We start from the raw sequence: 272,500 nt of genomic DNA on the forward strand, positions 1-272,500 counted from the left end.
TACAGCCCATCTCTTCTTTCTTTGACAATTACTAGATGACTCCTCTCCTGATGGCTTATGTGGAGATATAGAGTCATGTTGGGGGACATAAGAATTTGCTCCTTCCTCTGAGGAATCAACTTCATCATTTATCTCAGAGCTTCAAAGGAACCATAGATCCATAGGACCTTAGATGTCACTGAGTCCAATTCCCTTATTTTAGAGATAAGGAAACAGAAGCACAGAGACTTGAAGTGACATTTAAAAAATGTCTGACTCTGAATTTGAACCTGTCTTCCTGACCCCTAAGTTCAAAAACCTATTCACTACATCAGGCTGCCCACTAATTGTTTCCTTCATCTTCTGTATCACAATATTTGACTTTCCTAGCCAACAGTTCCCAAAGTGTGAACCACAGCCTTAAATTGTATGAAACTTATACTTGCAATCATTTGTGGATGCCCACATTTTCCCATCTTTCCAATCCTCACAGCCAAGAATAAAACTATACCATAAGCCAAAAAGCTTGAGAAGGACAGTTTTAACCTTCTAATTGAGCTACACTTTGCACACAATCAATCAACAGCATTGATTAGATGCCTACTATTTGCTAGATGCTGGGGCTACAAAATAAAGAATGAAGCAATCTCTACACCCAAGGAATTTGCATTCTTTTCAGAGAAACAACAATTAGAATATATAGAATAAATAAATGTGTTTCTTAACACTGGAATGTAAATGCAATTGTACACCCTCTCTAGGACCAGGACAAATCTCCACATGCTCCAAACTCCCTGGAACTGAGAGTTAGGTGACTTCCTTTCACTGAGCTCTTTATGACTAGCTCCTCTTGGTATACTGCTTTGGCACACTGCCACTCTACCATGTGGGTTAACTGCTCTAAGAGCTCTGGCCCTGAGAGCTCCTGAGCTTGGTTTTATCTATATTAAGCTTCTCCACCTTTTTCTGGGGCTTTCCTATCTTTTCACTGACCACTCTCCTTGTGTATGTGCTCAGGAATGATAAAATTCCCCCTGAAGCATTAGTGCTCAGAATGACCCTCCTGTATGAAAGGCTCTTATTTAGAATTAGTGGTGGCTGTGGTGGTTGTTTTCTGGGGCTTTCCCCTCTTTGTCTCTGATAAGATGCTACTTACTCACTCCCTCAGCTGCAGTTGACCCACAATTAGCAGATTCCTGCCAAAGCTCTAACGCAAATAACAGCTCCTCTCAGCTGTGGTCTGTGAGAAAGCTGCAAATAACAGTTATGCTTATCTGCTTTAATAAGATCATATACTTAAAATATTTTAGAGCCGAAAGGGACATTATGTCACCCTGTCTTGGTCCTGAATAAGCATTCCCTAATGACACAGAATAGTCTCAGCTTCTCCTAAACGTAAGGATGCAGTTATAACAGAATGCTCCCAAATAGTCCCAACCATGCTTGGTCTCCAGGATAGAGGGTCAATTTGATCATAGGCCAGAGGATCTGGCTAGGAGTCTCTAAATTCCTCCAGGACTCACGTTTTCTCATCTATGAAAAGGATTCAATTAAGCCAAAGCTTCTTAAACTGTGAGTCATGACCCCATATGCGCTTATATAACGGAATGTGAGGGTCACAAAAAATCTGGCAACAGTAAAAGGTGTGAAATATTCCCCCAAGATTTAATTCTTTATGTAAAAAAAGCACATCTATCTCATAAGTATGCAAATTTGCTTTCATCCTTCATAAATGATAAAATCATATGTATTCCAAAGAATTATTTAAAAATAGATTTCCTTATTTATCACCAAATTATTTACCGATAAATTTTTATTATCAATTGTATACCTATTTTATATACCCAGAGTCACAAAGATTTCTCAGGAGAAAAAAAACGTCACAAGTGGAAAAGGTTTAAGAAGATCTCTTAAGGTCCTTTTTATAATAGCCACCTGCAAATTGTTGAAAGTTTGTGTATGGAAAAATAATTATTCTTGTTCTGTTTGCCAACAGAGGACAGAACTGGAAGCAATGAGTGAAATAGAAAGATGATAGTTCCAATGTGCTCTGCCCTATCACAATTTATCTGAAGATTTACATGCAGGTGTGTGGTGATAAATGTTTAACAACCATCTTTTCAGGAAAAAGAAAAATATATAGGGTACATTTTAATTTGTATCATTTTCCTCCATTCCTTTCTATAAATTCTAGAAAATTAACAGAATAATAAATCAAGCTCTAAGTTATTTTATTGTTGTTAAGTCATCTCAGTTATGTCCAACTTTCTTGACCCTATATGAAGTTTTCTTGGCAGATACCGTAATGGTTTATTATTTTTGCTTCTCCAACTCATTTTACAGATGAGGAAACTGAGGCAAATAGGGTTAAGAGTCTTGCCCTGGATCACACACCTGGGAAATATCTGAAGCTGGATTTGAACTCAGGTCCTCGTGATTCCAGCACCAGTGCTTTATCTGCTGCCTCTATTTGCAGTGTTTGTCAGTTTGCATAACTAGTAATAGTTATCAGTTGCCTCTCCTGAGCCAGTTTGAGCTGTCTCAAGTACATTCCTGGCTGTGTTTGAAGAGCTAGCAAATATCCAAAGGAGGGCGACTAGAAAGGTAAAGGACCATGATTTAAAGATCACTTGAAAAAAGTGGAAATGTTTAGCCCAGAGGAGAGAAGATTGGGAGAGGGTGGGGTGAAACATGATAATTGTCTTTATGTGTCTGAAGGGCTGTCATGTTGGGGAGAGATTAGATTTCTGTTTGAACCCAAAAGCAAAGCCTGAAGCCAAGGATGGAAGTTGTAAAGAAGTCAATTTTGGCTTGATATCAGACCTCAAAATTTGAGTATTTATTTATTTATTATGTATACATGGTATATATAAATACATCAATATGGGAGGCATTACACATAATTTACATAAGCACATAGCAATATAACACAGGCTAGTAGTAATGCAACAAATAACATGAATCAACATGAAAATTTACACATGTCCATAAGTCCTAGAAATAGTCCAAAAGGATTCCATTGTCCATTAGTTCATGTGCCAGGAATCCAATAGTTCCTGTAAGCTCTGAAGTACTGCAATAGTCTTATCAACAATTTTTCATCTCAAGGAATCCAATGATTCTTGCTGGTTTTTCAAGAACTAAAACAGTCTCATCTTGTGTTAGGAAATCCAATGATTCCTGAAGATTTTAAAAGTCCTTTTAACTGTCTCATTGTCAGCCATGCTCTTTCAGTGTCAGATGTTTCTTAACTCTCCTTTGTTCTGAAGTTTTTCTCTTTCTGTTTCATCTCAGGGAATGCAATGATTGTTGTTGGTTTTTCAGGAACTGAAAGCTGGAGATTTTAAAGTTCTTTTAACAGTCTCATTGTCAGCCATGCTCTTTCAGTGGTGAGCACAATCAGCAACAGAACAACCTGATATTTCTTGGGTGCCTAGAAATTGGAATTCTTCAAGCATAGTCCGGAGGATCTCTTGTTGGTCAGGTGTGGGGATCCCTTTCACTTATGGGTTGGACTAGATGACTTCTAAGGATTCTACAATTATGTGAATTTGCAAAAAAGGCAGATTTTTGTGAGATGTTCAGAAAATTCTCCTATGATTAGAGCTAGTCCCAAAATAGGCTGGCTACTTGTGGAGATAGTGGCTCCTCCCTCAAAGGCTGTGGGACCACTATTCTGTAGCAGATTGGACTAAAACTTCATGAAGGTCTCTTCCGGTTTCAAGATTCTGTGATTATTTTTTAAGGAGAATTACTTTATAAACCTTAAAACCCTAAAAGGATATGAACTGGAGCCACTATTAGGTCTGTATCTCAAAGATTTTATGAAAGAGATAAAAGGACCCACATGTGCAAAAAAAAATTTTTATAGTGTCATTTTTTATAGTGACAAGGAACTGGAAAATGAGCAGATGCCCATCAATTTGGGGAATGAATGAATAAATTATGACATATGAATGTAATGGAATACTATTATTCTCTAAGAAATAATGAACAGGCTAATTTCAGAAAAGTCTGGAACACTTGCATGAACTGATTCTGAGTGAAGTGAGCAGAAGCAGGAAAACATTATACACAGCAACAGCAAGATTGTGTGAAGACCAACTATGATAAATTTAGCTTTTCTCAGCAATTCAGTGATCCAAAGCAATTCAAATAAATTTTGGATGGAAAATGTCATCTGCATCAAAAAATATATATAAACTGGAATTTATTCCAAAACTATTGGAGTTACATAATAGCATTGTCCTTATAGGTTGTTGCGAGAATAAAGACAAAAATTTATAAATCATTGCTTTCTAGAAGCTTATATTCTGTAATGTAACTCTCCCTGATTGTCCATCTTCTACTTGAAACATGAATGCTATTAACAATACTTCTTGATGAATCAAGAAAGAAAGAAAGAAATGAAAGCATGATTCCCTGCTATAAGAATTCTTTTATGATTCTTACATGATTTAAGCTGCCTTGAGCTGGGGAGTTATGAGCTACAGCAGAGCTAAGTTGATAGGGCAGCTAGAGGGCATGGTGGATAGAATCCCTACCCATCAGGAGGACCTGAATTCAAATCTGACTTGAGACACTTACTTTGTGACCATGGGCAAGTCACTTAACCCTGATAGACTTTTAAAAAAGAAAAAAAAAAGAAGCACTTGGGTGGTCACATTAATACTTGCACCAATATTGACCAAATGGTCCAGGTCAGAAATGGAACAAGTCAAAGCATTTGAGCAGCAATGGTATAGGATGGATGAGTGGCTGTTGCCCTCCCAGCCTTGGCAAAATAGAGACATTTAGTTTCAAAAAAGAAAAATACTGCATGAATATGTCTTTCATTTGATTCTATTAAATAAAGCGTATGCTTGTCACCTCTTCTATTAGACTAAGGGCAGAAACCATATCCTATTTCTCCTTGTGTTCCCCACAATGACCCTGAAAAGTGCTTTCCATGTATTCGATCCTCAATAAAAATATCCCCCATGAACGATGAATGAATACATGGAAGAAAAAGAGACTAAATTGAAGGCAGACTGTAGCTGATATATTATTAAGTATATATAGCAGTCCTAAGATCGTATCAAGATTGAGTTGCTGTAATGGTTTATCATACATAGAGGCAGGCTTCCTCGAAGCATTAAATTGAAGATTTATGGATGTTATTATTATCTGGCATGAAAAATAAATAAAATCCTGGATGGAAGATAAGAGTAAACTCTCAAGGGTTGTTGCAACTACGGAATGATTTGCTATCAGCTTAGAAGCTATTAATTTTCCTGGGGAGACATAAATAAGGATAAGACCTTGTTCTGTGTTGTATTTAGCAAACCTAAAACTAAATCTTCAAATCTGGGATCAGAGCACAAGGCTGTGTGATTTCAGGCAAGAGTCCCAAAAGCCCTAGCAACACCAACCTCAGGGGTGCTCCTAGGCTGCTTTTTCATGAAATATTAGTTTGAGGTTAGAAGCCATCCCTTGTCTTCACCTCAAGACAATGCAGTGATAACCACTGTGGAGGAAGAGATTACAGGCTTTCAATAGAGTCAGGTGACATCAAGCTTTTAAAGCAGACTAACATGAGGACAATGGATTTTTCTCTTTCTTTTCCCCCAATCTGGAAACCATAGCACAGATGGTGGTCAGAGAAGAGGCCAGAGAAGTAATTAAAAATAAGAAAGCGGAAATAAGGAATTACTTGTTTGGCCATCAAAAGCTATGGTTTTTTAAAAGCATTCCATGAAGAAGAGACTTGATATAAGTGGATAGAATTTTTAAAAAGAGAAAATAAATACTAATGGGAACATAATAAAAAGAAAACATAAGAAAAAATTTTAATAGAATTTATTTTAAATCTTATAATTAAGGGGAACCCAAGGAATTAGTTAATCTAAATTAATTTGAATTAGTTCCTCAATTCATGGATAAAGAAATTAAGTGTAGTTGTTATTTGAATGGACTGATTTCTTATGGGAAACAACCAGCTGAATCTTTAAATAGCTTTTTATAGGATCTCTTTTTTTTATTTTTTTATTAAGAGGTTCCTTCATGTGGTAGATCAAGCACTCTACTTGGAATAAGGAATGTTTGAATCTCACCTTAGGACACCTGCTACAGGGTTATTGAGAAAGTCAGCTGACTGAGAGTGGCTTCCCCATTCTAATCCTTAATATCTTCATCTGTAGAATGAGGATATTAATAATACTCCTTCATCACAGGGTTTCTGTGAAGCTAGAAATGAAATGTGTATGAGTTAAGTGCTTTAAAAAACTTAAAATGACAGATAAACACATGCTTCTGTAATATAATTGCTTTTTAACCTGTACTGTATAGTTTAGATTTTTTTTTTTAAACTGAGGCAATTGGGGTTAAATGACTTGCCCAAGGTCACACAGCTAGGATGCGTTAAGTGTCTGAGATCAAATTTGAACTCAAGTCCTCCTGACTTCAGGACTGGTGCTCTATCTACTGCGCCACTTAGCTGCCCCCAATTTAGATTTCTTTTTAATGTTCAAACTAAAAAAAAACCTTTAAATTAGTTTTAAATAATTGTTTTTAAGATCTAATAAGGATATGGTACTTTAAAAAATAATTTCTGATAGTTTTTTGTCTTTGTATCATAATTATTTATAACAGGGAGGAAACCTTCTCTTTCCTCCAGATTGAACTCATCTTTAGCACAGATATTCTAATAAAATAAATGAAAACAAAGCATTTAAAATGGAACAGCCACCAATGTGATCCTAAAAATTCTGTTTCTCTGTTGCATAAGAAATTATCCTTTCCATCTGAGAGATCATAGACATCATAAATTAAATGGTGAAAAGTAGGACAGTTTAAAAATTCATAAAGTTTTCATCTTCTAAGCTGTTGCTATTGATTCTGAGATTGAATTATTAAAATTTTAATATATTTTGATCTCAGTGTGTTGTTTTTCTTTATAAGACATTAGAAAAGAGAAGACCAGAATTTTTAACCAACCGGAAACCCCAAATATGACATTTGAAACATCCTGGGTCCCAAAAGCCAAACTTAGCTTCTATTGATATTACAACTAAAAGGGAGTTGGGTCCTCTGTTTCAGGGATTGATTTACATATAAGTGGCTACTTCATGTGTTCTTAAGTAAACACCTATGGACTTAAAGATTCAACTGGTTAATCAGGCAGCTATTTTGAAAAGAGATCAACTTTGTGAGGTATAGATTACAGTCTCCCATCCCCAACTAGAGGCCTTCCTCACATTTCTATAGGTACCATGGTAGTACATGGATTGTCCATTTGCTTATTCCTTGCCGTGAGTATATACTACAATGAACTATAATGAGCCCACTTCTTTTTCCAGTCATATATTTTGATGATGAAATCTTTCCCATTCCTTCTTTGGCTCAAACCATGATTGGCGATATGCTGCAGCTTGCTTGCATCCATCATACTTGTCTTCATTTTTGACCCTTTGATTCTCAATTTTGATTTTTCATAATTTTTCAATTTATAACTGTCTATAACATCACCAACAAAATTTTGGTTTTACAAGACAGGTTAATTGTGATTATGGAAAACAATGAATGATTTTCCTAATGTGATCCAACTCATTATCTACTTCCCATTCAGTACTTGCCCCATCTCCCTACCATCAGAAACACTTAGGCATATACACTGAGAAAGCAGTTATTGCTCTTATTGTCATTACAGGAGATAATCTTCATCCATTTGTCCCTATGTGGACTATTGTTAAACTGTCCTGAGGGGTTGTGGGAATTCACTGAAGAATGTTTGATAGAATCAGCACAATCTCATTTGAAAACAGAAACATCTGAAGGACATCACTATCTGTAGAGATTTATCTACAGAGGAATCATTTGGAATCCAGAAAGAAATTCACCATGACAGGAGTTCTAAATGACACTTAACTCAGGTCAGATCAGGTCAGTGATTCAAGATCTGAATGGAAATGCTGTAAAATATTCACAAATCACAAAATTCAATAAAAAATCAATTTACAATGACAGATTTCAAAGAGTATATATTTTTAAATAGATACCTTTAACTAAGGCAGCAACACTGGAATAGAAAAGTGTCCCTCTGAAAACTAAGGATTCCACCAAACCTGAAGAATATCAAGTCCCAATAAGAAAGTCTTGTTATGCTTTCTATGACAAGGAGGCCAAGCAGATGATTTAAGCTCTAAGTCTCTGAATCAAACAAACTCTCTTCAGGAAAAATCTCTCCAGCCTTCATAAAAGAAATGCTGCACATGTTACAATAGTAAATACTTTTGTTAGCACATCTCTCTTTACATTGTGTTTTAATTGGTATTAAAAATCAGAATGCTATTAGACAAAGATATTTCCGTGTTGCATTTAACAAGGGATTTTGTATGATTAGCACATGCATGGAAAAAGCCTATTTAGAGGAAAGGTATATTTTTTCTATTACATCAAGTGCTCTTTTTATAATCAATGAATAATACGCACTATGGAAGCTTATGTCCAATGTAGTTCTCAATGTAATGAATGACTATGTAGATGTAGTCTGCTATTAAAAAATCATTCGCAAAGTATACAAAAAACTGACAAAAGGAGATAAAACATCACGTTCCAATAGATAAATAGTGGAAGGATATAGTTTTCAAAAGAACTACAAAACATAAATATTCATGACACGAATCACTAATAGTAGAACTACACATTTTAAAAGCTTTTGAGTTTTAGCTCACATAATATACAAAATGACAAAGATAAAAAAAAGAGTGGGAATAATCATTGTTGGAAGGAATGAGAACATAGACTTACTGATGGTGAAGCTGGAAAGTGGTTCACTCTCCTAAATTTCAAATTAAAGTTGTTTGAGAAATGTGACTAAACTGCCCATCCTCTCTTACCCAGCAAGCCTAATAATGGCTTGCTAAAGAAGTTGAAGACAGAAACAAAATTCCAAAATATCAATATAATCATAGCAGCACTCTATAATAGCAAAGAACTAGACACAAAGGAGCCTATCAATTGGGAAAGGGGTGAATAAAACTGGCAAATGAATGTAATGGAATGTTAGTTGAAGAATTTGGAGAAACATGGGGAAATTTGTATGAACTACTAGAAAGCAAAATAATCAGAATCCAGAAAACAATATGATAAATGACTAAAGATGTAAGATCAGTGAAAAGTATCAGAACTCTGACAAATGGAGGAAAATGATTAATTTAAAATTGAAAAATTGATCATCTTAGAAAGAGACAATAAAATATTTCTCTCACATGGTATTGAAGTTGGGAACTAGTAGGACAGAATATGTCCCAGTTCTACATCATAAACTAACTATTAAACATTTTGAATTGAATGTCCTTTAGACATCTCAAACTCAACAGGTCTACACAAAACTCATGATCTTTCCTACAAAATCTTGCTCTCTTCTTTCCCTATTAACCTCCAGGGCAACACCATCCTCCAGTCATTCAGGTTCACAATGGAGCAATCCCTGACTCTTCCCAGTTCACTTACTCCACCTCCTCCTGTCCAGTAAGATGTCATCTCTTACATCCACCCACTGCTTCCCATTCCTGGAGCTGCTACCCTAATAGGAACTAGGTGACTCTCATCCCCTCTTGCCTGAACTTTTACAATAGCTTCCTATTTGGTAAACTCTCGAATCCAAAATTCACCATCCCCAAATTTGCCAAAATGCCTTTTCTAAAGCAGAAATCTGGCCATTTCCCTTCCTTTTGAACTCCCATCACTCTCACCTGCATCCCCAGAGATTAATGTCTTGTTACGGAAATTACACAAGGGATCAGAGAGCCCTTAGAAAAGACAGAGGGGAATGAGTTAGGCGGGCAATTCCTGCTATCAACTGCATCCCAAAATCAAAGGTCTACGTCCCCACTACACTACCCCTCGGTTAAATAATGTCTAATCCCTGAAAATGCCGCCCGGCACCCATTTATAATTTGTTGAGACAGGTTGAGCATTATGCAATCTCCATGATCACACACAATAGACGTGTTGTACCAGGCACACAAGACACATGTCATCACATGCTATCCAGCACTAATGGTTATATGTAACACATTCAGTAGATCTTACAATAGAGTTAGATAATAGTTAGTAGAGCTTGTTTACAATCAACTGTTTGTGTGTCATCATGTCCCATATGGGCTGTTCAGATCAGCAAACCCCTTCAAGCTACCTCAGGGATGTCATAAATCCATATGCACTCCCAAGTCAATAAGCCCTTTGTGAAGACTCAGACTTCATATAAGTAAGTGGCCATCATAGTTACTTGTTTTCCAACAAACAATGAAATGCAACTATACAGTTGTTGCTAGGTTACCTTGCTTACCTTGATTCTTGTCAGGATATTGTTCTGATCCGGCCATGACTAGTACAAAAAGTTTGAATTCACACACACACACACACACACACACACACACACACACTTCAAACTCACATATGCATGAGTTCTATCTTTATCTTTAAAATATTTTTTTCTCTATTATTGTCAATTTTTCCACTATGGACATTTTCTGGAAATCCTAGCATCTGACTAGGTGTAATTACTTTCCCTTACTCAAAGAAATGAGGTATTGTGACTTAAGGCAAGTTTATTTCAAGTCACACACAAAAACCTGAAAAGGGGTAATTGAGTCCATTTAGCAAAAAAAAAAAGAATCAGCAGCTTATTTTCAAGCATGATTCCCTGCTCCATGTCCTTATTTCAGAAGAGTTTGTTATCAATTCCTACAAAGCTATTGATACCCACAGCCTGAGGGAATTGTAGTAGCTCCTGGAACCTGCAGAGGTACCTCTTCTTCTGTCTTATATGGGGTACCAGTCATCCTAGAGATCCCATCAATCAATCAATATTTATTAAGTGTCTACTATAGGCTAAGCACTGTGTTAAGTGGTGGGGACACAAAAATAGGAAAAAGACAGTTCTTGCCCTCAAGCAGCTTAGAATCTAATGGGAGAGGCAGTATGGGAACAAACCTATAGAGAGCAGAGCTAGGTTTCTAACCAATCTATCTGGTTATTATTGTCACTAACAGCCTGGAAAAAAGTTCTCAACTTGTCTCCAGAACCTAAGAGGTAGTCCAATAGCTATTGCCCCCATCAGTCAATCAGCAACTTGTTAACTCATCACATTTATTAAGCAACTACTATTTGCCAGATATTCTACTATGCACTGGGGATACACACAGAGCTGATGCTCTTACACGAACTGATGCTGAGTGAAACGAGCAGGACCAGGAGATCATTATATACTTCAACAACAATACTATATGATGATCAATTCTGATGGACCTGGCCATCCTCAGCAATGAGATGAACCAAATCAGTTTCAATGGAGCAGTAATGAACTGAACCAGCTACACCCAGCGAAAGAATTCTGGGAAATGACTATGAACCACTACCAAAAATTCCCAATCCCTCTATTTTTGTCTGCCTGCATTTTTGATTTCCTTCACAGGCTAATTGTACACTATTTCAGAGTCCGATTCTTTTTGTACAGCAAAATAATAGTTTGTTCATGTATACTTATTGTGCATCTAATTTATACTTTAATATATTTATCATCTACTGGTCATCCTGCCATCTAGGGGAAGGGGTTGGAGGAAGGAGGGGAAAAATTGGAATAAAATGCTTGGCAATTGTCAATGCTTTAAAATTACCCATACATATAACTTGTAAATAAAAAGCTATTAAAAAAAAAAAGACAGTCACTAACTTCAAGTAGCTCACAATCTAACAAAGGAAACACCAGCTTTTTCTCAAACAAATCCATGTTTTTATAATTCCCTAATTAATTCAGTGGCTTCTCAGACCTTTTCTTACCACCTCAAATCCTTCTCCTCATTAGTTCTTTCCCTTGTCTTCTCAGTTTGCATCATACTTCACAGGAAAGAAATACTGAGGTCATTGGCAAAAACCATATATCCACTCCTCATTTCATATCATTCAGATGTCTTTCCATAATTTCTCTACCCTTGTCTCAAATAAAGATGTGGCTCCTCTCCTTGACAAGGAAGCTTCTACATGCATAAATTATCCCATTCTACCTCATTTCCTAATAGGTTGACCCTTCTATCATCTCATTTTTTGACTAATCTTAACCCCCATCCCTGCTTTCTCAATGCTCCCATGTCTTCCTCATCCTTAAAAAAAACTTTTTTAGCATAATTTCATTTTGGTTTTGTCCCTCCATAATTTTATGCAGCATCTACCCCATTCTTTTAGAGTCAATAGTCTGGCATAAATACTTATTAGTTAATTGAAAAAAAGATACCTTATTTGATCTGACTATTCGTATTTGCTATCATAGTACATATCTCCTCTCCCTTTCATGGCTATATTATTTGTTCTTTTCTTCCCTTCCTTAAGAAACTGGTACAATTACCTTTCCTTTCCATTTCCTTTGCCTTTACTTTCTTTCTTCTAACCACTGAGTGGTCTGGTTTTTGAGCTCATTGTTCAACTAAAACTGCCCTCTCCAAATTACCAGTGACCCCTTAATTGCCAATCTTTTTGCCAGCCTATTCTTCCTGAGCTCTGTGTAACCTTTGATAACCTATGTAACCTTTATTCCCCTCTTTTCCTGGACACTCTCATTCTCTAGGTTTTCTTGGCACTGCTCTATCATAGTTATCCCCTTGCTTATCTGACTATTCTTTCTCTGTCTCCTTCACTGTATCTTCCTCCAGGTTATGACCATTAACTGTGGGTATCCCCTAAGGGTTTATCTTTCATCTTCTTTCTTTATTCCTCTATACTATTTCACTTGGTAATATTGGCTTCCATCTAGTCAATTATCATTTCTGTACACAATATTTCTTTCTGAGATCTATTTACCCAGACCTTACCTCTCTCCTGACCTTCAGCTTCAGATCATCAACCATCTATTAGACATCTCAAAGTGAATATGCCATAAATGTCTTAAAACCAAGATGTTCAAAAGAAAACTCATTATTGTTTCCCTCAAATTCCCCCTTCTTCCCAATTCCCCAGCAGCCATTAGGTCAACCAAGCTCACAACCTCATCTCTTCAGTCGTCACTCACAGCACACATCCAATCCATTGCCAAATTTTGTCATTTCTACCTTTACAAGGTCTTTCATCTACACACCCGCTTCTCTCCACTCATGCAGCTGATACCTTGGAGTGGGCAGAGATTAATTTACTCCTGGAATATTGCAATAGCCTTCTGAGTAGTCTCCCTACCCTATCTTCCCCCATTCCAGTCCATTCTCCACTCAGCTACCAAAGTGGACTTCTTAAGCAAAAGGTCTGACCATAACAACTTCCTATTCAAAAAATTGCAGTGGCTCCTAGTCCCACCAGGATCAAATACAAAATCTCCTATGTGGCTTCACAACCTGAACCCTTACTACCTTTTATAGTCTCCTTTCCCTTTACTCCTTTCCACCTGTTCTAGAATCCAGCTCCATTGCCCTTTTTATTATTTCTCAAACAATGCTTCACTGCCTGACTCCATGTCTGTTCACGAGCTGGGTTCCATGCCTAGAATTCTCTCTCTGGATATCTCTACCTTTTGGATTCCCTAACTTCCTTCAAAAGTCACCTTCATCACCTCTTCTCTCAACATTCATTCTACTTTTATTGTTATGCCATTGGATTTGGGGAGAGAAGGATGGAGGAGATGTTTTCATCTGTGGAAGAGACCCTTACTGATGCAAACTGGCTACTCAATCTATTAGGTCAATTCTTAGTAATTTGCCCATTTCATTGAGAAATGAAATGGTTACAAATTCACACCCAATTCATATGTATTAGAAACAGGACTTGAATCTGGTCTTCCTACTTCCAAGGCTATTTCTATATAACAGGGTTTCTTAAACTCACAATCTTTTTTCACCTAAGAAATTTTTATACAACCCCAGGTATATAGTTATATAAAATAAAATATAATATAAAATAAAAAAGTTATAGAAATCAAACATTTGCTGACAATAAGTCATAAAGAAATATATTTCAAAACAATTCTTTGACATCCATATAATTTTACCATTTAATAAAGATGAAAACAAATTTGCATACTAATGAAATGGATGTGCTTGTTTAATTTTACATAAAGAATTTAATCTTGGCAGAGTGCTTGATAACCCTTTTCTGTTGCCAATTTTTTGTGATCTCCCCATTCAGTTACTTTATATAGGATCTCAAACCTCAATTTAAGAAGCTCTGCTATAAACTATGCCATGTTGCCTTTGTATATGAGATCCATATATCCTAATTCATGTGGTCAGGTTAATGGCACAGGTGCCTTCCTGAGTCAAACAACAAATATGTGTTCCGATGTGCATGTTAGGATTGTGCAGGATTGAAATGGCGATGGTCCAATTTATTTTATAATTGGAGCAGAAGAAGACATCGCTCTTTTTTATGTCTGGCTGCCTCGGCAGTGCTCATTTCTCAAAATGATGTGCAAATTGGAATCTCTATTGAGATGTGAAGATATGAGTCATGCATTCTGAGAGGATATTCTGAAGAGGAAGCTAGCCCTACTCTTGGCCCCCAGCCACTCACTCAGGCTATGAACACAGTTCAGCCATGCTGGGCAGTCCCTGGCCAGTGACAGCTGCTGGTTGGTTGGTGAATAAATTTTTGTTTGGCATGTGTCTGCACATTGCTGCCTTTCTGAGGTACGTCATTTCGCGAGACAGACTCAGTAAGCTTATACCAGATTGGCCATGTGGAAGACAGTAGCCGACTAGACAGTTCTTAACTTCAGAAACCTAATCTTACACTATTTCTAGCATTGGACATGGCATAGTTTCCATTTACATATTTCACCAAAAAGGGCCTAGAGGCTGTTGGATACCTACAAAATGATGACATACAAAATAATCCTTTATATTTTTATGGAAGAGCATAGTTTGCAGTTCATGCTCATATCTAATGTTTCATTTGATTCTCATTTTTAAAAAAATCCCACGAGGTAAGTAGATTGAACTATAAAATGTTAGAGCTGGAAAACAACTTTGTGATCATTTAGCTTAACTCTCTGATTTTTCAGAAGAGAAATTTAAATGATGTGACCAAGGTCACAACTAGTAAGTGATAAAACTAAGACTCATAGAATTCCAAGTCCAAGAATTTTCTCTTACATCTTGTCACTAAAAAAATGAGAACAAGCATAGCAAAAAGGTATGTGGTCTTAGAAGAACTGCAAACCAGATAAAAAACTATGTCCATATCTACGGAATATTTTCATTACCTGTAGTTCATTTTCTCTTGTTTTTTTAATTTCATTTTTTCTGTCTACCCTCTGCCCTTCAGGAGACTAAAAATGGGTCTCATGGGAAAGAGCAGTTGCTAGACAACCATGGAGTGAGGATTCCTGTTTAAACCCTTCCCTGTCTGACATTTTCCTAGAGAAGGCAATATTTGAAAAGAGTTGTGAATGGAGAAATTGACTTGACCTTTAGATAAACACTTAGAAAGTTTCCTCAGGCCCCCACAGAATAATAATAGCTATCATTTATAAAGCACTTTAAGCAATACAATATTCTTAACATTTTCTCCAGCAGTCCCACATGTCTGGAGCAGTTTCCTTCCTCAGTGGTAAAGAATGACCTCCTTGGCTTCCTGTAAGTCCTAATTAAAATCCTGTCTTTTACACATCTTAATTCTAGTGTTTTCCTCTGTAAATTATTTCCTGTTTAACCTTGTTTGTATAGATTTGTTTGCATATCATCTCCTGTATTAGAGTATGAGCTTATTGAGGTCAGGGACTGACTGTCTTTTGAGTTAGTATGTCCAGTGCTTTAGCCCTACTAACAGGCACTTATATGTTTATTAGCCAATTGATTAATTATCCCATTTTATCCTCATAACAGCCTTGGGAGATAGAATGATATCTTCATTTTACATCATGCATGATTCTTGTTGAAAATGTGCAATAAACAGTATCTCAATATTTTCTGTAGTCAACATATCTGACAAAAACAAGCTCTTAATTAAAAAGAATAAGGGATCTTTCAGGTATATTGGCTTATCTTCTATATGTTCAAATGACCAAAGAAGTCTAGAAAAACAATAAAGCATGGAATTTCAAGCTTTACCCAATTATTTATGAAATTTATTTACCTAAGTAAAGACATTGATTGGTGGGTGCTGCCATAGAGCTCCATCCTATCACAATTTAACAAATCACAGATAAATTCAAGCTTTAGAAACAATTGATTCCCTCCACCTCTACCACTACACATGTGATTAGCACTCAACTTCTTGAACTCAATTACATTATATTAGTTTAAACCATTAGTATACATGAACCCATCAGTAAAATGGAACTTCTTGGAGAAAGTAGATGACTGTTTCCTTTTTGTCTTTATATTCTTAGTGCTTTGGAAACTCAAAATCTTAGAAAAATAAATGAAGGAAACTATCTTTACATATAATTGGAAAAAAACCACTATTAAGTTAAAAAAAGATAATGATATTAATAATAGCTAACCATTTGAATATTTATTCTCAAGGTTCATAAAGCATTAGATATAAATTATTTTATATTATATAACTTAAATACATTAAAACTATATTATTATAAATGTATATTTATGATAGATATTTCATCTCATTTTGATTCAGCAAACTCATAAAGTAGCTGCTATTATTATTACCTCAACTTTAAAGGGGAGGAAAATAAAGTTGAGATGTTAAATGATTTGCCCAATCACACAGCTAGTAAGCATCTGAGGCAGAATTTGATCTCAGGTTTTCCTGATTCCAAGTCCAGCATTCAATCCCTCAAACTATCTCTTTGGTGAAGTGAATTAAGTTACGCGCCAGTCATTTCTGACCTGCAGCTGACTCAGGTCCCTCAGACCAAGGAGGGAACATTAATTAAAGTGTTTAATTATGTTATTGGACTATAGTTCAGGGAATTGGTGAGGTCTTTTTTATCAAATTCCTGAAGCAAAGACCCTGTGAAGTAGAATATTTTATCTATTTTTATTAAATTGCATTCATTCATGTGAACTATTTGATTTTTGATTTTCTTCCTGAGTTATTTTTACCTTCTGAATCCAATTCTCCCTGTGCAGCGGGAGAACTGTTCGGTTCTGCAAATGTGTATTGTATCTAGGATATGCTGCAAAATATTTAACATATATAGGACTGCTTGCCATCTTGGGGGGGGAGGAGGGAGGGAGGGGAAAAAACGAAACATAAGTGATTTCAAGGGATAATGCTGTGTAAAAATTATCCTGGCATGGATTCTGTCAATACAAAGTTATTATTAAATAAAATTAAATTTTAAAAAAATTGCATTCATTCACATGCTTTTAGATCCTTAATTTAGTAATAATAATAGGAAACATTTATATAGTGCTATGTGCCAAGCACTGCACAAAATGTTTTATTATTATTATCTTACTTGAGTTTAGACAAAATTGGGAAAAACAGTGGTTAAATAACTCACCCAGGCCCACAGAGGTAGTAGCATCTTCCTGATCTGAGACCTAGCACTCTAATCACTGTTACCTAGTCACAGCAGTGTACTGAATCCCCAACCCATTTATATTCCCTTTTAGAGTTGTTACAAGTTGAACATATTGACAAGTAGTTACAAACTACTGCAATTTCAAGCTTTATCTGTTCTTGTAATTGCCAGCAGAACTTTTGCAAGGCCATTTGAAAAGATATTTTTCAATCAAAAGATCTTAAAAATTGGTAATAGATGAAAAAAATGGAAATTCAAAATCATAAGGAAATTGCTCTATTAGTGATTTTTTTCTTTGTTGTGTTAGATTTGAAAGTGTCCTCATTTTTAATATTTTGCCAGATTCAACTTGAGAGAAGAGGCCATAAAACTATTTCATTTAAAATCTGAAGTAGCCACAGAGAGGCCCATTCTTTAAAAGACAATCATTTTTTTAAAAAAATTGTGATAGATTTGGTTTTAAGGGTTTTTTCTTTTAGTTTTGTTGGTGCCTTTTGTTTTTTAAGCCACAGTCATCTCCTCATATACCTGTTCTAATAGAAAACTTCTGTCTAAAAAAGAAAAACATGTAAGGAAAATTCACCAAAACAATGACTGCAGCTATGTGTTCAGGCATTGTTCCCATAGTAGATCTTAAGGTTCCCACTTTAAAAAGAGGTTTTATGAATTCTATTACAGAAAATTGAATTTTTAATGCATTTAACACTCATTATCAATATATCATATTATGTAAAAACTCATTTTTTAACTCAATTTACTCAAATGAATCTCCAGTTTTATTAATATGGAAATACCCTCCAGAGAGAGAGATTACAATCTATCCATGCTTTGTCTATGTTCTTTTATAAATTTTCTAGAAAACCTTTAGACAACATGAAAGAGGTCTTCCCAGTTTTTTCCTGATAGCTCTAGGTAGAATACTTGTGCTATCCACATCATCCCTTGCCTTTGTCATATAACCAGTCCTTTTTCTTCTTTATCTGTTTTGCATTTTTCTGATGACATCCTTCTTTGAACTTCTTTGAAGTTCTTCTGTGATTATATATTGTTGTCAACCTATAGTTACCCTGTACCTATGACTGTGCATATTTGTTATAATGGATTTGTTTTTCTTTTTTCTTCTACCAGCATGGAGAGAAGAGGAAGGAGAGGAGATCTGAACTGCATTGTCAAAAAGAAAGGAAGAAAAAGAGAGGAAAGAGTATTGTTGAAACTCTTAAAAATATATACAGAAGAGAACAAAAAGAAGATCATATAAGCAGGATAGTTTTGAAAGCTTATTATATATTTTAAAAGAAAATCAAGGTATACATAATAGAGATTCACAGTTTCATGTTTAATTTTCTTTTAATGAAGTGAATTTTACTCTCCTACTATGTTTCTAGAAATGCCCATTTTATCCAGTATTTATTAAGTTCAGAATTTTTTAAAAATTTGTTTATTGGTTCCTATACAATACTTGAAGTATAGTGACTCAGCATAATGGGCTGGCCTAGGTAAACTTCAAGTCCCAGTGTTCTAATATCTTTAATATGTCACTATAATGTCATCAAACCTGGACCCAGAGAGCAAGAAGCCATCACCAACTCCTCTACTGCCCTTTCTTACAGCACTATCTGATTTTCAAGTTGATTTTCAAGACTCAGTTTACTGATAACCTCAAATGAGTTCCCTCTATCTACTACTACTTCTGCAGTCATAATAGTCCTAAACATTTAGGACCCCTGTGGAAGGAAAGCCACAAGATTTTTGTCTCTTCTCCCTGAGCACAAAAACCTCAAAGGAATTTTAAAATGATAATTACTACAAAGTATGAAGGGTCCCCCAGTGGACTCAGATCCCAGGGGATAGTACAGTTGCACAAGGATAAGATCATAGACTCATATATTATAATTTAATCCTGATTCTCAATATCATCTCAACGACATTTAGCCATTTCTTCTTAGTTACTTTCAGTCTTAGCCAGTTGGTTTGTCATAATAATTCAGTTTTAATCTCCTTACTTTTTTGACCAAAGTAAAACATAATAGCCCTCTCAAATCTGTTTTTCTAGTCCTTATGGACTATGGAAACAGGCACTGATGTATAGGACAAGGGATCTCTCCTGTGATCCTCTTTAGCCCTTTTCTAATTTCTGCTTAGCCCAGAGCCTTGGAGAGGCTCCTTCTAATCCTTGTCAACCAAAGAAAAGACTTTTTTCTATTTGGAAAACTTCACCTTCTATTGCCACTTTAGGCTTACTGGACTAGAGTCACAGAGAGAAATGTGATCCCAGTTAAGATAGGTTGGTTTTGCTTGACTATATATATTTATTACAAGAAAGGATTGCGGGGGGGGGGGGGGAAGGAGGAGAGACTAGAAAGAAATTATTAGATTTTTTTTAAAAAGAAAAAAAATTTTTAAATACAGAGCATACAATTCTAGTCATATAAAAATGCTCTAAATCACTATTGATTATAGAAATGCAAATTAAGACAGCTCTGAGGTACTACTTCACATTTTTCAGATTGGCTAAAATGACAGGAAAAGATAATGATAAATGTTGAAGGGGACGTGGAAAAACTGAGATACTAATACATTGTTGATGGAGTTGTGAACTGATTCAACCATTTTGATGAGCAATTTGGAACTGTGCATGGTCCAGCAGTGCCTCTACTGAGTCTGTATCCCAAAGAGATCATGAAAAATGGAAAAGGCTTCACAAAATGTTTGCAAAAATGTTTGTAGCAGCCCTCTTTGTAGTGGCAAGAAACTGGAAACTGAGTGGATGCCCATCAATTGGAGAATGACTGAATATGTTATGATTTATGGATGTAATGGAATTATTGTTCTATAATATCAGCAGGCTGATTTCAGAAAAGCCTTAAGAGACTTACATGAACTGATGCTAAGTAAAGTGAGTAGAACCAAGAGAACATTATATATAGCAACTACAAGATTATGTGATGATCAACTATGATGGACTTGGCTCTTTTCAACAATGGAGTGATTCAGACCAATTCCAATAGATCTGTGATGAGAAAGCCATCTGCATCCAGAGAAGACTATGGAAACTGAATATGGATCACAACACAGTATTTTCACCTTTTTAGTTTTTGTTGTTTGCATGCTTATTTTTTTCTCCTTTTTTTTTTTTTTTTTTTTTTTTGCTTTTTGATCTGATTTTTCTTGTACAGCATGATAAATGCAGAAATATGTTTAGAAGAATTGTACATGTTTAATTTATATTGGATTACTTGCTGTTTAGGGGAGGGGAGAAGTAGGGAGTGAGGGAGAAAAATATGGAACACAGGTTTTTTCAAGAGTAAATATTGAAAACTATTTTTGCATGTATTTTGAAAAGTAAAAAGCTATTATAAAAATAAATGCAAAGTATGAAACAAAAAAATAAATACAGGAAAATTTGTTACTCCTTTTTGTTATTATTTTGTTAAATTGTGTGTGTATATGTTAAATTGAATGAGTTCAGTTTCATATTTATTTCTTTTTCTTGTACTTTGTCTTTTGGCCTACCAACTGGACATTCTTCTATTGGGAACATATAGCATTCTTGTGTCCATACAGTACATTAGTTTTCTTTTGGTGATCTTCTTTAATCAAAGGACCTCTTCATTCTCGACTTTTCCTAGTAGAATTGCTTTGGATACTTTTCTATTCCTCAACATGTTTTCTGTAGGATCTTAACCATTGACCCTTGATGTCACTGGGAGTCTTTTACTAGTATGTATCCCACACTTGTGGAGTTGTCCTGAATCTTGGCTGCTGTTGCTGTTTTTGAGTCATTGCAATTGTGTCTGACTCTCTGTGACCCCATTTGGAGTTTTCTTGGCAAAGATATTGTAGTCTGCCATTTCCTTCCCCAGCTCATTTTACAGAAAACTAAGGCAAACAAGGTTAAGTGACTTGCCCAGGGTCATACAGCTTGTAAGTGCCTGAGACTGGATTTGAATTCATGTTCTCCTGACTCTCTGCCTAGTGCTTTATTGCACCACTTAACTGCCCAAACTAATATGAGTTTTCCCTATTTAGATTATTCTTGATAGTTTAGAAATCATATAAAATGGCTTACTTTGTGCAGCATCTGATACAAATTGGGCTACTTTTGTTTGTTCTTAACAACAGCTCCTGGGGGTACACTATACCCTGGCTCTTGTACTCCAACCTAATCTACTGCTTTTGTTGCCTCAGATTATATTACTTTTCTCTCTAGCAGTTTCTATAGTTGATTGTCCGTGGAGCATAGTAGTTGACTGTCTATTGAGTACGAAGTCAAAGCATTTCCCCTTTCCCCTAAATGCGCTTCTCATATGCACCACTACCATATTGCTATTCTAGTTTTTGCACACATTTTTGCCATGTGATTTCAGGTTTTGAAATCTCCTATGCAATTCCAAAAACTGTGCTTTTAAGATTTTCAAATTTCTAACTTTCAGCCTTTAATAATCATTCTTCTGTTTTGTTTTTGCCATAAAGAACTCTAATCCTTAGAAGCCCATGCATGTCACCAATGACTCCTCTCTTCCTCAACTAAACTAGCTAACAAACAGAGTTTATGAACGATTATTTCTCTCCAACTCACTGACTAACCTAGGCTGGCAGGTACAACCTTGGACTAATGGCTATTATTTTTACTGTTCTTGTTATTTGTCCTTCATTCTTAAAAAGGATCAGTGAAGTCAAAAGGATGATGTCTTGATTTGCTGCCAGTGAATTGGGTTTAAGTGAGCCAGGACTACCCAAAGTCATGAGCTTCAATCATCCCTCCAGAGTAATCAGAGATCAGGGGAAAAACAAAGGTCAAGATGACTGGTGATGGCCAGTGATACAGTGCATGGCCTTGTTCTATTTAAACTAAGGTCTCTGTTTGTTTGTGGCAAGACCTATTTAATGATTAAGGTAAGAATTGGGACAAAAGATGGTCTAGTTTGCCAACCCAAAGAATCTATCTAGGAGGGAAAGACTCTTTTTTTAAAAAATAGCTTTTTATTTATAAAACAAATGCATGGATAATTTTTCCACACTGACCCCTACAAAACCTTCTGTTCCAACTTTTCCCCTTCTTCTCCCAACCCTCTTCCCTAGATGGCAGATAGTCCAATACATGTTAAAGTATATATATTAAAGTATATGTTAAATACAATATGTGTATACATATTTATACAGTTATCTTGCTGCATGAGAAAGATTAGATCTAGAAAGAAAGTTAAAAAAAAACCTGAGAAGGAAAACAAAATGCAAGCAAATAATAACAGAAAGAGTGGAAATGCTATGTTGTGGTCCACACTCATTTCCCATAGTTCTCTCTCTAGATATAGCTGATTTTCTTCATTATTGAACAACTGGAACATTCATTATTGAAGAAAGCCACATCCATCAGAATTGATCATCATATAATGTTGCTGTTGAAGTATATAATGATCTCCTGGCCCTGCTCGTTTCACTCAGCATCAGTTCATGGAAGTCTCTTCAGGCCTTTCTGAAATCATCCAGCTGGTCATTTCTTACCAAACCATAATATTCCATAACATTCATATACCGCAATTTACCCAGCCATTCTCCAATTGATGGGCAACCATTCAGTTTCCAGTTTGTAGCCACTATGAAAAGGGCTGCTATAAATGGTTTTGTGCATGTTTCCCTGAGGGAAAGACTCTTATCAGAGTTTCTGAGTCACAGAATCCCTGGGTTGAAAGGAATCTCAAAGGCTACCTCATCCAGTTCAAATGCAAACAGAAATATCCTCTATTGCAGTCCCCACAAACAGTCATTTGGCCTTTGCTTGTTCTATTGAACAACTTTAGTTATTAAGAACCTTTCCTTATCTTAAGTATCTAGCCTCCTTTTACCTCCCATCCCTCTTGCCTAAGTCTTTCTTCTGGTACCAAATACTGACAATCTAACTACTTTTTCTCACAAAAGTCCTTTGATTCACATAACAGTCTCCTTTTCAGATCATAATACAATAAAAATTATATTTAATGAGATCACAGATATGTCAATTATAAACTAAAATGATATTAAATAACCTAATCTCAAAGAATGAGTGGGTTTAAGAACAAAACATAGAAAGTCAATAATTTTATTAAAGAGAATGACAGTAATGAAACAATATATTAAAAGCTATGGAATTCAGCAAGAACAGTAATCAGAGGAAAATTAGTATCTCTAAATGCTTACATCAATAAAATAGAGAAAAAGCAGACTAATGAATTGGATATGCAATTAAAAAAAAAAACAAACTTAAAATCCCCAATTAAACACTAAATTGGAAATCTTAAAAATTAAAGTTGAGATTAATAAAATTGAATGTAACATAAAACACCAAATTAATAAATAAAACCAAGTTAGTTTTATGAGGCGGAGGGCAATAAAATAGATAAATCATTGATTGATTTTTTAAAAAAGAAAACCAAATCACTAGTATGAAAAATTTAAAAAGATGAATATAGCACTAACAAAGATGAAACTAAAACAATGATAAAGAGTCATTTTGCCCAATTATATACCAAAAAATTTAATAGCTTAAGTGAAATGGAAGAATATTTACAGAAATATAAATTGCCTAGATTAGCAGAAGAAATAGAATACCTTAAATAGATCTATTTAGAAAAAGAAATTGAACAGGCCATAAATGAGCTTCTTCATACTCTACACCATCTTAATCATCTTCCTCTGAACTTTCTCCAGCTTCTCATTGTTCTTTCTTTGCTCTGAGCTAGAAAAATCAATCATATTCCCATCTTATTCTTCTGAGTTATTACACCTTCCTTCATGGTCATTGAACCCAATAGCAACATGTTGCTACAAACAAGAGTGCATGGGTATATACTGCAATAGCAATTCATTTATTCCCCTGTCCCAAGAATTAGGAGAGATAATATCTTCACAGTCATTTTTTTTAAAAAATGAAGTGCAAGGTTGAAAAAAAGTGGCAATGTAGGATTTGGTAATGGGATATTCACACCAGTCACAAGAGGCACTAGCCACATTTCTCTTAGCTCCTCGATGTCCTGGCTATAATTGCCATATGCACATTCTTAATCTGGGCACTATTATCTCCTCCTAGCTATAAAATCTATATAAAATGAAATCTCAACAATTGCCTCCCCTTCGCTCGCTCCAATTTAGCATTACACACCCCTGACATGTCCCAAAATTACGGAAAGAAGAGACTAAGGAATGAGAACAACCCACCAAGCACTTGTTTTCCATAAGTGCTAAGAAATTTTAGAGAATAGACTTCTACTCCAGCTCTATAGAGTACTGTTATTTTTAAAGGTGTATTTTTTCAAAACACTGATGCCAGTCACTGTTTGGGGAGATACTGCTGTGCTTAAGACATGCCATAAGTTTGACAAATTGGTCCTATTACAGGTCTTTCAAAACAAAGCCAAAGCACCGGATGAAGAAACAGAAGGACTGAGAATGTGCTAATTTATGAATCCCCAAATCTGGGGCCCATTCAGACTTGGAAGCTGTCAAATCAAGTGGGCACCTAAATTACCGAGCTCTAATCATTTCAAAAAGGCTCATCAGAGGACTGTTCTGAGTTAAAGTTTATGAAAATTCATAAAGCAAGGAATATAAAAAGATCCAAGAGACATACTATACTATAGTAATAGAAAAAAAAAGGGCACAATTTATAACAATGCCTAATTGTATTTTGTTTTCCAACATTTGTATATATTCATTCCATAGTCAATTATGCTCACATTTTAGAAATTTGGAGCATTTCAAAACTTTGATGCCAATTTATTCTCTAATTACTCCCCAAGGGAAGTAAGTACATTAGAAAAATAAAGCTGCTGCTTTTTCTTTTCATCAAAGTTTAGAATATTAAGCTATATTTCTCCTCCAGGAAGCCTTTCCCATCTATCTCAGCCAGTCATCTATATGACCTTAATCCCTTATTTTGGTACTTAAATATATACCACCTTATACTGTTACTTAGATGTTTCTTTGATATTTATTTTTTTAATGTAGTATATGTTTTGCTCTGATAACTAAGTTCTCTGGGGGAAGAGAGGGATTTTTTTATTCTATAGTCCCTTAAGACCTAGCATGGTGATAAGCCCCATAGTAATTTCCATGAGGACAAAAAACATTTCTTATTTGAGCAGTGGGTACCTATCCTTAACCCCAGCACAGTCCCTACACACATTAGGAGTATAATAATGCATTTGAATGTATTGATGATGATTATATAAGCACTGAATGTGTTTGATGTTTCCATTCATTGCAGATCTTTCCTGGGTCAGCTTCATCTTGCCAAAAGTTAATAGCCAAGTCCATTTTCCTTCTGCAGAGGCAGACTTTTAAAACATGAAGACTGATGAACTACCGTGTCCCAGGACATACCTATTAATCATCACTAATTATGCTTTTGACTATACAAATATTCCAAAATAAATTATTCACAAGCATCAACAGAGCAAACTAATGACAGAATAGAGCAATAGAGCAACTGGATCTCTTTTTCAGCATCACTTCTGCTTCTCGAAATATGCCTACCTCTCAATTTACATGGTTTCTATCTCCTTTTTTGAAAAGTATTGTGCATCAACAACAAGATTATACGATGATCAACTCTGATGGATGTGGCTCTCTTCAACAATGAGATGATTCAGGCCAGTTCCAATTGTTCAGTAATGAAAAGAATCAGCTACACCCAGAGAGAGAACTATGGGAAATGAGTGTGGATCACAACATAGCATTTCCACTCTTTCTGTTATTGTTTGTTTGCATTTTTGTTTTACTTCTCAGGTTTGTTTTTGTTTTTTTTTTTTTTACTTTCTTTCTAGATCTGAGTTTTCTTGTGCAGCAAGATAACTGTATAACTATGTGTACATATATTGTGTTTAACATATACTTTAACATATTTAACATGTATGGGACTACCTGCCATCTAGGGGAAAGGATGGGGGGAAGGAAAGGAAAAGTTGGAACAGAAGGTTTTGCAAGGGTCAATGTTGAAAAATTACCCATGCATGTATCTTATAAATAAAAAGCTATAATAAAAACAAATAAACAAACAAAAAGAAAAGCATTGTGCACGAATGAAATTTAATAGAAGTTTAAAAGCCCACTTCAATAATGACTACCTATACTTTAAGACTTCAACTAAGAAGGAATTTTTTCACATTTGTCTTATCTCAAAATGACAGAGGAATCTCAAAGACAATGTCTCCTGCAGCTGAGATTGTCACATCTCCTTAAGAGGTGGAATTCCTTCTTTGTCTTACATTACTAGATAACTCAGCCCTTTGTTCAACAGTTAGTAATGTATAAGGTGAGCCATCCATATTCATATTGTCCTGTTATATCATTGCAACATTTTTTATGAGGTAGATCCACTCCATACCTTGTCTATTAACAAAGATATCATTCCCATGACTATACAACAGATAGATGGTTTTCCAACATGATTCTATAGCTCAATCTGTGGTCACTCATGTGCCTGTTTCCCACTGCATCCACTCACCCCAAATTTTGCATATAGCTTCATTGTCTCACATACATGTTGCTGGCACATATGCTTAGTTCATTTCAAGAGTCTCATTATCTGGATAGTACCAAAAATAAATGAAATCTATTTTACTGATCCCAAACTCCTGTAATTTTCTCCTATAATTGAGTTTCTATGCAATGGACAAATTGCTAGTTTTGGAGACTGGTAAGATCTGGGCACGAATCCCTCCTGGAAACAGAATTTGTCGTGTTCATAGAAGCACAGAATTTGAGTTTGAAGGGACCTCAGAGGCCCTCTTATCTAATCTATACATGAAAGGAATACCTACTATAATATATCCAATAAACTTTCATTTAGCTTCTGCTTGAAGACCTAAAGGAGGGAAAACCCACTACCTAGGTCTCAGGGCAGCCCATTGCACTTTTGGACAATTCTGATTATATGGGCTTTTCCTAAAATCAGCCCTAGACTGATCTCTTTTCAACTAACACAACTGTTTTTATTTCTTCCCTCTGGGTCCAAATGGAACAAAATTAATCACTCCTTTCCATGACAAAGCTTCAAATGCTTGAAGAAATTATCATGTTTACCTAGACTCACTTTTCTCTATTTCATGTTAAACATGCCTGGTTTCTTCAAATAATCCTTACATGACATGCATTCAAGATTTTTCAAAATCATGGTTACCCTCATTGTGACAATCTACAGCTTATCATTTTACTTTGGGGGGAAAAAGCTTTCTTAATTTATGGAATAAAATAATCATTTCCATAACATAGCATTTTTTTTGAAAAGATGACTACACAGGAGATTGTAATTCTATTATGTACAATTTACTATTCTTTTAAAAATTATTTTTTAAAATTAAAGTTATTACATAAATTTATTTTTTTCTTCCTTCCCCATCCCCACATAAGAGATGACTACCATTAGATAGAAATATATATATACATAGACATATACATATATACTTAGAAGTAAAATTATTCTATATACTCTTCTATTAATTTTTTCTCTAGATGCAGATAGTATCTTCCTTCATATTCCCTTTGTAGTTAATTTGGGTATTTATAATAGCCAAAATGATTTATTCATTCAAATTTGTTCTTTAATCATACTGCTTTATATAATGTTCTCTTGGTTCTGCTCACTTTGCTCTTCATTATTTCATGAAAAATCTATCCATGTTTTTTCCTAAAACCAATGAGCTCATCATTTCTTATAGCATAGTAGTATTCCATCATGATGATATACCACAACTTCTTTAGCTGTTCCCCAATAAACAGGCATCCCTGCAATGTCCAGTTTTTAACCGCTAAAAAGAGAGCTGCTATAAATATTTTAGAACATTTTTCCTTTTTCCCTAATGATCTTTGGAATGGGCCAAGCAGTGGTATTGTTGGATCAAAAGATATAGGAAATTTAATAACTTTTTCAAGTGTGATGCTCAGAACTGGTGTTTTATGAAGGCACCGCAGAGTAGAACTGTTGTCGTCCTTTTCCCTTGAAGTTCTATCCACTCTTAACAGTCCAAGTTCACATTAGAATTCTTTTTCTTTTTTTGGAGGCAATTGGGGTTAAGTGATTTGTCCAGGGTCACACAGCTAGAAAGTATTAAGTGTCTGAGGCCAGATTTAAACTCAGTTCCTCCTGACTTCAGGGCTGGTGCTTTATCCACTGTGCCAACTAGCTGCCCCTTACATTAGGGTTTTTTGCTATTGTATTATATTGTAATTTTAAAATTGTTATCAACTTGGACAGAAGCAGCTACACCCAAAGAAAGAACACTGGGAAATGAATGTAAACTATTTGCATTTTTGTTTTTCTTCCCGGGTTATTTTTACCTTCTGAATCCAATTCTCCCAGTGCAACAAGAGAATTGTTTGGTTCTGCACACATATATTGTATCTAGGATATACTGCAACATATTTAACATATATAGGACTGCTTGCCATCTAGGGGAGGGGGTGAAAGGAGGGAGGGGAAAAATCGGAACAGAACCGAGGGCAAGGGATAATGTTGTAAAAAAATTACCCTGACATGGGTTCTGTCAATAGTTATTATAAAATAAAATTAAATTAAAAAAATAAATTGTTATCAACTAAAATCAGAAGACCTTTTCACAGAATAATTGCTATTTATCCTTTTTAATATATATACTCACATGTAAGACTCTATACTAACCCTCTATGAATTTTATCTTATTAGATTAAGTTGAATACTCTACCTGTTAAAATGCTCTTGATCCCCAGGCTATCGATGACAGAAAAATATTACAAAGTGTGTACCCCAAGATTAAGAAATGGCAAAACAAATTTTGGTACATTTATGTCATTGAATATTACTATGCTATATGAAATAATGAAGTTGATGTATACAAAGAAACATGGAAAGTTCTACATGAACTGATACAGAGTGGAGTGGGTAGAGTCAATAAAACAGTAAATACAATGACTATAAAAATAAAAAGAAAAAGAACCAGAAAAACACAAATAAACAAAAAAGGCTATTACATAATTATAAAGTACAAGCATGATTTGAAAGAAGAGTTATGAGAAAACATTTCTACCTCATCCCTTTACAGAGGTGGGAGATCTACAATTGCTGCACATTGTAAATATTTTCAGACTTTTTTAATGTATTGATTATTTATGCTCATTTTTCCTCTTTAAAAATATTACCACTCTGTTATTGTTTGTTTGCATTTCTTGAAAAGCATTATTATGGTGACATAATTTTTTTTAAATGCACTAATAAAAACTTTAAAAAAAAGTTTAACATAATAACAAAACAGATCATAAAGTATGAGAAAATAGGACAGAATGTGAAACATCATATAAGAAAAATAACAGCTCTGGAGAACAAGTCAAGAAGAGAAAGTATAAAAATAATTGAATTGCCAGAAAGTTCTAACCAAAAAGAGAATCTTAACATAATAATTCAGAAATAATCCAAGAAAATTGTCCTAGAGTAATAGAATATGAGGGGAATGTGGAAATAGAAAAAAATCCACTTATCATCACCTCAAAGAAATTCTTTGTGGAAAAAACACAGAAATGATTATTACCAAATTGCCAGCCCCTCTTTTCCCCCCCACTCCCCAGATCAAAGAGAAAATTTTGCAAGAAATGAGAAAAAAAAGCAATTCAAATACTCTGGATCTATAATTAGAACTGTACAAGACTTAGCAGCAGCTACAATAAAAGACCGTGGGTCCTGGAATCATATCTACTGACAATCAAAAGAATTAAGTCTGCAGCCAAAAATATCATATCCAGAAAAAGTTATCTATAATTTTGAATGAGAGAAAATGGACCTTCAATAAACTTGCAGATGTTCAGAACTTTCTATCAATCAAACTCAAACTTAATAGAAAATTTGACATATAAAAGCCAATAAAATTGAAGGTCAATTTTAAGGAGCTCAAAATGGACAACTGTTTAAACATGGACAAATTGTTTATATTTTTACATGGGAAATATATGCTATTTGTTTAAGATTCACATCAACAACAAAAAGAAAAATTGGCAAAGTAGAGGTAAAATACTTATACATGTTATACAATCATGTTATACAAATAACACACAGAGGAAGAATAGACACAGAGCATTAGAGGGGAAGGAGGGCTCATAGTCCTGAAAACTTATTCACATCAAGAATGTGTTCAATAGGGAACACTACATATATTCCATGAAGCACCCTCCAAAATCTATAAAGAAATAAAGGGGGTAGAATGGGCAGATGGGGAAGCAAAAGGTGAGGGAAGAAAACAAGAGAGCGAACCTCGGCTGTGGAAAGGTTAAGTAGTAGCAAGGCAAGTTATGGAGCAGAATTCAAAGAATCAACTGAAATAGGAAAGACATATATGTATATGGAGTATATGTGTATGTGAGTTTGTGTAGGTACATAGATATCTATATATGTATACATTAGTATATCTTTTCTTAAGTGCAGCTTGCTTGAGAGTGGGAGGCGGAGTGAAAAAGTGAAAAAAGAATAAAGTAAATAAGATATGAAGCAGAGAAAAATTCACAAGGAAGTAAAAAAAAAACCCAGAACATTCATAAACATAATTTCTTCTCCTAATATATATACTTTCTTGAGCTGATAATTTGTTGTTATATATTTTGAATCCCTGATGTTCTATTTTGACAATTGACAATTCTATTTTGTTTTGCTTTATTTTGTTTTGTATTCCTTTTCTATTTTTCTTTTTTCTTTATTTTTTCAAATAAAATAAATTTTAAAAAAATTCTTTTGGATCCTAACTTTGTCATCTAGCACATGAACTTGCCTCCCCATTTTTTGTCATCTGGAAACTTAATGAGCATGTATCTATTCCTTTATCCAAATCATTGATAAAAATGGTAAGAACAACAACACCAAACACACAACCAAACACAGATCCATAGAGAACTCTTTTGGAGACTTCCTATGGCATTGACCTTGAGATCTTTACACCAATTCTGGAACCAGGCCAAATTTGAATCCAATTCTGAATTAAACTGACTGCATTTTTACTTAACTGTAATCCATATCTCTCTATCTTTATCACAGAGTAGTATGAGATACTTTATCAAAAACTTTTCTAAAATATAGGTGAAAGATATTCATAGCATTCCCTTATCTACTAATATGGTAATCTTTTCCCAAAAAAGGACATGAAGTTCAAGCCATTCTTCAATTGATAAATGGTCAAAGGATATGAACAGACTATTTTCAGATGAAGAAATTGAAACTATTTCTAGTCATATGAAAAGATGCTCCAAATCACTATTCATCTGAGAAATGCAAACTAAGACAACTCAGATACCACTACACATCTGTCAGATTGGCTAAGATGACAGGAAAAGATAATGACAAATGTTGGAGGGGATGTGGGAAAGCTGGGACACTGATGCATTGTAGTGGAACTGTGAATGGATCCTGGAGAGCAATTTGGAACTATGCTCAAAAAGTTATCAAACTATGCATGTCCTTTGATCCAGCAGTATCATTACTGGGATTATATCCCAAAGGGATCTTAAAGAAGGGAAAGGGACTCACATATGCAAAATGTTTGTGGCAGCCCTTTTCGTAATGGCAAGAAATTGGAAACTGAATGAATGCCCATCAATTGGAGAATGGCTGAATAAGTTGTGGCATATGAATGTTATGGAATATTATTGTTCTGTAAGAAACAACCAACAAGATGATTTCAGAGAGGCCTGGAGAGACTTACACGAACTGATGCTGAGTGAAATGAGCAAAACCAGGAGATCATTATACATGACAACAACAAGACTATATGATGATCACTTCTAATGGACATGGCTCTCTTCAACAATGAGATGATTCAAACCAGTTTCAAATGTTCAGTGATAAAGAAAGCCATATACACTCAGAAACAGGCCTGTGGGAACTGAGTGTGGATCACAATATAGCATTTTCATACTTTCTGTTGATGTTTGCTTTCATTTTGTTTTTCTTCTCAGATTTTTTTTTCTTTCTAGATCTGATTTTTCTTGTGCAGCAAGATAACTGTATAAATATGTGTGTATATATATATATTGGATTTAACATATATTTTAACATATTTAACATGTATTGGACTACCTGCCATCTAGGGGAGAAGGTGGGGGAAGGAGTGAAAAATTTGGAACAGAAAGTTTTGCAAGGGTCATTGTTGAAAAATTACCCATGCATATGTTTTGTAAATAAGCTCTAACAAAAAAGAGACCAAAAAAAAAAAAAAAAGACATGAAGTTAATCTGAAATGGCCTTTTCTTAACAAAATCACACAGACTCCTTTTGATCCCACCTTCTCTTTCTAAATAGATGTTCAAGACAAGGTAATAAGCATTTACTTTATGCTTACTATGTGCCCAGCACTATAACAGGTCTTAGAATACAAATATAAGAGAAAAAGATACAGTCCTTATCCTGAAAAAGCTAATATATAGTGGGGGAAGTTGATGCATAAAAGAGCAAAAACAAATTGAAAATGAGTTGTGGATGTGGGTAGCAAATCCACTCTACACAAATGTATAGTATTGAAGTCCAGATTGTCCAAAGCACAGTCAAGAGGGAAATGAAGCTTGATCAATCTGGGCCCTTTCTCAAAATGGAAGCCTCAAAAGAAACTCAACAATGGCAAAAGGAGGTTAGCATGACAAAGGATGGATGGCTAGTCCAGGGTGAAGAGGGAATAAGTAATATAAATTTGGGAGCATTGTGTTTCTTCATTGTTCACAATCTCCCAACAGGATGGTATGGAAATAACTGCATTTTCACAATCATCTCCTAAAGGCTTCATTCTAGAATTTTCCCAGGAATCAAAGTCAAACTCATAGTTTATATAGTTATATAGTCTGTAGACTGTTCTCTTTCCATTTTTTTTTTTTTTTTGAAAACAAAGAAGTGAGGGAACGAGAGGATTCTGGAAAGATGGTAGAGTAGGTTGGTAAATTTCAAGCCCTCCCAATTTTCCCCACAAATAGAACATATTTGCACCTCAGGGTGAACATAGACTGGTGAAAAACCAGAAAGATCTAGAACAGAACTGGAGTCCTCCTGATACAACTAAAGAAGATCTGAAGAAGGACCTCTGGCTGGGGATTAACCTGTCTGAAATTCAAACACCTCCAAGCAAGCTCCACAGAAACACCAAGTGGGGACCTCTCAGTTAGCTGGGTATGGCTGAATCCTGGGTAGGGCTGTGGGCACTTTCAGGAGTGGAGAGCTGAAGGGAAGCTTGAGGCACCACCACCACCACCCCACAATTAGAGGTGCTTACACTAATACCTCTTATTTTTAAAAAACTGACAAAGAAGGATGGACCCCACCATTGAAATATATTTGGAGATTAGGGAAGACCAGAATTCATCTTCAGAGGAGGACACTTCAATAAGAAAAAAAAATACTCTTACCCAAATAGTAAGGTGAAATGGCTTCCTGCCCAAAGAAAATTTATAGGAGAACCTTAAAAATAATTTAAAAATCAAATGAGAGACACTGAGCAAAAACTAAAAAGAAAAATAAAAACCATCCAAGAAAAAAAGGAAGATTGTGGGAAAAAAGTTAATCAACTAGAAAAGATGGAACAGAGTCTCAAAGAGGAAAATAATTCTTTGAAAATTAGAATTCGGAAGGGGAAGCCAGTGAAGCTGAGAGACCAAAAAATAACAAATCAGATGATAAAGAATGAGAAAATAGAACATAATGTAAAACATATTGCTAGAAAAATGACAGATCTAGAGAACAGATCAAGGAGAGAAAATGTAAGGATAATTGGATTGACAGAAAGTTTTGACCAAAAAGAGAGCCTTGATACAATAACGCAGGAAGTAATCCAACAAAACTGACCTAGAGTGATACAACATGAGGTAAAAGTAGAAATAGAAAAAATCCACCTATCATATCTTGAAGAGATTTTTTTTATGGAAAACATACAGAAATATTATTGCCAAATTGCCATATCTGTGTTCTCAGATCAAAGAGAAAATTTTGAAAGAAACAAGAAAAAAGCAATTTAAATACACTGTAAATACAATTAAAATTGTACAAGACTTATCACCAGCTACAATAAAAGATCGAGGGTCCTGGAATCATATCTACTTACAATCAAAAGAGCTAGGTCTCTGGCCAAAAATATCATATTCAGCAAAATTATCTATAATTTTGAATAAGGAAAAAATGGACTTTCAGTGAACTTGCAGATTTTCAGGACTTTCTATCAGCCAAACTCAAACAGAAAGTTTACCATATAAGAGCCAATATGAAAGATCAATTTTAAGGAACTTAATATGGACATAAAAGATATAGTACCCTCCAAAATCTATAAAGAAATAATAAGGGAAGGAAGGAATGGGCAGACAGGGAAGCAAAAGGTAAAGGAAGAAATCCTTGGGTGGGAGGAGGTTAAGTAATAGCAAAGCAAGTTATGGAGCAAAATTTAATTAAAGAGGCAGCAGGGATAGAAAGATGTGTCTTTATATGTGTGTGGGGGGGATATGGATGTGACTTTGTATGTATGTATGTATATATCTACATATGTATACATAAATATATCTTTTCTTAACTGCAGCTTGCTTGGAGGTGAGGGAAGGAGATGAAATGGGGAAAAAAGAATAAAGTAAATAAGGTGCACAGCAGTGAACCAAAGAACAATTTACAAAGAAGTAAAGAAAATAATGGACATTCATGAATATAATTTCTTCTACCACTATATATACTTTCTTGATCTGGTAATTTGTTATCATATATCTTGAATCCTTCTTGTTGGGCGTATGACAGTGTTCTCTTTTGCTTTATTTTGTTTTGTGTTTCTTTTTGTTTTTCTTAGTTTTTTTTCGAATAAAATAAATATTTTTTTTTTAAAAAGAATGAAAATAAGGAAATCCTTCAATCTCATGGTACTCTCTCACTTTCCATGACCTTTCAGACATCACTGACAATACCTTAGCAATCACATCTGCGACTTCTTTTGTGACTGAATGATATAGTTCATTTGGGCTGAATGATTTGAATTTATCAAGCGCAACTAAGTGCTCCTCACTTCACTTGTGTATCAATTCCCTGGTAGTTATTTTTGGTCTGTCATTTCCAGTGTAAAGGTCATGCTTTTTTGTGGAGAAATCAGAAACAAAGTAAGAATTCAGCATTCATTACTTTTCAGAGAAAACTGAGACTATGCAATGTAAATCCCTTTTCTCTTTCTCTTGATCTCTAAACACTCCTCCTTTCCCTTAAACCTCAGGCTCTTCTAATGGTTCCTTGTCTACTATCTTCAAACAAGCCCAATTTCCATTCATCATTAAAAAAAGCTTTCTCTAGATTTTACCATTGCCTCAAGCCTTCATCCTATTCTTCCCCCCTCCCCTTTCTCAAGCAAACTCCTTGAAAAAAAAGCTTCCCTTTTTTCTCCTTATTTACTTTTAAACCCTCTACAATTTGGTTCCTGACCCCATCATTTAACAGAAACTGCCATTTCCAAATTATATTTCAATCCAGATGATGAGGAAACATTTCAAACTCAACCCTGGTCATATTTCTTATTCAACCACTTCCTATTCCAAAATTTTCTTTTCTTTTCTTTTCTTTTTTTTTTTTTCTCAAAGGACCCACTTTGCTTCATATCTTCCAGGTTTATAACTTCAGCATTATCTTCAACTTTTGTTCACCTCACATACAAATGAATTTACAAATCTTGCCATTTCTACCTCCACTTCTCTCCCATCCATTTCTCAGGAAAGGTCTACCAGAGGTAAAGCAAAATTACATATCATGTTCCCAACATTCCCCGACACATGATGAGACTGTTGCAGGACTTCAAAATCAGCAGGAATCATTGGATTCCCTGACACATGAAGTAACAGACAATTGTTTTTGGACTATTTCTAGGACTTATGGACATGTATAATTCCTCATGTTAATTCATGTTGTTTGTTATATCACTACTAGCCTGTGTTATATTACTATGTGCTTGTGTAATATCTCCCATGCTGATGGATTTATGTATACCTATTTCAAGTAAGACTCTTAAATCCAGAGGAAACCTGCTAACAATATCTAGTTTGGTGTTCTCACCTTCCTGAGAAGTCAGGGAGGGGATGATCACCTCTCTCTCTCTCTCTCTTTTTTTTTTTTTACATCCCTTCCTGAGAAGTCAGGGAGAGCCTGACCACCTGTGTTCTAAAACAAAAGAAAGTGGGAGATGTAGAGGGCTGGAACTTTAGAGAAGTATACTTGAAACAAATGTAACTTAGTAGAATTGATGAGATGATGGTTCTCTAGTTCACATATACTTAGTACTTAGTACAGTTCACTAGTTCACACATATTCAGTATGCTGTAATGATGTAATTGTACTAGGGTATATAAGGGCTGAGAGAATTGGAAATGAGACATTCCATTTTTGACCATCCTCCTGGTGGCTCTCCTGTCTCCTGCACTAAGATCAAGGCTTGTCCCCAGGTTCTCCAGAATGCAAGTCTGAACATTACACCCCCACTCAATTTTTAAAGCTCTTTGTAACCTGGCCCCAACCATTCTTTTTCACTGGACATCACTTCCCTGCCCACACACTTCAATTTAGCCAAACTGGCCTCTTTTCTATTCTCACCCATAATGTACCATTTCTCATTCCTGTGTCTTTGCATGGCCAGCTCCATTACTGAAATGAAGTTCTTTTTCCATTTTCCTTCCTAGAATCCCTTTCCTCCATCAAGACCCAGTTCAAATACTACTTTCTACAAGAAACCTTTCTTAATACCACCAACAGCTCATGCCTCTCTTCCCTATCCCTAATTATCTTATATTTAAATTTGCTCATATTTATCCTCTTTGAATACTTAAAATATGCTTATGGCAAGCTCTTTTTAAGTAGGATTTATTTCATTTTTTTGTACTAATATCATTGTAGTCAGAGCAATGCCTGGAGCATGCTAAACTAAATAGTAACAAATTGATTGAATGATTAAGACATATTCAGTTAAATGGTAGGAAGAAGCAGTAGTTATTAACACTATATCATCTGATAGTTTGCTATTTTAGCTAACAATCCTCCCTAACTAAACTAAGCTCCTTGATTTTGCTGGAAAAATGCATGTGCTAAAATTGTGTACCTTCAGTTCAATACTTTGGGAGTAAGGGTCAATTTCCCTGCATTGATTATGGCTCAGCTCCCACTATCAAATTAATACATGCTAACTGAATGACCTCAAGCAGATTATATGAACTCTTTAGATTGAGTTTTCTCAGCTCTAAAATGAGGTTAATAATGCCTGTAATACCAACTTCCAAGGGCTGTTTTGAAGACCAAATTTATGTGCACAAATGAAGATAAATGTTTACAAATGTTTTGAAGCATTATATAAATGTCCCTATTAATATTATACAGAGAATTTTTTATAGGTCCTTAATTCACCCTATGGGCAATTGGTGAATAAAAACAACAAATTCATGAAGGAAATACAGTTTGAATGAATATAGCACATTAAAAAAACACCTCCAAGTTACAGACAGAAAACATGTGATTCCTCCCACCACCTCTATCATCAATAGCACAGAAAACATTGGGTAGAACAGTTAATCCTAAGTAAAATACCACTCCAGTTATGCTAGCAAAGTCCATATTCCCTTCCTTATTTGCTGCCAACAGCCAATTGAGAAGATTAGATCTGCATTTAATATTGAAGGACTCACCATCTTTTCATTTTAAGTCTGTCCTCATCTCTGAAGAAAACTGGGTTTCAAAACCACTAACTCTTTGTCCACTTAATTCCAGCCAAAATTAAATTTCCTAGTTCTTTTTCCTTGGGCCTCTTAAAAGATGATATTGGAAATGAAATTCTGGGAGATTCCACTCATTTAAGCTCTGGAAGCAGACCCTTAACCAACCAAGAGTTTTGGCAGCTGGAGATTCTATACATAAATCAACTTAATTATAAGTGGTTTTGTAAAATAGTCCCTTATCCAGATCTCTAAAACAATGCACATGTCTTGATACTCGGGCAGAGTGGGGTGGGATTGAATGTAATTTTGTCCCGTAAAATAGCTGAGACTCAGAGACAAGGAGAAATTTTATTTTTGTTGTTGCTCATTGTTTCAGTCATGTCCAACTCTTCATGACCCTATTTGGAATTTTCTTCACAAAGACACTGAAGTGGTTTGCTATTTCCTTCTGTAGCTTATTTTATAGATGAGGAAACTGAGGCAAACATAGTTAAGTGACTGGCCTAGGGTCACACAGTTAGTAAGTATCTGAAGTAAAATTTAAAGTAAGATCTTCCTGGTTATAGACCTAGTGCTCTATCCCCTGTGCCACTTAGCTGCCCAATCTAAAATTGGGATATACCTAAAAGAACTCACAGGAGCACATAGGAATATTTCTCAAAATGGAAGGAACAGTCCATAGAAATATTGTTGTATTCCTTTAGATTGCTGGGATGTCCTGCCATCAGCTGCATTTTTTAGGTCAGATAGGGATGTTTAAAATATAGACATGAAGATTTCCAGAACCTATTTTCAAAATTGAGTTGATTAAAACAGTTGGTTAAAACAGATGGATAATGGTAATCGTGGCCACTTATGTAGCATTAAGGTGTACAGCACTCTTTCCATACATTTTCCCATGTGATTCTCACAACCCATGACATAGGTGGTTCCTTTTTATAGTCTTGAAAAGAGAAGGCCAGAGAAGGTAAGTGACCCAGAGCCCAGTATGCATTCTTTAAGGACAGGAACTGTCTTTGAAACAAATGTCTTTTTAAGTCCCCAATCAGCATAGTGTGTTGCATATATTTAATAAATCCCAGTTTTATATACATTTAATAAATACAAATTGAATCTAAACCTTATGAGCTTCTGGTGTAGTGAGAAAAGTTCCAGATTTAGAGTCAGAATATGGAATTTAAATAGTAGCTCTGCCACTATCTGTGTGACCTTAGGAAAAACCCTATGTGATTGTTGTACTTACTTCAGTCCCAGTTTCCTCATCTGTACTGTACCCTTAATCTTTTTTGTGTCATGGATCCCTTGGGCAGTCTAATGAACTTTTCCTGGGAGTTTCCCTTCTCAGAAGGTTTCAAATACTTCATATAAAATAAATGGGATTACTAAGGAAACTAAAGCTGTTGAAAGAGCATTCTCTATACAGTTCTTCCTTCCATATCCGTGGGGGTTTAGGGATGGAGTGTCCCTAGGATCTGAAAAATCCCTATAAAATGTTTTGATCCTCCATACCAAAGAAATCTTTTTTTTTTCTTTTATGGGTTATACACAATACCTTATTGAAAAATTTGGATTAACTATTTGGACATAGATTCTGTGTCATTGGCTGACCTTTGTATATCATCTGAGGTTTTCACAAATCTCTCCAAAAATTTTCATTTAATTTCTTATGCCAACCCATGAAAGAGCAAAACTGTGATAGAGAAAGTCTTGATGTGGAAGAGAGAACTGTATCTATCTAGACAAACATATGTGTGTATATGTATATCTCTCTATATGTGTGTGTGTTTGTGTGTGTGTGTGTATTTGTAGATGTGGATATATATATATATATTTATTCTTTAAAAAACAAGTTCACAAACAACAGACCCTTGTACTAATTGATGTCTAAGGTCTCCTCACTTCTTTTCCCAGTGCCAGCTCTAATTCTTTGGACTTACCTATGTCACACAGATGGTAAGGGAACTCTGAACCAAGATCTCCCTCAATTCATCCAATGTATTTCCCATCACATCAACTAAAGTAGAGATTATTCTTTCTGTAGAGTTCTTAGCAAAATTCAAGCAAATGTTTTTAATTAGGCAGAATTCAGCTAGGACTTTTAACAAGTTCTATATAATGATTGACATCAATGACTATTCTGCAGATGAATGAAAGCTTTACACAGAAAATGTCCCAGTTCCCTTTTCTTTTTAAAGTTAATTCTGAGAACAACAAACTTGTGTTCCTTGGCTTTCTTAAAGCAATGCAGAAAAAGGGAGGGAAAGCATTTTCTGAATTAAATAGAAATTTAGCTACACATGATTTTAGACATCAAAGTTTGATACACTGACACTTTTTTAAAGTTATTAAGTGGTACAGACTGAAGAGCATTGGTCCAATATGGCCCATCTGTGACCCATGTTAAGTAAGTTTGCTCCTTTCAAAACAATTAAGCTGTGTTCAGAAATAGCTGTCCATAAGTACATTGAAATAATCATCTTTACTTCCCATTTTTAGAGCGTTACTATGTGGACTAGTTGTATTTCATGGGAGGAGGAAGAGGAAATAGTCTATAAATATCCACCAAGTATTAAAATCTATGAAATAGTCATAGTCAGTATTGTTGGAGAAATAAACACTTTATCTTAGGCACACATCAGTCTTTGAGTATTTGGCAACTAAACATTAGTTCTTCAATTGTGGTATGTGCAACTCTTGTCAAATAGCTGCCATTCCACTGTCCCTTGTCTTCTGGGACATTTTGTAGATAAACATACTCTTTCTCCCATTCTCCTGTTTATCCTTCCTTCATAACACTACCCATTGACAGAAAAAAAATTTTAGGTACCTACTTAACAATATTTCCCCTCTGTTCAAAAATTTTCAATAGCTCTCTACTACTTAACTGATAGATTTTCTTTTATTATTATTATAGCTTTTTATTTACAAGATATATGCATGGGTAATTTTCCAGCATTGACCCCTGCAAAACTTTCCATTCCAACTTTTCCCCTCCTTCCCCCGTCCCCTCCCCTAGATGGCAGGTAGCCCCAAACATTAATTGATAGATATTCAAATTCCTTAGCCTAGCATTCAAGGCTTTACACAAGCTAGTGCTACTACCCCTTGTCTCATTCCTTACAAGCTTAGTTTATATTATACCCCTCAATATATTTGAAAGTCTAGTCAAACAGAACACCCTCAATTCCCTGTATGAAATTTCTCAAACTGGACTTTAGATTATGATGTATGTTTAAAATATCTTCCTTTCCCTTCTTTACTTGTTAAAATCCTACTTCTCTTTCTGAAGCTTTTCCTAAACCCTTGTGTTGTTTAAATTTTTTTTTCTCACTCAGACCTCAGAAACCACTGTGCTTGTATCCTTGACTATACTCAGGTTTTATCTGGTATTACAATCATAGACATGTCTCATCTCCCTTATGAACAATAAGTACCATGGGGACAAGGACTATGTATTGTTATCTAAATTTCCAGTCTCCTCTAGCATCACACAGCAAGTTTTTAATGTGTTTTTAATGGAAAAATAGGCAGAGTGTTCAGACTGTCACCTAACAATGGACAGAAGCAAAATATGGTGTTTATTTGGAAAGGAGAACCAATAGTGACAAGAAAAAAGAAGCAGAAAAATGGGAAACAGAAAATTGAATGAATAAATGAAGCATTTATTAAGTATTACCATGCTACTAAGAGTCTGGTCTAGGATGCTACATATGTAAAACACTATGCTTTTGAAGTGAGACTGGGTAAGTGTCTAGGAAAAACTAGATGAAATCAGTGGGATCTTTGGAGAATCAAATATCAGGGTTAGGCTGGCAGAATTGTTCCTTTTGTCCTTTGTTCTGGAAGAGGACCATAACATCAGGGAGGTGATGCCATGACAAGCAATCTTAATTAGAGTAAAGTGAGGAAGGGCTGTGCAAGGTCACCTGCCTTACTTCCCCCTTCAGAGCCATCTGGGGCCAGTGACCAGGGAGAGATCAGGATGACTGGAGATGGCCCTGGATGCAGTTGGAAGCTAGTCTTCAGTAGGACTCAATCTGACTAAGCCTGCACCTATTCAGTGATAAAGGGTAGGTAGCAATTGAGGCAATGAATGGCTAGCAGAGTAATTAGACTAGTGAGGTACAGTTCAGGCTGAACTCAATCTAGAAAACAAGACAGAAGGACATTGTTCATGGAGCCATGGAGTTCAGCCTTGATCTAGGAGATCTATAAGATGGCAAAGTTAAGCTATTTTTATTTGTTTATTTTTTGGCTGAGGCAATTGGGGTTAAGTGACTTGCCCGGGGTCACATACCTAGGAAGTGTTAAATGACTGAGATAAGATTTGAACTCAGGTCCTCCTGACTTCAGAGTTAGTGCTCTATCCACAGCCCCACCTAGCTGCCCCTAAACTATTGGTTTTTAAAAACCCTTCTAGCCCCAAACTTCTGATCCTAAGGTTTATACTTATATACCACGTGACTGTTTTGCTTGCCAATTTAGTTGGGATGTATCTATGGGTAAGAGAATTTGAATTGGAGTAATCTTCCTGCACTGAAACTCTCTCTGGTCTGATAAGATCACATTGAAGGTAATTAACAATTAAGATGAATCTTCACTTTTTCAGACATGATCTACTTATAATGTATACACTACTAAGAAATTTTGATTATTTTTAATTACTTTTTCTCAAATTTCTTTCTCCTCTTTTACTTGAAAAATGTCTGCCTTTCCAATTTTACCCCATCTTTCAAAGCTAGCTCCAAAGTCACTTCCTCTTGTAAATTTTCCCTGGTCCTCTCTCTCTCTCTCTCACCCCAATATGATTAGTTCTTCCTCTGTTCTTTGATAATCCTTTATGCATTTTTCATTCATCTGCAGAATAGTCATTGATGTCAATCATTATATAGAACTTGTTAAAAGTCCTAGCTGAATTCTGCCTAATTAAAAACATTTGCTTGAATTTTGCTAAGAACTCTACAGAAAGAATAACCTCTACTTTAGTAGTACTGGAGGAGTACACAGACCTCAGCTCAGAGGAACATCATGACAAGGAAAAAAAAAAAAAAAGCAAAATGGTCATAAACACAAAAGCTTCGATTTTCTATTCTGAGTTATAATCAGACACAATTGATGTAGCCTAATAGACTATAATCTCTTTGAGGGCAGGAATCATGTCTTGATCTTTGTTCCCCCTTCATCTCAAAAACACAATAAAGGAGCTCAATGAATAATTGTTGACTAAGATAATACTTACAATTTCTACATGCTAAAGTTGATAGCATCTTTGTTCGTTTTTCTGAACAAAGTAATTTTGAAGGTATAATTTGTTGCCTTCCCTGCCCCAACATTATCCCCCAACAATTCAGAATTCACTCTGAACATAGTACCCACTTAGTGAATGCCAGAGACTGACAGATTGAAAAGACAAGAAGACAACTGTTAACATGACTGTCAGCGCTCACCAGGAAGAATCTGTCACCCGACTAGATTCAAAGGCTGTTGATATTGGGAGGATTGGAGGGCTATGTCAGCTTGCTCTAAGGGCAATGTGCCAGAGAAAAGCTCATAGAGAGTGCCTTGAAAGAACAAGATGCCTCAGGCTCTTTCCTGAGTTGGTTTTGTTGTTTTCCCCTTCCCCCACCCACCTGAACTTTATTGAGAAAGGCTGCTAAGAAATCCCATTTGGGAAGGTTCATACTATATTTCAAGATGATTTCTTCAAAATGCTAGCAATTCTGGGCCCAGAAAAGTGCAATGATGTGTTCATTGGGTTTCTCCCAAAGATGTCTGTCCGTGCTTGGCCAATCCCTGAAGTTGCTGGAGGAGTACACAGACCTCAGCTCAGAGGAACATCATGACAAGGAAAAAAAAAAAAAAAAGCAAAATGGTCATAAACACAAAAGGAACAAGGACTGGCTTGGACTTGCCTGAAGAACGCAGTCCCATGTTGTACACAAATATCCAGATCTGAGTAACAAGCTAAGAGGCAAACCCTGACCATGGTGAGTCAAGATCTGGGGCTTGACAATACATATTTTTAATTCATCTGGGAATAAAATTAACATATTTAAAGTTCAAAAGGGAATAGAAATTCATTACTAGAATGGGAGAGGTCATTGTTTTCCTGGATGGTTCCCAAACAGAAAATTGAGAACAGAATTTGTTGCAATAAAAATCCAGAGTTTGTTAGTTTCTTTTTTTTTTAAAGAAGCAAACAGATGTTTTCATTCTTTTTTAAGGCTAATTCTTGATTATTTAAGCCTTGATTATTCAGGTTCTATATTTTCTAGAGAATTTTTCTTTTCCTCTGTATGGATCTGAATAATTGGAGAAAGTTAAACATAGAAGAATACTTCCTTATATCTCTAATTATTGGCTACACATCTGGGGAGTCATCTTTAACTCAATCCATTCCCTTACTCCACCCATACCCTACACCCCCCCCCCCACACACACACACTCACTCACACACTGAATCAGCTGTCAAATTTTCTTGATTTTATCTCTACACAATCTCATGCATGCATCTCTTTCTCTCTATGGTCATCACACAAGCTCTGGCTCTCATCACTTCTGTCCTGGAGAATTGCAATGACCTCCTAATTGGTCATCCTGCTTCTAGTCTCTCCCTTTTCCAATCCATCTTCCATATAGTTGCTCACATGATATTTCCATGGCACAGATCTGAGCATATCGTTCCCTTACTCAAGAATCTCCACTGGCTCCCTATTGTCTCCAGAATAAAATGCAATTTCTTTTGTATTTTTAGTTATTTTTTGGCTGCCAGATATTTAATACTTTCTAGGTGCATGACCCTAGGCAAGTCACTTAACCCCAATTACTTCAGCCAAAAAGTCAACCTGTGAGAGTTAAGTGAACACTATTTCCCTTCATGCATTCTAGCTAAATTGGCTTACTTGTGTTCCTCATGCCCAATACTGATTGGCTTGCTGGGTAGGGTAAGTGGAGGGATATATTTAGAAATAAGAGTGATATAAAAGATATATATGTGTGTGTGTGTGTGTGTGTGTGTGTGTGTGTGTGTGTGTGTATGTATGTATATAATTTAAAGATTAGTTTTGGAAGAACAGTACCTTAAGAATGACCTAAGGCTGACAAAACAAGTTAGAGACAAGAAAAAAGGCCCTTTTTGGTCAGTTACATAGGAAAAAATGATCATGGGATCATTGATCTAGGACTGGAAGGGATCTTAGAGATCATAAAAAGTAATTCCCTCTTTCTTTATAAATGAGAAATTATTCCTATTAAAAGTAACTTGCCTAAAGTTACACTATAACTTAGCATATAAGGCAACATTTGAACTATTTTTCTAACTCTATTAAAGAAGTAGTAGAACAATAACAAATGATGGAGAAAAGGCAAACCTGAGAAGCAATGTAAAATGATGGAAATATGGAGATGGAATTGTGAAAACCTCAGACACTTAATAACTGTGTGAACCTGGGCAAGTCCATTAACCTCTGTCTTAGTTTCTTTCTTTTGATGACATTTACTCACAGAATGCCATAAAAATCCAAGGAGATGATATATGTAAAATGCTTTGCAAATGATAAAGTGGTATATAAATGTCAACTATCATAATATTTTCTTTCTATTTCTTTTCTCTTTCAAGAAAAATAATCTCTGGATCAAAAAGAGACAGAAGAGAAGTGTCTAATCAGGGGATGTTACCCCAGATAAGTAGGCAGCCAGGTGATTCAGTAGATAGAGCACAGAGCCTGGAGTCAGGAACACATTTGAGTTCAAATCTGTGCATGGGGGGTGTTCAGAGAGGACTAGAACTTATGGTGGAAAGGCTGCTGAACTCTTTTCAGAGCTGCCCATCTATCTTTGGTGTTCATTTTTAACCCAATGTTTATCTATTTCTGCAAGAAACTGTAGCTCGCTCATACTCTGGTTAAAAAAAAAATTAGGGTAGCTGATGGTCCTCAAACTTGCCAATGTGTTAGGGAGGTGTCTTCCCCAAGCCGATGAAGACTTCCTGTGGTGAAAGCATAGATGAAAACAATTTGTTCCAAAATCTATGAAAGCGCCTGAAGCAAGCACCATGAAGTACTTAGAGCTTAGTCAGACATAGAAGACACCAAGGTCATCTATTGCACCCTGGGCCACCTCCAGTCATCCTCACTTTTGGCATGTCACTGGACTTCAATGATTTTGCAAGAGAAACAAGGTTGACAACTTTGTACAGCAATGCTTCACTTAAACTCAATTCACAAATGAGTCAAGATGTCACCCAGAATGTCATTGGTCCCTTTGAAAAAATAAAGGACAAACAAAATGAGCTGTGTGACCCTAGGCAAGTCACTTAACCCTTTTTGCTTCAGTTTCTGCATCTGTAAGATAAATTAGAAGGAAATGTCAGACCACTCCAGTATCTTTGCCAAGAAAACCCCAAATGGGATCACAGAGAGACATAAATAAAATAGCTCAACAATAATAATAACCGCCTACCGAAGTGATGAGTTTATACTTTTCAAATACTTTGTCTCCACACAAAAAGGCTTGAATACCAAGGACTTGGGTGGTAGTTAGAGATCATGGGATAATGGCTAACTGCACCCCATTAGCCAATCTTGTACCTCCTGTGAAGGAAAGAAAGCTGAAAGGATCCAACTTCTTTAGCTCCTACTGAATTGAGCATCCTTCATTCTCTTGGCAAATCCAACCGGAGCTTCATATGACGAAGAGTGGGATTAAGGGTTCCCCAGACCTCCTGCTAGGTTGCCCACAAGACCCCTGAGGAGTGGTGGTAAAGGCAGAAAAAAGTCCCCACGGGTTTGTAACTTCAGAAGGACCTGTTTGGCATTTCTCACTGATGACATCTGTTTAACACAATTTATTCCTCTTCTCTGATTTCATGTGTACCCATGAACACGCACTCACACAGGAAGTTACACACATGGCTGGAACAACCAAATACAAGGCTTCCTCCCCACCCCCATCGAACAGTTGGGCTTTTAAGAAGTCTCCTCGGTTCCACTGACCCCAAGCCTGCCACTGAATAGTTCCTATGAACTTTTCTTCACCTCTGGGATGTTCTGCCAATGGTGTGCAGCTGGCAACTGAAGGGAATCTAATAGCTGGAAAGGGGCTAAGAACTTTGGTCGAGACCTGAATGTAAATAATTCATTTAGTTATGAGGGAGAGTGAATTGCTAAAGGAATAGAATTTCACATTAGCCTGAGAAAGCATTCAGTGCTGTATGCTGGGACAGCAAAACAACCCCTCCTTAGAACCCTTCTTTGGTAAAACATAAATACCAAATAGGTTTAATCAAGCAAAGAAACATTTCTTTTTAACAAGTTACTCATCCCAGTGGTGCTGTTCCTAGAACGACCATTCCTTGTAATGAATAGCACTGAAACTTGACTCCTCATTTGCTCTAACTGAAATTGAGGTGGTGTTCTGAGTAGTCTGCAAACAATGAAATTTGAGACACCATTCTACTGACCTCTAGACTGCAGGTCTTTATAAAGGTGGGCTTCCTTCCCACCTTTAGGTAAGTATTCATGAAGAGGGTATGGGTAAAATTAATTCATTCTTTCACATCCAGCTTAAATTCTCCTTCTTCCATTTCCTAGGAAGTGGGTAGAATGAGTGTTAAGTAAAAAAGTTCTATGAGGGATATAATTCATTAAGTTGAGACAATAGCTTTAAAAACATCAAATTATCATCTCTCTAGGAACAAATTCCATCAGAAATTTTTAAATGAGCAACAACACAAAGAGAGTCAATGTGGTGGAATAGGGAGAGAGGGAGCATTAATCAGAAAATCTGGATTCTAAACCTGGTTCTATTGCTGGCTCTGTGATTCCTCCTAGATAAATCACTTCTTTCTGGTTTCCTCGATCAGATGTTTGGCCTGGATAATCTTCAAGTTCCTATTTAGACCTAAAACGTTATTATCCCATGAAAAATTCCATATTACTGGAGTGCTAATAAGTACCACAAAAATTATTTAAAGATAAATCATTAAAATATATACCAAGTAGATCTTCATCTGTTTCTTGGGCCATATTTTCTTGGTCAGGGAATACGTGAGCTAAAGAATGACCTCTGGCATCTCACCTGAATCATCACTGGAGGATTTATGCAAAAGTATGGGCAATAATTGTCCAAAACAAGTAAGCGTTAGGCCACATTGGAAGATATAGTACCTGATACCAGTGGGCCATCAAAATGAATGTTTACCTTTCCTTATTTGATTATAGTTAATAGTTTAACAATGCTTAACATTTATATGACACAAAATTTATAAAGTGCTTTACCTATGTAAACTCATTTGATCCTTCATAAATTATTTTGTGAGATGGGTACTTTAATTATCCCCATTTTCAGATGAGGGCTCTGAGGTAGAAAGAAGTTAGGTCTTTTGGTTAAAGTCACATATTTAATAAGTACCTGAGGAAGGAATCAAAAAATGATTGTTTATGACTCCAGGTCTGGTGCTCCATTTATTCTATCCTGTAGTTGTTTTTATTCTAGCTGTATGTTGGTTCATATAATATACTTGAATTTTGTGTATCTATAGTATCCTAAGCTATGGACTTCCCAAGATAGAAACTATTTCTACCATCTGTGATTGAGTGCATAGGTCCTAAGGAAATTGCCAAAAGTATTTGGAGGTTAGGTGACTTTTCTAGTATGAAAAGGCTAATTAAGTAGCAGGGGTGGGATGAGTCTGCTCTTCCTGGTTGAGCCTAGTAATCTCTGCTAAGATATGTTGCCTTAACTAATAATAACACGACATTTATAGTTCTTTAAAGTTTGCATATTCATTATTATATACCAAATGTATATGCATATACATAGATGTATATTCATCATATAAATTATTTCTTTTAGCTCTCCCCATAATCCTGTGAGGTCAGTGTTTTTATTCCCATTTTGCAAATGACAAAACTCAAAATCAGTGTGGTTAAGTGATTTACGCAGTCACACAATTAATAAGTGGCAGAGATGAGATTTGGATCCTTTACTCATTTTGCCATTGTTGTGCCTCTAAGTAACTGACATCATAAACTATTAGGTATTTTTTAAACTTCCATGGCTCCTTATTATAAATATCTGAAACATTAAACATTCAAAAATATACTTTGATTATTAATTTATATAATGATTATATAAGACAATTAACAGAGCATAATTAAATGTCCATTCAAAATTATCTAAAGAAAATTAATAGAGCTTTATAGTTTAAGAAGAACTTCTTGAATATTTGTCCTCTAAGACTATTTTTATAGTATTTTATTTTTCCAAATACATGGAAGGATAATTTTCAGCAAAACCTTGTGTTCCACATTTTTTCCTCCCTCTTTCCTTCCCCTTCTCCCCAAGATAGTAAGCAGTCCAATATAGGTTAAACATATGCAGTTCTTCTAAACATTTTTCCATATTCATCATGCTGTGCAAGAAAAAGTCAGATCAAAAGGGGAAAAAATAAGAGAAAGACAAAAACAAAAGTAAATAAATAGCAACTAAAAAAAAGATAAAAATCTATGCTTTGATCCACATTCAATCTTTACAATTCTCTCTCTGGATGCAGATGTCATTTTCCATCACAGTCTATTGAAATTGTCTTGGAATTCCTCATTGTTAAAAAAGAGTTTGGTGGCACAGTGCATAGAGAGGAGTCAGAAAAATCTGAGTTCATTATTTCTAGCCATATGTAAAGATGCTCCAAGTCATTATTAATCAGAGAAATGCAAATTAAGACAACTCTGAGATACCACTACACACCTCTCAGATTGTCTAAGATAATAGGGAAAGATAATGCAGGATATTGGAGGGGATGTGGGAAAACTGGGACACTGATGCATTGTTAGTGGAATTGTGAACGAAGCCAACCATTCTAGAGAGCAATTTGGAATTATGCTCAAAAAGTTATCAAACTGTGCATACCCTTTGAACCAGCAGTGTTACTACTGGGCTTATATCCCAAAGAGATACTAAAGAAAGGAAAGGGATTTGTATGCGCCAAAATGTTTGTGGCAGCCCTGTTTGTGGTGGGAAGGAACTGGAAACTGAGTGGTTGCCCATCAATTGGAGAATGGCTGAATAAATTATGGCATATGAATATTGTGGAATATTATTGTTCTGTAAGAAATGACCAGCAGGATGATTTCAGAAAGGCCTGGAGAGATTATATGAACTGATGCTGAGTGAAATGAGCAGGACCAGGAAATCATTATATATTTTGATAACAAAACTATATGATGATCAATTCTGATGGATGTGGCCCTCTTCAACAATGAAATGAACCAAATCAGTTCCGTTTGTTCAATAATGAAGAGAACCAGCTACACCCAGCGAAAGAACTCTGGGAAACGGTTTTTGTCTGTTTGCATTTTTGTTTTCCTTCTCAGGTTAATTTTACCCTATTTCTAAGTCCAATTTTTCTTGTGCAGCAAAATAACTGTATGGACATGTATACATATTTTGTATTTAACATATACTTTAATATATTTAATATGTATTGATCTACCTGCCATCTGGGGGAAGAGTTGAGGGGAAGGAGAGGAAAAAGTTGGAATAGAAGGTTTTGCAAGGGTCAATACTGAAAAATTACCCATGTTTATATCTTGCAAAGAAAAAGCTATAATAAAAAAAAAGAAAAAAGAAAAAAGAAAAACCTGAGTTCAAATGCTGTCTCAGATATTTACTAGCTAGGCCATTAAAGGTGAGCACAACAGACTACTGCTAGTTTGTTATCAATAGTGAAAGAGCTTTTCCCTGGGGAATTGTGTCCTTCATTATTTACTAACCTGTACTATTTAAAATTTTTCAGTTACTTAGATAAAGGGAAATTAAGGCATGCTTATTAAATTTGCAGATGGCTCAAAGTTGAAAGGAATAGTCACTATATTGAATAACAGTCAGGATCCAATTTTGACAAATTAAGATATTGCACTAACAAGAGGAGAATGGGATTTAATATAGACAAATGTAAAACTTTACATTTGGAGGTTTTTTTTCAGGAATATAAGGTAGCAGAAGTATTATAAGATTGACAAAGACTTTTGCATGAGTAGCCACAAAGTCCAATATATTAGTCAATAATATGATATGGAAGCTAAAAAAGAAATGAGATCTTTGTATTAAAAAAAGCAAGATGACTCCTACTAAAAAAGTGATGGTCTCTCTATACTCTGCCTTTATCTGACCCCACCTAAAGGATTCAGCACAATTCTGAGCACTGTATTTTAGAAAGTCAGTGATAAGTTTGAAAAGGTCCAGAGGAGGTTAAACAGAATGCTGAAAGGTATCAAAATTAGTGCCTACTATTTACAAAGCATCAAATTCAACTCCAAGGGAGATACAAATATAAATAAAACATAGTCTTTGACCACCAGGAAATTATACCTGGAATAAGGGAGATCAGTCATACTATTAAATGACATTTATTTTTATACGACTTTACAGTTTGGGCAGCTAGATGGAGTGATGGAAAGAGTACCTGGTCTGGAGTCTGGAAGACCCATCTTCATAAGTTCAAATCTGGCCTTAGACATTTACTAGCTATGTGACCCTGGGCAAGTCTCTTAAGCCTCTCTGCCTCAGTTTCCTCATCTGTAAAATAAACTGGAAAAGGAATGGCTCTCCAGTATCTTTACCAGGAAAATCCCATATGGGATCAAAAAGATTAGACATGATTGAAAAGAACTTGACAAAAGTTTGTAAAGTACTTTGCATACATTTTATACCTAACACACAATCTATGTGGGCTTTACTTCAGGTATTATTATCTCCATTTAAGAGACAGGAAAATAAGGTCTTGGAGAAGTTAAGTGATTTGTTGATGGATACTCAGTAAGTATCAGAAGTAGTCTTTGAGTCTAAGACTTCTTAATATCATATCTAGCATCCACTATGCAATGTTCATTCTCAAGTTACTCATATACAAGTAACCCCAATGCAAGATAAACATGATAAGTACATAAGAAAGATATGGACAAAGTGTTATTTGAGGTCTGTGCACTTTAAGCATTTGGAAGTCCAGGTTAATAGAGTTCAGGTTAGTCAAATGACAGCTAACAGAAGATTTATTAGTAGATTTTGGAATTCAACTGTACATATTCCATGAAGAGTAGCTATTTTGAGTTCTTTGGTCTCAGAAGTAGATTCAATCTGGACTTGATGACATTAATTGAAACATAGACACAGACATGGATTAGGACACTCTGTGCACAGCTAATTCAAATATAGAATTTAGTAAAATATTTTGACATCAGGAGAGCAGTAACCTCCTGCCAAAAGCCCTCACATTTCTGCTGTTAGCAAAGTTATCCAGAGAGATCAGAGAAAATCAGGGGTCCTCAAACTACGGCCCGCGGGCCAGATGCAGCAGCAGAGGATGATTATTCCCCCTCATCCAGGGCTATCAAGTTTCTTTATTTAAAGGCCCACAAAACAAAGTTTTTGTTTTTACTATAATCTGGCCCTCCAACAGTCTGAGGGACAGTGAACTGGCCCCCTTTTTAAAAAGTTTAAGGACCCCTCTACATGGTCATGAGGGCAAGGTGGGCAAATTGAAAGAACCAAGTGAAAAAGGATCCAGTGACAATGGATCCAGAGAGAAGAGATCAGAACATGCTTAATAGAGGACAAACACAGGGAATTTGAAATCAGGTTACATAAAGATCAATTGAACTTGAAAAATTTTTAGGGAAAAGGGAGGGACACATTTTTAAATATTTGAAGAGTTATATCAAAAGAGATTAGGTTTATTCTCCATGGAAACTAAAGCCAAAGTATCCCCACCAAGCATAAAAGTTAGAGAAAAAGCAGATTCTTTCCAGTCATTCAAAAATGGTGTGGGTTAATTTATCAGGTAAAGCTACCTATTCTGTTAATATTCCAACAAGAACTGTATGACTCAAGTTAGGGATGTTGTAGAGGGAGATTTCTTCTTCAAGTAGGGGTTGACTTCTCTCTAAGTTATACTAGTCTAAGATTTTATCCTCTAAAACTTCAGTTCCCTCGTGGCATTTTTATCCTGGGGATCAAGATGAATGTGTTATCCTTAACTCTGGATGTAATAAAGAGCTTTCCTCAAGAATTCTGGGTGTTCTGAGGCTGAATGACCCAGACATCTTCTAGGTAAGAAATACAGAGCAATCCACTGAGACAAATCCTCTTAATCTAGCATAGAATTTAATTCATAAACTAAGACTAAAACTGTTCCTCTAATTCTGACATTTAGACAATGAAAAATTGTCCTAACAGTTATTCCAAAATACCTCAAAGAACTTTAGGATCTAAAATATCATTCTAAAATTATCTCATTGAACCCTTTCTAACATACTGGAATTATACTGTCTACAACAGGGTTTCTTAAACTTTTTCCACTCACGAATCCCTTTTCTCTCAAGAAATTTTTACATGAGCCCAAGTATATAGTTACATAATGCAGGTATGCAAATCAAACGTTTACTGATAATAGATCATAATTTTGCTACCCCCACATTCAGTTATATGAGGTTGTGAACCTCAGTTTAAGAGGCTGGGAACTATAGATTTTTTTTAAAAAAATCCCATTTTTCCAGGAAGTTATACAATAAAATGCAAACTTTCCAACCATGTTTTACATATGCCCTCTCACTATTGTGACTTTGCCCCCATTCTGGAATGCCTTCCCACTCCCTTCATATTGCCATTTTTTTCATTACTACTTACTTGGCACTTGGCATAAGCAACATTGGAGTTTTAGCTATTTCTACTGTGTCTTAATTCCTCAATTACAGCATAAATCTCTGGAGGTCAGGTTTGATGTCTTCTGACTCAGTGTACTACTACCTAATACTGTTCTTTTCACATAGTCGATACTTGTTTCAATTTTAAAAAAAAGTAGTATAGGTGTCTGAAATACCTTTGATCTATCAGAAAAAAGGAACCAAATACAGTATCTTCTCTATTTCTATATTGGAAATAAAGGGGAATTTTGAATTTTTGCCCATTACTCGTCAGTAATCACTGGTAAGAAAATATCGCTGTTTGTGTACCTCTTTATAGAGGTACAAATAATAAAGGTTTATGAAAAGAAGAAAAGGGTTTATATTTACCTTTGGGCTATAGTGGTTTCAAATAAGCTTTCTTAGTCTTTTGAGGAAAAAGGAAACAAGACATCTTCTAGGTAAAAAATACAGAGCAATCCACTGAGACAATCCCTCTTAATCTAGCATAGAATTTAATTCATAAACTAAGACTAAAACTGTTCCTCTAATTCAATAATCTGGATAACTCAGGCTCCCCAAAAGGGACAGGGAAATGTTTTATCTCAATTATGCAGATAATTTATTTCATTTCTTTGGGCTTTGGTATTGAGGAAAGGGGGATTAGGTTGGAACACTTTTCTATGGAATTGGGTACCTGCACTTTGACTCCATGGTAAAAGACACATGTACTCTATGAATTTGCTGAAAGACTTGCATAACCAAGGTTTACTGATCAAAACCATGATTGCTATGCCAGAAGAGTTGAGATAGAGAGGATTTGTAACTGAGTCAGGAAGAGTCACCTACTCTGTGAGTAGTAAAGAAAGAAAGGTGTGGTTTCTGACATCTTTGGAGGAAGCTTCTTCATTGTAACATGACCAGTGATGGCTCTTTGGATTTCTAGCAAAGGAGGAGAAGAAATTTCTTTCTTCTTTCTTTTTCCTCTAGAAAAACCTATAGTGATTATAAATACAGCAGTTATAATATGGGCTTGCTTAGGTGAGCCTAAGATTTATAACCATCTTCTCCTCCAGCAAGGATGGAGCTGGAGGAACTACTTCCTATTGGGCAATGAGTACCAAATTCAATTTCTCTATAATTCTCAAACTCACAAAGTAATTGTTGAGACTCACAATGTCCATTTCTCATAGTGCTGTTCATAGCAATCCTATAAGATAGGTGATGCTATACCCATTTTACAGATGAAGAAATTGAAGCAAACAGATATTAAGTGTATTGTCCAGGATCACACAGCTAGTAATTATCTAAGAGCAAATAGGAACTCAGATCCTCTTGACTCCAAGCCCAGCACTCTTTCCATTGCGTTACTTGCTGCTTCAATAACAGAATGATAGAAGTGATGGATTAAAGTTCACATTTTGAATACTGGTTATGTATACGTATGAATCATCTGTGTTTTAAACTTTTTTCTATGATGAAAGAATTAAGTAGCTGTCTTATACCTGATACCTATCACCTTGCATGGCGCCTTTCCACAAAGAACCTGTTAATTTACCCTTTTAGGGGAGTCCATCAACAAGATTACTAAACTTTGCTTGAGAGATTTTTCTCAGTGTAAACTAGGATTGGGGCATCAGAATAAAAAGCCTGACTGAGCCTTTCTCTTTGGGTTACATTTCCCTAGGACTGAACTTGGATTTGCTTGAAGCTAGAATTGAGGTCCCTTATGAGTTCAGGATACCCTAGATGATACTCTGTTAATAGAATCCTATAGAAGTAGCTCATTATCTTCACAAATACAATTAAATGTTCTTATAGTAGGAGTAGCCTTGAGCTAGCCTTATAATTAAGTTATATAATTTTTCCTATCTGTGGTTGTTTTTAGTAGTCTGGACAGGTATAAATCTTTACTTTGATACTATATAAATGTAGAGATGGTACAGAAAAGTGGCACAATAGTTAGAATTCCAGGCCTAGAGTCAGAAAGACTGATTTTTCTGAATTCAAATCTGGCCTTCTACACTTACTAGCTGTGAGACCCTGGGAGAGTCACTTAAGCTTATTTGCCTCAGTTTTCTTATCTGCAAAATGGCCTGAAGAAGTAAATGCCAAACTATTCCAGTATCTTTACCAAAAAAACCCAAAATCTAGTCAAGAAGAGTTGGATATGACTGAAATCAATTCAACAACAAGTCACTGTCCCTCCCTGAACCTCAGTTTTCTTACCTCCATAATGAGGTGATTTCTAAGGCCCCATCCAACTATAAATCCTACAATATTTGATCTGCCATTCAGATCTCAATCCTTAGAAGAGTGAAGAGCATAACAACAGAGAATTAACCATACTTCCTAGTGGGTCATTAAAAACAACTGAACCAAACCCAAACTGTGGGTGTTCTTAATCAATCATTTAAAAATGTCTGAAAAAAATGAGGGCTACCTGCTTAATTAACTAGAAGAAAGTCTATCCAGTTGACAAGACAATCTATAGCACCTACAGGATATGATTAATAATGAACTTTTATTCACAGGAAAATCTATACGAGTAGATATTGAGAACTGTAACAGAGGCCCAATCTTCCTTCCCACCCAGATAAATGCATGCTAGAGTGCATTTTGCATGATTATAACTAATGCAATAAACGCAAAGCACATAATACAGAATGTCCCCTTATGTCACAGCTGAAAACTGTAGCATAAATATTTTTGTCAGTTGATTTTATTCTACAGATGTTTTTGAGGATTTGTTGCTGAAACAACCAATCCTCTCCAGAATTTAAGGGGAAAAAAAACTTTTGGCAGTACTTTAAGTGTCAACTAATTAGTTCCAAATTACAGCTGAACATTTTGAAATGTATGCATCGCCCACGTAAATGCTGAGTGAATTTATTATAAATAGAATCTCAATTACCATGGGAGAAATACACACAATGACTGGAATAGGCAATGCTGTTAATGGTTATTAAGCAGCTTATTAAAAGCTCTCCAGGTCACTGATATTTGCTGATTGATTGACTGAACAATGTTTTAGCAACATGGTCTAGAGGAAAAGATGACGGGAGTCAGAAAACCTGGACTCCTACCTAAATGTGTAACTGGGTACAATAATCTGGGTATAATAACCAAGAGTTAATTTTATCACTTTTAAAGAAGTTTTTGCTGGATTGAAAATTGCATGATTCTGTTTATTTAGAGTACTAATTGTCAACTATGTACTAGGCACTGTAAGAGACGAAGAAAAAGTATATGGAGCTGGTCAGCAACTTCTAGAAGACAATATAAAAAGATTTAAAAACCACATAAAATAGTACATAATTTGTCTTAAATTGTTTGTTAAACTGTAAGTCTTATTGTCTTTCAGAGATAAGGGAAATCAATAAATTCTTGCCTACTCAGATTAAACTTCATAAAGAAAATAAGTGAGCAAAGCTATAATGATTCCTAGGACATAAACAGGGAGAGGGAGCAGAGAAGGGAAGCAGAATTCAGCAAACATTTAAATATTACCATATAGATACTGAGTAGAGGATACAGAAAACCATTCTATAAAAGAAACATACACATTTTACTGGGGGAAAAGAATATTTTCTATATTGATAAATACTTTGTCTATGTTATTTTTCTAGTTCTTCTTACTTCATTTTGTATCCATTCATAGAGGTCTTCCCAAGTTTCTCTGTATTCTGTTTTTTATATCATAGTAATATTCTATTATAATCATATGACAGAGTTTGTTTAGCTATTCTCCAAAGGATAGTCAACTACTTTGTTTCCAGTCCTACAAATAAGTAAATATAAAGCATATTCAAAATAAACACAAAGTAATTCAGAGTGGGGAGAGTTCTGATTAAGGAAAAAAGATCTCTTACAGATTGTAGCATTAGAACCAAGCATTGAAAAGCACATATACTGAAAATTTATCAAAGAATGATCATGTCTTCCAAGTCTTTAGCACTGTCAAATGGTTCAACATTGGAAATAGATATTATCAGTAAAAATTATGTAAAGAAAGTGACATTACCATCTGCTTTGCCATATCATTTGCAATTGAAACCTTTAATGTATATTGTCTCTGTTAGAAAAATAGATTTCTTGAGAACTGGGGCTTTGCTTAATAAATGATTTATTCATTTATTGAAAAAAGTTCAAAGTATTTCAGTGTTGGGTGCCAACCTATGTGAAGGCACTGAAGCAATAGAAGATGTCATATGTGAGAAACGGCAAATAGGTCAATATGGCAGAAATGTAGAGTGCATTAGAGGAAGCAATATGAAATTATTCTGGAAAAGTAAGTTGGAGCCAAACCATGAAAAATTTTAAAGGTTATACTGAACCATTTGTATTTTACTCTAAAAGTAATTGGGAGCCACTAAAGTTCCTTGAGAACAAATGTGATAATGATTAGATCTATATTTTGGGAGTATCAACATTAGCAGCTATGGAAAAGATAGCCAGAAAGAGGAGAATCTAGGGATGAGTTATTAGGAGATTACTGAAATAGTTCAAAGCCCAAAATAGATTTGTATGAGAACAGAAAAGGAAACGGAAATGTTGTGGAAGTTGAATTGATGAGATTTGACAGTTGATTAGATATAGAGAGTTAGTGATAATAAAGAGTCAAGAATGATTTCTTGGTTGAACCCATCCTACTGGGTAACTAAAAATATAGTGAGGTCATCAGTGAAAATAGAGAAATCAGGAAGGTTAAATTTAGGGAGAATGATAATGAGCTCAGTAGACATGGCTAATCAGAGAAAAGGCTTAGGGCCTGAAATGAATATGATTGTGTTTGAGAGATTTGTCCAGCTAGAAAAGAGGGTATGTTTGGATGTAGTGAGAAATAAGATTCAAATGTAGAATGAAGTCAAGTCACTAAGAGTCTTGAAATTAGGCAAAAGTAGGAAACATTAAATCTTTAAGTAGAGAAATTACTTGAAAAAATTAGAGCTTAAAGAAGATAATATCTGGTGCACTTTGTCAGCTTTGCACAATGGGTTTAAAGAGGGAAAAAGAAATAGGATTTAGGATGATCAAAAATCTCTTTCAGTAATCCAGGGGTGTGGTGATGAAAGCCTGGTCTATGGAGTGGAAATGAAGAAGTAATTACTTCCTATAAGATTTAAACTAGCAAGTTATGGTAATCACTCCAAAAACAGCATTTGGTACATCAGCTGCATTTCTTCTGGGAATGTGACATCTTTCTGAATATTCTCATTTATATTATAATCACTAGCAACAAAAATATTTTTGGGTAGACTTTGGTCTCATTGAATTTCCTTTCCCATACCGATGTCTATTACTTAATTCTGCCACAGAAATAGCTAACGATCCCTAATATGACTTATCTCTTACAGATCAGAAGTTTATAATTCAGATTTTCCAAACTCCTAATTACTATCAAAACTTACCTAGTCTGTGTCCCATTATTTCTAAACCTGGTCTCCTCTATATAATTTGATCTTTAAAATCTGGTTTCAATTTCAAGATTAACCTTATCTCTGCTTCTCATTGATATGAACTTAACACTTAAGTCAGACTAGTCTGCTCACCATTCCATAAACCTATCCTGTTCTTTCCTATCTCTGTGCCTTTTTTTTTTAAAATGATCATCTACTAATTTCAAATTCCTGCCTTCCTTCTCTCAGCCTATTAAAATTCTTATCTTTCTTTAAGGACTAGCTAATTTCCCATGAAGTCTTCCCTCATTACCCCAAGTAGAAGTCATCTCTCCTACCTAAGAACATCTCTAGCATTTATATGTGCCATTAATTTGGAACAAATTGAGAGAAATTTTTTCCCATATATATGTCATATCTCTTAAAAGAGATTGTATGCTCTGTGGATTCAGAAGTATTTCATCGTACCTTTCACAACACATGGAGTAATTTTGTACCCAGTCAGTGGCCAGTACCCAGTTAGAATTCATTAACAAGGATGTAACACATATTGCAATGGAAAGAGACTAATCTGACTTTAAAAACCAGGGATTGGCAATAAGTAATCATGTGATTTTAACAAATAATTTAAATTCTTTGAGATTCAATTTCCTCATCTGCAAAATGAAGGAGTTGGATTGATGAACTGCAAGGCCACAGAATCTGAACTGAAAGGGAATTCAGAGAAAATCTAATTCAACTAGTGTTCAAATAGAATTCCCTGAAAATGGTCACTCTGCCTCTACTTCCTTTGATAAAGAGCCTACTGTCCTTTGAGGTAGTAAGGATTTTGTTCCATACTGGAATAACTCTGATTTTTAGGAAGTTCTGACATTCAGTAGCTTGTAGTCATTGCTCCTAATTCTGACCCCTGAGATCTATGGGAAAAAAAATTCTAATGCCTCTTCCATATATTGGAAAATATAATTCCAAATACATGGAGTATTCCTCTGAAAAAAAAAACTGTAATATTGGGCACTAAAAAATGAGTAGAATAATTGTTGAACAGCTAGCTGTCTTAGAAAAATAATGAGAAATAGATTCAGGGCTAGAAAATAGCAAGTATTTCTTTCTTTTAAGAAAGAAGGCATCTGCTGGTGATCTAGATTTCTATTTCTAATAAAGTTCTAGAAAATGTCACTGAAGGGATGATTGTTAGCATTTAGAAAGGAAAACGGTAGTCACTAAAAGCTAGTTTGGCTTCATCAGGAACAGTATGACAAACTAATCTACTTTCTTTTTTTGACGGTATAACTACATTGACAGATCAGAGGAGTGCATTAGATGAAGTATACTTAGGTTTCTGTGATAAATTTGACAGTGTCTCTCATTCTATATTTATGCTCAATACAATTAATTGGATTTGGAACTGAATGAATCATCAGATCCAAAGTATAGTCATTAATAAATTGATGTCATCTTAGGGAAGAATTATTGCAATAAATTCTTGGCTTTGGACTCTTGGACAGTTTTATCAATGACTTGGATTGTCATAAAAGATATGCTTGTCAAATTCAAACTAAAGGATAACAGCTAGGTTCCAAAGAAAGTTCTGTATGCAAGAGATAAAGAGAGAAAACATTGTCTTATACAACTTAGCAATAATTCAACATTAACATTTTGGGGCTGTCTTGTTATATTGTTGATTCATATTGATCCTGTAATCCACTAAAACTTCCAGATTTTTTAATCTAATCATCCTGGAAGACAATTTGGAACCATGCCCAAAGGATTATAAAACTGTGCATACCCTCTGATCTAGCATGTCATTACTGAGTCTGTATCCTAAAGAGGTCATAAAAGAGGGAAAAGAAGGGAAAGGACCCATAAATGTAAAAATGTTTGTAGCAGCTCTTTTTGTAGTGACAAGGAACTGGAAATTGAGGGAATGCCAATCAGTGGGAGATGACTAAACAAGTTATGGCATATGAAATTAATAGAATATTATTGTTCTATAAGAAATGATGAGTAGGATGATTTCAGAAAAGCCTGGAAAGACTTGCATGAACTGCTGCTGAGTGAAGTGAGCAGAACCAAGAGAATATAGTACACAGTAACAACAAAACTATGTGATGATCAACTGATAGACTTCTCAGCAATGCGGTGATCAAAGACAATTCCAATAGACTTGAGTTGGAAAATGTCATCTGCATCCAAAGAGAGAACTATGTGGATGTGGATCAAAAAATAATATTTTCACTTTTTGTTTGTTTGCTTTTTATTTCTTGTGTTTTTTCCCTTTTGGTCTGATTTTTCTTATACAATCTAATAAATATGGAAATATGTTTAAAAGTATCATACATGTATAATTTATATCAGATTGCTTACTGTCTTGGGGAGGCAAGGTAAGGGAGGATGAAAAAAATTTGAAACACAAAATCTTACAAAAATGAATGCTGAAAACTATCTTTACCTGTATTTGGAAAAATAGAATACTATTTTGAGGGGAAAAAAGAAGATCAAAAAAAAAATTCCAGATTTCTTTTACAAGACTATTATCTAGGCAATATTCCTCCCCCCCGACTCCTATATTGTTAAAACTGATGTTTTTGAAGTCAACAGTAGAACTTTAAATATTTTTCCCTTTTAAATTTCACCTTAAGAAATTTAGTTAATTTTTTTTTTTGGATCCCAGCTGTGATATTCAATGTGCTAGGTCTCCCTCTCAACTTTATGTCATGTTCAGATTTCATTAGCATTCCTTCTATGGCTTCATGCCTGAAGCACTCCACTAAAGTCCTCTCTTGTGGTTGAGATTCATTCATTAATCATTGTGGGTTGAGTCATTCAACTTGTTCTGCATTTATTTAACAGCATATTAATCTAGTTCACATTCTCTTCATATTTTTGACAAGGATATCATGACTGCACCAAACTCCTAGCTGAAATATAAATATGTGTACAACATGTCCTAAATCTAGCCATTCAATCCAAAAAAGTCTACTACTAGAGATGATTTTTTGTAGATAAGAACAATAAGATGTGTGATAGATCCAAAGAGGGATCCCAACAAAGTATGGGATCTCCAAGAAGAAGAGAGGAGAAGGAGTGGTGGAAGAAGAAGAATGGGAGAAGGAAAAAGAAGAAGAAGAAGGAAGAGGAGAAAGAGGAGGAAGAGAAAGATGAGGAAGAAGAAAAAAGAAGAAAGAAAAGAGAAGAAAGAAGAATAGAAGGAGAAAGAAGAAAAAAGAAGGAGAAGAAACTGAAAGAAGGAATGTATTCAATGAAGGAAGTTCCTGGAAATGGAATGAAGTCAAAGTTATGGTTTTGCCTTTAGAAAGCAAAAGGTCACCCTCAACCTCTGAGATCAGAACAAAGAAGACTATGAGTCAAGACACTGGAAGGTTTTGAGATATGAAGAGGATAGTGGGAGGAGATTTGAGAGCTCTAATGATGAATTACCTCAATCTTCTCAATAAAGTAGGAGACAAGATCATCTACTTGCCAAAAAAAAAAAAATTTGGTGGATGGAGCTTGAGGGGAAAAAAAGAAGTTTGGTATAGTTGTGATATAGAACACATCAGAGATTAAGAAAATAATTGCCACGGTATCATGAAAGTCCAACTGAGTATAAATATGTAATTAACCTATTACATATGATTTCATGACTTGTTTCAGAAACAGTCATTGACTTGGGAGTAGAAACAGAAAAGAAAGTAGAGGAAATCAGGACTGAGGTTCAGCAAAACAAGAACAGTGATAAAATTAAAGGGAGGAAACAGGGAAGTTATTCAAAAGTGACTTATTAAATTGGTTATCTATAAGCCCAAACATACTTAAGAAATCTCACGAGGACTTCTGATTCTACTGGAGACCTGCAGTACTCCTAGTGGGCAAGTAAGTTCCTAGACTTTTTCTATTATTTTCTAGCATCTTTTTTTCTAGCATTTGTCTGCTTCATATGAAACCTTGAAGCTTTCTGGAATGTGATTCAATTGATAATTGATTCTCGATTTTCAGTTTTGAAGCCTTCATCAAGAAGGTCTGTCCATAACATTCATAGGACTTGAAGGACAATTTTTACAATAACAACACTGAAAACTCAAACAACTGTGAAAGACTTCTCAACATCAATGACAGATTGTGATTCCAGAGGACTCGTAATCTCATGACAGAGAGAGATTGAAGTCAGGATACAGAATGAGATATTATTCTTTGAATATAGACAATGTGAAAATTAACATTGCTTGATTATACAAGTGTTTTTAAAGAATTTTGTTTTTGTTTTTTTCAGTGGTAGAGGGAGAAAAAAGAGATAGAAGGGAAAAGATAAATTTCTATTTATTCCAAAACATTTTTTAAACTTAAAAGTAATAACTAGTCAAACCATTCATGCCAAGTACACTGGTAAGTGTAATACTATGAAAATACTTGATAGTTGAGCTTTTGGTGTGTTAATATATCACTACCTATTTAATCTAGAACATGACAGGATGAATCATCACTTTCTGTGCATGAAAGTGTGTGATTAAGGGAAGAGTTTTAAAAAGGATACAGGTAGCATAGTAGAAAGAGTGCTAAACTTGGAGCCCAAAAGATCATATCTCAAACATTTACTAGCTATGTGACCTTCATCAAGTCGTTTGACTTCTCTTTGTCTCAGTTTTCTCATCTGTAAAATGTGAGTTTTGCACTTGATAGCCTTTGAGGTCTCTTCCCATTCTAAATCTATACTCATGATCCTCCCTTTCCTAGTTCTCACTTGGGAAAGCAATAGAAACATTCTTCCTCCATCTAAGAATAAGTAATTTATTACTTATTTTTAGCTTTTAGTCACAAATTCTGGGGCTATTCAGCCTTTAGGCATTAGATTTTCCTTAGAGAATTGAGCTATAGAATGTTTAGAAGCTAGTTAGCTTTTTAAAATATTATTTTAAAATGCAACCCTACTAGATCATTGAAGTATAGACATTTAAGTAGATTCCATTTTAATTAATTCATGTGAGGGTATTATCTAAGCTAGATACAGTAATATAAATCTATTTTAAAGTATTCCTGGCCACAAACAAAAAGATTGAATAATTTTAAAATTTCTATATTGACTTTCTTAAGAATTTTATATTTCCACCTCAGAGTCTCTAAAATTAAGCTAGAAAGGAGAGAAATGCTACCTGCAAGGTTGAGAATTAACTGAATGATGGGGGGTGAGGAAGACCTCTGGTTAATTTTTTCCCCTTCCACTATTTCACCTCAAGGCCAATATTTTCTGATGTTTATAGAATCTCCAAAGTCTGCAAAGAGTTTATGGACTAAATAGTGAGGCCTTACTAAGCTGGCCCATGCACATCGTTCCCAGACAGGTCTCTGGGCCAGGAGGGTGAAGGGAATCTCCTTCCATTAGTGTCTGACAGCAACTACCCCACTCCCGTTTGGGACCCAAACTAAATGGACCAAAACAAAGTCAAGATTTTTAGGGTTGTTAGAAGAGAGAGAGGATGAAAATGTATTTTTCAATTCTCTCCCTTGCTTTCAAGTGTTCCAGACCACATTTACAGAGTCATAGCAATCCAGAACTGAAACCATATTTCAAGCATTCAACTAGAGTCTAGTTTTATCTCCTACAGCTATTACTGAGAGAGGGATACAGAAAGAGGAGTTTTAAAATACTGCCTTAAAAAAGTTTCCCCCTTAACTTATTTTTACCCTTCCAACCTCTGTCTCCATGGAAATGGGGTCAGAGGCCTCAGGGAGCTAGCAGGGAACCCACAGCTGAGAATGAGAACTCTCACTTAGAGACTTCAGCTGAAAGCTATAAACTGGTTTACAAAGACCAGCTGAGTCTTCTGGCTCCTCAAGTCTGTGGTTTTTTACATTGGAAAAATAAGGGTGTATTTTTTGCAAGCGCTGGGGAGGGGGATTTTTTTGGTTTGATTTTTTTTTTCAATGGGCATATTAACCTAAAAAACATTATGACATCCTTGATTTAATTGGGAAGAGGGTTGGTGAAAGAATTCTATTTAGAAACAGTTTCTTAGACACATTTTTTTCCTACTTTAAAATATGTTTAAACTCTTATGTGTAATCAGTAAAGAAGAACTTAACACAGACCTACTCTCTGGCCTTGTTCAGGAAGACGAAGGCCTAGGGCGAAAAGCATATGAGAACAATCACTGGAGCCCATCAGTTAGTGCCTTTTACAAGCAGGCAGACAAAACCTCTTAGCAGCAAAATTCAAGATTTTTCGATTAGAAGATTCAGTATAATAGTTGATCAGTACTTTATCACAAAAAGTACCATTTAACACTAAAAATAGTTTGTTTTTAAATGTGAATTTTAAAATATTCTTCAAGCATATGTGAGGCTGCTAGATTTTTATTGTGATGGGGTTGTGTATATGTGTATACATAGATATTTTAACTTTAAAATTTTTGTTTAATGACAAAAACAAAGTAGGTCACATTTGTCAACTCACTTGAATGTGAAAGATCTGAGGGAGGCAGTACCCCAAACATGCAAAATATTTAGAGGTAAAATTTCAAAGCAGAGAAAGGAATTTTTTGTAGCAGGTAGGTGGGACTAGCCCAAGCTAGAGGCAATTTTAAATGGTTTTCTTTTATGTTATTTTTCCTTGTGGCTTAACTTTTTCCTGTGTAAAGATTACATACTCTATGGTATGTTTGAGTCATTTTACATAATGTCTCCAATGCTCTTACATAAAAGGTCAGTTTTTATTCTTAAAGTTCAATCAGTCAAAAGCTCTGAATTTTCCAGTTTCATTCCTGTAAAACATCACAAACCAAGAAAAGCATCATCTCTTTTTCTCTCTGTATCTCTCTTTTTCTATCTCTGCTTACATTTATTTTAGTTTAATTCAGTGTAATTTTTTGCTTATGTCACTGGCCTTCTGCATTGTGATTTTTCCCTTTGCTATCTCTCCTGCTTCCCTTTAGTCCCTCACTTAGCAGTTCTAGGCAGGGCTGTCTCTGTGTCTTGGGTTGAGTCCTTATTTCATTCGCCTCACAGATCTCAGAAGTGAAACAGAACATTTTGTTCCTACAGACTGCCCAGCACACATGCTTCCTCACTGTGCCAAGTTTGCAGCTGACCAATTGGCCTCCATTGAGTGAAGACACATTTGCAAAATCTACAACCATCTGAAGAAAAAAAAAAAGAAGAATGTGCCAAATGCTCTGATTAAGCTGAAAGATTTCATTGATTTTGTGGTGACAAAGTGGGAAGATTTGTTCCTTTCCTCCACGTGGATTATCAGCTTAGAGGATGTAGCCCTTTATAAATGGGAAACCTTGGTTTCTGTACTTAATAAAAGAATTTCTATAATGTTAGATTCCATGTAAATAGAGAATTGTTTCTGGAGACATATGTGGACAAAACTAAATACTTGAAATTTCAATATTGTTGCACTTCTATATTATTTCTTTACAGGGAAATTTAAGAGAATCATCAGGGCCAACTGGTCCTTTCCTTGTTGCAGGGACAGGTGTGTCCCCACACAGTACTGGTTTGTCAAGCACTGTGCAACTAAGAAAACTTGATGATAAACCATTCTAGGCCCTAAAAGCTCAACACTAAATTTGTTTTTATTCAATTTACTAAATGATTATTGAGCACCTACCACAGAAGAAAGTAATACAGAATCAGGAATAAGACATACTCTTTTATCCTAAAAAGCATCCCTCATAGTGGAAAGCCTTTTTGAAATTGAAATCGTGCAAAAGATTTATAATGAAGAAAGATAAATATAGAATTAATTCATAATTTTTCTTTTCCTCCACCATAGTCAAACCATTAAAGATTTACAATGGGAAAATACTTTAAAGGCCATCTAATCCAGAAGTGTCAAAACATAGGCCATGAGCAAGTGGCCCATCACCCAGCTGCAGCATTCCAACCAGATTAAAATATTATTGGGAAATATTTAATAAAATAAAAATTAAATAGAACATAATGTTAGTATTAATTTTTTTAAATTCAATAAGCACCCCTTAGGAATCCTTATAGATTAGTGGCCTAGTTTCTATTTAAGTTTGACACCACAGATATATGAATGACTGGCTGGATTAATTAATTGATGAAAACAATTATTCAGTGCTTACTATATTCTTGCCATGTACTATTCTAAATATAAGGAATACAAATAGCAATATGAAATAGTCTCTGCTCTCAAGAATACATTCTAATAAGGGGGAAATAAAGGTACCTAATATGTTTCAGCTTCAAGTCAAATGGAAAGTAGTCTTTAGAAGATAGCAGCAAATCAAATGATAAGGCCTTTTCTTTAATGTCACTTATTTAGAAAACAAAGGAATAAAGTGGCTTCTCCCAGTTCTCACAGGTTGTTTCCAGAAAACACTTTTTTCCTGATTAATATTTAGTGATCTATCCTTATTAATTAATCTACTGACCCCATTCCCTTCTGAGATCTTAATCTATCTTACCTACTTTTCTAGGATTTCTATATTCATATTATAAGATGGCATTTAAACAGCATCTTAAAACTTCCCAAGTACTTAGCACAGTGTCATTATCATTTTTCTTTATGCATATAAAGATACTAAGACTTGCCCTTTATGGATAGCTAGAATCAAAGGTAAGTTTTGAAACCAGGCCTTCCTAATATTCTTTCCACTATACTAACTTGCCCCTTTATCTAAGTCTTCTGACCATTCTTGATAGGCACTTTTTAATTTTTTTTTCTAATGAGCTAGAAATAAAATTATGGTAGATAATAGAGGCAGGGGAAACATCAAAGAAAAGAAAAGAATGGAAAATATTTCTCAGGATTTCAAAGACTTTCTTTTTAATTTAATATTTATACATCAGTTATAAGTCCCTACTCTTTGCTAGGGATTTTACTATACAGCAAAGAGCAGATACAAAGTTGAATAAGATCAATTCTTTGCCTTTTAGGTGTTTGTAATTTATTGGGAGAAATAATACATGGATACAAATAAATATAATACAAAATAAAATTTGCTAAATGCTAAAAAGGATAAAGAATTCAAGGAAAATTTGCAGGAGGATGATATTTGATTTTTGGATTTTCTTTTCTTTTTTTCTTTGTTTGTCTTTCTTTTTTTCTTTTCTTTCTTTTTGGAGAGGTAGTGATCAAAAACAGCCACCCTGAAATTTTCCAACTGTAGTAGGATACTATGGTATAAGAAAGCTCCCTCTCTAAACTTTTCCCCCCCCCCCTAGAGGAAAGACCTAAGAAAGTTTCCAATGTTTTTTAAACTGAAGGAAAGAGCTTGCCAATTGGAAGCTACTAGAAATTGCTTGGTTTCAATTTTCTCCATCCACTCTTGAGATTTAAGGGTCTTACATCATCCAAGTTGGGGGACAGGGAGGGAGGTGGGAAGAGGGAAGTTTTAAAGCATACTTTTAACATAATATCATTATCTTTTCATTTAATAGTCTTTGGGTTCATGCTTTTGCTGCCCAGATATTCAAATATCAAGCTTTTTGAACTGGGATTCTTTTAGTTTATTCTGTCATTCCTGCTAAAAAACTACCATATATTTCAATAAATGACTTATTAAGATCTATTAGGAAATATCTTTTGAAAATAGGAAAATTTCTTCATTAAGACTATTAAAGAACTCCTATGACCAGTAGGGGTGAAAAAAGTAATTCCAGGGGAAAAAAACCCTCTCCAATTTGTGGAACCTTTAGCAAATCATTGCACTTAAATTTCCTTATTGGCAAACTGAGACGATCACACTGGATGGTCTCTAAGGTTCCTTCCAGAAAAATGATTCTGTTATTCTCGATGATTGAAAAAAAACATTTTTAGAGCATTTGCTCCTCCTTTTCACTCATTCATTTTTTTTAAACAAGCATTTATTAACCACCTACAATTGCCAGGTATTAGAGATACAAATAAAATGGTCTCTGACTTCAAGAAGATTGCATTCTACTCTTTCTAGTGCCTGTGTTTTTAATATGTTATTGCACATAAAATCACAAGTGAGAAGGGAAAGGGAAAAAAAAAGATAAAAGTTAAATTATCCATTAAATTTTCTTGAGTTTTGCTCAGAAGTTCTGGTGCTAGAGAAAATGGAAACTCCCAGGAAAAGTGATGTTTAAGAATGTTCTGTATCTCAATCCCTTAAGCTAATCATATTCTCTTTTACTATAATAGTTGAGTTGACTATTGTCATAGGAGATAGTCAATCTTTTAATGGGACCTAAAGGTAGCTGCTCTTATTTGGAGTATTTAAGAAGAGTATACACATAGTTCCTACCTTAGAGATAATTGGTTTGGCTCTATTCTCATATTATAATGGAAAGAAAACTGGATCCAGATCTGGACTCAGTATACCTGGTTTTGAAACCTAATAGATCTTAATAAGCCATTTATTGAAATATATGGTAGTTTTTTAGCAAGAATGACAGAATAAACTAAAAGAATCCCAGCTCAAAAAGCTTGACATAGGAAGGAAGAAATTCATGGGCTTACTACCTGTGGAATTGTGAATAAATGATTTTATTTCTGAGCCTTATTTTCCTCAATGGTAAACTGAGGAGTTGGAGGTAAGGAGGGAGAATTGCAATAAATTTCTCCAATAAACATCTTATATCCAAGAAAATTAAAGAACTAATTCAAATTTGTAAAAACAAAACTTATTCACCAGTAGGTAAATGGTTACAGGAGATAGATTAGATAGATAGATAGATAGATAGATAGATAGATAGATAGATAGATAGATAGATTGATTGATTGAATAGATGGTACAAGGAAGGAAGGGAAAAAAGAACAGAGGGGATTTTTAAAATATATTTTTTATTTCCTTAAACATTTCCCAATTACATATAATTTCTATCTATTCTTTTTTATTGTTCTAAATTCTCTCTTGGACTCCTGCCCCTTCCCCTCTATGAGAAGGCAAGCAAGTTGGTATAGATTATAAATGTGAAGTCATGTAAAACATATTTCTATATTAATCATGTTGCAAAAAAAAGTAAGAAAGCTATGCTTTAATTTTCATTGAGAACTCAACAATTTTCTTTCTAGAGATAGATAACATTTTTCATCATAGGTCCTTTGGGACTTGGGTCGGTCATTGCTTGATCAAAATAATTAATTCTTTCATAGTTGATCAGTTCCATGATGTTTCTGTTACTGTGTACTATGATCTCCTGGTTCTGCTTACTTCATTTTGCATGAGTTCATAAAAATCTTCCCAGATTTTGCTGAAACCATCAGGATTATCATTTCTTATTTCACAATAATATTTACTCATAATCATATACCACAATTCATTGTTCAGACATTCCCCAATTGATTGGTATCCCCTTGATTTCCAATTCTTTTCTACCACAGAAAAAGCTGCTATAAGTATTTTTGTGCAAATACATCCTTTTCCCCTTTTCTTTGAACTCTTTGTGATAAAGACCTAGTAGAGGTATTGCCAAGTCAAAGGGCATGCACAGTTTTATAAACCTTTGGCCATAGTTCCAAATTGTTCTCTACAATGGTTGAATCTGTTCACAGCTCCATTAAGAGTACATTACTTTCTCAATTTTTCCACCTTACCCAGCATTTATCATTTTCCTTTATTGTCATGTTAGTCAATCTGATAAATGTGAGGTGATACGTTAGAGTTGTTTTAATTCACATTTCTCTAATCAATAATTATTTAGAGCATTTTTTAATGTGACCATTGATAGTTTTGATTTTTTCTGTTCACATCCTTGATCATTTACCAATTGGGAAATGGTTCTTATTTTTTACAAATTTAATTTAGTTTCCTATATAATTGAGAAATGAGATCTATATCAGAGGGACTTTCTGAAAAAACTATTTTTCCCACTTTCCTGTTTTCTTTCTAATTTTTAGCTGTATTAGTTTTGCTCATGAAGTAGCTTTTTTAATTTCAAGTAATCAAAATTATTTATTTTAGTTCCTGTGAAACTCTATCTCATTTGGTCAAAAACTCTACCTTTATCTATAGGTATATTTTCCCCTAATTTACTTATGACATCATCCTTTATGTCTAAATCATTTGTTTATTTTGATTTTATCGTGGTAATCAAGATACCATATCATCTACCATATAGTAGAAAATGTTGGTCTATACCCAGTTTCTGACAAATTGCTTCCCAGTTTTCCCATCAATTTTTATAGGATGGCAAGTTCTTACCCCTCCCCGCTAAGCTTGGATCTTGGGGTTTATCAAATGAGATCACTATGGTCATTTATTACTATACCTATTACTAACTTATTCCACTGATCCATCACTCTATTTCTTAGCTAGCACCAGATTGTTTTGATGACTGCTTTTTAATACAATGAGATCAACAACTGCTAGGCTGCCTTCCTTAACTTTCTTTTTTCTTTAATTTCCTTGATATCCTTGATTTTTTGTTCCTCCAGATAAATTTGGTGACTTTTTTTCTATCATTATAAAATTGATATGGCACTGAATAAATGATTAACTTAGGAAGGACTGTTATTTTTATTTTACTGGCTTTGCCTGCCCCATGAGTAATTGATATTTCTCTAATTATTTAAATCTGTCTTTATCTGTGTATAAAGTATTTTGCAATTGTAATCATAGACTCCTTAAATTTGTCTTTGCAGATAGATTCCAAAGTATTTTTTTACTATCTGCAGTTATTTTAAGTGAAATTTCCCTTTATATTTATTTCTTCCTGCGGGTTTTGTATATAGAAATGCTGATGATTTGTGTTTGTTTTATATCCTGCTAGTTTTCTGACGTTGTCAATTCTTTCAACTAGTTTTTTAGTTCATTCTTTGGGGTTCTTTAAATATACCATCATATCATCTGAAAAAACGGATAGTTTTGTTTCTTTGTGCCTATTTTTCATTCCTTCATTTTTTTTCTTGTCTTATTGAGATAACTAGCATTTCTAGAACAATACTGAATAAAAGTGATTATAATAGACAACCTTGCTTCACTCCAGATATTATTGGGAATAGATTCAAGTTTACTCCCATTATAGATAATGCTTAGTCTTGGTTTTAAATCGATACTATTTACCATTTCAAGGCATATGTTTACCATATGCTTTTTCATATTTTGAATAGGAATGGATTTTGTATTTTGTCAAAGACTTTAATCTGCAATTTTTGGTGTGATTTTTGTTATTGTTATTGATATGGTCAATTTTGCTGATAGTTTTCCTAATATTGAACCAGTCCAGCATTCCTGCTATAAATCCCACCTAGTCATAGTACATGATCTTGTTGATATAAAATCTCCTTTTTCATATTTTATTTTAAAATTTTGCATTGGTATTCACTGGAGAAATTGTTTTATGGTTTTTTCCTCCATTTTTAGGTATCAAAACTATATTTGTGTCATAAGAGATCTTTGGTAAGATCAGTTAATGTAGCATTGGGATTAATTATTTCTTAAATGTTTGGTAGAATTTACTTATAAATCCACCTGGTCATGGAGATTTTTATTTAGAAGCTCTTTTGTGTCTTGTTCAATTCCTTTTTCTAAAATAGTACTATTATATAACTTATTCAGCCCTTCTCCAGCTATTTCCAGTTCTTTGCCACTACAAAAATGACTGCTACAAACATTTTTGCACATGTGGGTCTTTTTCTCTTTTTCATGATCTCCTAATATATGTAAGAAATATGTAAATGTTAGTTATCATTATTGTTATTATTCTTTAAAGATTATGAAAACTAATGGGGGAATTGTGGAAAATAAGCATATTTAATACATTGCTGGTGGGGCTGGGAATTGGTCCAACCATTCTGGAAAGCAACCTAGAACTATGCCACAGAAGTCATTAAACTTCATGTACCTTTTGATTCAGTGATATCATTTGAAAGCCTCTTTACCGACAAAGAGATCAAAAAAGAGTTTAGCAGTGTCTTTACTGGCTCTGTATCCCAAAGAGATCATGAAAAATGGAAAATGACCCACATGTGCAGCCGTTTCTGTAGTGGCAAGGAACTGGAAACAGTTGGAGAATGGCTCAATAAGTTATGCTATATCAATACAATGGAATATTATTGTTCTATAAGAAATGATGTGCAGCCTGATTTCAGAAAAGCCTGGAAAGACTTATGTAAGTGATACTAATTGAAATGAATAAAACCAAGAGAACATTGTACATAGCAACAGCAAGATTATGTGATAATCAACTATGATGGATTTGGCTCTGTTCAGCAATGAGATGATTCAAGGCAATTTCAACAGACTTGTGATGGAAAGAGTCATCTGCATCAAGAGAGAGAATTATGGAGACTGTTAATAAAAGCATAATATTTTTACCATCTTTGTTGTTATTGTTTGTTTGTTTGTTTGTTTTCTCTTTCTTGTAATCCCCCCCCTTGACCTGATTTTTCTTAGGCAGCATGACAAATGTGGTAATAAGTTTAGAAGAATTGCACATATTTAACCTATATTAGATTACTTGCTATGTAAGGAAGGGGGAAAGGAAGAAGGAGAAAATTTGGAGCACAAGGTTTTGCAAGGATGAATGTTGAAAACTATTTTTGCATGTATTTTGAAAAATAAAAAGCTATGTTATTGTGCCATGAAAAATGACAAAATGAGTTCCAGAGAAAATAATAAGATTCATATAAACTGATGCAAAGTGAATTAAGAAAAAATAAGACAATAATATATATGAAAACAAGTACAAGGAAAAATGATTCTGAAACATTTGACAATTCTGATCAATGCAATAACAAGCCATGAGGACAAATATGAATCATGCTACCCCTCTCCTGGCAGAGAAGTGATGGGCTCAAAATGATAGAATATAACAGACCTTTTTTTTGACATAGCCAATAAAATAATTTTGTTTTGCCTATGTATCATTTTTCATTAGAGCTTTCTTTTTTTCTTTTTCATTTCTCTCATTTTACATTAAGTAATCTCTGAAGCCTCTTCTAAGTATGAGTCTATAACTCTACTAATTCATGTCAAGAAGATATGAAGATTTTAGCTGATTACAAGGTCAACATTAGTCAATAATATGCCATGGCAGCCAACAAAAGCTAAGGTAATCTTAGGCTCCATCACTGGATAGTATTCAAAAAGAGAGAGATCGTGGTCCCACTGTACTTTGACCTGGTTAAACTATATCTGGGACATTGTGTTTTAGTTCTTGATGATGCAATTTAGTAAGCATATGGACAAATGGAAGATGGTCCAAAGAAATGTAACCAGGCGGGTGAGGGAGCACACAAAACCATGCTGTGAAAATAACTGCAGAAACACGGCAGGGTCCTGCAAACATTTGGAGGGTTGTCATGTGAAGAAGAAGTAGATATATTCTGTTTGATCCCAGAAGGAAGAATGAGGAGCAGTGATTGAAGTTACAGAGCATTTGTTTCCCCTGCCATCAAGTAGAATGGACTTCTTCTAAAGGGAAAAAATGATCCATCATTGGGAGATATTCGAGTGAAAGCTAAATGACCATTGGTTGGCTCAAATATGGATTTAACTGCATGATTCTGGAAAGTCTTTCCAATTCAAAGATTCTATGATATACATATGGATGAGTTTGATCTCTATTTATTCCACATAATTTAGTGCAGTTGTAGACACAGTCTCTTTTTCTGATTGTTTCTGTCTCCTCAACTAGATTTATTTTAAAAGAAATTTAAAGCTAGACTTAACAAATGCTGTATGCCAGATTACCCTGGCACCTAACAATAGGTTTGGAAAGATTAACATTTTGGGCAGACAATAGAAAAGGGTGGATTGTCATGATAAAGCTTTGCCTTAGCCCCTGTCAGGGGTCCTTTTTAAATGTGAGAGGAGAGAGAGATGCAGAGATAAGAGGAATTGAGGGATAGTTAGAAAGGGTTCTTTCTACAAGCTGAGAATTTCTAATTCTTTCTTCTATACCAAACTAACCCTTGTGACAAATGCTTTCTTTTTCCCTTGCTCTTTTTGACTGTAGATACAGTATAGTGATGGGTCAGTCTTACAAATCTACTGAGAAACCCCAACTCACTATAAATTTCTCAAGGCCAATGGCTTTGTTTGGTGTTTCTTTTGTGACCCTCAAAGTCCTGGGGGAAGTATTCAACAAATAGTTGTTTAATTGAGTTGAAACTTATCCTTTGCTCCTTTGATGTTCTACTTGGATCCCTTAAAATCAGTGTTGTAATCTGAAAATAAAAGACAATATTATGTTATCTCTAAGCTCTACATCCTATAGTATCTTGGGTTATAATTTCCTATTCTGTATATCTGTTCTCCTTTATTTTCATTATATGCCAGGTTCTCCTGCTTTTTTTAGTTATATACATTCTTGAAAAAGTTCTTTATATCATTTCTATAATGTCATTCTCAATAATAGTCTGAGCCACGCATTTTTCCATTGCTTTTGGGTCATGTGCAATTCTGATTCTTCTGAGATGGAGATGCTTCAAGACACAAAGATATAGAGCAATTAAATGTAAATGTGAAGTCTTTAAGTGGAAGAGAATACAGATCAAACACAGGCCAATCTTGTTTTTTGTTCAATTTTAACTTCAATGCATAGGAAATTCAAAAATTCAAAAAATAGGACACAAAGTAGAGTGATCATCCAATTGAAATTTAAAAAAAAATCATGTTTGTATAACAAACTCTGTATCTAAATTGTCTTCCCTTAAAATGCAGAATAATAAAAATATTTCCCTGGAAATTTCACAGTTTGAAAGAGGGAAAACATATGGTGCTTACTAATATGGACTGACTCATTCATTTCTTTTTTTTTTTTTTGTGCCAAATACAGTAGCTATACCTCAACCAAAATATGTCAGATTTGTAATTATAATATAAATAAAACTCCATGTTCTTTAAGACAATGCTGACAAAGTATCAACACTTTGGGAAGACTTCAAGTATGAGCTTGATAATGGACTAAATATTTGTCCTTCAAAGATCAGCCTCATTATGCAATCAATTAATCAACAAGCATTTATTAAGCACCTACTATGTAGCAGGCACTATGCTAGGCCCTGGGAATACAGAAATTTAAAAAAAGTTCATCAATTCCATCCAGCCCTCAAAGAGTTCACATTCTACAGAGAAGTAAAGAGATGGTAGAAGTATAACATGTATACATATAAGAAGATAAATTTATATTTGCAAATTAAATACAATATTTTTTGCTTGGGGGTGTAATGTTCTGCTTGGTTTTCTGGAGGTCTTTGGGCCAACCTTTGTTTCAGCAAAGTAATCACTTCCAGAATAGCCAGGGATAAAGTCCAAATTCTTTATTGTCTCCTTCACAGTCTGTCTCCTTGCCTGGGGCCGGACTAGCTTTCTGGAGGTCCTCTGGAATGTGTCTTGGTTTCTGTGGGGGAGGCAGGAGGACCACCACCACGGTCTTTGTCCTGAAGTCTCCCTGACTTCAGGATCTTGTGCTCTAGCCTCCAGTCCTTTGTCTTCCCCCAGTCTATTCCAGTCCCCCTCTAGGTCTGACTCTGACTTCTTAAATACTCTATTATAATTAAATCCATTCATCATACTGAGTATAAGTCAATCATTACATCACCAGGGAACCATTATTTATTGTAAAATTAGTTCAATCATATTGAACTAGAGAGCTAACATGCTAAACTAGATAACCATTGTCTTATCAATTCCACTGAGTTAACACCTTGTTTAAATCAATCATAGAGAGGTTCAGCCCTCTAGGTGGAGTGAGCAGCTAGGTGACACAGTGGATAGAATTCCCAGACTGGAGTCAGAAAGACTCATCTTCCTGAGTTCAAATCTGACCTTAGATACTGAGCAAGTGACCCTGGGAAAATTACTTAAACTTTTTTTGCCTCAGTTTCCTCATCTGTTAAAAGGAACTAGAGAAGGAAATGACAAAACCACTCTGCTATCTTTGCCAAGAAAACCCCCCAAAAGGTCACATTGAGTTAGATATGACTGAAAATTACTATACAAAACCAAATTTAATTGGAGGTTGTGGGGGAGATACCAGCAATTGCCCAGAACAGGAAAGGCCTAAAGTAAGAGGAACTATTTGAGCTCATCTTTGAAGGGAGTTAGAGAGGCAGAGCTGAGTTAGGCATAAGGAATAGATTGGGTAAAGTTATAGAGACAGCAAATAGATGTGAGGAATATATATAATAAGGCAGGAAAGATTAGATATAGGTGATAAAGGGCTCTAAATACAAAAGAAAATTGTACTCTTTCATAGAGGTCTTAGGGAGCCCCTGATGTTTATTGAGCATGGGAGTGGTGACACTGTTACAGGAATTTTGCTTTGGGAATATTATCCCGGCAATTGAGTGGAAGAGAAAAAGAATTCTAAGAAGACAATTGTAACATGCAGAGAGTCTGGAGGGTTGAGGATGGACAGAGGATGCAAGGCTTGTATTATTAGTCTCAACTCATCAATCATCAATTGCTGAGCATTTACCCAGAAACTATGGGAAGGAAGAGCATTTACCCAGAAACTATGGGAAGGAAAAAAATATATAAAACAAGGCTTTTGGTTTCATGGCAATTCCATACTACACATTCAGTCATTTATTATTCCAGTTTTGCCACTGTGTGATGAATTTCCGGCCATAATTTTTGGCCATAATATGTTTCAAAGCATACTGGAATGGAGGGGTTGTAATATGTACAGAAAGGCAGAGTGCCCATCTAAATGAAATCACAATTCTTGGGAAGTCCTGAAGTAACTTATGGTTATAAAATATATGCTGTCTCTACTGTCAAGGTGCTTATTCACATAAAAAAATTCTCAAAAGTTCTAAAAGTCCTGGTTTTCTTCAGACTACAGATGGATAGAAAAGTTATCTTTCTTTTCAGGTGCAATCCTTAGGTTTTTAAAAAATCTTACAATTGAAAAAAAATTCTTTAGATATAGATTCCCAATGTTGCCATAGAAATTACCTATTTTTAACTCATTCCAAAATTCTAATTCCTCTTCACAGAAATAATTACCTATCACAAAAAGCACACTCATAAAATATTAAAATTTAAATAACAATAAATTAGTAGCTAAAAAACACAGATTATTAACAATTCTCCTCCATTAGCATCCAAAGCAATCATGTTAGTGAATTCATATTTTTGGATAGGATTTTAAAGCACAAGAAAAACAAATTTCAAATAACAAGATATCTCCAAAAGGGAAAGCTGGGTAGGAACTGCCATGTTACACCTTAAAAATAGAATAATATATAGTGGGCAATTTAAATTCACCATATACTCCAACTTTGAGGAAAACAAACTAAGAGAATCAGAGAGAGAAAGAGAAATAAAGACACAGGGACAATGAGAGAATCACAGAGAGAATGATAGAGACTGAGGGAGAAAGAGAATGACAGAGACAGAGAGACAGACTCTGACATGTTAATCATTCATCAAAGACATTGTTTGTGGAGATGAAGTGTGTGACTTCATCTGAAAGGTTTAAGTCAGTGGTTCTCAAAGTGTGATCCAAAAAATCTTAAGGGTCTCTGAAACCTTTTCAGAGGATCTACAAATTTAAAATTAGTTTTTATTTCTAAAACAGTATATATTTATAAACATAACCCGCATAAACAAAAATTCTTTGGACAGATCCTCAATATTTTTAATAGTATAAAGATACTGAAAACAAAAGTCTGAAAACCACTGGAAGGCTTTTTATTTGGTTTTGCTTTTGATTCTTATTTATAAAGGATCTCATACACTGGTGCTGGTAGGAGTTATTTTTGGCAAAATTGTGAAGTAGGTGAAGTTCCTCATGGTATCCTGCCCTGTAATACCCCCATCCTCCTTTTCTATACTTTTCTTCTTCTTGTTGTTGTTGTCCCCCTCTCACCTTCACTAAAGAAAAGGAAGAAGCTAGGGAAAGAAGTCCAATCCTCTCTGATAGTTTCTATCCTTTCCTTAACTTGCTTTCTATGAAAGTATCTGATAAAGATACTTATGCTAAAACATGTGAAAGGATTCTGTTTTGCACTCCTCCTGTAAATCGCTCTATAATTTCTAGCCAAAAGAATGAATTTCTAATTGTGGGATTTTGAGGAGAGTTATTAAATGGCAGGGATGGAGGTGATGCTTGGGGAGGGGGGTAAAGAAGGCCTTACTTTCTTAAAACTCACACCATGTCGGGTTGCCATCTATTATTACTATTTCACCTGTATTTAAGGTTGGGCTTGGAAAACTATCCTTGAATTATAGTTTAGGGAAACAGAGATGAGAGATATTATGGGCCTCACTATCACAACTATCAAATTGCCCACAAGGATTTGGATAGCAGAGCACCTGAAGTTTGGGGAGCCAGATTGGGGGCCCCACCCGGCACTGAATTGTCTCCTCTTCAGCCTTTTCACAAAGCACTCCAGAGGACAAGGGGAGGAGGGCTTCCTCAAACTGGAAATTCAGGTGGAGCAGGTATAGAAATGAAAAATACCAACTGGTTGGGAGGAAAGAGGAGACCAAAAAAATTAACATTTTGTCAACCCTAAAGGAAGCCTGGTCCCTTTTACCCCGCTTTTCTCTTTCATTTTTATGCTCCTTTCCTCTTTCATTTGGCTCATGTATTGGCATTTTTTCATCATAACCACCATCAATTTATATTTATCAAGTACCCTCATGTGATTGATTAATCCTGGACTGGGCACTATTAAAAAGTGAGTTAGGCAAACAAGGCAGATTGCTGTAGGCTACAAACTCTCTCTCTCTCTCTCTCTCTATTTTTTTTTTTTAAGTTCTTTTGCATGGTCTTTCTTATGTGTTCTGATCCTGGGGCTGTTAGATTGGTTTTTCCACCTAATCAAATCTTGCTAAAATAAATTAGTGTAGGGCTAACGTACAATAGGATAACTGAATTCTGCTTAGCTATGATCTGGAGCCTTTCACTTTCCCAATGGATTAGGGATCAATACCATCAAGGTGAGAAAATCTGAGGCATTTAATAGCTTTTTGACCCTGTGCAAGTACTTCACCCAATTTGCCTTAGTTTCATCATCTGTCAATTGAGCTGGCAAAAGAAATGGCAAACCACTCCAGTTTCTTTGCCAAGAACCACCCCCACCCCCAAAAAGAAATGCTGAAAGAGATCTAAAGGAAGGCTCCTCTGGAAAAGACTTATGAGAAAACATGGTCAAGAGTAGAACAGGATGAGAAGGTACTGAGTTGTGTGATTAAAACTGTTAAAAGTCTCGCCCAAATCAGTGAAACCCTAAATTCACTGAAAAAAAGAAATCTCAAAGTGATTTACATTTATGGAATGTTTATAGCTACAAACACTTTCTCACATGCTTTTAAAAATGAGACTAGTGACACACATATTATACTCATTTATAGATAAGGAAACTGAGTCTTTCCCAGTAAGTAATGTATATGTACAGAAACATTTGGCTAATAATTGGCAGTCAAGAACTGTTAACCATACTTTCAGACTATAATTTTCTCTCAACCTTTCAATTTCATGATCTTGAAAGTATCAAGGGTTAGCTCACATTCATGTCATGAATTTTTAAATAAATTTTTCATTCTAATTAAGACAACTGTCATGTAAATGAGCAAATGCTCAAATGTCTAGAGCACTTAAAAAATAAAATTGGATTTTGAGCTTTTTGTTCTTATTCTTCATCATTCTCATCATCTGCTTTCTGCCCTATTATCTTTTCTGAGAGGAAAATTATATTTGTGCTAGAAATGGGATTGTGTGTATAGAAAGTAGACTTCATTCTCACTAAACAAATGTAAATGCCTGGAGGCAGGCATCTTGGAGTTTTAGTCCCATTTCTGACACTTTTCTCTCAAACGCATTCCTTTTCTGATCTTCCTGATTTTGGTTGAGGTCAGCACCTTCTTTTCATTCAACACAAGTCAGAACTATAAAGTAATCCTTGACTCCTTAGTTCCTCCTCACTACATATGTCCAATCAACTTCAAAATTTCCTAGCATCTCTTGGGGCAGTTAAGTGATGCAGTGGATAGAGTGGAGGGCCTGGAGTCAGGAAGACTCATCCTCAAATCTGGTTATATACTTATAAGATATGTGATCCTGGGCAAGCCACTTAATCCTGTCTGCCTCCATTTCCTCATCTGTGAAATTAGTTGGAGAAGGAAATGGCAAACCACTCCAGTATCTTTGCCAAGAAAACTCCAAATGGGATTATGAAGAATTGGACGTGACTGAAAAATGACTAAATCATAAAGTGTCTTTTGATGTCAACCTCTTCTCTCCATTTACACCTTAACTACCCTAATTCAGGCCCTCATTAACTCGAAACTAGTACTATGTAATAACCCCTAATTGGTCTCTCTTCCTCAACTTTCAATCCTTTCTAATCTAACCCTCCACATCAATCATGTCAAATTCAAATAGGAGCAGGGACCATTCGTTTATAGGTAAAGATCTCTACAGGCTGCATATTAACTTAGCATTAAAATGGAATAGTATCTATAATTTTTATTAATTTTGTTAAATATTCCCCAGTTACAGTTTAGTCTGGTTCACACAGCAAATTGGAAGTTTGGAGGGCACATACATCCTGGTGGCCTCTTGTTTAATATCTCTGTTTATACAAAGACCCAATTGAAATTCCTAAAACACAGATCTGCCTACGTCTCTGCCCTGCTCCCCTGGCTTCTGTTACCTCTTGGCATCAAATATAACTTCTCTGTTTGGCATTTAAACCCTTTTATCACCTGGCTCCAACTACCAACTATACATTACTCTCCTTCATATACTACTTTATTTTCCAGAAAAATTGGTTTAATTGTGATCTTAATATACAAGATTCTCCCTTAATTTCTTAATTTGCCTTCATACACTATTTTATTTTCCAGAAAAATTGGTTTAATTGTGATCTTAATATACAAGATTCTCCCTTAATTTCTTAATTTGCCTTTAGGCAGGCTTCACCCATGGTAAGATGCCTGAAATACACTCTTTCCTTACCTCCCTCTTTTAGATTCCTTGGTTTTCTTCAAAGCTCTTCTGAAGCACCAACTCCCACATTCAGGCTTCCTTGATTCTATCAGCTGCTAGTACCTCTTCACCAAATTTCCTTTATTGTTTTTGACTATATATTTTGCATGCACTTACATATGTGTCTACCCCTGTAGAAAGTCCCCTTTAAAGTCAAGGACTGTTTTGGTGATAATTTTATCTTTATAGATAAATGTATCTCCTTTTAGATAATTTATCTAGACAGTGATTGACACATGGCAAAAACTTAACAAATCGGTTCCAATTGATGTAATTTTAAAGAATTTCCATAACTTAGAAAAGACCTTCCTTCCATGGGTAACATCAGCATGAACTCAATCAATAATAAACAAATGGCTGAGTCATGTGGACTTGTTTATAGAAAAATAGAAATTTATGATGGCAATTCAGCATCAGGTCATTGCTACCAGAAGCCACAGAAGTATTATCCTCAAGGAGACTACCCTTATTCAGTAGTTCAGATTATACAAGTGTAGCACATGATCTAAGCTACTTTCCAACTCTCAATGTTGTGGTAGATTAGATTCCCCTACGGATGATTGACTACTGCCTTCCTAACAATTCTACAAATAACCTTGAAAGGTTAAAATTTCTAACACAGCCCACAATTGGTGTGTTCTACATTATCTATCAGTTAGCTAAGATCAATTAACTTTTACAAAAAGGCTTTCCTGAGAGAAGGTAAAGTAAGACTAGTTGATCCACAAAACTATCTATAGTCATATGGGGAAAATGCTTTAAATTATTATTTATCAGAGAAAAGCAAATTAAACAACTTTGTGTTACCTCCTCACATTTATCACATGGGCTAACAGAAAGGGGGGAAAATATTGGAGACGAAAGGGAAAATTGGGACACTAATGTATTGTTAATATAGTTGTGAACTTATCCAACCATTCTGGAGAGCAATTTGGAACTCTGTCCAAATTACTATAAAACCATGCATTTGATCCAGCAATACTACTATTAGGTCTGTATCCCAAAGAAATTTTTTTAAAATATAAACATGTTTGTAAATAGATCTTTTTGTAGTGACAAAGAATTGGAAATTGAGGGAATGCCTATCAATTGGGGAATGGGTGAACAAATTGTAGCATATGATTGTAATAGAATATTATTGTGCTATAAAAATTACAAGTAGGATGATTCCAGAAAAACCTAGAAGGATTTACATGAAATGATGCAAAGTGAAATAAACAAAACCAGAAGAACACTGTACATAGTAATAGCAATAAATCACATAATAATCACTTGTGAATGATTTTGCTATTCTCAAAAATACAGTGATCCAAGACAATTCCAAAGGATTCATGATAAAAAAAAATGCTATCCACTTCCAGAGAAGGAACTGATGGACTCTAAATGCAGATCAAAGCATACTTTTTTTTCATTTTTTGTATTTTTTTCTTTGGATCTGTGCCTTCTTTTGCAACTGATTCTGGAAATATGTTTGGTATGATCAAAAATGTATAATCTATAGGGGAGAGGGGAGAAAGGAAGAGGGAACATTTAGAACTCAAAAAAAATTTTGATTGAATCTTAAAAATTGTCTTCATGGGGAAGACAACTAGGGGAAACTAAAATTATTTAGAAAAAAAGAAAAGTTGATCCAAAATAATTCCCTCAAATGAGAATACACTCAATATATATTGTATATATGAAGTCCCTAAGAATGAGTTCAAACTTTAAAAATAAAGACATTTGTAAAGATTTTATGAAGTTGAGGAGTATCTCCAGATTCTTGACTTGAAGAGTCCCTTTTTTTTTTTTTTTTGGTTGAGGAAACACGAAGTTCCCTTTAAATATATTTATCTTTGAGACTCCAAGGGTCAGGGCCTTTCTAGAACTCATAGTTGATCCTATCTCTTCAAAGGTCACCTTCAGTGAACCTTCTGCTATCCTTAGATTATAGACTTTCTAAATCCATCTATAGGTGTTTCCTTTGTCATTGATTGCTGCTAGTGATGCTGATTGCTGGGATGAGCTAATAACACTTTTTATTATTAAAAATTCATGAAGTTGTAACCTCATCAATTCCCTCTCTTAATATGAGGGAATAAAACTAGGAATATCTTGTGCTTTTGGACCTGTGGTGGCTAATGGGGTGATATAGTTTGATTCTGCTTCCCTATCTATAACTTCTCATCAGCAATCACCATAAAAAATAAGAGCAAAAGATTCATGCAGGGATGGATCACTCCACTCATATGTGATTTAGTTCTAGCTCAGCAAGTTAGAATCATCAGTCCTTTTGGCTCCTTCGAAAATTAGATACAAAGTACCACCTCCTAGTCACTTATAGTTGAAAGTAGGCTTATCAAACCTCTACCCATTGTTGGATTAGAAGAAAGCAGAGAATATCTACAGCTGCTTCAACTCCCACCATCCCACCCCACTATCACTCTAGTTATTAACCAATCACCCATTACATAAGGAAATAAATTGTTCCATGGAAGGTTATGAAAATTCAGCACCAAATACCTAAGACATAAATTAGTAGCAAGGAGATATGCTGGTAAATATTCAGTTCAATTCAATTCTCTCTGGGGGAATAAAAGGGAATAAAAATTTTAATAAAAATAAAAATTTAATTTGCATCATTACCATTTTTCCCATCATTTTACTTTTTTTTTTTTAATTTGTGGGATAAGACAAGCATCCACAACATAGCATAATAAAAAAATAAATAAATAAGATTGTACATAAAACTGAAAATCTATTATGTACAACTTGTTATTCCATTTATATATGTTATACATATATGTAATTTATGTAGAAAATTTATGTTTTCTCCTTTTTTTTCTTCCTTTCCCAAATCAAGCCTGAATTTGTAGTATTCGTGGATATCCAAAGTGAAATGCTTACACTGAAAATTTAACAATTGGCTCTCCCTGGCTGGTATGAGCTGGCTTTAGCATACCTGTCTGATAAATACAATTATATATCAGAAATAATCTTTCATAAACTAAAGGATGACAAATCCTCATACTATAAATGAAGGCCTCAAAATGGCTTTGAGAACCTAACAAGTATGTTTTACTGGAACAGAATGCTAATCCAGACAAATGTGTTGCCCACAATCACTGAGTTATAATGTTGATCTATTAAAACCTTAAGAATACTGTTTTTGGAAGGTGTTGCCAAATTAACTACTTAATCTCCAGGTTATATTGAATGAAATGTTTTAGTGACCTAGCACAGGAAATCAAAACCTTATAGGAATACAAAAAAGTATATATCTCTGTAGATCTAAATGTTGCTGAAGTTGTCCCAAAGGTATATTCCATGAATGTACAGAAGATGAGTTTACATACTAAAACTTTTTTTAAATTCAGTTACAAAATGAAGTTATTATATCCACTTGTGCAACAAATAAATATTAAGTATAAAAAAATAGCAAGATAACACCTTGCCCCAGGACTGTTTCTATCTGAATTCCAACAAAAAAGGTTAAGAAGAGTAAATCCCACCATGATGGTTATGATGATGGGAGATGGAAATAGCCCTTTATGAATTATAGAGCATTTTATATGCATAAAAACCGACATTGATCTTGGAGGGTTTTTTTTAATTCTAAAATTCTCTAACTAGGATTCTATGTGAAGAATTCATAGAATCAATAGTATTTAGAGGTAAAAGGGATCTCAGAAATCATCTAATCCATGTTTCTTATCTTACAGATGAAGAAACTGAGACCCAGAAGGATAAAGAATAGTGCCAGGATTTGAATCCATATCTCCTGCCCCTGCTCCACCACAGCAGGTAAAGTAACATTCCAAAATGGAGGTGATATCAAAGTAGACTTTAATAGTTAGGATAAAAGTATATTGGGGTAGACAGAAGATCTAACAATATTTTGAAGATGCCTTTGAGGTTGGATAACTTTTCTTTTTTTCAAAGTTAACAACTTTCAGAAAATTATATGTAGTTGAGGCTGACTTCCTTAATGTGGTACTGAACATTTTTTTTAAAAGCAAAGAAAAGATTTCATTTCTATTCTTTATATAATGGCTCATCATTATAAAAATTTTTCCCTAGTTTTCTTGCTTCCTTTCTGGTGGCAACCAGGTCCCTCTCTCTCTCTCTTTCCTTCTCTTCTCTTTCTCTCCTTCCCTCCTTTTTCTCTCTCTCTCTCTTTTTCTCTCTCCCTTTCTCTCTCTTTTTCTCCCTCCCTCCTTCTCTCTCTTTTTTTCTCCCTCCCTCCTTCCCTCTCTCTCTCTTTTTCTTCTCTCTCTCTCTCTCTGTATATATATATATATATATATATATACATATATGATTTCTTACTTTTTCTGCACACTAACCCATACTCAGGTGACATAAAGCTAAATTTTATATTATTGAACAACTCTGAACTACAGTATGCAGTTGACACATTCAGTATGCCAACCAATGGCAGATTAGATGACATCTATCAAATTAACAAAAGTCAAAGAGAATTGTTTAGTGGAAAGAGCAGGTGTGTGTGTGTGTGTGTGTGTGTGTGTGTGTGTGTGTGTGTGAAAACCTGAATTCAAATTCCTGGCTCTGATCCTTAACAACCTTAATAACTGTTGACAATTGATTTCCCCTTTCTAAATCTACAATTCAAATGACAGATTTGGATTCAGTGATCCATCCCCTTAAATTCCTTCCAGATCTAAATCCTACCAATATCTTGAATAGTATCTCCCCAATAGCAGGATCCTTCAAACTATCCTGATCCCTGTAATAAGTCATTAAGAAAAAGTTTTTGCAAAATTGAATATCAACTCTACCTTGGCAGCCATGTACTTGGTAATTAAACAAAGTCAGGATCTGTGTTGTCACTTTGAGATTTAAAACAAAAATAGAATAAACCACAAGCTAGTATTGACATTGTCAAGGTCCTTTATTTTGGAATAAAAACATGACCCCCCCCCAAAAAAAAACATAACAGTGAGTGTCAGACATTACTTCCAGGCATGGGAGAATGGGGAAGAGGGCTGGGGGTGGGGTGGTCTTTGCTCCTTGTTTCATAGCACCTGTCAGGGAATTGGAATAACAAGATCCCAGGAGCAGTCCCAGTTTCCTCCCTCCCCCATCTCTAATGTTCATCCAGTCTGCCAGCTCCCAGCAACAGTGCTCAGCCCACTCAACAACTAGAAAGCATGCATTGAGGAGATGCAGCTGCCTCTGCTGCTTGTCCAAATGCTAAATAAAGCCACAGCTTCAGTGCCAGAGAAGACACTACTGTATTCTTCCCTTTGGGCAGCACAGTCGTGGCTGGGATACATTCAAAGCAAATTGGTGATTGTTCACATTTTCTTTCCATTGGTTCACATATCCTATCTTGAGCAGCAATGGGGCCCTCCCAGGTGCAAAGTCACCCTAGCCTCCAAATTCTCTAGGTTGTTCATTCGCTTACCCATCAGATATCCTGTAATCAGGGATGTCATATTACTCGTCTTAAAATAAATGTTTATCTATAGAATCATTTGCAAGGGCCATTAAAAATAAGTATTATAGACATTCTATCATTTCATTATATATTGATCATCTGTGATGTTTTGTAATCTTTATAGAGGAGAAAAATCAAGCTCTATAAATTATAATAGTCAAACAAACTTAAAGGGATAACTGATACCTTAAAAGAAAGGTCTATCCAGGCTATAATATCTTTTATTTTTTAAGTTTTCCAATTACAGAGTACTAATTTTTCTTTCTTCTATTATTCCTTCTATCCAGTGAAGAAGAGAAGGAGAGACGAAGAGAGGGAGGGAGGAAGCAAGGAAGGAAGGATGCAAGGAAGAAAAAAGAGGGGAGGGAGGGAAAGAGAAAGGAAGGAGAGAAAGAGAAGGGGAAGGAGGGAAGGTTTTAACTGTAGTGCATAATGTACTTTATGCAGTAGAATGAGTGTTGAATTCAAAAATCTAGAGAATCTGTGTTCAAATACCAACTTTGGCACTTACTACTTATGTGACATTGGACAATATAGTTTCCTGTGGCCTTTTCGTTTTAAAATTAAAGAATTGATTTAACCACCTCTAAAATCTTTTCCAGTTCTAAATCTATAATCCTAATATGGTTTCTTTAAAATGATCAGGCTCCTTTCTACATTTTTTTTAGGCCAAGAACATTGTGAATGTAGCATTGTGTCAATTACTTGGAACAAGCAATAATTTTGATATGTTCTCATTTTGTGACAACAATGGTCATGCATATACATGATTCTCCAGACATTAAATTGATTCAGACTATCTGACCTTGACCAGATGATCCTGGATTAAATTGATTTCTCCCCCTCTAGTGACTTCTTTGTCAGCTGGGAACTAGATTGATAAAGTAAGAAGCAAAATCGTTCCAGAATTGTAGCAATTCTAAATGGAGATGTTATACTGGAATATGACTGTGTACCAAGCTCCATGAAAGATTAAGAAATTCATCCAAGAGAAGAGGATATGCTTCAATGGTCTGAAAAGCCTGATTCATGCTCTATTGAAAATCCATTAACCATCATTTAGCAAATAGCTAAACAAAATATGATATATGGATATAATGTAATATTCTGAACTATAAGAAATTATGGGGGGGAACAGGTTGAGGAAAACCTGGGGAGAGCTGTATAACTGATATGCTATTATCTTGTATAATACTTGATATAATGATATATTTATATAATAACATAGTAAAGACAAACAAGTTTGAAAGACTTGAGAACTCTGATCAATGCAATGAGCGATTAGAGCTACAAAGAACTTATGATGAAATATATTGTCTGTCTTTTGAGAGAGAAGTTATAGATTCAGGGAGTAAATTGAAACACAGATTTTTAGAGAGTGGCCAATTAAGAAATTTGTTTGTTTGACAATGGGTATTAGGCACAAAGATTTTTTTCTCTCTCTCTTTTTTAAAGAAGGAGGAGATAAGAGAAAAGATTTATGTTCATTTAAAAATTAATTTAATTAAAAAATCAATGTTGTAAAGAGAAACAGCCTTGAAGGAGTTAAGTTCAGCTACTCTGAACAGTACCATGATTAATCACAATTTCAGCAGAACTGTGATGAACCAAATTACCCCCCTACTAACACAAAAGTGATAGATTCAAGATGAAGAATAAAACAAACATTTTTTGAACACTGGCAATGTGGGGAAGAAGTAGAAAGAAGAGAAAAAAGCAGGAAAAAGAGCAAGAAGAAAGAAGTGGGGGGGGAAGAGAGACAGAGGAAATGACAGGGAGACAGAAATACTAAGATAAGATTCACTAAAGATTTTTTAATGCACAGAAGATAATAAAAGGAAAATCAGAATCACAGGCAAGCAAACATTGAAAGTTAATGTTTAATTTGTAACATTATTTATTATATTAAAAAGAAATTAAGCTATACATAAAAGAAAGTTTCATGTGCTATTTTCTTTTTCTATTTTATTATGTATAGGATAATATTAATTTATTTGGTATTCAGTTTAAAATGATATAAGAAAAATAAAAAATGGATGATAATTAAGGCCAGATAAGGAAAAATGGACTCTATCATATATTTCCTATCGTCATGTGATAGATTGCTTCTTTTCTTTTTTTCTTTCTTTCTTTCTTTTTTTGCTGAGGCAATTGGGGTTAAGTGACTTGCCCAGGGTCACACAGCTAGGAAGTGTTAAGTGTCTGAGGTCAAATTTGAACTCAGGTCCTCCCTTCTTCAGGGCTGGTGCTCTAGCCACTGTACTAACTAGCTGCCCCTGATAAGTTGTTTCTCAAGGAAAAATAAAAAAATATACATCAAAATCTTGCAACTCAGTGAAAAATCACATTAAAACAAATGATTGCAGCAAAAGGACACATTGCATATTTAAAGTTTTCTCTTGAAGATCTAAAATGCTATAATATTTTTATTATTGTGTTGATAAATGTAACTGTTTCACTTAATGCCAGTTAGTTTCCAAGTCACTGTGGCTTTGAAAATCTCCTTTGTTTCATTTCAGTCCTTTTTAAAATTCAGGATAGGTTTTCTATGATGACATTACCAGAAAATTTCATTTTTCATGGCCCTCACTCACTTTCTTCCTGTTCTTTGCTTAGAAGAATTGGGAAAGTACAAATAGACTAGTAATCCTGTGTCTTCTGGAAGTTTATCCAAAGAAGAGTGAAAAGGAAATATAGCACAAGGTTCGCTATGTAATAGAATGTGATACCAGAGGCTTCCCTTCTCTTTTGGTTATAAGCTCCTGTGTTGATAGTATCCCCTGGACAGAACCATGGAGGATGCTCTTCTCTTTCTTTTTTGGAGATTCTTAAAGAAACAGACTGAAGTAATTTCCATAACCTAGTTTGGTTGCTCCCAGAAGAAGAGAGGAGATGAAAAAGAAAAGAGAAAATCTTTGGAAAGCGAAAAGGACTCAGTAAAAAATACTAACCAAATGGAAGGCCTACAACTTGTGCACTGAAGGAGATAGGAAATATGTATGTACTATTTTAGAGTAAATGATGAAGACCATTTGAATGAGGAGTAAGTCATTACCGCAGTCACTTGGAAAGATCCTTTACTTAAGGACATTGTAGCCTTGGTCATTCAATCTGTATAACTGACAAGAAGCATTTCTTGTACATCTAGTATATACCAGGCACTATGTTAAGCTCTAGGACTACAGAGAAAAAAAAAGGAGGAAAGGTAGGAAGGCAAGAAAAAGAAAGAAAGAAAGAAAGAAATTAAGAGACAATTTTTGCTCTCAAAGAACTCACAGACTACTGGAGGAGATCACAGGTAAACAGCTATGAACAAAGTATGTTTGAAAAAAAACTGGAGATAATCAACAGAAGGGGAAAAAAACTAGCATAAAGGGATATCAGGAAAGCCTTTCCATAGAGAGTGGAAATTTAGCTGAAACTTGAGGAAAACCAAGAAATCTGGGTCATAGAGAAAAGGAGAGATGGAATACCACTCATGACGGGACAGTCAATGAAAATGCAAAGGTGGAAGATGGAGCATTTCATTCAGGAATGGCAAGGAAGCCAGTGTTTCTGGATTGAGAAGATGTGGAAGTAAGGTAATTTAAAAAGGCAGAAGGGGGAATGCCAAATAGAAGGTTTTATATTTGATAGGTAATAGAGATTTGAGAGGTGATTTATATGTGAGAAGTGATAGTTGCTTGAGTTAAATAAATGGGGAGGGGTCACAGTATATATGTGTGTGTGACATGGTTAAATCTTTACTTTGGGAAGAGTAATTTGATAAGTTAACACAGGATGGGTTGAAGTAGGGAGAAATGAGGCAGAGAAACCATCAGCAAATTATTTAACAGTCTAGATATGAGGTGATAGGGGCTAGGATTCTTGGATAAGTTTCAGGAACTTGGATCAGAAAAAAAAATACATCTTTGTTTCAATAGAAGTGGTTTCCTTTACAAGTCTATGTATTCCATTCTATATAATGAAATACATTATTCTAAGAAAGGTTCATGGGTTTTACCAGGCTGATGATTTATAAAAGGTTAAGAAACCCTGTTTTATATGGAGTGTCAGGCTGTGGGACAATAGATGTAATAGCTTGCAGGCATTCTGAGTCATGAAAGAGTTATAATAATGTCATCCTGTATTCCAGCATGATGGTTCAGGGCTCAATTTTAGGGAGGAGAGCCAAAAATCATGGAGCAGGAAATAAAAACTGAGCACATAACAGCAGTGAAAAGGACAAGATGCCTGATGAGAGACAAAAGTAGTGAGGCCCCATGCAAGGCAATACTTACTGTAACCCATAAGGACTCTAAAGGATCTTATCAGGTGACCTATTAGATGCAAATCTGTCTGATCTTTATTGCTTAAACAAAACTGTTTTATGTTTTGAAATCTCTGAGTCTGTGGCTTGTCAGGGAAATTGGAGGTCTCCATAGAGGGAAACGCAGATAATAATGTGCCTGGTTTCTGTTTGGAGGGGATAAGGGAGAAGAGAAGAAACACATTAGTAAGAAATTCCTAAAAGAATTTAGACTCAGAATGTTGGATCTCTAGAACCTTAGAGATAATTACTTCAACGCCCTCACTTTGCAGATGAGGAAAATGAGGCACATAGAGGTTTAGGTTCTATAAAAATTAAACTTACATGTGGTAAATCACATTTGAAATATACTTATGGGTGATTTTCATTCAAAGGAATCATACAGTGAATTCTTGTGTAATGTATGGCTCAAATATTTGTTTAATATGCATTCTTACATAGGTAATCATACCCCTAAATTATCTGCATAGTAAGTTTGAATTTTCATATACATATTGACTTTTCTAAAAGTAGGACATGCTTATGCTTAGTTCAGCCATGAGAATCTCTGCCCATTAATTTCAAAACCTAAAACAATTAAAGGAGACCTATGGTAAGTCAAGGAGTAAATCCCATAGGAATTTACAGTAACTCCAATCTCTGTTTCTTTTTGCCTTCTTGTTTGCTGTTCATGGAAATCTGTGTTTGTGAGAATTGCAGTGTTTGTGCTACAGAGAGTCTCTATTTTCTCCCACTCTCTGAGGAATAGTAGAAGACAGATGGCAATGGTCGAGGGCAGCAGTGTGAGTGTGGGCAGAGTGAATGCAAATTATGCAGGCCAAAAAGATTATTTTTACAGGCCTGAATAACTTTGAAAAGGACCTTATTTAGCGCTTTAAAATTTAAGAATCATTTTTTACTAGCTTCCTGCCTTCCCTAATACAGAGACAGACACTCTTAAGGTAGGTCAGTCTTATAATTATAACTTTACAACTAGAAAAACCAAAATGGGGAGGTGAGGTAAGCTGTTCCCTCAGGTTAGGCCTGCAAACTGCTGCCTGCTAAAAGAGAGCCGTTACCTAAAAGGATGTTGGCCTCCTGAGGCTGCACTGCTGAGTACCCAGCCCAGGGCTTGACTCACTGAGCCATGACCTTGTTGCCACCAGTATTCACATCCAATCATCATTCTTGGTCTCCAAGATTGAATTAAAGCCCTATGATTTCCATGATGTTGGAAATATCTGTGAATATTTGATAGGGAAAGTCACACTCATACATCAAAATATAGACTGAATGGGTAAAAGGTAGCTTTTGTTCTTATCTCTGAATTCCCATGTTTTTCCTTTAACCACTCAGCCAGAACCTATTTGTTTCCTTGTGGTTAGATTTTAAAAAAGAGAGCGAGAGAAGGTCTTAGATCTGAGACTGGCTTTTTAAAATATATATATATATATATACTACAAATTTCACTTATTCTGAGAATCATCAATATTGTTAACAGCTGTGTTGTCACATTAAAATGGCATTTTGTTATTTGGATCACAAACTTAGAACTGGAAAGCACCATCCCCTAAACTTAACCTCATCATTTTATAGATGAGAAGAATGAAGCCAGAGGAGATGACTTATCAAAGTGCACACAGAAAGTAGGTATCAGAATTGGATTTGAAACTAATTTTTGAAAGTAAACACAGTCAATGTCCTTTCTATTATAGCATGCGGTTTCTAGTGGAGTTTTTCCCAAATGACAAATAGACCAATAAGCTTTTTCAGTGATACTCAAGACTAAATTTCTTTTTAGGACAAAATTTTCTTTTTTAAGCTTTTTTTTTTTTCTTTTGAGGGAAGTGGCAAGGAGGAAAGAATGTAACTATTTTCTCCTAAGAAAATCCTCACATAAACCGAAACAACCCATTCTTTTACACAATTCCTTATGGTTAATTCTATTCTGATTAATTTTGTTGCTTTAAACATATTTTTGTCATCAACATGGTTTTCTGCTTTTCTTTATAATGTATCAAATCAATTCACAGTACCTCACACTAGTTATGGTCTAAACACCATTGATTCCTCCTCCTAAAAGCTTAAGACTTAAGACAAAGAGGGAAGTGACTTTGTTTGTCTCTGCCATATCCTGTACTGTACATCTTGTCTCCTCTCTACAAATTGGAAGGACCATCATGATGAGAATGTAGTCATTGTATTCCTGCTTAGAATAAGGAAATTAGAATTGTTGGAGTTGGAAAGGATTGTAGAGAACTCAAAGTTTAACCACCTCTCCCCACTCCTGCATAATTGATTGGTCCAATGGCATGCAGCAGTATAATAGGGAAGTTGAGATCTGAATTCAAAAAATCTCCTAACATTACAGACACATGCCCCTTCTATAATATACTCTGCCTCATTATCAGCCGTTGTTCAGGGGCGCAGTTTATTTCCCATGTTGTAGAACAGCATCATTTTTAGGGGTTTTTGTTCCTTTCTATTGGATCAATAAAGAGAGGACCCAGAAAATTCTGAGCACCATACCCCAGTACTACAAAGAGACATTTTACAAATCAGCCTTCTTCCACCTTTCTTGCCATCTTTCCTAAATCTTCTTGGGACAAAACCACTTCTGGAAGGGCTTCCCCATAATGTGCAACAGATAATCCTTCAGTGAAAAGGAGCTGTCCCCAAACCTGTTTAAGCCTGTGGTAACATCTAGTTGCATTTGCAGGTGGTGACAATCCTCTCCATCACACAATGATGTATCATTGTATCCCTCTAGTTGCCATAAGGCAAGATGGCAAGGCATCATGTCACTCTATCACATCACAGGGATGAAATCTCATTTGAAGGATAAGTAGTTTAAAAATGACCACTTGACTTAGAAAATCAAAAGCTTTAAGGTGGAAGGAGGCTCTCTAGTTCAACATTTCCTACCCCCAACTCCTTCTTCTATAGCAGAGAAAAGCAAAGCCTGGAGAATTGTGATTTGCTCCAGGACAGAGGGAATGACAGAAGAGAATTAAAGAACAGTTCCTATGTGCACAGTCTTTCCTCTGTAATGAGATGCCTTTAAAAGTCAGCTGTCTAATCCAATCCCTCAATTTAGAGTATTGATTAGTTCCTAGGCTTTCTCCCTATTTTCCTAAACAGGGACAGCTTTAGATGACTTTAGACTACGCCAATGCCATAGCAGTGTTTAATGATTTTTTTTTTTTACTTTGTGTCTGTACATTTCTCAGACTTGAAAAGCACAAGCAGCATGAGTTCATCCCCTTGACTAAAACAGAGTCCCAACCATCCTGCAATTTGGTTTTAGAGAGTTGCCTGAGGCACTGAGAGTCTGCAAATTTTGCTTAGAAACATTTTTTACTAGAGATAATACTTAAACCCCTTCCCGGACTTCAAGGCTAGTTTCCTGTCCCCTAAACTAGATTATCCCTAATGCTTAGTCAACATAGCTATAAAACTTTAATTAATCAGAACCGAACCAACAGGAGCCTTCAATGAAAGGAATTTCTTATTCATGTTGTTTTTAGCAAAGAGAAGCAAAGGGAAGAGATCTCTGCAGTGGCCCAGAAGGATTGTAAACTCAAAGAAGGTAGGGAATAGTGTCTTATTTAATCTTGAATTTCATTCAGTGACTTTGTATCCTTTGATTTCTCATTTTGCCTATTCCCAGAGTTAAATCCTACACGTAAAAATGACTTAATAGAGATTTGTTGAATTTGAAATGTTAGCATACCCCTTAATTTTGAAGATAATCAGATTATTCCGTTATAACCAAAAATCTATAGAATTTACCATAACAAAAAAATTAAATTAAAATCTTTTAGACAGATTTAAAACAAGAGTTGAAACAAACAAAAAAGGACTTCCAGATTTACCTCATTTAACAAGAAAGTTTTCTTATCAAGAAAATGCTTTGTTAGATTTTTCCAGTTAATCCAGGCTTTGCTGTTCTGTTGAAGGAGCATTGCACCATTACAGGGTAAGAGAATAAATTAAATGCTTCTTTTCCAGTATTCTTGGATTAATATATACACTGATAACATAGAAACACAAGAAGGATGTTCTGTTGGCAGACTTTCCTGACCAGTGCAGTTGATGATCCCAAGAATGAATGAATGAATGATTCATTAAACACTTTTTTTGTGCAAAACACTGTACTAATTGCTGGAGATAGAAACAGAAAAGTTGAACAGTTCCAGCTTTCAAGGAGCTCACATTCTAATGGGAGAGACAATACATATGGAAGGTTTCAGCTGCAAGTCAGATAGGAAAGTCCCACGGTCCTTGAGATGTAGTGACAAAGCAGATAATAATGCTTCTTCTTTAAAATAATTTCCACTAGTAAAATTATATTAATTTATGACGTTGAGTCATTCGATACTGCCAAAGACTTTGAGACAAGAATTTTCTTTTTTTTTTTTTTAATAACTTTTTATTGATAGAACTCATGCAGGGTAATTTTTTACAACATTATCCCTTGCATTCACTTCTGTTCCGATTTTTCCCCTCCCTCCCTCCACCCCCTCCTCCAGATGGCAAGCAGTCCTTTACATGTTAAATAGGTTACATTATATCCTAGATACAATATATGTGTGCAGAACTGAACAGTTTTCTTGTTGCACAGGGAGAATTGAATTCAGAAGGTATAAATAACCCGGGAAGAAAAACAAAAATGCAAGCAGTTTATATTCATCTCCCAGTGTTCTTTCTTTGGGTGTAGCTGCTTCTGCCCATCTTTGATCAAGAAACTAAATTAGCTCTCTTTATCGAAAAGATCCACTTCCATCAGAATACATCCTCAAACAGTATCGTTGTTGAGGTATGTAATGATCTCCTGGTTCTGCTCATTTCACTTAGCATCAGTTCATGTAAGAGACAAGAATTTTCTTTCCTGGGTCTTCAGTAGATGTGCCCATAACACCTGCTTAGGTAGTTGCCAGACTGCATCTCCTTAAGAGTTATTTTCCATAATGATAGCTGCTAGCACTAAACTGAGAATATTGATATTCCTAAGTTCTTGGGTTCAGAGTTCAATGTCCAAGGTGGTCTCCATCAGAGTATGAGAGGAGTTAGTAATCAAGATAATAGTGGCCTGGCACAAATTGCTTCCTCTCTCTTTCATGGGGTGCCATGCTACTTCACTTAAGTTGATTTGTCTGCTTTAAGAACAGCAGTTAGTTGGAAACTGATTGGGATGGCTGGCCCCTTCTCAACAAATGTTGCCTCTCATTAATGACTGTGAGGGGAAAAGAGCCAATGATCTGGAGGATTCAACAACCCTTGGGGTTCTCATGACTGTCTGTGGCACTTGTCCAGAAAATGATGCTGATAGTCTTAAGGAAGGTGAGCCTCCTTCTTGCAATGCTTCTTCCTTCAAAACTGTTTGTGAGAAACAGGCTAGATACGGTTTTGATAGTTAGGGGACCAATGCTTTGCCAAAGCTCTTGGACTCAGAGTCAGGAGCTAGTGGTCAAGTGGTAGTGGTAGCTTAACTTGGTCAGCAAAAGCTCCAGTCTCTCCCACAGTGTTCTTTTCTGCTTTAGGCAGAGTATTTTGCCAGGTAGAAGAGGCTGCCCATTTTTCACTTCAGGAGAGTCATAGACTTTTAGAACTGAAGATCTTCTACACCAGAAGTTCTTAGTTTATTTTTATTTTCCATGAACTTATTTTTATAATATCTTGATAACTGCATTTCAACATTACTGATTTCTTATTTTTTGCCATTAAATACATTATTATGAAAAAATATCCATATGCTTTGCTAGACCCCTAGATTCTCAAAGGGGTCTATGATATAAAAAAAGACTAACTTCTGTTCTAGAGTCTAGAGACTCTAATAGAATTTTGAGAAACATCTAAATATTACAGTCTCACAGCTTTTAGTGCTTTGAAGATACTTAAATAGTGAATTCATTTTTAGCCTAAATGTTAAACACCATAACTATTTAATTCTTTTAAAATATTTTGTTTCTATCTTCTATTTTTAAACCACCCACATTTCCTATGTATCCTTCACCTATTCCTTCTCATAGTCATTTTTTATGAGAATTTTTTTCTTTTGGGTTTTAAAATTTTTTTTAATTTGAAACTTAAAACACTAGAAAAAGAAAAAAAAACAGAAAAGGGGGGAAAATATTCTGTGTGCATAGCAGAACATGAGTAAGGACTCAAAATATGTACCAATAAATTTCCATTTCAAGAAAGCATATATAATAATAGAACATGCTATATTCAAAACTATCCATATTTTCTTTGCTTCCTTGTAAGTTTTTTTAAATTCTATGTTGTGTATTTTTTACTTTATCCTTTTTCCCTCTTTCTTCCTTCTCTCCTTCCATCTCGCTATTACCCAATGTCTCTCTTCTACCTCCCAGAATTCCTAGCTCCACCCCTTAAGAGATACCTTATTCTATTATCTCCCCTTTTGATTTCTGGAATTGATAGAGAAATAAAAAGAGGAGGGAATAGGATAAAACAGGGTATAGAAGAGTTTGTAAAATAGGATAAAAAGATTATTTATCTCTTTAGATTAAAGGGAATGGGATAAAGGAGAAGAGAAAAGGTGAGGAGACACGATAAGGGAAGGATCTTTAAAGAGAGAATAGTTTAAGTTAATAGGAGAGCAAGATAGAAAGAAGTAAAGCAGAGGAGTCAGAGAGGAAAGGAAATAGAGACACACAAAAATCATAATAATATTAATTATTATGATATATATTATATATAATATTATTATATTATAATACAAATAATACACTATATTATATATTATATTGTATTATTATGATATATATTATATATAATTATTTAGAATATTTGTGTGTGTATGTGTAAAATATACATGTGTGTATGTGTATATGTGTGTATTTTATATATATTGTTCTCTCTTTAATCCATTCCCAAGATGTAGGATTTTACATCTCCTCTCTCATCTAATTCCTGTGTCAGTGTTTACTCTCATAACTCATTCGTATAGCAGAATTACTGTTTTTACTTTTTCCTACATGGTTTTGCTTTTTTAGAATCACATCATTCTCAATTCTACCCCAATCTTTCTTTTGGATTACTTAATTACTAATGACAATCTTAGACATAGTTTACATTTTCACATGTGTAAAACATCAGAATCAGTGAGTCCTTATTAAGTCCCTTGGAATTAAATCTTTGGTATTGGCTTTTATATATAAAATTTTCTATTGAGTTAAGGTTTGTTTGCCAAAAAATCCTAAAAATCATATAGATCACTGAATATCCTTTTTCCCCCCATCCAGCATTATACTTAATTTTGCTGGCTATAATTTTTTTTTTTTTGCCACAATTTAGCAATTATGTTCCTGTAAAATAAAGAAAATTGTTCTGAAGTGATAGAACAGGAAGGGAAAGTAGAATTTTTTTTTTAATCCACTAATTACTATCTGAAAGAGATCCTACAAGGAAAACTTACAGGAACATAATTGCTAAATTAAAAAAAAAAAAAAAACTCCAGATCAAAAAGAAAATTTAACAAACAACAACAATGAAAAAAAAAAAAAAAACAATTCAAATATGCTGGTACTTCAATTAGAGTCACACAAGACCTATCAGTGAGTTACAATAACAAAAACCATGAGTACTGGAATACTACTTATCAACCATCAAAAGAACCAGAATTGTGGCCAAAAAAAAAACCAAAAAAACCTATAGCCAGCAAAATTAAGTATAATACTGGATGTGGGGGGAAAAAAAGGATCTTCAATGACCTATATGATTTTCGATATTTTTTTGCAAACAAACCTTAACTCAATAGAAAATTTTACATATAAAAGCCAAGTACCTTATCCTGGTATGCTGGTGCTTCTGGGCAGCTTCAGGTTCCTTCAGTTTTCCCTCCCGCTGGTCTGAAACCCCAAACCAAGAACTTCACCATCCTCTTAAGTACCCAGAGCCAGAAATTCATAGAATTCACCTGCATGTGCTAGTTCCTTTTTGCCCAAGGTCACATCTCTGGAGCACAGGTAGGTCTAGCATTCCTTATCAGTAGAGGTTTCCTCATTCTTCATTGGACTTGGACCTCTGATTCTCTGCACTGTCTGTGAAGTGAAAGTTCCTGTGGTTGGGGCTAAGCTGTCCCAGAATCCAGCTAGAATGTAAGTGTCTAGACTTTACATGGATGGAAACTCCATGCTAGGGTCTTTCTTCAAATCTTCTCTGGTTATCCAAGAAGGACCACTGTTCTTCCTTAAGTCTTATTTGTTTTTCACAGGTTTATTTTGCCCTGGGGAGCAATTTTGTTTTGCTTGTGAGGAAAATCTGGGGATCTTGGAATTTTCTGATTTACTTACTCCATCATCTTTTCAGAATCCTTTCCTAAGAATTTTTTTAAAAGAGAAAAAATGTTCCACAAAATAAACACATACATACATACATACATACACACACACGTATATGTTTGATACTATATGTAATCTTTCATGCCTATTGTTCCCTATCTCTGCAAAGGAGAGGCATTATTTTCTTATGTCTCTTCATTGGGACCAAACTGGATTATTATAACTCAAAACTATTTGCTTTTTCTGATTTGTCATTAAGTATATTATTTTTCCTGGTTCTGCTTACTTCATTTTGTACTCATTAATTGAAATCTTCCCATGTTTCTCTGTATTCAACACATTCATTATTTCCTGTAGAATAGTAGTATTATATTCCATTTATATACCAAAATTTGTTTATCCATTCCCCAATAAAGAGATATCTTTTTTGTTTCCAGTTCTTTGCTACCACAAAAAGTGGCAGTATAAATATGTTGTTTTATATGGACCTTTTTTTGTATGAGTCAGGGCTTCTTAATATTTTTGGTGTTATGGACCCCTCTAGCAATCTGAAGTTTAGACTCTTTCTCAGAACAATATTTTTAAGTCCATGTAATAAAATATATAAGATTAAAAAAGAAACCAATTATATATACATATATATCCAAATATTTTAAAACAAATTCATGGATTCCAGGTTAAAAGTTCCTAGTAAGAGGTTTCCCATTTTAAAGTTTGGCAATTTTGCTGACTGGAAGAGGTAAAGGTAAAGGTAAATGTAGCCTTTACTTTCAATGCCTGTCTTACAGAAATTATGGAGACTGTTAGTGTCTCTTTAAGATCCTAATATCTCAGAAATTGCTACTGTGACATTAGGAGGTAGATAAAGTCACAGTTTGTATTAGCAATTAGGGGTGATGGTTGAGAATGGTTTGATGAAAAGCATCTCTCCTTATGGAGGAAAGGAAGTTTATCATTTACATCACCATCAATTACAAGGATGCAAGAAGAGTATTTCCCTTCTTAAACAGACTTCTCTTAAAGGCACCACCATCTTTCCATTTATTCAGGTTCACAATTGGAGTAATCCTTGACTCTTCTCTTTTACTCACTGCCTCTGATTCATCTTCCTTAATACCCAATCAGTTACTAAAATCAGTCTATGCAATCTCCTTAATGTCTCTTACTTTGGTCTATTCACTCCACACTGGGAGGTGGCCCCCATTCTAGTTCAGGTCCTCATCTGTTCTGACCTAGACTATTGCAGTACCAATACCCTAATTGTTGTTCTTTCCTTTGGTCTATTGTCTCCAATCTTTCCTTCACAAATTTTCTACCAAAGTGATATTCTAAAATATAGTTCTGACCATGTCCTTCTACTACTCAAGAAGTTCCAGTGGCTCCTAATTTCTCAATTTGGCATTTAAAGTCCCTTATAATTAGTACTAACCTAGCTTGCCAGTTTCATACATTGTCCCTCTTCCTGGTATTCTTAGTGCAGTCTGAGTGGTCCACTTTTTATTCTCTGAAAAGGACATTCCATGACCTTTTCCAAAGGCTTTGGGAGAGAGAGCCTCTTAAAATGCCCAGCCTCCTTCCAGATTCAATCTGTGTCACCCCTTACTCATGCCCTATCCTGATGTCCCCAGCTACTAGTGCTTTCGCTTCAAACAATTGGAACTTTCCTTATATTTATTTTGTGCTTATTGATGGAGGACATGGACCCTCAGAGAGGTCTAAACTTACATTTAATAAGCAGCAGAGCCATATTTGGATTGGAACTCCAAATCCAGTGCTCTTTGAACATATTTTGTCTCTCATTGTATTCACGCGTACTGAATTCTAACCTCAGAATCTTATTCCCAATTTCCAAAATGTGAATCCTATATCTCCTTGCAGACTGTGAACTCCCAGAAGGAAAGGATTATGATATTGATAAGATGGAATCAATAGGACTTTGAAACTGGAGAAAAGAAATGAGAGGGAAAGAAGAATTTCACATGACAGTAGGAAGTCATCTATGTGTGAATGTTGGTGCCAGTGACAGAAATAGTGGAATAAGGAGAAGCAAACAGGTTTTGAGGGAGACCATTTGCAAATAACTTCAAACTCAAATAAAAAAACACAAAAAATATTTTAAGTAGGTTAATCTTGAAAAGAATGTCCCTTATGTATACATATATTGTATTTTACTTATGCTTTAACATGTTTAACATGTATTAATCAATCTGTTCTCTGGGGGAGGGAATGGGGGAAAGGAGGGGAAAAATTGGAATAAAGGGTTTTGCAATTGTCAATGTTAAAAAATTACCCATGCACATATCTTGTAAATAAAAATCTATAAAAAAAATAAAAGAATATAACCCTTAAAAAAAAAAAAGAAAAGAATGTCCCCAAACTTTTTCACTGCTGATATATTGATCTTTGGTGACTTGTAAACTTCATTAGGGAAGCAGATGCTTAAAACTAATTAGGAGTCTCTGTTGCTCTCCTGATATTGTTTACCTGTGGGCTTCATTTTATTTCTATGAGGCAGATTTTATGCAGAATCCCTTTTAATGATGCTATAGGAGTACAATGGGACTCCCTAACTTTTTTCTTTTTCTTTTGCCATGTGCAGAGGCAAATATTTTTGCTATTACTTCTTTAACAGAGAAAGAAAAAAATCTTGTTCTACAAGATCTCCAGAATTCTACTTGGCTATTAAAACACTGATATTACTTTTGTAGATACATGAAATCAGAAAGGGAAGATGAGTTGATAGTATATTCCAGGCACGAGGAGTAGTTAAAGATAATGCTTCGAGTCAGGAGAAGGAGCAGCTTGTTTGAGGATCAGCAAGGAAGTCAAAGCTGCTAAATTGTGGAGAAGGAAAATGGGATAAGAAAACCGGGAAGGTAGGAGAGGATCAGGTTGTAAAGGTCTCTGAATGCAGCAGAGAGTTTTATATTAGTTCTTAGAGACAACAGGGAGCCACTGGAGTTTACTGAACAGATAGTGATGTGATGTGATCAGCTCGGTACTTTAGTTGAGTGAAGAATGGATTGGGGAATAAAGAGAAACATGAGGCAGCAAGACCAAGCACCAGACTTGTGAAATAGTGGGAAGTGATAAGGGTCTGCACTAGGCTGATGTCAGTGTCGGACAAGAGAAAGAGATGCAAAAGAGAGATATTATGAAAGTAAAGTGAACAGGACTCGCAACAGATTATTTGAGGAATGAGGAAACAAGGATGACACACCTAGGCTGTATGCCTGCATAGCTGGAAGGATGGTGGTGCCCTCAAATAGTAATAGGGAAGTTCAGAAGTAGATTGGGGAGGGAGCAGAAGTTAGATGATTGCGTTTGATTTTGGACATGTTGAATGGAGGCTAATTGGACAATAAGCAATTGGAGATGTGAGACTGGATATCAGCAGAGAAATTAGAGTAACTAGAGAGAACAGCTGCAGTTAAATGATGAGGTTGGAAGTCAGATTGTAGAGAGTTAAGAAGAGAATGAAAGGAGGAGAAATATAAACATTTATTGCAGATAGCTTTCTCAACGAGTTTAGCCAAAGAGAGGAGAGATATGAGATGATAGCTAGTAGAGAGGATGGATCAAGCAAGAGTTTTTTGAAGATGGGGACAGAGATAGGCATGATTATATGCAGTAGGGACACTGCCAGTAGAAAGGAAGACAATGAAGATGAGAGATTATTGAAGGACGATTTCCTGGACAGAATGAAATGGCTTGTGCATATAGAAGGCTTATTCCTGGTAATAAGGGGTCACCTCTTCATCTGAGTCACAGGTAAAGAAGGAGAAAATAGCAGAGCATGTGAGTACTATGAGATGAAGAAGAGGCAAGAAGAATTCTCAGTTGGCTTCTGATTTTTCAGTGAAACATGAGGCAAGATTCTCAGTTAAAAGGATATCAAGAGATCATAAGATCACAGCTTTGTAGATAGAAGGTCCTTCAAGGGCCATTCATTTTATGGATGAGAAAACTGAGGAATAGATCAGTGATTTACCCAGGTCAGACAGCCCGGGTAACTAAAGAAGAATTAGAACTCAGATTGTTATTTTATAACTTCCAGAATCTGAAAGCCTGAGAGAGAAAACTTACAACTTTTACCACAAAGATCAAATTAACCATAGTGAATTCATATGGGATTTCTGATTTTGTAAGAACTCCCTGGTACTCCTGGGGTTCAGGAAATCCATAGTATAAAACAAAGTATAGCAATACTTAATTGCCCTAGGAAAAACATTTAATATGCATGTACATGTTTCTTTGATAATCCAAGTCTCACAAGTCTTCTAAGTAATGGTAGAGAGATCTGAAAGGATGTTGATAAATATATTCATCACATTAGCATGTCCAAAGTAGAACATCAGATATATTCATTTGCATTCACATAATGCTTTGTAAATGGTCTTAATTCCTTTACGACTGTAATGTTGTGTATTCCTACCTAGATTGTAAAATCCTTGAGGATTAGAAACAAATATCCCAGAGTGGTGGAACTTCAGAATTAGTTATAAGCTACACTTTCCCCCTAAATCTAGGCCCTACCCTGCTTTACAGTGGTCTGGACACAGCAGGCACTCAGTGGATTGGTAGTGAGGGACACCCTCGCTTCTTTAGAACTTGATTATTCTAATGAGAAACTTCTGCTATTGGATGACTACCAGTAGGATGTCTCCTTCTGGGAATTGTCAGTCTGAGAGTCAATAAACATTTATTAATCACCTACTAAGTGCCCAGGCAGGGTGGTAAAGACAGAGGCTACAAAACAGCTCCCGCCCTCCAGAAGCTCACAATTTAATGGGGGGAAGACAACAATTACGTACAAACTAGCCATATACAAGATAAAAAGAAAATAATTAACAAAGAGAAGGCACTAGAATTAAAAGAGCTTGAGAAAGGCTTCCTGTAAAGATAGGGTTTTAGTTGAATTACTACATTGAGTTTAATATTTAAACTCTGAACTAAAAATTGGAATGAATGGCATTCATCTGCCAAATCTCAAACTGAATCTAAATATTATTTTTTTAACTGAACCAAAGTTTTTTGTTTATTTATTTTTAGTAAACATGATTTAGTGAACCAACCCTGACCAATTCTTGTTTTTTAACCTCATTGAACTAGAACTAAACTGAATCATTACATTTTCTAAAACAAAACAGCATTTCAGAGGTTGACAATTAAGTGCAAGCCACTGATCCTTATATTGCTTATGCAAACTGTGCAAATTATCATTCAAAACAAGGCATTCTAAATGACCAGCAGTTAGTGAATATACGTGGATAAATATGTTTACAGATGCATCTATATTTTCCAGAAAAATTTTAAAAGATAAAATATGTACCAATTTTATGCTTTATTCCACACACATCTGTATTATATGTGTATCTACATATACATGTACACGTGGGTATGTGAATATTGAAGAAATATACTCACACATATAAATGCAAATACATACTATATACTGTGGTTTAAAATTTGAATTTTAGGTGAATTTTTTTGGTAATAACAGACTAAACATCTATGTATTTTCTTATCTATTTTTAAAAGTTCATACATATGTAATTAAAATTGTATTTGCTATTTTTATCACTATCATCATTTATGACTATAACCTCCAATCCCTATCCTGGTTTAGCACCTGGCACAATCCCTTTCACTTAGCGAACTGAATTGAATTGAAAGGAAGGGAAGCAGGATGTGTCCGAACTTGTAGACAAGAAAACTCTTTAGTTGAATGAGAACTTTAGCTGTCTGTAGATTCAGGCTTTCAGACAAAAGGAACACAATTGCCTTTTGGTGTGCCTATCAGCTTCAAGAAAACGCTGAGTTTAAAGATGATTATAAAGCAATCTACACATGAATACCCACAACTCTAATGCAAATGAACTACTTGAGCTGTGGTCCTCAGCTTCTGGGAAAATGCTCACCAAAGGTGGCATCAAGGTTATTCTCTGGAAGAATTGCAAAGTAAGTCAAGTTTTCTTAGTCGTCGTTCTTGGAATTCTTTGCTCCTTGTGGAGTCTCTCCTAAGCATCTTATATGTACCTCTACTATACTGGTTTTCAGTTGAAGGTCAATTAATGCCAAATTATGTGTTAGGAGATAATTAAGATTTCCCCCATTAACAGGCTAAATTTGTAATTGCTATCTGCCTTATTTGCTTTGTAAAAAGACTGGAAGGAGCATCATCCTAAACCTTCCCTTCCTTTTTTTTTAAAAATTTAATTTGGTAATCTACTCTTTCCTTAAGGATTCCCTACCTTTTGTAGGTTTTAGTCATAAGTGACTTCTAGGATTCATTTTAACTCTTTTGTAATTTGAAGAAGTTGGTCTTTTCTACCTTTATGTCCAGCAGAATGTAGGCTGCCTGAGGGAACTGTTTCCTCCCCAGACCTAGTATTGGTACCTGGTAGGCACTTAACACCCACTGGTTAACAACCTGTCTCCCTGACCACCTTTTTACCCCATATGCACTCTCCCCAACAAACTCAAATTCATTTAGTATTAGGAGTCATTGTAGCTTAATAAAGGGCAATAGCATTGGGAGGTGGAGGATCTGGGTTTGAAGATTGAATAAACATCTTTCATACTGTAAATCCCCCCCCCCTTTTTTTTTTAATGAGAAAGTTGGATGATTTCAGCTTCCAGTTACTTATCTTGTGATCCCTCTCAGAGGTTGACAATGCCTAAGGTTAAGGGGCTGCTTTTTAAGGAACTATTCCTTGTGGAGTTTTTCAGGGAAGATTTCCTGAAAGATGTGAGTTTTGAACAGTGAGAAACAAGCAGAAAGTAGACTTGGGAAAAGTATGAGGGAAAATGGGTGGAGAAAGAAAAAGCGCAGTTTAGGTTTGGGGAATGGTTTCAAGTAATCAATCAATAAATATTTATATTTACCACCTACAATGTGACAGACACTGAGGGTAGCATGTCTAGGGCTTTGCATGGTGCTCTGATACATAGATAATACTTAATAAATGCTTTTTTGATTTGATTAAACAAATCAAAAGCCTTCGAGTCCTAACTTAGTTATTGGTTAGCTATGGTTCTCTGGGCAACTCGCTTTCCAGTTTTGTGATAACAATATGTGTTCTTCATTGAGTTATTAGTTTTACACATTAAAGTATAGCTGATGTCTGGAGCATCTCTAGATCCACTGAACATAGTGTTTCTCCACTTGAAGAAAATGAGGAAGCTGCTCTTTGGAGAACCAGGATGACATGATAAGGAAATGACTAGACAGAGACAGACTGTATAACCCACATAGACATTTTGTAACTAGTTCTGTTATACTAACCACTTGTTAAAAGTGGGCTCTTTGCCTATAAGGTATTCAAAAAGTCCATTGGCTTTAATTATAGTCTCTTGGCCCCAGTATTTTGGGTGGAGCATATTGTCGTGAATACTGAAAAGGATTTCCAGGCATCCAAGTTTCTCAGCCTGAGCATTATCGATGCCCTGAGGTACCAACAGAGACAAGCAGGAGCCCAGCCCAAAGATAGCTTAGGGGCGGGGACTAGTCATGACATATCAGATATGGTTACCGGAGGGACAAGACAATGTTAGAATTGAATCTCCCTCTCCCCATCACTTTAGGTATATGTGGGAGTGAGAGGAGTGATTGTGTTGGAAGAAGTATTTTTGCTTGTTCTTTCTGTATCTTTGGACTAAGTATCTATATAAAAGCCAATCTTATTTTAAAAATTTGGGAGTTGTATTGCTGGATCTCTAACAAAGGAAGGGGAACAGCAATGGGGGGGGGGGGCTTGAATCAATGGTAATAGAGAAGAAGTGAAGCTAGAATCAGCCATTATTACAAAAGAAAATTATTTTTATTGGCCTTGTTTCACCATTCAAATAACTCTTTCATTTGGCAAACTTCTATTTTCATCCATTTTGGGGACAAGGTCCCTCTTTTAGTGCATACATCTGGTGTAATTAGTCATCAGGTAAAGAGTATTGTGTAGCAGACGGAATAAGAGTAGACTAATAGCATACGTGTTCAGCATGAATTCAGCTTAATGACTTTTTCTCTTAAAATAGAGTAAAGAAAGGATGCGAGTCTGGAATAAATTAGCGATTAAAAAAGTCTGATACAAAAAAAAAGACATCATCTAAGACATATCAGTAATTAGGCCTTTTAGAGTGTGTTTTGGACTAATACCTGAATATAAAAAATACTTGTTAAATTCTGAGTACACATACTCTATAGGTAATTTCCATATTAAAGTACAAGATACCAACTTTCAATTTAAAAAAAAAACAATACTTTCAGAATACATTTTTATTTAACTTTAACAATTTCCTTAGCTAGGTTTTGGGAAGTCTACATCATATTAGCAAAATAGGAGAAGCAAATGTGCTTCCATTATTCTAGGAATCTGCATGAATACTCTGAGTTAGATATACTGACAGCTTTGTAGCCACTCTAACCAAGAGAACAAAGGCTAGGATTTAATTTTTGAAAGATCCATTTACACATTTTGCTTATCTAATACAGATTTCATGATCAGGGTTATCTACTGCACTGGTATGTCTCTGTTCTTAGTTGGCAGTACTGGGTATATGTCATCCAAACCCACTTAGTCACCTAGCTGTCATGACACTAAGGTCATCGTTACTGGCAGATATGCCATTGCAGATTTAATTCATTAGCATTAAAACCTCCCAGGGGTGTGATTTTTGTCTTATTTTCCCCTGCTTTTTCTTCTCATTTCTTTTGCTGCTTAAGTTTATTTACAGAATGTGATTGTTCCTAGAAATGCAGGATGTTTCAGATTTGCTTCTTTGCTAAAACTGACAATTCCCTAAATGACTTTAGGATAGTCACATATACCAGATGCACATTCCACTACAAAGAGTCTGTGTTTTGCTCTTTGGTTCCCTCTGCACTTATAGTCAGCAATTTCTGAGTAAATCAGCATGTAGAGAACATGCTGGGTATGAAGACCAGAAGGAGGCCTGGGATTAAAAAAAAAAAAAATCCAGTTCACTGGCTAACTAGAGGTGTGAATCTGAGAGTCACCTAATCTCTTGATGCCTCAGGCAATACTCTAAAGCATATTCACTAAGGTTGGGATGGTGCTTGGAAGTGAGACTTCCCTATGAAATCAAATACTTTAGTTATTTCTTAGTAATCACACATATACATATATATAATACAATACATATAGCTACATATATATGTAATATACACTATCATTTAAATCCATATTCACTAGGTAACCAGAGTAATATATATACATGATTATATCCATTTGTGTATATGTTTGTGGGCATATATGTATCCATACACACACACACACACACTGAGAGAGAGAGTGAGAAAGAAAGGGGGGAGGGCACCAAGGGACTTGCCAAGGGAAACAAAAGGCCAGGATATAACAAAGGTGATAATAGATAGCAATTTTCCTGACTCCCAGATCAAAATACATATTACACATATGAAACATATTTATGTACATGTTTATTGCAGATAATTTATAACATACATCTAATATACATAGATATGTATGTTTTGGCCTAGAAGTCAGGAAAACTGGTACCCAGTACTACTTTGATAATAGCCTGGCTATGTGACATGGGGTAAGTCCCTTAATCTTTCCCTATCCCATACAATCTTCTAAAACTCTTAAGTTGTGAATAGGATGCTCTTCTACGTTCATACAAAAAGTTTCTCACTTCAATTTCCCTATACCAATGAAATTACAGAACAGCCCATACCTCCAATATATATTCACATGTGCATAGAGACAAATTCTATATTGTGGTTTTAAAACCATCAGGAATTGCTTCTCATATTGAGAAAAACTTGGCTAAAACCACTGAGGTGTCCAACATTCCATATCATACTGGTTGATTTCTCCATAGGTTTACAGGAAATGAGACACTGAGTATTAGTTTCAGGAGATCTAGGGAAGAAAACATAGCTTTATTAACAGAGAAACCTAAACAAATTGTTTTATGGAACTACATTTCAGCAATGTCTGACTTCATTAGAGTTGAAAAAGAAAGAACTGCTCCACCAGGCTGGGAGACATTTGACTAATAAGATTCATAGTACTGTTTCCTTCTTAAATTCTTGTGTCTATAAGCATTTTAAATAAGTGCTTTAAAAAAAGTTTCCATATTAAATTTTATACATTTTATTTTTGTTGTTAGAAGAGGAACAATGTCATTGAGAAGAGATGTCTCGATTCATGTGTGGATTAGATTTAGGGGATGTAGGGATGCATAGTTATCACATCACTTTCTCTTCCAGGCACATGTCCAGTGACAGGACAACAGTCAGAATGACTGATGATGGATGGACTCAGTATCTTGACATTTTTTTAACCAGGGTATGATCACTGTGCATGCCGTAGTTTCTTGGAGCCAAAAGTGAGAGTTGGAGGAAGACAGACCCCCAAAGGGGGATGAGCAGTTTTAAAAAGAGTTTGGTAAGCTCTAGAGCTTCCTGAACACCCCATACACTTATGCAAGCTTTTATTAAAAACCCATTAGATGCATCTAGGAGGCACAGTAGATAGAGTATTGGGCTTGGATTCAGGAAGATTTGAGTTCAAATCCAGTCTCAAACTCTTAGCTATGTCTGGGTAAGTCATTTAATCTATCTGCCTCAGTTTCCTCAATTATAAAAAGAGGTAGCAATAATATCAACTAATTATTGTCAGGATCAAATGAGATAATATTGTAAAGTTCTTAACACAGTGCCTGACACACTGCATCCAAGCTGACAAAAAGCATCCAAGCTCTCCAAGAAGAAATATAGATACAAATAAACAGAATGGAAGTTCTAACCATAGACTTAGACTAGAAGGACTTTAGAGAGATCTGGTTTAGATGGGATAGGTAGATAGTGCAGTCGATAAAGCAGTATAGACTCATATTCCTGAGTTCAAATCCAGTCCCACACTTACTAGCTTTGTGATCATGGGCAAGTCACTTAATCCTCTTTTCTTTAGTTTCTCCATTTGTAAAATGAGCTAGAAAAGGAAATGGCGAACCACTCTAATATTTCTACCAAAAAAAAAAAAAAAAACCTAAAAGGTTATAAAGTAGATTCATAAATGTTTGTTCATAAGATCAAATCTCTAAGGCCTGGAAGGAACTCAAGATGCTCTCTGGTCCAAATCAATCATTTTAAAGATGGGGAAAGTAAGGCCCGGAGAAGGGGGAAAACCTTGTCTAAGTTATATAGGGAGGAAATGGCAAGACTAAAACTTGGACCCTGTGACTCCAAACTGTGTTTTTTTTCATTGGCTTAGGCTGCCCTCCCCATGACAAAGGTGTCCACTGAGATCACTCAGACCTCAGTGTCTCTTCACATGCAAAAAGGACAAAAAAACACTGATGTCTCCATAAACAAAATGGATTTTGTTTTAATATCAAAATGTCAATTATGCATTTGCAATGTTCCTATTTTCTAAGAATATTCAACATTTAGTATTTGAAAATATTCAAACTTTGAAAATAAGCAGTTTGGCATCATGGAAAGTGTGATAGGCTTAGTCAGGAATCTGTTGTTCATTCATTTCAATCTTATGCAAAATCATGTGACATTTGGGATGTTTTCTTGGCAAAGATACTGGAATAGTTTGACATTTCCTTCTCCAGCTTTTTACAGATGAGATGACTGAGGCAAGCAGGATTAAGTGACTTGCCCAGGATCACACAGCTAGTAAATATCTGAGGTCAGATTTAACTCAGGAACAAATCTTTCTGTCTTCAGGCCCATCACTGCCTCACTTAGCCCTAGTCTAGGAAATCTCGGATTAAAATTCTGCTTTAGACACTTGTTCTGGGAGGAAGGACAAATCATTGAATCTCTCTCTTAAGATTTATCTATAAACTTTATATAGAAAGAATGGGAACATAAAATATCAGCAGCAAGGGCTTCTGATTTTCTTGATCATTCTAGTGTACTTCCTGAATTATTGGATGTTCAACCCTACCATCATGTTCATTCTAACCCAGGGCAAATGAATGACTGAATTCAAGAAATACTGTACCTTTAGCTTGGATGTGCTTGGCAAGAATGCAAATAAAGCTTTGGGTTTGAAGTACTCAGCAGCATTCTCTCAAGGAAATGGAAAAGTTTAAACAAGGAAGCCTTCTAACTGCTTTCACCATCGTAACTCAGTTTTCTGTGTTGGCCTTCTACCTCAAATAAATAGCTAGAAAACAACCTTTCACACTTTTTTTTTTTTCAATGACACTGTTAGAAGGCATCCTTTCATACTTGATTTGTAGTTAAATAATTTTTTATTAAGGCTTATTCAGAATTCGGGACCAAACTTTTATATTTGTACCTCCCCCCATTCTTTTGAATAATTATATAGCATATGCTGTTTGTGGGTTTCAGAAAAGCCATAATCCTATAGGGAAAAGAAAAGGAAAAAAAAAATCTGAGAATCATGAGCTCCTCCTTGCCCCCCAAAAAAGCCAGGACCAGAATCATAGAACAGCAGGATTATCTGGGAGGTGAGACTCCAAACCCTCCTCATTTCACCACTGTGAATATGGAGGCCCAGAAAGCTAAGTGACTATTCCAAAATTATTAGCTAGCAAGAGAACTGACAGTGCCTCTTAACTGGACTTCTCTTTCCCCCTCCTTGTGTTTCTTCCCCATTATTCCAAGTTTTCAAATGTGCATCATTTTTCACAAAGCTTTTGCCCTGAAAAGTGACCTAGCATTGTCTCATTCAAAAGGACTCACAATACTGATTAGTTCTGCCCACTAGTATTTTTAAAAAGTATTCTATGCCAGTCCATTCTATTTTGGCAGGAAATGCAGGGTCTTTAATTCAAATTTTAGGGAAGGCTAAAAGGAACTTTGTCCTGCAAAATTGCAGGAAGAAGGTTTTAGAGCTACTTTTAAAAGGGGGTGGGGTGAGGAAAATTCATGTTTTAATTGGCTAATATTTAATGGGAAACAAGATACTGGTTTTACATTTAAATGTAGGCCTCTTCCATTTGGGCCGTGGAAACCAACACCAACCTTATGCCAACCACAAAAATCAAGTTGGCTTTTGTTCCTCCTTCCTTCCCTACCCCCCTCCATTCTTCCAACCACATCCCCGGGTGGGATTGGGGAACCTGGTGAGGAGACAATTAGCGATAACGGGGTCAATCTGCCTTACAGAGTGACCTACATTTGCTTCAATACCACAAGAGGGAATGGTTTTAATCAACGTGTACACAGACACTCACACATACACTCTCTCCTTCCTCCCTCCTCATTCTGCCCTTATAAAATTTATATTCCTTTACACATGCACTCCATCTCAGGTTCAACGAGTTGCCAAGCCCCAGGGATTCACGGCCAGGGGCATTAGACCCACTAATTTATCCTCTCAGTTCTTTTCTCACTACCCTAAGGCAATTAGCTAGGTAGCAAGGTCTTTACGCATACGCTGTCGCCTGGTTAGGGGCACAAACGCTGGCCAACGGGCACCCTATGCAGGTCAGCTCCCACGAGGTGGAGGTGGGAGGTGATGGGGAGGTTTATGTAAAGGTGGAAGGGGGAGAGGGGACGTCGTTGTGGAGCGGGGGAAGAGCCTCCCATCCGAGGAATACGCACTAGCCGGCTGCACATCGCCCCTCCAAGGTGCCCGGCTCTGTCTGCTCAGTCCCGGGCTCCGGCCTTGGGCTGCCCAAGTCGCGCAAGGCGGGGATGCAGCGCGCTCCCGGGCATTAGTCCAGAGGGGCTGGAGCGGAGCTTTCCACGAACCCGGCTCCGCTGTTCCTCTTCGCCCGAAGGACGCCAGGGAAAGCTGCAGCAGGTTGGCCGGCTGGCTGGCTGGAGGAGGAAGGGAGAAGGAGGAGGAGGAGGAGAAGCATGCCCGAGGCCCAGCCGGCGCGGGGGGCTGGGCGCGGCGCAGGAAGGGGCCGGCGGGCCCGGATCTCCGCCACCCCCCGCGGGGACTCATTGGCCCGCGGGCAGTGGGCAGCGCGGTGAATGGCGGCGGCGGCGGCGCCGGGAGGGAGGCGGGGGAAGGGGCGGTAGCCAGAGCACTGGTTGGGAGACGGCGCGGGGGAGGGGAGAGCCGGGGGGCCGGGCTGGAGGCGGGGCCGGCGCGGGGCTACGGGGAGCTCCGGTGGAGAGCAGGCGCCGGCGGCTGCTAGAGCGGAGTTGGAGGAAGCTGGGGGCTGCGAGCAGGGAAGCGGGAGAACAGAGGTGGCGGCGGCGGCGGCGGCGGTAGCGGTAGCGGTAGCGGCGGTGGCAGGAGAAGGAGGACGCCGACGCCGACGCCAAGAGGAAGGGCAGCAAGGCGGCGGGGCTAAGGCCCGCGCATCCATCCCGGAGGTGTCTGCGGGAACGCGGAGGCCGCGCAACCAGCGAAGCTAAGCTGCGGGGAAGGTAAGGAGCTCGGGGGCTGGGCTCGGGGCGTGTGCGCGATGCCCCCGTTCTCTTCCTGTCACCACCGACCGCTTCTACCAAAGCCTGGCCGCGGCTGTAGCTGCGGCTAGCGGGGTCCGGCCCCTGCCCCTGTTCCTGCTCCGCAGCCTTGCCCGAGCTGCATCCTGACCGGCGAGGCGCGCGTGCTGCCCCTTCGCTCCCGGGACTGCGCTCCGCTTCCGTGCGCGTCGTCGGGGGGTGAAGGGGCTGCTTCGCCCCTTCCTCGGATCTCTCCTCTCCCTAGGGCGCCTTTCTGGGGCGGGGGGCGCTTGCGGCGTCCACACACGCCCCAATTCCAGGAGTCTTGTTTCAGCTCCCGGGGTCCCCCGGTATTCTCCCTCAGTTTTTTTTCTGCGGGCTCGACTGCTGCTGCCCCTGGATCACTGGACTATTGAGAGGAAGGCGCCCTCGCAGGGGAGCTGACCCCTCTCCCCGGGGGAGAGGAGGGCTGGCAAGTGGTGGTCTAACCAGCAAGCCCCTCCTGGCCCCTGCCTCCGGAGTTTGACGCCCTCCTCTTCCGGGGTGGGGGAAGTGGTGCGGGTCCGGGGAACTCGAGTGGTGCCCCCGCGTCCCCGCCGGGCGGGCATTGTTGGGCCCTGGGCAGATTGTTGAATGCACAGTCAAAGAATGGGGTGGGGGTCGTTTTCGCTGCCGCCTAGATGGACACCCTAACGTTAGGTACTCGATGCGAAACTGGAAGGCCTGCCCAGCAACATGGAGACAGGGTGGGGAGGAAAAGTGAGGATGTGCAAAGCGAACTGTATGTAGCGTCTTTGGAAGCGTCAGTCAATTTCACCCGGAGCAGAAAATAAATTGCAGATCTTTAAGCAATGCTTCCCCCTTTCCGCATTCTCAACCCCCCACTCTCCCTAACCCCCCTAAAAACAATCCACTTTTTAGAAAAAAATTAATGCACTTTTGCAAGCAACGTTCAGGCTTGAAACAAGAGAGAGTCAATGGCCGTCAGTGTCGAAAGCAGAACTGTGAACTACATTTAGGCAAAATACTTTACTCTCTGTGGGCTGTTGCTGTCTTGGACAGATCTGTCCACCGTTAGATCCTCTGGTGCGCTTTGCAGCAGTGTTGGGGGTTAATAATTTGAAGGTTTTTTTTTTTTTTTTTTTTTTCCCGGGGTTTTAAAAGTGTTAGGGATTTTTCTGCTAGAACTGCAAATGGATCAAGAGATTTTGAATGAAGTGAGGTTGTCATTTCAGCGTGGATTGTTGGGACTTTTAGCTTTCAATGAGAACTATGCATGGATAAGGAAAAGTCTTGGATTTTGTATCAAGTGGGAGAATGTTAATTCTGTGTGGATTGTGTAAGCTTTTTAGCTGTTATCCTGCAAACAACAAAGACCTGCACTTTTTCTCTGGAATATCTTTTTAGTAATTAGGTGCATTATGTTTCAGAAAGCTTTTAAAAAACAATAGAAAAGTGAGTTCTGTTTTCATCAAAGACGAGAGCTCATTCTCTAAGATACGATTAGAGACTTTTTTCGCTCACTTTTGAAAACGAGAATCTTATTTCCATCAATCAACAGACATTTATATGGCACTTACTGTATGTGGCAATAATTTATTGAGAGATTACAGTGTTATTGGGGAAAGGGTATTTGGCATTAGTGGTTATAACATGCAGATAGTACTTCATTTTTATGTGATATTCCTAGAAGTCCAAGTTGGCTAACTTCTAGAAGCCAGTATTTTACTCAGGAAAGAGCAAATATTTTAAACACAGTCTTTCTCCCTAGAGGACTGTGATGGTATAGTACAGTGACCTTTTAGTCTTGGATAATTGAGACTAAAGTTGAGGATCTTAACTCCAAAGACAGGCTGGAGCAGGCTGTCTTGGAGAATGTTGAATAATTCCACTGCTGACTCTTAGTAGGAAGCTTTTATTTGCCAGACACTGGGAGATTCCAGAGGGACACATAGCTTTTTCCATAGGGATTTGTTAATTCTTTCTCTTGACTACATGGACAAGGAGACTTGTGCTCCAGGGGGTGGATTAATACTGGTTTTTAAATGGCTACAGGTTTTAATTTTATTATCTTGACTTTGGGCCTGCTCTTGAGTTGCAAAATTTGTGGTCTGTGCAGACAAACATCTGTTGTTTCCCATATTGATATTATTGTATCTTTTCACATCTGTAATAAGTGGCAAAAGATTTAGTTGCTTATTGTTGGAATGGCTTGATTTTTAAAAAAATATTATCAATTATTATGTTTTTGGTTCAAACTAGGTTGGTGTAAAATACTCTAGAAGCATAAATTGTTGGTTTTGGGAAGCAGAAGTAGTGTAGTAATCATAGATAATGCATCTCGTGATTGCTGCTGGCAGGTTTTAGAATGTGTCTTTATCAAGAAAACATTTCATTTAGGGTCTTTAGAGCAGGGTACAATGCCTTTTGGGTGAAGAACAATAAAAACTGAGTTTCTCAGATTTGTTTGTGGTCTCAGGCTTAACTTGTAAAGCTCATTTTAATTATTAAAAGTCACTATTTTAAATATTTTTCCACTGAGAAAAACTTATATCCATTTTTTCACATTGGAATACTACATCTATTTTTCACATTGGAATGCTACAAATTTTCATTTTTCATGGCATTCAGGAAATTTTTAAAAAGAAACTATGACATTAAATTATACACAGTCAGTAAAACAAATCCATTTTTATCTGAGTTTTAGACTCTTTTATTAATAAGTTTTTTTAGACACATAAATAAATAATTTAAAGTGATGGAAGTACTGAACAGATTAAAGTAGTTTGGTTTGGTGGAAATTAAGATAGATAAGAAGTTCCCATGTATTGTTATTATTGTTATTGTCCTTGTTATTAAGATCCTTATTAATAATCTCCAGTTTTTGAGATGTAGGAGAAAATGCCTGTTGAGGTGACTGGATGCTTACTTGTATTCCTTGTTTTCTCATCTCCCCCAACCGATGTTTTTAGAGTATACAGAATTTTTCACTAGACAAAGAGAATAGAGGTAGTGATAATGCAATGCTCACTGATTTAGTGGGTTCCACCCCTCCCCTCCACTTTACTGAAGATATAACAAGAAATTCTACAACCCCTCCAGCAAAACTTAAATTGTAATTCAAGTTTCATATTTGGGTCACTTGTCAGGTGGTTGTTATTTTTTAAAAAATTCTTCTCCCTACCTGTCATAGATACAGTTTTATAATGGTTCCTACTTAAAAGGAAGGAAATTACAGGCTGTTATCTATGTTAAACCAAACAGTATGAAGATAGCATATTCCAAGAAATATGTTTTGTTTGACATGTGTTTGATTTTAAAGAAATATTAAATCTGTGTAGTATCTTCAAAAAAAAAAAAGAAAAAAATAACATAACTCAACTGCCAATACCAACTTCAGATTGCCTTTTATCAGTTATATTCTCTTAGCATTATTTTGGTGAGAATGCATACCCATAGCTTGGATATAGTGAAGATGAGTTCCAATTAATGATGAACTCACAAGGAATGTCTGTTGTCTTTTTTTTTTTTTTTTCCTGTCTTACAGGTCATAGTTGAAAGTGAGTGAAAATTCAATGGGAGTTGTAAATTAATAAAACTCAGGTGGATTGCCACACCTTTTTTCTCTTTGCTTTCTTTCTTGAATTGCAGTGATAGAAAAGTGAGGTGATTGGCAAGAATTGGAGCCCTAATAGGCAGGTAGCTGCCTTTGCTTCCAGATTGAATAGTATACAATCTTTGAGTATCTTTGGGTCACCATTGTGACCTCATGAGAAAGGGACAGATCTTTAAGGGGCGTGGATCTAATCTTTTGACCCTGGGTTTCTCTTTTGACTTTTACATATTACCTTTTCAACTTCTACTGGAAAGAACAGCTAGATGGGTCAATCTCATCATAGGAAGAAATTTTAAATTGAACCATCGCTTTGAAATTCAATAGGAGAAAGAGTGGTTGTCATACTTGAGTTGGTGAAGGTCGCTGAATAGAAAATATGGAAGCAACTTTTGTTCTAACTAGATGATTAAATCCAAAGTACTTTTCAGTTTCTTATTACTGTGATTATCCAGGGAATGCTGTGTAGAAGAACTTCATTTTTTTCTTGGTGCTTTGGATTTAGGTAGTCATAAATCCTCAAAATTTAGACCCTTCCATCATTCCCATGTTATAAGGACAAAACTCCTAATCGATATCCTATAACTCCTACCATTTCCTACAATAATCTTTGCTTTCTAACACTGAGGGCTCTTATCAACTAGCTACTGAGTTAATTAGCAGACATTTATTAAACTGAATACACAGATTAACATATAATTGCCTATTGTGTTGATATATCATTCCCTAATCATTTTACTTGTATCAGTCTTGATTGGCCAGTTAGATTGTATATTTCCTGAAGATGTAGTTTTTTGTATAGTTAATTAGTATTGTTTCTTGGCTGATATAGTTGAGTAGTTTACCATTTCCTTCTCCAGCTCATTTTACAGATGAGAAAACTGAGGCAAATGGGATTAAGGGACTTGCCGAGGGTCTCACAGCTAGTAAATATTTTGAGTCCTCCTGACTCCGGGACTGTCACTCTCCTGTGCCATTTCATCTTAATATATCACTTATTTACCTCTCATACCATAATAATTCAAATTATGCCCAGTGTGATGCATTTGAACTCAGTTTTTCCAAGCTCATTTTTTCTAAATTTGAGCTAATTCAGTAGGTTTCTCAGTATTATGAATTTGACCTCTTTTAGTTAGATATCTTGATGTAGTGAGACGGGCAAAGGGCTGTAATTGAGAGAGGATGTTTTGGTGTCAGGAGACCTGGGTGCAACTCATGATTTCAACTTTTTCACTAATTGTGGGACCTAAAATGAAAGCAGTAATAATAATACTTTGCAAGATTGTTGTGAGAAAAGCACTTTGTAATTAGTAAATTTGTATTTAGTAGAAGCTCTACTCAAAGTGAGAAATGTGTGTCCAGGGATACCCAGATAAAGGTGTCTTGAACAGTGCCATAGAGAAGTAATATCAATAATATGCCATAATCAAACTATTGTGTCTGAGCCTTGATTTGAACTCGTGTCTTCTTGATTCCAGGCTCAACACTATCCACTGCTACACGAAAGGCTAGAATGTCAACTGTGTCAAAGAGATAACGGGTAATAAGCCTGAGAAGTGATAGTAGTCTGCTGCCAGATTGTGAAGGGCTTTCAATATTTAAAAAGAGGTATTTATAGTTTATTTTAGAGGAAATCGGGTACCACTGGAGCTAATTAAGCAGGAAAACAATATGGTCAGACTTATTATATTTTTGAGAAGTATCATTTTAGCAGCTTTTTGGAGAATAGATTTGGGTGAGGAGATCAGGAGAGGGTAGAAAGACCAGTGAAAAATCTTTGGCTAATAATCTAAAAAGGAGGTGATGAAGACATGACCTGAGGTTATTGTAAGTATAGAGAATGGAAGTGATGTGAGAGAATTTGCAAACAGAATCTGAAAGACCTGGCAGGTGTTTGGATAATTGAGATTTGTCAGTTGTCAGTGAAGTGACTGGAAGGAATGTGGTGCCTTACAACAGGATTATGGAAGTTAAAAAGAAGAAATGGTTTGAAGTTAAAGATGACTTCTTTGGGACATGTTGAACTTGAGATGCCATCCCAATTTTTTATTGAATTTTTAAAATTTTAATTATTCTAAATAAATTATTTCAGAAGATCGTAATTCAGTCTGAAATTCCCTTATCTATTTTATTGTCTTTATTGTCTCCTGTCTTGAGCCCTTAAATTCTATTCTTCATCTAGCCAGTAACTTCCAGTCACTTGATCCTTGGTTCTTTATCAGGCTCTTACCCCTGCACTTGCTATATTCTCGTCCCTTTTCCATTTTGACCCCTTGGTGAACCAGTTCAACTCTATACTCCTCCTCTTTTGAGTCCCATGCCTCCTCATCTTATCTCTGATCTTGCCTTGTCAAGCCTCAGCCTTGGATCACTTCCACTTTCCTCCTACACACATTGCTGAATGAAGTTGGAAAAAAAATCATGAAACCATGCTGAGTTCAGTATAAGAGATTTATGGTACACAACTCCAACCGGAGTCTCACTGCTGCAAGGCAATCCTATTGTATTTTTTTATTTAATTCTTTTTTACTGTCCACAGTAACCTCCAAACCTTTTCATTCTTCCTCCCACCTCTCATGATTGCCTTCTTCCCACCCTCCAGCTGAAAATCTTGCCTCGTATTTTAACAGAAAAATTGAGTTCATTCAATAGGAGCTCTCTTTCCCCTTCCTTAGTCATCTCATATGACCTACATGAAGTCTGCCATTAATTTTTTCTTCACTTGTCTTACATGAAAAAGTAGTCCTTATTCCCGAGGTTAACTTCTTTCCGTATGCTCAAATGATTCCATTCCATCTTGTCTTCTCCCTTCCAACACATTGCCCCTTGTCTCACTTGTTCCCTACTTCTCAGTGACTTTCAATCTCTTTTTGTCTGCCGACTTTTCTCCACGGCATACAAACATGTCAGGTTCTCCCCCGTCCTCAAAAGCCTTCACTTGATCCATCTCCACAAGCTCTCATCCCGCTTCTCTTTTACTTTTCATGGCTGAACTCTTGGAGAAGGCTACAATTGATGCATCCTCTTTTCCATTCTCATTAACTTTCTACTATCTGGCTTCTGACTTCATCCTTCAACTGAAATTTTCTTACCATAGTAATTAATTACCAAGTCTAACGGCCTTTCCCCCCAACTTCATCCATCTTGACCTCTTTGCAGCCCTCTCTTCTCTCTAGATTTCTATAACACTTCTCTATGCTGGTTTTCTTTCCTGTATGATTTTTCTTTCATCTCCTTTGCTGGATCTTCATCCCATAAGGGAGAGTGTTCCTCAGGAGTCCGCCCTAACCTCTCTTCTTCTGTGCTGTCTCATTTCATAATCTTATTGTCAGCTCTTGTGCAATCAATTATCATCTCTATGCTTGTGATTCTTACATCTACTTAACCAGCTTTAACCTCTTTGCTAATCTGCAGATTAAACATTACCTACCCCTCTTCATCCCCAAACTGTCTGCCCTTCTGAATTTATTTACTGTTGAGGACTCTAGTTAACCTCCCTGCCATCTAGGTACATCATTCTATATCACACCCCATATTCAATATTTTCTCAATTCCTATTGATTTTACCATTGGAACATCTTTTGTATGCACCTCCTTCTCTCTTCTTCACCCTGGTGTAGCCCTTTATCACCTCATGCCTGGATTATTACAATAGATTGCTGGTTTATTTCCCTATATCGTAACTCTCTTCCCTTCTATCCATCCTGCATCCAGCTGTCAAGTTAATCTTCCTAAAGTGTAGGTCTGACTACATCACCTTTGCATTCAGTAAGCTCCGATGTCTCCCATCACCTTTGAAGTCAGATATAAAATTCTCTTTGGCATCCAGAGCTTTTCACAAGGTAACCCATTCCTGTCTTTCAAGACACCTTACACAATCCTCCTCTCCTCCCAATTCTGATCTGGTGACACTGGCCTTGTTATTCCTCAAACCAGACACTTTTGTCTTTCTACTCTGGGTGTTTTCACTATCTGTTGCCCAGGCTTGGAATGCTCTCTCTTCATCCCTGCCCTCTGGCTTTCTTTAGTTTCATCTGAAATCTCATCCTTTGCAAGAAATCCCCATCAATCCCCCTTAATGCTCTTGGTTTTTTTCCTGTTGATTATCTTCAGTTTATTTTAAGTATGTTTTCTTTGTTCACAGTTGCATGTATATTGTCTCTTCTATTTAGATTGTAAACCGAGAACAGAGGCTGTCTTTTGCTTTTCTTTGTATCTCCAGCACTTAGCACAGTGCCTACAAAGGAGGAACACAAGAAATGCTTTTTGACTTTGTGTGTATAAACTTTTGGAATTTGCTAAGCATTTTAGAGAGGTTAATTTATAATTTGTGTTACTAAATTATTATTAAATTAAATTAAAAGTTTTGCTATAATTTACTACTAAAAGTCAATTGGTTGTACTTTGAAAGACAGAGTTTGAAGATGCAGGAAATTGATCCTTTTTTGTATTGATTCACTTTTCATGTTACAGATTTTTATCTTCCTTTCAGTGCCAAATCCTGCCATTATATATATGCATACAATTTTTAGGGCATTTTAGGTAGATTTCTAGTTAATCAATATACAAGGTTTGTATTGTGAGACTTGGAGTCAATATTTCATCTTATTCCTTCACCTTCCTATTTTATTGGATATTCTCAATGATCAGATTAAAAAAATATTAAACTTGACTTAATTTAGAAAGGCAAAAACTTGCATTAGTACTAATGTTTTTTTGTGTATGTATAATTGCAATATTTTAAAATAATTTTTATTTGTATTTTTTTCTCAATAGTGTTTTATTTTTTTCAAATATGTATTAAGATAGTTTTTTATTCATTTTTTTTTTTTTTCCCTGAGGCACTTGGGGTTAAGTGACTTGCCCAGACTCAAATAGCTAAGTAGAAGAGTCAAGTGTCTGAGATCAAATTTGAACTCAGGGTTGATGCTCTATCCACTGTGCCACCTAGTGGGCCTCCAATTGCAACATTCTTAACAAAGTTTAGAGCTACTTTTTCTTAATATTTTCTGCTCTTAAACCTGTGGGAAGGAAAACCTGATACAGTGGATTGACTTTTGGACCTATCTCTAATCTTTGACTTATCTTTTCTGCATCTTAGTTTTATTGTCTATAAACAATGGGAAATCATAAGTAGAGTGCCTACTTCTACCTATGTAAAGTATTGTTCAAAATTTCATGTTATCCAAATGTCAGCTATTATTATTCCAATCATTTTAAAAAATTAAAATGTTTTAAACTTTTAAACATTAAAACATTAAAAAAATGTTTAAATTGGCCTTTGCCAATTATCTATGAATAGGGCTATGCCAAAAAACTCTTACAGCACTCATATAATTGTTTCTTTTTGAACATAAACAGTTTATAATCTAAAATTTCCTATAATTTTAGTAGTGAGATGATACATATTCTCGAGCTAAATGTATGGTACGTGCATTTAGTACTACCAAAGTTTAGTCTAGTCTAAAAGACTAAGGCAAAAGTATACTAATGGGGACCAGGACTATTGTACCTACTAAAATTTTAGTGTATTGTGCTAATCTCTAGTGTTTGCGAGGTAATTTTTTAGTTATTATTAGAAAAAAATAAAAGGCCTAAAAGCCTTTGTCTTAAATTTTTGTACTTGTAATTTGAAAAGGTTTCACTGTTAGTTAAATGATATCAACAAAATAGATCATCTGTTGCATAGTAGTCAAACTACTACATCCCTAAGCCAGATAAACATAAGTAGAAAATATTTAATAAAATAAATAAGAAGGCAATAAAACATAGACAATATTATACTTTAAAACAAAATCAGTATGTGGTCTTAGGGCTCCTTATGTACAAATTAGGAGCCCCTGTTTGAATTTGAGTTTAATCTCAGACTAGGTGTATGGTTCTGAGCAAGTGACTTAATTTCACTTGTTTTCAAATTTCTCATCTATAAAGTGGGAGGTTTGGATTACATGGTCTCTTTTCAGCTCTAAATCTTCAGACTCTGAAAAAGAATTTTGAATATTAAATTTGAATAGAAAGTTATGATAGTAGAAATGTAAGGTTCCATAGGCCTCTTTCCCTCAACCTCATAAAAGGTATAGGATGGGATGTCAGCCATTTACTTTCTCATCTCTTTAGTTGTCTCATTTATAAAATTTGTATAAAACTATTTGCCATCTATGCCAAATGATTGTAGTGAAGATTGAATGAGATCATGAATGTAAAGTTATGTTATTGATACATTTTGGTCATACCTAATTGAGGAGGATGTTATTTTGGTGTCTTGGGAGACTAGGAATAGTCTGCCAATATGTATAAATTAGGTCCTGAACTCTTTTTAAGAGTCTTTGTTGAGCACTTTTTACTTTTTAAGGCTTTTAGACCAGCTAGAATATCCCCAGGAGCAATGTGAGGGGTTAAAAGGAGTCCAGTGATTTAGACAATGATAATGTTTTTGACTCTGGATTCCCTAATGCTCCTTGTTTTATATGAAATTGGAGGGAGAAATCTTTTTCCCTCATGTGGAAAAGCCTGGTATAACAGTAGAAAAAGTGATGGCAGCAGGAAATAATAATTAAAACTTATATCTTTGTTGTGCTTTAAAGGTTGCAAGACACTTTACATACAGTATCTCATTTGAGCTTCACAGTATCTAGTAGGTTGTACAGGGATAATAATCCTGATTCCTGAAGGGATTAATTCTTCTAGCACAATATATCTGGTGACTATCAGAGAGTCACCAGATTTTCAGGTATAAAAAGCTTACAAGGTTTACTTATTCCCTCTGATTTAAAGTTTTTTTACATGACAATAATAGATTTTAGCATCTAGCACCTTAGAATTCACCCAAGTACCATTCCCTTTGCTACTTTCCCAAAGTAGTTACAGCGGCTGGGATCTATAAACTGAGATGCTACACCATGAGAGTCTGCAAACTGAAGCTGTTGAATAGTATAACACCACTCCTGTAGAACTGGCTTGGGCCCCTAAACTAGTCAAGTGTAGACCCCCAGGGACTCCATAGGAATAGGAATAACAGTCAAGAGAAAAGGGAGGACTTAAGGGCAGACTCTCCCACAGTCTCCTTGTTCACGTCTTAGAATCATAAGAGTGGGGCTTCTTAACTTTGATGTATGTGGTAGACCTCTTGGGCAGTCTGGGGAAGTCAGTGGGGGGATCCTCCTAAAAATCATGTTTTTTAATGCTTAAAATACATAGGATCATAAAGGAAACCTGTTATACAGAAATAAAGTTATATTTTCCCCTTCTGAATTCACTGACCCTCTGAAATTAATGCATGGATGCTTTGGGGTGGAGTAAGGTACCAAAAAAAATCTCCTTTGCAAACCTTATAAAGTGTTATGTAAATATGAACTGTTATTATTATCATCATCAATGATTTACAGTCAAATAATGCCATCAACTGGATCTGTGACTGGAAAAGGAAATGGGATACAAGAAGTGCAAGTGATACCAGATGGACCGCCCACATTCATCATTTGTGCTACTTGTAATGCTGAGAGATATGAAGGAAGATCCCCAGCATGGAGGCTAGACTCTCTAGGAAGGGAGGACACAAACAATGAGGGGAGAGTGGAATATTGGGTTTAGAGCAAGGAAGACCTGGGTTCAAACTCTGCCTATCTCTATCCAATTGTGTGGGTTTGAACAAGTCACTTAATCCTCCAGGTGCCTTCAATATCTGCCTAGGACTTTTGGTGGAGGGAGTTCCTTTTGTTGATAGTGTTCATACACTAAATGTAAAAAAAATAAATGATTTATTTTTCTTGATTAAAACAACAGATTAAAACACATACTGTGAGTATTGTGTTGGATGCTGGAGAGAAAATAGAGCAAAATGGTTCTTGTCTTTAAAAAATTATAATCTACGCACGGAAGACAGCATGTATTGTTGAGGGTTGGATAGGGGGGAATATTTTGATTTAGGAAATCAGAGATAGTGAGTAGGGGCATAGGGCATTTGATTGATAATGTACTTTATAGAAATGATAGTATTGAGAGATAGTATCAGAGCCACATGCTGGGGATCTAGGGGAAACTAGAGATGGAGAATTCTGGGCAGTCAAGAGTTCAGGATGGCACGGCAGGATCCAGAGTTCCAAATCTGGAGCTGAGGCACATGCATTTTGTGAAAATTGGATTCTCCTTTGTACATTGCACTTCTAATTTTGTTTTGGTGCCTGTGGAAATCTACAGTTGGGCAGGGACTCCCTCCAGTGGCTTTTGGCTTCCTGGTGGAAAAAATAGTTCTCCACCTCTGCCTTCAAACACTTGGGGATATGGACATTTTTATGAGTTCTATACCTCCATTATAGTAGTACCTTGGAAGTTTAGTACTAAAAAAAGTGTCTTTTGTTAGCTTAGACATGCAATGGATGCTGTTTGATTCTTGATCTATCAAAAACAAAGCTGCTCTCTTAATATAGATATTGGACAAAGGAGTTTTCTCACATTTATCTAATTTTATCTTTTTTTAAATTGATGGAATTGAGAATAATATAATTCCAGATGAATGTTCTTTCTACACAATGATTTTCATATTAAAAAAAATTTTTTTTTACATGTAGCTATCCTTAGATTGCTATTGCCTTCAGAACGGGCTGAAAGATTTTAACTATGGAAAGATGAATACACTTGGAAGTGTCAGGATGTAACCATTTAATTTATAATTAGATCTTTTTAAAAAAGATCAGAATTTCAAGCTGTTGTGGTACTGAAGTTTTAAAATGTAACTTCAATTTGGTACACTTAAAAAGTTTTTTATGGGTCTCCAGACTTTCCTCACCTCTAACTAGAATTCCTAGATTTCTTCAGAGCTCAGCTTACCTGATATTTTTTCCATGAAATCTTTTCTAATATTTTCAACTGTTAGTACCCCTACCCCACTAGCATCTATTTTTTTTTTTTAATTTTCTTAAATCTGTACAAACCATCTCTCTCAAAGATTTAAGCTTCTCAAGGGCCAGGAATGTTTTTGTTGTCATATGCCTAGTACATAAATAGTTGCTTAAAAAAATTTGTTGTTTGAATAGAATAGGATATTGAAATTATATTCAACAAAATATATAAAATTCAATATATAAAGCTAAAGATTGAATGAGTCTATATAATATATTCATAGTATATAAATATATTCTATCGGTATATAATGTGAAGCTTTTAAAAAAAAAAAAAAACTTGTGACTTGAACTGAAACTCCTCAGTCTTTACACTTTACACAAAAAGATAAGGTATTCAAATTTTAAATGCACAAAAACAATATTTGAAGTTAATGAGTATTCCGTTTCTTCCTTACTAGGTAAAAGAATGTGTGCAGGATACAGCTGTAAGATCTTAAGACAGACGGACAGTCAGTGGCAAGAGCATCACAACGGATGGCATTTGACTGTGAAATTCTCTTAAATATTTGGAGTCCAGAGAATTGAGAAAAGGAGCTCATCTGAAGAGAGGAAGTGGCTTATGTTCTCCTGCCATACCATTGATGGAGGACACATGGGCAGCAGAATGGCAGATCACTTTTCTTTCTAAATCTTTGAAGAATTCAATCTTAACTTTTTCTGGAATCACTTTAGGTGTTTTAGTACATTCTCCCCAGGCTCTTCTCATATAAACGAAACACAGTTGTTAACACTGGCAAAAATGAGTGCTGAAGGATACCAATACAGAGCCTTGTATGAGTACAAAAAAGAACGGGAAGAAGATATTGACTTGCATGTGGGGGATGTATTAACTGTGAATAAAGGGTCCTTAGTAGCACTTGGATTCAGTGAAGGGGAAGAAGCAAAGCCTGATGAAATTGGTTGGCTAAGTGGCTATAATGAAACAACAGGGGAAAGAGGGGACTTTCCAGGAACTTATGTAGAATATATTGGGAGGAAAAGAATTTCACCTCCTACACCAAAACCTCGTCCACCCCGGCCCCTTCCTGTAGCTCCAGGCTCTTCAAAACTGGAAACAGATAATGAGCAACAAGGTCAGTATTGACATGTACTTGGTGACTAACTCTCTGTTAAAGAGAGCTATTAAATTTGCATTTGGTCATTAAACCTGGGACATTATGCATCATTTCATTCCCATAGTTATCTTCAGCTAAAGGCCTTGTGTGAGAACTATGGTCATTATTTTTACAAATCTAGGAATGGGATATTTTATGTTATGTTAGTAGAAATGCTGCTTAGTATGTGGGGGTGTTTCAAATATTTTATATTTAAAACACTTTCTATCCTGTCACAGTGGGTAGCAATTCTTGCTACTCTCCAGAGGAAACATTAAATGCATTTTCAGTTATCAAGCTTTTATTAACTGCTTATTATGTGCTAGGCACTGTGCTAAGTACTGCAGATACAAAGAACAGTGAAACAATATTTCTGCCCTCAAGGAACTCATTTTCTAGTGGGAAACAAGATGTAAAAAATGGACATAATATAAAATGTAAATTAAAATCTCAGAGGGAAGGCAATTCTTATTGTAAAACATATGATATTTGGCTAAACAGGAATCTTAGAGGTGGCAGCGTTTTTAAAGTTAGCCATATTTATTATTAGAGTATTTGTATGGGAAAATATAGAGAGTAATAAAATGACCACAGAATCCAGCACAGAAGAAACCATTGTTTTTCTAACCCTATATCTACCTTTTGGTTTCCTGTCCAGGAACGCTGTGGCTGAAACACAATCCTGTAGTTAATATAAATGTAGAGGCTTTATTTTCCTTAAATGCAGTTTTTTTCATGGTATTAACATATATTCTAGTTGGGTGACGTGTGGAAAAAACTTTGATTTAAAAAAAATTATGACCAAAGTCGCTTGGACCTCAGATTGTTTATCAGAGATTGATTGCTATTGGCTTTTTACTAAACCAAAGTAGAATTACAGCTTCTGCCTTGCCAGCTTTGTGGTTTAAGGCTTAGATTTTTTTATTACTGCTTCACATAGGAAAGAACCTCCCACTTGGGCAAACATTGTAAAAATTAATTTGTGCCATGCTAGGATATCTCAAGATAATTTTTGTGTGTTGTACTTTTTTTTTCCATTCTTTGATTAAAAAAAGGAAGTATGTTTGCCCAAGTTGCATAATGAGTTACACCGTGTGTGATGTCGCAATAACACCTCTGGAAGAAGTTCCAATGTTGCTAATGTTGGACTATACTTCTACTAATAATAATTTATTCTGTCACTGACCAAATTGAGTGGATGAAAGTAGAAGTAAAGAAGGGTAAAAACTACTTTTGAACCAATTATCTTGGTAATCTGGAATGGTTGGATAGGAAAATTAAAAAAAAAATTAAGTCAGAAATTTGCTGAATCTTTAATAAAATCTAATAGGGCATGCCAGAAGTTGTTTTTCTTCTTCAAAGAAGATGCTGCTTCCTTAAACAGTGCAAATTTATACAATTAAGTTTGTTTCATGTCTGTTTGCATGTAAGTAAAAAAGTAATGAGTTAGCAGTAAATATTGAGTTCAGAGTGCTATTCAGAAATGATTTTCTATAATTTCACTGTCTATCTAAAGATATTTATCTATATGAATCTACTGTGCAAACTATTTGAATTCAGATTTTAAAAAATTAAGCAGAATAGTTTTTAATAGGAGTATTTGAAGGAGGAAAAGGAGCTAGTGTTCCATAATATACACAACCTTATTTTGAAAAGGAGGAATGGAGTGGATTGGAGGGAGCTATTTGTGAAAAATCATATTTACATAGAAAGATTTCTCAAGAGTAATTCCGGTAAAGTCATAAAAAAAATTTACTGTCAACAGTAATTTTAATTGACAATTCTGACTCCAAGTATTAATATAGGGTTTTTTGTTGTTCAGTTATGTCCATCTCTTTGTAACCCCATTTGGGATTTTCTTGGCAAAAATATTGGAGAGTGATTTGTTATTTCCTTCTCCAACTCTTTTTCCAGATGAGGAAACTGAGGCAAACAGTGAAGTGACTTGCCCAGAGTCAAATCTAAAGTCTAAAGCCAGATTTGAAATCATAAAAAGGAGTCTTTCTCACTTCTTTCTCACAGTCCAGGTGCTCCATCTGCTATGTCATATAGCTGCCCATAAATATAGTTAAGTTGATCTTAATGATCTAATAGAAATGTCTTTCCTGATTGGTTAATGAATTTTATTTCTCATTTTAAAATTATTCTTTATTATTTCACTTCATGTTTAGGGTACTAATTAAAATCTTTTAAAATTTGACTCTTCAAGACCCAGGAAATTGATTTCTTTGTCTTAAAAGAAGTCACCAAAGAAAGATACAGATTAATGAGGATTATAGCATAAGAGAGAAAATAAATATTAAAAAGACATTAGGAAGAAGCACAAATAAAAGTTTGGGAAGAAAGTGGGAAGAGGTGCAATGATAATTCAATAGAATTAGTGACAAACCAGATTATTATGGAAAAGAGGCCAACAGGAATGAATTTTATGCATGTTAGCAATTACTAATAAACTAGTTGGATACCTTTGGGCTAAACATGTATTCTGCTTGAAAAAATATCAAAGTGACAAACTGAAAATTAGGGAGGGTAAATATCTTTTTATCTTCATTGTAACATGGTAATTATTATTTAGCATTCATTCCTCTTCTCTTCCCTTCCCTCAAATACTCATTTATGACCATATGTATTCAGTTTAATTGGTTACCACATTGAGTCAGCCAATCAGCCACATTTATTACTTAGGGCAGGGAATGTAAGGAAAAATAAAGATAGTGCCTGTTCTAAAGGGGCTTACATTCTAATGGATGAAGACACTTAAAAAGTTAGCTGAAAGGGAAAGGGGAGAGGAAGGTATCTTGTGAATGATGAAGAAAAGAGTGAAGAAAATACTGCTCTGAGCCAGCCACTCTTTTTGATTAGAGGTCCTGGAAGAAACTGAGGTAGAAGGTACTTTGGATGTGTAAAGACATTGAGGGCAAAGACCAGGCATAGAACTCCTCATTATTGATCAGAGTGCCTTGGAAAATTCTGTCACATAAATAGTAATGGATCATTATAATAAAAAGAATGAATCTATGATTTGAGCTGCATGTTAATTTTGTACGTGTTATATTCTGCAGAGCATCGTTACTATTTTTTTTAGTGTTAACTTTTGGCTAGAATCCTTTTCAATATGAAAGACCAGACATTGTTGGAATATAAAAGTCTGTTTCTGAAAATGCACGTAGCTAAGGGAGTATTATGTCTCAAAGCTGGAATGGCCATTTTGAGTTCTGAGTTAACTTTCATAATTGGGTACACAGTTAGCATGTGATGTGTGAAACTGTAAAATTACAATAGCTCATTTTGTTTCCTCTAATCCTTTCTTTTTCATTCCTAATAGCATTCCTTTTCAGTAGTTACCATTGTTTTCCTTTTTTGAGGATCTGCAGACCTGAAACCCAGGTCTGAGCTATTATATTAGCTCCTCCCCAATAATAAGTACTCAGGATATTATCTAAAATATTTATGTTGGTGAGAAATGGGCTTCATCTGATATTACTCTCACTATACCATTTAAACATAGTGAATAAGGAGAGTGTAAAAATCTACTGACTGAATAAAGATGGTCTTAGGCCAGAAATGAGTAGGGAAGGGATAAGGAAAGCACATCATCTTTTCTCCTCTTTTCCTTCCTTTTTATAGATGGTTGAGAATTTCACTTTTACCTTAAATCTTTCATCCCTCCTTTTCCCTTTTGAGATAAGAGAAACTTTAGTTGATTTAGCTTTTCTTTACTTCTTTTATATCAAATACATGAATAAAAATTAGATACAACCCCTAAGAAGCTGCCCTATTACCAATGATGGTAGTTGTTCTCTTATCAGTGACTGGTTGTAAAACTTTAAAACTAAAACAGAAAAGGTATATTGTTTTTGTTATCTTTAAAAAAATTGTTTTTGAACTAAAAAAAAAATACTGAAATGACCATTTCTCTTCTCTCCCTCTCTCCCTGCCTTCCTTCCTAACAACTAGTAAGTGTTAAGTGCATAAGACCTGATTTGAACTCGTCTTCCTTGACTATCTGCCCCCTAAAGCAAAACATTTCCATATATAAAGTAGAACAGAAAAAATAATGTACAGTTATTTCTTCCTTTTAAGTATAACATTAATCAATATTTAACTTTCAGAGCAATGTGTTTCCTTCTATCCTCTTGTGCCATTGTGGGGGAAGTTTCAGTGATCTTTTTCTTTTTTTTCCTCTTTTGGACAACCCTATTAATAGCTCTCCCCCAAATTGCCCCATTGTGGGGGAACTCCTTGTGAAATGTTAAATTCCCCACATTGTCCATATCCAAAATGTCTCATTCTGTATTTTGAATCTATCATTTCTCTGTCATTTCAGGATGAGCAGCATACTTTATCATGTGTCTTCTGGGATTTATGATTGCTTATTGCTTTGATTAGAGTTCTCACTTTACTTCCTTCTTACTCTGTCTTTTCTTAACCATATAGGTAAAATGGACCTCATTTTTGATTAGATGAATGATTATCTGTTCTGTTACAAGTTATCCAGAGACGGAGACCTCATAATCTCTCTCATTACTTCTCCATTGAGTCAGAAGTAGATCCTGTGGCATCTGACTACAATATCAGATAGGGAGAAGGGAACTTAAAAGACATCTATTTCAGCCCTGTCATTTTACAAAGAGAAGATTGTTGTTGTTTTTTTTCCCCCTGATAACAGTGGGAACAGAAAAGCTTCATTCATGTAAACCACCCTTCTTATTACTTTCATTGTTATTCTATATATGTATCTATATTTCATAGTTCTTTTGATGTTGAGGATGGCATAGTATTTATTATTTTTCCTATGTATGCATCTATATTTCATAATTCTTTTGAAAATGATGTTGGGGATAGATATTTGACTGGAAGCTGAACATGAATCCCCAGTGGGATGTGGCAGCCCATATATTCAGGCTGCTTTAAGAAGAAAACTTGTGTCCAGAGTATGAGAGGTAAAAGTTCTCTCTTGTCCTGGTCAGGCCATGTATTCACTGTCTTCACTGAATACTGCATTCAGTTCTGGGTCTCCTTGTGAGAAAGGAAATAATCAAGTTGGAGAGCATCCAGAAGAGAATCACCAGAGTAGTGACTGGAGCACAAGACGTTGAAAGGATTTGTCGAAGGAACTGGGGGAATAGTACCTTGGAGACCAAAAGACTCAGCTGTCATGTGGAAGAGAGATTAGCTTTGTTCTGTTTGGCTCTAGAGGGTAGAACTAGAAATAATAGTAGTAGATAGACGTTGCAAAGGAGTAAATTTAAACCCCAGGAAAGAAAAGTCTTTACCACAATTAGGTTTACCCCTAAAGTTCTTTGGCCTCGAAGGGAGTGGATTTCTCCTCTTTAGCCATTAAGCAGAGTATGGCTGGCAACTTGGATCTTGTAGAAGAAATTATGGGTCAGATTATGGGCTGGGCCGTGTGACCTCTGAGCTCCATGCTGCCTCTCATATTCTGCATATCTTTATATCCAGCATTTCATTCTATTACTTTTTTAGTGCTTTGGATAGACTCCAATCTGACCTTTGGCCAACCAGAGTCCTGCCTATTTTAATTTAAGGCCATTTTCTCATTTCAAGTCTCCCCAAAGAGGTAGAAAATAAATGAACATCCTTCTCATTATGGTTTTTTATTTACTCGAATGTTGTTGTCAGATCATCTCTGAGCTAATAAATCATTGTTGTTGTGACACCTTATCTCCTTTCTGTTTCTATTAAGTTTCCTTTTAGGGTTTACAAGAACCTTTGGTCATCACAGCATGATTTTAGAGGCGGCAGGGAGTAGAAAGTAAAACACTGGACTTGAAATCAGAAAGACTTGAATTTGAATTCCATCTCAAAAACTAATTCTGTGACTCTGATCGGGGAATACATATATATATGTGTGTGTGTGTGTGTGTGTATACATATATACATATATATGTGTGGGAAATATATATGTATACATAACACACATGCACACACACATATGTATCTGTATGTATGCATATATACCATGTATATGTGTTTTATATAGAGTTCTGTCAATTTCCTCATTTGTGAAATGTCATTGGCCTTTATGTCTATGTGTAAGATCTTTTCTAGACTTACATCTCTGATACTGTTGATTCCACCTTTTAAAAACATTCTGGGGAAAAAAAAAACACATATAAATGTTGCTGCTGAGTTTGGATAAATGGTTTTTAAATAAAAGCAGATCATTTCTGCTCATTAATGTCTCTAGTGATTATAGTGCTAAGGAGAGAAAACTTGAGAAGTAAGATCCTGTAAAGTCTACAGAATAGCACTTTTGCTTGTATTTATTTTCACTGCATTGGACTTTGATAGTTATTCAAATACATTATATTTTGTCAATTAAAATAACTTATGGGTCTCTATCTCTTTTGACTATTTTCCTTCACCTTTTTTATAGAGTTCTTTTTCTTTAGGGAGCTTAGACATAGAAAGGTCTTGGTTCTGGAAATTTTGTTTTGTTACACAATGGCATTCCATTCCCTTAACATATACACAAATCCACATTCTACAGATAATGGGTCTACATTTCCTCTTCTCCATGAGGAAGTGAGTTGATGGGGGGAGGTTGGAGAGAGATGAAAGTTTATTTCCCTGCTTATACAACTGAATTTTCAGTGTTCCTTTAAAAGGATATTGTGTGATAGTATTTTTGGAAGTGCTTTGAGATCTTTGGTTAAACTCATTATGGTAGACTGGGATGTGTCTTGTGTATGTGTGTGTGTAGTTTGCATTAATGAAACAGTATTATAGTTGTAGATTTTAAAGAACCCACTGTCGAGAGATGCAAATTAAAAGGCACAAAGCACATTTTCTACACAGGTTCACAAACTTTTTTTTCTCCCCCTTTTTTTCTTTCTTTCTCTCCCCTTTGAAATGATTCTGATTAGGATGAGCTTCATAGTAGCCTGTGAGGTACAAAGGGCCAATATTGTCGGTTCTGTTATCAGTTGTAATATTCTTTCTTGATTGGAGGTTTCTTTGGGACTTGTGTTGTGATTTCTGTTGGGCTCATTGTAATCCTTTCTTGGCTTGGTTTTTTGAAGTACCTTGTGATTAGTTGTCAGCTCCCTGGCTAGAAGGGTGGGTTGTGAGGAAGCGTATCTAATGGTAGCTTTCTCTAGAGGTCATTGGAAAGAGTGTGACCTGACACCAAAATTACACACCTTTTGGTGACCCCTGATGCTCATCTCATTATTGTTCCTGGGGTTGACAGGAATATATCTTTTGAAAGTCATCTTACCTTAGTCAAAAATGTCTGACTTTTTGAATTCTCTTCTTTCCCATGCAAATACAGCTCAATTTCTATAGCATTTGGGGGAACTGCAAGAAAGGTGTTGATTCACTTTTTAGATCTCTGCATTGGAACTGAAGTTTGTATTTGAACAAGTATCTCCTCTTACAATGCTGTGAACTTCTGTCATAGAATTTTGATTGCCTGTTCTGTCACTGTGATTCATTTACTCATTTTTGTGGGAAAGTCTGTCTTGTTACTATAGTTGGCATTTGAAGACAAAGACCTTTGAAGAATATCTGGATTCAGGCTGACCAGAAGAGTACTAGCATTCTACACTATGCTCCCTAGGGGTAAAATGGAAATTTTGTCCTTTGTAGTCTAGTGGGAAATAAAATAAATGTCTCACAGATGTACTCAGTATAAAGTGAAGCCATTGACATTTTGGGAAACAAAACCAAAAGACACAGAAAATCATGATGATGAATCAGTTTTGGTATGTCAAATGAGCATTGCAAGCGCCACTATTAGAATCAAATATATTAATAAAATATAACATCTATACATTCAAACACATTTATCAAAAGTTGAACTTTTTTTTTAACCCATGAGAGTTCTCACATTTTTTCTGGCTGATTAAATTTATAATTTTAACAGGTTTATACCAAAAAATTAATTTAGCTATTTTATCTTTTGTATAATTTTGATGTTGATTTGGAAATAGTATTGTTGTTGTTTGTCTTTCCTTTTCAAAGAGGACCCAGTGACTGACTTTTCAGGGTGATGTCTTAACTTGCTTGTGAGTTGATTTAAGGGGGTAGAGTTGCACAGAATTGGCAATCTCATACTTTCAAAGTCATTGGCAATAGTCCAGTGGCAAGACAAAGGTCAAGATGACCAGACATGCCAGGTTGTAGTGAATGATCATGGCATCTTCACTGTCTGACCAAGTTATAAACCATCCAGAGCACTTGTTTCAGCGTCTTCATGGCCACGGGAACAAATTGTTCTTATCTGCCCATTCCATCTGGGGAAAAGTCTTTTATGTGTTTGGTGTAGACATTTCCCTAACTAATCCTAACAGGTTTCCCGTCAGTTACCCTCAACCTAATTTAGCCAGTCTGCTGAGACTATAATGACAAAATAAGTAGCTTAAATTTTTATTGGGGAAAGATAACACATACACATAAAACTTGTCTGCACACTTTAAAAGAAAACACATCTGCTTTCAAAAATTTATCCTTGTATCTTCTGGGCCTACAATAATATCTTACTTATAAATAACTTGATGTTTGTTGATAATTATTTATTGAATTGAATTTGAATGAGTGATAATGGACATCATTAACCTGAATGTTTACATTTTGTTTTTACTCAGGGGTGGGAGGTGTTTGATTCAGGAGTTACTGGTATAACAGTGAAATGTCACCTTTATTTTTAATAATCAGACATGGGGCTATGAACTATCACTCTTCAAAGGGACCCCTTTTAAATTTTTTCCATAGGAATCTTTCATCATTTTAGATGTTTGTTTTTTTCAATTTCGATGGTACATCTTTGTCTAAAACATGTGAGTAGACAGATTACTAGACTCTTCTCCACATGTATAAGCTTAAAAAAATTAAATGCTTGAACTTCAGCTGCTTGTGTGGATTTATGGCTGCTAGGTAGCAGCTAGAAAGAACCATACTAGGTGAAATCCTTGCATGGGCCCATATCCATATCTTGCTTAACCAAAGAAAACAGACGTTAGCAGTGTAACTGTATAGTAAGCCACATAATACCACATAATAAATTTTTCCTTTCCAAACTTTCCTGAGGAGGAACCACAGAATTGTTCTGCATGCTGAAATAGATCAAATTGTATTGACTTTAATAGTTAAAAATGTAGGACATTTGCATGATAGATTATATTCTGTTATTTTGAAGTCCTTTGCAGCTTTTACTTTTGAAGTTTCTAAGAATATTATTAAAATCATTCTTTGACTTTTTTTTGTTAAAACTAGCTTGGATTGAAAACAAACAAAACTATAACCATTATTCATTGTATTAATCTGGCAGTTTCCCCAATATTTTAAACAACTGAAACAAATATTGAGGTTAATTTTTTTAAAAATTGTCCCTTTTTTATTAAAACAGCGAAGAAAGAAGCCAGTAGTTAGAATCTTAACTTTTAGTCAACCAGTATATTTTGCTTCTATCAGGATCATTTCATTTGTTGTAACCCTGCTAAATTGAGCTGGCTAGTCTTATGGACTATAGTGGTCAAAAACCAGGCTGGCAGAGTTGAGAAGCTCAGCCCCAGATTAGTCACAGAGTAATGAACTATTTGGCCACAGCTAGCTTGTCAGGAGCATCTGCTACCACTGGAGAGGAATTGGGGCCTCTGTCACTAGAGGCATTCCCCCAATCTGCTGAGTAATAATTCTTTGCACTATTTAAGTTAAATAGATCTTTCTGGAATATTATCTTTTTTCTTTAAAACAAAACAGAAAAACCCAAGTAATGTATTTTTTTGTTTTATTTTGTACATAGATCCTTTTGTCTTTGCTTGAGGTTTTATAGCAGCAAAAGTATTGTCTTAATTTTTAAAAATGTAAGATATTTGCTCATTTGAATGCTTCATACTTGGAACTGTTTGCAGTGAGTTTGTTTTATTGAATAGCCATCTCTTCTAAATTGTAGCATGTATGACGAACTGCCTGTACATTTTTCTGAGCTTGATGTGCATTACAATTCCACTTATGAATTTGTTATGAAATATTGTAGGAGTTACTATGATTTAATCAGGTTTTGATATCAAGAGAAAGTATAAAAAACCCCTTTAGTATAATAAATTAAATAGAAACATTCTTGGTGTATGGTTGAGTCAAACTTCTGATCTGATTCATTTCTTTGGAGTTCTTTAACTTATATATGCTTAAGATTCCTCTAGTTTTCCAGAAAGAGAAATGTGGGAGTGCTAACTTGTTAGATAATTTACTTTTGTATTTTTTACTTGATCAGAGTTGACTTAGAATTATTCAGAGTCAGTGCAAATATGAAACTAATAGTTTCTTTCCTTTAGTTCTTCTCTAATAAATCAAATCTTAAGATTAGGTTGACTCTATAGTTTATTTTGGGCTGTGTTTAAGAATCACGAATTTCATCAGGACTACATTTCAGTTTATTTAGCTTTAGAAATTGATTTCACAAATTAAAAAAAAATGATAATCCTTATTGATACCTTCACACTCAGTTTGCTGGGCTTATCCAAGCTTACTTGCCATAAGGAGTTATTCTGCTAATGTGAAGATTTATGTTCTGTTTAAAGTAGACATTCAAATGTTGGTGCCTAAATCGATTTGAGGCTCTTCCAAGTTAAAGTCTTTCATGCAATTGATTAAGGAGAATATAATTATTAAATGCCTATTACACGCAAGACTGTGTTATTGATGGTATTAGGTACTTGGCTAGAGCATCTTTGATGATTGCAAAGTTTATTAATGGAGATCTTCATATTAGGAGATTGAGGGAATGCAATATTATGTATTTTGGAGTTCGTTTTTAACTAAAGCAAGGGTTACATTAAGCATTAGTTCAGAAGAGAGGAGGTTGTCTTTAAAACTTTCAAAAATGATTTAGTCATAGAAGGTTCAATGAGTCTTTCTTACTATTTATGTGACTTTGGACAAGGTACATAACTTATAGCTTATCTTTGAGAGAATCATGTTGGGCTAGATGACCTAGGGTTCCATCTTGCACTTCTGCATCTTTGATCCTCTGGACTTTATATTTCCCCCATGTGCATAATGTTTGCAGTCCATAAGTGCAGTCATCTCATAGAAAAGTATTTTTGTATGCTGATAGTTGTGATTCAAATATCTTATGCAAATTATATACAAATTTAGAGAAATTTCAATATAGTGATGAAAATAGGGATATAGATTGAACCTTGAGGTCATTAGCATACCTGGGTGAAGAAACTCCTTACTAGTCCAGGTTGATACTTTCTCTGAAACTTTTGGTCTTTAAGACCAAACTGAAAGGTTATAAGTGACTTTCTTAGGATCATACAGTCTATATGTATCTTATAAATGCCCTGGGGTATGTATTTTTCTAATATTAAAAGATATGCATTTATAAAAATATTTTAAAATCTTTAAGCCCTTTCCCCCATTTTCCAGTATGGTTGACCCTAAGATCCGTGATCTCTATTTCTGTATATATTTTAATTTTTATCATTCTGCTAGTGCTTTTCAATTTCCAAGGATTTTTTTTTTTTTTAATGTTATATAAGCAGAGTTGTGACACCTATTTGATAGGGAGCTTACCTTTAAAATACTGATGTAGATAAGTATGCTTTTGTAATTAAGTTCTGCATTTAGCTTGGTTTGAAGAATAAAAGTTTTGTCATTGGTTTCAAAATACTATTTTTTGTTCTTAGTTACATGTGAAGTTACCTTGCAACTCTCTTTGTTATGGTCTAGTTTTCCCTTAAATTCCTTATAAGATATTATCAGGTTATTTTTTAAAATAGTTTTGAGGAAGTTTAAGGAGATTTATTACCTAAGATTTACTATTGTTTTTCTTGAACTCTTTCAGTTCAACCTATAGCCAATAGCTATTTTAAGATTTGGCTAACCTTTGGTCCCGACTATAAAAATGTGTGTGTGTGTGTGTGTGTGTGTGTGTGTGTGTGTGTACACTCCTAGTCATTAATTGTAACCTGTAATATGTAGAGTATATAATATTCATTATACAGAATATATTAAAAGCACACATATTTTTACAGAGGATAATATTAAAACCCTGTCTATTAGTAAACATCTGAAAATAAAGATGTCCTGTTCATTTAAAGAATCATTAAGAGGGAACTTGGGGACTGGTTCTGAATTCTCTGTTCTATTGTCTTTGTAATTAATTTTCATCAGTTGACAGATGTTTGTACCCTTCTTAACTGCTTTATGTGAACTGCATGGATTCCATACCATTTCTTTGAATCCCTTTAATGTTTTACTTGTGTAACTTGTATTTCTAAATTATGGAAGCCAAATGTTTGTTCTAATTTTGTTTATTTTAGATTTACCAGAACATAATTCAGTTAAACAAATATTTGTTAAAATACCTGCTGCATGGGAATCATGATGCTAGCTTCTGGGGAAGATACAAAGTTTAGATAAGACACAGTCCTGCCCTCATGAAACTTGACATGTTTGCCAAGCTTCTACTCTGACATTCCTGGGACATTATAAAGAGTGGGATGAAACTCAAAATTTTAAAAAGGGAATATTAAAAAAAATGTTATTACATGTAATTGGGGGAAGGAGGTGGAGTCTTTTGAACAGTTAACTTGGCCCCCATAGGAACCTTTAGACTACCAAATATTATTATGAGTTAGGTTCATGACTCAATTTTTCGTAATTTTGTAACACAGCAAATGTAGGTATTTTCATATTAAATGGTCTTATGCTTTTATTTTCTGGTAGAGAAGGGAAAGACTTGGCACTTAATTATTACTGAGGACTTTATTTCTAATGTGAAAGAAGCTTATTTTTAAAGCAGTGGAAGACCATTACAGATAGGTCCAATAAATTTTTATTCTAGAGTTCATCGAGGCAATTGGGGTTAAGTGACTTGCCGAGGGCCACCCAACTAGTAACTATTAAGTATGGGGCAAAATTTGAATTCAGTTCTTCCTAATTCCAGGATTGGTGCTTTAGCTACTGTGACATCTAACTACGCTTGGGTTCATTCTAAAGAAACTATATGTAATTAGGTTTTACAAAGTGATAAAATGGTAGATCCTAGTTTATTCTGTCAGCCTTTTCTGTGGATTTGAAATATTTTAAAATAGCATTAATTTGTAACTTATTGAAAAGATTAATCTTTGAAAGGTGCATATTAGTTATTTGATTATTGCATTAATAATTTAGTGGTTAGGAGAGGGTTTTTTTGAGATATTTGGAATAGTTTAAGTTAGAGTATGTATTTATACCTTGTTACTCATGTGATAGTTATATGAAAAGCAATCGATTCTGTAAAATTTTATTCTGATTGTGTATGGATCAAGATCTAGGTTTTTTGACTAGTTTTATATGTAAGAAACATTAATCTTTTTTTTAATTATAGATTTTTATAAGGGTCAATGTTGAAAAATTACTCATGCATACAAAACATATGCATGGGTCATTTTTCACCATTGACCCTTGCAAAACCTTCTGTTCCAATTTTTCCCCTTCTCCCCACCCCTTCCCAGATGGCAGGTAGTCCAATACATGAAACATGAATCTTTATTTTATTTCTTATATTTGTTTTTCCCAAATTGGTTTTAAGTATAAAGTTGAACATTTTCTCCCCAAGAACAAGAAGGATTACATGTTCTTAAGCTAAATGATTCTTTATTAGCATAAAAATGAAAAGTGAAAAAATATTGATTTCTACCAATAATAGTTTTTCTATATGTTATGTCCTGTAAGTGAAGATGGTAAGCACAGTGTTGCAAAGTGGGATGTACTTGGAGCCAGGAAGATCAAAGTGTGTATTCTTTCTCAGCCTAACTAATTACATGACCCTGACAAGTCTCTGATTCTCTCATACTCTGTAAAATAGGGAATTATAATAGCACTTACCTTACAGTTATTTAGGATCAAGTGAGAGAACTCTAATAAAGCATATTGCAAATCTTATAGCAGCATTAAAATTTTAACTAGTGTTTTATAATAATATTAAATGTTATATAGTAAATATTAAATTAGTGGTTTGGGAATTAGTTTGCTTCTTAGTAAAATCCAAACATTTCTTTCATCCATGTATGGGTTTTCATGGATAAACCAAAAAACAAAGCATAACTTTAATATTTTTATTGGCTACTTGATATTTTGTTTTAATATAGTGAACTTGAACCAACAAATTCAGCCCAAGTTTCATTCATTATCCTTTGCTCTTTGTTGCTGGAAAGGGGTGGAGAGGGTAGAGGGAAAATCTAGACCTTGTGTTTCCATTGGTGGGGAGCTGATGAAATTTCCTGTACTCAGGCAGGTGAGCAGTTCTTCTGTATATTAGTTGTAGAGAATTACCTGCCTGCGGTTTGGGGCTGGTAGACCTTGACTTACTTAGGTTACCCATTACTAATGTGGGCAATAAGGCAAGACTTGAAATCTAGATAATCCAGACTTGGAAGTTTGGCCTGTAATCTTTATCCCGTATTGTCTCTTTCTTTACTGTAAAAATTTTCAGTCTTCCTTTGTTAGGAAAGAAAAACAGCCTGATGCACACACACACACACACACACAAAAAGCAGCATTTGTTAAGATGGGAAACCTCATTTTATTTTGTCAGAAATGTTGAAATGAAAACAGCAGTTTTTTTGTCAACTTAAAGGGTAGTTTTGTTGTGACACAGGCTTTATTATATAAGGATTTTTACATTTAGTTTTTTGATTAGTTAAAAGTTATGGTTTTCTTTCCTTGGAAAGATTACTGATGATTTAGAGAAAATAAATAGAAGAATCACAGGAACTATTGTTAAGGAGCTGTGATTTGAAGTGTGCATATAGTGTAAAATTGAATTCTGCCCACTGATCAGGGCTCTACATCCAGAATCTGGTTCAGGGGTTCACCGTGTCAGTGACCTAATTATATAACCCAAAGACCAGGACAGGTTCCAAACCGTCAGATGGCTGGTATGCTACATCCAGTGAACCACAAGTGGGGAGACAGGGTGGCCTGCAGAAGGGAGGGGATTGGTAGAGACATGTGCCATTGTGTTGGAGGCTTTGTTCCAGCTCTGACTCAGCTCAGTTCTCACTTCTGTGCCAGGGACATAGTTAGCCCCAGGCTAGATCAACTCAATGCCTGAATCAGTGTGGCTTGTCAAATGAAGCAGTGGGAAGAGAGTCCCATCAGTACTCCGTCTCAGAAATGTACCCAAGACTTGCCAAACACTTAACTGCCAGCTCAGACTTGGTCTGTCGGCTTTTTGTCTCCCCAAGCTACATTGCTTTCCATTTTTTGAAGTAAGCATTGAAGATCTCACCACGGAGACTATCAGGGAAGAGCTTGGTTTTTTTTTGTGGGGCTAAAATGTTCTGACCCTTCTTTCTGACTTTAAAGTGCCTAGGGATAATGGAATAATTCACTTTAAATTAGTGGTACTACTGATTGGAGAGAACCTTTCTTCTTTGCATTGTCTTCCAAAGTCGACTGGAATAATCAAAGCATTTTGTACATAATGCTATGTTATAGATAAGGCTGAACTTTAAAATGTGTGTGTCTATACATACTTATAGAGAAATTTATACAAATGTATATGTTGGTAAATATTTATATTCATGTGTGTATGTGTTCACACACATGTATAAAAAGTTAGTTATTAGTCAAGACCTTTCTCTAAAATTATCACTGTCCAATTGTAGGAATTATTTACAGAGGCCCACAAAGGAAAAAAGAAATTTTATTTCTAGTCTTATGCCTTTTCTTTAAGTAGAAGACACTTGCCTGCCAGCTTTTATCCGTAAAATAGGGCTAACAATCACTTATTTTTGTATTATTACATAATTGTGGCCAGGTTTAAATGAGATGATGTGTATATAAAATGGTTGGCAAAACAAAAAACAAATTCATGTGTCTTTATACACTGGTGTATGTGTGCATATATGTGCATGTATATATGTATACACAGACATGCATATCCGTGTGTAAATATCTTTCTGTACACACATACATAATATGAAAATGTCAGTTCAGTAGAATGTATCCCTAAGGTGGGCAGCGACCATTTTTCATTTTTGGTCTGTTTCATGGTGCCTTGTACATAGTAGGTCCTTAAGTGTTTGTTAAATTGAACCACTGTCTATTGAAGTGATTTTCTTCCTTAAAGATTCACCTCTTTCATGAAACCTCTTAATTCCTCTCCACCATTTCTCCCAAAATAATTTTTCTCCATTCACTTTTTCTTAGAGTACTTTGTATGGTTCACCCCACTGCTTCTGTCTTAGTTAATCTTGGATTATCATATATTTACTTACACACCCCTCATCTTCCCTTCTCTCTTTTCATTTTAAGTTTTCCAGAGAGGGAACTTTGTCAGGTGTCACTTGTTATTATCTCCTGTGCCTGGTGCATATTTGAATAAATGATTTTCTGTTTTGAGGAGCGGAAATAAATTAAACTAATGCAGATGAAATAATCAGCCTCTGAGTAACTGAGGACCTGCCTTCAAACCAGAGGACTCCCTAATCTGAAACAACATAAATGGGGCCCTGGGCAAATGAGTAACTTTAGTTCCCTCTATTCTGCTCTTGCTCACTTCCTCCTATTCTACTGTCAACGGTAGGTTTTTGGCCCTTTTAACGTGAGAAGATAAAGCTACATTTCTAATGTAAATTAAAGTGTTAATTTTGAATGTACTCTATCAGTTTACCTAAGTTGTTTACCTAAAAAAAAAATGTTGGCAATATGAAAAAAAATAACAGAAACAAATGAAAATTCCTGCAAAATATCGTCATTCTGTGCTTTTGACTTTTTTTTTTTTTTTTTTAAAGGCATTGAAATTGAGTTTCTCATAGTGTGTTGAAATCGTCTGTGTGTAGGGCCATATAAGTAATATTGTTCTATGGAAAAGTCTGAATTGTAATTTGGTAAAACTTTAGACAGTATTGATAATGAAATGTCCTACAACAACTTAGGTCAAAATGAAAGTAAGATTTTGAACTCCTTTACTTAGAGAGTTCTTGATCCCTTGTAGTGGTCTTAATATAATATAGCTTCTCATCCTTCCTTCTTTGATTAATAATGGCATAGTCCTCATTCTACTGAATTCTATCAGTAGATGCTCCATGTGTTTAATAATTAAACACAATAATTTCATTGACTAATTTGACTAATGTTTGTAACCAGAAAAACAGAGGAACATTTAGAAATAATGCATTTTTTGGGAGGGGGGGAGGATGAGGTTTTCCCCCAATTTTAGGTAATTAACATGATGTAGGTAGAATGAATTGCTTGTTTTTATGGGTGATTAATAGACAGTTGTACTAGAAATTCAAGTAGAGGACATTTGATGAGCCAATTTTTAATCTTCTATGCATTTATTTAGTAGTTTTAGGTTTACAGATCATATCATTTGATCTTCCAAACAATTGTGGTAGATAGGTACTATTATTCCCATTTTATGGATGAGCTAACTGAAGCTGAGAGAGGTTAAGTGTTGTGTCTAAGCTCACATAGCTAATGAGTGACGCAGAATTGAACTTGAGTCTTCCCAGGTCCACTGTGCCATCTAGATGCCTATGACTGCTCTAAGCAAAGGTAAATATAAATTTCACCATTGATTTTCCCTGTGACAAAAGAAAAATGACACACTAATCACAATTTTCTCAAATGATGTTTAAAAAAAAATTTCACATCATTAAACAAGGTTGCAGGTTACAGTAAGTAAACTTAGTAACTAACCATCAATAAAACAGCCATTCAAATATACTAACAAGAATCTTTTTTAAAAAAATTGTATATGAAACTGTAAACTTCCTTTATTGAAGTTTGTTTTTAAAAATTAAATGGATTTGAACTTTAACAAAGTTGTTAAGTAACAAATTTCTCCAGTGTGGTTCTGTGCCCCCTTTTCTGAACTTTCTTCTCCCCTAGGAATTGAGATTTTTTAACCTCAGGAGAGAGTGGGGAACAATTTAATCTAAATTTATATGAAGTTGTCATAAGAATGGTAATTAAGTGTTCTTCGTTCCCTGAGGAGAGAAGAAAATGTCATGGCTAGGAAGCAAGAATGAATATGGCATTGCAAAGCTTGCCTGCTAGTAGGTCCCTTGTGAGGTAGACTTTGGTATTAAATTTTTCCTTTGAATTTTAGTGTGACAGTAGTTGTGCAAATAATTAGATGTTTCCAATGAAATATTATGGTAATATTAACGTGAAAGTTGAAGTAAAATTTACACTTCTTTTGTTTCTGCCCTGGCATAAGATTTTTAAACTAACCACCCTACTAATTTCTCTTGCTTTTCTTTACCACCAATATTTAGGGCCACATCAAATGTTTTGAAAGTGCAGACCTGTATTATATTTAACCTGCATTTATTGCAATAATAGTGATATTTTCAACTATGCCAAGAAAAACAATTTTCCCTTCTCTAAAGTCTAATCTGAATTGTTAAATTGTGGTAAAGTTTTACCTTAAAAATCCCAAATTGTAATCACTTGTCCCTCAAAATATGTTCCTTTCATAATTACTAATCAATCAGTTATCTGATAACTTGTGGTTTAAAAAGTCTTTGTCTCAATCACTCTCCCTCTTTGCCCCACTTTTCTCTCTTCCTTTTTATCCCTGATTATTTCTGTCTCTTTGTACCTTCTTCTGTCTCTTTATTCCCCCCCCCCCCCATTTTTGTTTTGACTTTTTCTGACTCTATTCTTTTTCTCTTTTTTCCCCCAGATCCTTAGGACAGTGATTATAGTAAAAACCGATGCCACCTGTTGGTACACATAAGTAACTAGAAGATCCTTAATAGCTTATTTTAGTATTCTGAACTTTTGAAAACCAGTTCTTTTTTTTTTTTTTCTTTTTAAGTTTAATTTTTGTTTTTAGTCTTTACATCATACTTTGTCTTGGTTTTGACTTAGTTCATCTTATTAAATAAGAATGATAGAAACATAAAAAAACATTGTATTGATTTTATTTAAAAGCTTTCTTTGAAGGATCAGAATTTTTTGAAGTGTGAATTTCATAAAGCTTAGGTATGCTATCTTATTACTAATTTTATAACTAGTAAAATTATTCCTTTTTCAGCCTCTCTTCATTTGCAGTTTTGAAGAAAATGATGTCCTCATAAATCAAAGTTTCTTTGGACATAGAGGAAGAATTTCATGGAATTCTTGACAGGTTTAAGGGGCTTTAAAGATCATTTAATATAGTTTAAGTGACTTTTTCTGGGTCATAAAGACAGTAAATAGTAAAATTGGCCTTCAAGCCTCAGTCTTGAGAGCTCGAAGTCTTAAGGTTTTTTGTTTTTTTTTTCCTACAGGTTTTTGTTGACACATGGCATATTTTCCAAAGATGTGAACATGTCAGAAAAACATCCTCTCAAGGGTTGTTTCCTCAAAGTTGCTAAAGTTCTTTAATATTTAATTTTATAACCACAGCCAAAAGAAGATTGTTTTTCATGAACAGTTCCTAGAAGGGAGAGACTTTAGATGTCATCTATTTCAACTCCTGATCCCTTTTATTTTACAGATGAGTAAATTGAGACCCAGAGAAGGGAAAGTGTTATAAAGGTTATAACGTTCTCAAGGTTGTAAAGATATTAAGCAGAAGAAGTAGGGGTTAACATCACACTGAGCATCTTTCTCCTTATATCTTGCTTCTTCCCACATAGTCCTAAAGTGGAAGAAACTTCAGAAGAACTGTGAACTAATTTTCACCATATTTTTAATCAGAATTTTATACTCAGCTTCCCAGCACTCCCTGGGGTAAAGATTACTTAAATCAAGGATTCTTATTCTTTATTTGTTATGAACACCTTTGTTAGTCTTGTGAAGTCTATGCTTCCTTTCTAAGAATGTTTTAAATTCATAAAATACAGAGGAAACTGATTATATTGCAATACATCAAATTATAAAAATCCTCAGACTCCAAGTTAAGGACTCCTATATAAACAAGGCAAACAGCACTTGCCCTATGTTATGGTATGCTTGTAAGAATGTAGGAAAATTGAATTTAGATTGCAGCTTCTCCAAAGATGTATTATACTTGTTGATAACACTGAAAATAAGTCAAATGCTGGCCATGGAGAAGAGCTGACAAACTTGCCTCCCCCATCTTTGAAGAGGCTGAAATCTATGGATATGGAATGTTAATTTTTTTTCTGATCTACTTTTCAGTTGTTACAAGATACAGAAATAAACATGATGTAAAAATAACTTCAACAAAAATATTTTTAAAATTAGGCCATTTTGAAGGATTAGTATTTCTCTTATTGATCCCTATATCATTTTATTTTATGTTGAAAATACCTCATTTTGGACATTTAAAAATCATAGAATACTACATTTTATGTGTGGGTGAGTGTGTTTGTATAATACAGTCATAAGTTTATGAAGCTCCCCACAGTTGTAGCTATTGCTTTGTCATATGGTGTATCATTCATACTACTGATCTTTATTTAATGGAAGAGTTATCAAAATAATTTTTTATGCTCTCTCTGTATTGTTACTAAGTTGAACGAAAGAATTTATATACTAAATCTATCCAAATTTATTAAGTATCCATTGTGTGTTCAGTCCAGAGCGGAAGGAGGGAAAACATAAGCCCCGTTTTTTGTATCTAAAACAGTTATAGAATACTATTGCCCCTTAAATAGTAAGTGTGGAACAGTGAATGGAAAAGCTCAAAGGGAGGATTAACAAAAATTTGTTTTTGTTAAATCAGAAAATCCTTTTTGGAAAGGTGGGAAATATTTTTTCCAGGGAGCTAAGTGTCTATAATAATAGACCTTTAGTGTTTAGTGATGGTGAATACAATTCAGAAGAATGGTGAAAGGTCTGAGTTTAGGTCATATTTGGATGTTGTTTTTCAATCATTTTTTCACTTGCATTTGACTCTTCATAATCACATTCTGGCAAAGATACTGGAGTGATCTGCCATTTCTTTCTTCTGCTCATTTTATACAGGAGAATTTGAGATATATAGGGATGAGTGACTTGCCATGAGCCACCCATGTAGTAAGTTAAGGTCTGGGGCAAGATTTGAATTTAGAAAAACGAGTCTTTTGACCCCAGTTCTATCCACTGTGCCCTGTAGCTACCCAGAGGGCTTCGTGGTTGTCTTCATATATGTGAGATTAGTCTTGCTCTATGTAACTCCATAAGGCACTTTTATTTCAAAAGTGGCAGGGACAAATTTTGACTGGGCAAGAGAAAACAAACAAAAATGCTGTCTCCAATTGAAGGTGGGTTTGACCACTTGCCTAGAATGTCATAGAAAACAAAAGGACATTTACATCACTTCTGGGGTGCCTTAGTCCTCAGAGATTCTGTGAAATTCCACAAAGGTAGCCCTGCTTTGTGAACATGAGATCTCTAATTTCTTTTCTGAAAGACCTGTCTGCTTACTAGTAATGATACCTTCCTGATCTTCTATTTCTGTCCCTTCCTTTAGAAAAAAGAATAGATGCTCAGTCATTATTTAAAATCCAAAGTCATTTTCCTGTTTGGGTGGCTTTTTGTCCTTGCCAAGATGACTAGGAATACATACATGCTGGAAGCTTTTTTGACCTTTTTACTTTCTTTTATATCTAGTTTTTAGGTCTGAATAATACTGATATTTTGGTTCTAGTATTTTTATTGTCTAGTGTCGCTATAAAACTTAAAAGGAGAATATACTTCTAAAATGTTACCTGAATCAATTTTCTACTTCAGGACAGGAAAACCTTGGTCTTTCTTTATAATGTATTATAACTACTCTCAGCCCTATTCAGTTTTACATATTTAAAGTAAGTTTTTGTGTTTTATCTTGTTTTTATATTATTATTAAAAATCATATTAGGTAGGTTGAATTTAATAGCTAATTGTATAGTTTTCCTTTCAATTATAAATCTTGGCTAAGCATTCAAAGAGTGACATTTTAAAAATTGGGTTTAGAAATTATTACTTCTTCCATTTCTAAAAGTTTGTTATTTTAGGAATTCTTGTCATAATGTGATTGATTTCTATCAGTGGATAACTTTTGCAATAGTTTAATTTGTATACTATCATTGTCACTTTACACTCTGGAATCCAGTTAAACTTTGAAGGGGAATTTTTAGGGTGAGATAACAGATTATGATAACATGTAGTAGTATTGCCCTGAGAAATGACTGAATTAATTAGTTCATCAATACTTGAGAAGAAAAGAAGTCAATTATATTAAACCATGCTTGTCTGAACAGGAGGGGTTTTCAGCTAGTTTTTTAAAAGCACTCTTAAAAATAGCAATTGTTAAATATTTGTGTTTGACAAATAATCTTTAGCTGCCCCCAAAAAAACAAAAGGAAGAGGTATTCTTCATATACTCTTTTTTTTTTTAAAGTCAGTACTTCAAATCTTATTGCTTTTCTTTGTCCTCTAAATACAGAAATGTTATTTGTTTAAATATCAGCCTTTCCTCTACCTCCTCCATCCCAAGAATTTTTTTCCCTATAGGTTTTTTTTTTCTTTCATCATTTCATCTTACAATTTCAAAAAGACTGTGTGTGTTTTAATGATGTGTTTGTGAAATTTAAATTCTCTGTTGTGTTTCTTCAGGCCTCAAATTTAGTACAATATACCTAGCAGCAAAAAAACAAATTGACACTTATATTAATTCAGTCCTCATGTTAAGACATGAATTTTCTTTCTCAAGTGAACTTCATTTATGTGACTGCCAAACAGGACATTATTGTCTTTTCCTGAATTTTTCTAAGACAGAGTTAATGCTCTGTGATCTGGAAGAGAACATTACTAGAATTTAAAATGAGAGGTTTAACTTCTATTTTCATCTCTTGTTTGCTTGTGTTTGTGCATTGGGAAAGTAATTTGATTGCCTATAAAGTAGATATTATGATAAGGCAGTGCTTACAAAGCATTCTGAAATCTTGGATGGGGAAAAAGTCCTCCCTCCTGACCTACAAACTCTTTCCTTGTGAATGTTGTACATGAATACGGGGTGGGGTCTCTCTAGAGAGGAGAAAGTCTTGCTTGAGACACAGTGTTCTTTTCTTCTTGCTGGCTGGATGGTTATTGGGGAATTTGTAATTAAAAGGCAAGGTCATGTATTCTGGTGTGCTGTGGGGTGCTCCTTTCTCCAGCAGCTGCCATGACAAGGATATTAAGGGAAAAAATTCCTACCATGTTCCTTTCTATGTGGATAATAGCCCATGGTCAGGAGTTGGGTGAGTTAAGTAAGAATTTCCTGAAGGAAGGTAGAGGGATTCCTTAATTGAGCCCTAATCTTCATGTGAATATTACATTTCTCCTTTCCTTAGCCCCTTCTGCTCCCCTCCTTACCTATCCTTCCTCACCATCTCAGTGGCTAAGATAGAGAAGGTTGCTAATATGTCCATCTTCCTTTTCCCACATACACTATAGATCACCCTTACCCATATAAAACAGGTTCAAAATGCTATGCAGTCTGAAACATAATAAATTGGCCATAGTATGGCTAATATACTACAAACTTATAATCAGTATTTATATATCATCTACATTATATATTAAACAAGCTTTGATGGATTGGCCTGTGGGGAGAAAACATTCTACAGAGTGACTTTTTGAAATATGCCCTGCTAGTAGTAAGTAGAAATTCTCTATAGTTAACCTATCCCAGGAGTTGGTTCCCTTCATTCCCATTATATTGGTGTTGACCTAAACCAAAACTAGAAATTCAGTCAATTTGAATTAGGATTCTTTAGGCTAATGATAGGATATTAACTTTGGCTTTTTCTCTCTTTTTGTTTAGCTATGTTGATAGAAGATCAAGATCACCTTACACAAAACACAAGTGGTTCTTCCCCCTCACCCCCATCCTTTACTCTTAAAGCTTAGATGGGAATCAAGATTTTAGGGGATTCATCCAGGTTCATTCTGAACCTAGTGTGTATATAGGGAGAGGGTCTAAGGCCTCATGTCTGACTAAGTATCTTTATTATTATTTTTAGCCAGCAGAGTTTGGTGGATAATAAGAAATATCTGTTAATTATAGACCTTAGACATGGAAGTAATAAGAGTCTGGTCTTTGTTACCTTGTGCCTGACACATGTAATCTATGAACTCCCATTTTACAGATAGGACAATTGAGACTCAAAGAAACTAAATGACTTATAGCTAGAAAGGAATGTAGTGGAAAAAGAATTTGAATCCATGTTTCCTTCCTCTCAATACTTTTGCATGCTATATTAGATTAGTAACCTCTTAAGTTTAATAAAGAGACTAGAATTCAGTTACTGAATTGTCAGTTCATTATTTAGACCAAACCCAGTATTATAAACCACCTCTCAGCTATACTACAGTGAACCAAAAATTACAGGAATATCAATTAAATTTGAGGAGTTTGCCTATGACTGGCTAATGTGATGAGCAAGTTCATACATGTGTGTTTTATTATGCAGTTGCCTTAACAGACTCTGCTATTTAAGTTGGCAGATCTACTTATTGAAAATAAAGCTTGTCTGCTGGTGAGATTACTGATTTCAAGAAGAAGGGGGGTATTGTGAAAGTACTAAATGCCAAAAGAGAGGGAGGGAATATTGAGTACTAAAAGTATGGGGAAGCTATGAAATTAAAAAGGAAAAAGTAGAATTAAATGTGGTTTCAATTTGTTGTACTGGGATCAGGATGATCCCAATTGAGTAGAATAGTGGAATGATTTTTTTTTTTACCTTGTCCTCCCTTAAAATTCAAAATTTCTTTATATTTAAAAATATATCCTCGGTGTCTAAATTGCCTTCCGTGGTGGTTAATTAAAGACATTATTTATTAAGACATCTTATGATGGCAGTTCATATTCATTACTTAGCCATAAAGTAAGGATTAATAAAATATTAAATTTAAATTTAAGAATTAAAATAAATTTAAATTTTATAAATAAAATAATTTATCATTTTCATCCTGAAGTGCTACCATTTTGTAAAAATAATAAAGAAAAGGATTTGGGATCAGATGTCTTAATTTTCCACATAAATGGTGCTATTGAAGGTAGGCTAGATGAGAGGAGTCAAACTTGAGGGTGTAAAATATAATGTTTTACAAAATAAATAAAATGATAATACAACATAGTTAAGAGTAACATGAAACTGCTGGGTATAGGTTTCTATTTGAACTTGATGACACTGGACCAGATGGTGATTGAGGTTCCTTGTCGGATTAGCTTTTGTGACTGTGACAATTCTGTGTTATTTGAGCCCTAACTCTAACTCTAAATTGTCTTGAAATGGAAATAAGGCTTGTTGTTCTTATACTTTAAAGTTGATTTTTAAAAATCCTATGATTATATTTTGTTTCCTTAAAAGTTTGAAATCAGAGTATAGTTGGGGAGAAGTTAAAAGAAGAAGGGAGAACTCATTTGTTGACAGTGAAGTCATATGCTCTTAACTGATCCTCTGCTATTTCCAAGAACTATTTAATACAAGAAAATTCCAGGACAACAAGAATTTGGACAGCACCATGGAGTTCACTGTAGTGGTATTTGACCTGTATTGCTGATTCCATGTACTAAATAATCCCTAGCGTCCTGTGCAAGTTAATAAGGCTTCCTCCCTAAATGATTAGGAGAAATTTGGACATTTCAAAAATATAATAAAATTTCACTAGCCAAAACTAATTTGGACAAAGAACTAGTCTGAATTACAGAATCTTTTTAAAGTGATGTAATTATATTTATGTTTTGTATATATGGTAACTGGAACTAGACTAACAATAAGTACAGTAGTTATCCTTGGGGGACAGCATTCATTGAGAACATTGTGTAATTGGTACACCATTTATATAGTTGTTTCTAATGTGCTTGATAATAGAAATTAAACATGCCCCCTCTTATCTTTATGAAAGCAAGTCCAGTCCTGCTTTTTATTTCAGATTTGTTCAGTTCATCTTGTAGTGCCTAACATTTTTTTATTTAAATCCCACTTTTGTTGCTTTTCACTTATTTTTTTCCAGGTTGTTCTTAGGCCGATTATTCACTTGTAGCAGGATTTCTGAGTGTATTGTCTTGGAGAATCATGCTTTCATCTTAAGGCAATATTGCCACCTAAAGGTTGTCTAAATCAACTGTAGGCTATACAGTAGCTATATACTTCATAGGTGGCAAGATCCTTTTTCATTATATGAGCTTTTGGGCCTTTTCAGAAATTCATAGTATTTTTATTTTGAGATTAGCAAAACTGCTTTTTTTCCCTCCATGAGTATAAAGGTCAACATTTTAATTTGGTCTGTGTCTTGCTTATGAAAAGTTTAAAAAGTAGAAATCCCCTGCTTTTTCCAGGAAACTTAGTTTACAAATGAAACATCATTTCCCTAATCCCAACTCCTCCAGGTCCCATTAGTAAAGTAGAAATGAAGGTCGACTAGAACATATTCTTGCTTTCTTTCAGCTGTTATTTATTGTTTAAAAGTAGCACATTCCAAATTGCATTTATTTAAATTCCCTCTTTAACTACCCTTTCCAAATTAGGTTTCTAGAGTCAGTTTTTTTAAAAAGTATTTCTTTTGCCCACCCTTACCTATAAAATATATCTGGCATTATTTCTGTGTTGTCAGTATTTTGAAAATGCCTTCACTTAAATACTTGAGTCAGTCCTTGAGGTATGAGAGATCACTTTCCCAGTATGCTCCATGATTTTGACTTTAGAAATGGATTAATTTCTCCCATGGGATTCTCCACTGGTTTAAGAGGCAAAGCCAACTAACAAATGGAATTATCCAGCCTTGTGGCAGTAACTAGACTCTGAGAAATAGAAAACAAATATTCTTGGGAAGAAATTCATAGTCTGTTAGAACTTAGCTAATTTTTTTTTTTTTTTTGGTAAAGAAAAGAATATTTCCTCTACCCTCAGGAACACATGCAGTTTGAAATACTACACTTTTTAAAAGCCAGGCTTAAATTTATTACGGGGTTATTTATTTGAGGCAATCTAGGTATTTTAGTTTTGGAGTTGAATTTGAAGCACAAAAAAACCAAAAAAACAAAATGAATGTTAACAATAGCTTAAAAATGTTAACAAGTATATAAAAAATAAGTTACTATGTGCCTCAAAGTTTCAGAACTCCATTTATTGTTAAATAATAGTTTGGAAAGTTATGCAAGATGTATGTCACCTCAGCTAGCAGCTGTTACTTATAGACATGTTTGCAAATTTCTGTAATGATCTTGGGGATTGGCACCATATAATAAAAAGTCAGGTCCAGCTGTATGCATTTGCTTTATTAGCTTTCTTTATGGTAAATGAAATGCATCCTTCATATACATACTTTGGTATTTTTGTAATATTCCCCCAGCAATTGACTAAGCAGGTGGAAAGTTCATTTCAACAGAAGAATTACTGGAAATAATTGATAAGAACTGCTTCCATCTTTCCTAAGAAAGCCCAATTAAGTAATTGTTCCATGGATCCATGTTTTATTTTGTGTTTTACAAGATCTTTGTCTTAGAGCTAGAGGAGACTTCAGAGGTGATTTAGAGAACAATTTACTTATTTACAGATTGGGAAACTGAGGCATAGAGAGATTGATCAGATTTACCATAATTTTCAATGATTTAAAAAAAAAACTATCTTATCATAATTATGGAATATGAATATGAGTTTTATATACTTGTGTTTTATAAACTTATATAAGGGAATTCTCAGTTTATGACTCTTATCCCAACCTATGACATGGTTTTTTTGTTTCACCACCCTGTGGTAAGAGCAGCTAGATGTCCCACTAGATAGAACAGGCTTGGAATCAAGAAGCCTCATCTTCCTGAGTTCAACTCTAGTCACACATAATTCCTAGCTGAATGACTCCCAGCAAGTCTCTTAACCCTGTTTGCCTTAGTTTCCTTATCTATAAAAGAGTTGGAGAAGAAATGGCTAATCATTCCAGTATCTCTGTCAAGAAAACCCCAGATGACATCAGAATCAGGGGATACAACTGAAGTGACCTAACAAAACCCTGGTTGTTAAGTTTAGAGTGCCTACTGTATGCTTTTGAGGGAGACTGGACAGAGGGAATGCTGGGAAGTGAGCTGGCTACTAGATTTCCAATCTTCATATTCAGTGATTCTATGATAAAACTCTGGGTTGCTTAATTTTTATTGCTAACTTTTAAAATTTCTAAATTTGTATTAGTATCAAATGTATTTAATGTATGTAGGTATTAACTACTAACTATTATAACTAATAGTTAAATAACAGATTTATTAAATGACTAAATCAAATTTAACATCATTTAATCATGCTTAGTTTAGGTCCATTAACTTGTATATTCTTTAACCTGTATATTAAATGCCTATTATAGGCACTACATGGTGGTGGGTGCTGGAGAAGATGCAAAGATTAGATCCAGTTCTGTCTTAAAGGAATATTTTAGGGGAGTAGATTACCTAAATATAATCATTCTATTTTTCCCCAAAAGGTAAACTATAAACATTGTCTTAAATTAAATCAAGCTTTCCTGAGGATCCAAAATTTTATTCCTAAATTTTCCATTGGATTACATCCAAATTTTAGTCTTGCCTTTATCCCTAGTTGGCATAAGTTGGGCCTTAGTTTAAATCACTCCTAGGAGACCGTTTTAAAACTGGACACATGGGGAACTCATAACATGTACTGACAAACTTTTAAAAGAGAATCCTTAGTTCTGGGATGATTTAGAAACCATTTAGATTAGAAATTTATGAAATTTCAGAGCATATTGTGAAATAAAGTAATATTCAGTTTCTGTAGTTAATACAGAAGAATTATTTTAATTGTTGATTTGAAACAGGCTTAATGATTAACTTAGCTCTTTTGAAAGAATTTAGCAGATAAACTGTTCTATCAGATATATGAGATAGCAGTTAACACTGAAAGGGATAGTCAGTAATGTACATCTTCAGTTCAAGGTTTTTTCATTCTTTACCAAATTTAGTAAAAAAAAAAAAAAATCAGAAGTATTTTTCTTGGCTTTCAAGTTGACATGATCATTTATTTCAGTATGACAACCAAATGTCAATTTTTTCTCCATATATTAATCTGTACTTTGGTCTATATAGCCTTATAATTTACTATCACCCTTCTCTCAATCTTTGGCTTAACTCCAAATATTAATGTTAGAGGAGATGGCTGAAAATAGTTTACTTAGGCAGTAATTAACTTCTTTCATCACCTCATTCCATTTCTCTACTGCCTAGGTATTTTCAGTTTATCCCAATTTGAACTGTGTGGCCTTATGTCTCAGGTACAAATCAGAGAATGAAGTATAAATAACAGTACTGATAGCTAACATTTATCTAGCCTGCTGTGTGCCAGGCTTTATAAATACTGTGCTAAATACTTCACCAACGTCTCATTTGATTCTTATAATAACCTTGAGAGGTAGGTGCTGTTATTATCTCCATTTTACAGATGTGAAAATTGAGACAGAGACTTAAAGCTCCTGCCCAGGATCACACAAGTAGTAGGTATCTGAGATCAAATTTGAACTCGGGTCTTGCAGACCTGGTGCTCTACCCATTGAGCTACTTAGCTGTCCCATAATAATAACTAATGTTAACATAGTTGTTTTATGGCTTGCACAATTCTTTCCATATATTTTCTTCTGATCCTTCCCACCTCCCTCTAAGGTAGGTACTACAGGTGTTATCCCACATTTTTGTAGCTTTGTAAATGTAAAATTTAAGAAATTTCTTAAAGAAGCCCCAAACTTGCACCTAAATAATCAATGGCAAGGAAATCTCAACACTGGATTGGATGTTTTGTCATGTTTGAGAGAGACAACATAGCAAAATGAATGAGGAAACTGAGAATGAGTGTGGTTAAGTCGTTTACGTAGAAAAACACAACTAGGACTGGATCTGGACTCAAAATTCTTTTCCTATTTACTATAATTTGGTCCTTTTAGTTGTGTTCAACTCTTCATGGTCCTATTTGAGATTTTCTTGGCAAAGATTCTACAGTGGGCTGCTACTTCCTAGTTTAGCTCATTTTACAGATAAGGAAACTGAGGAAAACAGGGTTAAGTGACTTGCCCAAAGTCACATAGCTAGCAAGTGTCTCAGGCTGCATTTGAACCCAGGAAGATGAGTCTTTCCAACTGCAAATGCTCTGTGCATTGTGGCGCCATGTAGCGCCCTTTACTATGTACACTGCCTTTCATATTTTCTTTTGCAGTCTTGAATTTCTCTTGCCTTTGATCACTTGGGTTGCTAATGTTGGAGTCATCCGATTTCTTTTAGGAATTAAAACAAAACAAAACAAAACAAAAAATGTTAATAGCTTCTGAAATTCCCAGCCAGTAGCAGTTGTTTGGGGCGTTTGTATCAGTAAGAATTTTCACACCAAAATATAGATAAGATCTTCAAAACCACCAAAATGTGGGTTTTGTAGGCTTTCTAGCTCAGTGCCTTTGTGTTGTGGTTTTTGTTCTCTCTCATGCTTGGGGCTCCATGCCCTTAGACCCTGGGTGTGTGTATAGGTAATACAGTAGGACCATGAAAAGTCAGTTGTGGTTTATGTTAAACAGCTTTTATACAATTCAAAGGACCTGTTGTTCCCTGCCAACTTTATTATTTTTTAATGAAAATAGCAGGACAATTAGGTGGTACAGTGGATAGCATTCCTGGCCGGAAGTTAAGAAGATTTTTCTTTCTTAAGTTCAAATTTGGCTTCCCACACTTAATAGCTGGGTGACTCTTGGCAAGTCACTTCCCCCGTTGCCTCAGTTTCCTCATCTGTAAAAAATGAGCTGGAGAAGGAAATGGCAAACCAATCCCAGTATCTTTGGCAGGAAAACCTCAAATGGGATCAAGAAGAGTCAAAATGAACTGAAAAGACTCAACAACAAAATGAAAATAATCATCCAAACGTATTAACTTAGACTTTTCTATTGTCTCCTTTCATGTTAACTGAGCCCCTTTTCCTCTATCATACAGATAGGTTTGTGTGTGTATAGTGTGTGTATGTGTGTTTTCAAGATTTGTAGAAGGAACAGTAGCCATTGGTTATTAGTCTCAGCTGGGATGTAAGGGAATTTTATGATTTGGCCAGGTACCACAGGCAATCACATTCTGCTTCTAGATATAAAAAGTCCAAATGTCAAATTTAAATGTTGATAAATTAGCAATTTAGAGATTTGGTTGTATATGTCTAGAAGAGAGTCATTTTTGTATGTTCCCAAGCAAAGCCAATGGTTAAATAAGGCCAAATGTGTTCTGTTAGTAGACCAGGGAAAGGAGAAAATACCTCTACCACCTGCTTTTATACTAGAAACCTTAATTTCTTTGGCTTTTGGTTTATTTCATTAAAGTTGTTAATATATTTATAATAAAAATGATTTCAAAAATAAAGGGAGAAGATTGTCGTTTATAACACAATCATAGAAGCATTATTGGAATCGTAGATAGAGTGGAGGATTTTTAAGTCAGGGAGATCTGAGTTTGAATCTTGCCTCAGACACTTAATAGATATTTGAGTTTGGGCAAACCAATTACTCTCTCAACTTTAGTTTCCTTACCTGCAAAATGGGGAAAATAACCATATGGTTATTATGGTTGTTATGATGATTAAATGAGAAAATACACAGTCAGTACTTTGCAAATCTTAAAGCATTATATAGAATGCTAGTCGTTATTATCATTACTTTTATTTCTTCTCCTCTGAGCTGTGCCATCTGGAATTCCAGCCCCTGCTAACTATGGCCACTTTCAGTGGGAACACTTTGACATCTGAGGGAATTTATTGTGCATTTCATTTGGTACTGAAAGGAAGCTAGCTGCAGAATAAGTCAGGGTGTTCTCCATGTGGCAAGTAAAATGAATGCCAGCTGTGGAGTCTTGGATTATGTAACAGTTATTCCAGTAATCCCCGATTTCTGCCTCCTTTGAGAAGGTTGCCCTATGCCCGATAGGACATAAACTCATTAAAAACAGATGATTAGGCTGTTTTATAAAATTATTATTACTACTACAATAATTTATTCATAGAATTTGAGAGATGGAAGGGCCTTTAGCAGCCACCTACTCCAGATGCATATGTTAAAAAAAAAATCCTATAGAATATGTCCTACAAGTGATTATCCGTCCTCTGCTTGCAGTCTTCTCAGGAAGAACAACCCATTGCTTCTTAAGACAAGCCATTCTACTTTTGGACAGCTTTAATTTTGATATCAAGAAATCAAACCTAACATCCACCATATATGACTTTTGTTTCTGTCTCTGGGACTGAATGGAACAAGGGTCATCCTTTATATAACAGTCCTTGAAGAGTCAGGCCTCTTCCAAATCTTCTTTATTCAATAAACATTCAGGATGCATTAAGATTTGCAAAAGTGATTTCTTTCCAGCAGTCCAGCTCTCTCTCTTCCATATTCCCTTTTACCTTCTGAAGAAAGAAAATAGAAATAACATCATTATATATACATAGAAGTAGATGTACCATTATAACACTGTCAGTAAATTCCATTACAGGTTGATTCCAGGTCTTCCAGCTTCGTTTTGTATATTTTGGGGTTTTTTTTTCCCTCTCTACTATACCAGTCTATTCAGTTGTTCATGCTTTGGTGTGCCAGGTTTCTTACTATGATCAAGTTTTATTTGGGGACATGGGGAATAGACCTTTTTGCTGCTTTGTCAAAGTCTCTGATTTCTAATAGGGTTTTGGAGGACCAGAGGAGGAATGGATAAGTAAAATCAAGAAAGTTTGGGGAGAGAAACTTATTTCACTGTTTTTTGGAAGATACTTGATTTTTTCCCTTTTTATGGAGAGGTGACTGGAATATAATTTGCTATAGGAAAGGGGGAAAATAAACCTAGCTATCTCTTCCATGTCATGGCTTTCCCTATCACAATTGGATACATTCTGAGTTGGCATAAAAAATAAGAATTATTTAGGAATTTTACAGAAGCTACAGGCTTCTGTAGAAGCTTCTGTAGTGAAGGCCAACAGATGACACAGGACAAGTTTTAGAATTAAGAAATGCGTACATGTGGTATTATATAATAGCAATATATATTTTTTTAGTGCCATAGTAATTCTGAGCTCTTCTCTGGCCAAAAATTTTATGAGGATTGTCTAGGTCACTGGGGGCAGTAGTTGCTGCTCTCCTAGCATTATGGAAGGGGCAACTATACTATATATTTTGCCTACCTCATATCTTAGCACAGGTTCTAACAAATTACAGTCAGCATTTTTTTATTTGTTTACACACCAAAATTTTCGTGTGTCTCTTAGTTAGGAGCAACTATTTTTAACATCTCTAGACCCCTACCGTACAGTTTGTTGCCAAGGATACCCTCATAAAACCTAGTAGTATCTTGCCCATGGTAGGTATATGATCCGTAGCTTTGCTTGGATTTTTTTGTTTTGGGACCTGGCATGGTACAGTACACTCCTATAAACTTCTCAGCCAAGCCAAGCTGATGATATTGGTGAATTAATCGAGTTGGAGAATCCTAAGCTGGGAAAAGGAGGGGTATATTCAATTTATAAGTGACCACGTACCAGACATTGTGATCAGGACTTCTGCAAATATTATCTCTAATTTGATTTTCATTACAACCCTGTGGAGTGGGTGCTATGATTGTCCTTGTTTAATAGTTGAGGAAACTAAGACAATCTTAGCTTTGTAGGTACATAATAAATCTCTTCACCCGAATAGATTCCCAATGGACAGCAGAGACAGTCGGAAGTACACCAATTCCTGAGTCAGAGAAACTGGGTTCAGATCCCAGGACTGATAGTACCTTTGTGACCTCAGGTAAAAGATTTTGCTCCTTGGGCCATAGGTCCAAAAGAGGGAGTTGGAGTAGATTCTGAGGCATTTTTAACCCTGGACTTCTGAGCCTGTGTTTATATTTTTATTTCTTTTTTCTTTCATATGGTGGTGAAATTCGCAGTAAAAGCAGTAACTTTGGGTCCCAGCTTGCATGTTTTAGCTGGAACTTTAGAAAAAGCCTCAGTGAGGAACCAAGTCTCACTTTCATTTTTAAATGCTGTCACCAAAAATGGTTTTCCTTTTGAGGAAACAGTAGACTCTGAACTTTTAAGAGGAAATTATATCTTAAGTTGAGAAGTTTCATTTCAGAGTTGACTTAAATCTTCCAAATGAATGTGTTAAAGAAGAAAGTAAAGGCCATTTATTTATTTTTTTAAAGATAGAACAGCTAAGAAGGGAAGCATTTTTTAGGCAGGAGGGTGTGACTTAAATTACTCTCCAAACATCATCTTGCCTTTTTTTGGCATCAGTGTGTAGCCCATTGAACACTTGCAGTTATAGTATAGGAAACTGTGGAAGAGTTCCCATTTGTATAAAGAAAAAATGATTAATTAAAAGACATAGTCCAAAAGCAAGTCACCTCATCTGGATTTGAGAGAATTTTGCAGAATCTATCTGAGTCATTTGTCTAAAAAGCAGACAGTTCCTTAGGTATATGTCCTGAGGCTGATAATAGTCAGGGTATACAAAGGTTCCTTCCCCTCATCTATCCTATAACTAATGTTTGTGTTAATGGTAACTAATTTCATAAAGGAAATTAGTGAATCATTTACTGTCAAATTAAACCTAAATAGATGCTGGTGTTTCTGACTTGATAACGTTATGTTGGGAGCCTTTCCCTTATAAATTCAAGGCTTTGTTCTCTGTGATCACCAAGCAGTGAGAATAAGAGGTACAAAGATAGATTTAAAATCCATTTAAAGAAGTCCATGGGGAGATGGTCATTGTTATTGCATGTGAGAATATTATATATGTCCTAATAATATATTTGACAATAACAAATGTATATAGAAATGGCTACTGTTCTAAAATCTTGCTTAGCTTAATTCTATTGTGTGATAAATTTGCTCACCAATAGCAAGTTTGATATTAAATAGATTAACTTAGTCTGCCCCGAGTGCCATTTTGCTTTGGACTAAAATGCTTTGGCAGTTTCGGCCAGGATATTTCCTTAATTGCTTATGACTTAGATACTGAAGAGTAAGGGAAGCATTACTCTCTTAATTCCTCTTACATATATAGAACACTTTTCTGTAGTGCTTGGAATCCAGAAGCTACCTTAACTTTTATTTGAAGACTTCTTTCCCCTTTTCCCCCAGCAAGTAGTCTCTTCCATCTTTGAATTCGGATAGTGCTGTTTGCACCATTTTTTAACAGTTGTCAGTTTGCTACCATGTTTCTGCTTTGTATCCTCAAAAAAATGGCCAGATTATCCAGAGCAAGGACCCTGTCCCAACCCTAGAGCAGAACAGGATACCTCTTATATAACAGACTCACTATAAATTCTTAAATGGAATTCTCTCCTTTCCACATAATTACTCCATTTTGTAAAAGGGAAAAAGCTAAAATAATTTTGCTGTGGAAAAAAAGAATATTTTTCTCCCCTAAGTAACATGACAAAGAGGTAGGTAAGAACAATTTTGGTACCGGGTTACAAAAATATATGACTGGTGAGAAGGCTGAATGAGTGTATGGTTATATTTAGGTTTCTTAAATTGTTATTGGGTTTCATTCATCCACATGAAGTGTGGGAGTGGGATATATTTAAGCCCCATGCTTAACAGATGTGATATTTGACCAGATAGGTCTGTCTTCATTCTGACTACAGTGTATATGACCCTTGGCAGGGCATAATGCTGCCTGGGTTAGTGCCACATACACTCAGCTGCTCAATAAGAGCCCTCTGATTTTGAGGAAGCCTTGTAGGTCTCCTGTGTCTCAGTCTTTTCTATCCCTAATTTCTTAGGCCAGGCCTCTTTCTCACTTTCCTTCCTTATCAGTTTCACAAATTGTTTTTTTTTTTTTTTTAAATGCCATTTGAAGCCTTTTTTATACACAAAGCACCTGGATTGCAGAGAAATTAAATTAGGGATGCAACTTGGAATTCTAATACTTAGAACAAATTCAATGGTGGAGATTGTCAGTCCATCTTAGTCTCTATGTTCATCAAATAGAAATGGCTAATAAACTCTAATTCCCATGAAGGAGCAGAACGGAGAGTCAGCAGCCAGTAGGCATTGGGGGCATTATTCCCCTTCCCCCTTCTCCAAAGCTATTAATCTGCTCTCTTAGGTCAGATCCTACTTAAAGCTCTAGTTTGTGATTTGCTCAATAATAGAGTTAATGTTAGATAAAAGATTTGAATCTGAATCCCCTGACTCCAGATCTTATGCCCTTTTCAGTATATTACATTGCTTATTACACCATATTACATAGTTTTTACCAAATCATATTCTGAGAAGTTCTAGGAAACCCTATGAATTAGACATTCTGGGAAATTTCACTGAGAGATTTTTCTTTCTGAAATATTAAGCGAGAATATGTATTATGTATTATATGTATTATACCCATGCGTAATTTTAAGGTATTAGAGTGGGTTCTATTTTATGCTAAGATTTCCCCAACCACCTTTATTTCAAATATATTTCCACGTCCTTAATATTCCAAGGCTAATATTTTTATGGGAGGTCAGTTTATTTCAAAATTTGAAATATTGTCTGGCCTAATTCTTTTGGGAAATGATACCTTAAAGGAATGTCATGTGGAAAAGGAAGAACATTTGTAAAAAAAAAATTTAGAAGTACATGTAATGTCTATATAGGCTAGCTGGTTCATTACAGCACAGTACCAATGGAATTGAGACCTAGAATTTGGTAGCCTAGTCCTATAGCTATACATTTAATCTTCTTGCAAACACATGCTACAGATTTGGGAGAGAAGAGGAGGAAGTATAGAGGGAGCAATGGAAACCATTACTAGTACAGGCTCATGGGATAGTAGATTTAGAGGGATCTTAAGTTATATAGTTTAGTCCTTTCACTTTGACAGATTTGCAAAAAAGATGAAAAGGACTCACTTGAGGTCATACATATAATAAGTAATAGAGGAGAGGATGTGAACCCTGATCCACTTATTCAAAGTCAATTATATTTCCCTTATCTCATAGCTGGGAAACCAATCAAAAGGCATCTCTACTAATGATGGAGGGTCAGGAGCATTCTTTTCCAGGTGTAGGACATTTATAAACATCTATGCTTTGGAGTTAGTTTTAAGTTCACTAGATATACAGTACTTAAAGAGTCAAAATTGACCAGCTAGTTAAATAGCCAATTTAATCTCTTCTTGACCTTAGGAGTCTTAGGTCTCTGAAACTTTGGAACACAGAAATGTTCCCTGAACACTTGGCTTGGGATAGATACCAATCACCCTTTACCTACTTTAGATGCTGTGTCATTTGCTTTGGTCTCTGGGAAGTTCAAAAGATCATGAAGTTTCAGTAAAATGGCTTATCAGCAAAATGAGCTAGGAAAGACAATCGGAGGAGGTGAACTCTTCTGCTTTACTCTTGCTCTTTTGCACTGCTCTGTTCTTAAACTCCTTGTTCACAGATAATAAAGGAGAAAAAAGTAGCTTAGTTCAGAGGTATCCCCAAAACTCAGGAGAAAGGCAGCAGAGATAATGACTCTGTGAGACTGTTCATTTAGCATGACTTGAGTATTGAATTATATAATTAATTCTTAATTTTATTTATTTATTTTTTTGCCTCTGGAAGTAGATTCCTTTATTACCAGTTTTTTGTTAAAACCAAATAGTTATCTAGTTTGTGATATTTGGGGCAATTAAAAATTGTTTGTCTTCTGATCTAGATAAAGACATTTCAGGGTCATTTTTGGTTATTTGAAACTGTTCCCTGGGCAGTTAGATGACACGTGGATTGAGCACCAGCCCTGGAGTCAGGAGGATCTAAGTTCAAACATGACCTCAGACACTTACTACCTGCGTGACCCTGGACAAGACTTCACTTAACCCCAATTGCCTCTCAAAGAAAGAAAAAAGGAAAATAAATTGTTCTCATTGTGGTGAAGAAGTTTGAAGAAATCCTCATAAATTTTCTTTTTACTTTGCCATTATCAACATTTCCTTAGAAATCAGAAATAGGTTTTAGTATGTTTCCATTAATATGAATCCCATCTATTTAATTTTCTCCTTCCTCCTCACTTGGAGTAGCATGTGCACACACGTGCGTTTCCAAATGTTGCTGTTTATATATTAATATTTATTTGAGTTTGTAGCTATATTTAAACCGATTTGATAATTTAACATCAGCTTTGTAAAGAGCTTTCATTAGTGATTGTAACCTTGCATGGCAAAGGCTTATTCTTAGAATCATAGGATAATTAGCTATGGATAAAACTTTAATGATAAAGGGTTACATCTTTTTCAGGAAACTGAGCTGCCACAGAATTTAAGTGACTTATAAACCAAGATCATCTACCTGGTTGATGAAAGAGCTGGAGTTAGAATCTAGTTCAATATCTCCCTTTCCCCCCTGCCCCACTTTCTCTACCTGATATTTCGCTTTTAAAATAACCTTAATTCCTTTCAGTTTTAATAGAGGTAACAGGTAACAGTTAAATTTTTCCATAGGCTTGCTAGATACAATAGATTCTTAAATTACATACAAATAGATCTTCAAAAGATTGCAGCAAAATTACCAATAGGGGGTAGTCTAGCTTAGGCTCTACAGTGACTCAACTTCAAGACACTTTTAAAAAATCATCCAAGCTCTGATTGGAGCCAACAAAAAAACATCTGTTGTTTTATTTATAGCTGCTATTTCTAAGAAGCATATTCTTTAGCAGATGAAAAGAAGTGGTTGACAGGCCATAATTCATAAAGTTACTGAGGCCTAATCTGATAGAACAAAATGTACAAAACTCCCTTCCTTCATTCAGACACTCTAGCTTCCCTTTTAACTGAACATAGGAATGAGGTAATGAAAAAGATTAAAAGTTGCCTTGCTTTTTAAGAAAGTGAAAATTCTTTAAATAATCAGAAAATCTGCCATGCTCAATTTTTGCTTTCATGAATCACTGTTTTATCCTTTATATTGTTGGTGATTCTCAGCATAAAGTTAAAATTTTTCTATCATTCCTGTAACTATTTATTTTTGACCATTTGTCTACTTCACACATGATTCTCAGGGCTCCCAGCTTGATAGCATTTTCTAATATAAGTGGCATGTTCTTTTGTAAAGAGGTATAATATGTCAGTTATAAATGAGTAGATATGGATGAGGGCCAAGTATTTAATACTCTTTCCTCCCCGTCCTACCCCCACATACCCCAGCACCAATTCTGCTTTCTAGTTCCAGTTGATATTTATATCATAATTCCCACCAGACAACAAACAATTCATCCTAATAATATCAATTATCTTTTGCCATATATTTACAGATTCATTGATGAGATTGTAACTTGGATTATGTTCATGAGCTTTCCTGAAGCCAGTTTATATTGTTTCTTTTGCTTCCCTCCATATATAAGACTCACCACTGTATTGAAGACAGCATTTGCATCTGCTTGACATTACTCTTCATAAACCTATGTTATTTGATACCCAGATGCCAATTGCCCTTTTAATGATTTTAATGATTTGTTCTAAGCACATTAAGGGTAAATGAATGATTTGTAATTATTACTTTTTTCTTTTTTAAAGGTCTTTTCATGAATTAATATTGAGTTCAGAAAGATTAATAATATTCCCTTGTAGATTTCACTGCTGATTATCTTACACTGTGAAATGTGAATGTGAAGCTATTAAAATTTGGTTCCATTTTTATTTTTTTGACTAATTCCCATATCATTAAGCTTCAGTGTTGATGGTCATTTGTATCTATAACATTACATTTGTCTTAAAATCATTTTAGCAACATTATTTTTGTTCATTATGTGGTTAGCATGCTAAAGAAATCACAGATAACTCCAATTTTCTTGTCCCTGAAGAAAATTATAATAAATATGAAAGTGTTTATTCAATCCCTCACCCCCTCTATTTGAGAGTCAATGGTGCTTTTTTGGATTTCCAATTGTCTTTTCTTTTTCCTCCATTTCATATTATATAATTATTGAGTGGAGATATTGTAGAAAAACATCATGCTTTGAATATGGATTAGATAAGATAACCCTCAAAGTCTCTTTTATAAGTCTAATATTATAGCAAGGGACATTCCCAATTTCTGCATGTCATTGTTATCTCAGATTCTTTCATTAACAGTAAAGCCAGAGGATTTCTAGATTTTATTTAGAGGAACAGTTAAATATGTCGTATGATAGCTTTTTGAAAGCTATTTATTACTCCTTTCTAACATGATTAAACAGAATAGTCCTCTTGCACCACTGAAAGTGATAAGTTGGCCAGCTATATTTAGCTGAAGAAAAAAAAAAGAAAAACAAAAAACTATGGCATCTTTGGGAAGAATGTGCTTATTAGTTTAGCCTTATGAGAAAATGTTTAATAAATGTTATCCTGGAAATATTTAGCCTGGCCCATGTTCTGGCTTAGCTTTAGTTTTGATTTAAAAAAAAAAAAAAGCTGCCACAGAATGGAACAGGAATTACCTTACATTTCATGGACAAGAGGATTTTTGCCTTTGGCAACATATAGGGTACTGTGGGATAAAAAACAAACAAACAAACAAAAAAACTGGATTTGCCCTGTCCCTTACTAAGGTAACCTTAGGCAAAAGGATTAACCTGAACCTCTCATTTCTTAAATGAAGTGGTTTGAATTATGTGCTGGCTTATAGATATCATCATAGATTAAGAATACTTTTTCCTTAGAATTTTTAACTTCTTTAAATATGGCCCCTGCTGCCTTCTTTCCATGTCTTGGTACCCCCAGAGATATTCTTGTTGCCTGGTGTGTGTGTGTTATACATAAGGTAGTAAAAACATATATATATATATATATATATATATATATATATATATATAGAGAGAGAGAGAGAGAGAGAGAGAGAGAGATATCTAGATGTGAAGTAGTAACATATATTACTACTTTATATGTATTTTACTATTTTGTGTGCATACACTTAAATATGTGTTTACAATATATATACTTTCTACTATATATTATACATTATTATATACAGCACATACACAACTTAAACTTTGTGACACGCCCAATGAAGATGCTCTGACATTTGCTATTGATAACTTTTGCTGCTGCCATGGAATAAATCAAGGCTTTCTCCTCCTTAAACATTGATTTAGCCTTTTGTCCTTTGCCATTTTTTCTTCATGGTACCCCTTCCCTATTATCTTTTACTTGTACATTGTGTGTATTCAACTACTGAAGTAGGAATTCTTAACCTTGTTTTGTTTCCTGATACCTTTGGCAGTCTGATGAATCCTGTGGATTCCTCAGAATGTTTTTAAAAGCAAAAAATAAAATAGGTATTATAACAAAGAAAACCAATTATATTGAAATAAAGTTAGCAAAATATTTTAAAAGTTTGTATACCCTAGGTTGAGATCTCAGCACTTAAAGTGCTTTCAGGTTACACATAGTATGCCCAAAAGTTATTTACAGATAGTAAGTTAACTCATTTTTTGTTGATTCCATTTTATAATGGTCTCTTTTAACCACAAATTTAGATACACATTTTCCTTCCTTACCTGGCATCAGGTATAAAGTGGAGGCTGATAGTTTTATCTTCTGCATTCCAGTAGTCCTCTCTTAATATGTAGCTCCCATTTCTAGGTTCTCATTGCCTTCCCACATGAATTCTCTTTTGTGTCTTTCAATTTTTTTTTAATACAAATTTGTTGTCTCTTGCAAATATTATTATTATTATTCAATCTTATTGTTTTCATTTTATTTACTACTCTTTCTTGCAGTCTATCTTCCTCTAGCCTGAATCAATTTTTTTTATTTCCATTTTCTTTTCAGAGCTTCCTTTTCTTTCCATCTCTTAACCCTCCCCTAGTCAGCACCAATTCTCAGGGGTGTCTTTCAAAGCAGTCATGACATTAGCATTTCTGAAGTGATGTGTGGTAACTTTTCTCAGTTAAAATGCAATGACTAGGGAAGAGTGACTTTCTTTACAGGATTGTCCTTGAAGAAAACCAGAATCTTCAGGTATTGTTAGAAACATCATTTCTTCTTTGATTTACAAATGTAACCATTTATGTTTCTCTTTTCTTAGAGTAAAAATAATTACTTAATATTACTGTAAAATGGGCTGGCAAGAGAAGAAAACCAAAACTTTATGAGAAAATTCCATAAACTCTTCTCAGATCAGTGTGGGGGCAGGGAGGGGAGATTTTTTGGTCATCAAATTTAGCAACAATGAGTTCTAACCAGAAAATATTATTACAACCTGTGAAAATTGGCTAGTTTTGTCTCAGTTCGCTCAGTAGAAGTGGTTCCCAAATTCCTGTCAGTTTAGACCAGATTTCTTGTGTTTATAGGTTTAAATTAGGAAGCCTTGAAAGGAAAATACATTTCCTTTTGACACCCACAGTTTTAGCTTTGTTGTTGTTCTAGTTCAGCAAAACAAAACAAAACAAAAAAATAGTTCTACTTGTAACATTCCAGGCTTTGAAATTCTCTACAATATTCATTTTCTTCCTCTAAAAAATTTGCACATTTTCACATATAAATGTGACATGTGTTTTCTCTGTGTGTGTGTGTGTGTGTGTGAGAGAGAGAGAGAGAGAGAGAGAGAGATTAAACATCATATTAGAATCTTTGCAATGCATGGTGTAGTGAATTGCTAAATTCAGATTTTACTTTAAGTGATTAGATAATAATTACTTATTTTGTGTGAGATTAAATGTATTATTTCAACTGGATTTTAACTGTTTCACTGCCTTGGTTAGTGACAATTGAAGCAAAGTTGGAATGTCTCATTTCATAAAAGGAATTTTTCAGTCCTTATTGCCTATAATAATGTGTCTCTGGAGTGTAAAGTTAAATTTGAACAAATGCCAAATATATTTTTTTAAAGCTATGTAACTAAGAGGCTGGTATCAGACAGGCAGTTCAATTAAAGGTGTCAAAGTATTTGAATATCCAGAAAGATATGAAAGGTTGTAGTTTTCTAAATGGTTAATCTCTTTAGGTCGAAATTCCCATGGTGCTAATTAAATGGCATAATTCTCTCTGTAAATCTGACAATTTCCATTAGGCCTCTTTCTCACTTTGAGGAAGGAGAGAAAGGAATCCTTTATGTTTTGAATTTCTTTCTTATTTCATATCAGTTCAAAATAGTTTTTTTTTTACCCTGCAGAATAATGTCTGTTCTCTTTTAAAATATGAAACTCATAACCACCCAAAGTTACAAGTATTTTAAAATAAAAATCAGCATACAAGGAGAGAAAATTAACTGATGCTTATTTCACTTAGTTTCAATGAAATCATGTCTTTTTATTTTAGATGACTGTGCAAAAAAAGTTGCCAGTATTCTGAACTTAAGCTGGTCCATTTTTAAGCTCCTTAAATATATAGCCTGTTTCTGCCTGAATGGAACTTGTTCCTTGAAATTTTCTAGATCATTAAGTATAAAATTAGTGTTTAGATTAAGTTAAAAAAAAATTTTGCTCCTTGACATTTTAAAATCAAGTTCTTGTATTCTTCATAATTTTATTCACTATACTCAAGGTATTTGTGCAGTTCCTTCCACACCATGAAAATGAGAATTAGGGTAGGGGATCCCAGATATTTTGAGAGATATTTGATACTATAAGGTGTTATTATTAAAGGTGTATCAGAAATCTACAGGATGTAGTTTTGTCTCATAATGTTTCTATTCTAAGACTAATTTGAATTTCTTAAGGGAACACTTAGAGTTTTGTATTCCTAAAAAGCATTTTAAGGGAGGTACAGCAAAGTATCCAATCGGTTTTTGATGGCAATGGAATTCGGTCTTAGCTACAGTTATTACATAAAGTAACATCTGACAGATATTTGTTCCTGCTTTGTATGTGAACCTCTTTTCATATTATATCCTTTTACAGTTTAAAAAGCTCGTGCTAGTCTCAGCCCACTTTCATACTGCTTCCATCTATAATGAAAGATTTGGCTCTAACATTTCTGGAGCTAGTCAGTATTCCAGCTTTAATTTTCCACTTGCCTTTGCCAGGCACTCTAAAATATCTCTTTTTACTGAGAACTCCTCCAAAAGGTACAGCTGTGTGCTGGTTTCATCTTGCACTTTGTAGCTATGTTGGCAACATCTAGTATAAGGTATGCTCCCGTCTCCCACACATTGCTGCTGCCCAAATACTGTTCAGGCCTGTCAGTCTTAACCAGCTTGAGAAGTGCCCCAAGATTGCAGGGAAGTCTGGTCTCTCCATCATGTGATTGGTTGTTGTTGGGGTAAAGGAAGAAAAAATAGAATTCATGGAAAATGTACCATACGACATACCTGCAGCTGGGGAGACTGAGGAGGTCATCTTTGTCCTTGCAAATGATGAAGAGAGAACATGGTAGACTCTTTACCTCCTGCTTTTTAATACTGAGGAGACAGATTTGGATCTTCTAATTCTCCTGCTCTTTCTTTTCTTCAAGCATGCTGATGGTTTTTCTTTATAAAATGATTCAGTGGAATGAAAAACTGTTGGTGAGGTATAGTTAAAGGAATTCACAAATTTGCACAGATTTGAGGGAGTGAACTTGATCTCCACAGTTCAGTCCCTTGCCTCCAACAAATGCTTCAGAATTTCAAAATGGTTTTCAGTCAGATACTCACCAAAGTTTGTTGAGGATAATTTCAAATGCTTACAAAAGTTAACATTTATAAACTTTGGAAAGACCAAACTTTGTTCGTTGCTACTACTTTTCCTAGAGATTTTACTGAATAAAAAGGGGTTTTCTGTCTTGGTTGCAATTTAAATTTTCCTAGTGATTATTGTTTCTGGTCTTCATTTCTTAAAAGGAAGGGCTTTGAGTAACTGTTTGCCTTTTGGATGAAATTAAAGACATACTTGTTTTTATTATATTTCTTGAGGGACTTCTGTGCCTAAGATAGATGTTGTCATGCAATTCTGAGACTTCTCAAGGAAAATAGATTTAGTAACTAAAGTTAGCTGTAATGGTGAGAAGTAAGTCCTTGAAATCATGTGTCTTGTGTTTTTGTTAAATGGTATCTTTTAGAACCTCCCATTGCATATTCTTAGTAGGTAGCCTTGATAATTCAGACATTTGAACAATTGTGAATTACAATATGTACAGTATAGAAAAAATTGCTGTGATCTTTTAAACTTCCAGATTTTCTGTAAGGACACCTTATGTGGCTTTTAAGAAATGTTTCAGTATCTTGGGAGATAGGATAGGCATAGGAATTAGCTCTGTAATTTCACAGATTCTCAGAACTCCCTGGGGAAGAAACTTCATTTACGCGCTTCAATTCACCCTGGGAGATATTCTTTCTGCAATTTAGAATCTTGGGAGAATTGTCTAGAGCAATGAACAATTAAATGACATGCTCAGAGTTACCTATAGTCAGTATGTCAGAACTAGGATTTGAACCCAGGGGTTCTTGGCTTCCATATCCACTCTATCCACTTATATTGTGGCATCCTTCCTCCCTCCCTTCCTCCCTCCCTCCCTTCCTTCCTCTTTCCCTCCCTTCCTTCCTCTTTCTCTCCCTCCCTCTTTTCTTCTCTCTCTCCTTCCCTCCCTCCCCCTTTTCCTCCCTCCCTCTCCTTCCCTTTCCCCCTTCCCCTTCCCTTTCTCTAGAAGACCAGAATGTTACACATCAACTTAATTTTGCTTTTGACATTTGTGCTGGCTTGAAATGATGTGTTACTGGGGTTTAATTGAGGAATACATGGTTTCAAATTCCCTAGACATTTATTAAGTTTGTGGGCAAGTCATTTCTACTGTTTCAAGTCTTCCCTCTATTCTTTCCATAAAATGTCAGCATTTTATATTATTGGCTTAATCTTTCCATTTTTCTTTGTTTTTTTTTACTTGAAAATAGAAAATTTTGAGATGTTAAAGGCATAATTTACTCTCTATTAACATTGTTTTACATATCTTTACATAACTTTTTTTTTTTTTTTTAAAAACTTACAATGAACCATGTTGAAGACAGGAACTGGTTGTGGTGAGTAGTGTCTGTGAGCTGGTAATGTCTTAATCGAGAGGCAGAGAGAAGTGGATTGTGTTGTGTTGTCAGAGAAATCAGGAGTTCTTAGATATTTTGGCTTCAGTTTGTAGTATTTTTAAATAGTCTGCTTTTCAGGTATGTGTATGTGGAAGTAGGTGGAAGTTAGTATATCCTTTGATTGCCTTAACTTGAATTTGCTTAGCTCAGCATTTCATTTCAGGCTGCTATCCTCAGATATACTTTCTTCTGTCAGATATTTTCCCTTAGTAGAAAGGATATCTATCTCTAAATGTCCCTGCTTTCTCAATATGAAAAAAGAAGACATTTATTTTGTGCCTACAAACTTTTAGTGTCTATTATATACTGTGTTAAGTGTTTTACAAATATTTTTTGATTTGATCCTAGCAGAAATCTTGATTTTACAATTTTATAGTTTTAGAAGGAAAAGAAATGTGGGTTTGACTTGTGGATTAGATGAGTCCCAACAAAATTGTCTATGGAGTTAATTTCTATACCATAAATCTGTCTTTTACAGTAGAGATATTTTCTTTCAGGATGAAGGCACAGGGAAGATGGTCTTGTTAACTTGGGAGTACAAAAGAAAGTAAAGTGGTTAGTAGGTTCTGTAGATTGTAGCTGAGTCTGTACCTGGACAACATCCTTTGATTATTTCTTAGGTTCTAACCGTACATACAGCTCTGGAATAGTTTTTATTTTTTGTTGTTGTTGGGATTTTTTTTTTTGATTATTTTTGTTCTTTTGTTTGGTTTTGTCCAGTAGAGCTAGTCATCAGCCAATGCATAATAATAATCTTGCTGAAAATTTCTTAAGTTTCTGAATATATAGATTTAATAAGGTGATGTCATACTTTTCTGAAAATAATTCCAAAAAAGCAAATATTTAATGATTTAGTTTTGCATGGTGAAATACCATGGTGATTGAGCAAGTTTTAATTGAAGAAATTATTGTGTGTCATTTTAGTATATATTGCTTCTCATAAAAAATACTTGACTAAGATCCAGTGAGCATTTAACATGAAAAGGAAAAAAAATAGATCATATAAAGCTATTTGTTTCTAAATAAAAGCATATAGGGAGTCATCCAAAAAAAAAAAAGTCCCTCAAAACTCAACTAAAAGTCTAAATGGAAATAAGAGTGAATTTTAGCAAAATATTGGCTGCACATATAGAGATTTTCATAGTGAGTCTGTTTTTATAATCTATGGTTTGACAACTTTGTGGAGAGAGTATTTAGCTCCCTCCTCTGGCATATTGTGAGAAAAATTACTTTCGCTGCCAAAAGATTTTCTTTCTTTCTTTCTTTTTTTTTTTTTTTGTCTACAGAATACCAAATGTCATATGCAGTGTCAAAGAAAGAAATATTTATGTGAATAACATAAAGTTAAAATGTTTTTGTAGCATTGTAGTGTTTTTTTTAAAGAATATAAGTGACCCAAAAAGAACTGTTACATAAACACCAACATTTCAGAAACTACCCAGGGTACATGCAGATAGAACATTCAACAAAAATGGCATGGAACCTTCATCTGAATACAGAACTGATACTATGCGTTTGTTAAGCTGAAAGTAGTTAAAGAAATGTAGTTCTTGTTTTAAAAATTTACTTTTTTGTCTTATCACATATAAATTTAACATTTTAAACTTTTGTCCCTCATTTTTTCTTCTAGGTTTTACGCTTCTAGATCTCACAGAGCAGTTTTCTTCTCCTGCGATTGCTCCACCAGTCCTTATTAAATTAGTGGAAGCTATTGAAAAGAAAGGTATGTGCTAGAATTGTATGTTGATTCTGACTGATAGGTCCTTGGGTCATTGGTCTTTATGCATTTCTTAGCCTTGTAGGAAGTATTAAAAACTCAAGTATCAGAAAGTAGTTTTCATCTGATGTTTAAAACAGATGAAATTTGTTCTCCAGAGCCTCATCAATTAATCAGTGAGCACATAATAAGTGCTTACTACTGCCTGTGACTGAGCTTAGCCTTGGTGATACAAAGACAAAAGTGGTGGTAACTCTGGCCTTTCAGAGATTGTGCCATGGGGTTCATATTTTGGTGGGCCCTAACAAATGGAAAATTAAAGGTATGAATCTTCTGACATCCCTTGAAAGAGGCTCAGCCTAGCTAAGTATAGATAAATTCATTAGCAGAAAGTTGGCTAACCTGATGATCAGTTTTTTTTTTTTGGCCACTATGATTTGTAGAATTTTAAGTGACTTCCCTTCTCAAGTCATCATAGTTTGAGGTCAGTGGAGGGAGCTCCAACACTGCAGAAGTCATAGGTGTTTTGAAGTATTAGAAAATTATTAAATGGTAACTGCACACACATAATACATTTTACACACACAGACATACAGACATACATACACACACATCAATAAAATGTGTCTACACACTTGTTCACAGGCCACTGCTCTTTGAAAGTTTTGTTGCAGGATTTCATCTTTACCTATTTTTTAAGACCTTTAGAATAAAATAACTTTTTTTAGAATTTAAAAATAGATGTTAATGGGAAATGGAAATAACTTTCTCACTCAGTCAGCAAAGTATTTATTAAGCATTTGTTGTGTGCCCAGACACTGAATGTAGATATAAATAAAAAAATGTTTCTGCCCTCAAGGAGCTTACATTCTAATGGAGAGACAGCACATAAAGGGAAATTTAAAAGATGAGGGCTGGGATGTGGGAGCCTGGTAGAAGGAGCCCAGAATATAATCTAGGAAGGAATGAGATATAGATGACTTGGTGCTCCCCTTTAAATGAGGGTTCTAGAAAGAGCCATCCTATCAAAGAAAGAAGATGTGAGAGGGTACTTTCAAGGTGATTTTTAGGACTGGAGTAAGACTTTATGATGAAGAATTTGGAGAATGATAGCCAGTTTTCCCAAAAACATGATGTTGTGTTTTTTGTTTGTTGTTTTTTTAGTAACCCAGACTGGTTTTTTTGTGTTTTAGGCCTGGAATGTCCAACTTTGTATAGAACCCAGAGCTCAAGCAGCATAGCTGAACTCCGGCAGCTTCTTGATTGTGGTAAGTATTTCAGATCTAGGAGTATATAAAATACTAAAGACATTTCTTTCTTTTTTAAAAATGATTTATTTTCTACCCAAATTTATGTACAAATAATTTCTAACATTAATTTTCCAAACATTTTGAGTTCCAAATTTCCTATTCCCCTTACCTAAGATGGCAAGCAGTTTGATATAGGGTATACATGTGCAATCATGTAAAACATTCACTTTTTTTGTGAAAGAAAATGAATGAGAGAAAGAATGAAAGAAAAAGGAAAAATAATTTGCTTTGCTCTGCATTTAGATTCCATCAGTCTTTTCTTTGACAGCAGATAGTTTATTTTGCCTTGAATCCTTTAGGGATCTTTGGATCATTGCATTGTTGAGAATAGCTAAGTCATTCATAGTTATTCACTGTACAGTAATGCTATTAGTCTGTACAGTGATATTACTAGATCAAAGGGCATACACAATTTGATTGCCCTTTGGGCATGGTTCCAAATTGTTCTCCATAATGTTTGGTGCAATTCACAGATCCACTAACAGTACATTAATGCTCTAATTTTCCTACATCCCTTTCAACATTTATCATTTTCCTTTTCTGTCATATTGACCAATCTAATAAATATGAAGTGGTACTTCAAAGTTATTTTAATTTGCATTTTTCCAATCAATAATGATTTAGAGCATTTTAAAAAAATGACTAGATAGCTTTTATTTCTTCATCTGAAAACTGCCTATTCATATCCTTTGACCATTTATCAATTGAGGAATGACTTGTATTCATATAAATTTGACTCAGTTTTCTATGTATTTGAGAAATAGAGTCTTTGTCAAAAAAACCCACCTTGGTATAAATATTTTTCCAGTTTTCTGCTTTCCTTCTAATTTTGGTTACATTGGTTTTGAGAACCAAACCCTTTTTGTGTAAACCCTTTTAAATTCAATATAATCAAAATTATCCATTTTGCATCCCATAATGCTCTTTATTATCTCTTGTTTGGTCCTACATTTTTCTCTTATCCTTTTATGTGACAGGTAAACTATACCATGCTTCTCCTAATTTGCTTATGGTCTCACCTTTTATATCTAAATCCTATACTTGACATCTTGGTATGTAATAGAAGATGTTGGTATATACCTGGTTTCTGCCATAAATTTTGTGCAGGATACTTCTTGATATTTTAGATCATGCATAGCACAAAATGGAAACTGAATTTGGGGTAAACCTTACTCTTGGGGTATCCTTATTCATTTTAGAGGAGAGCTTAAATGTTTTCCAGTCCAGCTCCTAACAGCATATACTGTTTTGGTAGAAATGTAAAATCTCAAACATCTGTCTTTAGTTCAGTGATTTTCTGCCATGAGCCTGTATGACTGCTCAAGAAAGGGAGTTGGTACCAAAGAACTCCCTCCTTCCACTCTACCAGTTAATCACCTTCCTCTAAACCAGATGGATACTTTTGGCAGAGGTTTCAGAGGGCTGGGCTTAAAATGAAGAGGACCTGTGTTCACATCTGCAATTTTACCCTGTATACTCAACATGAGTTGAGTTACTGACTTCTGTGATCTTCAGACAATTCTCATGCTTAGGTGACCACATTAGCTCATATAGGAAACACTACGTCCTCAAAATGCTATTATAGAACTGTTAAACTTGTGTGTGCTCTAGTTTTCTTGTGAGCCACCTGTCCTACTCTGTATTCTATTAATTAATTACATTAATTAAAACAGTAATATTTATCTTACTCATTTATCTGGAATTTGAATATTAGGGTTTGTTTTCACATTTTTCTGGAGGCAGAAATATTAGTAGCTAATATAATAAAACTAACTCTTAGACTTCCCATCACATCAACTCAAAAGACCCCTTATTTATTCATTCATTAATCAGATGTTTACCAAGTGGTTACCTGTTCTAGGCCTTGGTGGGAGGAAGGGGAAAATACAATTTAGTTTTAGCCATAATGGTTGCCCTCCCAAAACTTATTCTTGGGGAGAGGCTGAGATGGAGGTAAGATGAAAATTCAGAAAATGAATCACATTATATTACATGGAAAGTGGTAAAACAAAGTGCGGTTTGTACTCTCAAGTTTTGCTGTCTTGGTGGAAATCTTCATGGAGGAGATGGGGATTGAACTGAATTTTAAGAGATGATTAAGCACAAAGCAGGAAGTAATATATCCAAGCAGCATGAGCAAAGCGCAGGGCCTGAGTGGAGGTGGGAAGTGTAAATTGTCAAGTTTTTGTAGAGTTCTCAGAGGGTGAATGGAGTGAGGTGCTTTTCAGATAGGGAAGGACCTGAGTGATAGGCAAGGGAGTTTGAGCTTTATTTTGGAAACAGTAGGGAATCTTTGAAGATTTCTGAGCAGAAGGGTTATTCAAGCAGATTTGTGCATGAAGAGGGTGGCAGAGCCAAATGAAAAATGACTTGGAAGGAGGAACTTAATAGCTTGCAGAAAAGCTGCAGAAAAGACCTGCTAAACTATATGTGGTAGTGCAGGAAGAAGGTAATGAGACCCTGTGAGAGTGAGAATAGGGATAAGGGGGACAATAGAGGAAATGGAACCAAGATAATTTGGAAGATGATTGGATGTAAGAGGTGAGAAACTTGTCAGGGTAATTATTATAACATCATAAAAATAGCTTTAGTAAGTAATTGCTTTTTTTAAGCCTTTCTCTTGTCATCCATCTTCCAAACTTGCCAACTCTGCATTTCAGAATTGCCAAGGTAAAGATAACATTATAAGCAACATAACCACTATTACAGTAGGGAACATTTTATTTTTCCTTTAAGATTTAGTAGTAAATGCTGCTTAGTTGTGCAGTGTAGAAACATACACACATACATATCTCTTTATGTATATTATGTTCTTCTATATCTTTTTTACTTATTCAACAAGCCACATATGTGCCAAGTACTTATCATAATACAATCAAGGGTAAAAATATTTTTCTGAGTTTTAAAAAAATTTTTATTTCAAAAATATGTTTTCAATTCAATTAATACTTCAAATGAAAATGTCTAACATAATTATGTGATATTGGTTAATTTGAAATGTCTTAAATATTAAAGGCATTTTCTGATGAATTTATAGCATCATTAATGTTAGATAATTTTTTTCCCTGAGGCATTTGGGGTTAAGTGACTTGCCCAGGGTCACACAGCTAGGAAGTATTAAAATAGTGTCTGAGACCAGATTTGAACTCAGGTCCTCTTGACATCAGGGCTGGTGCTCTATTCACTGTGCCTCCTAGCTGCCCCAATTAATGTTTATCTTAAGTATATTCATATGATTGTAGATTCATGTTTTAGATAGGAAATTTGTGAAATTTGTTAAGGTCAGAGGAAATACAGACATCAGAGCTTCATGAGTTTGTGAACTCCTGTGAAATAGTGGTTAGATTTTAAGGTAGACCAAGCATAGAATTGAACCAGGTTAGCAGTAAATATCTTCATGCTATATTATTGACATGAAAACCAGTTTGTACAACCAAGATAATTGTGAGATTAAATTAGTGCCCTTCTTGAGCATTCTGAAAAGCGGCAATGGAAAAGAAGCAATAGACAAGCAATTTGTCTCCACTTTCTGCCTCCTATGAAATGAGGAGAATGGTGCAGAATCTCTAATACTCTGGGTATCAAATATCCTGATATTCTGGGTAGTTTTTGTTGGGATGTTGAACCACAGCGATATATTCATTGTGGTCAGAGAGAAGCAAAAACATGAGAGGAACATGGCTTTGCATCTAGTTAAGTGAATTGCCAAATGCTTGTTTAAAGTTTTGTGCTATGGGATGTGTATCTGTTTTATCTACTTTCTGTCTGTCTATTTTAATTGAGGATATTTCTAAAAATATCTAGAGATCAAGGAGTATAATGGTTGATAGACATAATTAGTGAACGATAATAAGATTGGTGAAGAATTGGTGAAAAATTTAAGAACAGAAGAAATGAGGGTTTTCAGGTCTATAAGTTTTTAAAGATTTTTGGAGTTTATGTCTGAAGTAATTGTGGGATAGGATACTTAATGCTAGTACCATAAAGAGAACAAATAAGTCTCAAATGAAGAAGTACTTAAAAATCATACACATGCATGAAAGGACTAATAATGTTTTTAAAGAGTAATTAACATGCCAAGTAGGATGTGCTATAGAATGAACTTTGGCTTTTCAAGTGAGCTTATTTATTATTGGAATATTCTTTTACCTGCCTGGTTTCCCAGTCATTATTCCCAGAGTCAGCTACATACAGAAAAGCTTCTATGTATTCAGATTGTATGCAGATATGGGGAATACATTTGGAATGCTAAAATTTAGTGTCTTCTAGAAAATTTATGTGATGAAAGCAAGGTTTTCCTACAAAGAGAAACATCTAATTATTCAAGTAGTAAAATTAATAGTATTAATCTGTTCAGCAAATAAACAGATTTATTTAAGGGTTCAGGACATCAGAAATATTACAAGTATCAGTAGGGACATTGGGTAGAATATATACTTATTTTAATAAGACTGATGGAATTTAAATATCTATCAAGTGTTATGATACCAAATCCTCAATATAAAAAAAGCAGGAAATAGTGAAAGAATCATTGAATAATTTTAACTGACTTGTGTCTAAATTTTAATTTTGTACAAATGTAAATTCCTCTAAGTAGTTTTTTTGTTTTTGTCTTTGCATTTCCCAGCACATAGTATATGTTTAAGAAATAACTGATTGCTTAGAATCAAAAAAGACAAAAATTGAAAAAAAAAAGCAGTACTTTTAATGACACAAATTTTCTTCCTGAAGCAGATGCCCATTTTTACCAATAATATTCTTATTGTACTATATATTGTAAATCTTGGAGTATCATAGTTTGTAATAAATTAAAGCTAGGGGTCAATCAAAGGACAACAGAGATACATGATAGCCATAAATAGGCTTAAGTGTATCACCAATTAAGAATCATATCCCAAAAGATCATCAAAGAGATGTATGACTGTAGGCTGGTCATGTAGCAGGTGTCAGAGATAATAATAGCTTATGTTTGTATGTTTACATGTTTTTTGAATTTTGCAAAATGTTTTATAGATATTCTCTCATGCAAACACAAATATACATACATACATAAATGTGTAAGTCTTTTAACAACTCTGAGATTCAGCTTCCTGTTAAACATTTTATATACTAGCCTGTATTATCTTATGGCTAGTACAGTTAGCTAGTCCCTATTAGTTTAAGTAATGAATCCTGTGAAGTGGTCATATTATTTGAATTTATGCCATATATTGCCATTGAGCTGGAATCAGTTGCTATATTTTTCATAATCCAAACTTCAGATAGTGCAGATTATAATGCAATGTCCTCATTGTCACCTTCTTTTTTCTTTTTTCTTCTTTTTCTTTTTTTTCTCTTTCTCCTCTTCCTCTTCCTTCTAATTCTTCTTCTTCCTCCACCAAATAGGATCTATTAATGTTAGAAGTGGGATTGGAATCTGAGTCTTCTTGACTCCCTCGGGTACCATTCCATCCATTATGTCATACTATCTCCTTAACTAGGAAATGACAGATGAACTGGCTCTCTTCATTCCATTGTACCCATTTAACAAGAAAAGGTCAAAGGACAAACCTTTAGCACATTGATTGACCCTCCTATAGAGGATTTGTGGGAGGACCTTAAAAAGTTTCAAAAGACTAGAATGTGTGAATAATGGCAGTCAGCAGTAACTTATCTTGGTGAGATCACAGATCCTATGGAATACCCAAGTAGGCCTTATTTAAAGATTGTCACTGATGAGTAGATTTTCTGGAATCTTGATCTCACATCTCCCGAGGTTTAACATTTGAAATTTTAAAGTCCTAACTGTAAAAGTCTACAGTAAGCCATGTGTCTACTTGCTTAGAGATAGGGTAGAGAGTAGCTTATTCTAGGGATTCCAGTTGCTTACATTAAGTGATTAGGAGCCACACAAAACCTGCTCTCTCCTCTCCAAGTGTTAGGATAGCTATGCTGGTGAGCTTCAGGAACAGTCAGTTTTCAATTACTAAGTTTTCTCTAATCTCCCTATTCTCTAGTTCTTCTCTCTTTCTCTCTCACACATACACACACACACACCTATATATACACACACATATATATGTATATATACACATTTGTGTGTGTGTGTGTGTGTGTGTGTGTTTTTAAGACATGCTTTGTGTTTCTTTATGGCCCCCCAAGTTAAATGTGTGACCCACAGGTCTTTCTACATGTGGAAAGATGTACAAATGTACATCTGTGGTTATTTGTTCTTAGTAGGGCCTGAAGTGGTTTGAGGTACTACCAAACTGCAGAGGGTTTTTGTTGTTTGTTTAATATCCCATTGCTTTATACCAGTTAGTTTTAGTGCATTTTGGCTATGTCTGTCTCACGATATTTTGTATTATAAGTTTTATAACCTTATGAAGGTAAGGGAACGTTTGCTGGACTTATGATAAGGGATGTTCAGAACACCATGCCTATTTTCTGTGCTATGTTGGAGTGATTTTGAACATTCTTGGGTATTCACTGCCCATTATTTCAACTATTCAGGCTTTAAAAAAGAATCTTTGATTCTTCCCTTAGACACCTCCCATTTCCACATACATGGTCTTCAGTTCCTTTGTGTAATATATTACATTTGTCCCTTCTCCCTGCCATCACCTCCACTCCAGATCCTCATCATCTTGCCACCATCTTGATTCCTACCATGTAACCATTCTAAAAGACTACTTTGTGCATGTTACTCCCTTTTTTTGAAACCTACTGAGACTTCTCATTGTCTACAGGAAAAATTGAAGCTCAGCTATTAAGCCCCTATAAAATTTCTAGTTTTTTTTTTTTTTAACTTGCCTTCACTCTTCAATCTCCTATTGCCTTGTTGACAAACTTTAATCACCAGCCAAACAAGACTATTTATTATCACTGTGCCATTCCATTCCTTATATCCCCTTCAAACACCACTTGCATTTCTTTTACTAACTTTACTTAAGTGTTCTTCCTGCTTGAAATATCTTCTCTTACCACCTCCTTTTTCATAAGTCCTTCAAGGCCCAGCTCAAGCTACCCTTCCTCCAAAAAACTTTTTTCATCTGATTCAGGCCTTAGTGGTTTGTCTCTAAATTCTTTGTCTTTGCTATTTTTGGGGAATCTGCAGCTGCCTTCTAATTGTCTACCTGCTTCAAATATCTTCTTTCCCCAATTCTCCTCCATACCAAAGTTATCTTCTTAAAGCACATAACTATGCCATTCTCCTGTTCAATAAACTCTATTAACTCCCTGTTATTTCTAAGATCAAGCAAATAAGATCAAAAATTCTGTTTGGCATTTAAAATACTCTCCTAACAGGCTACAACTTAACTTTCCAACTTTCTTATATATTACTCCTCTTCCATTTTTTTTCAAAGTTCAACCTAGATGTCTACTTTTCTGATTCTGCTGCCCCCCAAACTTAGTTCCTACTCCTCTTCCCCAAAATTAATTTACATTTATGTGTGTGTGTGTATGTATGTATGTATGTATACACACACACACACACACACACACACACACACAGTCTTCCCCCAAAATGTCAAGGATTGTAGAATTTTCCTCTTTGATTCTCAAACTTTGACACATTTTTATTGTTTATTATGATTGTATTTACCTTTTTATGTATGTATGTATGTATATATATATACATACATATACATATATATGTGTGTGTGTGTATATACTATAGGGTTTCCTTAACTGGATATAAATTTCATGAGGATAAGGTTTTATTTGTCTTTGGTGTCTTACATGGATATGATTCTGATACTTAATAAGTGCCTATTGGGAAATAATTTGCCATAGTATCACTTAACCTTTCACTCAGTTGAATAGTTTGTTGAACAGTAGTTCTGAAAGTTGCTTTGGATGGCTGTCCAAATAGCCACATTGTTGTTATCTTGTGAATAGTATATGTTTCATAAATCTTTATTGAATATCAGGAAAAATAGCTTTAATTTAACCTTATTATAAACTATTACATTTTTATCCTGATGATTAGCAGTTGCTGAAATTTTCTATTAATATTAAATAAATTAATGTTGATTTGTAGGGTTCAGTCAGTATATTTGTGACCAGCACAGCAGGAATAATGTAGATGTGATAAATAAAAACTCTTGTATGCAGATATGAGGAATACATTTGGAATGTTAAATTCAATGTTTTCTAGAAAATTTATGTGGTGAGAGCAAGGCTTTCTTTCAAAGGGAAGCATCTAATTATGCAAGTAGTAAAATTAATAGTATTAATTTGTTCAGCAAATAAACAGATTTATTTAAGTATGCAGGAGACCAGAAACATGCCAACAAGTACCAGTAGGGACATTGAGTAGACATGTACATTCTTATTAAAAATAAGACTGATGGGATTTAAAAATATCTAGCAAGATATCAAGCCTCTTTCATCCCTCTTCATTTTGTTGCTCTTATTTCCACTACATTTTGCTTTGTAGCTTAGGAGACAGGTGTTTTTTAAAAAAAAAAAAAATTACAGATATGTTAAAATTCTTGACACCTAAAAATACATTTCTTTTTGTTTTACAGATGCCTCTTTGGTGGACTTTGATGTGATTGATGTACAGGTCCTATCAGATGCTTTCAAGAGGTATCTCTTGGATCTGCCAAATCCTGTCATTCCAGGGACAGTTTACAGTGAAATGATTTCTGTAGCACAAGGTTGGTTTTCCCTTTTTAGACAACTCAATTAAGCATACATTTAGACATCTCAAAGAACTTAATTAAATGTTGTTTATAGAGCCAGCTTACCTTTTCAGGCTGATTACATTTTATTTGCATTTCATACTCTGCTCCTGACCAGTGAAGCTACATCTCCCTCCTCCATCTTTGCACAAGCTATCCCCTTTGCTTGGAACGCTTTCCTTATTTACCTCTGATTCTTGGAGCTTTTATCTCCCTCAAGTGCTTTCTTTCTCTCCTTCAGGAAGCCTTTCCTTATTTCCCATTTGTTCTCTCCCTACTTTCCTCCTGAAATCACTTGTCTGTCAATCTATTATATCCCCCTTTTTGTTGAGTCATGTCTGATTCTTTGTGGAGCTGTGGACCTTAACACACTGATGCTGTCCCTGAAGTTTTCTTGGCAAAGATATTGGACTGGTTTGCTATTTTCTTTTCCAGTAGATTAATGCAAACAGAGTTTAAGTGATTTGTCCAAGGATACACTGCTAGGAAGTGTCTGAGGCCAAATTGGAAGTCAGGTCTTCCTGACTCTGGGCATAATGCTCTATTAAGTTATTTAGCTCCCTCCTCTCCCCCCCCCCCCCATCTCCCCAGTGAAATAGCTTTTAAAGGTGCTTCCACTATAGATGCTTAATAAACTTTCTTTCTGAAAAAGAAAATGTTAATATTAAATGGCTCATCTCTTCCTTTGAAATTGTATTGCCTATTGTACCCTAGTCACAAAGGCATCAAATAGAAGTTTACCCAGAGCTGTGTCCACATGTTGAAATGGCTAATTGTTAACCTTTTATCAGTATTGGCAAAGTTCACTATCAGCAGAGGACACAGTGTTCAGAGATTCAGTGGTAGTTTCAAGGAATTGGGACAGGAGACTGGTGAATGAGTATGCTCATTTGAAGAGTTTTTTTCCCCCTTTTTGAAAGATTATTACAGTATTATGAACAGTACAGTTCACAAAAAATGGATGTCAGCTAGGAGCTAATGCTCTCATCATGTGATTTTTGGGACAGGAAATCGTGGTTAGTAACCTTAAAAGTTAGAACCTGTGTCGCTTATCTCATACATCTCCAAATTAGCCAATCAACTACCAGTGTACATTCAGTTGTGGCTTGTGCCAAATGTCTCTTAGATTTCCATTTGGCTTTAGAAGATTTTACTTTCTTACAAAGTACTTTGTCTAATGAGAAGAACAAATGCTCTGCTCCTCATGAAAACTGGCATTAACTTTGCTCCAATTAGTATTTCTTGTGGAGTGGTGGGAAATAGTGGAAATACTTGCTGATTTCTGAAACAGTTTCTGCTTCTCCTTGTAGAACTACAGAGCACCGAAGAGAATGTCCAGATGCTAAAGAAGCTTATGAGGACTCCTCACATACCTCATCAGCATGGGCTCATGCTTCAGTATTTGCTAAAACATTTCTTCAAACTCTGCCAGGCCTCTAGCAAAAATCTTTTGAATGCAAGATCTCTCTCTGAAATTTTCAGCCCTATGCTTTTCAGATTTCCAATCACAGGGTAAGTATGTGTGGGGAAAAATACTGGTCATGCATTTGATAAAATAATCCTATACTTTCAGTTTGGGAGGTTAAACATGCTTTAAAAGAGTCAACCCATTAATATACATTAAGATACATGCTTGTATCTCCTATTCATAGAAAGATTTGTGTTTTCTATTTTTCATTTTAAAGCAAAAGATTTCTAATAAACCTTACTTTTTTACAGCTCTGATAATGCCGAACACCTCATAAAAACGATAGAACTTTTGATCTCAAGTGAATGGAATGAGCGACAGCCTGCACCAGGTCAGCCCCCCTTCTTTTTTTGTTTTTATTATCATTTTCTTAAAATTTAAGAAAGCTTTTCTCTTCCTATTCTTTTATTTTTCTTCACAATTAATAAATCTCTTGGAGAATTCAGTTCCACTTAAAAAGCATATTTAGTGATAAAGATTGAGCTGGGAGTCACTGTGTATGGTGCTTGTTTTCTGGTTTCACGCTTCAGCATTTAAATGGGAGTATCCTTCTCCAACGTGATTGCTTTCTTATTTTTGACATTCTTATTTTTCTTATAATTTATAATTACTCTATAATTTGAAGTGTTTTGCAATGTGTGTTTTGGAAGCAGGTACATTGAGAGAGATGTCTGTCCAAAAAAAAAAAAACCCAAAACTCAACTATTTTTCAGTAATGCAAGCCGTAGAAGACAGAATCTTTGCTATAGCAAGTTGTAGCAAGCCAGATACTTTTTTGAAAACTGGCTAGTTGGTGTCCATTAGGTATTGAACAGAGCAGGAATCAGACTCAACAAGTGGTAGCTTTCATTTGGAATCTTCCTATGAAAGAGCTTCTCTTTCACTCTTGATCAGTGTGGAAATGTGACTAGAGTTTTGAGAAGAAATAAATGGTGATCATTTATACTTATGGTGTATATGCTATGGGAACTCGTGTTTCACTAATTGTTATTGATGTTTGGAATTGAAAATTTTGAATATTGCAGACTTGTCATGAAGTGTAGAGTAGACCATTAGAAGGTGTTTTCAAGCTTCTACCTACTATTTAGCCTCTTTTGGTTTCAGTTTCCTCACTTATAAAATGAGAATAATAATAACAACTTTGAAAGATTGTTTTGAAGATAAAATGAAATAGTGTTTTAGCAGGTATGATAGTAAAAGCTGAATGAATTTGAAGTCGGGATGTTTTTGTTTAGTCATATCAGACATTTCATGACTCCATTTTCTTGGCAAAGATAATGGAGTGGTTTGGCATTTCTTTTTCCAGACGAGGAAACCGAGGCAGTCAGGGTTAAGTGACTTGTCTAGGGTCACACAACTAATCTAAGAGCAGATTTAAACTTGGGAAGAAGAGTCTCCCTGAGTTCAGGACTGGCACTCTGTGCACTATAGTGCTATCTAGCTAGCTGTTCCGGAGTCAGGATGACTTAATTTCAAATTTCTCCTCATGATTCTTAATCTCTTTTAGCCTCCTTTCTCTCATTTATAAAATGAGGGGGTTGGACTAGATGCCCTTAAGATCTTTTCCACTTCCTAAGTCTGTTCTATCCTACAGTATTGTGACAATATCACTTTCATTATAAAAATGTCGTTCTCTTGTAGGTATATAGTTATCAGCTGTGTTGTAGTAATGCTTTGCCTGTCTATAACAGGTATCCTTATACACAAATGCAGGATTAACTGTGGAGGATTAATATTTGGATCTACAAATGTATCAGGTAGTGTTTATGGGAGAGGTTTTAGCACATAGAAAGAGTTAGGCTGCTGTGTAAATTGAATTAAGTCACTTTAAATAATTTTAATCCCTAATTTAAAAAAAGCGCAGCAATTAAATTGTGCCTGTATTTATAATACATATTTAAAGCAGCTTTCTGACAAAAAGGTTCATACCTGTATTTAGCATTTGGTGAAGAAGTATCACAGTAGGATTAGCTCATTCATCTGTGTAGAATAGAAATAAATAGACTTATGTTGACTAGAATATCACAGGAAGGCCAGCACTTAAATGTATATTGGATCACTCTTTCTAAAATGCTTATAAATAAGAAATTCTCAAAGTCTAACTTCTATAAGGTTCCCCAACCCTTTTGACCAGTCTGGAAATGTGAGAGAGAGTAAATGCTGGTCTTTTATACTTATGGTATACGTATTGTGGGTGTGGGGGGAAAAACCCCTCCAAACCTTAGATTCAGAGGCCCTAGAGGTGTATTCAGATACAGATATTTAACTCTGTGGTATTACTAAGTTCTCTTTGGGGAATGCCCTCATATGTGATACAGCAGAGGTATGGAAACGATTTCTGAGATTGGTTGGCTCTCTATACTCCCTGTGCATCAGATGGATGTACTTCTCTTTTGAGCCTATTGACCGGATCATAAAAGATTTGATTGTCATTTGACCAACATTGGTCTATGCATTGGAAGTGGTTGTTCCCTGCTGTTTTGGAGTTTATAGTCTATTAGGAAAGACGAGTCCAGAAAATGTATGAAAGTAGTAAATGATACAAAATAGTCCATAATTATAGGATAAACTGTAGGGAACTGATATAAACTCTGTAGGAATTCAGAGAGGAGGGAGACAAGTAAGGATTGAATTGAGTTGGGCCTTGAAGCTTGGTTTAGAATTTTCCTAAGGGAAGGGAAAGAATCCCTGAAAAGTGCAGAAATATTAAAGATTCAATGTGAAAGAACAGTCAGCCTTGCAATATTTTTAATCAATCTGGCAACAGTACTCCAAATGCTATAACTAATAAAAATATTCTGTTAGGCAGTAAAGTGAAACTTGTTCCTTATGTTAGACGGTTAAAAAATACAGAAACCTGTTATTTGCTTATTTGAAATGTATTGTGGTCATAGAATGATAGGATTGACAGAGACATTAGAGACTCTGTAATAATTCAATCCCCATGTTTTTATAGTGACATATCCAAAGTCACATGTATGGAACTAGGATTAGATCTCATTCCTGATTCCTTGTCTAATGGAACTTCCCCCTGATGATTTGGATTCACTCTCCCTTTCCTTTTCTATGGCTATCACGCTTAATCTGGACTTTGACTCCATTATTCTATTAGTCAAAAATACTGTTAGCATATCTGTCAAATCTCATTCAAATCTATCTTGCAAAATTCTGCCCACCAAGCCTTCTTTAAACACTATTTTCATTATTAAAATCGTGTTGCTGACCCTAGAATCGGGAAAGCAACACGATTTTAATAATGAAAATATTATTTTGATTTAAATCCAAACTTCTTAGTCTGATTTTAAAGACATCCCACCTATCTATATGCCTCTGATAATAATACTTTCTATTACACCAAGTTGCTTTTCCACCATTAGTATCTCTCAGACTGTCAAATCAGCTACTTTGTCCCACTCACTTCCAATTCCATGCCTTTCTTTGAACTTTAGGAGGCACAGGTTGTGAATTGTCTAGTTAGGAAGACCTTAGTTGACATCTGGCTTCAGATACTTACTAGCTTTGTGACTCTGGGCAAGTCACTTAACCCTGTTTATTTTAGTTTCCTCAACTGTAAAATGGGGATAATAGCTTTTACCTCTCAGGGTTGTGAGGATCATATGAGATAATATTTGTAATGTGCTTACCATTGTACCCAGCATTGAATAGATGATTAATACATGCTTATTCTTTTTCCCTTCTTCCTCTTTTCATCCAGTTCCCCTACCATTACCATTCTATGCAGCCTGGTCCTTGTTGGGATTGATATGTTCCTTTCCTTTTACATTGAAAAACCCACGATATTCTATTCTGATACTCCTAGAATGATGGTATATTTATTGGAAGCATTTTTTTGGGTAGTTTATCCTCTCTAACCACAGCTTCCTAAAGCTTAGTTTCTCCAAAGATTTCTGTGGCTTAGAATGGAACTTGTTATAAGGATATTGGCAAATTTTCCCAGGATAGTCAGCGATACTAAAATGCAGTAATTGAAGTATAAAATTGTGCCTTTAAGTCAGATGAGGAAAATTTAAAAATTGTCCTTGCCTCCCACCTTCTCCGCCCCTAGCCCTCCCTCTCCCCTGCAACTGTCAAGGTTAATTTTTAACCTCCAATATAATTCAATACATTCAGGTTGAACCTGATGCATAAATTTTATTAAATGCCCTAGGCCTGATTTTCAAGCAAGCTTATAAAAGCAAGTCCTAGAGCAGAGAGAATGGCCTTGCAAGACTTTTTTTTGTTTTTGTTTTCTAAAGCTCTTTTGGATCTAACCTTTGATATTTATATATTTAATGTTTATTTTTTATTAAAGCTTTTTATTTTCAAAATATATGCATGGATAATTTTTCAACATTGACCCTTGCAAAACCATGTTTTCCAAATTTTCCCCTTCCCCCCCACTCCCTCCCCTAAATAGCAGATAATCCAATATATGTGAAACATGTTAAATTTGATATAAAATTGAGGACTGATTGTTTTCAAAGGAGAGAAATGAACTGTTTCATCAGGAGGGAAGAACAGAGAGCAAGACCCTGCCATGTTCTGTTGGAAAAAAAAGAATATAGTTATGATTTGTCCAAAACAAGGGAAAATAATGGTCTGTGAATTTCAGCAAAACTCTCTTCCTCTCTCCTTTCTTCTCCCTCTCTTTTCCTTCATCTTCTCTTTTTCTCAGATTTACAGATAAGTTTTACTTTTAGTTTGTCTGTGGAGGCTTTTCCTCTTCCTCTGAAAGTGACAGGAGGTTAGAGGAAAGTGACCTGGGAGGGAGGAGTCATCATCATACTATCAGGTGACAGGCAGATTTTTTTCCGGTGACCCAGTGAACAATAGTCTGTATGGAAAGGGAGGAACTTTTAAGTTGATAATCAGTTCTTAAGTCTAGCTGTTATACAAATAGATATTGGTCTGCATTTATGACTACAGTTTATAAATCGAGGGCATGCTCCAGCTCTGTTCGAGGGAGAGACAGTGTGGAGCAGTGGGGGAAAAAGTTCTGAACTCGAGTTTTTGCTACCCTTGCTTCAAATTCTGACCCTGCTCTTTACTTCCGAAGTAACTCTCGAGTCAGTCACTCATTTCTGTGGATCTCAGTGTCCTCATGTATAAGAGGAGAGGGTTAGAATGAGTCCCTTCCAGTTCATTGACACTTAAGACTTTTTTACTTCTTGTGGGTATAAATAGGTAGAAGGAGCTAGGAATTTCTCCTTTGGCTTACTTGGAGGAAGAGAGGAGTGAGATAGAAGTAGCAGATTCTGGCAGAGAGGCAGCATAGTAGATGAGAGCGCTGGTTTTGGGAAAATCCGAGTTCAAATTCAGCCTCAGACACATAATAATTGTGTGGCCCTGGTAAAAGGTCACAACTTCTGTTTCTTCATTTGTAAAAGGGGGGTAATAATAGCGCCTACCTCCTTTGGTTGTTTGAATGATAAAAGGAGATGATATTTATGATGCTCTTTGAAATCCTGAAAGTGCATTTTAAATTATTAGCAATTAGTTAAGCACTGCTCATAAAAAGCAGTGAATGTATATTTTAAAAGCTTTCAGTTTACAGCAACTATCTGAAGTACATATTAATGTATGTTGTCAGATTTAAAGGATTGAGAGAATTTTGGTATCATATAGAGAAGTATTTTGTTATTGTAATTTAAATATTTGCCTTTTTCATGGCTGGTTATAAAATATTTTTTAAAAATTTATGTAAAATTGGGTATATTTTACAGCATTTAAAAATATTTTGCAAAATACTTTTACTTTTGTTATGAACAAATTTTCAAACTGTGTTCTGTGGTTCATAGAAGCTGGATGATTTTGTCTTCAGTATGACTACCAGGAATTGAATTGCTGATGGCATTTTTGATTTGCTTCTTATACTCAGTCTTCTAAAATAGTAAAATTTGACATGCATTGTACTGTAAATAAAAACCTGATACATAAGAGTGTTATGGATATGTTAAATTTTATCAAGATGACATAATCTAGTTTTTTAAAAATTACATACTTTCTCCTTAGGCAATATTATTGATGTTTGCATTTTGTTAGGTAATCAGTTTATAGAGTTTGTGTTCACTTGTTGGTAACAAGTGATTTTCATGTTGAGTTAAATAAACTTAATTGACTTAAAAATTTGACTTTATCAAAAGATGGCCTTGGAGATTGAGTTTGTAATTTTCTTTCAGGAAACATATACACTTTCTCTTTTTGCCAGTAGAGGGCTCCCTTTTTTAAGTTATTAGGGTTGCCATCCTCTTTTTTTTTTTTTTTAATGAGTTTTTCATCAAAGAGAAGGATACATTGAGAAGTGATTTATCCTATTTTCCAGTAATATCATAGTATCTACGTAGATAATAGAGAGAATTCATGTAGAATTGTTTGAACAAACTATTTCCAAGTGTGTGTTGTAAGACCTTTCCCAGTAAATAACAAGAGGTCTTTTCTGGTGGATAATTTAATTTTAAAACATAATAAATATCTTGGTTGATTTGGAAAATAATTTAATCTTTAAAATTTTTCATTTGACTGAAATGAGAATTCTTTAGATGTGATAACTTTTGTATGCTAAGAAAAGAGGTTCCTAAGATGATGAGCTTTATTTACAAAGACAAATGACAGTAAAATAGTGCCTAAGCTGGCTACATGCTAACCTTGTAATTAGTTGGCATTTAAATTTTAAATAATTTAATTTAATTTTGCCTTTTTATCAGAAATTTTTTTATAGGGTTTTTATGGGCTTAGTCCACAGAGGGATAATTTCGAAATCATTCTTGAATGTCAAAACATTTTAGCCATTTTATCAGAGTATCCCTTGCATTATGAGAGTAATGTTTTTGGTGTTTGTATCTGTTAATTATATGTCAAGACATGGCTATTTCTTTTCTTAGCCCTGTGATCATTCAGTAGAGTGCTTGGATTGCTTTCCAAGTGTAAAATGGATATTGGGAAGACCCTTTAGCTTCAAAGAGAATGAAGAGGTGATAATAAGCACAGAATAGAAAGCAGAAAATCATGAAGAGGATGTAGATTTTAGCTTCTTTGCATGCGGCTAAAAATAATTAATGTTCATTTCTTTTGTAGCTTGGTCTTGATTCTTTTTTTCCTTTCTGTGCAGAAAGGAAGTAGGATATATTCTCTTAGTGTGCTCGCAGCATCCATAGAGGTATCTACACTGATACCTGTGATATTTTTGGTCAGTCAGGTGAATGTGCTTTATGCTAACAGTATAGCCTCTACTCTTCACTGCTCTCTTCTTCCCTATAACTTCCTCACATACAGGAAATAAAAACATCCTCCGGGATGATTTGATTCCAGTGTCTTCCCCAACTTGTCCTTTGCCCCACATAGCCATCAGATAAAACATTATGTGAACACACCTCTTAATTATTAGAAAATGGTGTGGCAATTTAACTGTCAGGCAAAATCAACCTCATAGGAATGACTGCAAAGAAGTTTCCACATGGTTGTGAAGTGCTCCATTCATGCCTCATAATAATAGCTTTCCTGAGAGACCCTCCCTTACGAATATTTTGGGATCTGTATTTTTAATCCCTTCCCTGCCAGTGCCATTAAGTGGACCGAGTCTGGGATGAAGCGGCTTCATAAGGGTCTTCAGATTGCACCTGTAGTAGCGGGTTCTGCACAAGTGTGGAGGAGGAGGAGAAGGAAGAGGAGGTGGCCGGGAAGATTGTGAGCCAGTTACTCTGTATGTGCCTGGGTTGTTCTGAGAGGTTCAGAACTTTACAAGGAAAGCTTTGATTCTATTTTTTGCTGAACTAGCTCAACCACTTCCTGTGTTTAGCTGCTCATAGTGCCTTGCTTGACTGCCGGTTACTTTAGTCCTGCAGCCAGTTACAGAGCTTATTTTAGGTCTGCTTACAATGGCCTTCTCTCTCATGTGCTCGGCTAAAACGAGAAAGTTAGCCCCGCGTTGGCCACTTGTTAGCTGATGACAACTTTTACTTTGACTCTGGCTTTTCCCTCCCCCCACCTGAAATCCCTGGCTCAGCAAATATTTGAACCTGCCCAAGTTAATCATGAAGCTGAGATCTTTATCTGAGAGAGACGTGCCAGCGACTGAGCTTTTTTTTTTTTTTTTCCACAGTACAGTACTGAAATTGAGTTCGCTTTTTAATGATGAGCCAGATAGGAGTGGATCTCCTCGGACTGCACTGAGATTGCATCTGTTCAGAGCAGAGCAGAAGGAGGAGGGTTCAGCTTTTCTGACTACATGTTTCAGCCGTTTCCTAGTGGATTTTATGGAACGTTAATTGAAAGCTCTAGAATTCCTCTTCAGGAAAACTTTTCTACCCCTCCTCTCAATTGGTTCAGACAGGATTGGAGCCAATTTATGAGCCAGTTGGGGGAGTCCTGGGGGCTTTTTCTATTTTCTTGGTGGAAAAATAGTTTTGTAGATTTTTCATATTGTTGGATCCAGGAATATCAGAGGAAAACATTTGCAATGCATAACTTACAAAGTAAGTTGTTTCTGATTTGTCTCCCCTCTCCTCCCACTTGTGTTTCACTCTCCTGAAAAGCATGAGATCCTCTCTTTAGCTTGCTTATGGATTTTGTGAGTTGAGGGGGTTTTAAGCAGGAGAATGGGGATAGGTTAGAGTAGTTTTTGTGAGGGTGTATGTGTAAGGACAGGAGGGAAAGATTGTGTTTGCATTGGAAGAGAAGGAAGGAGATAATTACATTGTGCTCGGTTAGAAGTTGTTCCCAAGCCAGGTCCTAGGGAGGCAGTGGAAAATCACCTGTCTCTCTGTCCTCCCTGTGCTGGCTTGCCATATGGTATCACAGCAAGCTAGACTAGTTTGGGTTAAGTGCTAACTTGATTGTACAAGTGTAGCTATCTGGAGTTGGCTAACTGAAAAGTTATTTTAAAAAATGGCTTTTAAAAATAGTTTCAATTTTTCTTTGGAGGGCCCAGTATGGTATCTTAATTTTAACTTTAAAGGCTGGGGGGAGTCAGTCTACAAGTCTTATATTAAGCAAAAGTCTGTAATTTAGCATTGGCATTCCCAGCCCCTCACTCTTTGTAAGTGTCGTGGTTTCTTAAATGTCTTGTTACCTTCTACAGATAAAATTTGGAATGGGGGATAGTGAGAATGTACACACATACAGTAAAAGTGCATGCACACAGTTCAGTGGCTTTGTCCATAGTGTCCATTTAGTTTGTGTCCAGATGGAATGGGGGATAGTGAGAATGTACACACATACAGTAAAAGTACATGTACACAGTTCAAAGGCTTTATCCATAGTGTCCATTTAGTTTGTGTCCAGATGGAATGGGGGATAGTGAGAATGTACACACATACAGTAAAAGTACATGTACACAGTTCAAAGGCTTTATCCATAGTGTCCATTTAGTTTGTGTCCAGATGGAATGGGGGATAGTGAGAATGTACACACATACAGTAAAAGTACATGTACACAGTTCAAAGGCTTTATTCATAGTGTCCATTTAGTAGGTGTCCAGATTGGATGAAAATCCTAAGAATAAATTTTAGTGCCATCTGCACTCTTCATATTGTCTTAAAAAATGCATGATATACATTTAAAAAAATAATGCAGGCATTTTTTCAAGGACTCTGCTAACTTGCATAGCTGTTCAGATAAGCACCATTTGTCTAGAAAAGTTGTGTTTTCTTTCTTTAGAATACATTGAATTTAGTAGATCTGATTTATAGTGGGGACTTAGGCCTCAGTGGAACTAAAATTATCATACATATACAAGAAATTCATGTCTTGTTTCTAAATGCTGATAAGATATGTTGGTCTCCAAAAGGAGACATTGTAGGGATAGTATAATGAATAAAAAAATGTGATGAGATTTTCTACTCTCTGAAATAATTAATAGCAAAGTTAACTATAATGATGGAAATAGGGGTGAGGAATAATTTGTTGCTGTACTATACTCTGCATTGTGATGAATAAACCATCTGTGTTTGGAAAGGCATATTAAATCGCCCCGTTTTCTTCCATTTTATTACTTTAGTTCTCATTAAGGATCGACAATTATGTTTATCCTCTCTGTTAATATTCACTTTCACGCCTATTTTAGGTTTTTTTTGGGGGGGAGGGGTTGCCATACAATTATGTTCAGCTTTAAAATATTTAGCAGAGGGGGAAAGGTTTTTTTGTCCAAGTCTTACAAAAATATACCTCTGATGTAGTGGTAAATTTTAAGGGCTCCGGGCTTAAAACACTCAAGTGAATTAAATCAGAATAACATTTATTTATCTTTCAATAGTTAAGAGTTCTTGGTCTTGTTATTATTTTGCTACTTACGGAATATAAAATCTACCTTAAATGTAGAATTTTGACATCTTCGTAAGATTTTGAAACCAAGAAACGATCTGGCTATCTGTAAACCCAGATGCACTAGGGAAAGGGAAAAAAAGGGGAGGAAAAAAAAAAAAAGCTACGTGCTGCAGCATATCAGCTTTTGTCAACCTGCCAACAGTGGAACGTACCATGCTGCAAGGAGTCATAAAAATGAATTAGAAAACTCCGTGCTAGGAAAGAACCGTCATATTAAACACCTTTTTGAGTAGATGAGCTTGCATACATTGCAGTCCTGTTAAATGTACAGTCTCCCCGAGATTGAAATAGTGTTAAGATTAGTATAGAACAAAAATGATGAAGCAGGAGGGGTCTGGTGACATTATTCTGACTTGATTGGCTGGGGTGTATGATGTAATAGGTTACAGTGCAGCCCCTTATAGGTTTTAAAATGAATTCCAAGACACCATTACAAAGAGAGCCTGACTCTTTTCTTATAACTGAGCTTAACCAGGGAAACTCTTATACAAATGTACAATACTGTTTGGAATATGGAAGACCTGGATATAGACTGTTCTAAGACAGATATACATTGTGGCACAGACTTGATGTTTTACATAGAAATGGATCCTCCAGGTAATGCTGCAGTGTATGATTGTGTGTGGAGGGCTACTTCATGTTAGTCTTTTGACAGCTGCTGTCAAATGTCCTCTTTAGATTTTTAGTCTTGATTTCTTTTTTTTTTTTTTCCCACGGATAAAAATGAGTTGGAACATAATAGAAATTTAAGAAACTGTTGGTTTTCATGTGAGAAGCCAGGATATTATGGTAAATAATTATTATTACTTGGATTGAAGTGAATTGAATTCAGACTTTCTAGTTCTGCCTTTTGTTAGTTTTAATCCTTTGCTGTCTGGGTCATGTTGTTATTGTACGTTGTTTTGTGGTTAAAATGTTGCATCCTTTTTGCTTCTGCTCTTTGGGGTGGGGGATAGGAGGAAGAATGAGAGAAAGCACTGGTACTTTGCAGTAATAACACATTACCATGTACTTTTAGTGAGAGCATTTAAAATATAACAATGCTTACAACTTAATTCCTGGCCCGAAACTATTCTAAGTCAGATACTCAGCTTTACGTGCTCTTGTTCATTTTAAGGTATTGTTAAAAAACAGATATGAGTTGGGCTTACATTTATTATTCTTTAATTTTTATGAAACCTTAATTTATTTGCACAAAGAGCTGCAGAATTTTTCTTAAATAAAATTATTAAAAGAAATTTTTAAACTTTAACCCCCTCCCTTAATTTCAGAATTATTTTGATTTTTTTTTAAACATCTCTTTCCTTCCCTCCCTCCCCCCCACTCCCCAGTTTTAAATTCTGATTCCAGCTTTGTCCTTCCCTCTTCTCCTTTCCCCAGCTAGTAATTCAGAAGTGCTGCAGTATCTTCCTTGGCACTCGCTAGTGTATGTATGCTGCTTTGACATTGAGAAAGGGGGATGTGGTTTTTAATTAGTCTTGGCATTTGGAACACAATTTATTCAGCAGAATATTACGCTTAACACTAAGGATATTTAGGTCACAGATGGGTTTCTTAAAGTGGTTTTTGGCAGATCAGTGCACAAAATACTAAGGATCAGAGAAACCTAATTCTTCTTCCTGAAACACACTGTTAGAGATGGGCTGTTTTTATTACCACAACAGCATTTGTGAAAGAGAGCAACCAAATTTCTCCTTGATAATTAAATAGGAAGAGGAAATTAAGCCAGACTTAATTCCTCATGGTCATATGTTGATAGAATGAAACAGACACCAATTTTATTATAAACAAACTGGAAAATATATTTTATCTAAATTTTTGTCACTTGTCTGTTTCAGACAAGTTTTCTTTACTATAACTTTGAATTTTTTTGATTCATACTTTGAAATATATTAAATAAAACTGTCCAAGATATATTCAGGAGTTGCTATTTTCGGGGACTGTATTTCACAGTTGCTTAATTGTTTGCATACACTGTGATGTCATTTGTCCCAAGAATGATAGGTATACTTTTTCTTCTGGACTGAATGAAAATAAACTTTGTTTCCCTCTCTCCATCCTTTGCAGCACTGCCTCCCAAGCCATCCAAACCCACTACTGTAACAACTAACAACGGTATGAATAACAATATGTCCTTACAAGATGCTGAGTGGTACTGGGGAGACATCTCAAGGTAAGGCAGCAATACAAAGTGATTGTATATGTCCCATTTATGTTTCTCATTATTAAGAACAGGAAAACTACCAGCTTGCTGGGATCCATTTCAAGATAGCTTCCAACATAAACATGAAGCATAGTTGGCTCTGTTCCAAAGATGACCAAAAAAAGTCACTGGGACTTGAGAAGCAATGAGGGCCTGATGCCTTATGAAATTAAATACTTTCAGAGCTTTATGATTGTCTGACATGCCTAGGAAGAGCTTAAATTAAAAGGGCAGTGCTTAGAGACAGAGTGAAATGTTGCACCTTCTGCTAAAAGCAAAACTTGCAAGATTTAATCCTTTCACAGTTATACCAAAAATGAGCAATGGTTTTGAAAGCCTATATCGTAATTGGGGAGGTCATTCCTAGCCATGTCGATTGTTCAGAGATGTTGGAATAGATTGAAAGGACTTTTTGTAAGGATTATAGCAATGAGATTGTTGAATACTTTTTTATCTTTGTATTGAGGTACTTGCTTATACAGAGACATTTAAGTGAGAGAGAAAGAAAAGTGCTTTGTCTCCAAATAAAACCAGAATAAAGAAATTTAATCTGGAAAGCAAAAGAAAAATTCAGTTGTGAAAGCCAAAACCACTACCTCACAGAAGTGGGTATTTATTTTTGTTACTATTCTTTTTACTTCAGGGAAGAAGTAAATGAAAAGCTGCGTGATACAGCAGATGGTACCTTTTTGGTCCGAGATGCTTCCACTAAAATGCATGGGGACTATACTCTGACACTTAGGTAAGACTGCATGTAATAGAGATCAGCATTTAGATTGACTTTAAAACACTTTCCTAAATAGGAGAAGTTGAACTTTAGAGATTAACACTGTTTTCTGGTATTTTATTCACAGGAAAGGAGGAAATAATAAATTAATCAAAATATTTCATCGAGATGGGAAATATGGCTTCTCTGACCCACTGACTTTCAACTCTGTGGTTGAACTAATAAACCACTACCGGAATGAATCTCTAGCTCAGTATAATCCCAAACTGGATGTGAAATTACTTTATCCAGTATCCAAATACCAACAGGTAAATGAATCCAATTATGACTAGATTTTAAACAAGATATTGCTTGTAAATCACTAAAATAATTCTGAAAAAATAATTGTTGAAGTAGTATACTGATTTATCTTTGTACAAAATCATGTTTGAAAATTTTACAGTCGAAAATGTCCTTTCCTTTTTTTAAATAGTTGAATGGAATTTTGTGTGTTCCCAAATAGTTTTTTTTTTTTTTAAAAACAATGTCCAAATTAAATGTCTTTAATCTTAAATTTAATGAGAAAATTTTAAATTCAATTAAAAAAATTTTTTTTAATTTAATCTCTTTTCCAGGATCAAGTAGTAAAAGAAGATAGTATTGAAGCTGTAGGAAAGAAATTACATGAATATAACACTCAATTCCAAGAAAAAAGCAGAGAATATGATAGATTATATGAAGATTATACTCGTACATCTCAGGTAAGTTATTTCTAGTCACATTTTAACTTCAGAATTTTTTAGGTTATTGGATTTTAATCTGGTCACCATCTGGCTTTGGGAGTCAGAGGGTATATAATTTTGATTCTAAGCTCAGTCCCTTACTAGCTTTGGGATGTTGGCCAAATTAATCCATTTCTCTAGCCCTCAATTTTCTCATCTGTAAAATGATGGGTCTGAACTTGGTGACTTCCAAGACTTTATGATGCTCCTATGATCCTACATACTTATCATAAAAAAAAAAAAGAAAAATCTGAGGAGCAAATTTTGTGGGGAGAGAGAAAGAGAAAGAGAGAGAGAGAGTGTGTGTGTGAGAGTGTGAGTGTGTGTGTGTGTGTGTGTGTGTGTGTGTGTGTGTGTAGTAATTATAATATATAATCAGTATTTTTATGATATAGTGTTATATTTGTCTTTTAAAAAACAGGATCAAGTATATATGTATTATATATATGGATTATAATCTGTATATATATATACAGATTATAATCCATATATATTCTTTTATTTTTATATATATATATATATATACATATATATATATAAGATTCTTTTATATATGTATATATATAAAAGAGCCTTTTTAAAATATAAATATTACTAGAATCATAGATATAAGAAGTTTTGTGTTGGGGGGTTGTGTGTGTATATGTGTACGTGTGTATGTATGTGTATATCTATCTATCGCTATCTAAATCTATCTCTCAAAGGGTTCTCTGTGATTGATCTCTTCCACTGGCCTCTTTGTAGATACTTATCTGAGGCAGATAAGGTGGGGAAAGATGAATGCCATAAGATACTGATTCACAATGGAATAGCAGCGCAAGGAAACGGTGTGTTTAGTGATCTTAGAAAGCTTTTGTTCAATCATTGTAGTTGTGTCCAATTTTTCATGACTCCATTTAGAGTTTTCTTGGCAAAGCTGCTGAAATGGTTTGCCATTTTCTTCTCCAGCTCATTTTACAGATGAGGAAACTGAGGCAAACAGGATTAAGTAACTTGCCCAGAATCACGTAGCTAGTGTGTGAGGCAAGATTTGAATTCAAGTCTTTCTGGTTCCAGACTCAGCAACATACCCCTTGAATGAATGAAACCAATCAATTGTTTTGTCTGTGTCGTGATGGGTATTGTCTATTTCATCTGAAGCTTTAAATCTTTTAAAAAAAATTGCATTGCAGGAAATCCAAATGAAAAGAACAGCAATCGAAGCATTTAATGAAACAATAAAGATATTTGAAGAACAGTGCCAAACCCAGGAACGGTACAGCAAAGAATACATAGAAAAGTTTAAACGTGAAGGAAATGAAAAAGAAATACAAAGGTCAGTGGATATTTAAAGGGTTAATATTTTTATTTGGTCTAAAATTCCTGAGTCCCAGATGGTATTTTCTTTAGTTGAGAGAAAAACTTTACTTCTGGGACGAAAATTTTTTACTTTTTTTTGCTGAGGCAATTGAGGTTAAGTGACTTGCCCAGAGTCATACCGCTAGGAAATATTAAGTGTCTGAGGCCAGATTTGAACTCGGGTCCTCCTGACTTCAGGGCTGGTGCTTTATCCACTGTGCCATCTAGCTGCCCTGGGACGAAAATTATTATCAATTATATGGAAACCTCATGTATGAGCCTACTGTCGAACAAGTCTGTTTCTTTCCTCCAGGATTATGCATAATTATGAAAAGTTAAAGTCTCGAATCAGTGAAATAGTGGATAGTAGACGAAGGTTGGAGGAGGATTTGAAGAAGCAAGCAGCTGAGTATCGAGAGATTGACAAGCGGATGAACAGCATTAAACCAGATCTCATTCAACTGAGGAAGACAAGGGACCAATACTTGATGTAAGAAAATTTAATTGAAAGCTAACAAAGTGAACTATTTGTAGGTGATGTATTCTATATCATTATACCCTGACCTTGATTTTTATTTTGTTTTAATTATAGGTGGTTGACTCAGAAAGGTGTCCGACAAAAGAAATTGAATGAATGGTTGGGCAATGAAAATACAGAAGAGTAAGTATCCACAATGAGAATATTGTCAAGAAATTGCTTAACTCTGGTGGGAGGCCATAGGCATTAGGGTCTAACGCAATAACTTAGACATGTAAAATTGGAGAAATAAATGGAGGGCAAATTATTTTTATTTTTCTATTGAACAGAAAACTAAAATCTTTAATTGGTTCTTAGAATGAGGTAAATGGCCTTTGGAGCACAGATTTAGGGATACAGGATCATAGACTTAGTACCATAAAAGATTTTAAGAATCACCTGGTTCCACTCACTCATTTTACAAATGAAACTAGGCCCCTATTTTTTTTTTCCTGCTAGTGACAAAAATTAAATGACTTGTCCTATATCACACGCCTATTAAATGTCAGGATCAGAATTCATAACAAATCTCTGCTTCCAAATTAGACGGTGCAGTAGACAGAGCATTGGACCTGGGAGTTAAGAGGGTCTGAATTCAAATGTAGCCTTTGCTACTTGCTGGGCAAATCATTTTAACCTTTGTCTGCCTTGGTTTCTTGAAGTATAAAATGGGGATAAAAGTAGCACCTACCACTCAGTTTGTTGTGAACATCAAATGAGATAGAATTTGTATATAGCCTTTCCTTTCTCAAAGTGCTTTTGATTTATTTTATTTGATGTCTCTTTCCTGGAGTAGTAGGAAATTCACTAAGTTTGGAACAGCCTCCAGAGTAAACTAGTAAACTCTCTTAGAACCTAACTAGACAGAAAGTCTTAAGTCACCAGCATTTTCCCCCTCTCCTCTGTAAAATGATCATAGATATTCATAATAGTGACCCTGAAGGAGGTCCAGAGGGCCAAAAGTTTTCTCTGAAATTATCAGAGGAAAAAATATGTTCTGTCAATATTTAGGGTTGTTTTCATTCTTTGAAGAATGTTAGAATAGTCCATCTCCCAGGATTTTTATTGAGTGAAATTATGAAGAATTAGTAGTTTATTGCATTCGGGTATTTTGCTATTGGGATTGTACGTGGAGTTCTTTGATAGCAAGCATCGATGGCTATCTGGGGATGATATGTTCAGGGGGCATCTAAGAGAGTAACTGATATCATTTTAGCATCTCTAGCAACTGACCATGTTAAAATAAGAAAGATAAGGATTTTCAGCCAAATCCTTCTCTTGCCTCACAATATGAAACTGGCTTGACATTTTTGTCTAGACAATAAGGGAGACATAGTCAAGGCTTAACTCCAGGTTAGGGCAAAATCTGAAATGATGGTCACCACTCTAGTTCTGGATTTGGCACCAAAGCACCCAAGTTATGCACTGGGAAAATCATTTAAAGTCTTTGGGCCCCAGTTTCTCCATCTGTTAAAATGACAGGTTGGATTAGCCTTTTAAGGTTCCTTTCTACTTTACATTTCTGATCCTCTTTTGTGGATGTGGGAAGGCCTTATACAAATGGTAATGTTGCATGCTCTTCATGAATTAGTGGAGTGGCCAACAATATATACTAATGTGCATCTTAAATATAAATAACCTTTTTCATTTTTGTGCAGCCAATATTCAATGGTGGAAGATGACGAGGATCTACCGCACCATGATGAGAGAACGTGGAATGTGGGAAGCAGCAACAGAAGCAAAGCAGAGAACCTCTTGCGCGGCAAACGGGACGGCACTTTCCTGGTCCGAGAGAGCAGCAAACAGGGATGCTTTGCTTGCTCTGTAGTGTATGTATTTTCAGTGAATTTTATTTTATTTCAGATATTTCTTAAAATCAGGATTCATTCAATCGATAAAAATTTCTGGAGGCTCTGTATGTAACAAAGTGCATTAGATATTACTAGGGATCAGAGGAATTAAGAAAACATAGTTCCTTGTCTTTAAGGGATTAAATCACAGAAAAAGGATTACAGCATAGAGGAACACTGCCATTTGATGCTCACCAAGGCCATATTGAGCACTGATCAACATGGGTTAGACAGATAAGACTCATTGACATTCATTCTGACAAGTCAAGTATACACTCCCTTCATTTTAGTGTATTTTGAAATTGTCTTTTCAGTAGTTTGAGAATAGTCTTGAAAAATAAACTTCAATTTAATAATAGTACTTCTGAAGTATAGGTTATCTTAGTAAACGGTAACAAAAAGACCATCTTCGACATAATTAAGAGCATCTTGTAGGAAACAGAGTTTGATAAGAACTTTGAGTAAGGACTATAGATATGAAGACAAAATTTTCAGAATATTTTTCTATCTGTCATCTCATTTCACCTTTGCTACAACCCAATGAGGTTTGGGTTATTAACAAGTATTAATCTCGTTTTTTAGCTGAGAAAAGTGTAGTAGTTTGAGGTAGAATTTGAACCCAGATCTTCTTGACTCAAAGCTCAGAGCCCTGTCTACAGTGAAGAATAGTTCATAATAGAAATAATAGCTAATATTTATATAGTGCCTTCTATGTGTCAGGCACTGTGCTAAGTGATTTATAATTTTTATTTCACTTGCTCCTCCCAACAACCTTAGAAGGTAGGTGATATTATTATCCCCATTTTACAGATCAGGAAATTGAGGCAAACAGAGCTTTAAATGCTTTTTCACAGTCACACAGCTAATTATATATATCTGAGGCTGTATTTGAGCTTAGATTTTTCTGTGCATTTTACTATCTATCTGCCTTAGTATCAGACACTAGCAGTGTAAGAATTGTCATTAAGCTATTTACTAAGGGAGAAGTCCATAACTTCCAGCCAGTTTCTTACCTTTTTTTTTTTTTTTAATCTCCTTTATTTCTTTCGTAATTACAAAGTTAAGTCTTCCATAAACTCAGATCTCAGAATAACTAACTTTTATCTTTCCTTTTCTCCTTTCTAGGGTGGATGGTGAAGTAAAGCACTGTGTGATAAACAAAACGCCGACTGGGTATGGATTTGCAGAGCCATATAATTTGTACAACTCTCTGAAAGAATTGGTGCTCCATTACCAACACACGTCCCTCGTCCAGCACAACGACTCTCTCAATGTCACCCTAGCCTACCCAGTCAATGCACAGCAGAGGCGATGAAGAGATCATACTGTATCTTTACCTAAAAGTTCCACAACACTGAGGCCTCTGGAAAGCAAAGGGCTCCCCTTCCTCCCCACCTCAGCCTAACCTGTGATTTTGAGCTGCAGAAACAAAGCTGTCTGTCTTCAGATAGGACTAGAGCTTTCTTCGGGAAAAATAAAAGGACGCGGGGGGAGAATGCAGCCTTGTGCTGTGACCGCACGTTTCTAATCCGGAGTGATGGTTTTTTTTTTTTTTTTTTTGTTTTGTTTTTTTGTTTTTTTGTTTTTTTTTTAATTTAAAAAAAAAACATGAAGAGGAAAAAAAAATGCTAAATCTCTGCCTGCAGGGACATAGAGGCCTTTAACTAACATGGTGCTTGTTTACGCTTTCTGAAGCTTTACCAGCCTGACGTTTGGACTGTGTGAACCGAGGGGCAGGCAGGGCTCAGCAGCCCTGCTATGAGAATTGATCAGTCCAGCCTGGATTGGATTTTGGAAAGCCACTGTGCTCGGTGGACCCAGACATACAGCACTGTGGATTATTTCATTTTTCTGATGAATGAATGAATGAATATGTAGCAGAAAGACACTTCCACTTAAAAGGACACTTTAAGAGGGACACTTTAAGAGGGACACTTTAAGAAAACTTTGGTTTTGTGTCTGTTCAGAAGAATTGCTATAGTAGCCAAGTGCCAGGAAGTGTTTTGTTTAGACTTTAAAACAAAACAAAACAAAACAAAAAACCGGAAAAAAAATCACCACCAACAAACCACCCAGTTTGGAGAAATCAAGCTTGGAGAGAAATAAGACTTTAAGTGAAATACAGTATATATATATAATATGTACATAATATCGGATGACTAACTATCGAATAGATGGCTCCTATCAAAACCAAACAAGCTTCTCTTTTCATTGTTTTGCTGAAGGCTAAATCCTTAGTGCTATGCAATTCTTCCTTTTCATTAAGTTGTATTTCAATTTTAAATGTACCTTCAGAATAAGCTCCCCCTCTTCCAGGTTTTGTTGCTTGAAAATGTTGTTTCCCCTGATTTTTTATTAATATTCATTTTGTTATTTTTTTTTAAAGAGAAATGTACAGGTTGCCAGTAAAAATTGGCTTCAGAATTAAAACTGAAATATTTTACAATTTTCCTTGTACAGAATACTTGGCTGTTAGCCCAAGGTTAAAAAGTTCATAACAGATTTTTGGACTAAATGTTTTGTTGGGCAGTGCCTGATAAGCTTCAAAGCTGCTTTATTCAATAAAAAAAATATATGAATATTACAAAATATCATTGAAGTCCAACAACATTGTTTTAAGACTCTCTGAAAAATACGGTACCTAATGATGTTTATTTAAAAAAACATTGTAAACTTCTTGTATTTGATGGGGTGGGGTGAAAAGGGGAAAGATGGGTGAGAAGGGAAAGATAATTTGCACCTTCTTCCCTTAATGATTGCAGAGAACAAATGATGTAATTTGTTTTAGGTTTTTCCAGATCCTTTTGATTTATTACTCATAGCCAATAAATGATAGTCTAACCAACCACTGTAACCCTTAAGCTTCACCCAGCTGGTCAGATATTTCAGTTTTTAGGAAGCAAATTTCTTAAGTATGTTTTTTTATTCATAGAAAAATACCTAAGTTTGTTTGGACACCTATTTATGGTCACTTAAAGGTGAGCCTTTAAGTGTTATTCTTTCAGAGTTAAGATTCCCATTTTCTAAAATGATTAGAAGGGAAGGCAGGTTCTAAAACAACATTTTAACTGTGGTGGCACCAGGTATATTCCAGCTGACCATTTTTGGGGGTACAAGAACCAAAGACATGTCATCATCATCGCCCACATTGCATCAGTGGTATGACCATTCCAGAATTCTTGGCACTGCTTTTTCACCAATTATCCATATAATTGTGTCTTACTTTGCTGGAAGCAATAGGAATAATCTAGTAAAGTTGTCCTTCCAATTTTAGGGTAGGTAAAGGTCTATTTTCCTTAATTTACATATATAAAATCTGTTTTGTTTAATAGGATTTATATATGTACTGAGAGGAATAAATCCTAGTAGATTCTCTCTGGTCACTGTCCAAGCTAATTAACACAAAAGTCTGGAGACATTATTTTAACTTTGGAAGTGCTGTTAAGAGATTGGTTAAATTCATCTACACTTCATTTGCCTCTCCACTTCTGCTTCTGTGAAAGTTTTTAAGTTGCTTTTGGAAACCAGCAATTGACTTTGTTTTTCTGCGGAATGTTATATCTTTCTCAAACTGAAATATTTCACATATTTAAGACCAAAGTTCACTCATGTCCAAGACTGTCAGTCCTAAAATTTAATGAGCTTTTTTTTTTTTTTCTGAGCTATATAAAACTATGATCATTCCCTTCTCTTCAGATGAATTAGAATTCATCTGCAGTAAATTCTTTAACAATCTTTCTTTGTGATCCCTTTGGGGGGTGATATGAGTAGATAAAATCTCATGTGTCACAAAAGTATAACAGTATATGGTAGTTAAACTAGCTTTCATTGTAACCCAGATATAGCAAGCGAAGAAATAAAGATGGATCAGAGATGAAGTACATTCCGTAGGCAAACACACAAGAACAAAATTGCTGTTTTTAATTCTAAGAATTTTTCTTAATATGATTTCAGTGGAAATGTTGATATTCCAACATTTGCTTTCCTTGTAGCTAACAAGCACATTTGCAGAAGTTACTATTATTATTAAATAATGAGGCAGAATTCATAGCAACATATCATAGCAAGTTATGCCATATATATGATATTACAGCTCTGCCAAATGCCTCTCTGATTGCTGAGTAGCATGCCCATCATAGTTGTACTTCCAGACATTTCACCAGCATTCTGCAGTGTCCTTTCAGTTAAATCCAAAAGTCAGTGCTAACAAAATCCAAATTGAAGCTTCCTGTAGACATTAAATGTTGACATATATTAGAGCTACTTCTGAGAACTGTTTTATTCACCTTATTTTTCCCATCCATGTGATATCCCTAGAAAGGAAAGCTAAAAACTAAGGTACAAAGATGCCATTATAGGGCTGTAGGAATGGGAGCATTGGTCCTCATTCTCATTACACGGGAAGGAAGGAAGGAAGGAGAGATCATAAGTACATGTAAAAACAAAAAAGCATGTTTTTGAATCATCTTACAACTTAGACTTGAGACCCATATATATATATATATAGTTATATATATATAGTTATATAAATATATATTCACATATGTGCATGGACTGTGTTTTCAGTGCACCTTTCAGCAAAAAAGATACACAATCATTGCGTTCATTCAAGCACATAACCATCCAAACTTCTAAGAACAATTGTGTATGTGTGTGTTTTAAAGGTTTTGTTAGTTTTGTTCTACAATGGTGAAAATTGTTTGCAAGTGAAATGAGAAGTACAGTAATTCTCTTGCTCTTTTTTCCCCTTTTGAAAAAAAAAATACTAACTCCTTGCAGGCTGGTCTGGATGAATCTCAGCTGAGAAATCCTTGTCCAAGTGTGTAGAGTCAAAATGTGTCATTGTGAGCTGTTGCTGTGGGGAATCCGTGGCTTTGTTTTGTAGCTGGTTATGAGTTATTGTGCTTGGGATGTCCTACTGATGTCCCTCCTTGGGAGGGACTCATTGCTGGTTGTAACAACTGTGCTTTTGTTATGCATGGTATCCAAGTCAGTTAGGAAGTAGACCCTGGTAGCTGTGTAGGTTCAGGGTCTTATAAGAGAGGGGCAGTTCAAAGCACAATGCCTCCCATGGGACAAAGTTTCAAAATGCCAAATTTTTCTTAAGATAAGACCTCCAGCTGGTGGGGGTAGGGGTGGGGTTGTTATCCTAGAAGAAGATGGGGTTAGGATCAATTGAAAAGAATATCCATGTTACTGTTACACGTGTCACCATGAGAGAGAGCATTAGCTGCCCAGGATGCTGCTATTTAATTTTTTTAAAAAAAATTAAAGTTCATTTTTCTTGTTACTTTGTTTAAAAAAGCTTTGTTCAATGTTTTTACAAAAAAAATTATATTGTTAAAATAAAGTTGGTCTTTGACGAGAGGGAGGAAATATGGTAGTCAGTTGTAATTTTGCCTTTACAAGGCAATGGGGTGGGGGTGCTGGGGAAGTGTACCTCCTTGAAATTTTGTTCAAGCTCTAGATTTGATGGCTCTGTGTCTTGTTTAAGTTGCTTTTGATGCATTGTATTAGGTCTTCAAAAAGAATAAAGGTTGTTTTGAAACAATTTTGGATTGAGACTTAAGTGATCATTTTATAAGGAATTCTCAGAATAGCTCTTTATATTTTGGGGTAACCTACATATGGTTGAATTTAAACTATGTAATGTCATTACATCATATGTAATGTAATAATGATTTGTGGGGATCATCATAGTCATATTCATACCATAGCTACAGAGTTATTTGTAAGCAACAGGGCTGTGGAAACTAATTTTGCAATCAGAGAACCTGAGGTCAAATCTGCTTTTCTTAATTGTTTGAGCAAAAAAATAGATTTTTTGGGGTCTTACTTTCCATCTGTATAATGATGGAGATTAATCTAGAGATCCATGACCAGATAAATCCATGACTAGAGAGGATCTGAGATTACTTTTTAAACTTTTGTTCTATGATCTTCTAAGTTAATTATTTAATTGTATTCAGTATTTCAAAGATCTGTGGTTAAAATACAATCTCTGCTACTGCAGATCACAACATTTTCAGTGACAATAAAACTATGTCTCCCTTAAGTTTTTATAGCTAAAAGCAAAAAAGAAACAAGCTTAATAATGGCCCTTTAGTAATGACCTCTGAACTTCACCAAATGGATCTTGGATGAAGCAGAACAAATTTCATGAAGGATACTAGAATTAGATTTTAGTGTATGTCCCATATAGCTGTGTTGCCTTTTTTTTTTTTTAAAGAGACTAGAACTTAGAGAGGATCCTCTTTTAATGTCTTTAAAAGTGCTGTCATGTGAAGATGAATCCCAAATTCATTTGTGAAATCTTTGTCTATTTAGTGATCAGTAAGTAACAGAATCTGAGTCAGATGGGACTTAAGCTTTTGAGTCTAATTGGTATTTGAATAAAGAATCTCTTAACCCTCTGACAAGTCATCATCTGGTCTTTATTTGAAGACCTCACGTGATAGGAAAACAACCATCTCTATTCCACTTTTTTGATTGCTCAAAATCTTAGAAGTTTTTCTTGAGGCTAGGCCTGAATGTACCTTTTCAATCTTATTACTCCTAGTTCTCTGGGATAAAATAGAGGGAGGTCAATACCTATCCCCGGCTATTTTGCCCTTCAATAATCATTGGTCACTTATCCCATCTCCTTTCCCCATCCTCACTGAAGGCTTCTCTGTACTATCTACAATAGGATTGAAGGACCTTCCAAAAGAGAAAGTACTTGGAGATAATGAGCATTGATTCTAATATTCAACTTACATCCCATTCCCCCATCTTGTTTCATACTGTGAATTTTAATAAATAATGAGCACCCAAACCCATTGAATGTGGTGTTTAGGCTCTGATTCCTGCTCAATCTCAGAATTCCTCCAAAGGTACCAGCCAATGTGCAATGTACCTGGGGAACATATAGAGGATTTGCAAAATACTATCTCCTCTTAAGGGGTTTAGTCTTGTTGCATTTTTAAAAATACATACAAAGTCTAGTCAATAGATTCAAAGATTTATGGTTGTGAAGATTAGGACATTTTCACACTTATATTTAGCTTCCAGTTAAGTACACAAAAGTTATAAAGATGTGACCAAATGAAAATATAATTAGATAAATTTGGAACCAGTTGGATGGCCAGACTCAGAGTAATCATTTATGGCTCAATGTGATCTGGGAAGGAGGGATTTGTGTTTGACCCAGTGTTATTTAATGGTTTGGTTATTTACTTGGATAGAAGTATATAGATGGCGTGGCCATCAAATTTGCAGGTGACATAATCTTGAAAAGTATAGTTAAAACAATATGACAGGATTCAAAAAGGTCACAATGGGATGTAAAACTGTTGAATGTAATAAGACAAATGCCAATTCATATTTGGGTAAAAAAATTTACCTTCACAAATGGAAGAAAGAGGGAACTTTTTAGCTTTTCCGGAAAAGATCTTGTCATCCTGGGTTTGCTTAAGAGAGATGTATTTAGTTCTTTTTTTCCTACCTGAAATATTCCATCTTCTCTCCTAATCCTATTAGATTTCCAAGATGCATCTTAAGACATATATGTATATATGTCTAGATTCAAGGACCTAGAAATACAGAAATCATAAATCCCAATCCCTTGGTGTCCTGCCTGGGTCAGACCATATTAGTAGCACTGTGTTGAATAGTTCTGGGTGATTATATATGTGTGTGTGTGTGTAATATGGAAGACACTGAAAAACCTAAAACATGGAAGACATTGGAAAACCACAGTATCCAAAAGTGGGCCACAGGTGGTGAAGGGCTTTGTGTTTATGCCCTGTGAAGTTCAGTGGAAGGACCTGACAATAAACCAGAAAAGAGAAGAGTTGGGGATTAGTTTGTTCAAGTATGTGAAGAGCTGTTGTGGAAGAAGAGTTTGACTTCCTTTGGCTCCAGAAAGCAGACCTAGGAGCAATGAATTGATGATGCAAAAGAAAATTTAGATTAGCTATAAGGAAAAAAAAGCTATCCAACAGAGCTATCCAACTCAAAATGTAATGAGTTCCCTTTTGTTCGATTTTTTTTTTCCCTTATAGGGGGCTATCTCACCATTTATTGGGTCCAAGAAATGAGCATTTATTAAGTGCTTGTTATATGTCAGGTACTAACAGGGGTCCTCAAACTACGGCCACAGGCCAGATGCAGCAGCTGAGGATGTTTAACCCCCTCACTCAGGGCTATGAAGTTTCTTTATTTAAAGGCCCCCAAAACAAAGTTTTTGTTTTTTACTATAGTCCGGCCCTCCAACAGTCTGAGGGACAGTGAACTGGCCCCCTATTTAAAAAGGTTGAGGACCCCTGTAAAAAAAGCACTTTATAGATATTTCATTTGATCTTCATAACAACCTTGTAAAGTAAGTACTCATATCCCTTTTATAGTTGAAGCAGACAGAAGCTGTGCCCAGTGTCATACAGCTAAGAAATGCCTGAACCTAACTTTGAACTCAGGTTTTCCTGACTCCAGACCAGCTCTCTATCCATTGTATCTTATCTGCCTATGATTTAGTGGGGATCATTTTTAGGATTGTTTTGGATTCTATGTCTGTTGATTCTAAAATACATAGATCCTTGATTTTTAGATACAAGTTAGTCAAAGTTCTCCTATGAACACTATTTTAAATGTTTTGATTATTTTAATATTTCTTGTTTTCTGGAGTCAATAGCTTTTATTCTGATCAGTTTTAATTTTAATGATATTTTTCTTAGATAAAGTACTTCCTCTTTCAAGCTGTTAATTCTTTTTACAAATATTTCTTCCATAGCTCATTTCTTATTTTTTCATTTTCCTCATTTGCTCTCATTTGATTTTTAAAATAATGTTTAGCTCTTTTTAAAAGTCTCATTTCTTCTCTTTCAGGAATTCTAGTTGACTTATGCACAAGCTTTTTTTTGAGACTTGCTTTACTTGTAGATGTTTTGTAGTGATTCTCTTCTGGCTTTCTGTCTGGAACATCTCTCTTGCCATAGTAGCTCATTATGTAGGACTCTTTTTGGTTCTTCATTCTTCTAGTCTATTTCCTGGCTTCAGACTTTGTTAGAGTGGTGTTTTATGAATTTTAGGAATAATATCTGAGTTGAATTTTAATCTTCTTAAATCCTTTTGCTGCCTTTTTGTGGCTATTGTGTCACATTATTTCAAGATCTCAAATATAACTCAGTCCAAAGGCATGTAAGCAATAAAGCTCCAGAGTGGTCAGATCCAGGACAAAATCTGATTACTGCCCTCATGATCTGAACTCTTCAAGTTCTTGACCTAGATTTGGATCTGAGCAATATTCCTGTTGACTTACCCTTTGTTATAAGTCCTTGTAGTTTGCTGTTGGATTCAATCTTTACTATTGAACTAGAAAAAATTGCTACTTCCCAATGATAGAATTCTTTTTTGGTCTGGAATTTCTGCCCTTGTTTACTGCTGCAGGCTTCAGACTGGGCTAAAGGCAGATAGAGAATTCTTGGGGTCATATCCACACAACCCTTGTTGGCTTCTGAAATTGTTCTTAGATCAGTAAGACTCAAAACTGTTCTCCATTCTGGAATGCCCCCATTAGGCCCAGGTTTCCTCTTGGCTGGGAAAATGATTTTGTGTGATTTATTTATTTATTTATTTTAAAGATTTCCCAGTCCAGACCTGATCTAGGATGTTTCTTTGATATCTGTGGAAGAGTTGTTGAAGGAGCCCAGTTGTACTTCTTGCTCTTACAGATTTTAGCTGTGCCCAGTAGGATTTGTTTAAATAAAATCTTACCCAAATATAAAAGCTTTTATTTTCAAAGCAACTATGATTTTTTAAAATTTAAGTTGATTTATTAATCAATTTAAGTTGGATTCTGAACTCCAAAAGTCAAAGATCTGGCCCAGAAAGTTGTCAAATCTGCCAAAATGCAGTCACCAGGACCTTGCCTTTTTACAGATGCCAACTATATGGCTGTAAGTCAATATGCCATCTGCCTGTTCTCTGGAATTGGTTGAAATGGTGGGAAAGAGAATGTATATGTTAGTTTTGGTCTGGGAAGTTTTTAAAGAAATTTTCTTTGGAGTAGAAACACTGCTATAAGTGAGTATTTCCACTAAAATCTGAAAGGACTGTTTCAGTGAGAAGTAAAAATGCTGCAGTTGGTTCTTTTGAACACCCACTATGTTCTAGACATTGGACCAGATGGTGAGAGAAGTACAAAGACACATGTCCCTATCTGCAAGAAATTTACATTCTGCTGGGGGAATATGACATCAGCTAAATATGTTATATGTATGTGTAATATGCATGCCTATTTTTATATATGTAAATGAATATATTTATATACACTTACATTTATAGGTATCCCATACACACATTATTATGTGCATACACAAACATGCACATAGCATGTTATGTGGATAGACATACATAACATGTATGATTCAAATGTGCACACATGCATATTATGTATGTAATTTATACATCTATAACAAAAATTGCAATATAAGTACATAAGAGAGATAAACAAATCTATGATATATCTGAAGACAAAAGATCATAGAGTTCTGGACCTAGGACTGGAAGAAATCTTTAAGATAATCTAATTCAACCCTTTCAATTTACAGATTTGGAAATTGAGAGTTAGAGAGATTGATAACTTGTTCTCAGATTTACATCAGTGTTCTTTGACTTCAAATTCAGCACCAAACCCCTATTCATGTTTTATTTATATCTTGGGGGTTTGGGGAAGTTCTTGGAGGAAGTGGAACCCAACCTTGACTTTAAAGATTGGAAATGATTCCAACACAATACATGTGACAAGGAACTAATTCTGGGCGTAAGAGTTAGCATATGTGAAAACACACTCTAATCCTTATAACCACTCTTATTAAAAGGAGGGGGTATGACAGTGGAAAAGAGAATTGGATTGTTCTGGGCCCAGATCCTAGTTCTGCCTAAACCTTTTTACTACAAAACAGCAAAATTACTTCTCTCCAATCTTCTTTAGTAGATGACAACTAAGGTCCCTTTCAACTCTAACATTTGTATTTGCTTAAATTGTTAATGGAAAGTTGAGTTCCTGCTCTGAAATTCCATGAACCAGTGGTCCAAGGCACCTGCGTACAAAAGCAACCCTAATCATTTGCTAAGATTTTGGCCCAAACTGCAAGACCAGGGGGTGAATGCCCACAGAAGATAGTCACTCGGGTACTTCAGTACTAGCTGTTGCTGCTGATAGCAAAGAAGGTCAAGGGAAAGGTTCAACATCACTGAAGTCTAATTTTCCCATTTATCCACGCCACTTGATTTTAGCAGCATCCCAAATGATACTATAGTCTTTCTAATGTTGAAAGGATGCATTTGGGAATAGTGTCAACACCTGGTTGGGGATGGGGATGAATGAGAAGGAGTTGGAGAGTTTCTGAAGGCTGAGTAAAAAGAAGTGTCTGCTGTGCCCAGCCTTGAGGGGGAAGGGCAACATGTGCTGGTGAGACTAGATAAGAACTTGACCCATTTAAAGAAAAAAAAAGTTTAGAACTTGTCCCTTTAAATATGTGACAGCCTAAAAATAGGAATCCTGTTGAGATATCTTATGTGTAAATAGATGTAATTGATTGCTCACTGGCCAAACTTCAGATAATCTTTTCAAAGAATAGTACTTTGTAATCTCTAGCTTGGTATTGATGTCATAAATCAGCTTAACAGAAAGGTGCTGAAATGCTTTTGGAAGAAAAAAAAGATAAATGTTTAACTACCAACGTGCTTGTCCGCCTCTTTTTTTTTTCCCCTCCTCCAGAAAGATAGATATTTAGAAATACCCTTTCTGGTGTACCACTCCAGTGCTCATGCTGTGGAGGGTGGCCTTGGGATTTAACCTACCAGAGCATTGCCCTAAACACAGTGTTTTCCCTAAGAGAGGACAGTGGAGCAGTCATCCAGGAGGGTCTTCGGTGTCTCCATTAATCATTTTAAACATGAAAATGCAGGACAGGAGTGCTGATCCTAGAGTCTGCTTGTTGAAATTTCAATGTATTGGCTGGAAAATAGACTGTGTGCCTTTACTACACTTTTTCATACTGAAACAACTCCAGATTGAGATAAAACTAAGTGATGTCAAATGCCCTCACCAGCAAGAGAGTACAAGGAACATGATCACAGTGGGGCAAAGGTCCTGATGGTTTTGAGTCTGAATTAATTCATTTTTGCCCTGTCCTGTCATTGATAGAAAGCCTGGGAGCTGTTGACGCCTTTTACATTTGGAAATAACAGTTTCCCTGGTAAAGCTAGAAGACCTTGGTAAATGTGAACGCTTTTGTTCATAAATTTGGAACTAGAATACAAGTAGGACTTGGACCAAAGACCAGCCACTCCAATTCTAGCTTTCTATTCATTACCTCTTTATAGACACTTAGCTCACTACTAGAATATAATCCCCTTAAGGCCAGAAAAAGTTTCATATTTGTCTTTGTGTCCTATAGTTCCTGGCACAGGAGATGTATTTAATAATTGCTTGTCAGTCAATTGATTCTTCTTCCATGTATCTTCTCTGAGGTGATTGATAGCTGCAACATAAAAAAGAAACATTTGCCTGAGGTTTTATTGACAATTTGAAGCACTCTAATTCACTTACTTTCTTCCCTCCTTGGATATCCTTATTCTTTTCCCCTCAAACAAACAAACCAATGCAAAATGACAAAACCAGATATTTGAACAAAACAATGAAGAAAAAATTCCCTCCTATACAATTCCTACATTTTCACTGTTTTCACCACTGAACAAAATTAGAAGCAATAGGCAAAGGTTTCAGAGAAGCAGATTTTAGAAAGAAAAAAAAATGCCTAATGAAGAATGTCAGAAAGTGAAATGGTTTGCCTCAGGAAGTAGTAACTTTCGCACTCTTGAAAATCTTTAAACAGAAGCTAGAAGAAAAGCTTGGTTAGAATATTACAGAAGGGGTTTTTGTTCAGGTACAGGTTGGAATTGTTGTCCAAGAGGAGTGAAATGAGGTAGAGAAAAGAACTGGATATGGTTAGAGAACATTGATTTAAATCCTCTTGCTAATGAGTACAAGTCACATCCTCTCTCTGAGTTTCATTTTTCTCATTTGTAAAAGAGAAGGAAATGGCTCAGATACTCCAAGGCCCCTTCTATCGAGGTAGCTAAGTAACCTTTTGGGCTTTGAATCAAAACCATTTGAGTTCAAATCCAGCCTCAGAACTTCCCCAGGATTGTTACAACAATCAAATGAAGTAATATTTATAAAACACTCAGCATCATGCTTGGCACAGAGTAGGCACTTAATGAATGGCTACTTTCTTCCTTTAAGCTTTAAGTCTTGTCTTCTCATGACCTCCAAATCCCTTTCAATGCTGAGATTCTATAATTCTAAGCCTTCCCAGAATGCTGCAGGCTACATCGATTGCTCCTTTCTTGGAAATCCTAACACATTTACAGTTTCTAAGGCAATTTAACATTCAATCATGTACCTTTTCATTTGTTTTCAGTTTCATGACTAGCTCTCTGAAACCAAGCATTTGTCTCCAACTTTTGAGTGCTGTGAACTAGCAAATGTCTATAAGTGCTATTTCTTCTTGATTTAATGAATTGACAGTTATTCTTGAGTCTGAAGGCCATTTTGAATTTTGATAATATGTCCATTCCCTCATCTCCCTTTATGGAGTTCCATTATTTCTGCCTGGCAGAGAAAGCTGGAACAGTCTCCCTGCTGTCATCTAGTCTTAGCAAAAATGCAGTCCTGGGTTTCCAAGCTAAGATACTGGGCTGGCTGCACTCCAGCAGCTCATTAGTGATTCTGTCTTTCTGTTTAATGTTAATTTTGGCTCATAGATAATGCTGATGAAACTGTTCAATTAGCCCTTTGTGACATCTGTGGCAGATCAAAGTTTCAAAGTCACCTTGTTGGTCATGTGCACCCCAAGTTGTCTGTGCTTTGGCTACCTTCAGTGCCTTCCCAGCATCCCCTTCTGTCAGCAAGGCTCCCAGAAAATGGGTTTGAGTTCTTAGTAATTCTAAGGTTTTTTTTTTCATTCATTGTCAAAGCCCCTGTGACTTTTCAGAGATCTAAGAAACTGGAAGGCACTTCCTTATCATCCCCACAACTTCCAATCCCTAGACTTCTCTCAAAGCAGAGTTTGGGGCCATCACCTCCTCAAGCCTTTCCAGACCCCTCTCCCTCAGTTGTTAGGGCTTTCTCCTTTTTTCATTTATTTTGCATGTTTTTTCTGCATTATTTTTTACTCTTCTATGCCATAAGAATAGAAGAGCAAAGGACTGTTTAGTTTTTGTATTTGTATCCCCTTTGCAAATAGTGATTGTTTAATCAAGTTTTCTTGAATCCAATGGAATTGAAAGTGTTATTTGCTGGACATCAGTTGTGACTTTCAGCTCCCTTTCTTGGAGGCCTCTAGGCTGTGTTAAATTAAAGCTGCTATGTTCCCATCCTTTTCTGGGTATTGTACTCTGGTAACCATTCTTGTTCCAGGTCAATCAATTGCTCAATAATCATTTACCAAGGGAGGACCTACTCTATTCCAGACCTATGCTAGACACTGGAGTACAAAGACAAAAAAAGAAGTCCTTATGTCCCAATGAGCTTACATCATACTGGACTAGCAATATTTTCACAGATAAGTAAATAGAATATGCACAAAACAAACACACAGTGATTGGGGCAAGGACAATTAATAATTGGGGGAAGTTCGGGAAAAATCTTTTGAAGTCATGGTATTTGAAATGGGCCTTGAAGAATACCTGAGCTTCTAAGAGATGGAAATGGAGAAAAAAGGGCATTTCATATATATGCAGAGGAGTCAGGAGATGAAATGCCTTGCCTGGAGACCATCAAATAATTTAATTTGGCTAATGTATAGAATGTATGAAAGGGGATAATAGATAAGCAGCCTACAAAGCTAGGCAGAAGGCTGAAGGGCTTTATATGCCAATCAGAGGACTTTATATTTTAACCTGATGGCCACAAGGAATCACTGGTATTTCTTGAGCAGACAAGTGACATTGCCAATCTTATGTTCTAAGAATATCAATTTGGTAGTTGTATAGAGGATGAGTTCAGAAAGAGAAGAGAGCAGAGGGAGGAGATCAATGAGAAGCAACATCACCAGTGAGAAGTGATGAGGGTGTGAGCTATGTTCATTTGTGGTATGTATAGAGAGAAGGGCTGAAATGTGGGAAGGATGTTAGAGTTGATGAAATCTGGTACCAATTGGATGTAGTGGGTGAGAGAGGATGAAGAGCTATGGTTGACTTTTAGTTTGCAAAACCTGAGTGACATGGGAAAGTAGTTTTCCTGACAGAAATAGGGAAGTGAGGAGGGGATCTAGGAGGAAAGGAATTATGCTTGGGATATTGACTTTGTGGTGACTGTGAGAAATCCATGCGCCCAGTTAGAGATGAGGGACTGGAGCTTATGAGAAAGATGAGAGCTGGATATATAAATTTGGGAGTGATTTGGATAGAGATGATAGATGCACCCATAGGAGCTGAGATCACTTAGACAATGTAGATGGTCAAGGATAGAATCTTGGCCAAGATTCACAGGGAAGTGGGCATAGGTGATGATTTTGAAAAACAATGCAAGAAGAATCTATCAGACAGACAGAAAGAGAAACATGGGACAGTATCTTAAAAGCTTAGAGTGAATGAAATATCCTGAAATAGAGGATATCTTGTCAAATATGGCAGAGAGATCAAAAAAGAAGTGAAAGAAGGTCATTGGATATAAGAATAAAAAGAGAATTGATAATGTAAAAAAAAGTCTCAGGCAAGTTCTGAGGACACAAGATAGATTATAAAGATTGAGAAGTGAGTGGAAGATGATCAAGTAAAGGTGAATGGAGGCAACTTTTTGTATGTATGCATTTATTTATTTTTGGAGAATGATTATTAAAATTAGGAGAGATATAGGATGATGATGATGTGAAGGGAAAGTAGAGGGTCCATAAAATATCTTTTTCAGGATGAGGAAGATCTGAGTGTATTTGGAGATAGCAGATCAGTAGCCAGTAACTAGGAAGAGATTGAAAATTAAAGAAAAAGAGAGAATGATTGAAAGGGCAAGCTTTCAAGAAAGATAGGAAGGTATAGGATCAATGGAACACATAGAAGAGCAGCATTATCAAGGAGAACAGCCTAATACCTGAGACTGAAACAAAGGAGAGAATAAAGAAGGAAACAGATGATTTAAAAAGTGAACCCAGATGGTGGAAGTTGCATTGTTGCATGGCCTTTTGTTGTTATTATTTTTCAATGAATGCTCACATCATTGACGAGTAAATGAGGACGAGTAAAGGTGGTAGTAGAAGGATTTTAATAAATGAAACCTCTGGATCATGCATTGGTAAATTGATAAAGAGTAAAAGGATTGGCATGCAAATAAGACCCAATTGAGACTGGATAACCTAAATTTGCTTTCTACATCAGTAAAGGAATGTAGTATGCTGATGGTTAAAGTAATCCAGGGCTGGGATCTGAAAAGACACAAGCAGAGATAGAACAATGGAGAAAGAGAGCTAAGAGCCTAGGATAAAGGAGGTTAGAATTTATAAAAATAAAAATTTGAATTTTGAAAGACAGGAAGTGAGGGTGGTGACTTGGGGAAACAGAGAGGAGTAGAGGCTGCAGTGAAGAGAACAAGCTTAGGAGAGATGAAATAGAAGGAGATTTGATAGATAGATTATGTGGTCAGACTAAGATATTAAAGTTAAAGAGGAACACTTGTGAGTGATGAAGAGAGCACAGTTATGGCTATTTCTGTGTGTGGCTGAAATGGAACAAAAGAGCTAGTTTTAGGAGCTAGGAAAGCCAATGAACTTGGAAGCAATGATATTAATGGGGATATCAGTATGTAAATTAAAGTCCCCAATTATAAGGGTGGGAATTGAGATATAGAAGAAGACAGTGAAAAAATATTTCTAAACTTCTTGAGAAAAGAGGGTGAATGACTTGGGCCTGGTGGATAATTGAATATAGATGGGATGACATATCTGAATGGCTGTTGTTGAATTGTTTCAGTTTGTCCAACTCTTTTTGACTTCACTTGGTGTTTTCTTGGCAAAGACACAGGAATAATTTTCCATTTCCTTCTCCAGCTCATTTTACAGATGAGGAAACAAAGACAAAAAGAGTTGAGTGACTTGCCCAGGATCACACGTATCTAAAGCCACATTTGAACTTATAAAGATGAGTCTTTGTAATTCCGAGCATAGAGTCTCCTGTACAAACTAATTGCCCTATATCAGAATGAACTGAACCTCAAAAGAGAAGTGTCTGAGTGAAGATAGTAGAGTAGGGGCTGGAAGTAGCAAGGAGGAGAAGCAGCCTATTTGCCTTTCTTCCTGACCTGCTGTATGTCTGAGGGTAAGAAAGAAGCTTCATCTAGTACTGGGAAGAGTGGCCAAGGAGACACAAACCATCTTCAAGAGATAGCCAGGATTCTATAATTATAAGAAGATGAAAAAGAGTGTGAGAAGAGTTCTTATAGGGAAGCCACCTTAGTAAAAATAGCATCAGAATTCATAAAGGCACATTACATTGATTTGCTTTTTATGTTCTGTTACATTTTTATTTTGTTAAATATTTCTGATTTACATTTTAATCTGGTTTTGGTGCATTCAAGAGAGTAAGACTATGTTTGACACTTGCTTTAAGATATTTGGATTAGAAAACTTTCTTATTTTTCCCCTCAATAGAATTTTATTTTTCCAAAGACATATAAAGATAGTTGGCTATCTATTTCAACATTCATTTTTGTAAAATTTTTTGTTCCAATTTTTTTTCTGCCTTCCTTCCCTTCTCTCTCCCCTCCTTCTCCTCAAGACAGCAAGCAATCTGATATAGATTATATGATTACAACACTTTTGAACATATTTCCATATTTGGGATGTTGAACTTCATTAGATTGTGAGCTTCATTAGATTGTTGTTTTCCACGTTTGGCTATGAGTTCTTCCAGAAATATAGTAGGCACATAGTAGGCAATTAATAAATGTTCACTGATTGATTCTTCTCAAATCATTCCTTCAACACTCCATCCCCCCTATGTCCTCTCCTCTTTAAAATCACAGGGATTCTCAATGGAACCAAAGGACAGTAGATTGCAAAGTCCTTTCCAGTTATAATGGTCATGCTAAATTATTATTTGTTGAGGAGAAAACATACCAATGAAGGGGAATATATCAATGACAGCAGGACAGAGATGTCTGCTTGGTGGAACAGTTGAATAGATATCATTAGAGTATGGTTGCAGTGTCGTTTCACTTACTCTCCAGTCAATTGTTAGACAGTTTGCCAGTTGTGATTTAAGTAACCTCTGAAAATATAATTGTGATATAATGGTATTTGGAATTTGAATTTCAACCCCAGCTCCATCATTTGTTAACTGGATAACTTTGGGTGCCTCCTGTTACCCCTATGTCCCTCAGTTTCTTTTTGGAGAAAAGAAGATGATAATATTCACACTACCTATTTAGTAGGATAGTTATAAGAAAAGCACTTTGTAAATTATGAAGCACTATATAAATTCCAGCTACTAATACCATTGTTATTATCTATTTTATTTATTCATTACAGGGATGTTTGTGGGTTTGAGAGGGAGAGACATCATTGATTTAGATCTGGAAAGGACATTAGCAATCATTTAGTTTAATTTTTCATCTTATAGGTCAGATACTAGAAGCTTGGAGAGATTAAGTCACAAAAGAAGGTAAGGGCAAAGCCATGATTCAAACTCAAACTTTTTGATTCTAAGGGCAATTTCATTGAACATACTTAAGGGACAATTACCAGCATGCTAGTGAAACTCTAGATTTGTCTTCCCAATCTACACATATACTAGCAGACAGATCCTAAAGCATGGCTTAGCCATATCTCCCCTTCAAGATTTAAGGGATATTTGCTTCTATTGCTATCACTGCAAGATCCCATTCGCTGTGTTCTCTCACATATTATTGTCCATGATTATTATTTTATTCATGTAAGCACTCAGATATCATAAAATTCCTCTAAGTACTGCTTTGGCCATATCCCATAAGCTTTGGTATGCTATCTCATTATTGTAGTTCACTTTGATGAAATTATTGATTGTTTCTATGATTTGTTATTTGAACCACTCATTCTTTAGGATCAGATTGTTTAGTTTCCAATTAATTTTTAATCTATCTTTTTATGGCCCTTTATGGTGTGTAATTTTAATTGTATCATGATCTGAATATCATTTAACCATAATCAATGCCATTTAACCATTGACATAATCTTGATATGAAGATAACCAAGTGACATAAATTTTTTTTTAATAAATGGGATATTTACTAAAGAACAGAAGTACAAACACACTTTCTCTTGAGTTGGAAACACATTTTTCTCTCTATTTCTTCAGTCCTTGAGGAGAGTGACCTCAGACTAAACATGGTTGCTCTTAGTAGGTACTGACATCTAGATGGTTAGAAACATTGACCACTTCAGTGAGTTTTCTGCATATTGTAGAAAGAGAATGGTGTGCTGGGCCTGTAGTCAGGAAAACCTTCTAGCAGGAGTCCTCAAACTTTTTAAATAGGAGGCCAGTTCACTGTCCCTCAGACTGTTGGAGGGCCGGACTATAGTAAAAACAAAAACGTTGTTTTGTGGGCCTTTAAATAAAGAAACTTCATAGCCCTGGGTGAGGGGGATAAACGTCCTCAGCTGCTGCATCTGGCCTGAGGGCCGTGGTTTGAGGACCCCTGCTAGACACTAGTTGAATAACTCTGGGTGAGTACTTAAACTCTGCCTTTATTTCTTCAAGGGTAAAATAGAAATAATAATAGAACCTTTCTCCCAGGGTTGTTGTAAGGATCAGAAATGCTATTTGAAAATCACTTATCATAATGTCTGGCACATAGTAGGTATTTAAGAAATGCTTGTTCCTTACTCTTTCATAATAGTTTTAATGTTACTCCTTTTTTTTTTACTTCTTTGTCTTGTATCTGCTGAAAACCACACAGCTTTATCCTTGGTCTTCTTGTACAAAAGGTTTTTTCCAAGATTCTTAAGAACATTTAAAAATTACATGACTCTCATCTTACTCTCGATTTTTTCACTTAGTTTTGCCTACCTTCCCAAAGGGAATTACTACTCCTACCCTCAAACAAAATCAAAACTATTTTAGTGTTGACTCAACTCAAAGAATGATAGCCTTGTAACAGGAAGCCAGAGCCACAAGAAGAGGGGTCTACATCTCTTGATATCTCAGAAAGGGCACTAACATTGTGGACATAGACAGAAATATCTTATGTAAGATGTATGTTCTCTGTGTGAATTAGATATGTCTATATGGATTCTTTAAATACATAGACACAAAACTTATTGCTTATTATTTTATCCGCCCCTTTCCAAAGGAGACAGTGATTCTGGGCCTTGAGTGGAACCAGGGAAGAAGCTATGAGACTGGCTACTCTGTTCTCTGAAAAGAGAAATATTAGAATAATAAAATATCAATTTGCCTCTTCAAAATATTGCTAATATATGGAAATATATTTCAATTCAAATAAAAACACTGCTAGCTTGGTATTACTTAAAGGAGAAAATGTTGTTCAGTCATATATGACTCTTTGTGATCCCACGGACCATAGCACATCATTCCTTTCTATACTCTCTCAAATTCTCTCCAAATTTATATTCACTGGTTCCTTGATACTATCTATCCATCTCATCCTCTGCCACCCCTTTTATTTTTGCCTTCAATTTTTTCCAGCATCAGGGTCTTTCCTAATGAGTCCAGTCTTTTTGTTGTGTGGCCAAAGTATTTAAACTTAAGCTTCAGTATTTGACCTTCTGGTGAATAGCCTCAATCAATTTATTTAAGTATTGACTGATTTGATGCCTTTGCTGTCCAAGAGCTTATACCTTCTGACCTGACTTCTCCTGGCCAAAGGAGGATTACACAAAAGACCATGACAAATAGTAAAAAGTGAATAAATCCATTTACCAAAGCAGATAGCAAATATAATTTTTAAAAAAAGTTATACAAATTAGAATAAAACAGAAAATATTTAGAGTAAATGAGTTCTCTTTAGGAGTGAGATATTTTATCCGAAGTAAAAGAGAGATCCCAATCTCATCCAAGGGGAAATTTCCCAAAGTGTTTTGAAAGGCAAATTGGAAATCAGAGACATGTTGAGAAGCAGGCTTTCCTTTTATGTTCATAAGAGAGTTTTTCTTTTTCCTCTTCCTTGGAGTCATCTCCAAAAAAGAATCTAGAACTATATATGGCTCTTTTGAAAAAGAATGGAGATTTCAAAGCTCATATATCAACTCTGCCCATGACAAAGTCATGCAGAGTCAAGTCAATATTCTTTCTACGATTTGGGAGAATCTCGTGCAAAATACTCCAGACTTGACTCTAAACTTGGAGCACACTTATACCTGTGATGATTTCTAGGATGGCATGATGGGTGTAGGATTAGACTTAGAGTCAGTAAGAACTAGATTTGCATCTTTTCTTGGATATTTGTAAACCAAGTGACCCTAACCTGATCACTTAATCTTAGTTTACTAATCTATAAAATGAGAATACTAATAATAGTCCCTACTTCACAGATTTCTTTTGGGAATCTAATAAACACAACATATATAAAGCACTTGTAAAGTTTAAAGTACTACTGAGATGCTAGCTATTAATATGTTATTTTTCTGCGCTTTACAAATAATGCTATGGTATTACTTAGAAAGAATACTGTAGATTAAATCAGGTAAACACTGATTTGAACCCTAGCTGTGCAACTCATTACTTGTATGAACTTGGGTAAGTTATGTAGTTCTCCAGCCCTCAGTTTCCTCATTTATAAAATAAGAGGGTTGTTCTATGTATTTCCTAAGATCCCTTCAAACTCAAACTTATATAATATTGTAAACAAGTTCATGAGGTAAACAAAACAATAAATATTATCCTTATTTCATGGATGAGAAAATCAGTGAATTCTTTTTATCCTCAGAACTGGACCTGGAGTCAGGAAAACCTGAATTCAAATCCAGTCTCAGGTACCTCTCCTCTCCTCTCCTCTCCTTTCTTCTCCTCTCCTCTCCTCTTCTTTCCTTTCATCTCTTCTCCTCTCCTCTCCTCTTCTCTCCTTTCCTCTCCTCTCCTCTCCACTCCACTACTTTCCTTTATTCTTCTTGTTCTTTTTTTGCACCCCCCCTCCATTGGAAATAAACATTTTGGATCATTCATTACAGTATGTTATAAAATCCTGCCATACAGAGTAGACCTGCTCAGGGTAGATGATTGATGACTAAAGATGATCCCCTTCTGCCCCTCTGATCCCTAAATTCCATAGCACGAAAATCAGAGATGGGACAAAGATCTCTATCTCACATTCTCAGCAGCCCATTAGCAGGAACTGCCTGTGGTTCCCATGAAAACTGGCACATCTGAATGAGACAATTATATATGTTAAGAAAGACTGGCTAGATTGGGAGAATTGGAAAAAGCACCCGGTTCAAATCTTAACTGTGGTTTGAGCCAGTTACTTTCCTTCTTTGGGCTCCCGTTGTTTCACTGGGAAATGAGGTGGTTGGATTAGTTGCTCCCTACATTTCTTCCATTGTTTATGCTATTAAATCATGGTTAGGTGTCCTGTTGATGAAAAAGTTATGGACTAAAAGCAAAAAGGGCTTTATGAGACAAGAATATTTAGAACTAGATCAGGGAGAACAACAGAGAACAGGTTTTGCAAGAAAGTGGGAAAAGCAATCAGTAATGGAGGATCTCAACCTACCTTATATTAAGAGAATAGAAGGATAAAAGTGAGAGGAAAGAAAAAGGTCCAGAGAAGCATTATAAATAATAATAATGATAAGTAATTACATAGAAAAGAAAAAAGCAAGGAAGAGACAAATTAAAAATAATGTGGAGAAAATAAAGAAAACATGGGACATATGTGACCAGTGAAATCTTTGGAGCTCTCTGACCCAACCACTATCAGTCCTTACTAAAAAGCAGGCACACACCAGAGCCCCCACCCATGTGCCTATCTCAGACTGGTGAGTACATCATAACCTCTTGGTGGCCACGCCTTCACCCCTGCTACTGCCACCAGCACTGCTAGGGAATGGGACAATTCATAAATATGGGACCTATGATTCATGTCCTTGTTCTCATTCATGGTCCCCCTTTGAAGTTTTCTTTTTTTACCACATCTCCCTTTGTCTAATTCCCCCCCTTTTTTCCCCAGTTATGATCATCTTTTTTTGGCAACTACCATTCTCTCTTATAATAAATGTCACTATTAAAAAAAAACCAAACTTAAGTCCTTGTGATTAAAGTTAAATCGTGCTTCATGGCCAGAGACGCTGTTGGAGTTAATTTTTTCCCTTACTCTCACTGTCTCTATTACTTTTTCATAGCCTGATAGGACCTTATATTTACTTACCTCCTATCTCTGAGCTCAAAGGCATCCTCCTAGCTTTATCTTATCCATTTTCATTCTTCCTTCTGCTAAGAGGTTTTATTGCCCTTATTTCATAAATTAGGAAACTGAGGTATTGACTTAGTGAAGGTCACTGAGCTAATAAGTTAGTGGCTGATTCATTAGAAAAAGCCAGTTCTTAGAACTCACCTATCTATCTATTTATTTTATGATTAGGTGTCTTTATAGAATACAAAGAACCTAATGAACATTAAAATTGGCGTCACCCAGACTTCTCTTTTGTTCTTGCTAATGTACAAACACACTTTTTTTTTAATAGGAGCAAATATTAGTAGCTACTACTACAAGTTCTGCCTTTTCTCTTTTACTAGTATTTTAAATGAATTTTTCTCTTTTCAATGAACAATTTTTATTTTCTAATTCTTCTAGCCCTCCTACTAAAGCAAAACCCTTAATACAAATATACATCATTAAGCAAAAAAAAAAAAAAAAAACAAACTTCCACATTTAATAGTTACAAATTCCAGCATTTAATTGTTTTTATTTAAGCTTTTTCCAAATGTGAGGAATAATCTATGGAATCATTTTTTGGGGGGGAGGTAGTGTTGCACATACATATACATATATGTACACACACACAAATAAACACACATATTTATAATACACATATACCTGCATACACACACATATAATATACCTATATTTACATATACACAGTATATAATCTCCAATATAACACATATGTACACATACATGTGCATTTACATATATACATACAAAAATGTATATACATATTTTCTTAAGAGATATAATATTTCACAATATTGGTAGATCATCTAAACTTATTTTATATTTAATCACAAAGAATTCCACTTTATAAGGGGCTAAAATGCTCATGGCCAATGACATTACTGGGGGAACAGTGAACAATCTTTGGGGATGATTCTCAAGGAAAGGTCTTTCCTATATAATGAGTCAAGAGAGACTATTTGTCAACAAGATCCCCCCCCCCAATCACCTTCTCACTGCATCACTTCTTGTGTTTCATTTTCAATCGATTATACCTAGAACAAAAAAAAAATACTAAAACTGAAAAAGATACAAATTAGTTATTGATCTAATATCTACCCAGAAGCGGCCCTGCTCTACTCCCCTCTCTCTTTTTAAGATGAGTAAAGCTGCATGTATCCTACCAGATTCATTCCTCCAACTTCTGCTGCCCATCTCTTCCCAAAAGACAAGCCATAAGTTCTTTGGGTTTCAGTTTCCTCATTATAAAACTAGAGAAAGGTACTAGTTGATCTCAAAAGTCTCTTCCAGCTCTGGTTCTATAATTCTATGATTTCTTATTGTACCTGAATTATAGAACCAAGTCAATAACAATACTGATTGATTTAGGAGAGTTTCAATTTGTAGAGATTCTTAGCTTGAGATCTCTGAACTTAAAAACAAAAATCTTTGATACCTGTGTTTCAATATAAAATTTGCTGTCTTTGTAATCCCATCTATTTAATTTCTTATGTTTAAAAGCATTCTGGAAAAGTATTCATAAACCTTACCAGATTGATAAAGTGATCTGTAACACAAAAAAGTTAAGAAGCTCTGTTCTAAGTCTTTTTGTCCCCTGGAAATGCTCCAGAAGTAAATGTCTCAAAGGATTGGAAAAAAGCTCTAGTTGGAACTTAGATATATATACCTAGTCTCCACAGTGCCAATGGCCAAGTCTTCACATGCTTTATATATGTTCATCCTTTGTCCTCTGTTGTGTTTTTTTAAAATATAAGATGTGTGCAAGTTTGTGTGCAGGGGTGGGGGACAAGACGAATTAGTAGACACCAACAGGAGTAAGGAGTTCATTTCTTCTTCTGTATGTGATCTCCTGCATTCCAGGGATATCTGAGTGTAGGACAGGTTTTTGTTTGTTTGTTTGTTTGTTTGTTTTAACCATTCTCTCTGCAGTACTGTGCTTTCTTCCAACAGTCTCATGTCTACCCTGCATCCCAGCCATGCTGAGAAGTGCCACTAATCCTTCTAGAATCAGAAAAGAGTTGACAAAGTAAGCAAAACCCAAAATATTAGCCATGGAAAGTCACAAAAGTTTTGCAGATATGGATAGAGGAGGAAATAAAAAGAAATTATTTTGTTATTTAATCATAGATGCAAATTGGATGCAAGGATGAAATTAATAGGGCAATGATTGCAAAACTAGTGTGCCTTTTAAAAAAATCTGTGACCCAAGATTATGACCCAAATCTTTAAAAAAAAATGACTATTAAAGAGATTGTGGCTATCATGATTAAAATCATATCTTCCCAATTTGATCTTTACTCCATCTTGTTGCAAAAATTTCCTGTAGATATAGAATTTCTCATTTATAACAAACCAGTGGCCTAAAGTAAGGTTTCTGTTCTGTTGGGTCTCAAGATAAAAAAATTGAAGTAAATTATTTTAAAGCTCCCCTCTATGATTTTGTGAAATAAATAATTAAATCTCCTTTCCCTTTTTTTCTTTTCTTTCTTTTTCTTTCTTTCCTTCCTTCCTTCCTTCCTTCCTTCTTCCTTCCTTCCTTCCTTTCTTTCTTTCTTCTTTCTTCTTTCTTCTTTCTTTCTTTCTTTCTTTTTTCTTTCTTTCTTTTTCCTTCCTTCCTTCCTTCCTTCCTTCCTTCCTTCCTTCTTTTCTTCCTTCCTTCCTTCCTTCCTTCCTTCCTTCCTTCCTTCCTTCCTTCCTTCTTCCTTCCTTCCTTCCTTCCTTTCTTTCTTCTTTCTTTCTTTTTCTTTCTTTCTTTCTTTCTTTCTTTCTTTCTTTCTTTCTTCTTTCCTTTATTTCTTTTTCTTTCTTTCTTTCTCCTCTTCCATCTCACAGAGAACTCTCCCTCAGATCATTTCTCCCCATCCCACAATGATCTCAATCTCTAGTGACATTTCTTCTTCTTACAGTGACATCTCCCTCCAGTGATGTATTTTTCATCTTTCAGTGACCTTTTCTTTCCCCACAGTGACCTTCTTTTATCCACAGTGACTTTTGCCTCTAGTAAAATTTTTCTATTCCACAATGATATTTACCTATGACCCACAGTGACTTCTTCCTGTCTTCTCATAGTGACCCTTTTCTTAAATGATCTTTCACCATTCCATAGTCATCCCTCCCCTACATGGCCTTTTCTCCATCTCCCAGTGACACATCTCTAGAGACTTCTTTCATCACACAATTACTCTTCCCTCCTTCCCAAAGAGATATTTCCTTCCTCCCATAGTGAATGATTCTCCCTCTACAGTGAACTCTTTTCCATGATTTCTGTTTCATTCCAAGTAGCTGGCTTCATCAGGGACTTCTCTCTCTCTCTCTCTCTGGAAAATTCACTGTTATTTGGCATATATTCATTATTTTTCATCTTTGTGTCTTACTGTCTCCTGACTAATCTGTAAGTTTTCTGAGAACAGAGATTGTGCTTTATACTTTTCCTATCCTGACAAGGCTAGAATCTTTGCACCTGTTAGAAACTTAGTAAATATTGCTTCTTTGATTAGGAAGTATTATGACTTGGAGGATATATTGGTTTATTTAGTATAGAAAAGAAATTCTTTGATACTTAAATAGTGGACCTAGTGCAATCCCCAGTCGCCAAATTCTTCTCTTCAGAATTAAATTTTTAAAAAAGTTTCAGGCACTTCTTCTTTTTTTAAATAACTTTTTATTGACAGAACCCATGCCAGGGTAATTTTTTACAACATTATCCCTTGCACTCACTTCTGTTCCGATTTTTCCCCTCCCTCCCTCCACCCCCTCCCCCAGATGGCAAGCAGTCCTATACATGTTAAATAGGTTACAGTACATCCTAGATACAATATATGTGTGCAGAACCGAACAGTTCTCTTGTTGCACAAGGAGAATTGGATTCAGAAGGTATAAATAACCCAGGAAGAAAAACAAAAATGCAAGCAGTTTATATTCATTTCCCAGTGTCCTTTCTTTGGGTGTAGCTGCTTCTGTCCATCCTTGATCAATTGAAACTGAATTAGCTCTCTTTATCGAAGAGATCCACTTCCATCAGAATACATCCTCAAACAGTATCATTGTTGAGGTATATAATGATCTCCTGGTTCTGCTCATTTCACTTAGCATCAGTTCATGTAAGTCTCCAGGCACTTATTCTGTGTAAAATACTGTCCTAGGTGTTGGACATGTAAAGACATTATAAGATATAGACTCAGCCAATAGTTTCCAGGGGTCCTCAAACTTTCTAAATAGGGGGCCAGTTCACTGTCCCTCACACTATTGGAGGGCTGGACTATAGTAAAAACACAAACTTTGTTTTGTGGGCCTCTAAATAAAGAAACTTCATAGCCCTGGATGAGGGGAATAATCATCCTCAGCTGCTGCATCTGGCCCACGGCCGTAGTTTGAGGACCCCTGGTTTACACTCTAATTTTGAGAATAAGTTTTAGAGTTTTTTGATAATTTATTATCTTGAACATAATAATTTTATAATTTATTATCGTTAATGCAATAAGGAAAGAGAAGTGTTGCCTTTCCACACCCCACTATCATGAATCTTCTCCTAGCTCTCATTCCTTTTTCCTTATACCATTGGAGTTGTCTTTTCATATGCTTTCCAGTTTCCTTTCCTACAAATGCATCCTTCCAAATGAACCAACCGTTCTGGATCTATTTGGAACTATGCCCAAAGTACTTTAAAAACTGTGCATACCTTTTGATCCAGCAATCTTACTACTGGGTCTGTATCCCAAAGAGATCATTAAAAAGGGGAAAGGACCCACGTATGCAAAAATGTTTGCAGCAGTACTTTTTGTGGTGGGGCAATGGCTGAATAAGTTTTGTATATGAAAGTAATGGAATATTATTATTCTATAAGAAATGGGATGAGGACTCTGATTTCAGAAAAAACTTGCAAAGACTTATGTGAACTTATGCTGAGTGAAGTGAGCACAAACTAGGAGAATATTGTATACAGTAAAAAGATTATGTGATGATTAACTTTAATGGACTTGGCTTTTCTCAACAATATGGTAACTCAAGACAATTTCAATAGACTTGGAATGAAAAATGCCAATCACCCCCAGAGAGAGAATTATGGAGACTAAATGTAGATCAAAACATACCATTTTCACCTTTTTGTTTATTTATTTTTTCTTTCTCATGTTTTTTTTTTCCATTTTTGGTCTGATTTTTCTTACATAACATGACAAATATTTAAATATGTTTAAAAGAATAGCACATATTTAATTTATATCAGATTGCTTGCTGTTTTGGGGAGGGGGAAATAAGGGAGAGAGGGAGAAAAATTTGGAATACAAAGTTTTACAAAGTTGAATGTTGAAAACTTCCTTTATAGGTTTGGAAAAGTAAAATACTATTGAGAAAGCAAGCAAACAAACAAACAAATCTATCCTTCCTATAGATCTAAGATTAACCTTCCTAAAACATTGTTCCCATCACTTCCTGAAACTGTCCCATGGACCCCACTGTCTATAGGAACAAGTCTAAACTCCTGTGTCTAACATTCAAAGTCTCCCACAGTTTGACTCCTCACTTCTCTTTATAAACATTTCCCATCTGCTCCTTATAAGAACCCTCCACTCTAGCTTTCTGCACTATCCACTGACCCTCAAATATCTCTTAACATAAATTAATTCATACTTCAGGCTTCAGTCTGAAATCTATCTCACCCTTTCCTCCCCATTCCTTTAGGCCTACTGGAATCCTAGTGCTCTATTAAGGCCTAGTTCAAGTTCTCTGTTTTGAAAGCTTCCCTGTACCATTCTATCCTTCAGTGAGCTTTCTTTCCTCTGTACTCAGTCTATAGCACTGGGCACTTGGGAAAATCAAACGCTGCCATGTTTTGACGCTAATATTTTCATGTGAACTTCTTGTCTATTCAGTCAAACTGGGTTTTGAGAAGACAAAAGTCATGTCTTGTGCTTGATTGTAACCTCTCAGTGGTCAAAACAAATCACTCATTAAATGCATTTTTATAGCTTATTATAAATGGCACCTATTTCCCCATTCTTCCAAGAGTCTACCTTTCCCCAAGAAGTTGATGATATGGTGGGAAGCACTGCATTTAGAATGAAAAAAGTTTAGATACTGAATTTATTACTCCCCACCTATGTAACTTTGGTCAAGATATTTCACATTCTCTAAAACTTTGCTTCCTCATCTGTAACGTGAAAGAGTTGGACAAGATGGTCTCCATGGATGCCAGCTCTGAATCCTGATCTCACCTATCAACTTTTCTCCCAGAGGAAAAATAAGGATGGATGTAAGAATGTTGACATTGCGTTGAGAAAAGAGTTTTTCTAAAAATAGTTTTATTCTATTATTTTTATGACATGTTTCAACACCATGGACTGGGACTTTACTCTCTAATTCTTTGTTGCTAGAACCCTTAGATGTGCTGCTGTGTCTCAGAATTGTTATTTTTGATAATAGAAGGTTGGGAATGTTTCTATTTGAAACTTGATCTATTTACATTCCATATCCCAAGATAGTCTGAAGTGTCAGTATTCTGTCTAAATGTTTCTAATAGAATTTTATGGTGTTATATCAATAGTCACAAGTTCCCTTGAGGTATTGTTGCCTACTTCAGCCTTCAGGAAAGCATATCATGATAATGACCAAGGTCGCATTCATGAAACAAGGCCAATAAATCTATGCATACATTCAATCCCTCACATGTTGGGGAGAGCTCAGTTACAACTTCATATGGAATTCAGGGGCTGGATGGAGATTAAATCCATTTCTGGAATATGCTTCCTCCTCACCTCTGCCTCTTAAAATTCTTGGCTTCAAAGCCCGGGTGCCATTTCCTACACAATACCCTTGCTGTTAGTTCTTCTTCCTTTTAGAAATTACTTCTGTCACCCGGCTTTCCCTGGGCCTGACTAGCTGAAAAGACAGTGGAAAAAAGAAATTGCTTATTTTAAAGATGGAGGCAAACAATCAAAGAAGGGTACCCGCGCCAATAGGTGGGAGTTCCATATTAGGCAAACTTGAAGTGCTCAAAAGGCCCTTCAAAGATGTCTCCAATGTATAAGAACTACTCCTCCCCAAAGAAGCCCAAGCTCTCTATAGTGTATTATTTTGTGTTAATGTAATGGATGTGTATAATGTAAAGGCAGCAGAGGGCACAGTGGGTAGAGCACTGATTCTGGACAAGACTCATCTTTAGGAGTTTAAAGTGGCCTCAGACACTAACTGTGTGATCCTGGGCAAGTCACTTATCCCAGCTTGCCTCAGTTTCCTCATCTGTAAAATGAATGGGATCAAGAAATGACCACGAATGGGATAAACTAATGCCAAGAAAACAAGTTTTCACTCAAAGGGGAGTCTTCTCTCCTCAGTCTCTGGTGAGATAAGTTGGAAATTGGCCAGATGAGAGCATGAAGAGTTGAACGCGATAAAACCAAGCAGTCATAGTGTGTGTGTACTCACATGGGATGTCCAAACATAGAGATAGGGTTCAAAGGCATCATGGATAAATAGAATCTGAGGTCTGGCCCCCCTCTCAGAGAGGAGATCCAACGGGCTCATCCGCACCATTAATTTATGCTAAGGGATATTTGAGGGTCAGTGGGTAGTGCAGAAAGGCTAGAGTGCAGGGTTCTTATAAGGAGCAGACAGGGAAGATGTTTATAGAGATAACTAGCAAGGGAGAAGCTCAGGCTCCAGGAATGTCACCAAGGCTGGGAACCTGTCCTCAGTCTCTGAAAGGAGTATAGGCCAGAATTATAATGTGTATCCCTCTCAAATATTGGTAGTAAGGAGAACTGATCAGTTCAGAGCAATCATGGCTTCTCTCTTTTAAGGAGCTTCACTCACTATTTTGACCTCTTCCCCCTATATGTCAGGCAAAAAAAAAGAAAGACCATTGCAAATAATGAATAATGCTTTATATATCAAAATCCACTCATTCAAGCAAAATAGTAATCAGAAGTTAGGGGAATTATGCAGATTAGAATAGAATAAAAAAGTACACCAGTAGAACTGTATTCTAAAGTCGAAAGCAAAATATGATCTCAGCCAAGAAGAAGTAGCTGGTTTTCACTCAAAGGGAGTCTTCTCTCCTCAGTCTCTAGTGGGGTAAGTTGGAAATCAAAGATATTGGAATTTAAGCTGCCCTGTGTTTATAGATTTTCTTATTCCAAAATTGTGGTATATGAATGTTATGGAATATTATTGTTCTGTAAAAAAAGACCAGCAGGATGATTTCAGAGAACGCTGAAGAGACTTACATGGACTGATGCTGAGTGAAATGAGCAGAACCAGGAGATCATAATACACTTCAACAACATGGCTATACAATGATCAATTCTGACAGACGAGGCTCTCTTCAACAATGAGGTGATTCAAACCAGTTCCACTTGTTCAGTAATAAAGAGAGCCATCTACACCCAGAGAGAGAACTGTGGGAACTGAGTGTGGTTCACGACATAGCATTCTCACTCTTTTTGTTGTTGTTTGCTTGCATTTTATTTTGCTTCTCTCTCTTTTTTTATTACTGGTCTGATTTGATTTTTCTTGTGCAGCATGGTAACTGTATAACTATGTACGCATATATTGGATTTAACATATATTTCTACCATGTTTAACATATATTGGACTACTTGTCATCTGGGAGGGGTGTGGTGGAAGAGGGGGAAGGTTTTGGAAGGGCTGATGTTGAAGAATTGTCCATGCATATGTTTTGAAAAACAAAAAGCTTTAATAAAAAAAGATCTCATTCCATACATATGCTCCAAGACTATATCTGGAACCAGCTCAGTAAGTGCCTTGCATAAATATGCATTGTCGAAAGTACAAGAAGGCTTTGAGAACATTAGGTGAACTTCCCTATGGAGAATTTATGGGAAGATGTAGACAAGAGTCACTCAGGCTATGGACAAGAGTTGCACAGGATGAGCAAGTATAGATAGTTCTTTATATACATCACTGGAGAAAATATCCACATCTATTGTCCTCCTGGGAATCAACACACCTATTTATTTTGACAAGCATTTAGTAAACACCTATTGTGTGTCAGGATGATGGGAGTAGACATACACATTGAAGCCATTGCTGCCTTCATGGATCCTGATGCTCCCATTGCTTTAAAAATTTTTGGATCTTTAGAAAAAATGTCTTTTGAGACCATTACATCAGAAAATCAGTCTGTTTCTTTTATAGACACACCTGGTTTTTCATCTAAAATGCTTCTTCACAGTTTGAGCCTGCTTCTTAGCTGTCAAATTAAGTTGGTGATTTCCCCCAAAATCAAATTTCTTCTCACAGTGTGAAGACCTGCCATCACTTGACAGATTCAGGAGAATGTTCTTCTGGTGAATTTTTAAAAAATGTGTACAACAAATAAACAAAGACAGTTGAAGTGAATGTGGATGCATGCTTTGTTTTGGTCTCTTGGATGGGAAAAATGTGAAGTTTGCTAGGATGCTCTCAATTAGAGGACTATCTTGACTACAAAAATTAGATTCCTTGTCTCCTAATGACCATTTCTAAGTCAACAATACACATACACACAGAAACACACAGATGTGTTGCTCTTGGGTGAGAACCAGACCTGAATTCCTCTCCATTTAAATGTTATCATTCCCTCCGTATTTCTCCTTCAGCATCCCAGAGCTGATGATCTAAAGACACCTCTGAATTTGGACCTCCAAAAAGCTCAAACAGTTGCAGCTAGGGTTTGACTCAATTTAACAAACATCCCTTAAGTGGTCACTACATGGGAAGTGTAATAATGATGTTAATTTATGAGATCTTTGTGCCTACAGTTTGGGCTTTCTCCATAATGCTAGGGCTTTCTAGGGCCTGGGTCACCCATCCTTCTGAGGTCACAGACTTCATATGGAAACAACTCAAGAAGAGGTGGAACCCACAGTAATAGAAAGTGAATTTGGTAATAAGTTTATTTCAGGTCAATGGAATCACACATGAGCAACTCAGGCTAGGTTAGGAAGGGTGATTAGAGATACCAAAACATGAGTAACTGGCGTCAGCTTAGGACAGTGATTTAAAACATGGTGTGGAAACCAGTGTTGTGAATCCAAGCTTGACTTTTTTAATTCATAGATTTGTTCATTCATCAAATATTTATTAAATTCCTTCTATGTATAAGGTACTATATTAAGTGCTGGGGTGTTTTGTATTTCACATGTAATTCACAGACTTTCCCAAAAGATTTAGTGCAATTTTAAAGCTGAAAACTAATTAGAGGAGGATATCCCTTGAATGTTAAAGTTTTAAAGCTTAAAACTTCAGTAAGAGTTTTGATATAGCCTGTATTTTACATGTGATTACATATAAAACACCTCGGCATTTAACAAAGTATTTTGCATATAATAATAACTCAGTAAATTAATTTTAATTAACGATCATAACAATTTTAATTCATATAGCTAACTAAAGCTTGAAATTACACTAAGACTTTTGGGACAATCTGCATATATATGTTCTATATATATATATTCATTCATTAAATGAATGCAGTAACTATTGTAGTACACAATACATTACTTATATAATGTCTGTAATATGTAAACATATTTATAAATATATGTAAACATATATAAATAAACAACAAACTCTAGGAGCTTACACTCCTTACACTGAATAAAGGGAAATATATGTATATAAAAACCAAAACATGAGGAAGCAGTAAATGAAAGGGTCAGGCAAAGATAGATTACTTTATGATTAGAGTAGTTAGGAAAGGCTTCATGGAAGAATTAGTAAATGAATTGAGCTTGGAGAAAAATAGGGGCTTCAAAAGATGCAGAATACGAAAGGGTGACATGGCTGAAGAGGAATTCAAATTATCTTTTCTCCCTCCCAATTGCTAATGTCCTCACTCCTGAACAATTGTAAATTTTACTATTTTGTATATATTGAATTTCAAATCAGACACTTACTAGCTGTGTGATCCTGGGCCTCAATGTCCTTATCTGTAAAATAAGCTGGAGAAGGAAATGACAAACCACTCCAGCATTTTTGCCAAGAAAACTCCAAATGGGGTCACACAGAGTTGGATATGATTGAAAAACAACTGAACAACAATAAAAATATATTGATTTTTATAACAATAAAGAATATTGATTTTATTAATTATTATTAGTATTTATTATTTTTATATTTTTACTAATTTTATATTTGCTTTGTGTATATATATATGTATGTGTTTATATTTAGCAAGCACACCCACCCACACATATATTTCTTGTTTCTCCCATTCAAATGGCAGTTCCTTAAAAGAAGGATTTGTTCTCTGTATTTGCATCTCTAGTGTCTAGACCAGTGGTTCTCAAAGTATGGTCTAGAGAATCCTGAGGATCTCTGAAACCCTTTTAGAGGATCTACAAATTCAAAAATAGTTTTTATTTCCAATATGGTAAATGTCTATAAATATAATCCAGATAAACAAAAACACTTTGGAGAGATCCTCAATAATTTTTAGTAGGATAAAGATACTGAAAACAAAAGTTTGAGAACCACTGGCTAGACCAATGTCTGGCACATAGTAGGCACTTCATAAATAGTGTTGATTGATTGGCAGCAGATGTAGCTTTTCCTTTCAGGAAGCTGAATGCTCCTGTACACTTGGCAGTCACAATAGGAAGTAGATGAAAAGAACAGTTATGGTACACCTAAGAAACCCCTGGATGAGGAGCCAAAACACTTGAGTTCAAGTTCTGATTTCTTCACACATGCCATCTGTATGTTCTTTGGGTCTCAGTTTCCTCATCTGTGAAAATCAGAGTTAAAGTAGAGATGTCATAAGTATCTTCTAGATTTAGCTCAATAACCGTGTTGTTCAGCTGTGTTCAGCTTTTGAGATCTTATCCATCGCACTACAATATTGTCCATGGGGTTTTATTGGCAAAGATACTTCATTTTCCAGTGAATTAGGGCAAATAGAGATTAAATAACTTGCCCAGTGTCACACAGATAGGAATTGTCTGAGGCTGGATTGGAACAGTTCTTCCTGATTATAGTCCACCGAACCACCTACCTGCCTGAATAACCATAACTAAATGATCTCTAATGTCCCTTCCACCCAGAAATATAGTGGTAATTTTTTTTTTTAGCAACAAACTGTCTGTAATAATAATACTAATAATACTTAACAAAGTACTTTTTTTTTTAAAGGAGACAATTGGGATTAGATGACTTTTCCTAGGTAACACAGCTAGTACCTATCTAAGGCTGTATTTGAATTGGGGTCCTGCCTCGAGGGCCAGTGATTTAGTCACTGTGCAGTTTAGTTACCTTTCAACAGCAGGTTTTAAGCTTAATCTGCATTATTGCCACTTTTATCCATCACTTTCTTAAGTCTAAACAATCAACAAAGCAATATATCAAGGTCTGATTTGTACCATTTGCCAATTTCTGAGATGTAAATGCTCACATTGAAAATTTAATTACTATGGTGAGCCTTTTAAGCTGCTTCCAGCACACCCCTGCTTCCCAACGCTAAATCCTATGGAGCTTTATTGGATTGGAAGATCGGAAGCCCCAGTGCAGACAAAAGATAAAAAGAATGGGTCCTAGTGATGTGGGTTCACATCAGAAGCTCTCTATATGAAGGAGTAAGCCTTTGGTAGGGTAATCAATGGGCCACCACACTGCACAAAACAATAGGAGAAAACGAACTTCTCTCAACACTTTAGGGAGTTCTCAGAAGCTTGGGTGGGAAAGTGAAGCACAGGGATGCAAATCACTTTAATTAGAGCTGATGCAAAGTGACTAAAAAGCCGAGATGGTCCTGGTCTCCAAATCAATTTGCTAGAAATGAGGAAATGCAAAACAGAATCTACATGGATTTTCATATGTTCTAATAAGATTCAGATTCCCTGGAAGATTATTTTCTTCCTAATACTCTCCATGCAGGTGTGTGTGTGTGTGTGGGGGGGGGAGATTACCCACATTTCCTCCAGTATCATGAGGTCAAGTTATATTTTACTATCACAATACTATTCTAACACTTCTGTGCAGAAGATAATAGGGATTGTTTTCCTTCACTTTAGTGAACCTAAGACATTTTAATCATCTCTATTTAACATTTTTTTCTCTGGGGGCTGGGATAGGAATGTGAAGTCAGCTCAGCAGGGGAGGAGGAAGCAGGGCTCCAATCTCTTCTGTGTGACACAGAGATATTAAACACAGGATCCATTGGCCACATGAGACCCACAACACCCCCGAGGTGACCAGAATCTGATTAAGATGTAATTGGGAAATCTCTAACAAAATAAATAAAAATTCAGTAAAACATAGATAATATTACATTTTAAAACTAAGCATGAAGCTTGTAAGGATCCTTATGTACTGTTTAATGAACCAAGTTTCTGAATTTGACAGAATATTATTTGTGCAAAGGTAGATACTACTTAGCTTTTCTGGGGCTTTGTTTTCTTATCTTTAAAATGGAACGGTTGGATTAGGCAGATAGGCTTCTGGATGATTGAGTGTTGGTTTTAGAATCAGGAAGACAAGTTCAAATTCTATCTTAATAGGTGAGTGAGCCTAAACTAATCAGTCTTTCTTAGCCTCAGTGTCCTCATTTGTAAAATAGAGATAATAATAGTATCTATTTCCCAGGGTTGTTATAATGATCAAATGAGATGATACTTATAAAGTTCCTAGCATAATGCCTGACATGAGGTAGGCATTTAAATCTTCCTTTTTTCCTTCCTTCCTTCCTTCCTTTCTTTCTTCCTTCCTTCCTTTCTTCCTTTCTTTCTTCCTTTCTTTCTTCTTTCTTTCCTTCCTTTCTTTCTTCTTTCTTTCTTTCCTTCCTTCCTTCCTTCCTTCCTTCCTTCCTTCCTTCCTTCCTTCCTTCCTTCCTTCCTTCCTTCCTTCCTTCTTTCCTTCCTTGTTCCTCCCTCCTTTCTTCCATTCCTTCCTTCTTTCCTTCCTTCCTTTTTCCCTTTCTCCTTTGTCCCTTTGTCCCTCCTTGTTGCTAGAATCAAAGAAGAAAATATATACTTAGATAAATATTAGTTATTATTATTGTTGTTGTTGCTGTTGTTACCTCTATGGTCCCTTCCCAGTCTAAATTTATGACAGAACATAAGGATGGCTGGATCCTCTAATGGTACCACAGAACATAGATTGAGCCCCTGTGATAGATGGAAACTTTTCTATTGTCTTAAAAAGATAATATGGGGTCCCAGAGTTCTGTGACAAGAGAAGAAGAAGAATCTTTGGGGCTAGCAGAAGAAGGAGCAGACATCACTCAGAGGCAGAGATTGTACCCTCAACTGGATTAGGGTGGATCCTCTTATTTCACTTAAATAAATATTGAATGTGCCAATTTCTGGACCCACTTAATAAAAAGACAGTTAACCTGTGAAATGAGACTCGTAATACATCAAGTATATAGTTTGGGTAAAAACATAGGATTTACAGTAGCTCCTTAATTTTAAAAAAAATGCATTTTAGGAAGAAATTCTTCTGGTACAATAGGAAGAACAGTCAGAGAGGCATCAGACACATTCCAGTTCTAGCTCTGCCAAATCTTGTTTCTATTTTCACAATATATCTGATATCTCCTTTTCATTCAGGCCTTAATCACCTCTCATCTGGATTATTGCAACAGACTTCTAGTTGTCTTAATTAGTTACCTTGCTTCATGTCTTTAATCCATTCTCTTACAGCATAGTCATTCCCTTACTTACTAAGCTCCAGTGACTCCCTATCACCTCCAGAATCAAATATAAATGCTGTTGTTTGGCATTTTGAGGTCTGTGATCTTGGCACTGCAGGAGCTTGCCTTTATATAACACTTTAAAGTTGAGGAAGTATTAGGCTCAGCTAAGATCTCCCACTGCATCCAGGGCCATCTCCATTTATCCTGATCTGTATCTGGCCACTGGACCCAGATGACTCTGTAGGAGAAAGTGAAACAGGTGACCTTGCACAGCCCTCCCTCACTTAAATCCTCTGTTGGCTCTCCTCAATCTGATTCAGCCTACTTGTTGAGATTATTTACTTGGGTCTGACCACTGCTTGTGCTACAGCTTCCTGGAGTCACAGATGAAAGTTGAGACCCAGATTGACACCAAAAGTAGATGAACAGCCCTGAAAAAAGCTCGGAAATCTCACACCAGAGGTGCTATTCCTCCTTGAACATCATATATTCCCCAATGGCAATAGAAAGTAGTAGCAGTGGGAATAAAAAGGAAAGAGGTGAAAGATGGCACAGAGGTCGCATCAATGGGCTACAAGAAGAGGGACAAGAGAGATGGCATTTATTAAATGCCTGCTTTATACCTCCACTGTGCCAAATCCATGTCAATAAACATCTGATCTTTCTAGGTCTTCTCCCTATCCTACTTATCTTAAGCTTTATAAATATAATTCCATTTGATCATCACAACTGTTGGAGGTAGGTATTATTTTTATCCCCATTTTACATTTGAGGAAACTGAGGTAGATAAGAGGTAAGTGATCATTGCCTAGGAAGTTTCTGAGGGCCAATTTGAATCAGGCCTTCCTAACTCCAAGCCCAGGACACCATACCACCTTGCTGTCAAAGGCAGCTTCTACAAATAAAGTAGTAAGGCTGAACTGCAATGTTGCAGATGGAAAGAGTGATGGTAAGGAGTAGGTTAAGGGGAAATTCTAGAGAGATCAAGTGGAGTTTGTTGACCTGGATTCGGGAAAAGTAAGAAAGGAGAACATTGAGGGTGCCAAATATATATGGTTGGCTGAAAGAGAAAAGATGCTGGGATCCCTGAAAGCTAAAAAGAATCAGGCCACACGTCTGGGAAAACTGCCAGCAGAAGCTGCTCCTGGAGATTTATCAATGATCGGGGGCCTGTCCACTAGATGAGGCTGTTCTTAGGCTAGCACGCTTCCACAGATTGTTTCAGACCCAGCCGGGCAAGCGCTGCTTTCGAGAGGGGGAAGGCAGACATCGGCTAGGGGACCTCAACCCCATTTTCCTTTTTAAAATTCCCTTCAGTCCTAGTTCAAAATACTTCCTGGCAGCACTGACAGCCCCACAACTAAATCAGAGATTATGACAAAGAAAGGAAATGTGCAACCGGCCGAGTTCTTCTCGACGTATACGTGTCAGATGGAGCAGGCTCATGTCTGCTCATGGATTTGTGCCTGGAAGGGATCTCAGGGGTCATCTGATCTAACCCTGAGGTTTTAAATATGAAGGAACTGAGGTCCAAGGGAAGCCAAGATAACACAGATGGCAAGAAGCATGACTGGGAGGTGAATTCAGGTGATAGAATCAAGCTGGGGCTCTTGCCATTGTATCAGACAGATCAGTTGTTAAGCTTGGAGGAGCAATGGAATTTGAAGGAAATGTTTTCCACAGGGCCTGAGTAGGTAATAGGTTCTTGGATAAATTAGTGATTCTATAATTTTAGAGGAAATCTGGCTTTATAAGATTGTACTTGGACATGAGTTTTCTCAGATATTACTATCATAATTGTATTGACATTCTATTGCCCCAATTGAAGATGCTGAAGACAACTTTTGTTTAGTCAAACAAAGTAATCAAGCTATTTCTCGTAAAGCAGGAGAGTTCTTGGGGATCATTCTTTAGGGATGGTGTTAAGACCTTGACCCTGAGCCTAAGCCCAAACCTTTTTTTTTAATGATAGATTTTTATTTTTTAAAAAATGAAAAGGAAGTTTTCAACATTTACCCTTGCAAAATCTTGTGTTCCAAATTTTTCTACTTCTCTTCCTCCACTCTCTTACCTATACAGCAAGTAATCCAATATGTTAAAAACATGTACAATTCTTCTATGCATATTTCCACATTTATCATACTGCACAAGAAAAACTAAATCAAAAAGGGGAAAAAATGAGAAAAGAAACAAAAAGCAAGCAGACAACAACAAAAAAGTGAAAATACCTTTTGTGATCCACATTCAGTCCTGACAATCCTCTTTCTGGATGCAGATGGCTCTCTCCATCACAAATGTATAGGAATTGCTAAGTAAGCCCAAATCTTAACCCTAACTTAATTTGAGTTTGTGTTTCAACATGGCCCATACTTGTCCTCACAAGTTGAGAAATCAGGATACGCTATCACACTCCAACATGAAGACTTTAGCCCCCACAACTGTAGCAAACATATTCAGAGAGAATGATTGCTGCATTAATAAAAATTACAAAATGCTTGATATATATAGTCTTATTGGAGACTCACAACCTGTGAGAAAGGTTTTGAAGGCTTTTAAAAGCATTTCCCCCCTTCTTTTGCACCTTTGAACCCCAAGATATCCTGGCCAGATTTCTTTTTAAAATCCAGGCCTTAAACCAAAAGCAATCTGATTCTCCTTGGCCACCAGTAGGTCCTAAGTCAAGCCATTTGGTCACTGTTTTGGTCCTGATTGACTCTGAATGTAAATAGTAATTATTTATGCTTTGGCCAGAAACCCTGAGGGTCTTCCCCTCCCAGATTCATTCATTCATTCACTTGTTTGTTTAGATTTCTTTGGACAAGGCCAAAAAGGAGATTCTTTGCCTCTGTTACTAGGTAGCCTTAATCACAGAATGGACACAGCTTCAGTCAAACTGAGACTTTACTTTAAAAAGCCTAAGGTCTCCTATTGCATCCAGGGCCATCTCCAATCATTCTGATCTGTATCTAGCCACTCAACACAGATGGCTCTGGAGGAGAAAGTGAAATAGGTGACCTTGCACAGCCCTCCCTTATTTAAATCCAAATCACTTGCACATCATGGCCTCCCCTCTCTGATGTCATGATCCTCTTGGAGAATGAAGGACAAACAAAACAACATTTTACAGGTGAGGAAATCCAGGCTCAAAATAAGATATGTGGCTTCTTGACTAGGATCACAAAACCAGTAAATGTCAGAAGGGGGATTTGAATCCAGTCCATCCTAACACTGAGTCCAGAGTTTTATCTATTCCAGGTTGATAATTGAGGCAAGAGTGTTTGTTCTACAGATCCTGATGTAACCTGAGCATTGAGGTGCTGTTGACAATGGCATTACAAGAATATTTCCCAGACAATGGGGAATATTGTGAAAGCTAGACACTAGAAGGTTAACTAAATTAGTCAGCACATACATTCACTCATGGGCGTGCAAACACGCCCGTATATTGAGGTCTAGGAATTTTTAAGCCTGTTCATTTACCTTTCTCCAGTTATTCCTTGAAAGTTTCTGATGGTTAAAATAATAGGAGGAATGATTTTTTTTCCAGCTTCTTCCTTTGTGCTTTAAATGATTTTCTCCACTTTGGAATGAGAAGCTGCCTCCATATTCACTCACCTAAAATTAAAAAATGGGGGCAGAAAAGGGAGGCTTTGAAGGCATATAATGAGACTCAAGGCTTGTCATTGAGAGTAATTGATTCACTTAATCATTCCATAATTCTCTTTTTTTTCTTTGAAATTTTATTGGTGTGTTTAATTTTTACATATATGTGTATGTACATATGGATACACATACATTTATAGATTACTTTCCCTTCATGAGACAAAGTAAAACAATTAGATAAAATTTATAATGCAGTAACCTCATCTGAAAGTATATGCAATCTTTCACATCTGTAGCACACTCACACAACTTTATTTTTAAAAAAATAACAAATACATACATATATATATATATATATATATATATATATATTCTCTTTCTTTCACCCCCTATCCTATTGGGAGAAAAAAATTCTTGTGATGAATATACATAGTTAGGCAAAACAAATTTTCTTAGTGCTTTTATATTAAAACATATTTGCCTCATTTTGTACCTTAACTTATTACCTCTCTGTAATATGTAACATGATTCATCATTGAATCGTGATTGTATTGATCTTTGTTCTTACATTACAGTGTTCATGTTATATAAATTGCTTTCCTAGTTCTACTCATTTCATTCTTCATTAGTTTATAAAAGCTCTCAATATATTCACTTTTATAATATTGCTGTTATATTATAAATTGTTTTTCTTGGTTCTGCTCATTTCACTCTACGTCATTTTACAACGCAAGTCTTTCCATGTCTCTTAAATAATTTATTTTCTAATTTTTTACAACACAACAATATACTATCACATTCATATACTACAACTTAGTTATTCAACTGCTGTTAGATATCCTCTTAGTTTCCAGATTTTTTTGCCACCACAAAAAGAGATGCTGCAAATATTTTTGTGCCCAAAGGACTTTTTACTCTTTCTCTGATCTCTTTTGTGTATAGGCCTACAGGTGTATTTATAACACATGTGATGTGAGCTGAAGATTTGTGTCTGTTAAGTGAGCCAGGGGCATCATTAAGCATAGGAATATGAAAATAGGGACTTGAACTATACTTCGTTAATATAGAAACTCCCAAATGAGGAAAATCCTTCTTCAAATGTGATATCTCTAAAATTTATTAGACTCCATGCTAGAGATATGAAAGTAAAAGTGAAGCTGTCCCTGACCTCAAAGCAACTTATATTTTATTGAGGAAACACAACACACAATATACATATATGTATGCACACACACACATGCATACTTATGTATATACATGCAGGTATATGCATATAACCATATATACACACATGCAGATAGCTATATATACACATATGTATACAATATGGATTTTATTTTCACCATATTTGCCAGTAGTCATTTGTCAAACAAAAGCATCAGAAAAATTGACGGAATCTGCCAAAAACAATCAGTTTCTAGTTCGAGTTCTAGTGTTTGATCAGCTTCACGTTTCTTTCTCTTTCATGGATAGATTTTTTCCCCCCCTGTAAAACTGGAGAGGGTAAGAGGGCCTTCATATTCATATTCATAATGGCAGAGAGGAGAGGGGGATAAAATTTATAGAGAAACCAGTATCTCCTCTTCCTATATCATCAGCTATTCCCTGCCCCCACTACATGCAGGTGATCCCAAGATTGTCATGGGCCTTTTCTTCTCTCTTTACATGTATTCTCAGGGATATCATATGGTGCTATAAATTCAATTATCATCTTGGTGTAGATGACTCTCAAAGTTATGTATCCAGTTCTAATCTCTTTCCCCTTTGCATCATCAGTTGACTGATGGACATCTCTAACTGAAAGTCCCCAGAGAATCTCAAACTCAATATGTCTAAAACATCAATCAATCAATTAATCAATGTTTATTAAGTACCTGTTATGTGCCAGACACTGTGCTAAGCATTAGGGATACAAAAAGAATAAAAAGACAGTACCTACACTTAAGGAATTTAAAATCTATTGGATGAAGACAAGATGCAAATAAATAGTATGCAAATCAAACTATGTACAGGATAAATAGGAAATAAATAAGAGAGGGAAGGCACTAGAATTAAGAAGAATTAAAGAAGGTTTCCTATAGAGGATAGAATTTTAGTTGAGACTTAAAGGAAAACAGAGAGGTTGATTGTTAGAATGAAGGAGGGAGAGCATTCTAGCATCACTGGGGACAATCAAAGTGGAGAGAGACAGTGTCTTATTTATGGAACATCTAAGGGATGGGTTGAAGAGAATATGATGGCATTAGATATGAGAAGAATGGAAAAGTTGGAAAAGGTAGGCTTTTGAAGAGATTTGAGTATCAGTAGAGTATTTTGTTATTAATCCTGAAGGTGAGAGGGAGCCCCTGTGCTTCAGGAAAATCACTGGTGGCTGAATGGAGAATACATTGGAAAGGAGAGAGATTTGAAGCAGGCAAACTCACTAAGAAGCTATTGCAATAGTCCAGGCATAAGGTGATAAGGACTTGCACCAAAATGGTAGTAGTGTCAGAGGTATTGAAATCAATAGGTCTTGCAAACGCCTTGGATCTAGGTGAGAAATAGTGAGAAATCCAGGGTGACCCAGAGGGACTGGGAAGGTGGTATTGTAGCCTACACTAATAGGGAAGGTTGGAGGTGGGGAAGGAGAGGGTTTAAAAGGAAAAAAAAGTCTGTTTTAGACATAATGAGTTTAAGTTGCCTATGGCACATCCAGTTTGAGATGTCTGAAAGGTAGCTGGAGATGCAATACTGAAGGGCATGAGAGACTTTGGGACAGGATAGATACATCTGAAAATCATCATCATAGAGTTGGTAATGAAATTTATGAGAGCTGATGAAATCAATAATTGAAATAATATAGAAGAAAAGGTAATTTTGATTACATTACATTAAAAAAAGTTTTGTACAAATAAAACCAATGTAGACAAAATGAGAAAGAAAACAGAAAGTGGCACAACAATTTTATAGACAATTTCTTAAATAAAGGCCCTATATCTTATTTGTTTTCCAAAACGGTTGGATTAGTTCACAGTTCCACTAACAGTGTATTTAGAGTCCCAATTTTTCCACATTCCCTCCAGCATTTATCATTTTTCCCTTCAGTCGTTTTTAGCCAACCTGATAGGTGTGGGATGAAATCTTAAAGTTGTTTTATTTCTCTAATCAATAACAATTTAGGGCATTTGTCAAAATACTATATATATAGTTTTGATTTCTTCATTGAAAAACTGCCTGTTCATATCCTTCGATAACTTATCAATTGGGGAATTACTCATCCTTATAAATTTGACAAAGTTCTCTCCCTTCCTCTTTCTCTTTATCTGTCTTTGTCTTTCTCTCTTTTTCATTCTCTGTCTCTGTTTCTGTGTCTCTTTGTCTTTCTTTCTCTATCTCTTTCTGTCTCTGTCCCTGTCTGTCTCTGTCTCTCTCTCTCTCTCTCTCTCTCTCTCTCTCTCTCTCTCTCTCTCTCTCTCTCTCTCTCTCTCTCCCCCTGTCTCTCTCTGTCTGTTTGTCTCTCTCTCTGGAAATGGCTTTCCATTTATTCTTTATTTAAATCCCTTGAAATGATAGAAATCTCTTGGAAGATAGGAAATGCTACGTTTTATCATGTAAAAGGAAGTCTAATATAGAAAAGGGAAGTTTTTGATAATAACAGCTTTAATATTGGAAACGTCTTTTACATATAATATTTCACTTGATTTCCTCAATAACCCTGCTAGATCTATGCTATCATATATATTCTTTCCACTTTATACATGGGGAAAACTGAGTTAAGTAATTTGCTCACAATTGGACAGATAGTAAGAATTTTGAAATAGGATTCAAATTGACTTGATTCCAGGTCTAGCTATTTCACTCCTGTTAACATCTAGCTGCCTGTTGACTTACTCAACTACCCTCCCTGGGAGGTTCAGATTTGAATCTAACATATCTAAAGTGGAGAAGCTTTTTGACAGATCATGTGTATTCCAGAGAAAGTCCAGGGACGTTCATGATTGCATCTGGGATCAAGAGATCTGGTTTCATGTTTTCTATTTTTCTCTATCTAGCTATGTGACTTACAGCAAGTCACTTGTATGATTTGGGGTGAATCATTGAGTCACTCTCAGTTTTCTCATCTGTAAAATGAGAAAATTAGATGAGAAATCTTAAGTTTCCACCTAGCTTTACATCTATGATTCTCTGAGATATAAAGAGGTGTCCCTGCTCCCGAAGGAGTTGCAATAATGATCATATGAGTTTTTATTAAAACCATTCTTCTGATTTCATTGATATAAGGAATGCCTGATAATAAAACTTCTTGTACTAGTGCAAATCAGCATCTTCTCTAGTTATGAGTATGTGTTGAGCACAGGCAAAGCATGAACAAAATATAGCCATTTAGCCTCATGTATGTTTTTAATTGTGGCTATAAAGTCATTTCAGTCATGTTTGACTCTTCATTTGGAGTTTTCTTGGCAAAGATGCAGGAGCGGTTTATCATTTCTTCTCCAATTCACTTTTTTTTCTCCTGAGGCAATTGGAATTAAGTGACTTGCCCAGGGTCACACAGCTAGGAAATGTTAAGTGGCTGAGGCCAGATTTGAACTCAGATCTTCTTGACTTCAGAGCTGGTGCTCTATCCACTACATCACCTAGCTGTCCCTCCAGCTCACTTTTATAGATGAGGAAACTGAGGCAAACAGGTTAGGTCATTTTTTCTGGGTCATAAAGCTAAAAATCTCATGAAGATGAGACTTTCTATGTCTAGCTTTCTACCCCCTAAACCATCTACTCTCTACCTGCCTATCTATGTTTAAAAACATAGCCTTAAGAATTGCCTGGGTCACTGAGAATAATATGCCAATTATCACACAATCTATATGTGTCAGAGGCGTAATTTGAGACTGTGACTTGAAAAATGGTTTTCTAACCATGGCAGTATAGGGATGATTATGATGATAATAATAATTTCCATTTCTAAAGGGTTTACAAAACTGCTTTTATCAAGATGACCCCAGGAAGCAGACAGTGGAAAAAAAATTAGTTAGGGACACATAAGATGATCACAGGATCATTGATATGAAGCAATCTGCTTCAACTTCCTCATTTTACAGAAAGGTAAACTGAGGCTCAGGGAAGAGGGTGAATTGCTCAAAGTTATACAGTAGCAGAATAAGCCTTTGAACACATCTTCTTACTGTATTCTATCTATTATAATACATTGTCTCCTGATAAATATATATGAAAAGATAATAACTAACATGTGAGAAGATATAATGTAGCATCAAAAGAAGTATGTAGGTAGTTAGTGTGATAAGAGTTTAAGGGAGAAAAGGTTTTCTATAAGAAGTAGATTAAGAACTGAACCTTAAAGAAAAGGCAGGATTCCAACTATATTAGAGGTAAAGGAAGCTATTATGATAGAAGCACCAAGCCCCATCTTTGAGCCAGGAGGGATAGGAAAATTCAGATGAGCTACAACAATAAGAGAAAGAAAAACAGGTAGATGGGTCTGAGGAATTTAGTTAGCTGCCAAAGACCCAATGCTTTGGAGTAGAGCCAGATAATGGCAGTGAGGAGGCTGAGTAGAGTGTTAGATCTTGAGTCAGAGACCCGAGTTCAAATCTGGCCTTACCAGCTGTGTGACACTGGATAAGTCACGTAACCTTTGTTTGCTTAATCCATTGGAGAAGAAAATGGCCAGTCATTCCAGTATCTTTGCCAAGAAAAACCTCTGGGCAGGATGGTCCATGGTATCATGCAGAGTCAGGCATAACTGAATAGCAACAGAAACAAATGTAAAATGGGATGGATATGTGGGAACATAAATAATCTTGCTTTCAAACAAACCTTTATTCTATTAAGAATTCATTTGTGTATTTGCTGAGGAAGCCCCAAGCTCTTCAGAATGCTGAAAAATGAGGACCCTATTAGGATCATGAATTTAGAGCTGAAAGGATCTTTAAAGACAATTGGGTCCAGCAAATGAGGAAACTGAGGCCTGAGAAAGGTGAAGTGACTTCATAATAGTAATAGCTAAAAAACTGTTTAGTGGACAGAGCACTGCATAGAGTCAGGAAAACCTCAGTTTAAATCTGGTCTTAGACACTAGGTATGTGAACCTGGATTAGTCACTTTACACTGTTTGCCTCAGTTTTCTCACCTGTAAAAATAAGCTGAAAAAGGAAATGACAAATCATGCCAGTTGCTGCCAAAAAAACTCCAATAAAAAACCAACAACTCCAAATGGAGTTATAAAGAATTAGGTAAGACTGAAGTGACTGAAGAGCAACAATAATGTGTCAGGCATTATTAAACACTTTACAATTATTATCCCTTTTGTTCCTCACATCAACCCTAGGAGGTAAGTCCTTTTATTATCCCCATTTTACAGATGGTGAAACTGAGGCAAGTTGAGGCTAAGTGAATTGCCCAGTATCACACAGTATGTGTCTGAGGTTAGATTATTTTAATAATAATTTTTTTATTTTCAAAATATATGCAAAGATAGTTTTCAACATTCACCTTTGCAAAACCTTGTGTTCCAAATTTTTATCCCTTCCCCTTCCCCTCATTCTCTTCCCTAGATAGCAAGTAATCCAATAAAGGTTAAACATGTGCAATTCTTCTATACATATTTCCACATTTATCATACTGCATAAGAAAAATCAGCTCAAAAAGGAAAAAAAAACAAGCAAACAACAAAAAAAGTTTAAAATATTATGTTGTGATCCATATTCAGTCCTCACAGAAGAGGGCAGATTTGAACTCAGGTCTTTCTAACTTCAGACCTAGGGCTGACTTTCTCTAGATCATACAGGGAATAAATGCCAGAAATGGGATTTGACCATGGGTCTCTGATTCCATTTAGCCTTTTGAATTTTTTTAGGCTACAGTACAGAATGTGCTTTAGCAGAATTATGGAACTATCAGGTGATATGACTTTCTCCCTTCCAATAGTAATAATTATAGAAAATCCTCCTGAAATACTCAGCCATATGTTCTCAAACCCCAAAAGCAAGCCCCACTGTGTTCACTGCCCCATTTTGAGAGGAAGACTGAAGTGTTAAAGAGAAGAATAATCTCAAAATAAGGAAGTCCTGGGTCCTAGGCCCATTTTTGTACTCTTATATAACTTTGGGCTTACACTCAGTTTCTATGAACCTCAGGGCAAAGAGGCCAGACAAGCCCAGATGTTTACTGTTAAGCATTTTGATTTCAAGTTGGCTTTGGAAAGTAGTTTCTGGTCCTGTGTGTATTTTGTATAGAGCCACTTTGAGATTAGAGGATTTGAGATTTTCCCTTCCCTGTTACAGGTAATAAAATTGAGGCAATTGGAAGTAAGGCTTTAAAAGATTGAATCAAAGGACTAAGATTCAAATTATTCTCTAAAGAGATAGAAAACAAGAACCATTCTAACAAAGAGTCTTTTCTCTTCTCTTTAATATGTCATGTGTGTGTGTGTGTGTGTGTGTGTGTGTGTGTGTGTGTGTTTCATTTCACTGTGTCAAGATCAGGAGTCCAACTGGGAGGCTGCCATTCTGATCAAATAGGCATTTCAGGACAGAATTTGTACTCAGATTCTTGTGTTTCAAACCTGGAACCACAAAGTTGTTTGATGAGCTTTGTAAAATACATGTGACTGGGCTAATGTCTACATAGAATTAAGCTTCCCAAATCCCTTTTTGCCATGCCCTAAGTCCAGAGATTAACCTAGGAATCTGTGGCAAACCCAAGTGCAATTCTCCATTAAAATAGTTCCAGAACTGTTTTTTGATTCCAATAAATCCTGACTAAGAACAAAGGAAAGAAACCCTGAGGGACTTACACATCATGAACATCAGGAAAAACTGAGGCATAAATTGAGAAAGATGCCATTTTGATTTGTAATTTACAAGCAAAATTTGAAAAAAAAAAAGTTGGCTTTACCTTATCATTCCCAAAGCCCTTTTCCAGTCAGAGGAAATTTAGGAAAAAAATGCAATAAAGGTTCCAGAAGCAGAGCTAGAATTAGGAAATATATGTGTGTGTGCATATGCATGTTAATGTATATATTTAAATATATATTTAGATTTTTTAATATATATTAGATCCTTTATATATAATGTAATATCTAAAATATGAATAAATATGTATACATAAACACATACATACATACATATAAATTATTTTCACAGTCTAAATGAGTATTTTTGCCCTGCTTATAGTTCTGAGCTAAGTTTTAAGATTAGGAAGACATATTTCAGAAACTAGGAATCAATAAAAAGCTGCTTTAGTTAATTATATATTTCCTTCAATTAGGAAGCCATTGCACCAAGAGGAGAAGGTCAAGTCAATGTAAATGTATTAAGCATTTAATATGTGCCAAACACTGTGCTAAGTGCAGAAAAGAAAGAAACTTTGGGTGAGATTCAAGGAGAAATAACTAACAATTAGTGGCTAGATAAGGTAGTGGATAAGAACACTGTGCCTGGAATCACGAAGACTTATCTTTCTGAGTTCAAATCTGACCTCATACACTTACTTATGTGACTCTGGGCAAGTAATTTAATCCGACTTGCCTCAGTTTCCTCATCTATATAATGAGTCAGAAAAGGAAACAGCAAACTACTCTAATATCTCTGCCAATAAATGAGATCACATAATGTTGGATATGACTGAAAAAAATGATTAAACAATTCAATAGTGGGGAAACAAGTTCAGGATTTCTTCTCTGAAAAAGTGCCCACCCCCACTTAGCACAGAGTCTGACACATAGTGGGTGCATAATAATTGTTATTTGACTGATTGACTAAAAAGGAAAAAAAAATTATGCAGGATTCTGCTACTCACAACAATGTTGCCTCTGTTTCCTATTCCCTCTCTATATTCTGGGGAAGGCCCTCTTTGACTAGAGGTGAAGGGGAAGCTTCTGAGATGCCTACGGATAGACCCCTGATTGTGGGAAAGTAAATTTCTATTTTATTTCTAAAATCTCTTCTGGCCATACAACTCCCAATATATATATATATATATATATATATATTGCAAGCCTGAAGGATTTTCTAAAAGTCAGTTATTCTTATCATGGGAATTGGACACTAGGACTGGGAGGAGTCTAACGAAATTCCTGGCTCCATTGTTGATTAAATGCCCAAGCGGACAGAAAGGTGATTCCAATTTCCTCAAGGGCTTGAACAAAAGCCAAAAACTGCCTTCTTCTTCTGCATAAGACTTTGAAGTTTACCTGGAGAAAATTTGGTTAAGAAGTCCCAAATTCAATGAAGAATAATAGCCTGTTGGGAAAAGAGAAAAACTTTAGCCACTGTTGAGGATGTTAAGTCACCAAAGAAGAAGAGGTTTCCAACCTGACTTTGAGTTCTGAGAGCAGTTGTGGTTAATGATTCACATCAACTTAGCTCTATTTTGGGTAATTGTTATCCTTTGGAGTTGGGATTTCCTGCAGAATTTTCTTGCAGAAGAAAAAAACCTTCTTTTTTGTTTTTTACTATCCTTCCCTTCTTGCTTCCATTTCTTCCAGTGGTCTTTTCAGGTGAGTTTATAGCACTAGCTGTTTATGATGTCAGAACGAGTCAGAATCATTAACCAGATTTTATCAAACTACTTCCTCATTTAAATTTATCATAAATAAGCAAAAAACAAAGCAAAGATCATAAGGAAGGAGAAAATCTAGGAAACTCTGTCCAGCCCTCTTCTACATCTATTTACATGTTGGTACAAATGGACCATTTTAAACGATTATACTTGGAAAACTTCTTTCCCCTTTTAGAACTGAAAAGAACACCATCAATCATTTGATCCATTACATTATGTTCTGGGTACTATGGTGGTTGCTAGAGAAATAAAAATACAAATAAAATAATTCCTATTCTCAGGTAGTTTTATTTTTTTGTAGATTGTAGACCACTAGTTTACAAACCTTTTTATAGAACAAAATCATGGGGCCCCTAAAAAGCTAATTTTGTAGGCCACATGACAAATGGGTAAATTGTTTCACTGACAACTTTTAGAAAAGAGGAAGAAGCTTTAACATAGTGAGCACAGGGAGTGGAGTTTTAAGCATTAATAGTATAAAACTATTTAAATGTAAAATTGTATTAAAAATTTTGGGACACTGTATAGTATCACTGATTCTTCTTATATGGCTTTATGGTGGTTGCTTGACCACTGATGATCTTCTCTATGATTCAAATGGTTTGAAAAGATACTATTAAATTTTCATCATCAGCTTCAATACAAAAAATTAAAAAAAACCACCTAACCAATGTTTGCAATACAGGTTGCCATAGCCAATATCCATAATCTTCAAGCTCTGTAACAAAAAAAAAAAAAAGCTTTCAAAATATAATGATCTAACAGAAATAAAAACTGTGTGGGAAAAGAATGAGGATTACATGTACCTATACATGTAATCCTTATTATTTTGTCTGCTACTGGAATAAACCTTGAGAATACTTTCAATGAGCCTACAAATGATTGAGTTTATAACTTAATTGTATTCAGTTACACAAAGCACTATTTTAATACACCCATGTAATAACCCAATGGCATATTATTCCCCAATGGGAATAATATTAAGATAGTGATTTGTCCTAGGACTTTTTTTATATGAACTATATTCAAAAAGATGAAAGAAATGAGATTAATGACTAATAATCATAATTATATATGTATATACAATTTCATTTGATCCTTAAAATATCAATGTAAGGTAGGATCTATTATCTCCATTTTAGAGATGAAGAAAATGAGGTTCTAATTGATCATATGAATTCATGATTATCAGGATTATATAGCTTCAATTAGGACTATCCCTCTGTATATTAGGAAGGAATAACCAAGCAAACCTTCCTATACTTCACAACCTAACCCTGTGCACATCTGGCAGCTTCATATTCAGAAATGCTGTCATAGAGTAGATGTAGATTGATTATACATATATAATCAGATTATTGGGGACCACATTTAAAAAATTAATGATGGAGTAAATTGTTTGAAGGCGTTATCAATGCTGGTGTATAACCTTAGAACTGGGTTAGGAAGAGATAATAAGATAGGATGACAAAAGGAAAAAACAGAATTAAAAAAATACTCAAAATAAGGATGTAGCAAATAGTCACAATCTTTTCCCTTTTTTCTACTCAAGGGAGTGGATTTAATTTTCTTCTATATTTCAGCTGCCTTTAATTTGCAGGAAATCTTTATTTTCTCAATGGTTTTCTTAATTAACACTTAGCTCTTTATAAAATGCACTCTCACCAATATGCAAATGCCAAGCTTTCAGTGTGTGTGTGTGTGTGTGTGTGTGTGTGTGTGTGTGGTGTATGTGTGTGTGTGTATGTTTTAGAAGCAGGGAGGACATGTGTTGGGCTGCTGCTGTGATCACATTTCTTTATGCAACATGATGGATAAAGGATTCATTATTGTTTGGATGAGCCAGATTTCCCAATTTCTTTTACATCACAGAGTAGCTGAAAGGATGGATGGGATATTGTGAAGCCCTCTTAGCCCCAGGAAGAAAGATACTCAATAATAATAATGCTGATAAAGCCATCACCATAATATCTGATTTATGTATCACTTTCTCTGGTACCCTGACTATTGCCACCAGCCATGCTTCAGTGCTAGCCATCAAGTGATGCTCAACACCAGATGAGTCTCTAGCTGAGAAGCATCCATCTTTATTAATAATAGCTTCCATGCACCCACTTTCGTCCTTTTAAACACCTGAAAAGAACTTTACATACATTACTCAATTTATCCTCAGGACATCAGTGAGGAAGGGGACAGAGAATATCATTAGCCTTATTTTGTAGGTGATTGGACTGGTGAACTGATGAAAGATTTATAGACAAAGGGGATCTCTGAAAGAAGAAACGTATCACTCCTATAACTATTGAACTTCTTTTCCTTTTAGTCTTATTTTAAATAGGTGAGATCAATTAATTGATCACTTGGCTAATCAATAAACATTTAATAAATAGACATTTACATATGATATGACATATTATGTTTGGAAATCTGCTGTGTCCTAGGCACTGAGGATATAGACAAAAACTAAGCAGACTCTTCCCTCAAAGAGCTTACATTCTATGAGGGGACAGAATAAATAGAAAGCAAAGAGAGGAAATGCTCCAGTTCCTGGGGGAGAATTGGAGAAGCTGAGGTACCACCTTATACAAGAGGGAAAGCTTTCCCAGTTTCATCATCTTCATTATCACCATCAACAACAAATTTTCAACACTTTTTATAGAGAAATGTGCTAAGAACTGGGAATATATATGTATATGTATATATTCACAAAGAAGTATGAAGTATGACTGGCCTTGTAAGGGTTCTTGGCTCTAGATAGGGAGTGAGAGAAATGTTGGAGTACTTGTTCGAAATGTTTTCTTGATATTTAAAATTTAACACTTCTACTCTTCATTAATTTCTGCCCCCATTGTCTCTTGTAACAAAGAAGTGATTGACAAACCAATGCATTGATCATGTGAGACAATCTATGCCTTATTCTCTTGTAGCCTACCACCTTTCCACTAATAGGAAAGAAATATATTTTATCATCTCAGAATCAAGATTTATCAATGAATTAATCTAAAATCTTGGGTCTTTAAGTATTCATGCTTACTTCCTTCTGTATCAATTCATATATGTTACTCTAAATTTGCTCATATTCATTGTTTCTTATGGGACAAAAATATTCATTTAAGGCAATTGTTTATTTCATTAATGCATTTGTATCTTATAGAATATTCATGTTTCTATGTCATAATTTGTTCAACTATTCTCCATTCCATGCACATTCACTTCATTTTTTTTTGGCTACTAAAAATGCTACTTGGCATATTTGTATACCCCCAGGACTTTTCCTTCTATCTTTGCTCTTTTTGTGGAACATACTTATCAGGGGTATTGCTGGGTCAAAGAGAATAGAGTAAGTTCAGAAGTAAATTCTCTTTGTTATTTTTTAGGCTTTTCCAGAGGCAACACAGATAGAGCGCTGTATTAGAAATCACAAAGTCAGAAAGACCTAGTTTAAAACTTAGTTCAGACATTTAACAATTCTGTAACCCAGAACTTAACTTCTCTCAGCTTCAATTTCCTGATTTGTAAAATGTGTCCACTAGTGACACTTGCCTCACAAAGATAAATGCTTTTCTACTCCAAAAATTGCTGTTAAAAATATTAGATCTTTCTTTCCATCATTGTTCTGTTTTGGAATATACATACATACACATATAATTTATATTTATACACATACATTAAAATAAATTATAGGTATATATAAGCATACACACGTAAACATGTAAATACAAATATGTAAACACATACATGTATGTATATATACACATATATTATAAATATAAATATAAAAATAATATATGTATGTATTTCCTAGCAGCAAGATCGGTTGGGTCAAATGATATGGATATTTTAGAAGAACTCCTAAATTTTTTAGTTCTGAATTTTCACACAATTTTTTTCTTTTGGAGCACATGAATTTAATATTGATATAGATTTGTTGTTGATAATTCCATCCCATAATATAGTTTCCTACTTTAGATCTTTTTAGATTGTGACTTTTTGGCTTTGCTTTGTTAAAATTGATTGCAATTATTGTTCTTTTTCATTCATCTGATACATAATAAATTTAGTTCCAGCTTTTCATTGCTATTTTGTGTATATCTTTGCTTTTTACATGTTGTTTACTCTTTTCAGTCATGTCCAACTCTTTGTTGGATCCTATTTGAAATTTTCTTTTTTCAATTCATATTAGAGATGAGAAAACTGAAGAAAAAAGAGTAAAGTAACCTGCTCAGGATCAAACAGCTAGTAAGTTTCTAAGGTCATATTTGAAGTATGAGTCCTCCTCATTCCAAGCTCAATGCTCTATCTACTGTATGCTAACTGCCCATATTTCTTAAAGATGCACATCTTGTAAACAGTGGATTGTAGGGTTTTATTTTATCTGATGTGTCATTCTTTTTTTGTTGTTTTACTAGATTGCTTAAATCATTCACATTCAACATTATTATAATTAGGTTTATTTTTTCTTCCATTTGTCTCTATTTTTCTGAATTTAGGATTTCATTGTTATTGTTATTCTTCCTCTATAAAGATAGTGTTTTATATTTTCAGTTCTTTTTATTTAATCAACTTTAAGGTGACCTAATTTGCATAGTCTCTCTTTTCTTCATCCTAAAGCTTCTCCTCCTGTCAACCTTTCCCCTAGATTTGATTTTTTACTTACCTTATTAATTACCTTTTTTCCCTTTTCTATTTATTTTCTCTTTTTTAATCTCTCTATTAAATTCTTTCTCCATTCCCTATCTTCAGTTTGTTTTGTTGGTTAAAGTTTTTGTTTGGTTTGGTTTGGTTCTCATTTTTAGAAACCTTTTTTTTTCTCCCTCAGCCTCATTAGTAATTCTCTTCCCTCTGTTTATTTTAGACCTTAATTCTTTGATTCATGACTTGTAATTTCCAATGAAAACTTCTAAGATATCTATTTTGATTTCTCTTATCTAAATATTTTTATGCTTTTATCTTGTATCTTTCCCTCATCTTTCCTTCTATTGGGACTTCTTCTTAGAAATATTGATTCCTTCAGAAGACAGAAAAGGCAGAAGAATTGTGACATAAGAATTTTCCTACTTGTGAAGTTCATTCTTACTGCCCTCTCCATTTCATTCCCCTCCCCCCAATTTGTCATGAAGTCTCATCTCTGGGTCCATGTCTTCCCACACTTTTGAGTGTTGATTGCTCAACTCTGATTTCCCTTCTCCCAAGGCAATAATTTCTTCCATTTGTATCTAATTTTTTTTTTCTGAATTGAGGATTTCATTGTTATTGTTATTCTACCTCTGTCAAGATAGTATTTTGTATTTTCAGTTCTTTTTACTTAATCTATTTTAAGGTGATCTAAATTCCCATAGTCTCTCTACATACTCAATCCTTGCAGGTTTCCATCTCCTAAAAGTTTGACTGAAAAAAAAGTGAATAATTACTGCTCCTGTGAGCTCATAATAAGATAATGGATGACAATGGTTAGGTAGGTAGGTAGAGCAGTGGATAGAATTCTGGATTTAGAATCAAGATAATGAGTTCAAATCTGACCTCAGACACTCATGAGACAATCACTTAACTTTTCTGTGCCTCAACTTCCTCATCTGTGAAATGGAGATAATAAAAGCATCTACCTCATAGGGTTGTTTTGAGGATCAAATGACATATTTATGAAGTAGTTTGCAGACATTAAAGCACAGTATATATGCCAATATTATTATTATAAGCAGAGTGGGGAGAAGAGTGTTCTCTGTCACAGACCACATTCTCAGCCCCTGGTCAGTGATCTTGAAAAAGTATTTTACATTGATCACAAGCACAACATGGTAAGAGAGTATGTTTGTTGTGATTATTCAGTCATTTCAGTCATGTTTAACTTTTTGTGATCCTAATTGTGTGTGTGTGTGTGTGTGTGTGTGTGTGTGTGTGTTAGCAAAGATAAAAGAATGGCTAGTCATTTCCTTCTCTAGTTCATTTTACAGATGAGGAAATGGAGACAGAATTAAATAACTTTCCCAGGGTCACACAGTTAATAAGTATATAAGGCTAAATTTGAACTTGGGAAGAAGAATCTTCCTGATTCTAATTCCTCTGTTCTATGCATTGTGCCACCCAGCTGTACAGACTTATTACCACTGGAGGGAGTTGGAGAAGAAATATCAATTAATCAACAAGAATTTATTAAGTTTCTACTGTATTCTATATACTAATGTAGGTGTTGGTGACATAAAAACAAAAATGAAACAACTCCTATCCTCATGGAACTTACATTTCATCAGAATACAACAACACAAAATGGAGCTTATTAATAATGAGTCAGTAGTGCCATCTTCATGTACAAAAATTAGTACATTGAGTTGAATAAGAGAAACGGGAGTTGGAAGTCAAAGTTACTTATGTCAAGTTAAAGAAGATTGTAAAAAAAAAATCTAAGAGCAAGAAAGCAAAAAGTGAGGGTCAGGATGAAAGAATGGAAAAGAGAAATTTGGGACATCCAGACCTAACTCTATTCTTTGACCGTCCTGAATTTCCTCTTCTGGCTCCTCCTACAATCCTTTCTCCAATTCTCAATTCCTGACATTGAATATTTTCATCAGGCAGAGGAACTCCTCAGATTCAGCCCAGATTATATATTTTTTCAAACTTGAAACTGATGTTTTGAATTTGCAACCACAAGTCTTGAGATCCCACCTAATGGGCTTGAGAGTTATGAAGAATAAGTGCCTTTAGAAAAAGTTGTTTGCCAAATGTTATTTTTCCAATGTGCCAGCACAGCCCTGTTTACATGCCCATCCCTACCCCCCTTTTTGAGTCATGGGCCTGAACAGAAAGACACCCAAAATGTGTCCTGAGTCTGGGTATGCACTAAAATCCACATCTTCTGCAATGAATGCATTTCCAACAGTGACCAGGGGAATCTGTCTAATACACACATAACCTCCCCCCCCCCAACTAATTAAAATACAAATGCACAAACTACATCTTCATAATTCTGGAAGTTCATGCATAAGCAAAAACAACCAGAAATGGAAGAGTTTTAGGATTAATCTCTGCCAAGCCAGCTTTTCTCCAGATAATTGATTTGTTAGTTAATCATTCTGAAGCAAGTGTTAGAGGGCAATCAACAGTTTAATAAACCACTCATTTCTGATAGTGCTGACTAGTTTCATGGGCTTTTTTACTATTATGTCATAAACATTACTCTAAATTGTATTAGAAATTGTTTTTGAGAAGGGCAGAAATGCTCACTGACTGGGCATTGAATCTGATTGGATCTGATTACCCAAGTCAGTGTTAAAAACTGGGAAACACTTCCTAATAATTTGCATTGGTTAGTTACTACACAATTTTCTATAATCAGAGAAGCCATTTGAGCTTTGCTGACTGTGGGAAAAAACCCATATGACCTTGCCGGGCTTCAATGCTCCTAGGAACAAAAAAGCCTCCAGTGGCATCTGAAGGGCAACTCAATAGGATCATGAGACTTGATTGAAGTTTATTGACTTTCAATTGATGGAAAAATTGACGATGGAAAAATTGACAATGGCAAATGTGGCAAAATTGTAGCCTTTACTATTGAGTATATTGTTTTACCTCAGATTTACTGTGAAAGTTGACAAGTTAATAGGTTTGGGGTAAACAGTTATTCCATTTTTTTTTTCAATCAGGATGCTGAGTTGGTATGTGGAAATAATGTGAAAGTAATTATAGAGAGGCAGCTGAAGAGTAGTAAGTCTTGCAAAAGCAAGAATGTTTTAAATAGAACGGTGTTTCTTCCATTTAAAAATGGAATAAAATATTTTAAAGAGAAAAATCTACCCCAGTGAATAGGCTTTAGCCAAGTTAGACCTCATCGATCAAGTCTTCCTTCTGATTGTTGTCCTTATTCTTCTGTTTAAATGTCTTTTCATTATTTAGAGACTTTATAGCATAGTGGAAAGAGCACTGGTCAAGAAAATCAAGAAGGTACAATTTACCAGATGGGACATGAGAAAATTTCTGAACCTCTCTGAATTTAAATGTCTTCATTTCTAAAATGGGAATAATAACATGTTTATCTTCCTAACTTACTGGATCAAATGCAATATTATATTAATCTAAGGAATTTTTGGTTTTATAGTATAAATTCCAAGATTATGTTGGTAAACATTAAACAAAATCTATATTTTAAAATATACATAGTATAAACTTTGAAGTTTAATCTAAATTATTAAGATTTTCCTCATCATTTTCTTAAGTCTAGACATTCAGTAAAATATTTCATCATTTCTAAGTTATAAATGTTTAAACTGAAAATTTAACAATAGAACTTCAAGAGTTGGTAAGACCTCTGATAAGACCTTGTAACTCATAGGAAAATAATAAATCTTAGGAGGCTGATCTTTCTCATTTCATTCTGCCAGTAAAATATAAGCTTCTTAAGAATAGAGACTCAGATGGATAGAGTATCAGCCCTGAAGTCAGGAGGACCTGAATTCAAATCTAGCCTCAGACATTTAACTGTGACCCTGAGCAGGTCACTTAATCCCAAATGCTTCAGCCAAAAAAAAAAAAGAAGAAGAAGAAGAAGAGAGGCTCAGTTTCCTATTTACTTTTGAATGCACAGTGCCAAGTACAGGGTCTTGAACATTATAGGAACTGAATAAATGTTTGATAAATTGACTTTTTTGTTGAATTCAATTGAAAACTACTCTTCATAACTCATGATTTTTCCCTTGGTACTGAGAAAAAAACCATTTTTTTCAAATGTCTTTTGACCACTTTTCATCAAAAGGGTTCTAATGAAACAAATTAAAGATGTATCTCGATTTTCTACTGGATTGTGATCACTTTGTGTTGTTCTGTCACAACAAAACAATAGAATTTAAACAAAAGAGATCCACAAAATTGGCATTGTTTAAGGTTCTGTGGCCTGATGGACCAAGTGAAATAAAAATTATCTCCCAAGATCTGAAACAATTCCTCAATGTCATGATTCACTCTGATTGCTAATTGCTGGCCTCATTCTCAGAGGGCTATTTAAGCAAAATCCAACACCAATCCAAATGCAATGGCAGAGTAGATTAGGGAAAAGGGGGAAGTAGTCTATGAAAGGTTGGACTTGGGCAAAATTGAAAAGAATCTTCTTACCTCCCTTTCAAAACTTCTGCTTTTTGAACTATGTCCCAAGATCTCCCTCAAATGTATTCCTTTCCTACCTTTTTTCTTGATGAAATGTCAACCAAAAATAAATATTAAGTGCCTATGTGCCAGGCCTTGTACTAAGCACTGGGGATACAAAGAGGCAGGGGACAGTACATTCAAAGAGCTTACTATCTAATGGGGAAGACAACATGTAAAAAAATTTACAAAACAAGTTACACACATACACACACACACACACACACAAACACTCCATTATACCATCTTAGTTGCCCACTTATTTTACAGATGAGAAAACTGAAGTCCAGGGAATTTAAAGAAGTTATCCATGGTCACACAGCTAACAAGTATCTGAGATGATATTTTAACTTATTCTCTTTGACTCCAAGTTTAGTCAGTATTTGATTCATCATTCTATGCTTCTTTATTTATTGTTCATTACTTTCCCTTTCAAAACCTGAAGACCATAGTCATCTGTCTCTTTAGTGTTAGATATTCTAGTTTTATCTCTAAAGCCTTTTCTAGTCCTTATTAGGAAACACCAATCTCTCTCTCAGGATGGTTTTCCTTTCTTCTGCATAGTATTCCTTTGGATTATCTCCAGTTATGCATTCTCTTTGGGTTTTTCCCTTAAACTCCCCAATTAAAAAGAACTATTCATGTTGTCATTCACTGATTCCTGAAATTCTTCTGCAAATACTCTTCAGTCTTATCAATGGAACCTAAATGGATGTAGAGCAAGAACTTCCCTTCAAAAGTCAAAGAAAAAAGTCTAATATTAGGTTTTTGGACATGGTGATAGGGGCAGTAGGCTCTATCTTACATCTCTCAAAACACATTATTAAACTGGTTGCCTACTTTTCTTAACTTAATAAGCTGATTTTTTGGTCTCTTGGATTTCAAAGAGAAGAGCTGACTTTTCAGATCTCATAGAAAACATTTGTAAGGGCATATTTAGTTACTGTAGGTCCACCCAATTTGTCTAAGGGTTTTTTTTTTTTATCTGCCAGTTCTCTGACCAGATTATGGCAAGTTGGCTCCTCCTCTTTCTGTGTTCTACATAAGATAAATAATGCCCTTAAATTCTAGCCATTCAAATCTAACTATATTCTCTTTTCATTGTCTTTTCAGACAATATGGTTGTCCCTCCCATTTTTCTATTTTGAAGGGAAACACCAAGGAAAAAAAATACTTTCACAGAAACCACCTTCTGTATCTGATATGTCTTAAAGCCTTCACCACAGTAACTAGTCGTAACCACAACACACCCAGGACCGTTGTGCTGAACCCACTCATAAGGTTACGTTATTAAATTTCTTCAAATTTTCAAGAGCAATTTGTAGCTTCCTTTCCACAACTTAAAATATCATTTCCATGCTTGTACCTATTCACTTCATTCAACAAACATTTATTTTTTAAGTGTAGATATCTTTAAAAAAATTTTCATTTACAAATACATCCTTTCTCCTTCCCTATTCTGAAAGTCATTCCTTGTAATTAAGAATAATAAAAAAGAAACAAAAAAACCAGCAAAACTAAACAGCATCTCTTTTTTGAATTTTGTTTTATTAATAGCTTTCCATTTTCAAAACACATGCAAAAATAGTTCTCAACATTCACCTCCGCAAACCCTGGGTTCCAAACCTTTCTCCTTTTCTTCCCCCCACACTCCCCTCCAACCCCCCAGAAAGCAAGTAATCCAAGAGGTTAAACATGTATAGTTCTTCTAAACATATTTCCACATTTATCATGCTGCACAGAAAAAAATCAAATCAAAGGGGGGAAAAATGATAAAGAAAAAAGCAAGCAAACAACAATAAAAAAGTGAAGTTCTCTTTGGAAATCTTCTCTTTAACTACCTAACTAAAAAGGACTATTCATGTTGCCATTCACTGATTCCTCCAATTCTTCTGCAAAGACCCTTCAGTCTTATCAATGGAACCAAGATGGATCCTGTAGAGCAAGAACTTCTCTTCAAAATTCAAAGAAGAATGCTAATATTAGACTTTTGGAATGTTGATAGGGGAAGAAGAAGTTCCCCTATTCCTCTTTCTGGATGCAGATGGCTCTCTCCATTACAAGTCTATTGAAATTGGCCTGAATTACCTTATTTTTGAAAAGAGCCAAGTCCATCACAGTTGATCATCACATAATCTTGTTGCTGCTGTGTACAGTATTCTCTTGGTTTTACTTACTTCACTTAGCATCAGTTCATGCACATCTCTCCAGGCCTTTCTGAAATCATTCTGCTGATTGTTTCTTATAGAACACTAATATTCCATTACATTCATACACTATAACTTATTTAACCATTCTTCAATTCATAAGCATCCACTCAGAACTAAACAAAATATCAACTGAGTATGATACTATATGTAATTTTCCAGACTCACAGTCCTCTACTTCTGCAAAGAGTTGTATTTTCTTGCTTCTTCGCTTAAGGTCAAGCCCAGTCATTATAATCACATAACATACAGTTGCAGTTTATTGTTGCTTTTTCCATTTACATTATAATAGTTATCCCATAATTGTTTTCCTGGGTCTTTTTATTTCACTTTTCATCAGTTCATAGAAATCTTATGCTTATTTGAATTTTTCATTTTTGTCATTTTTTTATGGAGCAGTAATCCATTACATCCACAATCAGCAAACATTGATTAAGCCCTTACTGGGTACAAAGCTCTATGTTAGTGGCTAAGAGAAGATATACAGTTAAGAGAAGATGTGATTCCCATTCTCGTGAATTTTACTGTTTAGATAGGAGACAATATCTAACCACAGATATTTAGATTATTAAAGTACATGCACACAAACAGACACACAATCTAATCTTGAGAAAGATGAGAAATAATGCATTTGTTAAGTGCAAACTGGAGGTTCTTCATGGATGAGGGAATCAAGAAAATTTGCATGGAGTAAGTGGCATTTAAATTGGACTTAAAAAAAAAAAACGGTCAGAACTTCCAAATTCAAAGAGAACATTTTAGACATTTCCTTATAAGACTTCCAAATTGCTTTCCTAAATGGTTGAATTAACTTGCAGCTCCATCAACATTGCATCAATATACCTATCTTTTCTCTATACTTCCGACAATTACTATTTCCATTTCTTTGTCTTTGCCAATCAACTGGATCTAATAACATATCAGAAATGTTTTTATTTACATTTATTTTATTAGCAGTAGTCTAGAGCAATCTTTCATTTGATTATAAATATTTTGCAAATTTTTCTTTTCCAAAACTATTTTTTCCTATCTTCTAACCACTTATTCATGGGAGAATTGTTCTTAAATTATAGACTTTTTTATTCCTTTTATTCTGAGGCTATCAGGTACTTATACCCTTATTCAAGACATATTAAATGTCTACCATATGAAAGATAAAAAGACAGGTCAATTTCTGATCTGAAAAAGCTCTCAGTAAAACACAAAGAAAAATGATATTCCAAATTTATCACAAAGCAAGGGATGATATTATAAATGCAAAACAAAATCTAGGCAAAGTACTCTGAAAAACTTATGAAGAGAGAAGTTATTTTTAAGAGATGATATTAGAGTGTCAGGGAAAACTTTATAAAGGAGATACTTGAATTGGATTTTGATACAAGAAATGATTTCAATGGGTGGTGGGAGGGTGTAGAGTTTATTCCATATTTGAGAACTGCTTTTAGCCAACACAAAGGCAGGAGGGAATAAGAGGAGGAGCATGTAAAGTATAATGGATTCATTTTGGCTGAAATGTTGACTAAGTGATGAGAAATAGTATGATTGATAGAAAACTATAAAGGTAGATTGGAGCAGAAGTGATTTTCAAGGACAGCAAATGTAGAGATAAGAAGAGAGTCAGGGACAGAACCTGACAAATTCTTATTCAGTCTCTTCTATCTTCAGTATGGGATGACTCCCTATCCCATGAAACATTTTGAAAAAAGGCCTTCTTCTAACAACTCTAATCAGTAGGAAATCATTCTGAAAATGAAATTGAAATAAGGCTCCCTGGGATTTCCATCCAATAGTCTTGGTTTCACCTTCTGGAACTACATAGAATAAAAGAATTCTACTTCTAGAGGGCAACCCTTCATGAGTTTGCAGGTCATTATCATGTCCCCTTAAATTTTTTTCTTTTTAAAACTAAGTATATCCAGTTTTTTAAGCTATTCCTTTGTGATGTGGTAATTAATATTTATTTTGGTTGTCTTCCTTGGGATTTTAGCAACTTGTTAATGTCTGCCCTAGAATATGGTCCTTAAAGCTGAATCACAATATTTCATTTGTGAATTGACAAGTTCCTAGTAGAATAAAGCATAGTAACTCTGTTCTCAGACTTTTTCTGGGCACTATGCTTCTTTTCACATTAGCTTTTTGGGTTAAGTTGCAACCATATTGTTTTAAAGATTTTAACAATATTTAGAGGATTTTTTTTCTCCTTGGTGAAAACGGAAACAAAATGGGAAATGAATAAGTTTGTCTTTTCTTTATCATCTTTAATATTACATTCTCTTCTTTATTCCACAGTATTCATGTATTTTAATAGTATTTTTATTTTTCCAATTACATGTAAAGATAGTTTTCAAGATTCATTTTTTTTAGTTTGAATTTTCTTTTTGATTTTGAATTCCAAATTTTTTCCTTTCCTCCCTTATCTCCCCCCTCCCAAAGCAGCAAGCAATCATATATAAATTATACATATTATATATATATATATATGTAGTTATGCATGTGTATACATATATACTGATACACACACATACTTGTGTGTGTGTGTGTGTACTATGCTTTTATCAAGAAGGTTCTTTAAATCCCTTTCTGAGAAATGTCAAATTGTCTCAACAATATAAAAATCTTATTTTAAGATTATGGACTGCTAAATTTAAAACTGAAAAGAACCTCAGAGACTATCTAGTCAAACCCTCCAATTTTACAGATGAGAAAACTGAGTCTCCAAGAAGTTAATTTATTGGGAACTTTCTTTCAAAGAAAGAAAAGACAGCTAGGTGGAGCAGCGGACTTCCTGGAGTCAGGGAAGACCTGAGTTAAAATCCAGATTCAGATACTATCCATGTGATCTTGTGCAAGTCACGTAATCTTTGTTTCAATTGACTCAACTGTGAAATGGGAATAATAATAGTAGTATTGTATTATTAATTATTTTTATTATTAATTATTAACTATTATAGTATTACCTCCCAAGGTTGTTGTGAGGATCAAATGAGATAATATTTGTAAAGTGCTTAACCAGTGACTAGCAAATGATAGACACTTAATAAGTGCTAATTTCTTTCTTTATTTCTTAACATTATATGGGTTTAAATGGAGCTTGTGAGCTTTCCATCTGTCATCTCTTACTCTTGCCACATGACTGGTTCATATCCTTTTATGGTCACAAACCTTTGATGATATTATTACATTGCTTTTTTTGTGGGCAATTCATGAATAATAACATGCTACAACTTATTTATCCCCAATGGAAATCTCTTCATTAACCTTTGAGTAACCTTTAAATTTTCACCCATGAAAATTATACTTTTACATAATTTTCAGCTACAGAACATCAATAGGAAAATATTGGTGTTCAAAACATACATTTTTGTTTGAAGAAGTAGTCTGGAGTTCATAGAAAACACTGAACAATATCCTAACTGCAATTTCTTCATTAATTCTGCATCCCATCTGCAGTGTCTATCCAAGACATATGTACTGATAGACTATAAATATTTTTTATCTACATATTTTTCCTGTGTGCAAAATTAAACTGAATTTTTTTGAGTAATTATGGCTCTTATTGAGGAGATTTTCCAGTGTTCAGTACTTGAAGCAATCAGCACAATAGGTCTGTTAACAACAGCATCTGGAGGACCTCACCATGTGTAGAGAACCTCTTTTCCATTTGGAGTCCTCTATGACAATAGAAAATATCTTTGGAGAGCATATGTCTCAGTTAATATAAGTAGGGTGTAAGGAAGGGAACACGCATTTATTAAGAGCCTACAATGTGCCAGGCATATTGCTAAGTACTTTATAAATAGTATCTCTTTTTGTTTGATCCTTGTAGTAACCTAGTGAAGTAGCTGTTGTTATTATTCTCATTTTGTAGTTGAGAAAACTGCAGTTAAGTGATGTGTCCACAGATAATAAATAACTGAAGCTGGATTTGAACTCAGGATTTCCTGACTTCAGCATCAGGACACTATCCATTGTACCACCTAGCTGCCATCCAGTTTTCCATTCCAATCTTTATTGTTTCAATGATCTTACGTTTACATATGCATGGGAGGAGTCTTGTTAGAGGAGAATATTAACAGTTTTACTTTATGGAATAAAATATTTTTTAAACAAGCAACAAATACAATGGAATCTTTTATTCTCTGTAACTTTCAGGCAATTGTATGACTATAAAGATCAATTGTAGAACATTGTTGATGAAATCTTATCTGTTCCCTTCTCATATTTCTTTTTTATCAAGTATGCTTTTAAGATATATGTAATTTATTTTCATAAGCATTTGTAAAGATGAGAAAGTAAGATAGAGGTGTAGAAAATCTCATCAAATTTTACCAGAGGGTTGTTACAGCTCTGCCCGCTTTCACTTCCATGGAGAAAGATGCTCCCCACCAGAATAAAATGATCATTTCTAATTTCGTTGCCACATTGCTTACTCAGCCTCCTTTCCTCTATAATTGGAGGACTACGGTGTGGAATACAAACTCCTCTCATAGCTTTTGTTTATAGAAGGCAGAAATTAAATTTCCAGGTTACTCCATTCTCCATCTACAGCTCTGCCTAATTTCAACTCTATGAAACAAGATACCTCCAGATGCCCATAGTCCCTCCTTTCTACACCTTCCAACTTTCTCTTATAAATTATCTTCCCTCATTAGACTATAAGTTCATTGAAGGTAGAGACTTTCTTTTTTTTTTTTTATTTGTATTATTGGAGCACAGTATAGTGTTTGGCAGATAGTAGACACTTAATAAAAATCTATCGAATTGAATTTATTTCTTTTTGGTATTAAAAAAGCCTATAATTTTCTTCAATTATTTGGTATTTTCTTTTTCTTTCCTGTATTTTGAGAATCAAAACCACAATGATTTCCCAATTGTTTCACCTCCAAAATAATCTTCCTTCCTTTGTTTAGTCACTTTATTGTAGAAATGTTGACCATATTCCATGTATGCATTTTTTTTTTTTTTTTTTTTTTTTTTTGCTGAGGCAATTGGGGTTAAGTGACTTGCCCAGGGTCACATAGCTAGGAAGTGTTAAATGTCTGAGGCCATATTTGAACTCATGTCCTCCTGACTTGAGGGCTGGTGCTCTCTCCACTGCATCACCTAGCTGTCCCTATGT

The 272,500-nt window shown here is 35.4% G+C and overlaps 1 protein-coding gene across 3 annotated transcripts; it reads left to right on the top strand.

Annotated features, from left to right (window-relative positions):
• The first annotated feature begins 114,355 nt into the window (after nucleotides 1-114,355).
• Nucleotides 114,356-210,381, top strand: PIK3R1 (phosphoinositide-3-kinase regulatory subunit 1). 3 transcript variants are annotated; one of them, XM_051991597.1, is made up of 16 exons: nucleotides 114,356-114,466; nucleotides 127,396-128,070; nucleotides 175,581-175,673; nucleotides 176,861-176,935; nucleotides 185,491-185,622; nucleotides 186,957-187,158; nucleotides 187,366-187,445; nucleotides 199,502-199,607; nucleotides 200,281-200,379; nucleotides 200,492-200,672; nucleotides 200,979-201,104; nucleotides 202,298-202,440; nucleotides 202,777-202,953; nucleotides 203,056-203,124; nucleotides 204,639-204,809; nucleotides 205,956-210,381. In XM_051991597.1, the coding sequence occupies exons 2-16, from the start codon at nucleotides 127,737-127,739 to the stop codon at nucleotides 206,143-206,145; spliced, it is 2,178 nt and encodes a 725-aa protein (XP_051847557.1). In that variant the 5' UTR covers nucleotides 114,356-114,466; nucleotides 127,396-127,736; the 3' UTR covers nucleotides 206,146-210,381. The 3 variants fall into 3 exon arrangements, with proteins under 3 accessions (XP_051847557.1, XP_051847566.1, XP_051847569.1); XM_051991606.1 differs by lacking the exons at nucleotides 114,356-114,466; nucleotides 127,396-128,070; nucleotides 175,581-175,673; ... (2 more) ...; nucleotides 186,957-187,158; nucleotides 187,366-187,445 and adding an exon at nucleotides 195,326-195,585; XM_051991609.1 differs by lacking the exons at nucleotides 114,356-114,466; nucleotides 127,396-128,070; nucleotides 175,581-175,673; ... (2 more) ...; nucleotides 186,957-187,158; nucleotides 187,366-187,445 and adding an exon at nucleotides 197,849-198,031.
• Nucleotides 210,382-272,500: the final 62,119 nt, after the last annotated feature.

Source organism: Antechinus flavipes, chromosome 1, assembly GCF_016432865.1.
Source record: "Antechinus flavipes isolate AdamAnt ecotype Samford, QLD, Australia chromosome 1, AdamAnt_v2, whole genome shotgun sequence".
NCBI lineage: Eukaryota > Metazoa > Chordata > Mammalia > Dasyuromorphia > Dasyuridae > Antechinus > Antechinus flavipes.

What these genes read in the sequence shown, in the direction of transcription:
- PIK3R1 (XM_051991597.1), top strand. Translation starts at nt 127,737, where the DNA reads ATGAGTGCTGAAGGATACCAATACAGAGCCTTGTATGAGTACAAAAAA. An exon ending in TACTGGGGAGACATCTCAAG is followed by an intron (nt 199,608 to 200,280) that starts GTAAGGCAGCAA and finishes TTTTTACTTCAG; the next exon opens with GGAAGAAGTAAATGAAAAGC. An exon ending in TGCTTTGCTTGCTCTGTAGT is followed by an intron (nt 204,810 to 205,955) that starts GTATGTATTTTC and finishes TCTCCTTTCTAG; the next exon opens with GGTGGATGGTGAAGTAAAGC.